Below are 217,763 nucleotides of genomic sequence, written 5' to 3'. Positions count from 1 at the left end.
CTATACAAATAAAAATTACATACTTACTTACTTAAACGAAAGCTTAAGAATTAAAATAAGTTGTCTATAAAGTATGTTGATATTAATCCCTATAAACAAATAAGCACTTTAAATGGAAAATTAGTGTTTTACCTATAATTTAGATTTAATATCAATAGGGAAATAGAACAAGTGTACATGTATTCATGAATCAATTTCCCCATTAAGATAATTGTTATTATGACCATTGTTTAATCGTTACAGTTTATGCGCAGCACGGAGGCTGATCTACGACTAAATCAATTAATGAAATAATGTACATGTCAGCTTGTTAACAACGTAGATGAGTAAATAAGTGAGTGAGAAGCAGATCAGCAGCATGTAATAATAATGTTCCCATAAAGGTCAGTGTTATTTTACATTTAAAGCTGTGAGCTCAAAATAACTATATTAAGTACAGATTCACAGGATGTTTAAGTGCTTCGATAACATAATTATACGCAACAGTTTGCTATTTTATAAGCTTTGATGGAAGTGGTTGTGAAAACATTGTTTTGATGTTAAAATATTCAGTGTTATGCATCTATTGAACTAGACTGGAAATGTAGATTATTCATTTTCCTTTTTTCATTCATGTGGTTCAAAAAACCAAACAAGACAATGATGAATAACTCTTCTAAATAAAGTAGATATAACAGATTCTTAATCAACTCAACTTTTACATTGTGAAATGTAAACCCCTGAACTAAGTAGTTGGATACAGAGTAAATATTTGTACTTGTCATACTTTGATTGACGAATGATCACAACTTAATTGATTAAGTTTTGAGTTGACTTTGTTAGTTTGTTCTTGTCTTTCTGCAACCATCTTGTTATTAAAAAGTATTTTCTCGTGTTCTTCCTAAAATATCAATCATGTTTAAAGAAAACTATTCGGGAGTTGCAACATTATCTTTGTGTTTAATTCTGTTCATTTATGGAACTATTTGAAACTATTTATGGGAAATACATCTGAATGGAAATGACATGATATTAAAGCATAACAAAGGTAAAAGCTGATGTTATTTTAAAAACATGATAAAAACTATGTGAACTAGCAAACAGCTAGTTAAGAGTTAGAAAGTATTTAGAGACCAAAGAAATATTGAAGAGGTAGCATATTTATACAGTCATAAAGTTATGACGTTTTATTTGCAGTTCACACCCGTCCAAGATATAATTATATACATGGTCCAGACAGAGTCACCTTTGGAACATTCAATAAACATTTGGTTATTTTGGCTTTGAAACCTAAAGTCTATTTTGTTCCGAATGATTCGACACATCTGGAATAAACTTTTAAGTTACATTTTAGTTCTAATATCCTTCATTAATTGCTTTACCTTTATAACTGGAGCACTCGGTCAGTTCTGTACGTAACATAAAGACATAATACATTTATTGTTTTTTGTTAAAAAGAAAACTAGTAGCCTCATTGTGTGAATGCATCACTGTGAGCTACTGTATCTTTTATGTAAGCAAAATCTTGTAATTTCACTAGAGTCTAAACTTTAAACCACTAAATATATAAGCATCTATGAACGTTAGTCAAGTTAAGTACAAAAGGTGAACAAGCAGATTTTTGGGCTATAAATGTTCAATTTAACCTTGCACATTGACAAATCATTTTGTCCTTGAGCGAGATACTGAACCGTGGCACCGCTGCAGCTTTTGACTTCATTTCCCTATTATTACACATTTTTTGTATTCTGTCCAGATCCATTTATAAACAATAAAGTTTGTTTTATTCATTCTTCTTCTTGCATTCTGTCGCTAAAGCAGAATACAGGTACAAAAACGATGGAAGTGCCAAGTAAGTAAGTAAGTAATATTCATGACAACAAACTTCCCGACACATCAGACAACACATTTAATCACATTTTCCAGGATGCATTTATAATCCTCCGGACAAAATGGATTGTAGGGGCCTTTATTTACTTGAAACGCTTTCATTCTCCGACTTGGAAGAAGAAATAAATGTTCATTATCACTTCAAAACAATAACATTTCTGCTCTTCTCTTTCAACTGTAATTTCAATAGACGGCCACATATTGACGCTAATCAAGTCAACAACAATGGATTTTCTATTTAAAAAATGAGAAACTACTTCCCAGAATGATGACATCTGACTGTGTTGCTACAGTTTCTTTTTTTTGTTGCTTCCTGGAATCTCTGCCAGCTGAAGAGGGTCTAACACGTGTCTCCAGAAAAGTGGCTAAAAGACGCAGGCCCACGAGCTGATACACGATCAAACACTTACAAATCAGATTCACAACGGGCTCTACATGAGACGACATTCGTCAAACAAAAACAGAAATGGGACACATCTTCCTCCGGATAGAATCAATACATGGCACGGCAAAGACAGCCATCTGTGCCTAATTGTGTGCTTTACCTCCTCTACTGAACACACAATAAGCAACAGGCTGAACGCAGGCCCTCTGACCCAGACTGGCTTTCCAGACGGGGGAAGATTATTTCATTCAACTGGAAAACAACAAGGGGGTGGGGTGCTTAGAGGGGGAGTTTTTTTTTTTTTTTTTTTTTTTGCAGATGGAGTGGGCAACTGCTCTTACATGCCCCACCCTGAGGACGATGAGGGGTGGGTCACGGAGCCAACTGGTGTGTCTGTGAATGTCGCATCACTGCCGGATGAATCCATTTTAACAGGTATTATACAGGATTAACAAACTGTGTGCCACTAGTTTATGGACACCTCATAAATCAACCCCCTAAACAATGAACTCATTGTTAGCGGCGTGATGGAGTGTTGTTTTACAGACACATTCATATTAATGCTGATTATAAATGAGAGCCGCAGCCTTTTCGCTCACTTGGATGGCGTTGGAAAACTTTTTACAGCATGAGAGGAACTCTCGGCATATAGATGAGCGACGCTTTATTTTAAGTTAGAGGACAGACGGCGAAAGTAGATACAAGTGGTTATTCTGGGAGAAACTGTTTCGTTTCCACTTTTTCCCGCTTTATTTACAAGCTTTTTGGAAGTAGGAATTCAGGTAAACAACGCCTTTGCGTGGTCATAGGTTTGTATGCACGTGATGGTTGAACAAGACCTCTGATAAACCCACGGCGATTGCTCCAGTGACCCCTTTCTTTCCCCTCCACAGTCACTATACAGAGAGCATGACGCACGTCCAAAGTCCAGTTCAGGTGCACCAGGGAACAAACGCACAAAACTACTTGCATTGCCACTATGAATATTTCTTTTAAATACCACAACGAGGCACTAGAAAAAGCTAATGCTAATCACTGAGATTTTCTCCATGTTGTGTCAGTTAAGACCATTTAATTACGGACTACAACTCTTGGTATTATGTCCCCGTCTGTGTTATTTACACTTAAAAACTTTTTACTTGAGTAATCTTAAATCAGACTTGGGGTACATCTGTATCCACCTTAAATTTCATGGTTTATGACCAATACTGAGTACCAATGTAATCTGCTAAAAGTATTTCTTTAATATGTTCGGTTGAATTTCATTCATTCGGTTCAGAATCAGGCGGAACAGTTACGCGTCTTAACCTCCTCAAATGTGGCTGTATTTTAACAGAAAACGTGCTAATAAAGGATTCCAAACATTCAAAGTAGGTTAAGGTGGAGGAGGCTGACTGGATGTGGCAACCCCTGACCGTAATTGACAAAAGGAAAAGAAGAAGAAGACTCAAAATGTTCCCTCATTTGAATCCTCTGAGCAGGATGACCTGGATTATGGAGAAGCTGCACAAATGAATGATGTCATCACATGTTCCTTGACGAAGATAAACAGACAAAAAGAGACTCTGCTGCCGCACTAAGAAAAGAGGAATCAGTTCTAAGATAAAAAAAACAAAAAACATTCTTATAAAAGTGTTTAGTATTATTTTATGTGTGAAGGTAATAATGACGTCTATGACACCATTAAACAGATAAAAGGGATTAGGATAGCAAACATCTGTCACTTATCAAGCAACATGGTGGTCACCACTAAACAAACACAATGAAGAACAATATTTTATACGGTGCACGTTGATAATCCTGAACAAAAATGGAATTATTTTCCGTTTTTAATGCATTGTGTGCGTCTTATTGTTTGATTCCTAGATTAAGCCAAACTCTTCCTAAAACATTATTTGACAAAAAAACTAAGAAGTGTTCATTTCTTTATTTTTAATTATATATATTTTTTTGGCTTTTAAATGTCATTTTTTATCTTTTAATAAAGTGTGTATAAAATACAATAATTTTCATTTACAAAACAAGATGTCACCGCTGGATGGCAGCAATCATTACACCCCTTAGCAGGCCATGAAATCAAAAGATTCCAGTGATGACTGAGGACGAGAGGATACGGTAGACTCCAGCAGCTTTTAAAGCTGAAGTTTATAGATGTTATGTTTTCAAAACTAATGAAATCAGTAAGGACCTTGTCTAGAGCCATTCGGTATATAAATTGTAAGTCAAGCACGTAACATAGTGTCATTGCACCTGCGTATCGCTAGATTCTTGCCAATAGATTAAACCAGAGTGAACATTTCTAGCATCCAGAAAACACGGTGTTAGACGTGCCAACTAGGATTAATAAAACAGTACTTACAAACTAATCTAAAATAACTACTGTCCGTTGTTACCTGAAACATGAAACTTAAGCTTCTTGTTTTAAAAAGTAAACTTACACTAATGGACATTATCTTAAAAACAAGCGGAGTAGATAATAAATATAAGATACTCCTTTATTCTTCCCACAGCGGGTAAGAACATATTACAAGTTTAGTCAATGGACAGTGAACTCTACATTCAGCGTGTGTTGTGCACTCGAAGTCGTTTCATAAGCTTGTTCTTTTGGTCATTGATTTTTCTCTCTGCCCCCTTCCATTACCTGTTGAGATGAAGGGGGTGTGAGTGGGGTTTTTTGGGGAGGGTGGGATGCTCTTTTGCTGGCACACACACATATTTGTCCTCTGGCACCCCAGTGTATTTCTCCATCTTCTCCACCTCCTGGCAGGAGTGACAGGCCGTGAGCAATGACAGCCACTGGGCTTGTCATACAGTAGCTGCACGACGCACGGATTTTTTAATTGCGCTGAAGAATCTTCATTAAAGGGAGCGCGAGGGGGCGGGACGTGTGGAGAGGGCTACACGGGTCTGCATCGGGGGGCACTCTGAGCGTCGTCATTAGGAGAAGACACAAGCAGCATAGAAGGGTGGGCCCTCTTTGCATGCACGCTGAGAATGCCTGCCGTACCTCGGTCATTTGTAACATAATAAGTGCCAGCACAATGACTGCAATGCGAGAAAGCACACCACAGGGAAGGGTAGGGGGAAGGGAGACAGCATGTCTAAAAGAAGGACTTTTTTTTTTGTCTTGATTATAAAGTATAATGAGCCACTAAAGAAACAAGAAAAAAAAAAAAAACATCTCCTGAGACTGACGGAAAACAAATTAATCTGGTGATTTGGATTTAATTATTATTTTTCTATTAGTTCAGAACGCAAAGACAGGGACGGCCGTCAGAGGCGAGGAGCTGTGCTTGCATTTATTGATTTTTTTGCACAGACACATTCAGGGAATACAGATTCATCTGCTCTCCTCCTCACAGTATGTTAGATTCCATTAACAGGAGAGAGAGAGAGAGAGAGAGAGACGCTGCAACACTGAGAGGTTTAATTTAAACAACATAAACAAGGTTTAAACAGTGTCCCGAGCATGTCTCTTTCAGCCCAAATGAAGGTTTGTTGACTAACAAGTGTGAAATAAACACTCGATAAATCAAATCAAGACAATGTTGGGCTTTTTTTTTTCTTTTTTTTTTCCGATTCATTTGAGAACGTCTTGTTTGTTCAACCCATTAGTGTCACATTGTCTGAATCGAGCTCCGACCGACGCATCAGTCGCAGAGATGTAATGATTTTTTTTCTGCAAAGTCAACGATTTGAAAGGCCTGTGTGATTTAAGCACAGGGGAGCAATTTGTGGCGGCTGTATGTAGAACATCAGACGCTCACGCTCTCCTTCTCCGACATGAAATTCAGCAATTATGCCACATGAATGCAGTTATTGATCAGCGTTACGCCATGAGTCAATGGAACAGGCTCACAATAAATGAAATGGCCTTTAGTGCACAAAACCCAATCACACAGTGTTTTGAAAGCACAACTTGATCTGAGGCTGTAGAGAAACGTACAGGTGAATTAAAGAATCACATTTGACCTTCAGGGAAGAATTCAAAGAATAATCTCTTTATATCTTCCGTCTGAACGACTTAATAAAAAGAGAGACTTCAAGAGACGTTCTGAACAATGTTTTCCAAGCAGTGTAGACTCATAAAACAGAGAGCGGTCTAAAGAGTGTGTTTATTGTGGTGGATGTAACTGTGCAGAACCCTCAGCGTGATGTAATACACAGAAGGGAGAAATCATCATAATAGCAGAGTAGTAGAGTGACTCATTCGTTGATGAGCTACAATCATTCAGTGAGCGCAGGCTGTGTGCACATGTCTTCAGTGTCTGACCGATGGAGAGGAAGACAAAGAGAGAAAATACATTAGCGAGCTCCTCTTTTTTTTTCTCCCTTCTTCCTGAGATGAGGAGTCATTTATGCCTGGAAAGTGGAGAAACAAGTCTGGGTGATGCATCGCTCCATGAAGGATGCGATCACCACCAAATGTCACCCCAACCCGAGCATAGCAAGATAACCTTGAATCAAATGAAAACACGTCTTTACCCGTGTCATCGTTTGTTCACACGCACACAAATGAAACCGTAACCATTTGACTCTCTCGGCGACACCAGGAGTACCTGGTAAGTTGCACTCGATTTATGTGATTCCTCAATCTTGACGGGTGTACGATCCGCTCTCTGGGATCACCGGTCTCTCTCCTGAAACAGGCAAACATTTGTAAAAAACAATCATACAGTTTAACCTGGAGATGTTTCTCCTTTTCAGACGGACGACTTGAGAAGATGATTTTTCTGTCGATGACATGCAGCAAATATGAATTGGTATGCCGTCTCAACTTACAAGGGCTAATAAAAATGATGTTAGTACTTTCAAGTACATGAAGCATGCGTATCAAACTCGCTATGTTGATATGGTGACCTGTAAATAACTCAGTATTTAACATAAGATAAGGAGCAGATGTTATCTATAAGATTACAACTGACGAAAAAACAAGAGATTATTTGTGCCTCGGTATCAGACTCCTACTTTAGGTCTTTATTTTTATGCATTTCTTTAGCCCACCACTTGTGTGATTAAGTTTGTCACATCTGACACAAAGTGTACCACAGAAAAAAGGAATTATTCAGCCTTTTTTAAATTTTCTTTTGGTTACGTTTTAATCTTCCATGTTAGCATCTTGGAATGCAAACCAAACAAGGTCATTTCTACATTGATTTTCCTCTTTTGATTGGAAGGGCTTAAAAGAACAGTGACCGGTTATTAGGACGTGTGATTGACCAACAACTTTAAAAGAAAAAAAAGGTAATATAGATGTCTGTATGAGGTTGTTATCCGTCATCTGAGAAGTAATCATTACAATAGTGACGTACGTGTGTCCATCTGGGTTTAGGAAGGTTTTACCACTCACTTGTACAGCCTCTACCAGCTGTTGCTTTCAAAACCTGTTCCGTTCCGAGCCAGCAGCAACTGGAACCATAGCAAAAAAATGTCAAGTCTCACTAAAATGAAATAACTTTCACCGTTTGTGGTGACAAAATGAATCGTTGTCGTTCATTCGGCAGCGAGTTTTAGGGTTGCCAAGTAAAATAGCTAGTGATTTTAGTAACTCGCTGCTAAGCTAACATAGCGGATTTAAAGACTCTTATTCAGTTTGAGTCCATGTCAAGGAATGGAATTTGTGCGTCTAGCCAACACAATTGTTGATTTGTGGAAATAGTTTTAATAGTTTTGACTGTCAATGATTCCACGTGTATTTGTTTAATTCCTCACATACTTACTTGGTTTATATCTTGGTCCGATTGTTTTGCCATCAACCGCCTGCCAAAGCACAGAAGAGTTTTTCCTCAATAAAATAAACGATGGAAAACGAGAGACATTACTATGATTCCACGCGTGCTCCAAGGCTTTTAGTGGCTCTTTGTGATGCAAAGGTAAGCTACCTTTCATGGGATTCCAGTCAATGCTAATCCACAGGAGGCGCTCAGCTCATATTGACAGACATCATTGTTGGCAAACTCTGTCACCAGAGATTTAACAGGGTTCACTCTCTGCAGTCAAAACGCTCCGCGACTCTTTTCAAGCGGTGACTTTGACAAGTTCGATTTGGCAGAGAGTGCCTTGGAAAATTTGTGTTTAAGCAGAAAAAATGGAACTGTGGCTCTGCACTCCAGCAGACTGAGAGTGGGACTTGTAGCTCATGTTTAATTTGCGATGCTTCATGGAGAGGATTTTCCTGTAATACTCTATGACAAAACTCAGGCTCAATACAGGCAACTTTCTACTTCTCCACGATGGATTGGACACTCTGACTCGCCTTTTGACTCACCGTCCAGCAGTGACGTCAAGATGATGATGGGAAAAAAAGACTGTACGAGTCACGCAATAAACTTTCACCATCTGAATACAAGGAGAAAATGTCCACTTGAACACGCTTGTCACAGACTTGTAGGACTCTTTTACAAATGTAACACCAGAGAGACACCAGCAACATGTCTCCATTCATAATGGATAGGTTTTAGAACCAAGAGCACTTTAGAATTTGGCAGATTCTTAGTGACAAACCTTCCCTTCCTTTAAAGTAATTGCTGCCTTTTTTTTTCTTTTTTTTTATCTGCATGACAAAACTTTGTGTTTGAACAGATTCACTTCCTGGCTGCAGCAAATAGCTCTGTCTCCGGAGACTTAATCTCTGCGTTTCCTTTTGCCTCTGTGTTGATAACTCACTAAAAAAAAAACTAAAAAAAAACCTCTTGGACCTGAAGCTTCTTTTTGGGCCATTTAAAGTGGCAGAGATTTCTATGAGTGATCCATCGACGACTCCTTGAGTAGTTTCCGTGTACTGGATTTGTATCCACCTACTATTGTTTATCCGAGGAGATGGCGAACCTTTTAGCCGGGGTCTGAATCTTCCACTTGCTGAAGCACATCATCACGGGGCTTAGGTGGGAGTGCGGGGGTGGCCATAAGATGCTTCTTAGAACCAGTGAAAACAGACCTTGCGTTAATTAATACTGGCAGGCCGCTGCTCCTCCTGGCAGTGTGCAGGCGGACATTCTGGCCTGCCCTCGGTGACGCCCGGTCAAAAATAGGGCATCGCACACACAGCACCGTAATGATCACAATGGTGACATCATCTTAGCCTTCAATGTGTTCTCCCCCTCAGTGCTCCTCTGAACAAAGAGCAGCGGGGCTGGCAGGGAGGGAGGCAGATGTCACTTTGTGTCTGGGGAACATTAACAACTACAAATCTTCTTTAAATCTTTAAGGGGGGAGTGTGTGTGTGTGTGTTTTGGCAAAATGGTGTAAGGAGCAAACACCGCTTGGAACAGTCACTTTTCATTCTCGTATTGAGAAACGGAACATGTGGATGAAAGTATGTTCGCTGGCGTGCAACAGAGCAAACCTTTGACCAGAGAGTAGAATGTCCACAAATAGCTCACTTCAGATGGTGCCCCTGCAACATGTGACCTAAAGTGGTAACACATGTGGCTCTGCTTTTTTTCTTCTCCGCCATCTATTTGCCAACATGATTTTGTACAAAGTCCAGTGACATGTTTCACACAGCTTTTTTGGAACATCAGGCGGCGCTGGGGTCGTATTTAGAGAATTATCTGTGTAAACAGCACTCGGTGGTTGGTTTTCGCTAACAGCTCCATTAACACAACATTGCTGTTTAGCATCGTTTGTTCCAGAAGGTATCGTGTAATTGTGGTCTGAGGAGACACAGAGTTTGTCTGGAAGCTTGTGGTATCTCTGCATCTCCCAAAAACATGGAGAGAGAGGGGAAGGGAAACAAGAGGAGGGAGCAGAAGAAGAAGAAGAAAAAAAGCGAGAGGAAACAGATTCTCAAGACCTGGACGAGCCGTGGGAAAAGAGGGGTCTTGCGGAGGAAAAGCAGAAATGTCTCAGGACATTCCATTGTGATTACACACTGTTGGACAAATCAAAGTCTTTCAACTATCCTGGGGTTTCCAGCGCAAACAAGCACAATGTATTCATGAAGCCACAACAATAACCCACTTATTTCTACAGTTGAATTACAAACTGTGTGTTTCTTCAAGGCCACCGAACATCCTGAAATCTAGACTTTTTAATAACTGACCCCAGCTCTACATCAGATCACTGCGATAGGGTCGGCTCCAAAAAGAGTTAAAAAAAACAACTCAAAAGATTCTATCAACATCGTCGTCTCGGCAGAACAACGAGATGATAATTTATTTAAGGAACTGTTTCTTTTAATTCCAGTGTTTTTCTGCGATGAAAACAAAACATCATTAACATCCATTTAGCATTTAAAGTTAAAAGGTCTGGTGCTTCACTGAGGATTTACACAACTTCAATCTTCAGAATGTACAAGTGTTACAGGTTGTTTTATTTACACAGAGAATGACTACAGCTAGCACTGTTATTGACTAGATAACCTAGCAATTTTAAATGTACTTTTGAATATAATATTTAAAAACCACAGTATTTTACCGGGTATTGCAGGGCAATAAATAATATATAATAATATTTTGAATAAATATGTTGATGCTAATGTGCGACTTTATAGATCTGTTGTTGGTAGGACGACATAAACTTGTAGGAAGAACTTCCTCCCCGACGTTTAAAGGTTCACTGTGTAATTTAATCAACAGTTTTTTCGGAGAAGGGGGTTTCATGTTGTACCAACAGGTCACCACTCTGACCTGCAGGCGTAGACTTGACACCAGAGTGACGACGTGTAGTCCAGTGGACAAGACTCAACTTATTTGTTTTGTCCCATTAGATCATGATTCAAGAAAAAAAAAAACTAAAAGTCTGACTGATGGACCAATAAGACATTTCACATGACTCTCAAGTTACAGGACCATGTGCTGGAAGACTTCTTCCACCGGCCATCGCCCGGAAAGAGAAGGTTCCTCCCATGTAACAGCCGACATGAATGAGGAGCAGCTTGGAAGGAATGCTCCATTATCATGCTATCAGCATGGTGGGGGGAGGAGAGCTTGTCGTGCTTTCACGCAGCAGAATCATGCGTCTGAAAGGAACAAGAGGTGGGGGGTGAACGGCGTCGGCCTACAATCCCTGCAATCAGGCTGAGAGGCCTTCTCTCCTCCACGCAGCAGACCTCGCACTTCCTCATTCGTCTTGGGCCCGGCATCCTTTTTAATTTGCAGTCCCACCCACCCCTTGGTTTCTCCTTCACCTCTGCGCCTCTCGGAGAAGATTCACACTCGGCCTGTTGTCTTGTATACACGCAGCCATTACCAGATTCACCGGGACCTGCATCTGACCAACAAGATTCACATCGTGTTGACCTTCACATTACTATGCATGAAGCTTTACATTTCCTGCTCACCTTCTGCAACATCTGACCTTTAAGACCCCCCCTGCTCCCCCCAAACGTCTATCGTATTTAGCGAGTGTAATTAATCCATCTGCCTTTTTAATTCTGAGCATTGAAACAAATCCAAGACAGTGTTTAGGTGAATCAATATTATTATTAATGATGATGATTCAGAAGAAATGTTTTAGTACGTTTATCTTACAGATGCTGGAGACCCTGGACCGGAAGCATTCAGAACAATTTTACAAATGGTTGTTCAAACATGTTTAAATGGTCTTCAATGGCTCCTTGACTAAGATAAACAAGTTCTGGAACCTGCACCTGAAAGAGCAGCTGGTTCTTGGTAGGATGAGAGGAAGTGAGCAATGACGCCGTTTAGTGGCCACAAGTGACATCGCAATTTCCACGATGACGTCAGCGCTTGACATGAACGAGTGTCGATGCTTTACCCTGAGAGAGGAACATAACCAAGCATCCATTTTTGAACAAGATTCATTTAAACTTTGCAGTTTCAAATGTTTGGAGTCAACAATTCGCTTTTGAGTGTTCGAGATGCATTGATGATTCACATATATATATATTAAAATGTATCTTTAATTGAATGTATATTTACTAGTTCCTATCAGTTTTGGTGCCAATTCTAAAAGAAGATTTATGTGTCACATAAATCATTAATCTTGTCAGAAAATAGAGTTTACAATTTCCAAAAAAATAAAAATGTTGTCAGTTATGTCAATTTCCGTAGTCAGGATTTTGTATTGTGAAAAAATGATTCACTTCATTAAATCTCCTCTCTGTTGTGATACTGTGGTCTATTCTTATTTATTTAGTTATTTTTTAACTGTTTATTTACCAAATTTGGGTAAAATAAGTACAGACACCACAGGTCAAATTAGTTATTCCATTGTTTTCTTTCATCAATAAGAAAGAGGTAATAGTTTCCTTTGTTAGATTTAAATTATGAATGAAATTCACCCAGTTTAGATTATGTGTGTCAACACTACACTACAATCTATTGTAAGATGCATTTCCAGAAATCCATTAAATCGAAATTCAACTTAGCAGAAGACATTTTTAAACTTCGGCCATCAATGCTATGAATCATAATTCATTACATCAAGCAGAGTTCCAAAACTTATTCTGGTCCTTGTATCTTCAGCTTCTCTTCACACAATCAATTTGATTTATTTTTCGTTTACATCTTTCAACAGTTCGTCCCATTAAAACTCTTGTCCCAAACAAGTACCTTGTTTTACCTCAAGCAGGAACTTTGAGTGAGAACTCTCAACATCTAAAAGAAAAATCGTCTAAATTCATATTTTTAGTTGATGATCTCCATCCCGGTCACACAACACCAGAAGCTGGATTTCTCTGTCAGTATCATGACCGGCCTCTCAGAAACACTCTGAGAGGAAGACCACCTTTTGTCAGAGCCATATTTGACTCTATTAACTGTAAACATACGTTTTTAATGAGATTTGAGTTTCTGATCCAGTGGTCACCTGTCATAGAGGATGAAGTCTTGTTCACTAAAGCTAAAGTCATGGCACAAACTAGCACCTGGATGGGTCCAACGCTTGCACTAGTCATGTTTTTGAACTGTAACAATTACATTTATTCACAAGAGGAGTATTAAGTTTCATCTTACCTTATGTTCAATGAAAAAAGAGCAACATATAATACGCAATTGACTGTAAATGTGCTTCTTCATAGGTGGACAGGAACCTGATGACAGAAAAAGTAGAGATTGATTATTGATTATTAAACATGTTCAATGTTTAGTTTTACTGATGTCCAGAGAAATTCCTTTAAATGAAATGTATTAAATTACTATTAATATTAGTATTATTAAATTAAGATGTGTATGTTTAAAAATGTAAAAAAAAAAAGGGAAAATTAAATAAAACCAAATTAAAACATGATAAAAAATTAAATTTTAAGGTCTTAAAAGCGTTTAAATTGGTCAAAACCTGTAAAAAAAAAAAAATGATACTACATTTAAAGTGAAGGATAATAGCACAAATACAGTTCCGTATTTGACCGCTAGGGGGCACAGGTTGACTCAGTAGTTTCTAAATTTCCTTAATTTCCTTCTTATACGTTTCGTGATAAGATTGCAGTCAGCTGAAGCCTGTCCCAGCTACTTGGGGGTTAAGGTGGAGGAAACCCAGGTGAAGTTACCGTAACATTGCAGCGCTAACATCCAACACATCAACAACAATAAACACTCGAAGTCAACAATAAAATGAAGTTTTAGTGGATTGTTTGTGTTTTATGAGCATCATTGACACCAACATGGACTCACGGAGCCGCCAGATAAGGCTTCACCTCCACCTGCATGACCTCATCACTGCTGCTGTGACAACATGTGCGAGGTCGCGCTTGATAGCCGCCAGGCCACGCCCACATCACGTTGGCCACGCCCACACTGTGTCTCTTAACACGTGACCGTCAACGTCAGTCTCCGTCAATACAGTCGCCATTGATCCTGCGACCACTGTCAGGCATAAGGCGTCACGGTAAGAACTCTTGCCACTGTGGTCTTTTTATTTGTCTTTTCTCGGTGTTGTCATGCTGATGAAAAAGCTGTCAGGATTGTGTGTCCCTTCCGTGAGAACAACAAGCTAACCTGCTAGCATTATAGTTAGCAAAACAGCTTTGTCCAGTCCTTGGTAAATCCACCCAAATAAATCCAAACAAAGGTAGAATACACTGTAAAACTAAGTCTTCAAAACACATTAAAATAGCTTATTTTTGCTGGTCATAGTGAGAGGATTTGTTTTGTTTACGTTAACATCGATTCTTGCTATTAAATGCTGATAATAACGTGGATATTTACTTAATTCTAGAGTAACTGTATTATGATCAGCAGAATACATTCCTTAGAATTCAAGCTCAAACAACACACTATATTTTAATGTATTTTCAAGCAGTTGAATAATCTGTATCTTTAAGTTAGAATTTCTATAGAATAATAAGAGACACAGGGTTTTGATCAGGTGTCATTGGTTAAGTTACATTTATCCAAACAAGGCAGTATCAATTGTTATCAGTCTTTTATTGCAAAATCGGATATAATGTTTAACCGGATTGGCAAGTGTTCTATTCGGTTGTTTTCCCTATACACACACGTGTACATGGTCAAGTTTCTACCTGAGCTGCAGGATTTGACTGTTTTAACAAAGGGATCTGTGTTGTCCTTGTGTTGACTGAAGAAAGCATCTGCTTTATTAGATACCAAAGTAGTTTCAAAGTATCTCCTGATGCAAGACAGTCGGTTACCTTTTTTGTAGTTTTCTTTAAGTCATGTCCTGCTTAAAAGAAGAGACTGAGATCTGTTCAAGTCCTGTTAAAAACATTACAAGGTTAGGTAGTGAGATTTATTTTGTACGTAGCAGAAAGAAAGGAACGCAAGAGAACATTTCTGTGATCAATCCTGACCAATATATTTCTGCAGGTGAGGAATAGCTTGTAGTTGAAGCAAATTCTTGTAACATTTTCTTGGTTGAGTATTTCTTAAGACTTGGTTATGTTTAAGGAAATGAATACTCTTGTGTGTCATATTTATAATCAAACACAATTAAAAACAAAGTGCTATATTTACGGTTTTGTAATAATTTTTATCTTATTTTACTTAAAATAAATTGGAGTAAAAGCATATTAAATTCAAAGCTGACCTTCCTTAAAGGAAAATGTTATCAACTAAACTAGTCTGTTTCTATATAATACAATTGTCTTCCTTTTTTTCCGTTTTCTTGACAGGACATTAACCACATTTATATTTTCTGTAGTTAATTCATTACAGTTTGGATTCAAATGACTTCTCTAAATTAAAAATACTACTTCTTATTTTATTTTTTATGGAAAATTGCTGTATTTTCTGTGGCTATTGGAAAAAACAATTTCCCAGGGAGACCTCCTGAGGGATCAATAAAGTTTTACCTTACCGTACCTTATTTTCCTCCTATTTAAAAAGAATAAAATATCAATTGCTAATGCATACTGTGTCACAACTAATTTCCAGAAGGTTCTGAAGGGCCTTATGTTCATCAAAGTCTCAAGTCAAAGTTGTGCTGTATCCTCGTCTTGAGTGTCATGTTCATGTGAGGGAGTTCACAGTCCCAAAGATAGGCCTGGCTTCTTTGCAGCCAACTTGATAAACACGCTCTGTTAGTGTTTACGGAAACTTGTCACGTGTTCTTCATCAGCGAATGGCAGCGGCCGAAGGTTCCTGCTGGTCCTCATTGCACAAAAACACACAAACACACACACAAACGCACACTGTTGCTTGATTGCCATTATGTTTGTTTAATGTTGATTTAAACTGTGATCACAACAGGAGAAAACGATGGACTCGAGGTCGGGGAGACTTCCCTTTTGTGTATCCCGTCCGATACCTTTAAACTCGTCTGGACTGACGTCTTCGTCCAGTCGTTTGTACGGCAGAGACACGTCACTGAGTAGTGACCGCTTTCCAAGGGCATCGTCAACTTATAAAACAGAAATTCACCAAACGGTAAGAGAAGTTTTCAGGCTTCTTATCCATTTAACCTCCACACATCGTCAACACTATCAAGACTTGTATACTTGTGTTGTATTAAGTCTACTGAATAGCAAGGGTTGACCATGGATTCATCTGTTCTATTGGCATCATCATGTTGGTTGGTTTTTTTTATTATTTTTTTTAAATGGCTTCAGTCACGTTTTCCTTCGAGGCAACTTTTCAACTCGTCTCTTCCTGACACGTTCCCTCAGGACCAGCAGCCTGCTATGTATATCAGTGGTGCAACAGCACTCTGAGGGGCTTTTTATAGGACAACCTAGATTCCTTGGCACACATTGGGTGTATTTCAGTCCTGCTGCTGGTCACCGCTCTGCCGTCGGGCCCCCCGACCTTCTAGAATAGTCCCCTCTTGCTGCCCCTTCCGTAAACACAAGACACTTGCCATTTACCTCGGATGGCATCAAAAACGTAAACTTGATTAGCGAAGCATATGCTAGCATTGACTTGCTTAGAGTGTACCGTATGTGTGATTGATTTAATGATCTGAAATGTAATGATAGTAACAGAATAAAAACATAAAATGCATTCAATAAAGATGTCAAGAGAGAGATAATGCTACTACGTTATCAGCTAAATACATTAAATATTTGATTTTCTATTACAAGAAGGTGGGAAACAAGAATGAAAACAAAATCATCACAATGATAATTGAGACCAATTGGTGCCATTACAAAAAAATAAACTTATTTAAAATGTGTTCATTAATCAAGACATAAACCCAATGGAAAATTTGGCTTGCTTACCATCAAAGTCACGATTTTAACAACAACAGGGATGAAAGGGACATTATTAAAACATTTGCTGTACAACCTCACCTCTTTTTAGTTGTTTTCAGGTTTAGAAATGGTAAAAATGCTATGATGAATGAAAATATTGGTACATTTGAATATCAAAAGATTTTAAATTGCGATACTGTATTTTTTTAAAACAATTAACAGGCAAATATTCATGTGGTCATTTTAACAGTCATGAAATCTGTTTACTAATTATTTCTTTATTTATCCAAAAAAATCTTAAAGAAAATTATTTAAATGAAATATCAAAATCAATTCAGTCTTTAAATGAAATGTCAAAATCAATTCAGTCTTTAAATGAAATCAATATCTATTGTATCATTATCGCTGTATTGTGATTGTGAAAATCTAACGTAATTCAACATGTCATATGTTACTGTACTTGTGGTTTCCCACCGTTAACAGAAGCGTCATTTTTTTTCCAGCCTTCGCGTGTTCTGGGCAGCTCGTCCAGAGACTACAGCAGCCATGACAGTGACCTGGGCCGCTGGAGGTTGCCCTCCTCGATAGCTTCCACCAACAGGTCTTACGACCGTCCGTTGACTGGATTCTCCGCCACCATCAGGAGCAAACAGGTAAGAGCGATTAAGTCCAATCCAAGTGACGCCTCTTCCTGTTAGAGCGGCAGGTGAGAATCTTGCTGACTTCAGAACACATGTTGTGTCTACTTGTATTTTCCCAGACCGACTCCGAGGATAGGTTGGGGATGCGTTCAGGTCTGTTGAATGTCACTGATGATGGGGATACGAAAAGGGCCAAACTGACATTCGCCAACAGTCGACTATACACGAGAACCACCCCAGATTCGGGGTCCAACTATTCCAGCAGTGCACTCAGAAGTGGCAGAGGTACACCACAAAAGATCCGCTCGACAAACTCTCACGGTGCCTGCAGGCGTTTCATCTGTCGGTCTGAATAAACAGTTAATGTAGCGAATGTTATCTCAATAATAGGACAAGTTAGTTTAGCTAAGCTTGTGTTGAAATACACTTTAAAACCATATTTTTACTTTCTGTTAATGTTGAGTTCACTGTTGGCTACAACCTATGGTGACGGTGTCATTGGACTAAACCAATGTGTCTTTATTCTGTCCATTATTTATCATCGTCCTTTTAATGTCTCGCTTGCTTGACCTTCAAAGTCACTGACTTTGCTTTGAAGCCACAATTTCATCCATCATATCTTTTGTTGTTCTCTTATATAATTGTGTTGAGAAAGACATTGAATCTTGTTCGCAGCAAACATTGTTAAATGGCCTATAATCTTTACAACAGAAACGCCAAAAAAGGTTGTTGGGGTTTTTTCTGCTTCTAAATTTGACTGTTCATGATCTGCTCATAAGTGAGATTGTTGAGGTTTGTCCTCAGGGCTAGCTTAGCCTCTTGGTAAAGATCGTTGTGCTTAATTCAAAAGATGTACTTTGTGGTAATTGTTTTAATTTATAAAATATATGACGCAAAGAACGACAGATTTAAATCAATTCATGCCAGTTAAACGTTTTTTAAAATGTAAAGCTCTCGTTTCTTGGGGTGACGATGTAGCATTTAGCTTAGCCTTTTGGTAGCTCAACTAAAAAATAGATGGTATTGGTTAATCTTTTTTTAAATCAATAAGTATAGTGTGGATAAAAGTAAGACAATGATGCATTTAATTCAATTGACACCAGTTAAAAATAATAAAAAAATGTAAATCTGTAAAGAAGTTTCCTGGCGTGGTGATGTAGCATTTAGCTTAGCCTTTTGGTAGCTCAACTAAAAAATAGATGGTATTGGTTAATCTTTTTTTTTTTATTCATTAAGTATAGTGTGGATAAAAGTAAGACGATGATGCATTTAATTCAGTTGACGCCAGTTAAAAATAATTAAAAAATGTAAAGCTGTAAAGATGTTTCCTGGCGTGGCGATGTAGCATTTAGCTTAGCCTCTTGATAGAATATCTTTGTTCTAATGTGATTTTAATTGATATTTCAGGTTGTCATTGGAGTATTTCATAATTATTGAGTATTTTGTTAAAAGGGCTGCACTGCCCTCAGGATGGTTTTTTACACCTTGAGAAAATAAGATTTTATTCTTATGCTACAGTTGTTTTTCTTTTTTCAAAGCCAACATAAGGTAAGGTAAGGTAAAACTTTATTGATAGAAATTGTTTTTTTTTCCAATAGCCAGCAATCTTTCATAAACAATAACAATAATAATAAATAAAATAAGAACAAGAACATAAAGGGAAAGAACAAGATGACACAATCTAAGTCTAAAGATAAAGACAAAGAACATAGATCAAAGAAAAACAACAAAGACAAAGGATACAAAGACTAACATAGAACAGAACATCCAGATACTCTCACTCCACTCCTGCCCCCGAACTCAGAATACATCCAGACTCCAAAACATTTTGACCATAGTGGTGTTTGAGTTCTACCTCCAGCGAGGACCTGGTGTTCTGACCTCTTTCAACTCTTCCAGGCGACGGCTACGATTCGTCCTGGAGAACCAGCCGCCTGATCAACCGCTCGTTGTCTCCGACCCCGAAGCCGACCTCGTCCAGGCGAGAGATGGCGTCCGGCAACGAGTCCAGCTACCTGTCGGAGAGGAAGTTCAGGAACCCCGAGCTGACTTCTTCTTCTTCTCTGTGTAGGAGAACATGATGATGAGGAGGATGATGATGATGATGAAGCTCTTGTTTGACGGAACGATTTGTTTTGTTTCAGACCAAAGCGACAGGGCGACCTCCACCTATGCACAGGGAGCCCGACCAAAAGAGAGCTACTCTTCATCTAGGAGAGAAGGCATACGATCCTCCCACCTCTCCTCCACCTCCTCCTCCTCTTCATCATCGTCATCCTCCTCCTCCACATCATCGCCGATTCCCTACCGGTCCGCCCCTCTGAGTCGTGACTACGGCAACAGGGGCTCATCCACTCTTTTTACCGGATACTCCAGCCTCCACTCGTCTCAGGGATCGGCTAGGAACATCTCCGGCGCTCCGTGGTATTCCCTCAACCGACCAGAACCTGCTCCGGCTCCACGGCCCCGCCCCGAAGACGAAGACCCGCAAGACCGAGCCTCCCGTCGCCACCGCTTCTCCCGTCACCTGGAGTCCCGCGTCCAATCTTCGGGTCCATCACTGGGGGTGGAATACAAAGAAAGCAACGTCGAGAGCGGAAGTCCGGCGACTACTCGGAACCGCAAACCGGACCTCGGCTCCTCTGGCACTGAAGGCTATCGGGGTTTGCCAAGAGGGAACTTGCGGTCACAGCCAGAGCCGGAGGCCACGACTAGTGCCGACTCCGACGGAGAGGACGACTCCCCTGCATCCCGCCTGACCCCCTTACACCGGGGGCGTCCCACCTCTCTCCTCTCTCGCCTCGGAAGATACACTCTGAACGAGCGCACTCGCTCGGCCGCTCGCTCTGAGGGAACCTACAGCTTCCCGCCGCACTTCCTGCCCAAGCATGACGCCGAGTTCACAGCCCTGGAGGATGAGGATGAAGACGAGGATGAAGATGATGAGGAGGATGAGGAGGAGGAGGAAGGAGCGGTCGGACTCGATCTCCCTTTCATCCCAGCCGGAGACCTGTCGGATGTGGAAGAGGCCGCGCTTCAGTTCCCGCCTCGCATCCGAGTCGGCAATTACGAGAACCTGTCCCTGGGTCAGCTCGGCGGCCTGGAGAGCCTGTCCAGCCCTCGGACGGACAAGGCGCCGTCCAGCGCTGACCCAGAGAAGCTCAGGAAGATTAAAGAAAGGTAGGATTAGCAGTTTGGGCGACACTTTCCTCAGACTCTCATGGGTTGTGTAGTGAAGAGAACTGAATGTTACTTGGTGCTGCTTTAGGTCACATTGATTCTATAATTGAATTTAAAATATTGATGAGGACTTTTGGGGGTGATGGTGAAGGTAATGGGGGGGAGGTGTTCATGAATTTAACTTTTAAAATGTTGAATTTAAATATTTTCGATTATTTATAAATTGAATTCAATAGTTTGTATATTGAAAGGTTGTAATAACTGTAGTGAATTCAATAATTTTTATATTGAAGTAATATATATATACGGTAATTGATCAGGTGGTCTTTTATTTTTCAATTTGGATTCATCGTAGAGTTGGTCTTGGATATAATTTCAATTCGTTTTTTTTTTAAGTCTTGAAGTGAACTTGCCTAAAGCTGTAGGAACCCTGTAGTTACAATGTTGCCGCACCAGGTGTCGCTGAAGTCCTAACCCTCCTCCTCTGTGTTCCAGGCTCCTCATGGAGGACTCGGACGAGGACGAAGGAGACTTGTGTCGAATCTGCCAGATGGCTCAGGTGTCCTCCTCCAACCTGCTGATCCAGCCGTGCTCCTGCACAGGAAGTCTGCAGTACGTCCACCAGGAGTGCATCAAGAGGTGGCTCTGCAGCAAGATCAGCTCAGGTACGCCATGACCGGGTCACCTCTGGTCGCCCCTCCCGACGGCTCACTCCGGCGTCTCTCCACAGGAACCAACCTGGAGGCCATCACCACCTGCGAGCTCTGCAAAGACAAGCTGCGTCTGGAGATGGACAACTTCAACGTGCAGGAGTTGCACAAGGGTCAGCTGCAGGTGAGTCCTTGACCTCGCCCAGAAAAAAAAGTCAGTTGTACCCCAGTCTTTTTTTTTTTTGTCTCCTGGTAAAGGGTCCTTGAGCAAAACACACCTGACTCTGATACCCTCGTTTCTAAAGCAGGTCTCCGATAACCTTTTGTAGCTCGCCCAGTTCTTGATCTTTACGGTCGGCTCGTCACCACAAGTGACGGCAGGACTAAGATCCACCTCTTCCTCACTCAGAACCCAACGACACCCGAGGACTGTCGCCTCAAATCCTTTTTTCTTTTTTTAAATTGACAAATCAAACAAGTGCATGACCTCTGGTCCGGTTCAAGAGCCTCGCAGTTGAGTGTGTGAAGACGACCCCGGTTCCTAAAGCCCTCCTGTTCTGTCTCTCAGTCTGAGTACGACGACTTCATCAGCAGCGGACTCTATCTGGTGGTGCTGCTGCATTTCTTCGAACAGAGGTTCACTGATGTTCTGGGAGCTGTTGACGCAGCCGGGGTGAGCACAGCTCTTTAAAATACCTCACAAGTGTCAGCCTGAAGTTGATGTGAGCGTAGGAGCGCTGAAAGTCAGGGGGGGGGGGGGAAGAAGGCTAGTTTCCGAAGAGCAGTGCAGACACCTAAGTGAGAGGAAGGGAAGAGGTGCCTGAAGCCAGTGGACTAGGATGAGGTCAGTGACTAGGAAAAGTGGGAAGTTGAGGCAGTGAAGTGATCCCTCGTTCATCACGGGGTTACGCCCTGAAAACCTCCTGTATTAATATGTGGACGTCCATATGAGGTTCCATCCCTCTCAACAACACTTAAGGTAAAGGCGACCTGAAGAGCTCCCGTAAAGCTTTGCCGCCCAGCCAATGATGACTTTTTTACCTGGCAACATAGACACAGAATTTAAAAACTGCGACCAATAAACACTGAACAGCAGTGTTTAGATTAGAACGTCATCACAGGAGTTCATCGTTTTGTTGGCACCATACATAAGGCGTTCACTAGCGCCCCCTACTGAGTTCTGTGGTTATTGGAGTTGATCTGTTCAAATAAATAATCTGTTATGGTGCAAAGGAAAGTTTTTTTTTTTTATATACATATAATAAATGTTTAAAGTATTCATTAGCATGATATGATGAGGGACCACTGTATGTTCTTCGGAGGGATAGTGAGACGAAGGTTGAGGGGGGGGGGTAGTGAAAGGAAGTTTGGAGACAAGGTCAGGGAGGTCAGATGGTTTTGGGAGGAGAGACGGGACATGCTGGAGGTACAGGCAAAGGCAGAAGAGGACTAGTGATGGAAGTGGTAAACAAAGAGTAGGAAGGATGAGGAAGGTGGTGCTGACCTGTCGAACCCTAAAGAGCCTCCGACTCTCTTCACAGCTCGTCAACCTGGTGCGAGTCATCCACGGTCACAGCGAGAACATGGCATGTAAGTGTCTCAGTCGTGACCGTCGTCTCGGCTCGAGCAGTAATTTCTCTTATCTCGTAGCTCCGAACGCAGTCGAGGACTTCGACACCAGACCGTCCTTCTCCGACCTGGACGACGACCTGGACGACGACTGATGATCACCGCCTGCTCTTTTTCATCGTCTGCCAAATCGAAGGCAGAAGACTTTATTTATCTGAACTTGAATTTCCTTTTGGGTTAAAAATATCATTTCTTCTTCTGAGCACTTTACTGAGACTCGATTATTTTTTCTACTGCACCAAAAGTGCTTTAGCACGAGCTGGAGATGGTGGTGAGACGTTTGGAGGGTTTAACGGTTGTTGTTTAGGAACCTCCACCTTTGTACTGAAAACACACTTCTATATTTTGGCTGATGACGATTAAAGATGTAAAACATTTTAATTTGGAATAAAGATGGTTGCTCAGTAAAGTGCTGACTTTTTATTCGGCACTTCATCCTCCACCTGCTCCAGGGTCAGTTGAGAAGGAAAAGTTGATGCAAAATATCATTAAGCAGTTGGAAAATATTTTAAAATAGCAAATGTGTCAAAAGATTTTCAGGATGAGGTTTGACGATGCAATTGATGGGGTTTCATGATACAGCTGATTCTGTTTCACGATTCAGCTGATTCTGTTTCACGATACAGTCGTAGGGGTTTCACGATGCAGCCGATTGGGTTTCATGATGCAGCTGATGGAGTTTCATGATGCAGCTGATGACGTTTCACGATGCAGCTGTTGGAGTTTCACGATACAGCTGATTCTGTTTCATGATTCAGCTGATGGGGTTTCATGATACAATTGATTCTGTTTCACGATGCAGCTCATTGGGTTTCACGATGCAGCTGATGGGGTTTCATGATGCAGCTGATGACGTTTCACGATGCAGCTGTTGGAGTTTCACGATACAGCTGATTCTGTTTCATGATTCAGCTGATGGGGTTTCATGATACAATTGATTCTGTTTCACGATGCAGATCATTGGGTTTCACGATGCAGCTGATGGGGTTTCATGATGCAGCTGATGACGTTTCACGATGCAGCTGTTGGAGTTTCACGATACAGTTGATTCCGTTTCATGATGCAGCTGATGGGGTTTCATGATGCAGCTGATGACGTTTCACGATACAGCTGATGGGGTTTCATGATGCAGCTGATGACGTTTCACGATACAGCTGATGGGGTTTCATGATATAACTGAGGTTTCCAGTACAGCTGATGAGATTTCACGATACAGCTCGTGAGATTTCACGATACAGTTGATAATGTTTCATGATACAGCAGGTGAGATTTCACGATACATCTGGTGAGATTTCGCGATACAACTGATGAGGTTTCACAGGTTTCATGATACAGCAACCGGTCTCTTTGAACCACTAATTCAATTGTACATCCTCATTCAAAACTAAAGGCGCCACCTATGGAGCTCTAGGATAATGACACTGTATAATAGAAACCTCATCAACTTAACAAAAGTTGAAAAAAAGAAAGGAGCGTCCAAAGAAAAAGGTCCACACTGGAGGACAGACAGATTTATTTAGTGTCAAAACGTACCCGATATTTTCAATGAAAAAGTTCAAGACCTGAACCTGAAACTAAACATTCATCTTTGGCGTCGTCTCAAGAAAATAAAACAATATTTACATTTTCAATAAAAGCCAGTGCAACTGAGACGAGCTCGTCTTCTAAAGTGCATTCTTGCTCAGTAGTTAAGTGCATCTCCACGTCCGACTCCGGGCACTCGTTGAACTCTCCACCGCGACACAACTGTCATTTGAACGTAAGATTAGCAAAAGAGTAGACGGGGGAGCTGAAACAAATGTTTCGCTAAAAGCAATAAAGAAAATGGAACATTTATCAGACTTTTTCGAAGGATGTTTAAAACCCTGCAGGTTCTTAACTTTTTCAACTGACGGGTTTAAAATTATAATTTCTTTCTTATAAATAAAAGTTTCCAGAAAAAAACGTTGTGCTTGTCAAGTTTCAGATTTTCTTTTAGGGAAATAATGTTCCATCTCAGCAGATAGAAATGGCCTGAAGGTGTCAGTAGAGAGCACTTCAGCAGCACAACAAACATTACTTTCATTAACATGGCTGCTGCCTCAGCTGTTTTTTCGTCGAACAAAAATTTTTAACTGGCTTTTTTCCTTTTTGTTGATTAAGTGCAATTGTCGCCTGGTGAGGCTGAAGATTAAGACAACCATCATTTTCGAAGTCAAAACAGGCACTTGGACAGAAATACTTTTTGTTGTACCACGAGTCCCGCAGAGTTTTCCCCGGCCTGCTGGAAAGTTTTGTCTCCCAGGAGGACTGGGTCGCCGGTGCAGGTTTTCTTCTCCCTGAGGCTCAGTCGCCGTCCGTGATGATACTGGTGGTGTCCGGGTCGTTGAACGTCCTCTTGTAACGGACGGTGGAGAAGAAGTCCGGACGCTTCCTTTTGTAGAGGACGAAGGCGCCGAGGCAGAGAAGAGCGACGAGGAGGACGATGAAGAATCCCAGAGCGACGGACGAGCCGGACGATTCTGAGGACGGACGTGTTTTTAAAACAGGACACACTAATATGATCTTCAAGGATCTGCAGGTTTTATTTGGTGAGGTTGAGACTAATTTGGAATTTCAAAACACAACCATGTTGTTGGTGAAAAATGAAAAAACGTTAATATTTAAGTTGACACTGGGATCTGCTGATGAAGAAGATAGTTTAGATCCTTTTTTAATTAATTTTCGAGAACTTGTGATACGGAGCAGTTTTGGGAGAATGACCCTGGCAATCTGTCCAGGGTGTCCCCGGCCTCGACCCCAAAAACACTCATCTGGAATTTGACTCTCATCCTCACTTGCATGAAAACTCTATGAAAATAAAAAAAAAAAAACTCACTTTTTCCAGTTTTGCAGACGACACGACTGTGACTCGCTTCACAGTTGACCAGGTTCCACTTCCCAGCCTCCGCCATCAACACGGCACAAGACTGATCCACTCCGTTTCCAGTTTTCAGGGCGTTGGACTTCCAGTTGGTGTAGGACAGAGGAGAGCCGTCGGTCCAGGACACAGGCTGATCTGAAGGATGAAGAGATGAAGGATGAAGAGAAGAAGAGTGACGGTGATGCTCAGGTAATGACGAGGTCTCGTGAAACAGTTGATGAGGTATCATGATACTTGGCCACTAGATGGCACTCTCTGATTTGCAATCTTGCCTCTTGTCTTTGAATGAAATAAAACCTGGCATCACTTTTCAAACTTAAAGTCTCTGTATCATGACGCCTCGTCAACTGTTTCATGAAGCCTCGTCAACCCTCAGAGTGACGGAGGAGGAGAAGAAGAGAGTGCAGACAGGTTTTTTTTTTATCACCTGTCAAACTGGGGATGACGCTGAGCCACACTCGGTTGGTGATGAGAGCGTCTTCAGACGTGTACTTGGACACGAACTGGTTCTCCTCTTCGCTCATGATGGTGAGAACTTCAGCATCTGTGAGGAAGTATATTAGTGCCGTACAGTTCAATTGAACACGTCAAATGTTGATTTATTGTTCATTTTTATAAAATATCGGTGACGTTTTTTGGTATAATTTACTGAAATCAAGTTTATATTGAAAGGTTGAATTTGGTTTTATCGAGTAATTAAACAAAATAAGTTGAAACATTAAAAGGTTTAAAGTAATTTAATTAAAACAATGAATATTTTCCTTTTTTTTGTAATTCCAATGATTCAAAAATGAATTAAAAAGTATAATTTAATGTTTTTTATTTTATTTTTGATTTGTAGCCTTGAGTTATCTCAGGGTCAAGGTGACCCGAAGGCCTGAAAATAAAAGTGTTTGAGGTATGCCTTGTTTTGTCTCTGGGTCAAGGTGAACGAACGAAAGAAAATAACAAGTAGCTCTTGGTATAGATAATAGTGGCAATACTATTTAAACATTTTTATATTTAATTCTAAAGGCTATGATAAAAAAAAACATATTGAATTAAGAAAATGTATTTTGAAATTATTGGAATAAGAATATTAAACCCTTATGTGTAAAAGGCAAAAAAATGGTTATATAATACATATACAATAAAAAATATATTGAATTAAATTAATCCAAATTACTACTCAAAATATTTCAATAAAAATGTCAAAAGTTTCAACGTGTTTAATCGAACAATGGTCCGATGCCACCGAGATGCTTCCAAAAACCTCCTCCACTCTCTGGCAGAAGAATCTCACCCAGACGTTTACAGATGTCTCGGGCCTGCATCATGCTGTAGACGCTGTAGTTGTAGAAGCTCATGTCGAAGGCGTAACAGTGGTCGCCGTGTTGCACCCACTTGGACGTGCCGTTGCTCTGAGGGCAGCGGTTCTCCTCGGGGGCCGCCTGGAACTTGGCCTCTGAGAAGAAAAAACAAGGAGGTTAACCCTTGAATTATCTCAGGCCTTCGGGTCACCTTGACCCCTACATAACAGAAAGCTTAAAGGCTCAGAAAGAAAGAGGGGGAAGAAGAGGTGACTGACTCTGGAAGGAGGTGGAGACGGAGGTGGTGTAGCACACGGCTCCGTCCACCAGCGACTGGCAGCTGGTCCTCTTCCAGCTCCCGGACACGTCCACGAACACGCAGCCCGGCTCGTCGTTCAGGGAAGCGTAGCCGTCGGCCGACAGCGTGATGTTGGGCATGAACTGGGAGCCGGTTCCATCGGACCACTCGTAGGAGGCTCCGCCCACCTGCGGCGAAGAGGGGAAAAAAAGTCTTACATCTGTAGCTGGAGTCCGGCGAGCGGGGGGGTCGTACTTCCTGGCTGGAGAGTCCGAGCCACAGCGGGAAGCCGTCGGTCCTGGCGATGAGCTTGACGTGCTCGTGGTGTCTGGCGTCGTGGACGCTGGCCAGGTGACCTCCTCGCTGCCCGCACTCTTCCACCGCCTGGTTCCAGGTCAGCTTTTGGGTCAGAACTTCATACGTGACGTTTCCCAGGTGCCGATAGTCTCTGGCGGACTTGGCGTACTCTTGCTTGGGTTCTTAGGAGAGACACCGACCCGGTCAGGAACTTTTTCAAGAGTCACAGAGAAACACACGACGTGAACACAAACCGTTGTCGATCTTGCAGTACACGATCGTCCTCTGCTTGAACTCGAAGAAAAGGATCTGGTCTCGGAGGATGATCCAGTTTCCTTGAAGAGTGAGACCCGCCATGAACGGGCCGTCCACCTCCGGGCGACCGTTCCTCCAATTGGAGTACTGCACGCTGGTGCCGTCAAACCACTTCATCTGGTTGTCTGTGATCACAAAATGAATTAAACATTTAAAATATTGAAACATCTTTATATTCTATTTCTATTGAATAGTTGTATTCAATCATTTCTACATTCGAGGTTGAAAATAATAAAAAAAAAACGCTATATCACTGTGGTTCCTTAGGCACAGCTTATGGGTCACATGATTGTCTGCGTGTCGCATGATTGGCTGAAAGTTTGATCAAGTAATTCAGCAATCTTCTCTTATTGTCGATTATACCACCATTTTTTTTATTGAATTTAAAAGGCGAAGAATAGAAAAATATTGAATTTAGAAAATGTGTTTTTGAATAATTGGAAAGAGAATATCAATCTGTAAATCTCTTTCTAGAGTCAATTATAATTATATATTTTTTAGATTGTCTATATTTCAATTTAGACATTATTTAATTCAATTATCAAAAAAGAATGAATGGCGCAGACCAGATGCATTTGTGTCAACTTCAAATGATAAATTACTGATGAGAATATTTGAGTGTTGTGTCAGAAACTTCTATGTTTTCGTACACAAAGCTCTGCCGGAACGAGGTCAAGTTCAACCACTTTCAGTATCAGTTGAGATGAAGTCGACCAAAGACCCAGATGTCCTTGTGTGTGTGTTTGTGGAGGAAGGTTGTGAACACGAAGACTCAACTGGGGAAAGGTTGCTCAGTGGCATTCTTCGAGGTTGTATTCAATTCTCTCCTCCTTGCCCAGTAAACCTCCTCTGTACATTCCATTTCACTTCACACTATTTCAATGATGCGGAAACACAGCATACAGTGGTTTATCGCAAGAGTTATTTTAAAAACAAATCTAAACCAAAGTAGTTATTTTTTCACTTGATTGAATGAACTACATTTACTTGAACTTTACATTGCGTACGAGTTGCCATCCCAGTAACGGTGGCCTGAATGAGCCTGTCATGCTTTGCCGCCCAGCCAACCAATCACGCTCTTAATCATTTTTGACAGAACAGCAGATTTGGATACTGTAGTTTATCAACCAATCAGCCGCCACTTAATGCTTGGTTAAACCATCCGTTTGTACCAGTGAACCATAAGAAAAAACCTTTCTTGTTCTGACTGTTGCTTACTATATTATATTTACATATAAACGATATAAAAGAAAAAACACTCACCCTTTGTATCGTGGTGCAGACCGAGCCACACAAACTGGACCAGGTCTTTAAATGGAGCCAGTTGCTCCTTGATGAAGTTGTTCTCCTCTTCGTTTCTGATGGTGAGAATCCTGGCTCCTGGATCTGCAACACAACGTAAGAAAGTTCATTGTTCATCCATCCATCCATCCCTCCCTTCCTCCCTCCCTCCCTCCCTCCCTCCCTCCATCCCTCCATCCATCCATCCATCCATACATCCACCCATCCATCACCTCAGAGAGGGATTCATTGTTCAAGGTCAAGGTAGTTTTATAGATCGATTTATAAATACTTTTCTGATCCCCCGGGGAGATCAATTCAGTGATTCAGCAGCAGAAACACATTCATTAATTTACAGAAAAGTATATACAGTCAAATGTAGTAACTGTTAGAATCTTATTTAAATATGCTTCACCTTTATCAAATCACAACTTCCTCTGCTGTAATTACTGAATTCATTAATGAAGGCTTTAATTCCACTTCAAGTATTTATCTCTTAATTTGTTGTTTTAATTGCTGATTTGATTGCGTTTATAATTTGTACTGTTAATCCCATTTCCTGCTGATGTTAGAATTAAGTTAGTAATAATAATCATTTACAATGCTTTATCATTTGTATTTCTCATTTTGTACACTGGTTTTAAATTGTGTGATAGCACAAGAAAAGAAAATGTGAAATTGTCAATTTTATTATCCAAACTTCAAATTGTAAACTTTTAGTGCCGAAAATTGGACTTTTAGACAATAAATCTTCACTTCATGATTTTAAAAGCCGAGATGACTAAACAGTAAAGTGTCACAAACATTTAACGAAGTAGGAAAATGTCGACTAATAAACTCTTACAAAGTTTGTTGCAGGTCTCGTTGATCTGTCCGAGGTCGATCTCGTCCCACCTGGTGGACACCAGCTGGAAGGAGTAGCAGTTGTTCTTGAAGGGAATCCAGTTTGGACCGTTGATCTTGTGTGGACACTTGTCCGCCACGTCCTCCGGCGTGATTATGGTTTGTTCTGCAGGATCCACATGATAAGAAGTTAAACCTCCACAGAGACTCTCAGGTCCTCCCACATTGGCGAGGAGAGATGGAGGAAGTTGGTGATACCAAACATCACCAATATCTCGTCCCATTAGAAGTATTTCCTCAGAAATCTATTGAATATTTTGTTGATAACCAGATGATTTCCGGCTCACATCTCTGCAGTAACGGTCACTCACTCTGGGGTTTGTGGCAGATGGCTCCTTTCAACTCCTCCTCACATTCCGTCGCTTTCCAGAACCCGTCCGTGTCCAGGTAAACACAGGGACCGTCGGTGACTTCTGCAGACCAGCGGCTGAAGACCGTGTGGCTGTGATCGGTCCAGCGGTAGTGGATCCCGCCCTGACCACAGGACATTTCAAGGTGAGCGGATAAAGACGACGAAGGGGAGTTTTTTCTAAGACGTACATCTTCGCTGAAGAGGCCGATCCACATGGGCCTACGTGCTCGGCTCACGTGCACGGTGAGGCTGGACTGCAGGAGTATGTCGGTCACACTGGCCAAGTCCATCTGGTGACTCCTGCACTGCTCCAGCGCCTCGAACCAGGTGAGGTTCTGGACCAGCAGCTGGACAGTGTGGTTGTTGACCTGGAAGGGCTCGGTGGAGACACGAGGCTCCTCGACCTCATCTGAAGGACCAACAAGAGCTGGTGAGTACACTGGACATTACACTATTGTTATTAAGTTTATTCATAGTATTGTTACCGTTATTACGTTTATTGTTGAAACTATTACATGTATTATTATAGTTGTTGTTATTACAATTATTATTGTAGTTGTTATTACGTTCATTATTATTATTATTGTTATAACATGTATTAATATTATTATTATTTATTTTCATTGTGGTCGTTGTTGCGAGTTTTATATCTATTTATACTTTTGTTAATATTGTTACTTTTATCATTGTTTTACTTATATTATATTATATTATTAGTACTAGTATAATTGATGTTATGACCTTTATTATTATTACTTTTTTATTGCAGTTGTTGTTGCTTTTATTTTTATTATTGTTGTTACTTCTATTATTGTTATTGCATTTATTGTTATTATCATTATTACTGGTGTTGTTACTATTATTTTTATTGTTATTATTATTGTTGTTACTTATATTATTGTTATTGCATGTATTGTTATTATTATTGTTGTTACTTCTATTATTGTTATTGCATTTATTGTTATTATTATTATTACTGGTATTGTTACTATTATTTTTATTGTTATTATTATTGTTGTTGCTAGTTTTATTGTTATTATTATGGTTGTTACTATTATTTTTATTGTTATTGTTATGGTTGTTACTATTATTTTTATTGTTATTATTATTGTTGTTACTATGTTTCAGGAGGATAAATTAAATCTGATTTAATGTCAGTAGAGCAGCTATTTGTACTTAAATATTCCACTAGAATTAAATAAAAGAGTTATTATTTGTTTACTAGTTTAAACAATCAAGGTCAAGTGTGTATGAAACATGTTGATGGATTTGACAGTTTACCTGCGTAATGCTGACACATGGCCACATGTTGATGCTGTGTACAGGAAGTATAATCCCAGGTTCCCATCATGGCTGAGTGGTTGTTATTGATCAAAAACACGCAGAGCTCCATGCTCTCTGGGTCGAATTTCTGTAGAAGATCACGACTCCATTTCACCATCTCGATAAACGGACCACTTCCTCTGGAGATCCACTCACGTTGACTTTGATAGCCTTGTGCATGCCCATCAGCAGAGAGTTGAAGTTGACGTAATCCGCCGGCGTGTCGTCCACCCATTCCAGCTTGGAGTTTCGGATCTTCAGCCCGATCCAGAGACCTCCGACGTCGTTGACCTGAGACAGCAGGCTCGTCACGAAGTCTGGACGGAAGAGAGACAAACGCGATCAGGAGCCGTGACATCATTGTCAAGATCAAAACGTAAGGGTTCGATTCCCGGCACCTTGATCCACCTGGTCAGATATGGTGACCAGCGTTCCTCTCACGGAGAGGCACTCCTCGTTCGCTTGCTTGAAGGACATCGGCTTCGTGGCCTTCATCAACGTGTAGCACTGGAAAAACAACACGAAGGTCCTTGGTGAAGAATACCAAACACGTCGGGCGGCGACCGTGTTTAAGTCTGTGCCGGGTCATTTACAAACAGTTTTCAGGGTTAAGAGCGGCTGACCTTATTCCTGAAGGCCACGGACGCGTTCCCACACGACAGGCCTCCGGGCCGCGGCTCCAGCGGACTGATCTCCACCGAAGTGACGTTGTCTAGTTCGCACACAAAGGGCATCCTCTGCCCGCAACTGTGCTCGAACTCTGCACGACAACATGACAATATGTTCACGTCTGCTCCGCTCACTGCGGGATGTTGGTCGTTATTCCCGACATCGGATGTCAGCGGCAACTTACATGACGACGAGGAAAACCACACATTGTGAGATTATTTTTTACAATGTGTGTTTTTTTAGCACTTGAAATATGACACTACTGGACCTACTTAAAAAAAAAACTGAATCAGTGACTCTTCAAATTGTTCAAGGATCGAGATGGTAATTTGGAACACCACCAAAATGTAAATCTGCCTTGATTTCTTTTTCTTTGAAATCCATTTATCATTTTTATTGTAATTTGATATTTGGTGTTTTGAAAGGTTGACCAATTTTTTTTTATTCAATAATTTAATTCAATTTTTTTGAATTTGAAAGTTCAACTTTGTTGTCGAGTAAATACCGTAATTTTAATATTTTCTAAAATGTTTATTTTTTATTTACACATAGAGTCAGATAAAACAATTCTAAAAATAAATGTTATTTAATGAATATTTTAAAATTCAAAATAAAATTGTGCCCCCAGACAATACCCAAGGAGTGCCAAGTTAACTGGTCCAACGTTCAGCCAATCATGTGACTTACAGATTTTAAATTCTACCACTGAATATTCTGATGCCACTGATCCTCTTCCCATAACACAGAGACGGCTTTAAACGTCTTTGATGAGGTTAATAACTATTAAATACCATTGATCTCATACTCATGTATCTACTTAGGGAAAAGCCAAGCCAGTTTTCCGGATAGGGAAAATGTAAGTTCTCCTACTAGAGCGGTTCAGAACTCTTGCTGCAGAGGTTTGTTAATTTTTCACTAGTTTAAATCAACAACAATTATATAACATTTATTTTTCAACTATGCAAATGAGGTGCCCTCCTTCTGGACAAGACAAGTCAGTGACCTGACCAGCTCCTATGATGCTTTGCCACCCAGAAACTTTTAATTTGTGGTAATAATATATAAACATAAAACTCTCAAGGATGTGTTTCTTTTCTTTATCTTGGTTAAAATTGCAGAAACTAATTGTTCCACGATTTTAATAAATCTGTATAAAATAAAAATAATGTTATGGCAGGTGAGTTTCTAAATGGCAATGATCGTCTCGACCCAAAACTAGTATTTACTTGTCGATGACTCAGCAAGACTAATAACTGTGTGTAATCCGGTGTATTCACTCACTTGGAAAAGGGAGTTCACCGCTGATGGACGTGCATCTGCCGAGGAGAGCCGAGTAGTAGAACTTGCTGTGAACGTCACTGGGAAATAAAAGACGTGTCTTAAGAACACACTTGAGCGTTGAGAGCGATTGAGCCTGTTTTTCTTACCTAAAGGGAAACATTCTCATGTTGGTCTCTTCCATATTCACCCACCACCGTTGCTTGAGCGAGCCTCCTGCCTGTTCAGAAAGTCAGAGAACAGATTTAAAGGCTGCTCCTCTTAATCTTAAGGCACTGGAGGACGTTCTTACTTTGGATAAAAACTCGTGGATTTTTCTGACGGCCCTGGAACTGAGAGGCGCCGCCAGTTTGCTGCCCTCGGTGCCGCAGTACAACGAGGCTTCCTCGTAGGTTAATTGCGGCTCTTTGACGAACCAGAACTCGTCGTCATCTATGAAAATAGACGTCTCATGGTGGCCCCCTGGAAAGAACAGACGCCTGCTGTAACTGTTTTTTAAGGAATATAACAGAATGTGGAAAAGTTCGGGGGATTACCAGGATTATACCAGTCTGGCTTCTTTGGTGTTTTTCCTGAACAGTATCAGCAAAAGAGAGAGTTAACAAGTGTGCAAATTTGAAATTAAAATAAAATTACATAAAATAAAAAACACACACGATTTGTTAAAACAACTCTTTTTAATCCAGACTATTTAAAAAAAAAAGAAAAAAAAGATAATGAATGAAAAATGTATCTTAACGTAAACATTTTACTAGGTAGAGCTTTTGGGGCAAAACCAACTCCAACATGGTTAAGCAAAGAAAATAAAACATATATATTTTCTAATGATATTGCAGCGATTACAAATACAATTATTCAGCTGTAGGTCTCACCACGTGGTATCTGGCAGATCCACTCCAGTCTGGCATCGCAGTGGAAAGGTGTGGCAAAGAAAGGTGTGGGAGTCAAATCGTGCATCAGGAACAACAAGATGTGCTTCAAATAGTTCTTCATGGACTGTTGATGACATTTTAAGAACATTAGAGACCAGTGTGGAGGCTACATGTACTATGGAGCTAAGCAACTACTTGTATATAAATATATATATATATATTTGTGCTCACCTTGAACGCAGTGCAGTCACGATCGTGCATGTCCTCCTCATGGAAATCTTGATGCAAAACCTCCAAAGAAACCTGGAACCAACATTTAAACAACATGAAGTGTTTCGTCTAAAAGATGACTGAGATAGAATAAACTAGTGTGTGTTTATTTTTCATTAGGTAGAAACTAACCGGACGTCCGTTGCTCCACTTCCAAGAGGGATCCGCAGGGTCTCGCCTGTTCAGGCCGACCCAGAAGTACCGATCATGGCTGCAACACAAAAGTGATTTTGTTTAGATACACAAGTGTTTTTTTTTTTTGGGGGGGGGGGGGGGGGCTGGAGCCTGTCCCAGCTGTTTAGGGCAACAGGCAGGGCACACCCTGGACAGGTTGCCAGCCTGTCAGGGGGCACAGAGACCCACTGTGGGAGGAAACTAAAGATTACTTAGCAAACCCATGCTTACAGTCACGTGATCTCTTTAATTAAGAAGTTCAGTACTTTCTGCTATAACAATATTTGTATATTTAATTCAAAAGGCTGTGAATTAAAGACATTTTATTTTTTTACGTAATTAGAATATCAAACTCTATGTAATTGAAAACATTTATTTGAGAAAAATCTTTCAAATTCAATTATTTAACAAAAGACTACAACAATTTGTACAATTTTAATTCACCCATTTACTCAATTTTATAAAAACTAATTAACATTTAAATGTAGAAATTATTTAATTCAATTGTTGAAAAAAAAAAAAACTTAATGCTTAAAAGAAATAGAGAAATTCCAAAAGTTTTAATATGAAATACAATTTCCTGATGGCGGTGATATACTTTGAAGACAAATGAAAATGAATGAAAATAAAAATGAGTGTATTGAAAGGATTGCATATAAAAGTCCAGTTCATTGTCTGAAGTAGAAACAACAACTTTTTTATGCATTTCATTCACAATAATATAGTTGTATGATTGTTGTTCATTGTTCTTTTTGCAGCATCTGATTTTAGTGTCAACACAAACAAATGTTGCTGCATCTATTCTCATGAAATTGTTGTTGAGTTGTTGTGAGAATATAGAATACGTCTTGAAATGTGCTCTTTTATTTGGTATCCCCGGTCTTGATATAATGACAGAAACCGACCTGATGGTGTCTCGGATGACGCTGTGCAAGGCGCTCATCTCTTCAGGCTCAGTGAAGCTCGGCAGATTTGCACCGAGAGCCTGACAGAATCTCTCAGCTTCTTCCCAGGAGCGCTTCCTGCTGATCCTCTCCTCGTGAAACACCTGACGACCAGACGTTTTAAGTGAGCAGTTGTACATTTATAGGACAATTGTCGGACCTTGTAGCAGTATCTGATGCCGTCCCGAGACACCCAGCCATCTGGACAGGGGGCAGTAGGGTCGGGCTCCGGTTCCGGGGTAGGAAGTGAACCGAGGTCTTTCCTACAAATGGTTCCGGCTTTGTCGACTGTACAGTTCCTCACCTTCCATCCGCCCACCGGTTTGGCGGTGGAAATAACTGCACAACCTCCTTCTCTTTCTGAAGAACAAACACCGAAAGTTTATTAACTTTCCAACACATCAAGTATCAAAACAGTGAAAAAACCTATGACTTAATAATACCTCAAATGGTAAAAAAGCCTTTTTTGATTAAATGCTCTTATTTTTCTAAACTTAAACATGTTTTTTTTTTAACTGCTGAATCATTATGTGCAAGAATAAAAAAGAAAATCATTAAAACACAACTTTTCTGTACATTAAACTTCAAACAAAGTTCATATAAATGTTCATTTACATCAAGCAACACAAGATTAACTAGAACATTTGCATTTCCAGAAGGAAATGCAGTGTGAATGCTGAATCTGATGAATGTGTGAACTGAAATGAAAGTATTAGTATTCATGTAAAAGTGAAAGTAAAAATGAGTGGAAACAGTTGGAATCATGTCAAGAAAGACTGACGTGAAAACGTTGAAATAAACTGAAAAAGGTTGGACAGAAGAAAAAAAGAAGGTGAAGAAGAAAAAAGTGGTAGAATTTGTAGTAGAAGAAGTAGTAGAGGTGGTAGAAGAATAATAATCAGTAGTAGTGTGGATAGAATAATTAGTAGAAGTAGAAGTAGAAGTGAAAGTAAGAGTAGAAGTAGAACTACAATTAGTTGTAAAAGTATAGGTCGAATTATTAGTACAATTAGTAGTTGAGTATAAGTATAAGTGGTAAAAGTAGTAGTAGAATTAGTAGTACAAATATAAGTAATATAATTAGTAGTAAAACCACAGGTAATGGAACCAATATTTTGTTTTACATGTTATTGTCCTGCAGTTATTCACTATCAGTGAGTTTCAAACTCAGTCAGACTGACGACCAAGATTAGTTTGCAGTCAAAGTCAGAGGCTGAAATAAAAGTGTACTTAATAAACGGATGTGATATTGTCGTTTCATTTTGAAGGCCCGATCTCAATTATCTGTTTCCTTTTACCATACATTCCCTTTAAATACTTTCCTTAAGCATCATTCATCATAAAATGTGTGTAATTGTTTATATCTTTCATTTTTGTTTTATATTTTATCCTAAAAACGGATACCTTTGTAGTCACCGTCTCAACATGAACATTAATCTGCTTTGATTTGAGACGAGCATCTGAAGGGCCACAAAAAATGACTTGGAGGGCCGGGTTTGACTCACTTGATATATATAATTCAAAACTTTACTAAAGCGTATAATTTGAAAGGTATCAAAGGTATTGTTTTAAAACTGCCATGAGCCAAATGCACAGTTTGTTCTCAAGCAGTTAGTGGATCCAGATGGTAATCCAGAACACCACAACAATTGGTTCTTTGTCTCATTATAAACACTTCCTGAACAATTCATGGAAAATCCATTCATCAAGTTATTTTACGGAGATCAATGCTGACAATCACATAACCAGATAAATCAGTACCTGGTTCAGACGCGCCCCAATTGGTGTATGTAACTTCACTGGTTAATCCTTCTCGACTTATCCACTGGTACCGTCCGATTCTGTTCACGTCCTGCAGCCCGATCCAAAACCTCTGCGGCCCGATGCCCAGGTGTTCGTTGAGCAGTTGGTTGATGAAGATCTGCTCAAACCTGGACAAAGATATTTAGAAAACACAGATTCCTGCTCGCGCACTCAAAGGCTTCATGAGGGGAAACTTCACCTGTTTCGTATCTTGAAGTCGCAGCGGTTCTTGTGGCTGACTTGTGTGTTGTTGAGGAGGTAGCAGGAGTTACCGTGACGTTTCCATCCCTGACCACACAAGCAATAGTCAATTAAATACATCTTGATATCCATGAGACACGTCGAAAGGAAAAACTGGAAAATGTGTTCACTCAATTATTGATGGCGTTACAGCGAAGTAAGTAAGTAAGTAATAGTTATTTGTAAAGCGCCGTTCTAGACCAGGGTCACAAAGCGCTTGAACAATCAAAAGCAATACACAGTTAAAGAGTTTTTAAATCTATATTTATCTTTTTAAGGCCAACATAGAGACAAACACAGGAGTTCCAGAAAATTAGGAAAAAGGCAAAGTTTTCCGGATAGGGGAAATGCGAGTTCTCCTACTAGAGCGGTTCAGAACTCTCGCTGCAGAGGTTTGTTAATTTTTCACTAGTTTAAATCAACAACAATTATATAACATTTATTTCAACTATGCAAATGAGGTGCCCTCCTTCTGGACAAGACAAGTCAGTCACCTGACCAGCTCCCATGATGCTTTGCCGCCCAGCAAACCAATCAAAGTACAGATCACTTACGACATAGCAACAGACGAAGAATTGAAATACAGTAGCGACAAATGAGCCGTCACTAAATAGAGCAGCGGGTTGAAAGGCATCATGGGAGTTCATGTTTTTTTTTGCTTAGTTCTGTGGTTGTGTTGGTTTATTTACAGTGTGTATAAAGAAAAATAACTTTGCCGTTCCTGACTTCCTCTTTCTACGACATATTTAAATATGCAGTGTGCAGAAAAAATGTTCTTCCACACTTATCTCACCAAACACACATTCTGACAAGGAAACCAGACAGGAAAGAATTCGGTACATCTTAAAGACAAATACTCACATCCTCCCTGCGACAGCCGGATTGTGCCGCAGACTCGTTGACTTCTCCTTTCTTCTGGCACATGAAAGCTTTGCTCTCCTCGCAGGGCGTGAGCCCCCAACCCAGAGACTGCAGGGGTCACAAACAGCCTTTGCTTGATCTTTTCCGAAACGGACTCGGAGCAGAGAGAGCTACGGATATACGAGTGAAAACTGCAATACAATTCCTGGGTCACTGACCTTTCCGTTGTACGTGGCACAGACGTTGTCGGTCGTGGGTTGAACCGGATTGTTGGGCGACCAGTATGTGAAGGTGACGGGTGACGAGTCGATCCACGAGAACACGGTCGAGTTCCTGCCGACGCCGACCAGACCGATCCATACGTTCATCAACTCGCCATCTGACGATCACAGCACAGCGACATCTGACAACCTGATGATTCTTCAGGATATATTTACACAAAGCCGGGTGTTTAAAACATTTATCATGTTTTGTCATGTGTTTTAATGATTTTTATTTTTCTAGTATTACCATTATACATTCATTAACAAGCGGGGGGTCAGGGTCACGGGGGAGACTGGAGCCCTGGGGACACCCTGGACAGGAAGCCAGTCACGCATTATTACTATTAATATGTTAAAAAAATGTTTATTTTTAAAAACTGATGGATTTTTAAACTGCTTAGTAAATATGTATCTGTTACCATAGACACCAGGTTGAGCTGCATAGAGTCAGAAGCTATACCTTCTCAGCAGAGTAGCAGATGCAGACCATAAATCAACAAAAATCCTGGCCAGCAGAATAAAAAACCCTCCATTGTGCAAAAGTGTTAACAAAAACACACAATGAGGTTTAATTATCTTTATTTCTAATGTGTTTTACAATGTGTTCCATCATGTTTAAAAGTAGCCCAACTGTATGAAAACTTAACCAACCTGGCAACAAGTAAAGGCTTCCGGATATTAGGGGAAAATATTGATTCCCTTAAATACCACAGTATTATAATATATTTTAATTATACTGAATCGTTATTGAACTGCAAGGTATACATTTATTTAATAATTTTTTTATTACTTTGGTTCACATTTTATCATAGTTCTTTTATGGGTTTTTTTGAATAAAGTGTGTATAACATAAAATAATTCTTAGGTAAAAGATTTACTTAACTCTTAGGTTAAATATTCACCGCGTTTGTTTATGTTTGTGTTGCAATTACACTTCTTGCCATTTAATGGCAGTTGTCATTACATCCTCCGCAGCTAAAGTAACAATTCTGCAAGATCCCGGCGATGACTGAGGACGAGAGGATACAGTCGACTACAGCAACTTTTAAAGCTGACGTTTGGACATATTTTGGTTTCAGAATAAATTGAAGTAGTTACAACTTTCCTCGAGACTCATGAGGTCTGTAAATTCCTCAGCACCAGAGTCAAGTACTCGACTATACTACAAATATATCCTTATTCTTGCAGTATCACAATATTGTTGAACCTGTATCGCGATAAGACAGCCAAGAATCCCTACTCGATACGAGTGTTGACTTGAACCTTTGTTTAAATACCGAGCCATGTTTTTGAAAAAGTTCTATGGAACTCAACTATTGTCTCGGCTGCGGCTAACATGAGACAAAAACCCACCGGAGTGAAAGTTGTTGCTGAGCATCTCTTTGGTGTCGATGGAGTGAAGAGCAGCCAGAGCGCCGCCGTCCATGTCGTTGCAGCGCCGCGAGGCTTCCGTGAAGTTCAGAGGAGTGTCTTTGATCAACTTGTAGCACCAGCCGTTCCATGGCAGCCACCCGTCTCCACACACCGTGCTTTCAAACAGGAGGGATTCTGCACAGAAGACGCCGGTCAGATGGTGAGAGGAAGTAAGTCGGGACATCCAGAACCTTCTCAATGTCACTTTACACGAAAACATGTTGAAAACTCAGTTTTGGGTTTGAATTTCGGAAACTGCCATTATTTTTCTCAGGGAATTTCATAGCAAAAGCGAATATAGTTTAAATTCCATTCAGGCCAGTCTGAAGTCACTGTTCAGTAAATATTCTATTATTACCTTAAAACAAAGTAAAATTGGAAGTATTTAGAAGAATATCAGTAATAATACATCAGATATTGAACAGTTGAATTCAACATTTAAAATGTGGAACATGAATTTTCTGTACTGAAATGTTTTTTAAGCATTGAATTCCTTTTAAAATAATCAAATTAAAAATGTCCGTATTTAAATGATAGATTTTTCAAAAACAGAATATTTATTTATTTTTAATTTTACACGTAGAAGTTTATATCCATATTTCAGTCATTCAGAGATTGTTTTTTTAATTAAATATTTTTGCAATGCCAAAAGAGACTTGAGCGACTGGATCAAACATTCAGCCAATCATGTAAAGCAGAGACGATCATGTGACGATGTAAATCCATCATGGCGGATTCTAACGCAATGGCTCGTCTGGTGACTATTATACTATTATTATGTAGTATTCAAAAGCTAATAATGAAAAAATATTACATTTAGAATTTTTTTTTTTAAATTATTTGAATTAGAATATCAAACTATGTGTAAAAAAAATCAGTTTGTTCTTGAATATTTAAAACCCTCTTAATATATAATATACAAACATGTGATCTACAAACAGGAAGTGACCTGTGCGAGTCTCGTTGATGGTCTTCTTGCAGATGTACGGCAGCTTGTCGTTGCAGGCGGCCGTCTCATAATTGTGCCTGGAGTTCAGGACGCCGCAGTCCGACCAGTATATGAAGGAGTCGCCAGGCATGCCTGCCAGAAGGAAACACAACGAGGATTTACCTAGAGTTGTGTATCACACACACTTGTGTGTAAGTTTGGATGAGCATTTTTGTTCTGGAACAACAGATTTAAAACATCAAGAAACCGCCTCAAGGCCTCCTTTATCTCCGTGCCAATGGTGTCATTCAGAGACAGTTACAGCAACACACTGTGTCCAAAACAGAAGACAAAGACCTGATTCATGAAAGTCTTTCCTCTGTGGGCGCCTGTTTGACAACAGACCGAACACCAGCAGAGAAATCTCCGCTTTGATTATCAGATTATGGTCCGACTAAATGAATCATAACAACTTTGTAAGAGCTGCCACCGGAAAACTAAGGTTCTAAAGAGATGAACAAATGTGTTTGTGGTATCCCTTGGTTAATCTCAGGGTCAAGGTGACCTGAAGGCTTGAAAACAAACGTTTTTGTGGTATCCCTTGTGTTATCTCAGAGTTAAAGTGACCCGAAGGCCTGAAAACAAATGTTTTTGTGGTATCCTTTGTGTTATCCCAGGGTCAAGGTGACCCGAATGCCTGAAAACAAACTTGTTTGTGGTATCCTTTTTCGTTATCCAAGGGTCAAGGTGACCTGAATGCCTGAAAACAAACGTGTTTGTGGTATCCTTTGTGTTATCCCAGGGTCAAGGTGACCCGAAGGGCTGAAAACCAACGTATTTGTGGTATCCCATGTGTTATCTCAGGGTCAAGGTGACCCGAATGACTGAAAACAAATGTGTTTGTGGTATGTCTTGTGTTAACTCAAGGTCAAAGTGACCCGTACGCCCGAAAACAAACGTGTTTGTGGTATCCCTTGTGTTATAACTAAGTAAGTAATTTATATTTGTAGAGCGCTTTTCCAGACCAGGGTCACAAAGCGCTTAAACAATCAAAACAATACTCAATAAAATATATGCTTAAATGTCAAGACACTGAGACAAACACAAGAGTCTTAGAAAATCAAGGAAAAGCCTGAACAAATAACAATGTCTTAAGATGTTTCTTGAAGGAATCAGTAGAGGGAGAGGAAGACATTCCAAGGTTTAGGAGCAACAGCCTGGAAATATATCTCTCCTCTATCTCAGGGTCAAAGTGACCCAAAGGCCCCAAAATCGATGAAATGTAAGTAAGTAAGTAAGTAAGTAATATTTATTTATATAGCGCTTTTCGAGACCAGGGTCACAAAGCGCTTAAACAATCAAAACAATACTCAAAAAAGTACATACTTTAAAGATCAAGATAATACTGAGAACAACACAGGAGTTCGAGAAATTCAAGGAAAAGCCTGAACAAATAGAAACGTCTTAAGATGTTTCTTAAAAGAGTCAGTAGATCCATCAAGCGCAAAGAGAGAGGAAGATCGTTCCAAAGCTTAGGAGCAACAGCCTGAAAAGATGTCTATCCTCTGGTCCTGAGCCGTGTGCGTGGAACCATAAGTAGATTTTGATCCACAGACCTCAGAGCCCGAGCTGGGGTGTAAGGCTTGATCAGATCAGTGATGTAAGGAGGAGCCTGACCATGAATAGATCTGAAAGTAAGAACCAGAATTTTAAAGTTGATCCTGAAAGAAACTGGAAGCCAGTGAAAAGTTTTAAGGACCGGAGAAATGTGAGTTCTTCTACTTGAGCTGGTCAGAATTCTCGCTGCAGAGTTCTGAATCAACTGCAGACGAGACAGCTCCTTCTTGTTAAGACATGAAAATTTAGGGTAGTAAATTGGTAATTACAGTACACATAGTTTCTAATGCAGCCCTAAGGTAGTAGAGTTACCTTCTTCCCAGCGCAGGAGGGAGAGAGGCGAGCCGTCGGACCACTGCCAGCCCTGAGTGATGTCTAACTGATGAAGACCGATCCACATCTTCTCCGGCATCCCCGGCAGACCCTTCACTGCCGTCACTGTCACATCAAGAACAGTCAATGGAAGGATGGAAATGAACAGTCAGTAAACAGATGAAGGGGCTTTTAGGCCACACTCAAGATGAGCTGATCTTTACAGACTAGAGCGTTTCTCTCTGAATGTGACGACTCAAGGAAATGCTGACACAGCTTTGCTCGAACCTGGACTCTGTAATGCTCATTTGTCAAACTCATGGCATGGGATCGGCATTAGGCACGCCGGGTCAATTTCACAAAGCCGGGACACGCACTTGAAATGATCTCACTGTTTCCTGGCGGCTAAAGTAGATAATAGATATTAATAATACATCCGACTATGTTGAAGAAGACCTGCTGATGCTAGTCTGGGATAAATATGAGTAGAGATGAGCTGTTGCAAATGCAAAATAATAGAAAAAAAATGTACAATCAATATTAAAATGTATATATTTGTTCATCATTACCCGGTACAGAGGAGGCATTTTGAGTCGAGATACTTAAATTCATATCAGGTTTTTTTTTTTTTTTAATATTTTCTGTTTATACTGAGTATAATGAAATCACAGTAGAAGAAGAAGACGATTGAGATGTTAAACATCGTTTTAAAAGAGCAGGAATGTTATCTTAATAATACATTTAGGTTAGGTTAGGTTATGTAGAACTTTATTGATCCCTCAGCAGGTCTCCTTCAGGAAATTGTTTTTTTCCAATTAGCCACAGCAATACAGCAATTATTCATAAAAATAAGAACAAAGAGAAATAAAGAGAAATAACAAGATGATACAATCTAAGTCTAAAGATAAAGAACAAGAACATAGATCAAAGAAAAATAACAAGAATGTTTAATGGTGGATTTTACTTCAAAATACTGATGAGAACTGACACAAAATATATATATTTTAAATGTATTAAACTTGTTCATTGATTGTATTTTAACTGATTTCTATCTCATTTCTTCTCTCAGATACTCTCCAGTGACATCTCTCTGCGGGACTCGCCAGGACTAAAAAGCGGTGATTTCAGGATTCAGATTTCAAAATAAAATAACTTACGAATCTGGGAGTTGAGATCGTCGGGGGAGATGCTGAGCAGATCCGCTCCCTGAGAACGACACGAGTCCAAGGCTTCATGCCAGTTTACTGCGGCGCTGGGGACAAACTCATAGCAGGGACCCCTTTCTGGTCCCACAAACAGATTCTGGCACCCCTCCTCTGGAGATAGAACACACACGTCCATAAATCACAATAGCGAAATGAAAGATCGTTTTAAAAAAATGACTCATTTTACACCCACCCATTTTAAAGCATTGACCCTTTTTTCTGTCCCTGTCATAATTGCCGGTCGTGGAACACCAGGTGGCGCCAGGGAGTTCGTCGTCGTCCGGGAGGCACTGGTGGTACCATTTGCCATTGTATTTGAAGGGGAAGTCGCACGCGGCGCCGGCAGAGTTCCCGTCATAGGTGTGAACCTCTGAAATGCATGTCATTTAACAAGTCTTAATTCAACAACAAAGAAGACAAATACAGTCAAATATTGACCAAAAAGGAGAATAAATGGTGCAGAACCCACACAATATTCTTGTAAAGTTACATTTTTACTTTATTTTAAATGCTTTTTTTTAAGGAAATCCAGTGATACTAGCTCAAGAGAAGAACTATTAGCAGCTTAAGAAAGATTTTTTTTTTCTTGTAAGAAAGCAAATGTGGCACAAACATAAGGTAAGGTAAGGTAAAACTTTATTGATCCCTCAGGAGGTCTCCTTCGGGAAATTGTTTATCATCATCATAAATCAAACTTCATGATATGTGGATGCATCATTAAAATACACAACATGGAAGTTCCCTAAAACTCTCTTGAACTTAAAATGGTTTCAGATCCAGTCGAGCAAGTGAGACACTCCCTAACTTGATCACCATGAATTTGCGCTCGCTGACGAGAAAAGCTTATCAAACCAGTCCGGCGACTCCATCGCAAGACATCTGAAGAATTAGTTTGAACATGCAACAAACTGAAACATGTGCTGAAGGATCTCAACAGTGAGGTATCTCACCTTTGTACGGCCTCTGGCAGATGCTTTCCTCCGACCCTTCGATGACGAACGTATCGTTGAAGTCCGCGCTGGCCTTCACTCGACCCCTGCTGACCCCCAAGGCCATCCCTCTGTCCGTGTGAACGGTGTCTCCCAGGCAGCGCCACCACAGAGGGAAGTAGCCGCGACAGTCTCCCAGGGATAGAGTCTTGGAGCGATGGTTGAAAACCAGGCAGAGGGAGGTTCCCACGTGGAAGAGCCGTTGCCTTGCGCCCCATTTCCACAGCTGCGACTCCAGAGAGTTGTCGCACGTGGATAAAATCAAGGTTGAAGGGTCTTTAGCCGTCAAGCATTTTTTGGTGGATGTGTGCTGAATTCTGAAGGCAGACTCGTCTGTGGAGAAAGAAAAATCGACTGGTTAAAAAAGTCATTTTTTAAAAACTAAATTCCGAGTTAAGATGCGATCCAGTCTAACATTTCAGTGACAATAATGCTATTGATGATCAGCTCCTGCTTAATTCTGCACTTTTGATATTTTGTAAAAATTACTACACACCTGTAAAAGAAAGGAAACATTTTCTTAACCTCCCAAGAACCCTGATAAGATTTTCTTTTTTTTTTTCACTATGACCTAATTGCCTTATTTGAGACACCAGCTGCACCAGCTTGTAGTGATATCACAATATTACACACAGTATAGAACAAAATCAAAAGTAGAAACAGTTTATCTGAAGTTCTAGAAGAAGAAAAAGATGTTTAATATGTCGCCAAAATTTGACACAAATGTAAAGTAGAGACAAAGATTATAATAGTATTTAAGATGATAAATAACTCAAAAGAGGTTTGGACTTTCCATAAAAGATAAGTTATGATATCTATTAGGCCCAAAATAAAATCAACAGACAATATTCACAGGAGTAACTGTTTTGCTGTTTAAAACGTATTTTAGCCTTTACCTTGTTCAGTCTTATTTTATTTTTATAGTAAACTCTTTCATCATTTTGACAACATCTGATTTATACCTGGCGGCGCATTTGATCCGTCAATCATTGTTCAAATGTGAATCTTAACACTTTTTTATCCTGTTCTACGTCGTAAACCATAAAAAAAGGAATTAAAAGGATATTTTAAAACATGTTAAGGTTGTTATATTATTTTATTATATTATTTATACTATTTCACATCATTTTACATTCCTTTTATTTAAAGATCATTGAGAAAAAATAAAAAGGTTTTATATTTCATATTTTTTGTTACAACAACAAAAAAGGCAAATCCAAAAGATGAGTTATGCCATGATATAATAAAACAGATGTAAATGATTGATTTGATTTGCGTAATTTGTAATTTGAAATACATTTAATTTTGAAATATGATATGAAAACACTCAAAATTATTCCCCACCAAACAAGGAACTATTAAAGAAACAAAAGCACAAAAAAAAAGCCTCAAAAGAAGACATTTAGTAACTTAAATAATACAATTTTTTGCAACCAGAAACATTTATAGACATGTTCAACAGTTTCACTCTGACCTCATGAGGGCTGCTTAAATACAGTCAACACAATACACAATACAAATAAGTCTTTTCTAGACTTTGAACAATATGTCGATATTCAAGCACCTGGAAAATACTTACAAATCTAAGCTATAAACAGTTTAATTTTGGTAAAGTAAAACAAAGTTCCACGTCCATCCCTCTAGTGGTTGGATGAAGGATAACACGTGTGGAAACAATTGTTATACGCACTAGTAAATAATTTAGTGTTTACTTTACAACATTTGAAGATTTAAATGAAGTGACGAGACATTTTAATATATTTTTAAACGAAAGTTTAAATATCTTATCACATTTTTTTTGACATTCTGGCTACAGAACAAGTTGAATTTGAAGCGAATACTGACAAGAAAGTTGTATGAAATATTAATTATTTAAAAAGAAGGTTTATATTCAGAAGTTTGACAGTCAATCTATTCGTGTCACTGAGAGGTTGTTTAAAAAGAAGCTACAACAAAAGCTACTCTCCTGACACATATTAGTCTAAGGTTAGTTCAGTGTTTAGTTTAGTTTTGTCGTTAAAAAGTTTGTCTTTTCGAAGAGACGCGCGCGGGAAGTGGAAGCTTGTCTCACCGGAGCTCGAGCCTCGCAGCTCAGTTGACTCTGACAGCAAAAACAAACAAAGACAAAGTGTCGCCCCGGACTTGTGCAGCATAGTGACGGCGGAGGAGCTTCAGTCGGAATCATACATCTGCTCTCTGGAGTGTTCGGGCGTCGAGAAAGTCCCGCGGGAACAAAAAAGCGAGTGAAGAATAAAAACGAAAGTGATTTTTTTCTGAAATGGACTTTCAACCCTGCTGTGTCACAGTGTGCGGGGGCGTCAAGCTGCGGCAGGGGACGTAAACAAAGCGACTTCCGGTTGGGTTAACAAAATAACACCCCGTCGACTCATATTATTGTTGTAACAACTATTCATTTTTTAAAAATGATTAAAATGTTATATTTCAAAGAAAAGAAGTCATTAATCAACATAAAATAAACCATCTATCCGCCAGTAACTTTACTAAATGTTTGTGGGTGTGGTGGCTATGCTATGCTATGCTAGCATGTTGCCACTAACTTTGCCCCCCTAAACATTTTCGAGAAATTTGAATATTATTTTAATCAAATTCATATCTACTGAGTAAATAACTTAAAAATAATTAAAGGATTTGCTATTTAAAAAAAAGAAGAAGCTTTTGCCATTTCAGCATGATCACTAAATGTTGTCTTATTTTCTTATTTTATTTCTGTTAATTAACTTCCGGGTATATGTTTCAATGTAAAGTGCATTTAAACCAAGAGTTTGAAGAATGGCGGGGAAAAGGTCGCTTTAATACTCAATACTTTAAAAAAAACTGAAGAGGAAATATTTGGATTGTAAGGATGTAAAAACAAAAGTCATATGTTATGTTTGGGATGAACTGAATAAAATTGTGGGTTCCATTTTTATTTACACAAAACACATCGTAGCCGTTTAAAAAAAAACAACTAATAAAAACTACAAGATGCTTCTGAGATTTTTAAGTTGGCAAAGAGAGAGATGAAGATAGAATTGTCATACGAAATATAAAATACGAACCAGTTGAAGAAATGAATATACAAGAAAGTTTCTGCTCGGTTTTGCCACAAAAAGAAGTGAATTATTGGCACACAAATGTAATGGTAGCAACCTGAATTTATTAAGAAAAACAAATCTCTGTGCAAAAAAAAAATACATCTTTGAAAATCTGCCTTGCAAACCAAATGATCAGTTGCTATACAAAGCTTATCCAAAAAGATGGATTTTTATAAATACAAATATAAAAGTAATACTGTAAAAATATCTGTGCATGCTCATACATCTTTCTCATTATTATCATTTCAGTACCTTCATGTTTTAGCAAAAAATACAAAATATGCATCTAAATATTATTATTGTTTTTTATTTAAAAGTCAAAATCAAACCCTAAATGAGCTGAGCCAGAAGATCCCTGTTGTTACTTTGCTTTCATTAGTTAGGCTCTTATTTTGAAAGGATGCAGCAAAGTATTTTGAGTACAGCAACGAATGTGGTCAAATTGACAAAAAACAATGTTCTCTCATCAAAAGACAGATAATCTTGCGTGGTTTCTATTTTCAAAAACAAGCAGAAAAATCCTTCAGTTTCCCATGAACTGACGAGTTCATTCCTAACACGGTCCTGAGGAGTCACAGCTTCACAGTGTCGTCTTCTACGTCAAAAAAAAAAACCCAGTTGTAGTGAAATGTCCAAACAGCAGATTCATTTCCAAGACTCGCTGCCGCTAATCTCCCGAGTGAGTTTCCAGGTCCGTGATCAGGACGTTTCCGTCCGACTCCGACGCCCCCGAGCTGGTCTGTCTGTAGTAGGCGCTGCCGAGCGTGGGGAGTCCGTGGAAGCGGGTCGTGGTTCTCCGGTACACCAGCCACGACGCTCCCGCCAGCAGAGCGAAGACCAGCACCGCCACCACCACGGCTGTGGCGATGACGCTGTGATGTATACCTGGAATAAACACACAAGAACTTTGTTGAGTATAAGTTATATTCAAGTCAAAATATGTCTTCAGAATTATTTTTTTAATGGCAATCAAGCATCAAAAGTATTGTACGTACGTAAGAAAGTAAGTAACACACGTCACTTCTTTTTAAAAAACATAAATATACTTGTAATAAAATTAATTTGACTATTATACAAATGTGCCCTTAAAAAAAAACAACGTTTTTTTGTCAGTTCCGTAGTAAAACCACACACCCTACACCCACAATGACTTCGTTTCACTCTGTTGTAGATGTGAAACTTTCTTCTTTCTGCTTTTTGCAAGAACCACTGCAAACAGATATTTGTCGTCGACGATGAAGTTCAGAATAAGCTTGTGAATATGTTCCAGAAGAATCTGGCAAAAAATAAAATAAAGCAACAACATCAGGAGGTTGAAGTGGGAGAGAAAACTACAGATAAGGAGAGAACACTACGACCTTCAGCCTTGAAGTCAAGACTAATCACAGAGGATTCTTAGTGTCGTGTACTTTTGTGTATTTAATGTTGTCGTTTGGTGTAGTTATGCTCACACGTAACACTCTTTAGCTTTAGTTTTCTGTGTGATTTTTCTGAACCACACACTGGTGATGTTACTAAAAGATTCCATTTGTTGGCCTCTTAGTCTACAAGTAAGACTTTTATTTAATGTTACGGAGACACATTTTACCAGGATAAACAGGAAGCATTACCAAACCTTTTTCCTAAAGAAAATATGATTGATTTTTTCCTTATGATTCAGTTTTTCTGCCTAAGCAGCAGTGAATGAAAAATCCTGATTCAGACCGTTACCTTATTTGGTTAAATCTAGTAAAAAATCCCTTCTCGTTTTATCTACCTGATGTTTTCTAAAACAGAGTAACATTGTCTGTTGCATTCACACGATAATCGTTCTTCTGCCTTTTTAAACTCTCTTTCCACATCCTCATCAGCTTTGATTTTAAATTACCGTTCAAAGGCTCCACTTCCACCTCAGCAGCCACATCTGTAAGAAATACAGAAGAAAGACAATTAAAAAAACATTATTTTTGTTTGAAGAATTAAACTTTGATATGTTGATTAAGTATAAATAATTAAAGAAAAAGTGCATTAATTCATTATAAACATATTGGATCAATTAGAAATTCACTCAAGAAAGTACATAACTTATCAGTGAATGTTTAAGGGGGGGGGAGCAACTGGATCGGGTCGGGGTAAAGGGGGTACCACGGCTGCAGAAGACCCCCATTAAAATTCAAATATGTCCAATTTTGATGAAGTTTAAAACATGTATATTACAAATTGAAGTGAATTAGATTTCCAGGATTAAAGTTCATTCTGTTCATTATAAAGGGTCAGAATTGAAACACAATATTATATATTATTTAATACAAATTAAATTAGGTTTATTACCATAATTACAGATTCTTTCTTCAATTCTAAGACCCACAGTCCAACTCAACCTACTCCCGTCTCTCTTTTAGTGTTTTAAGTACATCTAAAAGCCCTTTATTCCAGTGCCGGGCCAGATACAGCCCACCCTCACACATTTAGATTTTTCTTTCTCCATATACATTGTGTGACAAAAAAATAGGAACATTTAATGTTAGGGGGTTCCAGACTTTTATTATAGGGTTATTTGAATATTATTTATTTCATTGAAAGTCTAAATTATTAACGGAAATGGTTATTTGGTTATGTGTGGCTTTCTGGATAACAATACATTATTAAGGCAATCCTGCGATCGTCACCGTTTTTCTGCTACAATCTCACCCCCCCCCCCCCCCCCCCCCCCACCAGAGAAGGGAAAAGTTAAGTGGCCCTCGCAGAAAAAAGGTTGGGGGACCCCTGCTTTATCAAGCTGAGAGTGTAACTGGTGTAACTGGTGTTACCTGAGAGAGTTTTGCAGACAAATCCAAGTTGCTGGTCACACGGCGACAGGTGCCAGACTCCGTCCACCACCCTGGTGGTCACGCAGGTGTCGGCAGTGAGCAGCTTGTAGTCCGGGGCCCTGTGGGGCCAGTTGGTGTAGTCTATAGGAGAACCATCCACCCAGGCCATGGAGTCCGCTGGAAGAAACAACAACAACTGCATTAACAGCTGCACTTGAGAGGATGTGAGAGTGAGCCGGTCTTACTGTCGATGTTGAAGTACATCCCCAACCACATGCTCTGGTGAAGGAACCCCGACGACCACAGCTGCTCCAGAACAAACCGGTTCTCAGTCTCACTCTCGATGGACAGAACATCTGAGGTGTTGACTGAGACAAGAGTAAAAAAATATACGTGTGATACGTCTACTTCTTAATGATTACATATATATACAGATAAATAACAATATTCATTGTTAAAAAAAAACACACAACATTTCTTACCCTATAGACCATGCCTGCATATTATGACTAAATATGATTAATTCATTTGAATTAAAACATCTTTACTTAATTTTAGAAGCGTAAAAATAACTTTAACTAACACATCACGAGTAAAAACACATTGACATTATAACAAATGATTGTAAATGTAACAGAAAAATAAAATTAAACTTAAAGTGTCAACAACTGAATATGTTAACATGTTTTTTCGACTTTTTAATACAGAGTATTTGATTGTTAAAGCGCTTTGTCACCCTGGTCTGGAAAAGCGCTTTATAAATAAATATTACTTACTTACTTACAAGCAAAAAAGAAAGAAAACGGTCCACTTTTGTTTCTGCTGCCCCCTACTGTTGATTCAGTGTAAGCCTTTCTTTTTTTACTTTTCTTTTGCTTTCTGTTTCAGTATGTCGTTATTAATTTTAAAAAAAACATCCGGCCACATTTTTGTTTGATTTCTCAAATTTCCAAATTTGAAAAATAAAAGGTAACTCAACATCACTAGTAAACTCCTAAACTTGTGAAATGAGCTCCTTGGCAGAAGTATGCACAAGAGAACGTACCTCTCTGTCTGCAGTGCTCTCTGGCCTCTTCGAATGAAAGTCTTTGCACCACAGGCTCAAAACTGTAGCAGCCTCGTCCGAACTTCACCCAGGTGGCGGGACAAACCACCTCGAACGACAGATACGGTTTATTCCCTGAAAACAAAACGCATCAGAACGACGGTCATGATCTGATCATGAACCACGGATGGATTCGGTGACTGACTTGGAGGAGGAACGTGACACAAAGCTCCCGGAAGCCAAGTTTCGCAGTCGGCTCGCCGCCAGCCTCCGTTCACGTCCATGTAGACGCACTCGCCCAGCACGAAGTCGTCCTCGTCGTCAGCGGCGTCCCAGTGAGTGTAGACCGTGTCGCTGCCGTCGGACCAGTGATAGTTGACGCCGCTCTGAACACAAGGAGGTGTTTGTTGTCGCTCATCCGAGAAGAATCAAGATGACACTCGTACTCACGTCTTGACTGTAGAGTCCGATCCAGTGAGGAAGACCCAATCTGTTGACCAGGACGGTGAGAAAAGCCTGATGGTAGGCGTCTGTAATGCTGACCAGGTCAGAGTCATTCTCTAAACACAGATGCATGGCGTCGTACCAGCTCATGTTGCCAGAGATGACCTTGTAGTTGCGACTCCCGTATTCAATTTGGTCAGAGTTTGGCTGACGGTACGAGTGGCTCGGAGGTTTGGACGTGTCTGAGGTCAAGGAGAAGAGATTAAAATGTTGCATTTTCTACGACGTGTTGATCGGGAGCAGAGGAGGAACTCTCACCTTGAGGCTTTTGACAGACGAAGCCGTAAATGTCTTCGCTGCACTTCTCGTCGTACCACTTCCCCGTCAGGTGGAAGTTGTGGTTGTTTGACAAAACGGTGCAAAGAGGTTCATCCGAGAATCCACCGAGCCACTCGTCTTCCTAAACACAACCGAATATAAGGTCATGATAATCATTTAAACACACGTGAAAACACAAACCCGCACATACAGGCGTGTGACAGGAATGAAATCACGGCAAACTCACGGTGAGATAACTCTTGGGCTCGATGGGGGACCAGTTACTGTAGACCACTTGTTTCTTGTTGGTCCACTTCAAGGTTTCTTCGTCGCGAAGGCCGATCCACACGCCCACGGAGCTTCCCTGGAGCAGCATTGTGATGTAGGCTGACGCAGACCAAAAGAAGTCAATAGAACGACCTTCCTTTCATCGGCTCGCTGCGTTCATTCGGTACCTTGTTCGATCTCGTTCTCCACAGTGACCAGCGTGCCGTCGAAGGCAGAGCAGATGGACTGGGCGTCTCTCCAGCTCTTGCCCTCTTTTGGACTGCCGGGGAGATGCAGCAGGAGACACTGACCGTCGTTCAAAAAGAAGGTTTAAGTTGAGGATTCAGTGAGAAAACATGGATGAAATAGACGTCAGGAGCTACAATTGTATTTCCTTCCTCCTTGTACATATTTTTGTAGGTATCATCAACAACTTTTACAATGTTTTTCTTTGTAAAAAAGTATGTGTAAAAGTCAGTTGTTAATAAAATAAAATGCACAATCCACTCTTATTTTGAATTATTACAACATCCTGATTATGACATCTGTGCATTGGAAGAAATCTTTTTCTGCTGTGTCAACACTTTCTACTTTAAGTCCCTTATAGTATATTAATAGATGGATGAAGAATATGGATCAAGGTGTATAAAGATGGCTATAACTTAGTAGTTTTCCATTTTTCTTGGGATGCACACAGGCTAATATACAAATGCCTATAATTGATGATGTTGCTTTAAAGATAAAAAAAAAGGACAATTATATTTAGGCATTATTTTAGAGCTTTTTTAAGTTCCTGTAAAACACTGGATGTAGATAAGAAAGGGATTGATGTCATTATCAGCAAAGATTATTACTTTAGCGTCCATCAATAATATAAAGACAAACAATCCTAAAACAAGTACACATATGTCTTGCAATCCTTACTTTGCACTTGGAATAATGAAACTTAAATAAATTCCATGTTCATTTTTAAGCTATTCAGAAAAACTTGTTTGTATGAATAACAGAGACAACAATACTTATCCCGATTAACAATTCTAACAAAACATCGCTGAAGTTTGCAAAGTCTTTGCAAACCTTGTGGCCGAAGTAGAGCCATTTCTCCGGACACCCGCCGATGTAGTGCGGCTCTCTGGGAATCTCCACCAACGAGACCGTCTTCCTCTTGCAGATATAACTGTGACTGTCACTGCATTTACCGGTCGACCACTTTCCTACGAGGAAGAATAGCAACTTTTCAAAACCGTACTCAAACAGTTGTGTTTGAAGGATGAACGTGTTTACCCGACGAGGAGGACATGGTCACACACATGCCGTTCTTCCTGGCTTGATTGGGGACACTTATGTCGGCCCAGTTTTCAAACATCACCTCCGTCTTGTCGCTCCACCTGAACACATCCACGAGTCACTGCCTTTCATTGTCACACCTTTTGTTTTGTAGCTTGAATGTTTTTTTTAATCCTAAGCTTTTTATTGTTGTTTTGTTATTTTGTGACTGATTAATTTCCAAAATACAGGACTTGTATAGTAAAATCTCATCTTAAATATATTTTATAAAAATTACATCCACTTGGTGATTTAAAGGCGAATACTCTTTCATGTACTTTTCATGAAAAAAAAGTGGAATTTAACCTGATTCTGACACCCAAGAATTGTTCGCTAAAAAACATTACAAACATTTTTCTTTCGTTTGTTTTACGCTTTCAAAACAATTATTTAGGTGCCTATGTATTTTCTTTTTTTAATAAAAAGAGCGTTTCCCCCTAGTGTCGGAATTGTGTAACTGCAAGGTTGTGCTTTCTTCGTTTTGCTGTGTGTATTGTTTTTTACGAAACAAGAAAAAGCCTCTTGTTGTGTCAGTCTATGTTTTTTCCTTCATGTTGAGTTAAAAAAATACTTTTATGAATTATATGAAATCAGTGTCAATGACCCTCTGCTGTAATTGACTGTAAAGCAGTTTGACCCTCAAAGACTTTACAGGGATTCAATATAGACAATGTATCCAACTGTTTTATATTGTTCCTTAAGCGTCTACAGATGTTTTTCTTTAAGTAAGGATCTGTTCTAACTCAAGAGTGGAGCCTAACCCACGGTGTATTTTACTGTACAAAATCTACATGAAAATAACTTTATTTTTGTGAAGAAAGGCGCCCGTCACACAGAAAACATGCAAGGACTAATTTCCATGTTGTAGGCTGGTTTAAAGTCTACTGAGATGTGCAGCAAAATAACACAACTACAAAACGTTGTGTTGACTTTAATTGCAAACACACCTGACCTCCTCTCCCTGTTGGCCGACAGACAGGCCGATCCACCAGTTGGACTGAAGAGGAGAGAGCTGAGACAGAGGAAACGATGAGAGATCATCAACAAGAGAGTAAGTAAGTAAGTAATTTGTATTTATATAGTGCTTTTCCAGACCAGGGTCACAAAGCGCTTAAACAATCAAAACAATACTCAATAAAGTATATACTTTAAAGATCAAGATAACACTGAACAACGCAGGAGTTCCAGAAAATCAAGGAAAAGCCTGAACAAATAAAAATGTCTTAACACTTCGTCAGATGATGCTCATGAATATACATTATCACAAAAAGGATTTAGTCAAAGCAGGTGAAACTAACCTTCCGCAGACGTTCCTTGACGAAGTGAAGCTCATCTCTGGAGTGAATGGACAACAAGTAAGATCCCATCATCTGACAGGCCAGAGAGACCGTGTCCCAGTCGAACGGTTGCTTGGCCAGCAGGTACTCGGCTCCACGGAAGAACACCCACGGCTCACTCTCTGTGGAACATCACTTGGAATCATCAACCAGTAGCTCATACTCGGCAAAAGGAGTAAAATATTATCATTGACTAAAAATGACGTCTACTTACGCTCTGTGTACCAATAAGGCTTTCTCAGTTTATCCCCTGCGACAAAGGAATTTGTTGATTAGATAAAATGTTGATATTAAAAACACTTTGTCGACGCCTTGTTACCTCTCGACACTTTACAGATCCACTCGTGGTTGGAGTCACATGGTTGAGGTGTGAGACGGTTCTTCAGGTCGCTGTAGACGGCACAGTCCCGCCTGTCGTCCTCGTCGTTCTTGTCCTCGATAAAGGTCGTCACCACCTACAAGTGCCATTAAGAACAACATCTAGAGGTTAAAATATACTTCAGGAATGACACACTGACACAGAACCACCTTTAGGGTCCATTCTCTGATGGGTAAGTGTGTGTAAAAGTCTTGGTGACATTCAGATGTATCACAGCCGCATTAATGGTCATGTTTGTTTGGGTATTTTGTTTTCTCAACAGGGGGTTTCTTCTGAAAGAAGAATGGAATTTCAGGAATTTTATGTGCAATCGCTTTGGAATGTTGTCCTTTATAGCCGTCTTCCTGTTCACCTCTGCTTGGGTGTGGAATAAATAAGACCACGGACCACCTGAGAGTCTTATTATTAGAGATGGCTATTGTTTAAGATTCATCTGATACCAGTGACAAACCAGGAGTTATTAAAATCAGTGACAGTGCTTTAATAAACTACAAAAATGGGGAAACATGCAAACTCTGTTGAAAAAATGTAATGCTATTCTAAATATGTTGAGAAAAAGAAAAAATATATTTATAAAACTGTACAACTGCATTGGGTTTAGGGACTACTTCACCCAGCACGACCATTCATTAATCCTTCTACAGGTGTAAATGTTTGTTTTGGAGTCTCCATTTAACCCTAAAACATCAGGGCAGGGGACTCGAGCTCCATCACACAAGGGGCAAAAGTCTTTTAGCAGACTTAGTCGCAAGCCGAACAAAATATTCGACCAAACAGGAAGTATGAGTCTGATTGCAAAACCATGTTTTCATTCTTAAAGGCAGGAACTAATTATCGCAGAAAATCATTTTTAATACTCTGTACCTTATCTTGAACAATTTGTTTTAGTTTTATAGATCAGCCACTTGGACATTAATCTACTTTAATTTTTCGCCAACTATCCGGCGGTCCACATAAAATTACCAGCCACACTTCTGCAGAAGGATATTAACTATTATAAGTAACCTTTAAAGCACTTGTGAATTGAACTGAAGGCTTAAATCTATTTTTCCTGCATGTTAGATTCAATCCATTTCTTTAGATTAATTTATGAAAGATGTTTTTCTGTCCGTTTCTGTTGTTGTTTTGTGTGAACTTACAGGTGATCCATCCGACCACGCCCACGCTCCAGGACTTTCGGGGTCCCTCTTATTCAAGCCGACCCAAAACCAGCGACCCTCTGTTCTGAAGAGAGGAGTAGAGAAAAACAATGACTGCAAAGACCCATTAAAAAAAATTATGACACTATGAATTGTTTGCGTATTCTAAGTTAACAGTGAAACATATTCAGGATGTTCTCAAGAAGCCTTTAAGAAGACGTCACTGAGTGTTGAGATCTACAAGAACTTCCTCCACATTCCTCACTAACAAGGCTCAGAGGACTTGTACCAACCCTTGAAACATGGTACTGAGGAGCTGCTTGACAAACACCTGCTCCTCATAGTGGTGGAAACTGGCCAGCTGAGCTCCGAGGGCCTGGCAGAAGAAGTCCGCTTCCACCCAGGACCTCTTCATGAGGACTTTCTCATCGTGGAAAACCTGGTGGAACAAAACCAATTTTTAGTTTGTGTGGGTTATAAAACAAATACATATAATACATTTCAGGCTGGAAGAAGTTGAAAGTCAAATTTAATGATGTACAATCTCTTTTAAATAAATGTATTTGTCACAATCTTGGTAATTTTCTTAACTTTTAATGTCTTTTTGTCCTAGGCGTCATTTCATTTTTAGAGAATTGGCTGTTTTTACATACCAATAAAAGCAGGTAAACAATATACTAATATTTTTCTTAATTAGCATTGGTTTAATTAATTGATTTTTTAATTTTTAATTTACACACATGAGCGAGAGTGACGTTGCTATTGGAAGATAATATACAACAACTTTAAAATTTAAATCTAAAGTAATTTAATGAATTGAACTACTGCCTATTAATTTGATGTTTAATAAATATGATATACTTATTTTTTGACACAACATCACATTTTGAATAAAAGGAAAAAAAAAAAATAAGGCCACAGACCTTAAAGCAGTGGAGAAGTCCGGCGTGTGATTCCCATCCCGGCGGACAGGGGGCGTAAGCGTCGATGTGATGCTCTGGCAGGAGGACTTCCTGGTAGCTGCTGATGTTTTGCTTGCAAACTGAGAAGGCCTTGTGGGACTTGCAGTCTTTGACCTCCCAGTAGCCCAGGCCAGGACCTCCTGACATCGCGACGCAGCCGCCGACACTGACTTGAAAATTAAATCAGGACATTAAAATAAAACAATTGCCTTAATCTTTTTCAAACTATTTTCCATCATCCCAAACAAAAATGTAACTTGAGTCAATACAGTGGTCTATACTAACATATTTGACTCATTGTTACGTCTAAAACCCTTTTTTTGTTATGGCAGTAACATTTATGTCCACCAGGGGGGGCACTAGAGCTAATGCGATGGCAGTGAAAGACAGAAGTTGCAGAGACAGAAAGAGTAGAAATCTTATAAATACAAAGGACACGGGTCATCAATAATCATGATGATGATGATGATAATATTCCCAGGGATTGGTCACATACCAGGCTGGTGTTTGTTCCAGTTGGTGAAGGCGAGCGGCGCTGTGGATCCGTTACGACAGATCCAGCGGTAATCTTCCTTCTCCTGGTCCATGAGGCCGATCCAGTACGAAGCGTTACCGTTGGCTCCGTTCTCGCTCAGCAGACTGTTGACAAACGCCTGCTCGAACCTGCCGGAGATGAGATGGAAAAAAAAAACAGTCAAGCCTGTGCTGCCAAAATAAAGTGAAGCGTGTCGACACGTCACCTGTTCTCCACGACGAGCAGAGGAGCTTTGCAGTAATAACCCATCAGAGCGTCTTCAAAGGTGTGTTCCTGGTTGGTGACCAGGTAGCAAGAGTGGCCGTGTCGTCGCCATCCCTGCAACACCCCAATAAACAACAGTCAGGAATTTAGGAAATTAATATTTATATGTAAAGGTTGTAGAGAAGAAAGTCAGAAAATGTTGATTATTTACTACTTCAGCTTCTGGTGTGTGTATTGTGTCTAAGAGGGATGTGTGTGTGTGTGTGTGAGGTGTGTTTGGTGTATTCATGTTTTGACAAGTGTTGTCAATTTGTCCCTCCCCCACACTCTTTTTCCCTTTCATCCGAGCTGACCTCTCCAAGTGGGGTCAGGAGGGTTGAGCCCATGTTTCAAGCAGTCAAATATTTGGAGTGACTCACAACTGCTTCATTATCAAAAGTAGGGGAAATCACGCTTGAAAGTGTCGGACCTGCAGCGGCAGGTCCACCGTGTATGTCTGGATGACCCCGGGTCGCCCGAGCCCAGTGACTCAGACGCTTTAATATTCTCGTCAACAGAATCGTGGAGCGACACGAGAGCCAGAACAACACGTCATCCGTGAATCACGTCTTTGTGCTTCTGACAAGGAAACTTTCTCTGAAGTGAAAACGCAGCATTTGGTCCGGGGGTCGGCCTGGTGCGAGTCCTGATCTGTGAGGCTCCATTGTGACACGAGCAATTACCATCTGCTCTACAATCCAGATCCTCTTCACAGCACTGATGTCATTCCGTACCCATAATTCATTGCTCCGAATGTTTGCTACATGTGACGACCACACAGGAACAAATCAATGATTATTTGAAACTGTTGTGTTTCTTCTTAGATGCAGAATACAGTTCTTATAAAATAAGGTGTCCTAAAAAGATTTAACAACAAATAGTTGATTTGTTAATTCAAAACATTACTTATTTTAATGTTCTTTGCTTTTAGGAACATGAATGCTCAGTAAAATGTGAACCCACAACGTTAATTTGTCCATTTTAAATTAAAAGTATCATTTCTCATGTCGTATCTCAAACATTACCATTTGAAATCAGGTCCATTTTTAGGGGAAAAACTCATATTACTATTATATACTTGTATATGTGACAGCTTAGGCCATTTTGTATTTTTTTTAAATGATTGGACGTTTTAAATTTGGTGTAGAAAGTTAGGGCACTGATGCTTGTTCGTATTTATAACTTGAAATATACAATTTTAACCTTGAATCTAATATTCAATTCATGAAGAATTCCGTTTTTTCTTCTTACAAAAAATGGCAATAAAGCTTTTTTCTAATTCTGAATATTCTAAATGCCACAACATCATAAAAGAGATGAAAGACAACAAACACATTCTCATTCAGCCAAACATTCACCAATCAAATTCCTGTCCTTATTAATTTTTACTCTTGTTGAAAGTCTGTATAATTGTTAACATAAATCATCTCAGTTACTCATCTTATATTGAACATTAGCATCTTTAGAGGTCACGACATCGACGGGAAAATGAATCTACTTTCATATGATCCAACCATCAGACTTAAAATGACGAGGCAGATTTCAGTTTGACACATGTGACCCAAATATTGAATAACTATGAACCATTAAAAAAATGATTATTCAATCTTAGATGAAGAAATGTATGCGTTATTCAAATAGTTCTTTACTTATTCTAGCGAATGCAACAAGCTAGCGTAGTCTGCTGGTGGTCTACCTCTGGACAGCCTTCGTCCCAGGTTCCCTGATGATGAGCAGATCTCCGACCTTCTCTCCTGCACACGGCTGGAAGTCGCTCGTCACACGAGGACAACAGCCAAGTACCGTCCTGTCGGAGTTTAGGAATGAACACGAGATTCTTGTTTAGAAAACTACAGATCAAGTACATCATAATATGCCAGAACGACGACTATGGAAGTATATAATCAGAATATTGCATGGTAGGATTAATCATTTCAAATGTTGAAACTTTATTTTAACCATTTCATCTTTAATTATTAAAATCAGTAATTTATATTTTGAAGAGTTGAACTTTTTTTTATTTTAATAGTTTAATTTAAATATTAAAAGGTTGATATTTTTTAATAATAATTTAAGAATAGAATACATATTCTTATTCCAAAAATAAATGTGATTAATTAAATACTTTTTCAGGTACAGCACTTCAACAAGCTGCTATGAAATTACACTTTTCGCCAATAATGCAACATGCAAACGATCAAGTAACTTGTTACCCTCTTGATTGTTAGATGCTCCAAATAAGAATATTGCTGGTTATAATTATGAATTGTATTGAATTATTAGAACAAGAATATCAAACTCTATGCGTAAGAAAATAATTAATTTTAAAGATATTCTTAATACAATTATTAAAGAAAAAATAAAATAAAAATCAACTTTTCAATATATAAATTATAGAATTGAATTATTCAAAACAATATATCAAGGCTTTAAAGAAACAATGATATTCCAGTAAAAAGAATTGTAATTAAACATTTGAAATGTTAATTCATTCAATATTCTGATGGCACTGATATACTTCCATAGTAAACACAACACAACTGTAAAAGTCGTCATTTATTAAGGGATTCGAATATTATTAAAAAATAACACATTGGTAGCAAATGTAGGTTTTAAAAAAGTCTATCCTACTTTTTTGTGCATTTTCGTGCAAAGTGTTGCTCCAGTCAGGTTGTTGGGAGGATGGTACTGGTGCCACAGAGCCAGAGTTACTGGCGATCCATCGGACCACTCCACCGCCACCGATGACGACACTTTCTGAAGCCCGATCCACACAAACGACCCCTCGGCCGACACTGAAACACGTCAAGACATTTCTTCTTAAAAGACAAGAACGCTAGGAGTGTGTATTGGCAATAAACTACGATACCTATCACGATACACCGGCAACTTATAATGCTATACTGTAAGATAACATACAGTATATGTGTAGTATTGTCGAGTACTTGACTCTGATGTTGCAGAATTAAAAGACCACATGACTCTTGACAAAGTTGTAACTGCTTCCATTTGTTTGTTGTAAAGATCAGCTTTAAAATCTGCTGGAGTCCACTGTATCCTCTCGTCCTCAGTCATAGCCAGGATTTCATTGTTCCTATAGCTGTGAGTGATGTAATTACTTTGCCATCTAGCAGCCGAAAGTTTAATGAAATTTTTTAAACAAATGTGCATGTTAATTGTAAAAAAACAAACATATACTGTACATATTTCTTTGAATCAATACAGTATCAATAATAAACTCTCAGGATCCCACTTACAGTTGGCCACGAGGTGCAGGAGCATCTCCAGCTGAGAGAGCGAATGCATGCTGGTGAGGTTCGCCTCATGAGAAGAACACACTCGGCTCGACTCCTCCCAACTTCCTGCCTCTGCCTCGGACAGCAGACGGTAGCAGAATCCATTATGAGGCGTCCAGTCATCATCACACTCGGTGTGGACGAACTGCCAGTTGGCTGGAGGGATGGAAGCAACAGGTTTAGCGAGTGTCTCCATCCGGAACCAGAAAGGATCGAAACCAAAAGAATTTCAGGATTTTTTCCTCACCTAACGGTTCAACTGCACTGCTGTCATTGAGGCTCTTCTTACAGATGTAAGGTAGACCAGACTCACAGGGCAGACTCTGCCAGTGACCGCCGAGGCCTGACTTGTAAACCCCACACTGTCTGTTGTCCTTCAGCGGGCTGGCAGGCAAAGCTGTCGGAGAAAAATTATCCTGACCGTGTTAGCGTTTCTGCTTCATTTGAGAAATTCTCTGGCTCAGATTTCATCTTAAAAAGCAAGATTTATTTTTGTATGAAGTGGGGTTGGCAGGAAGTTATGGACATTCCTCTGAGATAACACCGTTGAGACCGCGAGAGTTAAATCTGACGTTGAGAATCATAATTACTTTCTTCAGATTTCGGCTTAAAGTTTTCATTTTGGCATGTGGTGGCGCAACTATGGCGGTATATCAGTGTCATCACAATATTGAACGGTTGAAACCAAAATGTCAAAAGTTGAAACGTTGTTTTTTTTATTGAAATGTTGTTTATAAGCCTAGGTTTTTTTTTAATAGTTGAATTAAATAATTGTTATATTTAATTATTTTTTTTTTAAAATAGATTCAACATTATTAAAGTTCGATTTTTTTTTTCTTTTTTAAATAATTAAAATCTAAATAATGGAATAATTTCAAAACTATTTTTTATACACAGATTTTGATATTCTTATTCCAATAATTCTTAGCCTTTTAAAGTCAATACAAAACGTAAAGTTAAAGTGCCAAAATGTTTATATTAAGTAATTGGAATTTCAATTTCAAACTATGTGTAAAAAAAAAAGACATATACTTAAAATATATTACCTTATTTTATTTATTTATTTACAAAAAAAGATTAAACCTTTCCATATAGAACTTGCTCAATTAAATAATATTATATTTAAAAAAAAAAGTAAATCACATAGAAACTATTGAATTACATTGTTTGAACAAATAATAAATAAAAAAACATTTAAGTAAAATAAGTATCAACATTTCAACTGTTAAATCAATATTCTGATGTCACTGATACACTTCCAGACGCTGCAGGTTGATATTTCTTCTCACTGAATAAGATCTTCAAGTACCTGTTGTGAAGTTGACTAATGTTAAAGGAGCCCCATTGGACCACTGCCACCCCCGTCCTTCCTTCAGGTGGTTCAGTCCGATCCAAACCATCGCTCCGACCCTTTCAAGTCGATCTAAAAATCAACGGCACATCGACAACTTCAATTCATTCGTCATCCAGGAGACGGAGGTGCTACATGTTCATGTGTTTTAAAGACACATACCTGTGATGTACCTGTGCTCGGCCATGCTGGTGACGCTGAGGAGACTCCCGCCTTGAGCCTGGCAGGTGGAGAGAGCCTGACTCCAGGTGAGGATGGTGTACAAGTTGAACTGGTAGCAAGCATTCATGTCCTGATTGGACTCCCAGAAATGATCACAACTGGACACTAGAAAGAAAAACACAAACCTCCTTGACATTTTACAGGGTGCCCAAAACATCCAACGTCATTTTGCACGCAATTCATGTTGAAAAAACCTCAGATCTTCTCAGAATCTATAGAAACAGATCAAGATTTTTATATTAAATCCTATATTTTGGGCCCGTCTTCAGGATAAGCCATTGCAAGGAAAAGTCATTTTGAGATGATCTCTACCATCTGCTCGACGTTCAGGCTTTAAAAACAGTTGAAAAACAAGCTGAAACATTAAGGATTATGTGCTGACATCCTACAGAAACTTGAAAGAAACAAGTTTGACAAACATCCAACCTATTCATGGACGTCTAATAATTTATATTTCAAGACGCAACATGACTTCTCTTGGGAAGCGAACGACATGACTTGACCTGAAAATAGAAAAAAAAAATCTAGATGCGTTTCTATACATTCAGTTAAAATGTGAATAACGTCCAATTTTGGGGGGACATTCTGTTCATAGTTACAGTTAAACCCTGTTTTCAGTTCTATATTATCTTGCACTGACCTCTGACAGACTTTGCTATGAGACAGAGGCAAAACCAAAAGCAGTATCTGTAAGTGGGTATTGTTTTATATACAGTATGTACTGATTCATTCATTCATTCATTGACAACCGCTTTATCCCGGGGTCGGGGTCGCGGGGAGACTGGAGCCTATCCCAGAGTCATAGGGCGAGAGGCAGGGGAAACCCTGGACAGGACGCCAGTCTGTTGCAGGGCAAGTATGTACTGATATTAAACGAAAATAATTGTGAATTTATTAGAATTTGAGTCCGTTCCATGTCATCAAAAGTGTCTTATTTTCCCAAGTCTTGCAAATGCGTGACAGAAACATGTCACTTACAATTCAAAGTTATTTTTTATCTGAATCAAATGATTTGAGTGATTCATCGGTTATTGTTAGACCTTGAAAATGTTGTACCTCTTACAGGACAGAACCCCCATTTCTCCGCCTGATCGTAGCGAGTGGTGGTGGAGCACCAGGGAAGATGATCCTCTCGGCCCTCCGTGGTGCATTCAAGGTACCATTTGTTGTTGTACTTGAACGGAAGAGCGCAGGGCATGCCGTGTGCGTTTCCCAGGAGAGTGTGAATCTCTGTACACGTACAAAAAGAACAATATTATAGACTATAAACTTAAACTTTGACAAACCTCGTACCTTCATACGGATGTGAGCAGGGACCCTCCATCGGAGTGTTGTACCGTTTCCATTCATGGAAGGAGTTTTTCTTCACCACAACCAAACGTCCGGAGACGGCCACTTTCCACTGCGAGGCGCCAAATAACATGTTGCCGCTGCAGCGCCACCACAGCAGAGCCGAGGACGTGTCGCACTCGAACGTTCCCAGAGGCTGCGTGGTGTCGGAGATGTTCAGGCCCAGACACGTGTTGGTGCCCAGATTGAAGAGGCGGTGGTAGGAGACCCACTTCCACAGCATGCGGCGCGTCGGGCGCTCGCAGTCCTCCAGGACCAGGTTTGAGCGATCCGCTGTGATGCAACGCTTGAGGGGTCCACTCTCCAAGATGAACAGGCCTTTTTCTGGACCAGGAAGAACAGCTACATCAGACCCAGAATATGCCATTTAAAAAATATACCATTTATACGAGTTTCCCTGTCGTGAAGTCAGAAATTAAACTATGAAGTTGACCACTCGAAACAACAAGTCTTGCCAGTTGTAAATTTGGCTCCGGGTCAAAGTTGATGATTTTAAATTAAATTATTAATTACAATTGTCAACAATTATACAAAGACTTCCATAATTGTAAAACTGAGGATGAAGCTGAGGAATTTGATGTGTTTAATGAATGGCAAACAGAAAATTAGATAAGATAATATCACAATAACACTCATAATTTATGTTGGTAAACATATACTGTAGTTGCTGTTCAAATTTGATTTTTTTTTTTTTTTTAATCATGTGCATCACATCCCGGGAAGTTTATTTAACGGGATGTTAATTCAATTTTTTTTTAATTTACTTATTGAAAAACAATGAACATACTTTCTATTATAATTATTACGCATCTCTAATACATAAACTGTATTTACTAGATCAATATCTCTATGATTGATTATTCATCATTAGTATCTACGCTTTTCTTAAAAATGTATTAAAGTCAAATATAATTCTCTGGATTCCTTCCACAATCCAAAGACATACAGAGGTTGATTGGGAATTTGGGGGAAATGGCGGTAGGTACGAGTGTGTGTAAATTTTTGTGTGTCTTTTTGTGCTCTCCGGCAGACTGGCGTCCTGTCCAGGGTGTCCCCCCATAAGGGAACGAGCCAAAGAAAATGAATGAATACATAAAAAACCAATCCCTATTTTATTATGTCATGGAATAGTCACACAAAAAATACTAATTTACAGCAATAGCCATATCTTCTACATGTTTATAAAAGGTCCCTCTTTGGTATAAATCTTAACTCCTAAATGTATCTCACCAAGCCTGACCTAGAGGTTACTCTAGTCAGACAATATTTTAGGATTCACCAATGGAAATTTTTATTTCATCGGCAAGACAAGTTTTTCTCTGCTGGTTCACATAAGCTGCCATAGACAAGACAAAATTGTTCCATCTCTTGACTGTCAAACTCTGATGGGTTTCCTGTACTTAGTGACTTCTGCTGTGGTCATGTACCACTGGACCATGTGCTTCAGACTTCAGTGGGTAGTGTGCCCAGCGGAGGTTTTTCCTGCAGACCTTGGTCACAGCAAGTGGTAATTTTCAGTCGCTGTTTACCATCCATCATGTCAGAACAGACTCCTCCTACGAACCGTGGCACCATCATGGCATTTTTGAAGAGAACATCCACTCATCTGACATTAACTCTTCCTTTTGAACAACTCTGGGTAGCAACTGCAACTGCTCGTGGATGGAAATCCCAGGAGTGGATACTTAGTGAAACAGGCGATCATGCCACGTGAAAATCTCAACCTGGAACTTCAGCAGATTATATTTATCAAGTCAAACACATCACTGCTACGATCACTTGCAGAAACATAAGCAGAGATTTTCATAAACAAGGCTTATAGAGTCATTTAAGGCAGGGGTCCTTAACCTTATTTCCGCCGTGGACCGCTTTAATGTCTGCATTATATTCACAATACAGTACAAATAAATCATATATATTTTGTTTCATTCATTTCCACTCATTTACATTTTATTTTTTTATGCAAACTTGACTTGTCAAGAGTCACAGACCAATGTTCCTTTAGAGAAAATACCCTCTTTTTGGAAAACGAAAACAACTTTCAGACAGTAATAATCAATAGAACAGAATTAATGTCATTTTTCTATTTCTGTGAGGCATGAACACATAGGCCTCATGGACCAGTACCTGGACAAGGGCTTGAGGACCCACGATTTAAGGGCACTATTCCTAATAGTATATAACTTTGAATTCACTTTGGCTCAGACATCAAATATTTTAGTAATGAGGTATTCAACTGTAAATTTAGGCAATTGATAAAATAATCAGAAATCAAATATGTATAGTGTATATGTATGTATATAATTTGAATTTGTTCATTTAAGAAAGACATTTCATTATTATTCAATAGCTTTGAGTAATTATAAGCATAAGGAATTGAATAAGTAACAAGGTTAACATTGCCTTTAACTAAACTATGTGGCATTATTGTCATGAATACTTGATGTGAAGTGGATTTTATTAGCAGAATATTAAAAAGCGTTCAGGGAAAAAGTTCCTACCGTAACAAGTAAACTTCACCAACTGTCATTCAGTTTAAGGATTATTAGAGGGATGTTGTTTTTGTTTTTATCAAGTATTTCAATAATTCAAGTCATGTTTAGTGTTAATACTGAACTTGGAGAAATCATTGTTAATAATTGTAAAGAACTAATAACATGATGAGACGTAACATGAGTCTCTGCATTCTTCATATATACTTTATTATTACAACTTGCTTCTGAAGTAACGTCTCTTGATCTTGGACCTCTATTGTGAACGTCGGTGTGTGTGGCTGTTTGTACTTTTTTTTTGTCCTGGAAATGAAATCTTGTTCACACCCACTTTGCTGTGATTAATCGAGCATTAAGTCACAGCGTGTCTTACATCCCAGAAGTCTCCACCTCCGACAATATTAACAAAGCAGGGAATGCTTAGTTACAGCTGGAGTGAAGCCATTATTACGTCATAATGCACTTCCCTCTTGTAACCTCTCGTTCGCCGAGATTTCAGACGGGGGGGAGAACTTTATAAAGTAATAACTTCAAAACATGGTTATGATGAGGGACTTCAAATACATCTTGTACATGTTTGTCAATATCACATTAGGATGCAAATGGGATCAATTATGACTCATTTCTTCATCACAGGCATGAACTGAATAACATGTTTATCGCCTTTCAGAAGAAACTTGTTTTGATAGAATTCTTCAACTAAGTAAGTAAGTAATTTTTATTTGTATAGCGCTTTTCCAGACCAGGGTCACAAAGTGCTTAAACAAACAAAACAATATTCAATAAAGTATATACTATAAAGGTCAAGATAAAACTGATAACACAACAGGAGTTCCAGAAAATCAAGGAAAAGCCTGAACAAATAAAAACGTCTTGAGATGTTTCTTGATGAGTTTCAAGTCAGAAAAGAAGTATAAGAAACCCATCTTGTTGACAAATACAGTCAATCAATCAATTGACTAGGTCACTTTTGCCTGCATCTTTATTTTGAAAAATTAAAACTTCACCAAACTTTATTTTGAAAAACCACAGCAGCGCATGTTTAAGAATCATGTTTAACAAACAGCTATGTTTATGTACTTTAATGTAGTTTAAGAAATATAATGACCTTAGTTCAAAACGACGTTTGACGACGACAAAGGAGTTTGTCTGACTTAAATAGAATTGTTAAGTAAGTTGTTCACTTTGATGCCCCCCCCCTTCACACACACAAACTACTAACAAACTTTATCTTTTGAACAAAAACTAAAGTCTAGCATTACCTCTGAACTTTCCTACACTTTCTCAAACACTAACCCTGAAGAGAACCATCACTGTAAGCCGCAGCAGTTTTGTTGACTAACTTACTGTAAAAGTCCAGCAGCTCGCGCTTCTCAAGCCCTCCATCGTCCTCCGCGCACACGCACGAACACGCGAGCCACGCCGCCACCAACAGCCAGTCCATGCAACGACGAGGCGACATTTCGACGGACACGAGTGGCGCAGACGTGCATTCCGAGGCCCCGGGAAGTGACTCGGCCCTGGTTTGTTTGTCGCTCCCGGAGCAGCGGAGCTCCAGCAGGAGCAGCGACGTCACGTCTGACGCCGTGTGGAGGCTGCATCCGGCCGGTCAGGACTCTCTCCGCGGCTCACCCGCGCTCCATGAAGTGAGTTAAAACTCCTGGAACTTTAAGCACATAAACTCCTACGAAGCGTTTTTATATATATTTGTGGGTTTTTTTTTTAGTGTCGTGTGCAGTACCATCGATTGCCGCCAAAAAAAATCCCCGTTTGCTATAGCTAGCAGTGGTCAGTACCTAATCCAATTGACAACATGCAGTGTCACTAAGAAGCTACACAATGTTATCGTTCTAATATCTACAGAGTCTTCGCCTCAAATTCACTCTCGACACAGTCCAGACTTTTGTTTTTTAAGGTTCTGATCTTCGGGTCCGTCAACAGATACTGAAGACTCCTGAGCTGTGTCTCAAATCGCGTACTCAAAGTTAGTAATTTTAGTGCATAAGTGCGTCTCAATTCTTAGTATGCGAAATTTAGTGCGCCATGGACACTAAATTGGCATACTAAAACGCCCACATAACTGAGTATGGATCGATGGACACTTGTGCTGTGTCTCAAATCGCATACTTCTCTTAGTATACTAGAAGTTAGTACGCATCAGGATAGTGTGCATACTAACTAGTATGCAAATTCCAGCAGGTGTCAGCATAGCGTTCCAACAGCTGGTTGCAACCATCGTTAAATAAAAGTAGAAGAAGAAGCTGTCGCGTCATTTCCGGTTAGTGTTTAGCGGAGTTTGATTTGCGACATACTATCTGTTGAGAATTTGCATACTAGTACTATATATATATATATCTATATGCATATACTTACAGGTGCATTTTCAGCCAGCAGTAGGAGGATGACACGTCTAAGCTGTTGATACCGGCGAAAATATCTCACGAATATTTAGTTTCTCATATTTCTTGATCCAAACAAAACTTGCTGCCAGCAGGTGGCGATAGTGTTCCTACAGCTGGTTGCAATCATCGTTAAATAGTAGTAGAAGAAGAAGCGGTCGCGTCATTACCGGTTAGTGCGTAGCAGCAGGGTTTGATTTGAGACGTACTATCTGTCGAGAATTTGCGTACTAGTTAGTATGTACACTATCCTGATGCATACTAACTGGTTGAACAAGCAGGCACACATTGACAGTGTCTTGCTTCCATCTTAAGATTGATTACTAATGATTATTGATATTAATTATCAATTTCAACAATTCATCTTAAATCTTCTGAAATCTAGGTGGACAGGAAGTATGATTAAAACATGGTGTTGCAAATGTCTTTTTGGTTGGTGGTGAAGAGGGAAAACTTTCTTGAGGCTTGAATTAGATTTTTTTTTTCTGGAGATAAAAATGTGTTTACCATAACCACACCCACTCTGCTGTGATTGGTCAAGCATCAGGGTTTGTCACTGCACGTCATCAATCGCAGGAGTCTCCACCTACAAGGCACTCATTGTATAAACAAAGCAGTCAATTTATATTTATTTTTACATTTGGATCACAACCAGTTTAAAGCAGAAGGTCGACAACCACTTGAAAGTTGGTGTTATATTTACAGACCAACTGTTTAACTAATTTACACTAGTTAACAGGTTGGGTTTTTTGGGAAACCTGGACTTAAACGAGTGTCTTGATGTGTAAATAGTCACAGGCTAATGTTATTCAGAGAAATAATACACCTTTCAAAAAAGTAATAATCTATAATTGAGAAATTGCATATTCTCTTATACTTATTTTCTGTGTGGGCCAGTAAAAATGACAATACCAGTTCCCAAAGTTTAAGTATAAAATCCATGTTGGATACTTTAGAATATTTTCTTATTTAAAGGGATAGTAAATACTGGTTACCAGGAGTCTTCCGGTGGACGTTTTATTTTAACCATTTGATTTTCACCTGAATAAAGTAAAAGCAATAACGATTATTTAAACATTTTATATCTTATTTTCATACATGTATTTTTTAATGATTAACAAAATAACATTTAAGTAAGTGCAACTGTGTATATGTAGAGCACGGAAGTCAATATCCAGCAACAACAATTTTATTTCAGCAAACCACTTACAAATACATATTTTAAAAAAAACCGAAGGCTCAGCCTTGCTTTACAAAAAAACCTCGTACAAACACGACAACGGAAGAAACAACGACACGGATACATTCAGAGAACAGTAATTTGTTTCAGTAGTTGACAACTTTCAGTGTCTTCTGCATGTTAAAGCAGCCAAATGTTTAATGTTGAAGCAAAATGAAATAATCTTCTTCCAGTGTGAGAAAACAGTGCACTTCAACAGCAGCAGTCATTATATTTGACGTTAGTTCCCAGTGTCACTCACTGTTTTTACTTCTCTGACTCGACTCAGAGTTTCATTCTCTCACACATACGCTAGCTAACAAATACCCTGTACACACACACACACACACACACACACACACACTCAAGTGCACGCAAATGTAGTCTTGCATTGTTTACAGTACATCGTCAGTAGTGAATCGTTGAGTTAATCTTCCCTCGGTCCCCGTTCCTGTAAGTGACGTTTTTGAACGTAGACGTGGAGCTTCTGAACAGAGGGTTGGTACCCTGAAAAAAAAGGGAGGAGCTTATCTGACATCGGAACTAAATTGTTGTTTGTGTACTCGTGTAACATATTCAACCCCTCATCATCGGAAGATAAACAATACGCTTCTTACCGACTGCCACTTCGCTTTCGACCGCTCGGCCTCGAATTTCGCGACCTCCTTCCGGTCGTGGACCGACACCAACACCTTCCAAACGGCCAGGAGGATCAAGCCGATGCACACGATGGAGAGGGACACCCCGAGGATGATCATGGGGATGTGAGGAGCCTCGGGGCAACCTTTGGGGAAAAAAAAAAAAAAAAAAGCACACATCAGGATCAGCGCAAACAGAAATGTCTTTTTTTCCAGTGTCCGTGTCACTCACCATACATGTGATCGTAGACGGTGGTGTCGGTGTCGCCTCCGACCACCGTGAAAGAGATCCAGCACTCGTTCTCCGTCATCAGCGTGCACTCAATAGAAGGACTCTTGTCGTGTCCTGAAAAGGTAGCAAGAACATATCTAATGAGGGATGAGGGCACTAGAACATTGTATATCATCTTCCCCCTGAACATTATGCTGGGAGTGTAAAAGGATCTACTCTCCTCTTGTTAGGCTGTCAGTGTGATTTCCATATCAAAGACTGCAATCGGTGAATGTGGAGGCCACGTCATTGTATTTCACATCTGAAGCTTGAAAAGTGATCATCAGATATACACCCCCCCCCCCCTCGGCCTGCACATGTAGGTTTAAAATAATCTCTCTTATATAGGAAGCTCATGTCTAGAGGCTATTCACTTGCACCACAATAGCATGACCTGGACATCAAGCCAAAAATATGTGTTCCCTATTGTGCGGCGGCTAAATGGACATGCATGTCGGTGGAGTTCTGAGGGACACCCGAGTCCTGGCGGGTCAACATTCTTTCAAGTCTTTGACCCGTGGAGAGAGTAAGTACAGATTTTAGTTTGATAAAAAAAAAGAAAGATACTCTACAAGCCAGTTTCTTCTCCATGGCGAAGTTAAATATAAGATGTATAAAAAATTAAACCTGTTTTCAACCTGTTTTTGTCACTCACCCTTGTCAAGCTTTTCTGTTTACTTAATATCTTACGATAAGTAAGAAACGGATATTGACACTGCTTGCAAAGAAAACCAGTATTACAGTGGTATGAAAAAGTTTGGGCACCCCTGTACATTTTCATGATTTTCCTTTTATAAATCATTGGTTGTTTAGATAAAAAAAATCCAGTTAAATATATCTTATAGGAGACAAACACAGTGACTGTATAAGTGCCCAATATCCTATTGTATTTCAACAGATACAACTCAAATGTCACAATATCTTCTAAATTCAATCCTTTATTCTATGAGGCCTTCCTTGCTTCACCTCTGGTTTAAACTATGAAAATATATATAAATGGTAGTTTAAATATTGATTTAAAAAAAATTAAGTATATCTAAAGTAAAGACTGTTTAATTGGTCTTTCTTCAAGATTTATGAAGGCATAATGAGACCTGAATTGCTTGTAAACGGTACAATAAAAACACCAATAGGGTAAATAAGACATTCTAATTCTGTATTTTTTTTTACCCCTGTGCGGACTCTGGGATGCTGTCCAGGTCACCTTGAGCCAGAAGCCACACAAGGGTTAAGAAAATTAATAAGAAAATCTTTTTTTACACCATTGGCAGAATTGTTTTTGAACTCTAAACTAATTGTGTCATTTTAAGTGTCATCTTCATTTCTAAAGACTGGAATCTAGCTCATTAAACCAAATAAGACAATATTTCTTGCTTTATATAAAACCTAAAAACATTTAATGTATGAAATAAAAATTGATTTGTATTCTGGGATCATGTTTGTCTCTTACCTGTCGTCGTGTTGAAAGAGATTTTGGGGCTGCTGCACAGTTGCTCGCAAACCACACCATCATCCTCTTGAAGATGGCACTCGACACAGGATCTGGTGTAAGAACAGAAACCCGGTTGGACCCAAGAGATCTTACAATGAGGTCTAAGGGGACTAAGCACATCGCAGGACTGTACTCCGATAACTTTCTTCTCCCAACAACAGTGCTATCGAATGGCAGCGGCCATGACAGCTGCTTGGAGGAAACTGGTTGTCTTTAAAAGTCACCTGCAGGGTGTAGACACATGTGAACAAGGGAACCAGAACCTGATACAACCGTGCTTAACAGAACAGACGGATCATGTGAATGGAAAGGAAATCTACTGTGTCACTATAAAAGAATAGACGGACAGCTTAATCACACCAAAGTCCTACACTGCGCTTTTATCAGCCTTTTGATGGTCGTGGCACAATCGTGTTCTCACCTTGCCGAACTACAGGCGTCTCCACATGTTGGGCACTTCTCACACTTGTCTCCGGAAGCCTCGGGTTTCGAGCAAACACACTGCCCACACTCGCACCTGCCTCGACCGCTGCAGAGAGTTCCATCCTCGGACATGCACGACTCGTTGCTGGTACTGCAGTTGCAAAACGGGCCCTTCCATCCGCTTTCGCAGTGGCATTCGCCACAGTCACAATCTCCGTGGCCTAAAACAAAATAAAAGGGTCGGTTAGCAATAATCTTAATCTTAATCTGAACCTTTCAGAGCACTCAAGATGCATAACTCACCTCCACAGAGCTCCCCACGGAACCGGACACAAGAGTAATTATCACACTCGCAGTAAGGTCCATAGATGTTGCCAAAGCTTGAAGCATGACACACACACTGGCCACAGTAACAATCCCCCTGACCGCTGCATATTTCGGAGTCATTGCTGGCCATGCAGTAACTTAACAAATGGCTTTTCTCATCGCATTCGCACTTGGCTCCCATGAAGCCTGGATGACACACACAGATGCCACACTGGAAATTCCCTTGCTGCTCAGTGCATCGGGTGGTGTTGACTTCTGGAAGTGGTTGGCAGTCGCAGTCGCAAAGCGACTCCAGCTTAACTTCCAAACTATCTTGAAAGCCGACGGGTTTGAGGGAGAAGTGCCGGCTTCCTGAGAAGCATTCTGGAAGCTCCACCGATACGTTAAACAAGACCTGGGAAAAAAGTAATGGAAATGATCAATACATATTGAGGAAGATCACTATATATTTATTACTTAGGAATGTTTAAGATATAAAGTCAAGTAATTTGTATTTGATAGCTGAATCCTTTCTTCTTAAAGCAAGTAAATAATACTGGTCGACACTTAAATTTGGCTTTTTATTTTTGGCTTTTTGCTCAGCCTAATTTACTACCATGGTAGAAAAACATTTTCTATTCCTTCAATCTTACCAATATGTGAAGAAAGGTTGCCTCTGAAATTAAAAAAAAATTATCGTATAGTCTTTATCGGGCAATGTTTTACTGTTCTGTTTGTTTACTTCAAGAACGGCTATCCAGCCGCGGAACATCACAAAATCAACATGCATTGTATATCCATGAAATCAAACTCAAATTTGAAGTCCTGATTCAGAATTTGACACGCACAAGCTAAACTATATGATTTTTTTCTTAGCTACATTTTTAACTTCTATTCACGAATCCATTAACCTTATCAACAGTCTTCACCATCTTCATTACAAATGTCCACAAGACACAAAAGCTCAAAAACTAGGATTCTTAATATCAGCTTCTTAATATAAAATAATTCTTCATGTGAATGAATTGAAATGGAAGAGACACTTACTGTTTCACCCGCCTTGATGTTAGCGCAGTTTTTCGTATCAGGAAGTGTCATCCCATTTGGACATATTGCTGTGAAGGACATCTTTAGTTCCTCTGTGTCTCCGAGGACCTCCAACTCAATCTCCGATCGCAGCTCCTGTAATCAGCATCGTTGAATGAGTTCCCCTGTAAACTTGCAGTTAAATTAATGAAATCCTTTATATATTTCTGGATAAGTCCTATATGGGTTTCCAGATCTCTTGGGGCCACATGTAGTGTTGTCAAGACTACCTCAGCCGTGACTAAGACATTACCTTGACCAGAGTGTGTCAACACCAACAGAGTCTGAGTCAAGATCAAGACTTTCTGAGAATGACACCAATAAATATAACCTATATCCATGTGGATACGGCTTTGTTAGGGACCCAGTAGCAGCCCGAGATCAAGACCATTCACAAGACCACATAGACCGCTGAGGCAGAGAGACATAGAAACTCAAAGTTCATGGAGGAAATCAAGATCAAGCGAGCTTTTGCCCTTCACGTGGGAAACTAGAGTGCCTGGGAAAAAAATAAATAAAAAAATAAACCCACATAGAGAGGAGCCAGGGTCTAAAAACAAATTCTGCAAATAGTCAAACATAAATGAGTGACTCTCTAATGCTGACTTCTACCTTCATAAGCTGGGTGACTCAAAAAACGGGAAAGCCCAGAGCATATTGAACTTTGCTGACCTCTAATGTGCCAGCTTATAGGTTCTCCTGAAGTGAGTCATCCATCCAGGTGCACACCTGAGCAGCACCTCGAGGAAGGACGGCGATTTATGACTAATGGACTGACGGACCGTCTGGGAGCGAAAGAGATTTAATTTTTGTGTTTAAAGCTTCTCTAATGTGTTGCTTTTGCTGGAGAGGTTTCTTTTGTTGAACCACCCGATGGAAGGAGGGACGACGAAAACACTTATTTGCAGACTAAACAATCATTTAAAAGCATAAATGCCCATCAAGTGCACTCGTCTTTGCGTGGCTAGCTGCTTGTGGCTAAATACGGGTGTGAAGGATGATTTAGCGAAGAAATTAGAGGGGTGTGGACTCGCCGGGGGGCGTGAGGTTCGGGGATAGGAGCGAGAAATGCAGCGGAAGGCAGCGAGTGAAGAAGTGAGAGCAAGTGGGCTTAGATCAGGCTGGACAAGCAGAGACTTGCAGGGGAACATGCTGATGCAAAGAATAACCTGGCGAGATGTGGAAAACAGTAGAAGGTATAAAAAACAGTCGAGGACAAGAAGTAGCCATTTATCTGTTCAACTGTATTTTAAATGTTTAATTTTGGATAAATTAATCACCTTATAAGCTGTTACAATAAGTTCCAAGATGTTTCGTGAATCTCTCGCCACCACTCCAACCGTTGCTCCGGGTATGAGATTTGCATAGTTCTGAGAGACCAAAGAAAGAAACTTTTATAATACACCTTTATCCAGATGTCATCAATAATCCTCAAATCACAATGTAAGTAAGTAAGTAATTTTTATTTGTATAGCGCTTTTCCAGACCAGGGTCACAAAGTGCTTAAACAATCAAAACAATATTGAATAAAGTATATACTTTAAAGGTCAAGATAATACTGATAACACAACAGGAGTTGCAGAAAATCAAGGAAAAGCCTGAACAAACAAAAACATCTAATACAAAATAGCTCAAAAACAGGGGAAGGTTGGGCCTTACCTCGTAATTCTCCTTCTGGTCGTCCGTCACGGCAAAAATAAGTAGAATATTGTTCTCTACAACCTTATCGATGAGCTGGCCAAGAGTCGGATACTCCTGAAAGAAACATGGAGATATGAAACGTTAGTGTTTGGAAGAACTGTGTGGGATACACAAATGACCTTGGACTTCAGATGCTAGCAAGAAGCATAAATAGGGAGTTTCCTCTTCTGTTTTTTTATTTTGGTTTGATGGCTCATATGAGGGCATGGTGTGGGAATCCAACAAGAACAAATTGTTTTTTAAGCAAATTAAAGGGCGAAGAGGAGAAAAGGAAGGAACACAGCTATCTCTTATCATGTGGAATTTAACCTCCAAAATGTGAAAGACGGTCCGAGCCAACCTGTGCTGTTGACATGTAGTATTCATTGTTGCCGTCCAGGTGACACTGTCCGTCGTTGGGAATCACAATGCCGGCCATTTTACTGTCCATTCCGAAGTGTGAGTCGGCGTCGCTGACGAACACCAGCAAACGCATGGAGTCATTTCTCCAGCCAATCCTGTCCTGCGAGGAGAACAATGTCCCATGTTGTTTGCCACAGAGATAACTAAGATGAAATGGAAACTTCCTGGGAAAGCGTCTCACCCCGCACACGGCCGCCTGCATAACCGCATCGAAACCACACTCTGGAATATCGATGTTTGCGGAGACGCGCTGTCTCGCGATGATCTGGTTGAACTTGTCGGTGCTGCTCGTCAGGGAAAGGATGTGTTTGTAGCCGAACGTAGGCAGGCAGGTCAGACCTAATTCTCTGTGACAAACGTTATCAACCTCGATTCATACCTGGACGTTTATGATTACATACCTGCAGGGATTTGCCAAATGTTCTTCTCGAATCTTAATAAAAGGAAGGACAGGCTTCTCCACAAATGAGCCGAAGCCCATCCGAAATTTACTGGTGAGATTTGCCATTTCTTTGGAAAGAGTAGATCCCAGATCCTTGATCATCTCCAGATCGTCCACCATAGAAGCAGACAGGTCCATCAGGTAGTAAATATCCACAGGATAGTCTTCAGAATGCTGAATCTTCACTTGGAAAGTGACCCGAGTGCCTGTCCAAAAAAAATGAAGATACAATCGTTTCCTATGACATTTTTTCTTTGGCGTATTAACGAAAGATTTGTTTACCGGGTCTTAACTTCAGTGACATTCTCTGAGGTGAAATCTGGGTGGTGTTCTGGGTTCCTTTCTTCTTCCCCAGAGGTTCGTTTTGAAGAACTTCACCCTTAGAAACGGGGAACTCCACCATGTTCCCGGCACAACCCTTTTCCAGGAGGCTGTCCACGGTGCCACATCTCTCGCTAGCTCCCAACCAGTCCGTGAAGTTCTGACCAGCCAAGAAAATAGTTAAATGGAATAGACTTAAAGTAGTTTAGCAGCGTTGGAAGCCTCACCTCCTGTGTACACCAGGCACAGAGAGGACTGAGCAGGAGACACTCGTCACAAGTCACAGCACCACCAGCAGAACATGATCCTACAGAGAAAAGAACAGTCAAGTCCCGCACCAAACCTACTTTTGATATTCAACAAAAACCTTTTTATCTCTCTCCTCCTTTAGCTTCTTGTGATGGAGGCTAGTTCAAATAATAATAAACATTTTTTTACGGCGATCACTCTAACATGGTCTTTTGACAAAGCTAAGAAGGTTTGCACATCCCACTCCTGTAATGTAGGTATTATAAAACACCCACTGGGTAATTATAAGGGATCAATTTGTCATTAAGAAGCAATTATTATGATGACAATGGTAACAATAGCAGCTATTAATGCGACTGAATATAGCCTGGCAAAATATCAAGTTCAATCTCTTGCAGCTGCCAAATAACATCACCAAACATTGGATTTTATTTTGGCCTTTTTTTCTTTGTAAAAAAAAAATCACAATCGTTTTTGTAAAAAATAAATAAATTACACTGCTATGTCTAAGAATGATTTTACATCTCTAAGGCCTAAAAATATATTTATTAAAATAAACTGACTGAATAACTTGCCTTTTAAAAACAGAATAAATACAGAAATCTGACACATGTTAATTCAACCAATATAAAAGATAATAAATATGGTTTAAATTAAGTTCTTCACAGGTATTGTTATTGATACATGGATAAAGAATGAGGAAATAAATACAAAAAGTCTCTACATGTTGAGAATCAAGACTAAATAATACAAACGTACCAAGACGACGCCATGTCTCGATATTTTCAAAGTGAAAGATTTGATTTCTTTTGTGATACTGTTATGTTTACTCTTAAAGGAGTGCCACCTTTTGATTCTGATTGTAGTTCCCAAAAACTTTTTCTTCTTACCCTCCACCGTGTGGATCCAATAGCAGAGAATCAGCAGTATCAGCCCCATTAGTCCGTCCGGTTACTGGAGAGGAAACACAACAAGACAGTTTCACGTTGGCTCATATTTACACGAGTGCAACACGTTCGGCCTCAGCCAGAGCAGGACTGGAACTGCTGTCCTGTCCCACCTGAGGAGGAGGAGGAGGAGGAGGGAGGAAAAAAAAATGGGAAAGGGGGAGGAGATCATGTCCTTCACCTGTGCTGACTTCCGCACAGGTGAGAAAGCGGGCACAGGGGGCAGAGACGCCCATTTTGGACTTAGTCACGATATTGTTACTGTGAACATATTCTTTTTACTTTTATCAGTAAGAAATGTTGGTTACCAATGATTTTTACAGTGTTATTATGGGAAAATGCGTATGGATGCGTATTATTTGAAAATAAATAGATATTCTTGCTTTAAAAAGTTGAAAGTGTGTCTCGTGGTGAAATAGTACATTATTTGTAATTTGTTTGTATTGTTTAAGCATCTTCCAGTAGACGTTTTGTTTTACCCTGAGGCTACACTTTCCGATTGGTGAATAGCTTCTTTCTTCATTGGTGTCATCGTTGCACCTTGTCCGCCAGACCATCATAAAACAGACGCACCTTCTGTAAACGATAACTCCTTCATGCCCTGTTTACCCAGACACCAAGTTAATATTTAACAGCCAGTATTTGTGGAAATATGTGTTGATTCTGCTTGGAGGAGCAACACTCCGGTGGATGTAACGGGGACCTGTGTAGGTGTTGATCCATTGACAGCTGCACTACAGATTTCGCTGCTTGTCCCAACATAAAGGAATCTCACAATTCAGCACCACGCCCTCTGGATCTGGGTGAGTCCCATCTGTCACCCAAAACCAAACACCCTCCACTGCGCCATACTAATGCCACTCTACCCCCTTTCCCCCCCTCCCTGATGTCATTTTGATCCACCTTTGTCTCTTTTGTCTTGTGTCAGCCATGACTGAGTCTTAATTGAGACATTATTAAATCGGGGTTTTCCAGCCAAAGTTTAGGAGATAAATGGATGTCATGACACAACAGTATAGGGGTGTAAGAAAATATTATAACAATGATATATCGCATTGTTTTTTTTTACGATATTGTGTATCTAATAGCTCTGTATCTATGTTTTTCCTCATTTGCTATTGTTTATTTATTTATTTTCGTCTTTCAAAATCACACATATATATATATATATATAAATATTTGCATGTGAATTTGTAATATTTATTTCTATATTATTATAAAATATAGAAATGTGTATATATATATAATCTTTTTTTCTATAATATTATAAAAGATAAAAATGTGTATATAAACATTTTTATCTTTTATAATAATATAGAAAAGATATTAACAAATAAAATGCAAATATTCATGGCATGAATATTCTTTACTTAAATGTAATTTATTTGAATTCATTATTAATTATTTGTTTTATTGTAATGCCCTTATATTTTATATGTAATTAATATGTATTTTATTTTTTAAATCTCGTTTTATTTCATTGATAATATAACATTTTTATTAATTTTTTTAACACTGGCCAGCCACGAGAAAGAAGTAAGTAAGTAAGCAATATTTGTAGAAGCAGTAATTCTGTCCACCTCAGCTAAAGGAACAATGAAATTAAAACAAACATGGGATCCCGGCAATGACTAAGGATGAGAGGATACAGTCACCTCCAGCAGCTTTTTAAAGCTGATATTTGGACATATTTTGGTTTCCAAACAAAATAAGAAGTTACAACTACTACAAATATATCGTTGATCCTACAGTATCGCAATATATCCAAATATATCGTATAATTCTCACTGTACGGTGAGAAGTATCGCCAGATTCGTACCAATTACACACCACTACACAAGAGTGTCCCTCATTAAATGATCCCGACCACAAAGGTTGTAGAAGTCAAGAGAAACATCAACCTCTCGGAGGAGCTGCTCACCTTCACGGGCGTCCTCTGAAAACATGCTGTCCCTCCTGGCGCTGTCTTCCTTGTCATCAAGTGAAATTCGGAGAGAACCAGAGCAGCATCGGGCAACTTTTCAGTCCTATTGTATCGGGGCTGTCGTCGGAGTAACAGTAAACCTATTGTAACTCAGCCCTTTATGAAGCATGGCTGCGAGGGTGACCCCGCTGCCCGGCGCTCATGTGCGTCTCAGTGTCGGCGAGGGAGTGTGTACGCATGCCGGGGGTCATGCGTGGGTATTTGTTCAAGCTCCGACTCGCTTGTGTGTGTGAGTGTGTGTGATGATAATGAGTGACAGTAACAGCTGTTGACTGTGAGACCTCCTTCCCCTTTCAGGAGAAACTGGGACTGTCGGGGATGTGTTCCACAATCTGTTTTGAGCCGCCGCACAATGACCGTGACTCACGGTCCTTTGTGATTGGTGTAGATTGCTGCGCCAGAGTGTGTGAGTGTGCACATGTTTGCTCAAGTTCAGTTATTTCCTGCAAGAGAAGGAGGAGTGGAGCGAGAGAAGGAGTGAGGGTGTTATGATACAGCCTCCTTCTCACATTGGCATGGCTGGAATTCAGGTGAATAGATTAAGGCCTATTTGAAGGAGATTAGAGATGGAACAACACCATGAAGGAAGTCCAGGATTGTATGAGAAAAGGTTAAAGGAACAACACTTGAGTTCACAAAAACGTATTTTCGCCTGATTATATATTTTTGTGTCAGGGGATTTTGGGGTCTAGTTGTAAAACTATTTTTCTTGTATTTAGATTTCTTTAAAAACGGTCCATCCACCGAACAAAAGGTTGAACTTAATACACACAGGGACAAAGTAGTTATTAAGGGTGTAAGAAAGTATCAATGTACCTACATATTGATACTTTTTTATCACGATACCGTATCAACCGTTTAGATTTCACATTTGATTTAGCTTTTTTCTTTTTCATCGTAGTTATTGAATGCTTTATATATCAAGAAAGTGTGTATAGAATAATTCGATTTTTGTATTTATTTATTTCAGATTAAAATGAGGACGAGAGGATACAGTTGACTCCAGCAGCATTTAAAGCTGATTTGTTTAAAAACCAATGAAAGCATCTTTGTTCCTACAGTATTCTGTATCTTGATCGTACGGTATCGCCAGATTCTTGTCAATACACCCTTAGTGGAGTTAGGCTCCTATTTCAGTAAAAGATTTTTCAGTTGTATGTCCTCTAACTACTACTCATTTTGCCAAGTCAGGTAAAAAAAAAAAGCAGAAATGGGAACATTTTGACGATATAAACACGTCATAAACGCAGCATGAAACCAAATCATTGAACAGCAATAACTTCTAAAACTGATCTTGTTTAGTCACTATTGCACAAGATGCTGTTCGCACTTATAACTTCTCTGGAACGCAACTAAGCTAACGCCACTTAGTGGTTATAACTATGCAAGCTGTGTTGGGTTATGGTTTTGGGAACTTAGTGTGACAACTTTTTTTAATCCTGGACATTAATATGATTCCGTTTTCCGTTCCGTTTTTATAAAAAAAAAAAAGATGAAGTTGCTGCCGAACAAAACGTGTATTTGCCAAACAGTAAATATGAGTCTGATTTTTATATTTCATTTTTTGAAGCTCAAATGATGTCAATGATCTGTGTTTGTCCTTATTATTAGTTTTATTGCTACTGTTGACATCCATCGTCTCTGTTCTTTATCTTATCTTTAAGACTAAGATCAACGTAGAAAGATGGATGGAAATAACTTGGTCCTTTGTTAAAAAAACTATTTTGGAAAATTAAACATTAATCTACTTTGAGATAAAACCATCTGGTGGGCTATAATAAATAATTTGGAAAACCAGATTTGGCCCCCGGGCTGTGAGCTTGATGAATATTATCCAAAATAAAGGCAATTAAACTTGTTTATGGGAAACTAATTAGTTGATTTAAGTGTCTCTTAATTAGATCTTAGACCTTTATTGTATCATCAGTATGTGTCTGTTTGTACAAAACTCTCTTTTCATTGAAATTCTATTTTAAATTGGAGATTAAATCTTGTTGACCATAACCACACCCACTCTTCTGCGAAACATCAAGGTTTGTCACCGCGTGTCATCAATACCAGAAGTCTCCAACTCCAAGGGACTTGTTGTATGAACAAAGTGGGGTGTCATTACAGCCGGCTGGAGGAGGAGGAGTGAAGCCATTATTATGTAATAATGGACTTCCCCCCGTAACCTTTCGTTCGCTGAGATTTCAGACGGGGAGAAATTTAAAAAATCATAACTTCAAAACAGGAAAGTTCAGGAAAGTTGGGTTTTCACGTTAGTTGCACTTTAAAGCCTTTAATTACTTTGGAGAAGCTGTGGGAGGATTAATGGAAGTGTGGTCTGACTTTCTACAGTGACCCCACTATGGACAAGACAATGGTAGGAGGAAGACTAGCATGGGATGTTCTGGTGGACCCGGGTCTGTCCTGCCCATGGTTATGCAGAGAATGTGGGATTTTTTTTTTCCGCCTTATCTCGGCAGTGTGAGTCAGAGCCAGACTAGGTGCTCATGCACACTCATGATCAAACTGGATGACTGTGGTGACCTTACTGGATTTAAAAAAAAAAAAAAAAGAAAAAAGTTGTTCACCAGTTCTGGAGTCATTTGAGATAGTGTTTGATGTACTTTGTGTACATATACACATATACTCTAGGGGTCCCTTGCCCATATTGCTGGTGAAATTTTTGTGGTCTTGAGGATTATTATTTTCTATGCAAACACAGTACACATCTAGATATATTGTAGCTACAGTCAGGAACGGCTAAACTATTAACTTTAAAACTACTGCAAAACTTATTGTACTACTACTTACCACACCAACATTACTCATGGTGCCAACAACCGATGAACTCCCATGATGCCTTTCTACACTCTGCTTTATTTAGTGACATACGATTGGTCACTACAATACTGAATTTAAATTCTATGTTATATGTCAAAAGTGATTGACATATAACATAGCGAGCGCATATACAATGGCCTGTCTCGATTAGCCATGTTTTTAAGCAAGCTGAATCGGACAAAATATATATATATGTGTCAGTACGCAGTCTGTGATTGATTTTGGCATTTGTGTTGCATTCAAAAACAACTTTTTATTCACCAATGAATTTAATGTTTCTACAAGTCTTAAGCATTGATTTTATGAACTATAAGTAGAGAATGAATCCTGGAGTCTGTGTACATTTACTCTGAATATCGAGACATTTTGTGTTCTACTTAGTAAAACTAGATGACTAAAATGACACAATTATTTGTGTCAATTATTTGTCTACTTAGGGCTTCGCAGAACAGCCACCGTTTTTCCGGAAAAACTATTTTATCACGATGCTTGACACCAACCAACGAAAACCTTTTGCTCTTGAATATTCGCGCTTCCTCACCACTAGACGGTTTAGACTTGATGATTAATATTATTACGTTTCCTCCTCATCATTCGTGAAATTGATGAGAAAAAAAGAGACATTATTGTATATCATATAAGTAAAGAGTACATTTCCAGGGATCATGTACTGAGGATTGTTGAGAGAGTCGGCACCTCATATGCAATGTTGGGTTTGCAAGTTCAAATAAATGTTCATTTAAACAAGTGAAAAATGGAATGGTAAATAAACGAGGGACTGGTTTTAGGAGATTCAAAGTAAAGTATCATAGGAGGAACCAAATCTAGTCGTTTGTGACTCTAACTCGGACGGGATTCTACTTTTGATCGATCTTCCCCTCGTTGAAAAATCTGTCTATAACTCAGCAACATCTGACATGTTGAATCGCTGACATGTATCGCACAAAGCGGTGGATATCGGATACCGAGGCAGGCCTCCCCTCTCCACGTCTGTGCCCTCCGTCTGACCCTGGGCATTCTCCAGGGACCGCCGCCATGTGTCCCCTCAGCTGCGGCAAATTAAAAAGGGCCACGCAGGAACAGGAAGGAGAGTCTCGTTGGCTCGTTCAAAGGGCTCTGGCTGCCATTACAATGGGCATTGATTGACATCTGTGCGTGTAGGGGCGGGGCCCCCCCGGCTATTTAATGTATACTCCAGGAGACGGGGTGGCCCGGGTGTTTGGGGGGTTGACAGAGGGTGTGATGGCTAATCTTGCGAGCCGGTTTTTTTTGATCCCTCGGACCGGTCAGAGACGTGACATGGTGCCTATATGTCTCTGCGCTTAAGTCGGAGCTTATGAAGAGAGATCCGGAATGAGAGCGAATCCGTGAAGACTGCGAGCCCAAAAATAGAGCAGGAAGGGAGCGAGGCATGAATCACACCGAGCACAGTTGTTGATCACCGGACACTGATTGAAAAAGACACCAAAGGAAATTGGGCCTTTGATTGTCAGCAGGGGGCAGATTTGTCATGCGGCGCCCCCTGCTGAAAGACGTGGGTACAACTTGATTATTCACTCGTCAGGCAACAGATATCGTTTTTTATAACATATATATTTCTATATTATTTTGATATGTTATTTTAAGCAGAAGATTATTTCTCTTTTCAATTTTAAATAATAATAATTCCTTTACTTATCTATTATAAAGGTTTCACGTTTTTACATTTTCTGAATATGCATGTTTTCATTAGTGTTTTTTTTGTGCGGAATCACCCTATGACCCTCCTGAGGGAATTAGTGGAATAATGTAATTAATTTAACGTTAAACAGTAATAACAGTTTGCTATTATTAACAAAAAAAACATTTTTAATACACATTATTAAATAATGTACGTTAATTAAATTCTGGTTATCATTTTTTGAATATGTCTTAAAGACACCTTTTATATTTTATTTTTTTAGAATTATCTTAACAAATTCATAATATCTGTTAGGATCATGTTTCTGATTTTTCTTTGTCACAATTTAACATTGTTTTTTTTAAAACTTTAAAAGTATTTTGTTCTTTTTTTTTGGGTTGTTCGTTGCCCTAACAAAAGCGACGTTACTTATTCAACAATAAAATAAGTATTGATGATGTTTAAACTGACATCGGTGAGGAGGTGGACATCAAATAAATAGAGTCAGGAGTGGAGTCTGAGAAAGAGAAGACTTTTATTAGGCATTATTTCAAATGTTTTCAAAGAAGGGAGGAAGGAGATGATTGTTTTCCAGGATCGGTTGAGGGTGAAGGGAAGCAACAAGGGGGGAAGGAAAGATTTACAATATCTTTTTTTTTTCTCAGCATTTTTAACAATACATTTTCAGATTTTTAAATTGCCATGAAGGTCCAAGTTTTGTGTCATCTTGAGAGCATTTTTACTGCTGCAGTATTGATCAAATAAAGCGACAGCGACCATTTTTCTTACAGCTTCACTCGGTAAATTCAGGTAGAAAAGGCAAAAGAAACCCACACATATAGTTCTCAAGCTCTTCACTGTAGTGTCAGGCGTCCACCAGGCATCACCCTCCATGTGGAGTTTAACCATGATTATTAATTTGTTAAAATAGTTTTCTTTTCACTTAAATTTGCTCTATCTTTGTGTGCACAGCTGACCCAACATTGACACACAAATTTCACCTTTTAGGTAATCTTTAAAGTGAAATAACAAAAGGCAGAAATAAAAAATAAAAAAAACAATCCTAATGCATGTAACCTGCATTTGTTTGTTCAAGCCAACTATTCAAAGGAAAGGCTAGAAGTTCTCTAAATGGAGCATCAAAACGGAAAGAAAAACGTGATCTTGGCAAAAAAAAACAAAACCACACACACACACACACGGAACAAAAAAGTGATGACAACAAAAGTGAGGTGGAGAACCATGCGTCTTTAAAAATGAGGAAGATAAAATGCTGCATGTGGGTGACAAACGGTAGAAGTTCTATTGAGCCAGCTCCTGAGCGTGGCTGTTGTTCTGCTTCATCCACGCTGGCGGTCAGGGCTCAACCTGCAAACCCTACGACACCAGCAGACTCAGAACCATGAGGTAGATCTTTGGTCACACTGACCGCAAAAAAAATAGCAAACAAAACTAAATCAAAAACCCAACCTGAAAGATGCCTGTTTGGTGTTCAACCTAAATTCCATAGGTTTCAGAAAAGTACAGCTCATGTCATTTCTAGAGTTTTGTTTTTTAAAAAAAGGAAGAAAAACAAGAGTTACCTTGTTTCGACTTTTGTCACCGTTCTTTTTTTCTCAGTATTGCAGCTGGACTCTCTTTTGTCTTTATTGCAACCAGAAGACCAGATAGCGGATCACTCGATGATTTCACACACTCTCACACACACACACTTGGATCAGCCGAGTAGAAACATGACAGGAAATCACGTTCCATGAGAAATGGTGAATGTTCGATGTGGCGTTAGGAAGGCACCGTTTCCAATAATAAATTTGATAATTCCTAATGAAATGGTTACCTGTATCAGGATTCTATTCAGTGACAAACACACAAAGTTTAGGCTTCAGCTAAGAAACAAGGTTTGCACGAATAAAATATCTCAAATCACAGATGAGTGGAACAAAAGCTCATGCACGAAATACCACGTCATACTATGGATGGTGGAAGTGGGGTTATGGGCGGGGAATGTTTGGGGTCCTCTGGCTTTTGTTTGAGAATCCTCAAAAAAAAGAGAAAAAGAAGAACATGTTCATTTTTATCAAAATAAATCTTTTTTTTTTTTTTTTTTTTTTTTTGATTAGCCCGACAGCTTGAGTCCATTTACACCATTTTTTTTTTTTTTTCACCACAAAGGTTGAGGCTGTGCAAAAAAAGTCCTGGTCCAATCAAAGAGGTCCACAGCTATGATGTCACTTTGATGTTGTCAGCAACTTTCCTCTGATTCATAAAATTAAAAATCAGCCTGGAAACACAGAGAGACCATTAGTTTGAAGACCCTTGATAGATATTCTTGCATTTAGCAGATGCTTTTCTCCAACAACGTTCACCCATTTACAAAGAAAACCACAAACTGATGGGAGTAGGCTGCAATGCAGGGAGCCAGCTCACCATCAGAAGCAGGAAACAGTCTTGTTTAGAGACACGACAAAATCTTATTCAGAGCCGGGATTGAACCCACAACCTCCTGGTGAACATTTCATATTTTTTTCTGGTTTTATTGATATTTGTTTGATTTGAGCCACTAGTATGTGCTTGAACTAAATCTTGACTATATTATAAAAGCTATATAATCGTTCATGTGGTATTTTATTCTTAACTATGTGACATTGAACCCGAGTCAAAAAAACTCAAGGTTAGATTTTCTGAAGTGCTTTTCAATGTTTGTTGCTCAATGTTTCCTTTTGACTTACTTTCATATCACAAAGATAATCTCCTTTGCTATAAATAACAATCTTTTGAATAATTGGTGTGGTAATCGTGGAGGATGGTTGTGACCAGGAGAATGATCAAGATGTAGGGAGATAACTTGCCGTGGAAAAACTCCTGCAGGCGAACGCTAGAAATAACTAATGCAGCAAATATTGGATTTGATTAAAATGAAAAGTTTTAGGATGATAAATATCTCGTTCGTTTTGACTGTGTACGTTGTTCAAAACGACCCTTTAATCGATGAGAGAAATGTAAAGACGTCCGTCTGTACCTGCGATTACTTGCCGAGCTGACTGTAGGGGGAAGAGTTGTTAGAAGAATCCACTTGCTGCTGCGTTCCGTTTTCCTGGAAAAGAACACGTCGTCTTTCAGTGTGATAATAAACCGTGTTATTAGTGTGTGCGATAATTGATGGTTTATGGCAGCGACCACTGCAAAAAAATGACTCAAAGCCTCCGGGGTTTTGAAGTCGTCTGCCAAATGTCTTTTGTGCTTTTACACAAAAGGGATAAAAAAAACAACTCATTTTCACTTACAGGGGCGGCCTGCAGGGGGGGATACTGAGGCATGTAGGCTCCTTGGACACCAGCGTTGGCTGCGATGTACTGTGGGAAGACAAATTAAAACATTTTTATTGGAGTTTTAATTGAAGAGTTTAACTCATTACAGCGTTTTGCTGTCAGTTTTTAGATATATTCATCAAGACATTATTGAGAATAGACTTGTGACGTGAGAAAACGGTGTTAACGGACAAACAAGTTCTTCAACAAACATCTTAAAGACGTTTTTATTTGTTCAGGCTTTTCCATGATTTTCTGGAACTCCTGTTGTGTTATCAGTTTTATCTTGCCCTTTAAATGATATACTTTATTGAATATTGTTTTGATTGTTTAAGCACTTTGTGACCCTGGTCTGGAAAAGCGCTATACAAATAAAAATTACTTACTTACTTACTCACAAGTTCTTATTTATCTATTGATTTAAAAACGTGTAATACTACAAATTATTAAAAGATGTCTAGAGTTTTTAGGCAAAATATAATTTCAATATATTTATATTCATAAATAACATTTTTATAATTATATATTACTTACTTACTTATTTTACAAGTATATATTTATATGTTAAATGATGACAAAACTATGATTTTCATTATGAAGTTTGCTTACTTACGATGAAATGAACAACATGTTTATTGTAAATTAATAGAAAATGAAGTTAAACGTGTTAATGTAAAAAATAATGTTGGCAACACTTGATACTACAAATTACAAGAAAGTACATGCATTTATGTTTAAAAATATGTTTTACAAGACCGAAGAGAAATACATGAGTTCATAGAGATCCAAGGCGGAACGCAGCAGCTGGAAAATGGCATCAGTGCCGGATTTATTTTGGGGCCCAATATATCCTTTCACTCAAGTAGCCCGAATAGAAATGAAGGTCTTCATGTGATGATTGTAAGAGAAGAACAGGACTCACCGCTCCAGTGTTGCCCAGTGCAAGCTGACCCATTTGCTGAGTAATCATGGCTGTAGGGTGCAGTGGCATGGAAGGATCGACAGATGGCGACATAACCGGAGCCTATAATAAAACAAAAAAGGACGTTATAAGGATTACCTTGTGAAAAATAAGAATATAACATTAAAAACAGTGGTTAAGTATAAGTGGCATTGAAAGTTAAAAAATCATTCCAGAGTGCCGATGATAAGTGTCAGTTATGACACTAGATCTGTGAAGAAAGAAATTAAGTGTTTGCTTGTTAAAAGGGGGGGATGGGTAGATGAACACAGACACTTGCTCCACTGGAAACCATCTGTTGGAAGAGTCAAAGAATCACAAGACTGTCTCTGCTTCAGGCATTTCCTGCTGGATCCAGAGAGAGGGAGGGGTGGTGGCTGAATGTCTGTAGTTGTTCCATTACACACACACACACACACACACGCACACACAGACGCACACAATTACACACAAAAGGACGGATGCAATTGAAATAACATGCCGGACATTTCCCCTCAAGCTTTTTTTTTTTCTTCTTCTACTTAGGGATATTTCTACTTTTTTTTTTTACTTTGCCAGTAACACTAGCATCTTAGTCAGAATAACGTCATGGTTACCGTTAGCGACGACACACACCCATTTCCTGCACACAGATGAAAGGGGTGTGGGGAGTGAAAGAAAGAGAGAGCAGGGAAGTAAAGAGGCAGCGTGTCTTACCGGGTGTTGCATGATATATGGTTGATGTGCCACCCAAGAATGACTCTGGACCTGATGAAAGTAGAAGGGAGAATCGTTTGTTAGTTCATGGGCCATTTTCTTCCTATTTAAGCAAACGATAATGAACATCAGAACACTAATAAAGAAGCTGAAGATGGAAAAAATAACGTTGTAAAGGCAGCATTAGAATCAGGTCAGACAAACACCCAAAGTTTGGATTTGAAGAGAGATGGGGGTCAATTTCACGATTGAGTAGAGGGAAGGGAAGGTCGGCTAAAAGCTGGAGCTCCTCTGCCCGTCAGGTGGGCCGAGGGTTCAGTGAGGTGGAAGGGAAAGGAAGATATTCAGGATGCGAGTGCAAGGATGCCCGACTATAGTGAGGGTGACGTCGTACTGTTAAATGACTTTGGGTTTAATTAAGATTTGACTTAATCTGCCTTATATCACTGCACCGTCTCAATTTAGGTCACTGGGTCAATTCTAACAGCAGTGGGTCAATCTATATGTCCTAAAAAAATTGGAACTACAGTGGATTGTTTCACAGTCACGCTTTGATGCTGGATCGTCATGGGACCTCTTTTTTTATGTATGCTGCACTGCACAAAAAACAACCTCTAAACCGTTTTCTCTTATTAAATGTGAAACGGGGAGTTGTGATATTCTCGTGCAATTTTAACTTGTATCTAGTAAAAATGTAAAAGATGTTTTTGATTGATTGTTGTTAGAAGAGTGAATTCATAAAATAAATTTAGTTTCAAAAACGTTTTTTATGACAAATCTTACTTTTTGTCATTATTTTATGTCGTATTGTATTTCAAAAACAAGAGGCTAAAAAGAGGCCCAGACTTTCTTCTCCACAGAAACCTCTACCAATGTACTCCTAGTATAAAGTCTAAAACATGGTCTTTCCCTTTCCACTGTGCCATGGGTCTCCCTCGAGGTGAACCATTCTCAAGAAAGGGGTTCAGGAATCACCCTGAAAATAAACTGGTTTCTCTAGATGTGTAGGTGTAGCACTATGAGTCTCCTTCAAATGACTGAGCTCCTCACTTGACCTCTAGGAAAGCGTCAAGAAGCTCATCTTATTTTGACTGCTTGTATCTGGGGACCAAAGTCTCAGACCCAGAGGAGCTAATTCTCATCCCAGCCTACTCATATCCCAGCGAGGACTCAATGTCCCCGTTTTGCAATAAGCATCGATGAGCTCTTTTGGTCACTAAACCAAAGACCCTCTCTTTGCTCTCTCCTTAAATCGTGTGCACATCACGAGTGATAAACGGCAGCCATTTAAAGCTAAATTTAAGTCTAAAGTGTGTGAAGAACGAACAATTCCAGCATCGTACCGAGGGATGAAAAGATCCTGCAGTTCTTGGACATAATTATGAAATTACTGAGAAGATTTCAGTAAAGGTCGATGTTACTATTGGACTCTCTGGTTTATGATCAAATCTTTCTTCACAGACCTTATGGCAGGAACATTTCAACCCACAATCTTGTCCGTGGTCATAATACGGCTTCCTCATTTGTAATACAAATAAAAACAATACTCCAAGTCAGCGATATGAGGCAACTTTTTAAATTCTTGCATGATCGACTCATCATACGTCACAAAGATCTGAGCGGATAACATGTCGGGTGGCCTGGAGCACAAGTAACATTCCTACATCTTCTTCAAAGAGAAACCAATATGACTTTGGAAGAAGATTTAGTTACAAACAGAAACGAGCTGTACCTGGTAAGCAGAGACGGGAGACATGTAGGGAGACATTGTCGGCTGAACAGTCATTATCCTGTTGGTGACTGGATACGGGGAAGGATAGTATCTGTGTGTCGTGGAGAGAACGGGAAGTTTTTATCAGAAACATTTCGTTAATATGCTTTTTACATGTTCATCATCGTACCCGTTCTGTAGAGCTGCTGATGAGGGGTCGTAGGTCAAAGTCATAGCACCCTGTCGAAATCAGACGTTCATACATTTAGTTATGCCGAGTTGACAGTTGTTCATGGGTGGTTAGAAAATTGTGGACACGCACTAGTCTGAGATCCGTCTGTCCATTAGGAATAAATCCACCGTGAGAGTGTTTCTTCCTCTGACTGTCTGCAAACTTGCACAACAAGGGCTGAGACGGAGCTGTGGGAGGAGGCAGAGCAAAGTTAAAAAGCCGCACAAACAATCCTTTGATGAACCAGAAGCTGTTGCCTACCCATAGTTCCTGGAGCAATCTTGATGAATTTCCCGTTGAAATGTGAGATTACTGCGTTACACTGTTCTGTTGTGTCCATCCTGAACACAAGGTTGAAGGTAAATTAATATAGCAACTTGTCATTTATCCTTATGATGAAACAGTAGATGTAGATCTCAACAAGCGATGCATTTAAATCTTTCTACTGCTTCTTTTGTTGGGGATATGGGTCAGTGTTTTGAGGGGCCGTCAAACAAATTAATTCTAAAAATCCAAAATACTTGTACTGATATTGATAGTATAAAAAATGATGCTCCAATCATGTAGATTATTAAGGTTTTTTGTTAATGGAAGTTTTGTTATGTCGTTTATGTTATGTTATGTGAAAATAATTTAAATAATTTGTGTAAAAAACAAAAAATATGAATTTAACATGATGTTATAATGTGTCTATTCCTCAACCATGACCTCATTCCTCCAGTCATTATAAAAACACACGTCAAATAAACTGACTGCTTCCATGATTCAAGAATTGTTCATAAATCAATATGAAATAAGGAAATCCCTCTTTTACCAAATATCAATGTTTACCAGAAATTTCATTTAAATACATCCAAAGGTTTTTAAGTTATTTTCCTTAAGGACAAAATAACTTAAAATGACAGCCTTGTTGGATATTTTTTAAATGTTGCCGATGTACTTATGTAATTCACATAAATGAATTTACTTTCTGCTTCCTGCAATTATTCAGTAGTAATTCCACTTTCTAGTCTAATGATTGAGGTCCAGCAAAACTGTCAAATATTTGAAAGAAAAACACCTTTCTTTATTTACCTATATTGAAAATCATCAAAATAAAGATGTAGTACGATAATTTAGTTTCTCAGTTCAGGTCAAAAGCTTCAGGAAGGTAAAGGTTCCGTGTGCTTAGTTGACATTAGCGTGTTTGCTTTCACTTGTTGACTGAAATGTAAATACAGAAGATGCACCTTTGTTTGTCTGCTGGCTTAGTAATTCTTAGTCGTAGTGTCAGTTCTGTGTTCATAAAGTTATAATAAAGCATATCTAGTGACCCAAGAGTGTGTGTCTGTTGGAGCATTTAATCATGTTTTTCCGTGACACGTTAAGTTTCAATGCGTTGCTGAAGGTCTTGATTCACTGCGGGGTCGGCAAACACATGAGAGGGAGTTATTCTTATTATTCTTTGTCTTGTATGACTAACCTGGCGAAGCCGACGCCTCTGCTATTGCCACTGTAGTCCCTGAGGATCCTCGTGGACACGACCTGGCCGAAGGACTGCAGCATGCTCTCCAGCTCTTTCTCATCCACAGAAAGAGGCAGATTGGAAATATATAAATTTGTAGGATCCTGTTCTTGTTGCTGTAAAAAGAAGTAGAGATTAATGTCTGACATTATTTTTTAAATCATGTTAAAACATCTACAAAGGTAGAATATTGTCTAATTAGAGACTTTTAATTTATTTTTAGGGTTTCTACATGTACTAATGTTTATTGTGTTTGATTATTAATCTTTTACCATAAGTATTAGTAGTGTGAGAAAATATTTATACTCCAATTGTTTTTTTCATGATACTGACAATAATCATTATTCCACAGCACCGATTCAAGTTTTTTGCATTTGTTATAAGTTCTTATTTTGGGCTTTCAAATCAAATTCTATTTTTTGTCATAGTTATTTTATGGTTTACATTTCAATTGTCTGTAAAATAAAATAAATGAATTCTTTTTTTTAAAATTTATAGTTAACATTTGAATACAAAACTTCCGTCCCCAAAATAGCAGCAAAAATTAAGTTCTCCGAAGCTTGAGTAATGAAATCCTGCTTGATATGGGGTGTGACTGAGGACGAGAGGATACAGTTGACTCCAGCAGCTTTAAAAGCTGATGTTCGGACATATATTTTGGTTTCAAAACAAATGAAAGCAGTTACAGCTTCATCAAGAGTTGTGTGGTTTGTAAATTCTGCACCAGAGTCAAGTACTTGGACAATACTACAAATATAACATTGTTACTAGAGTATCGCAATATATCGTTGCCCCTGTTAGGTGATACACGTCGTATCGCCAAATTATTTCAAATAAACACCCCTGATTATTATTTAATTATTGTATTGATATTATTGTTTATATTATTATTTTGAAAATGTGTACTGAATGTTCTTATATAATGTGCATTGAAATTTTTATCTTTTTTCTCATCTTTTTTTTTTACAAATTCCCAAATGTGCAAAAAATAAAAACCAAATACATTTGTATTGAAGAGAGCAATACAAATGGCTGCCATCTACGCCATGTTAAATATATCAGGGGCAGGGACAGGAATTTGGTTACACACATCGTAGTGTTTTCAATGCACAAACACGCACACCGACACAAACATACAGAGCGAGTGTTCGTCTGCAGAGGCCTGGAGTCTCTCTAGCCTTGCCTAGAAACAGCAGGAGAGCCTCGTAGCCAAGCTACTGCCACACACAAGCTGCACTCTGCCATGTTTGTTCCAAGCAGATCTGGTCTACAGAGACTAACCCTGCATTAATTAACTCTCACCCTTGAATTGATGCACAGAAACACATGCCAGGCTGGAAGACTGAAGGGAATGAAAAAAAAAGTGATGATCTGCAGAAAGTCCACCCAACTACAAGGCATCACAGATGTGATGCATAAACACTTGCGTGTCAGCTGGAAGTATCTCAGAATACACTCAGTAGAGGGCTCCACCGAGTGACGGGCGAAGGCGATTCAATGCAGATCTGACAGAAATCGCCACGCATGGCCGCTCACCGCCAACACTCGGGAGTGGTATACCCCCGTATGAATGTGCGTTCGTGTGACACACATCGACAGGTTAGGTGGTAAACAAAAGAATCGACATCTGGTTGGTACAGTGAACGTAAACGGGGTCACGGGGGAAAAAAAACGGCTCGTCAGCTGAGCACATGTGACCACCACGCTAATGTCATTCTCTAGCACACACTTGGTGGATGCATTGTGAGAACAACAATCACGTAGCGGGGAGAACAAACGCACAAAAAAACACACACCCCTCAATACTAACTCACCTTGGCCATCTGCGCCTGAATGCCGCTGGTTTTCAGAGCATGTACGGCTTTTAAAGCAGCTGCCGGGCTGTCAAAGTCCACAAAGCCGTAACCTGTCGTGGCAAAGAGAAGCATTTTACACACTGGGGAACTGGACAGAAAGCGTTACACGCATGTGCGTTCACCGGTAATCAGATAGTGTTTGACCAACTTGGATGTTGAGATAAAACGAATTGTATTATAGGCAGGAAGCACATTGCAGTCAAAGAGAAGTCTCTAGACCTGCTTAAATTGATGTCTTGCTCAAGGGGGACCAAGACTGGCTCAGCATGGCCGTTACCAATTAAAATATTTGACTACTTACGGTTATAAAAAAGCAATGGTAATTTAGCTTCGACAACATCACATTTCGACCGTTAGACTTGTACATTTTACAATTATTCAGCTTCATGCTTTCTGAAATATAATACAGAAACTGAAACTGATGACTTCTTTGATATATAATAAAGGCTTCACATGTGGTTTCGTGTGAAGTTAATATCCTGAGGGCTGTGCAATAATAGTGATAATAATCATCGTATTTAGATATTTCAGACATTCAGTAGTCATGAGGTGCTTTACATACGACACGTCAACATAAATAATGTAAAATCGAATTGAGGCAAAAGTTACATTCATCAATACATTTTTGCAAAGGTTGAAAATGAACAAATGAAAGTGGTTTTACGCACCTTTACATTTGTTGGTGGTCTTGTCCAGGATTGCCTTCGCCGACTGTATCTTTCCATACCTAAACATGAAACAAAAGACTTGAATAAAAAGTGAAGTTTGATCGACAAATGGTCAGTAGCTTCTGTCTGACGGTGGATTTAGCTAGCTTGCTAGCTTCTATCGGTCCGTAATGAAACTCATCCTCTCCACAATTGCTCCTCTTTAAGCTTTTTATATTTAAAAACATATTACTATTGATTGAGAATTGTCACCAACACACAACCGACTAATTGAATTGATGTCAATAAAATAAATATATACAGTATCTCAGTGAACATTGTTGAGGAGGCTAATTTGTTAGCCTAGCTACATTAAGAAACCACTTTAACCGTTTTTATCGTAGCATTTATTAAAATGAACTGCAGTGTGACGGTTACTTCCTTCCTCCCGAGGCCACCAGTTGGGAGAACAGCTCACAGATTTAAATATTTATGAAATATGTATATTAACCGGCCATTTTCTGAGTTTTTACATTGAGTAGCTTAAGTACAAATAGAATAAAATGGAATAACTCAAAAGCAAAAAGCATAAATTTAGTCTGAACCACCAGCGTATTTAATAAATATCTTCACGTCAATACTATTAAATACTATTTTGGCGTTCACTGGATCACGGAAACAAACTAATAACCCGCGCAGAGACCGCGCCCCTTCTATGACATCACCAAACAAAGCAGCTTTCATTTTGGACAAACAGCAACCACTCGGAGGAAGAACAAAAAACAGCTGCTGCTGCTGCTGTAGCTCCATGAGCGAAGAGCGCTGACCATATGCCTGTGAATCAACGCTTATATCTCCATTATATCATTGTATCAATTTATTTGATTATTATTCATTTATTTAACCTAACATGAGCTTTTACTTTTATGTGGAATTCAATAAAACAATACATATGTCATTGATAATAAAGCTAATAATCTTAACTCATCTTAATGACTTATTGTTTGTCCCTTTTTCCCAAGACAATGCTTTTGAACTTAACAAAGTACTGGATTGTTATTTGGTTCCATTTTACATGCATCAGACTTGAACACCATGTTACATACATGATACACACAATGAGTGCCACCATATCTTCTCATATTTCCTGGGATTTTGTTACAATATCCCCACAGTTTGTCCTCCTGAGATGGCCAAACCTGTCCCTCCGATTTACTCATTTCAGATCTTGTCCTTCTTAGTCACTCCCAAATACATCCTCGGTATCTTCATCACTGCCACTTCTAACTCCTGTCACCATCTCTGACGCACACGATATGGCAGGTGTCCTTAATGTCCTATAATCCTTTCACTCTTGTTCCGACTCTTCATTCTGTTCCGCCCTGCCCGAATTCTCTTCTTCACCTCTCGTGACCCGTGTCTGAAACTCTGTATGACATCCAAAATACCTGAGCTCATCCGTCCAAATTCCTTTAATATTCAGACTCGCTTCTACTGAGCTTCTTTCCTATTCTGTCCATCATTCTCATTCGTTTTACAAACCATTTGATCATAAGCAACTATCTGAATGGATGTGGAGTATTCTTCAATTCAATTCAATGACAATCCTGGGGTTTAAAAACCTTTCATACACTGATGTTAAAGTGAAAATGCTTTTTGTAAATTCCATTAAAAGTTATGTTATGATACGTTACATTTTGCCTTGTTACATTTATAATAATGTACAAATCGACGACTATACCAGATAAATGTATGAGTATGTATGGTATATCCAGTAGGAAGTTTCTTCACTGAGCTCAGGTGAGACTTTGACTCGCATGTTTTCTGATTGATGCTCCAATTTGACTCAAAGCTTCGGCGATACCACCAAGGCCAAGGTCTCGTACCAGAGGTGCAATAATGTCACGATCACCCCATATTGAAACAGGAGTGTTAGGGGAGCTATTGAGCTTCAAAATGGGTACAACAAGTCCAGCTCCTATTGATTCGCCACAGGACTGTCGACTCATGGAGCACAGGATTCTAGCTTTAGTTCTGCTAATATAGTGGTCTTGAATCATGAGGGTTGTACTGGTAGTTTGTATAATTTCTCTAAAAAATATGATTCTAAATTAATATAATTCAACAAATGGTGATTTTCTAATATCTACTGGTGGCGGACACTAGGGGGCAGTTAAGAGTGATTTCAAACCCAGCAGTCTCCTCATGTTCTGGGGCTTTACAAGTAAGATAATATTTTCTCTAAAACCCACCTCTATTTATGGCCCCTATCTTGATATATACCACCTTCCAAAGTAGAACACGTTCCCTGTAAATACTATATTTAACACCTTCTGTCGCAGCAGCTTTGTGAGATTATGATCAGCCAAGATAATCTTTCCAATATAATTCTTAAAACCATTTAATTAATTCTCTGCTGCTGCAAAAAAGAAACAATAACATCAAGAGGCAATATTAAAAGATGAATGAAACAGGTTTCTTGAGGAAAAAAATGCATGTGTTTAAAAGTTTAAGTGAGTTTATTCTCACAGTATTTCTATAATACATCACAGCAGGAGCTCCAACACTAGATCAACAATGAAATGTTCATTATGCTAATCTGATGATCTACCTTCTACAGCCTGCAACCACATTTTTATTTAGCAGAATCTTGTTTTACTAAGTGTGGTTGGTGTCCCATTCTATTTTTAGGGTGACCCTCCCGGTGAAAGCATCGTTCATAAAACATGCATACTGACTGGTGACAGAGCTTGACCAAGTCCAGGTCCGTGGTGGCGGGAGGCAGTCCACGGATGTAGAGGTTGGTCTTGCTCAGCTGCTCCAGGCCTGTGCTGCTGCTGTTGCTGCTGCTGCTGGGACTGGACGGAGTCATCGGGTAGGACTGCACACAGGGAACGCACTGTTAGAAACCAGCTCTAATTTAAGCACCAGGTCCAAAGAATATCATCACAAGGAGATTAAAAAAAAAAAAAAGAAGAAGATCACAATCGCCTTTAAACAAGGCAGATGTTAGATATTAACTGATGGATCTCTTGAAAGGCTGTGTTAATAAATGACTCCTTAAAAAGTAATTAAATATTCTATTTATGTCGTCCATCTTGCAGTATTTTATAATTCCTATTTTCTCCAGGACCATGCCAAAACCATGCTGCTCTGTGAAGCATTTCCTTCCTCTTACTCATTCATTAAAATAGCTCCCAGCCACCCAAACCCTCTCTAGATCCGACCAAAGACAAAGCATGGCAGAATCGCACCATCTGTCCATAACCAAAGGACAATCCGCTCCAGCACCCAGAGCCATGGATACAAACACAGGCCAACAAGAAACACAGCTATTTTCTGCACTCATGTGACACTGATAAAAAAAAAAAAAATCTTCATCCACTCTTTAACGTTAGTGTGTGGATTCAAAATACCTGTGAAAATGTTAGGCCTTTTCCCAGGGGGTTCATTAGTGTTGAAATAAAATGGGGCGTGTGTATATATGCATTAGATTGTCAGTCAAGGTGAAGAAGGCGGGACTTGATGTAGACATTTCCTGTGTGAATGGATTTGTTCAGCCATCAATTCTGCCCTGGAAATGATTCCCCAGCACTTCTGGGTTTGATAAATATGAATCGCGGATATACGTGAAGATGAAAAAGATTTACTCGGGACTGGGATCCACTTTCAATCATGGCCATAAAAGACCCCCCCACCCCTGCTTTCCTCATCCCCCTCCATTACCTGCATCCCAATCTAAAGGGCCTTGGATTAGCTCTTTCTTTTCCACCTGAGGTCAGAATGGAGGATGCAGGCGAGAGCTCACCAAGCACATGAGCTCACCCCCCAGAATGCATTAACCTATAAAATGGAGGGGGGGGAGTACAATAGCAGTGGTGCATATTGACCAGCAAACAAGGTTATATGGACACATGATAATGAAAGTCAGTAGGATGGGGGTCAGCAGCTGGTTACATCCCTCCATCGAGCCTATCACAGGATCAGCATCCTGTGGGTCCAATCGGCCCTCATTTTTTGGATCATCTATCCCTCGGATTCCATTAAAAAACCTCATAGTATCGAGAAGGAATCCAACCCTTCAATGTCATTTTAAGGTACATTGAAGATCGTTTTAGTAAAAGCTTTGATAAGAACTGAAAGGAAATCGTCGGATCGCTTACCTGCTTACGAGTGGTGGTCTTCATCGGGTTTCCTGGGTTGGCGAAGATCATCTTGGATTGTTTCTGAGATGTCGAATTTTAAAAGTTAAATCCCCCAAAAAAGAAAAATCGCGGCGCAGTTCCGGCAAAGATGGAAGCGGTTAAATGGTGAATGCAGTACAAAAAAAAAACACAACTAGCTGGCTTCACAACATCCACATTCTGATCGCTGGGTTCTCATTTATCAAGTGTGTAACTGTCCTATGACCCCGCATATAGGTCTACTGACACATCTATACCGTCACACCAGGCGATCGACCGAGCCTCCGGTCCAGTTCATTGATCTACGACGTCCTGGTGCAGCCGCTCCACAGTCCCACCTACTACAGGCGGGACCACGCGCGGCCGGGCGGGGGTTTCCGGGCCAACCGATCCAACCAATCATATTTATCAAAACTCGCAATACACATTTAAATGTCGTGAAAATCGCTTGTTTTCTAGTCTTTACACGATGATGTTAAAAGTCGCTAAATATCAAGCTTGTTTTCAGAATCCATTGGAATGGTTTACAATTCGACTCCCCCTCCCGCGTTGGTATCGTCCGCACATACCGAGCATTCTTTACCCCCACCTCCTCCAACCACACACATACACTCTCGCGCGCGTGCACGCGAGTACACGCGCGCACACACTTCCTCTTCCACCCCTCCCCCATCCGACACACTACATGTCAGAGAATCAGGATGCAATGAAATATAAGCAGGCGCTGGCCTGAGCTGGAGGTCACACACACACACACACACCCCACACTGTGTGTGTGTGTGTGAGAGAGGTTTGATCGTGACGAGAGCCTTCATGACAATATGTTCACCAGCGACGTTTCATTTGCACCTACAACTTCTCACTGGAGATATGTATGTAGGGTGAGAACTGCACAAATGCACGGGTCAGTGGTATCATTCATATCACTTCCATTCATGCATGTTCCCATTAGAACCTCCAACCACAATCAATCATTTCATTAAATACATTTATCAATATAATATTCTGATCTAGTTTGTGGAGGAGGAAGAAAAAAATGTGTGTTCTTTCATGTCTGTAACGTGAACCATATGTCAAGTGCATTAAGAGGATTCTCAAGTCAAATTCCTTGACCATTCAAGCTGAGCCTGATATTGTTCAGTCTGACCCCCGAAGACCCCTCGGTACTCTCCCCCGGCACGGGCCCTTTTTTGAGGTGTTGTCTCCACACAGAGGGAGGAACAGCCTCCCTCATTAGTTTACCCCCCCACTACCCCCCTAAAAATGTATAACGAATAATAGAATAATAAACTTCAATATTTAACGTACTTGTTTAAAGAACTTACTTTATACTAGAGCAGAAGTCCATAGGAAGTATATGTTGACAGAATGCTAAATGCTACTTCAACATTTTTCAATGATGGTCGTCCAAAGGTGCACTCAAAAGAAAAGTCTCTCGAGATGTATTATACAGTTTTATATTTACAGAAAACATGACTAGATGTCCCTCAGAATGAAGGAAACTTGAAGGATCGCATCTGTAAAGCTAGCGCTAGCTCTAAGTCTTTCTTAAACCAGATGATCTTGTATTAAAAAACCTGACACAATTACACGGACAGAGAGTGGCGGCATTATTATTATTATTATTACAGGGGCCAAAATCCTTGAGCTGTTGCTGGCCCAACGTATACATTTACCTGTTATACATATTAAACTGTGTGTAGCAGGACGTGTTCCTTTGACCACATTTTTTTTACCGTTATTGATGGTCTCTGTATATTTGTTGACATGTTCCTTATAGTGACAAAAAACTGGCACTTTCGCCGGTCACAATTTATCTACTTTGGCTGGGCCACATACGAGGGTGGTTGCTTCTGGAAAACAGTTTTGTAACTTCAGATGCGTTGGGAATGTTAATTGTTCAAATTGGGAACTTCACTTAAAGCACTTATGCTGGGAAGCACTTTTCAAGCAAAAGAGATTCTGGATCGGTCACACGATGTGCTTGAAGGAAACAGAAAAGGTCAGAATAAAACGGAGCTGATGCGAGCTCACACAAATACTCGGAGGGACGTCAACATTCCGGATTATCAGGGACCAATGATTGAGGTTTTTTTGTTTGAGGCTTTCATCTTAAGTGCATCACATAAGAGCTGAAGTCGGACATTTCTTGTAAATATCTTGCACATGGGGAAAATGGAGAACGGTTAAAAGTGACACAATATATTTACTTAGAAAAACAAGTGTTTTTGTGCACACGTTTATGGATTTTTAATAGCATTTATAAACATACTAATGTTCAAATATGTTCTATCTCATTGAATTGTCTCTTTTTACTGTTCATCTATCAGTCTTTTAGCAAAAATAACTAAAAACAATTGTTGTTCCTGTCACAAGAAACATGATAACTTTGGCGTCACCATCTGAATCCATGGACTTTTTGAAGGATTTTTCACTATGTAGAAACAAGCTGCTTCGACAATGTCCGAGCGTGTTTTTGAACCCTACTGCCAAATTTAACATACTTACATATTTGGATGAAACAAATGTCTGGAGGTGTGATAGAAGAAGGTAAACATTCGCAAATCAAATACCGCACAAAATGGCCACCACAGAGAATAGCATGCAAATTCACACATATAGTGGAATAGCATTAAAAAAATGCAGGCACAGAGAGGAGAGTGTGGCATTGAAAATGTTTTGGAATGATAGTTTCAAGTATTAGTGAAGATACACAGTTTCCGTTGGAGATTTCTCAATTCAATCATGGGACCTTATTAAGACATCTTTTCTTGGAAATGAGGTGAAAGTAGTGAGTCAGATTAAAACTACTGACTCTAGACTAGCTTTGGATATATCAGATATTCCCTTTTTGTTTTTTTCCGGCTGGATGGATTCGGGTTTCAAGCCGGTATCAAGTTACGAGACAAGTCGGATGTTCTTGGAAAGTCCAATCATTCCTGAGTGAATTCCTGGAGATGGTTTCCCATGATTGCTCTGCAGAGTTTTTTGTATATTAACCACTAAAACTGACCCACACCTTGAAACATTTCTACTATCAACCACACGTTTTATAAATACTGCTGATGTAGAATTCCATCACATAGTACTTTGAACTATTTTCAAAAGTGTAAAATAGGTCATCTCATCGTTTCTCTTTTGTTCTTGTGAAAATCAATTCCCTTCTGCTTTGATTTATTAAAGAAGCTCTCAGAAATCACTCTCCTCTAGAGGTTGAATGGGCTTTGAATTGAATAAACGGAAACCCGTCAGCCAATCACAAGCAAGGGAGAGCCGATCGAGAGATCGTCGAGTCAGCAATAACGATTGAACAAACAGTAAACAATGTCTTGTTGATTGTTTTCCTTACTGTCCCAACCCTGATCGAGATATTGCTGACATCGGTTCGCTTCTGTTGTTTGACAACATGGCACCAGCATCTGCCCATCACGTCTCTCAGCTAAGGTGCTCCTACTATTGGCGCCCCAACATGATTACTCAGCGTTCAAGTTCTACACGTCCATGGATGCATCTTGAAAATAAAAAGTTGTCGTCGCTTTTTGTTTCTCACCTGCAGAAAAAGTAAACCGCTGAGCTTCAGCAATTACCAGATAGTGCTGCCACGAGTGTTTCCTATCTCAAGGAAGCACATCCTGGTCAAGAGTGCTTGGAGGATTTAATATGTGGAGGCCCCAGGAGGTCCCACGGGTGTGGGGAGGGAGGGACCGAAGAATGTGGATCAGTTTCTGCTCCTCCAACAAGAGAGAAAACTGAGGAATTTGGTAGAGATCAACCGGCCAACTCCTCCAGCCGACCTGTCTGGCAGGGTCGTTTGGCCGCCGTCGCGAGATGGTGTACGTCGTTCTACGAGGTGACAACTGTCTGGCTGGAACAAAACCCAACGGAGAAGTTTTTCTTTCAGAAGCGTGGCTGATGGTGTGGTTTGCCTCGGGGTTTGCGAGTCCTGTGGGAATAGTGAAATTCTTGCACATTGAAATTTGAGACTGTAGAAGCATGAGAACAGCTCCGTGTGTTACACTTTTTAAAGCTTCAGATCGCTATTTCAATTTCTTTTCTAGCAGCTTTTACTGTTAAAAAACTATATCTCCAGTTGTCACGGGGCGTTTGGCAATACATCTTTTTAAAAAAAAATCACATTTATTTTAAGCATTACCATAAGCCATACAAGATCGGAAATAAACAATTTTTGATTACAATTTCTGTAATAAATAAAGGTTCAACTTCCAATATTTCCCAAAACATTTTTTTTAAAAAGCCACTCATTTCTTACCCTGTCCTTTAACGGCCCTGCTTGTGCTGGATTATTTCCCAGCTACTCAGGGCAAGAGGCAGGGTAGAGGTCAGTATATGGAAGTGAATGTTTGCCATTAGATTTTGAATTTGAATTGCTGACATCATCAAAATCAGACTTAGAATTTTACATCACATTGTTTTACTCATTGACTTTTACACTGATTTTATTCATTCATTGAAAAAAAACACCATTGTTTTTTTTCACAATTTGTTTGATTTTTAAGTTTCATTGTGTAAAAAAATGCAATAATAATAATAATAATAAAACTAAATGTTAAAAAAGATCAATTTAAAAAAAAATTAAATGTAAAAAAAACAAATGTCAATGAAATAATGTGTAAAAAATGTAGCGTTAAGATCTGGGCAACCAAGGAGAAGTATGGAAGTAAATCTGCGCCATCACACTTCGATTATAAATTTCTAACACTGAATTTTTACAGCAACAAAATGAGACTTTGAATTTGTAAAATTTGAAGCAGTTTTATTTATTCGCTAGTCTATTTTTTTCAATTCATTAATACAATGTAAAACAATTCAATGTCAAATTCAAAATCTGATTTTGTTGCTGTAAGAAATGTAATGAAATTAATATTAAAGGCATACATTTACTTCCATCACACGACAGATATACAGTAAAGACACGCTCGCTCTCTATAATCTTTGGACAATTGAGAGTCATGTGTGTTTTTGGACTGTGCCTGGAGGAAACTTATACAAGGAGAACATACAAACTACACAAAAAAACAACACAGGTTTGCTCCTGGAGATGCCTTCGGCAGGATTTTAAACATGAAGTTCGATTTTATATTAACCAACACTTCAGTTTGTTTTACTACTGTTATCTCAACGAGCAGTTTCGTTCCTGTTTTCATTTAGGAAATTCATTTAAGACAAATAATGGTATGCAATATTTTAAATACATTCTTTTTAATTTGGCTACCTTTAGGCATGAAGTGTGTTTTTAGACGGAGAAAGAGCTACTGTATGCAGGCACTCCGATGCGAATATGAAGATAAGGAAAACGACTTGAAGAAGAACCACCGCCTATTAACAGCAGCAGTAGCCATTTAAAACTGGGTCACTTTCCTAACGAGAGCTTCCGGTTGACAGCGTCACTCTGGCTCGGATACATCTCGGTCGCCTAAAGCTGTGAAGAAATAAATGTCTGAGAATTAAACCAGAATAGCACCAAAGTGTTGCTAAATTATACTCGAGTCATTTCCTGCAAATAATCTATTGATTTTTTTATTGATTGTAAACACGCGTCGATTCAATAAAGTTGTATTTAGCACCATCGTGCGTCATCATCCGCTCATCGCACCCAAGCGATAACAAGTGACGTCATTCTGCGACGGAAGCAGTTTGTTTTCCCCTCAGTGGACATTTCTGGCTGATTCATTGTAGCTTGTGTGTGAGGCTGCTACTCTTCGAAAATAGACTTCTAGATATCGAGGCGATTCGTCAACAGGTAAATAAGAACAAACTGTTAAACAGAGACGGTTCGTACGGAACAATCCTGGAGAGTTTCAAGTGATATTATGAATCTTTTGTACGCGACTGACGAAGCTAGGTTAGCATCGGCATGCTAACTTATGCTAACTCATTTGAGTGTCGCTGTCGTTGTAATAGTTGTTTTATCATCTTTTGCCACTTTTTACATGTATTTGCTTGCTTATAGAATACACTGCTTATTGGTTTCTACTGCGGAATTACGTTAGTAATGTGTGATAGAAGTTTATTCTCGCTAACTATGGAAACAAGACAGTCAGTTTGACAATTGAGAATTAGAAATAATCCAAATAACAGCAGTAAATCGATTGTATCCCATGAGTTGGCCTCAATTGTAACGTGTTAAACATGCTTTCTTTCTTCATTCTACATAGATCCTGAAATGGACCGACTGTTGAGGCTCGGAGGTGGAATGCCAGGTCTTGGCCAGGTAATATATAGCATTTTTTTTTAAAACTTAAAACACAAACATTTAATACCTCATCAATATTCCGTTATATAGTGCTTAGCTCTCGATTGGAAATTATTGTCTTTATTCAACGCATGTAGATGATCTTAATGGAAGCCTTTTTTTTACCTTCAATATCTTCTATAGATGTGCACTATTTGTGATATGTCAGAAATGTCACTCGCTGAGATTCTGTTTATCCATATTGACCAGAAAATCAGAATGAATACCTGTATTTAACAGTTTCTTTTTGTTAATTTCCAAAGGGCCCTCCAACAGATGCTCCAGCTGTGGATACAGCAGAGCAGGTGTACATTTCCTCATTAGCGTTACTGAAGGTAACAACACCCTTCTTATTAAAATAGTATATTACCCGTCAAAATCATTGCCTTGACCTTTTTTTTAATGCGACTACTTTAGATGCTGAAACACGGGCGTGCTGGTGTACCAATGGAGGTCATGGGATTGATGCTCGGAGAATTTGTCGATGACTACACAGTGCGAGTGATCGATGTCTTCGCCATGCCCCAGTCAGGAACAGTAAGTACTGTGGATACTCTTTGAAACGTATAAACCCGAAGCTGATACACTTTTATTACACCAAAGCTTGACAGCGAATGAGTGATATTTAACTAATTGTTGAAGTGGGAACTGTATAGAATACATTATCATAGCTCAATGAGCATCATTAACTTGTATAAATATTGTGTATAATCTTGCTCTATTAAACCAGATTGTGCCCTTTTTTTGGATGGTTACCTTGTAAAACTGTTCACTTTAAGACACTACTTGCTATTCTCTTGCAGGGAGTGAGTGTCGAAGCTGTGGATCCTGTGTTCCAGGCCAAAATGTTGGACATGCTAAAGCAGACTGGCAGGTAAAAACTAAAAAAAAATTGAATCCAGTGTTTCAATGTTTTTATCTGGAAAAAGATAATCAATTAAATCAATGATGTAAATGAATGAAGGATTAAATTATTGATTTTAACCTCCAGGCCTGAGATGGTAGTGGGCTGGTACCACAGTCACCCGGGATTCGGCTGCTGGTTGTCCGGTGTTGACATTAACACCCAACAGAGTTTCGAGGCCTTGTCGGAGAGAGCTGTTGCTGTTGTGGTCGACCCTATCCAGAGTGTTAAAGGAAAGGTGGGGAAGTTGTTTTTACTTTTGTTGTTTTACACAAACGTTTCTCTTGATTTCAATCCATGAAAATAACATCCTTTAATAATGTTCTTCAGGTTGTCATTGATGCCTTTAGATTGATCAACGCCAACATGATGGTTTTGGGTCACGAACCAAGACAGACTACATCAAATTTGGGACATTTGAACAAACCCTCCATTCAGGTAACCAACCATCTTTGACCCAATTTTATCATCATGAGTGAGACACAATATATATTTTTAATGGAATATTCATGTATTATTTTCAATTTGTTGTCTAGTTTTTCAATTATATATCAACAATAAACTCTGTAAAGTTGATGGGAAGAACAGTTTTTGTTATACATTTTCCTCATTACGGGGCTATTTAAGATTGTTTTCTTCTTTGGCAGGCCTTAATTCATGGACTCAACAGACATTACTACTCCATCACCATCAACTACAGGAAAAACGAGCTGGAGCAGAAGGTAGAAATAATAAAACTTGGTTTATTCTGGAGCTATAACCCCCATCAACACTTGTTTCTAGATGCTGTTGAACTTGCACAAGAAGAGCTGGATGGAGGGTCTGACCCTGACCGACTACAGTGAGCACTGCAAACTCAACGAGACCATCGTCAAGGAAATGCTGGAGCTGGCCAAGAACTACAATAAGGTACTTTTTTTTATATTTATAAAACTTAAAGTCCTTTTAGATATCTCCTACATTTAGTGAATAAATTGAGGATTAGTTTAAATAAATCCTTCTGAAAGTTGTTCAAATGCCTGCACACCATTGCCAGAGGAATTGCACCCCTGAACCCCATGTGCTGATGAGATGCTGTCATGTTTGATTCAGGCTGTTGAAGAAGAAGACAAGATGACCCCAGAACAGTTGGCTATCAAGAACGTTGGCAAACAGGTAAATGACATTCAAGATTTACTTTTCCTTCCTTTATATCATCTGATGTTAGTGTCACATTACGAATAAAAGTCGTGATATATTTAAGAAATGTGTTTGAAGGATCAGGAAAAGTCCAATGTATTCTGCTCACAGTTTAGAATGGAAATGCTTTAAAACCAATTTATGCATTCCTTAAAAAATCATCTAAAATGTTGTAACATAATCCTATTAATTCATCATCCCTTTCTTTTTTTAGGATCCCAAGAGGCACCTGGAGGAACATGTTGATGTTTTGATGACATCCAACATCGTCCAGTGCCTAGCTGCCATGTTGGACACCGTGGTTTTCCAGTGATGGCTCACGTTTCTAACTGTTAATATTGCGACACTTGTCTTCTTTTATAAAAATAAATGTATGTATGAAATGAGCCGCCGAGTCCGTCGTTGATATTGGTTTTTACTAATGCACTTTGGATTTCAAACACTGGGGGGTGGCATTGTTTCAAAGTGTGTCGTGTTCACAGCAATTTAATGAGAAGTCTGTCTCTCTTAGGCCTGTTTAGAGTAAAGGAATAGCAGTAGTAGTGTCGTGAGATTGTATTTGAAGAGTTCTCGATACGTCTGAGAGAGTCTTCGGACGTATGAGTTGGTTGAAAAATGGTGTCTGCTTTCTGGAAAGTTTAGGGAGGAGAAGAATGCAACAAAAACAAGATGAACAGATTTGAAGTGTTCTCAGTAAAGTGACTCCAAAAGTAAGTCATTTATATTTATAGAGCGCTTTTCCAGACCAGGGTCACAAATGTGCTTAAACAATCAAAATAAATCTCAAAAAATATATACTTAAAAGGTCAAGATAACACTGAGAACAACACAGGAGTTGAAGAAAATCAAGGAAAAGCCTGCACGAATAAAAATGTCAAGTTGAGTCAGTAGATCCATCAAACACAGAGAGAGAGGAAGATTGATCCAAAGCTTAGGAGCAACAGCCTGCAAGGATTTCTCTCTTCTGGTCCTGAACCGTGTGCCTGGAACCATCAGTAGATTGTGATCCACAGACCTCAGAGCCCGAGCTGGGGTGTAAGGCTGGATCAGATCAGTGATATAAGGAGGAGTCTGACCATGAATAGATCTGAAAGTAAGAACCAGAATTTTAAAGTTGATCCTGAAAGAAACTGGAAGCCAGTGAAAAGTTTTAAGGACCGGAGAAATGTGAGTTCTTCTACTTGAGCGGGTCAGAATTCTCTCTGCAGTAAATGCTTGTGTAGGCTCTTCTCAAAATAATGATTTTTAGGAAATCCAAGGATGTACATTTTAATCCAGCTAATTGTAATTGCCCAAATTTTAGTTGAACTTGGTTGTGAAAAATGTACATTTCTTTGTTCTTGTTTGGAATCCATGAAATCAATGAAGGGGAAAAAATGTCTTAAATTCACCAACACGAGTCTAAAACTGAATAAAATCCATCAAATCTTCAATTTCTTAACCTGGTTTTGCTCATAATACAGTATCAGTAAGTGTGTTTAGCATATGTTTCCACTCTGGTTTTAAACAAAAGAGTTATGACAGACTTGGTGTGGAGCCATTAAATAAACCTGAAGGGTCTTTAGGTGACATCATCTTTGTTCCAGAACAAACTCTTGGCAACTTTTTTTTTTTTGCAATGCAACTGTCGAGGCTGTGAAATGAAACGCATTCCATCAGGCCGTTTGGGAAACATGTTCATGCTGTTATCCTTACGGTAAATACATCACCCTGAGGTGAGAAACCCAACACCATTATTACACGTTAACTGATTCAAGGGCTTATAAACCATTTTTGTACAGTTGTACTATTGGAAATTGCCAAGAAAAACTTTGAAAGATATAACGGCTTGTTTTCTCATTTAAAGGGATTTTTTTACTGGGTTGTTTTAGGTCATGTTCCGAAGACACAAGTGTGATTAATGCAGCACAACGTGCTTGTATTTTACATGTTATTAAGTATTTACAAAATAACCACACAATCCTCTCTTAACCTTTCAGTTTTTCTTTCCTTTTATGAGCTGAAAACATTTAAAACTTAATGACTACAAAAAACATTAACATGTTCATTGGGTCGAGGTCGAGCATTAACACTGATCCTGAATTTTATGGTCTGGATTTTGGGAGGTGGATTTCATGATCCAGTTAACACGGGATTCCTTCACTGCTTTTTTTTTTTTTGTAGAATACATGGTTTTGTTAGAGTTAAACAATGCATCATGAACATCTGGTTCAGGGATGTCTCACTCAATCACACAATGAGCTCAAATTTAGAATAAAATGTTATTTATTCTTGTTTGTCCTCCTTCATAAAACACTTGTATAAGCAAATTATTTTAGTTGAAAATCACTTTTATTTGTAACAACCTCGGTCACATTATCAACATTAATCTACTTTGAGGGGCTTTGAGTTTGAGCTTTGTCCTCCAGGAATGAGGATCAACAAGTAAGAAATAAATAGTTAACTTAAGCTTACAAGGGTAAATAAAGGAGTAAACAGAGAAAATAAGCTTGGTCAAGCATGAAGGTATGTCACTGCGTGTCATCAAGCCTAAAAGGCTCCACCTCCAAGGGACTCATTGTATAAACAAAGCGGGGTGTCATTACAGCTGGCTTGAGAAGCCATTATTACGTCGTAATAGACTCCGCTCTCGTAACCTCTTGTTCGCTGAGACTTCAGTGGGGGTAGAAATAAGCCGTTCTCTTGAACATTTTCGTAATTATTATGAGGGTAAAGAGTTGATTTTAAAGATATTGTCCATTTTCTACACTCTTTCCATGACTTCTGCCTCCTAGCTAAAGGAATCAGAAAATCACATTGTTATTTTTCTTAAGAGTTTCTTTACATAAACGTCTCTATTTCACAACGTCACAACTGTCACTTAATAAGAAAATTTCTCAATACAATGGAAACCATTAACCGGGTTCTGATCTAGATCCTGAAAGGTGAATCATATACTTCCTTTTAAACTTCCTTGTCTCACCGCACTCACTGGTTTATTTTGAAGAACACAGTTCTCTCTTTCAACCGTCGGCTCGGGCCCCTGGTTGTGGGTCCGTCAAATAAGACCAATTAGACCATTTCAAAGATGGGCAGCATGAATGGACGCCTCAGAGATCTGACGCGTCCTCAAAGGGACGACGCTCTCCACAAGCAAAGCGAGCAGATTTGAAAGCAAGTTGTAAATATTAATGTTCTTGTAAACATTTAGGGCTGCTTGGTGTGGTGAACCCTGCTCAGCCCGGGGGGGCCGACACATGGTCGTTGGAGAGGAGCCAGGTCGTGATTTAACCTTCCCTCGGTGGCTCCTTAGGTCCATTGTGTAATCCAGTGTGAAAGGGTTGCAACATTCAGATAAATCAGCTCTTGTTTTGAGGGACTCCTTAAAATTCTTTGTCACTGAGATAGAGCTTATATAACGAGTCCATGTGTTTGAAACTCCTTCTTCATTACGTCTTCGACATTAAAAAACAACAGATAGAGGGCTCTGGCTGACATTGTTTATTTATACGAGTGGATTCACAGAAAGATCGCGATCGAAGATTCAAGAAACTTCTATGTCTTGTAGATGACATCAGTGCTTTGTATTGGATTAAGAGCTCGCTAAACTAAAGCCATTTGGAGAAAAGAGTGTTTCCTGCATTAGAGTCTTGAACTTAAGTGTGTCTTAAATAGATCTATTGTATCATCAGTATGAGTCTGTACAAAAATCTCTTTTCATTGAAATATTTACATTAGAAAATTATCTTTTACCCCGCCCACTTAAAAACACTTGTTTTTCTGGAGATTAAATCTTGTTTACCATAACCACACCCACTCTGCTGTGATTGGTCAAACATCAAGGTTTGTCACTGCACATTATCAATACACGGCAGTCTCCACCTCCATGGGACTCGTTGTATAAACAAAGCGGGGTGTTATTACCGCTTGTTGGAGGAGGAGTGAAGCCATTATTACGTCATTATGGACTCCGCTCTCGTAACCTCTCGTTTGCGGAGATTTCAGACGGAGGAGAACTTTATAAAGTAATGAGTTCAAAACATGGTCATGATGAGAGACTTACTACATCTTGGAAACAAAGACTCTAACATTTGAAACATGTAAGTCGGGAAAGTTGGGTTTTAACATTAGTCACCGTTTAACAGACGAGGTCAGGTGACCCACAACATTTACTAAACTCTCTGTTGCAGAAAAAAAGAGTCTGACTTGAACATTGTCTTCAACCCTTGAACATATATATCATCTCCAAGTTTGTCCTCCTCAACCAAACATAAACCTTATTCCTGTTATGGTCACATGCTGTGTCTCAAATCGCATACTTGTGTACTCAAAGTTAGTATTTTTAGTGCGTAAGTGCGTCTCAATTCTTAGTATGCGAAATTTAGTGCGTCATGCACACTAAATTGGCGTACAAAACTGAGTATGGTTCAATGGACACTATCCACCCTAAACGGCCGCCTTCTTAATGACGTTTTAAACAGAAGTTACGTCATATATATCCATATATATATTCATATATACAGTATATGGATATATATGCATATACTTACAGGTGCATTTTCCGCAGCAGTAGAAGGATTAGACGTCTTCAGTGCTGATACCATCTTAAATATCTGCCGAATATTTTGATTCTCATATTTTTTCTTTATTTCTTTTTCCAAACTTGCAAAACGTGCTGCCAGCAGGTGGCGATAGTGTTCCAACAGCTGGTTGCAACCATGGTTAAATAGAAGTAGAAGAAGAAGCTGTCACGTCAATTCTGGTTAGTGCGTAGCAGCAGTGTTTGATTTGAGACATACTATCTGTGGAGAATTTGCGTACTAGTTAGTATGTACACAATCCTGATGCATACTAACTTCTAGTATACTAAGAAAAGTATGCGATTTGAGACACAGCAACAGTGTCAGCAAGAACATGAATCCACCATTTTGATTTTGAGTCAACCATCGATCGGGCCTCATTTATTGACTTGGCGGACTAAATTTGGCCACTGGGCCTTGAGTTTGAAACACGTGGTCTTTACTTTCCTTCACAAGACCCTCACATTTTAGGGTTAGTTCTTTGCTCGTTTCTCTTTAGTAAAAAATATATTTTAGATCTACATCTCCAACCTTCTGTAGAAAAAACCTGCTCAGTCGTGAAGCATCAGTGACTTTGTGTAAACTATTGAAGGTCATCCTCGTGAAAAGCATCTGAAAGTTTAATTAACTCTACAGTTTATAACATCGTGAGAGAGATTTATCCGAGCCTTCGATAAACACCATCAGTCAACTAACCAGTTGCTTCACTCTGACCTTCTCTCCATCAGAATGGCGTGATTGAACATTCTGTGCTATCTCGTGATGTATGTCTTATAATATACACGCTCCACATCTGGACTCAAGTCTCCAAAGACTTGTAAACCTTCTACCAGACGATCCACATGAAATCTCAAAGGAGTTGTTTTTTTGTTGTCCACACCTTGATTTATTTCAACTGTTCTCGGATCAGTTTCTCCCCGTGTAATGCCATCCGTGTGGAGGTTCAGGGTCTCTGCTCTGTGACCTGCAGGGCTGCTTCCCCCTCAGATGATAAACACGAGCCCAGGATTAAGAGCAGCTCTGAACCTGAACGTACCTGATACTGGAGTCGTTTTGGCAACTGGTAATATATACAGCGCGTGAGTAATGGTCTCTGCTACTGTCAGAGGTGGCAACGCTTGGATAACATCGATGAACCTTTTATCGTCTTTGAACTTTTGAACACATTTCTGTGATGTTCCTGCTTCATCATGCGTGTAGTTCTGTGGATTCTAACATGTGAATGAATCATTCTGTCGTCCTGCTGTAAACATGTATCCACTGTGCTATGATAAGCCCTCAGTGAGATACACACAATTATGACTTTTTATCCATCGCATACATGTTTACACATAAAGATGAGCATGGATGTTGAACCTAAATAACAACTATTATGAATAAAAAAACAAATAAACTGTGTTAATAAAGCAGGGTTGCATGAATGCTATTCAAAGCTTTAAAAAAAACTTTTGAAAACACTAGTGGCCTCAATAATTAAGATCTTCCTGTTAAACATGTTCAACATGTTCAACATGTTCAACATGTTCAACATTCGAGTATAAAGAACTCATCCATCCCATCCACCCTTTCCTATTCATCCATCCTATCAATCCCATCCATCCCATCCATCCCATCCATCCCATCCATCCCATCCCATCCATCCCATCCATCCCATCCATCCCATCCATCCCATCCACCCTTTCCTATTCATCCATCCTATCAATCCCATCCATCCCATCCACCCTTTCCTATTCATCCATCCCATCCATCCCATCCATCCCATCCATCCCATCCATCCCATCCATCCCATCCATCCCATCCATCCCATCCATCCCATCCATCCCATCCATCCAATCCATCCGTTCCACCCTTTCCTATTCATCCATCCCATCCATCCCACCCATCCCATCCATCCCATCCATCCCATCCATCCCATCCATCCCATCCATCCCATCCATCCCATCCATCCCATCCATCCCATCCATCCCATCCATCCCATCCATCCCATCCACCCTTTCCTATTCATCCATCCCATCCATCCCATCCATCCCATCCATCCCATCCATCCCATCCATCCCATCCATCCCATCCATCCCATCCACCCTTTCCTATTCATCCATTCCATCCATCCCGTCCATCCCGTCCATCCCATCCACCCTTTCCTATTCATCCATCCCATCCATCCCATCCACCCTTTTCTATTCATCTTCCTCATCCATCCCATCCACCCTTTCCTATTCATCCATCCCATCAATCCCATCCACCCTTTTCTATTTATCCATCTCATCCATCTAATCCATCTAATCCATCCATCCTATACAGTATATTTTGTTAAAAACATTAATCGATTGTGAGAGAGTATATATCTGTGTTTAATGTAGCCTCAAAGAATAAAAATGGAAACTGATGTTTACATTTAAGATTTTCAATTTAACCAGCTCCACCACAAATACCACTGAAACAAACAAGAAGAAAATTATGTTTTTCGCAATCTGTAAATCCACTAGAAAAATATCTCAAATTATTTTATTTCAGGAAATGTTGATGATAAGACGAGGAACATAAGAGCTAGCATGTTACTTACTTACCTACATGGAACTTTTGGAACAATACTGCCACCTGCTGTATAGTATATATAGCTCATTGTTATTGAGGATATTTCAAATGCTATAAAAGGACTTGATTTATGTTAATGTAATAAATACTGAGCAATAATACTGTGTGAGAAACACAGCATGGGTGGTAATGAACAGCTCACTGGAGGTCAGTGCTCTCTTACATTTATTTATTAACTGTGAAAACCTCATTTTTGTATCCAACCCGGAAAACTGGGAAACTCGTAAAAGAAAAAAAAAAACACTTTCTTTCTCCCACTGTTCCCGTTAAACCATCGTGATTACCCCACAACAATAAATGAGGATTTATTAAAAATCCTTTTGGCTTCAAGAATGTATATATAAACAAGATTACTTCACGGGATGTTGTATTTGCTTGTTGTTCTCTGGGCAAACTGTTCAGCAGATTCTGGGAAGTGCTGACTAACGGTCGGTTTGTTTTTCCATGATTGAATCAAGTAATGCAGGGAAACCTTGACTACAAAATAGAAATATGTTGCCACACAGAGCCTCTGGCGAGCCCTTCCTTGTAATTATGGGAACTCTATGTGTCTCTTATGCAAGGAGGCGACGGAGGAGTCGAGGACTGTGTTTACAGATGAACATATCAGTGCAGCTGTCGAGCCTGATGGGGAACATGTTTAACACTCAATGAAGATAAGGGAAGATAATGGTCCTCCATGTGAAAGTCTACGAAAAGGACTTGAGAATACATCTGGAAAAGTCATTCTAAATGGCTGAATCACCACTTTGGGATGAGGCTGTTTTTACTTTTCTAACAATTGCAGGAACAGCACGTCTGATTCCTGGATCTGGTGCATTTCCCCTCTCGACTCTGTTAAGTTAATCTGTTGTCTTGGAATGATGATGTCACTGTCCAAAGACTTTCCACCGCATCAGGCGGCTTGTGGAGACCAGTGCGTGGGCATGAGTGAGATGTGCAGCCAGACATGTCCGCCAAACACTCAGAAGACGGGAACGTCAAAACAAAACTTATTAGTTATTATAGTTATTTTTTATCTGGTTATTTATTTCTACTACTAGTACTGCTAATAATGCTACGAGTATGAGTACCACTAGTACATGTATTACTACTGCTACTTCTACTGCTACTATTAATTCTTCGTCTTCTTCTAGTACTTTCTATTACTAGTAGTATTCCTGCTTCTTTTACTAGTTCTCTCAATGCTACTAAAACTAATTATGCTACTTGTAGCAACACTGCTTCTAGCACTATTACTGCTGCTGCCAGTACTTCTGATGCTACTATTAGTACTAAAACTATTACTTATTCCACTGCTTTTATCCTTAGCACTACTACTAGTACTTTTGATACTATTATAAGAATGAATACTACAAATATGACTGCTACTAGTACCAGTATTACTACTGCTACTACTTCTGGTATAACTGCTTCTACTTCTACAGCTACTACTATTGCTTCACTTGTTTTTAATTCTAGTACTACTATTATTGCTATTTCTAGTAGTAAAACTGCTACTTCTTCTATTACTACTAATGCTACTACAACTGCTGCCGCTCCCGTTACTACTATCACTAGTATTGCTACCTCTAGTAGTACTACTGCTACTACTCCTATTCCTACAACTTTTAAACATCCACTGTGGCTGCAGCTTGTACTGTACTCTAAAATACTGTTGACTATATAACTATGTAATTACTGATCATCCTCAGACCACCTCTGATACTCATTTAATAGTATTTTTTGTTTATAATTTGTTTATAATTGTAATAGATATTTTACTCTTTTTTTTCTTCTTTGATTGTTTCATCTTTTCCACCTGCATCTATAACTTATTTATTTAATTATATTTTCAAGATTTTGTTGGGATTTTTTTATTGATTTTTACATTTGATAATGCCTTTTAGTTGGTCTTTCTTTAATTTGTTTTCTTTTTTTATCCAAACTATTCTCCTTTTTTTGTGCCACCATGAAAAGTGATTCCTCAGGAACCTCTGAATACGTGAATCACTTGTAACTTCCTCTTTAATTCTCGAACACTCACCGCTGACTGAAGCATCTCCACAACAAACAGCAGCCGTTCTTTTATGTCATGTATTTGTGAAAAGTTCAGCCGAAGTTCAGCCCGACATTCCCGAGTCATACCTACATGCTGGAGAAGTTTATTCAACGTATAGACAGATGTCTGCGGCTGATACCTGCATGTTCTCCACACCTGCTGTTGCATGACGGTGAGTCAGCTGACCTGAGACCAGCAGCGAGCACGTGTGTCCGTCACGTGCCTCAGCTGTTTATCCCACAAAACCATGTGGCAGTGAACGCATCACTAAATGAGAGGCTGTTTAATTACAGACTGGAAAATAAGACACACGGCGACGTCATCTATTTCAAAACTTTCCAATCATCAACTTCTGTTTTGCTGACTCGACGATTATTAGTAGTAGTTGGCAAAGAAAAAAGAGATGGAAGTCAGAGGTCGTGGTGAAGAACCGTCAGATATGAAGCTCTCACGATGTGTTTGTTAGATTCACGTGTCTCAGGAGACCACGTCGGATTTTAGGGTTTTATAGTTATGGTGAGTTTTCCTGGAGTGCCTGCTGCACACGCACTTCAGTCTTGGCTCAGTGTGGCACAAGTCCTGCCGTTTCCTGTCACAAACAGCTCTGTGGCAAATGCCCACGAAGAACGTCCGCCTCCGTCTGAAGCTGGACGGGCTTGAATAGTCAGACTCGCGCCAGAGAAACTGGGTTCAGACTCCAGTTGTAATATGAAGAGAACATTTCGAATTAACGGTTTAACCTATCTGGAACTTGAAGCTTTAACCGCTTTTGTCAAACTAATGCCCGACGGGTCACACTGGGGCCACTTTTAAATGACATTTGGCCCATGAATAAATACTATTTTTATTGGTAAAATCCTCTTTTAAGTCCCGTTATGCAGTTTTCTGGTCCCTCAACCTCACCAGTCTGTGCGCCATTTGTTACGGGCCGCACAGAAGGAAAAAACATTGATACAATTTCTGTTCTATTGGTTATATCTGTCCAGAAGGTTTTTTGTTTTGCTAAAAGATCATATTTTTCTGTTGAAGTAATACTAGACGGTGACTCTCGACACGTCAACACACTTCTATCGGTGAAGTTTACTCAAAAAAGAAACCTAAACACTAAACACTAAATGATGGATATATTTTTACAGTTTTCAACTAAAGATCTGTCCATAAATATATACATTACATTAAAATGTGTTTCGACTCTTGCTGCGGATCAAATATTTTTTGTGTTTCTTCCATGAACTTCAAATACTTTCTGAAGGTATACATATGACTACTACTACTGGTATGACTGCTATTTGTACAAGTATTACTACTGCTACTAATACTGGTATGACAGCTTCTACTTGTGCTGCTACTACTATTAATATTGCTACTACTATTACTTATTCTGCTGCTATTTCCCTTAGCACTTTTACTAGTACTACAAGTACTACTACATGTAAGAACACTACTAGTACGATTGCTACTAGTATACATATTACTACTGCTACTGCTAATGGTATGACTGCCTCTACTTCTACTGCTACTACTATAAATACTACCAATATTACTTATTCTACTGATTTTACCCTTAGCACTACTACTAGTACTTATGATACTACTTCAAAAATGACTACTGGTACGACTGCTACTAGTATAAGTAATACTACTGCTACTACTACTTGTAAACTGCTTCTACTTCTACTGCTACTGCTACTACTTATTTTAATTCTAGTACTACTGTTATTGCTGTTTCTAGTAGCTTCTTTCTGACAGCTTCTACTTGTACTGCTACTACTATTAATATTGCTACTACTATTACTTATTCTACTGCTATTACCCTTAGCACTTTTACTAGTACTACGGGTACTACTACAAGTAAGAACACTACTAGTCCATAAATATATACATTACATTAAAATGTGTTTCGACTCTTGCTCAAATCAAATAAATCAAATATTTTGTGTGTTTCTTCCATGAACTTCAAATAATTTCTGAAGGCGGTTGATGTTGCTAAATTGTACGTAGACATTAGTTCAGGAGTGAGAGTTATTGTCTATATGAGCCCTGAGACGGACAGGTGTATCCTGCCTATATACTCATGAAATAAAAATAAGAATACAAATATAACACTGGTAGCTCATGAGGGAGTGTCGGGAGCCGGTGTGAGCGCCACCTGTGGTCACAATGACCGCGTCTGTCAGGCATGTGGGACCATGTTTGAACAGCGGTGACTGTCCGTGTTCACATGTGAACCGCCTCTACAGCAACACCTCTGTACCAAAGCTGAAGGGATGCCAGGAAGTGTCTTTTCTGCTGCAGTCACTGTCTGGTCTGGACCTGTGAGCCATGCTTCACTCAGCGAGTGAATCAAACCTGCCTGCGCTCACACCGGCGCGCTGTTCTCACTCGGGTGGAGGAAGAGCAGCTGTGGTGTCGTGATGACACACATGAGTTCATGGTGCTAACTTAGGGTATAAACAAACCTTCGACAAAAAGTGTTTGCTGAGGTGTCTGTGAACATCTCAAAGACTGACCAGAGAACCTGGAACGTTTCTGCACCTTCTTTTGTATCAGTTGTTAATGGATCTTCTTTATATGGATCGTAGAATGGTTTGGTGCAGGTGTGACGTGAGATCAGTCAAATTACTGTACTACACCAATACTACGGTTGCTGCTACTATGAGTACTATTATGACTACCACTGCTGCTACTACTACTATCGCTATTACTACCAGTACTGCTGCTACTACTATGGGTTTTTGCTTGCTCCTACTATTCTAATAATACTAACTCTTCTACTACTAACACTAGTATTACTACTACTACTCCTACTGATACTACTACAAGTATGAGTACTAAAGCAAGTCATACTACTTACACTACTACTTGACTGCTTCTACTTCTGCTGCTACTACTATTAACACTACTACTATTACTTCTTGAACTGCTTTTACTTTTAGCACTTCTACTTGTACTTTTGTTACTACTACAGGTACGACTGCTACTAGTACAAGTATTACTACTGCCATTACTACGAGTGTGATTGCTTCTACTTATACTGCTACTATTAATCCTACTACTACTACTGTTACTAGTTCTACTCCTTTTACCCTTAGCCCTTTTACTAGTACTTTTGATACTACTACAAGTATGACTACTAGTAGTACGATTGCTATTTGTAAGTATTGTAAGTATTACTACTGCTACTACTACTGGTATGACTGCTTCTTATGCTATTGCTACTACTATTACTTATTCTACTGCCATTACCCTTAGCACTACTACTAGTACCTCTGATACTACTACAATAATTAATACAACTAGTATGACTGCTATTTGTACAAGTATTACTAATGCTACTACTACTGGTATGACAGCTTCTACTTGTACTGCTACTACTATTAATATTGCTACTACTATTACTTATTCTACTGCTTTTACCCTTAGCACTTTTACTAGTACTACGGGTACTACTACAAGTAAGAACACTACTAGTACGACTGCTACTAGTATACATATTACTACTGATACTGCTAATGGTATGACTGCCTCTACTTCTACTGCTACTACTATAAATACTACTAATATTACTTATTCTACTGATTTTACCCTTAGCACTACTACTAGTACTTATGATACTACTACAAGAATGACTACTAGTATGACTGCTACTAGTATAAGTAATACTACTGCTACGACTACTGGTAAACTGCTTCTACTTCTACTGCTATTGCTACTACAATTACTTCTACTTATTTTAATTCTAGTACTACTCCTACTGTTTGCTAGTATTGCTGTTTCTAGTAGCTTATTTCTGCTACTTCTTTTACTTCTCACAATACTACTACAACTGTTGCTGCTTCCACAACTACTATAACGATTATTTCTACTTCTAGTAGTACCACTGCTACTACTACTATAATGCAACCAACTGTACTGCCACTGCTACTACTTATCTACTGGGGCTGCAGCTTATGCATAAACTGTTGCTATTATTTTACTACATTATATATTACTATGTTATTACTGATCCCTCACAGACCAATTCTACTCTCAGTTTCTAGTCGTCTGAGGAGCAGCTGAGACACTGAAGTCTCCACCAGATGTTGGTAAACATCAACCATCCTGGTTAACCTCTGCTCACCTGAGATGACCCGCGTCTGCCCCGGCCTCAGGTGAGCGGGCGTGTTGTGGGAGTCTAGACAGGAGTGGGTGAGTCACGGTGAGGCTCCAGAACAAGGCCCACAGTCTAGTATTTCCCCCTCGCTGCCTCGGAAAGTGTCTGCAACTTCAGGGCTGAAATGTTCGGGGTAATGGGACAAGCAATTAGTCAATATTTAGGAGGCGTGTCTGTGGCGCACGAGAGACAAAGTTAAACCACAAGACTTCTGTTTTTACTACATGTACAGTAAGTCCTTGAATGAAAAGAGCTTAAAACCAGACGTTCGTTTTACAGAGTGACCCTCCTTAATATTTGTTCCTCCGTGTTTGTGTGGATGCAGAACTGGTTATTATTATTATTTTTATTTACTTCTATCTCTATCAATGTAATTGTATCTAAAACAATAGCCTCAACTTCTGCTGTTTTAAATGTTAGTTGTTAAAAAAAAGGTAATATCACGGTGCAAATGTATAGAGGTATGTATTATAAATAAAAGTATTTGGAAAAAACTCATGTAAATTAAGTATAGTTAGTAGTGAAAATTCATAATAGTACCGCAAATGCACGTAATACAAGTACAAAAAAAACAACTAGTTTAGTAATATAAAAAAAGTTCATATAACACTTGTGTTTTCTCAGGGTCAAGGTGACCCGAAGGCCCATAAAACAAACGCAATTGTTCGATCCCTTGTGTTGCTTTTGGTACAAGATGAACGACCTCCTCCACTGCATTCATCTTGAGAGACAAATCAAGGGATACTACAAACACGTTTGTTTTCGGGCCATTTGGGTCACTTTGACCCCGAGATAACACAAGGGCTATTTATTTCTTCAGGGTGACTTAGAGGGCACACGCTCCCCCAGTCTTATCACTCCGGGTTCAAAGGTCAAGGCTTATGATCGCAGGCCGATTACTTTAGAAAGTGTAGACGTGTATAACAGGGTGTAAGACTGACAAGACTGTAAAACAACAACTTGTTGACTCATTTAAATCGTCTACAAAAGACGTCTTCCTGACACTCAGACGATTGTTACTCAACTTGTCTTTTTGGCCGGTGACTGGTTCACCTGAGAAAACTTTCCCCGCAACGACCCAATCAGTTTCTCTGAATCGGGGTCTGTGTTCGGGCAGAAGTTCTCATCCAGCGTGACACACTGCGATGTTTTCACATGAGTCTCAAATACTGTGCACGTCTGTGAAGCTCATATTCAGATGCTAACAAGGCTGCTATGTTTTCGAGCTAGTAAACAACACACAGACGTTGAGTCTTGTCGATGAGTTTTTCATTTTTTTATGATAACGTCCAGGTACGACCTGGAGACGGCAGGAGGGCTGATCGACAACTGGAGGCTGAGACGAAGCAGATGAGGCCGTTTTTGAGACATGGAGGGTGTCAGAAGTGATGGATAGCAGGAGACCTGGAGGGCAGAAGTCACATTCTCAGTGTGGCTGCTTGTCTTGAACCCTGCATGAGTCGAAGCAGTACTAGAGAATATGTTTAACGTCAGGCTCGTGTTTAAATATAATATGTTTTTTAGTTTGACATCACGACAATAATCCTACTGTCTCCAAAGGAACCATCTTTAATTTACCCCAAAGCTATTAACATTTTTGGAAATCTGTTTGTGTCGCCTTTTAAATCTTCAATCACTTAAAAACAATTGGAAGATGATCTAAAAAAAATATTAAGAGTAAGAAATACAAATAAGATACACAATGTTGAAAATAATCATTATTATTATAAACTCCAAACACTCAGTTATTTAATTTGCAAACTAAATTGTCTTCCAAAAAATATCATAGAACACTGCAGAAGCATTTAAAATACTAGTTAGTCTGATTTGGTCAAAATGTCTCGTCACTGACCGACCCATTCCCATCTGGTTTCCACGGCGATAGTAATGTAGCACAGTGTTGTTGGAGGAACTACTGTGTCACTGATCCGACCAGAGCGTGAGTCGTCTGCTCTGCTCGTCAGTGTCACCGACAAATGATCTTCACATCCGGCGCAGAAGTTTCCATTCAACCCAGGCTTGAACCGCACAAAACGCTTGATCAGCACAAACTATATCTAACGTTGCTGGTCATCAAAAACTTGGAGCCTCGTGAATCACCGTCTCTGTTGCTTTATAGATGATATTTTAAATGAAAATGCTTTAATACATTAGATTAATTTGAACATAAACCCAGTCCTTTATTTAGACTTTTATTTATTTTTTAAAGAAAAAGCAACACTAAAAAAATAAATAAATACTAGTTTGGTCACAAATGATAGAATATTTTGTTGAAATGTAAGATAAATGCCTGTGATTGTTGCACTAACTAGAGGAAGTAACTGATCTCTGCACACTTGCCGTCTGATATTTCAAGTCTTAAGTCATGAAAATGTGTCCCACATGGGTTAAGGTCTAAGGATACAATACTTATGAATGTTCCTCGAACTTGTACTGAGCTGGGTAAAACCGCCTTTAAGTTTCAAGTGGAATAAGCTGCAGAAGCAGCACAAGAATCTAGTGACTTTTAACAAGTCTGTTGTCAGGAATTTGACGTCGGACTCTATTGGCAAGTGTGAATGTTTTTAGTCAGTAATCTTGTATCTTTTTCTTAAACTGTACCAATACACTCAATACTGTATGCAATCGTTTTTTATGTGTAACTGTGTTTTTTGCTGTCCATCCTGGCCAGATCTCTCTTGTAAAAGAGGTTGTAATCTCAATGAGACTAACCTGGATAAATAAAGTAATAATAATATTAGTTCATAATGCATCATTTTAAGCACTATTTTCTTCTAGGTACCGGTCATTTTTTGAAAATAAATCCACGAGCCCACCCTCAGCTCGTGTGTAGATTTGTAAAAATGTTCTTATATAAGATGAACGCAGACGAAAAGCAGCACAAAGAGCAGTTTGGTATAAACCAGGCGTGTTTCCAGACGCAGCTCATAAATCTAATTGTGAGACGTAACAGCTCTGGAAATTAAGTCATGGCTCAAATAGACTTGTCAAGGAAATTCACTTCTCCTTCCTCACAAATATTTGTACTCCTTTCACCTTGACTGCTCACGTCTTCAAAAAAAAAAAAGGTGAATTTTTCATCTGAAAATAATCAAGTCAGGCCCACGGACCTGTGCCAGGGTTCTTCTGCCCGCAGAACCTCAAACGGTAGCAGCGCTCCAGACCAGCAGAGCCATGATTACTTTTAAATGACTGTTATTTCTTAATAAACCCGTCCAAGTTGTGACAAACGCGACACGTTGCGGTTTTTTATTTTTTCCTCCTTCGTTTCTGGTCCGAGAGATGATGAACTTCCCGAAAATGATGCATGTTTTTGTTGTCGAGCGCCGCTGTGTTGCCTCGACTATAAAAACGTGTTTTTCTTTCTTTCTTTTTCCTGACATTCCCGTCGGGATGTTGAAGCTGCAGTGTTTAAAACAACATCCAGTTGTTTTGTGGTTCTACGTGTCGGAACCTTATTGCTCTTAACCTATTAAATGTGGTTTTGAACACTAGAGTTTGACGTTAACTCAAAGGCAAGTGTCTTTGAGTTCACTTCCACACTGAGTCATTGGTGTTTGTTTGCTCGATGACCATGTTTACAGGTCTCTACAAAACACAAACTTCTTTTCTAATTGAGTGGATTTAGAGGAAACGTCACAGGAAGCCTCAGACTTGAAGTCATTTTCCAGGATTGCTATTGAAAACATTCTCTCTCTATTCACATCAACTCGTGATGATGTTGTTTCTCTCCATCTGTTACAAATGGTGTCACTAGTGGGATGACAAAACTCCTACACAAAGAGCGCAAAAGTGTAATGGAAACTATTGTTGGGCATCGATAATGGGTTCAAAATTGTCTTTTGGTTTGTGTTATCTCGGGGTCAAGGTGACCAGGAGGCCCGAAATCAAATATGTTGGAGGTATCCCTTGTGAACGACCTCCACTGCATATGTATCTGTGGAAGCCATAGAGGTTGTTCACCTTGAACCAGAGACAACACAAGGGATACCACAAACACATTAAGTATACATTTTATTGAGTTTTGTTTTGATTGTTTAAGAGCTTTGTGACCCTGGTCTGGAAAACAAATATAATTTACGTACTTACAATTGTTTCCGGGCCTCCAGGTCACCTTGACCCAGAGACAACACACAAGGGATACTACAAACACATTTGATTCTGGGCCACCAGGTCACTGTGACCCAGGGATAACACAAGGGATACCACAAACACATTTGTTTCTGGGCCTCCAGGTCACCTTGACCCAGAGACAACACACAAGGGATACTACAAACACATTATGTATATATTTTATTGAGTTTTGTTTTGATTGTTTAAGCGCTTTGTGACCCTGGTCTGGAAAAGCGCTATATAAATATAATTTACTTACTTACATTTGTTTCCGGACCTCAAGGTCACCTTGACCCTGAGATAACACAAGGGATACCGCAAACACATTTGTTTCTGGGCGTCCGGGTCACCTTGACCCAGAGATATCACAAGGGTTAAGTCGTTGTAATTCAGGTTCTACTTGGATCAGGATCCTTGAGGTGCCTTCAAACCAAACATGATCTATCAACACTTGATCGTACCAAAGTGGTCGTGGATTTCCAGCAAAGAAAAGACTTCCTGCAAGTCGACCTCTAAAGGGAGCGCGTCTAAATTGAACTTTTATTGATTATAGACACATTATTTTAGCACTTTATGTATCGTGGACGTATGAATGAAGCGAAAAATAACTTTGGACGCTGCTGTCTCCGAGTCCATCAGAAGCTTCAGAGGCTTCACTGTGACATCTTGGCTCTGATTGGTTGATGCACCACAACTTATTGCCAATAAATGATTTTAGTAGTTTGATATGTAAGTATGTTTTCTGCATGAGTTAGTAACGATCCTGCTCCATTAAACATTTGGCAACCCTGACATTTGCCTCTTTTGTTTTGGTGAGTTTGTACTTCCTCTAAAGACAAAAGCTTGATATGGAAAACTGAAAGTTTATTTCTGGATCATGTTATTGACATTTTAATGTAAGTTTGGTGAACTTTAAATTCATATTGTTTACTAGTTTATGCTCTTGTGATTCTTCTGTGTCTTTCTATCTTCAAGCTTCACCTCATCACGTCCATCCAAGGTTCCTCTCGGTGTCATGAGGTCATCGTTTGGACTGACCCTCCTCGACGCTCGCCCCCGGGGGCGGGTTCGTGTTCACGTATAAAAGCCTCGCGCGCTCCTGAGCTCAGTCTGGTGCAGGAGCTGCGAGGGCGGCGGACACACATCTCTCTCTCTGAACTCTCTCCATCATTTCTCTCTTTCTCCTTTTGAACATTTCCTCAGAGCAACCATGACAGGTCCAGTCGCGGGGCTGCTGGTGGCGCTGGTCGTGACGAGCGCGGTCCAGGCTTCACCGAAGAGCAAGAGACAGTCTCAGTTCCAGGTGTACCCGGACCTGGACGACTCCTCCGCGGTCTCCCCTGGTGCGTTCACTGACTTCCTTTAAAATCTGTTTTTTTCGATATGCTTTAACTTTAAAACTTTTCTTTACATTCATTATTGATTATTTTGAAGGAATAGTTATTGAAAGGTTAAGTTATAGTAACAAACTGTATTAATGAGAAATTGTGTTGTGTTTTATTTAATATATTTTTGTATATATATATATATATATATATATATTTTTAAATATAACAGTTGTGCAAATTAAAATATATTAAATAAAAACACAACACAATTGCTCATTAAAAAAGTTTTTACTATAACTTAACCTTTCAATAACTTTTTCTTATAAATACTTCTGAAATTTCAGCTTAAACGATCTTCCTCTCTCTTTGGTGTTTGATGATCTACTGACTCCTTTAATAAAACATCTTAAGACGTTTCTATTTGTTCAGGCTTTTCCTTGATTTTCTGGACTGCTGTGTTGTTCTCAGTATTATCTTGACCTTTTAAGTATATATTTTATTGGGTATTGTTTTGATTGTTTAAGTGCTTTGTGACCCTGGTCTGGAAAAGCGCTATACAAATAAAAATGACTTACTTACTTACTTAAACACAATAACTAATTCAGAATGTTTTCCTTCCCTATGCTGCAGTTGGCTGTGAGGAGAACGGTCACTCCTTCAGGTTGAACGAACAGTGGGAGAAGCCTTACCTGGGAACTACTCTGTTGTGTACCTGCAACGGAGCCGCTGGCATCAAGTGTAAATCCAAACCAGAAGGTACGTTTCAACAGAAGGCTTTAGTAACAAGTAATCATCTTGAAAAAAGTATTGGAAGTTTTTGTTAAATATTTACATTTTTACTTCTTAGGTTTTGCATTCTCCTTTATTGTATAATAGTGTTTATGAAAACTATCAATACATGTAGATGTATGTCAGTAACTCTATGTTGAGTAATCTACCTGTTGTTAGCATGTTCGTGTTAAAAAGCGCAGTATTAAATCAGCAATTACTTCTAAATAAACACTTTCATTTTTCTACATTGGAATTTCACTGCCCCGCCCCAGAGACAACATTTTCTTTTCTTTGTAACAGTGGAGGAAACTTGTTATGATAAAAACAATGGCCGGACGTACCGGGTCGGAGAAACGTATGAGAGACCAAAGGATGGGATGATATGGGACTGCACCTGTATCGGATCGGGTCGCGGCAAGATCAGCTGCACCATCGCAAGTAAGACATGTTTTTGAAAGTATTTCAACGGGTGTGAGTTGTGTATGTCCTGCTTGTGTTCGTACCTGTGTTGTTTTAAGAGAGAGTTAGAAAGTAGACGAAAAGAATGTTTTCCTTAAACTCATTAGATCAGACAAAACAACTGGAACAAACTAAAAACATCCACACTTTTTTTGGCAGATCGTTGCCATGAAGATGGGAGGTCTTATAAAATCGGGGACACTTGGCAAAGACCTCATGAGTCCGCGGACTACATGCTGGAATGTGTTTGTCTTGGAAACGGTAAAGGCGAGTGGACATGCAAACCCGTGGGTGAGTTCTTTTTTAAAGAGATCCTAATATATTGTTTCAACTCCGGTGTGTTTATTTTGACTAGAACAGTTCCCAGAAACAAGATTAAATAACTATTTGAGTCCAGTGCACATGCAGTCCATCGTGATTATTGATCTCAGTGTGTTTTTCGCTGTTAAACACGGTGATGTTTTAGAGTTAATAGATGTTTTTTGTGTGATGTTTTTAATGTTTTTTTTGTATTTGTTAATGCACAGCTGAGCGTTGCTACGACAAAGATCAGACGTCGTCTTATGTTGTCGGGGAGACTTGGGAGAAACCCTACCAGGGCTGGATGATGCTTGACTGTACTTGTCTTGGGGAAGGAAATGGACGTATTACCTGCTCATCGAGGAGTAAGTTGAAATCCCTTGCACAAAAAATTAAAAAAACGAGTGGACTTTAAAGGTTCTTTTTTTTCTCTTAGACCGCTGTAATGACCAGGACACCCGGAGGTCCTACAGGATCGGAGACTCGTGGACGAAGCCGGACGCACAGGGAAACGCGCAGCAGTGTTTGTGTTTGGGAAACGGACGCGGGGAGTGGAAGTGCGAGAGACACAATGCTGGTCGAAGTGAGGCTCCTAGAATACTTCACATCTTATGGCTATTTTTAGTTTTGACCCAGCATTAACCGATTTGTCTCGTTTGATAAAATATAGCCTCTGGAGCTGTGATATTGACACCCGTCAATCCCATACCTCTGCCACACCCTGAACCCCCCGTGGAAGGCACCTGTCGCACAGACTCTGGAGTCACCTACTACGATGGACAGCGCTGGACCAGGACCCAAGGCAGCAAGCAAATGATTTGCACATGTCTTGGAAATGGAATCAGCTGTCTAGAACGGGGTGAGCTCATTTTCTAGCTTAATTTCCTTCCTTTACTGGACTATGAAACTCATGCTCTATCCTGTCTGTACAGAGACCAGGAATCAGGTTTACGGTGGTAATTCAGGCGGGCAACCATGTGCTTTCCCCTTCGTCTTCATGGGGAAGACCTACTACTCCTGCACCTCGGACGGACGACCAGATGGCCAGCTCTGGTGCTCCACCACGTCGGACTACGAGAAGGACAAGCTGTACTCGTTCTGTACCGAGAGATATGGTGAGACTCTAGGGACTTTAGAAGAAGACAAGGATGTTTATTTAACTGATTTTCTATTTATGTTATGACATGAGTTCAAACAGTGGTCAGTGATACAAGTAATTATTGCCTGTTCAACAGCCATGGTAGCAACACGAGGCGGCAACTCCAACGGCGCCTTCTGCCACATCCCGTTCCTCTACAGCGGACGCAATTACACCGACTGCACGGCCGATGGTCGACACGATAACATGAAATGGTGCGGCACCACCTACGACTACGATTCGGATCAACGGTTCGGTTTCTGCCCGATGGCGGGTGAGTGAAGAAAGATGTTTAGTTCAACATTAATAAACAAGTACTTTTTTTGGCTAAACATTGCACTGATTTATCAAAGATACAAGTTCAAGTGTGTAATGAGAACAACTTCTAAATATCTGGTTCAGAATAAGGGTTGAATCAGTTAAATGTCCAAATGTCTAAAATAAAATTGACCACAAAAACACCCCCGTTTGACCTCAAATAGCGATAAAACGTGCCTGATGGTGTGTTTGCTGAATAACATGTCTTTTTGGCTTGAGGAAAACTTGTAGCAAAGTACTTTTTGTTCTTGTTTGCTCAGCTCATGAGGAGGTGTGCACAACCAGCGACGGAGTCATGCACCGTGTCGGGGACAAATGGGACAAACGCCACGATGTCCTGCGTCACATGATGGAGTGCACGTGTCAGGGCAACGGCCGCGGAGAGTGGAACTGTATCGCCTACTCACAGCTGAAAGGTTTCGAACGAGAGTCTGATCAGTTGTGTCGAGTGAAGGTACAACAACGCTCTCTCCTGCTTGTGTAGATCAGTGTATTGTCGATGGTCAGACCTATGAGGTGAACCAGGAGTTCCCCAAAAGGCACGAGGAGGGGTACATGATGAACTGCACCTGCCTCGGACAAGGGCGCGGGCGCTGGAAGTGCGACGCCATTGGTAAATTTATCTTATCCATATTTTTAACAAAGTTTAAAGGGTCGGATTTTAACTCTGCATTTATGGGCTGACTTTAGATCAGTGTCAAGAACCACAGACCAGGACCTTCTATCAGATTGGAGAGAACTGGGACAAAACCATTCATGGTATTCCCTACCGCTGTTATTGCTATGGAAACGGGATCGGAGAGATGAGATGTGAACCTCAGCAGGGCTATCAAAGTGAGTTGTGATTTTTTTTCTAGAATTATTGACCCCAGCTGGATAATATCGTACATCACACGCGTCTGTACTGACTGTACTAATGTAATATTATTAGTGCTTAAACACTTTATATGGTCAAATATTATATCATCCTTTTAAAAAAAGGTATTTCTAGAATTGTTCACACGAGAATAGGATTACATCTTATAACAAGCCAAAATAACATTCTAGTGGGTCTTATATGCCTTTTTTATATGCCTCAAGGAAGTTATATAACTATATTATTATAACTATACAAATAAATAAAAATCCCAAATGTGACCATGTAAAAGCTGTACATTTATTTAATTTACAAGAGACCAGAATGTAGCTTGCATCAGCATGTAGCCTATATTATCATGCAGCCTACATTAGCATGTAGCCTACAATAGCATGCAGCCAACATTAGCATGTAGCTTACATTAGGATTTAACTTGCATTAGCTAGAACCTTACATTAAGATGTAGTATGCATTATCTTGTAGCTTACATTAGCATGTATCTTACATTAAGCATGTAGCTTAAATTAGGATTTAGATTGCATTAGCTAGAACCTTACATTTAGATGTAGTATGCATTATCTTGTAGCTTACATTAGCATGTATCTTACATTAAGCATGTAGCTTAAATTAGGATTTAGCTTGCATTAGCTAGAACCTTACATTTAGATGTAGTATGCATTATCTTTTAGCTTACATTAGCATGTATCTTACATTAGCATGTAGCTTAAATTAGGATTTAGCTTGCATTAGCTAGAACCTAACATTAAGATTTAGTATGCATTATCTTGTAGCTTACATTAGCATGTAGCTTACATAAGCGTGTAGCTTACATCAGGATTTAGCTTGCATTAGCTATAACCTAACATTAAGATGAAGTTTGTATTAGCTTGTAGCTTAGATAAGTGTGTAGCTTACATTAGCATGTAGTTTACATTAGGATTTAGCTTGCATTAGCTAGAACCTAACATTAAGATGTTGTTTGCGTTAGCTTGTAGCTTACATTAGCATGTAGCTAACATTAGCTATTACTTTTTTAACAAACTCGGGAAATAGTTGTTTTATGATACATATTGTTTAAAAGATAATTGTATTTAATTGATGGCATACTTTAATTAACACAAGGCAGGTAAATGTGTTCATATTTCAGACTCAGTGTCTGTAACACATGTAAGCCAGTGTTTGCACTGGTTTAGCATCGTCTGGTGGTTTGATTTGTCCCAAAAAAAAGACCACATTCCTCCCACGCCGTGGTGACCTAACAGGCTTCTGTCAAATAACATCTCCGTCAGAGGTTTCTTTAACACCTTTTAAACCGGCTTTGTCAGACATTTGTGTACTTTTGCTGCCACGACTCACCAGGTGGTCAGAGACCAGTGCAGGTGATCATCACGGAGGCAGGAAAGCAGCCGGACTCTCACCCCATCCAGTGGAACCCCCCCTCATCCGTCCACATCACCAAGTACATCCTGAAGTGGAAACTTGTAAGTAAAAAAAAAAAAAGGTTTTTAATGGCGATTTAATTCTCACTCAATTTAATTTTCAAATCTCTATTTTGGCAGAAAAACTCAAACAAGCCCTGGAGAGAGGTCGCTGTTCCTGGTAGCCTACATTCTTACACCATCACTGGATTGCGTCCGGGCTTCACGTACGAAGGTCAGCTGATCAGCTTCATGCAAAGCGGACAACGTCAGGTGACGCGCTTCGATTTCACCACGACCTTTGGCTCTCGTAAGTGGACCTGCAACATGAGCTAACGTTCTAAAGCACGAAGATACAAGATATTTATTCAACACCCATGTAGTGGAAACATCTGAGGGAGAGACGACTCAACTTCCTCCAATCGTGGACACGTCGGAGTCGGTTACAGAAATCACTTCCAACAGTTTTGTTGTGTCGTGGACGTCGGCCTCCGCCACCATCTCCGGCTTCAGAGTGGAGTATGAGCTCAGCGAGGACGGGGCGAAGCCCAAGGTTCTGGGTGAGAACATCTTGTGACTATCTTCAGTAATGAAACTTAATTAGACCCACTTTTGATGTTGTTTACTTCGTTTCATCCTCCAGATGTTCCCAAAACGGCAACGTCTCTGACAATCACTGACCTTTTGCCGGGACGTCGGTACAACGTGAATGTTTTTGAACTACCAACCCAGGGAGAACCGAATCTGATCCTGTCAACTTCACAAACGACAGGTTCGAGAATACGCTTAACAATAAAGGAATAGGTCAAAAGATGTCTTTAATAAATGATAATATTGTTATTCAGCTCCCGACGCCCCAGGAAGGCACAAGATTGATGACGTGAGAGAGACTTCTATCCGCATCAGCTGGTCCAGACCGGAAGCTCCCATCACAGGTAATCCTCAGATAATAATAGAAGAGTTACAGGATTTTTGATTTTAATTGTTTGTACCTTCAGGTTACCGCTTGGTGTACACGCCCTCAATTGAAGGCAGCAACACTGAACTGACCCTGCCTGAGACTCAGACGTCCGTGACCCTGGACAACCTCCACCCGGGTCTGCTGTACAACATCACCCTCTTTGCTGTCGAGGACGACCGAGAGAGCGAGCCTCTGTTCGTGCAGGTCATCACCAGGGGATCTCCACCATCAGGTAAGCATTTAGGGAGAGAAACACAAGGTTTGATTCACTGCAAGATGGTTGATTGTTGAGATAAAATCATCTGCTAAATGGCTGTAGAGCCACTATCTTTTATCCTATTGATATCTTTTACTAAACCAAAAATATCTTATCTTTTTAAACTCAATCTATTATCGAAAACGTTTCCTAAACAACACATACAAACACATCAGGGAAAAAAACATAATAATAATAATAATAATAAAGTAATATATAGATAAATAAATAAAAATAAAATAAGGTATTGCTTGTAATTTTTGTGCACATCTTTTAAAAAAAATACACATATATATATACTGTATATATATATATATACACAATAAAAACTTCCAAATTCAGGTCGATTTCTTTTCTTATGTTTTTATGTTATGAGTCTGCAATTCCATTTGAAACACTTCTTATACAATGTAAGTCCACTCTTTAGCTGTAATTGTGTCTTGTGCCATTTATTTCTTAAACCTCATGTTATCACGGGGTCAAGGTCGCCCAAAAACAAATGTGTTTGTGGTACCACTGCACCACTGCATATGTATTTCTGAAAGCCAGGGAGGTCGTTCACCTTGACCCAGAGACGACACAAGGGATACCACAAACACATTTGTTTTCTCTGTAGTAAATGTCCTGGAGTCCTGGAAAAATCTATAATGATCCTTGTTGTTTAAAGAGCACATTTGTTTTCACAAAAAAATGTTTGAAAGCTCATGGTGTCATGTTTTATAACTGTACATATCACAGTTGATGTTTTTAATCTTAGAAAATGTACAGACGTTATAACCTGCTGTCTTGTCCACAGAGGTGGTTCCCGCCCCGACAGACCTGCAGTTCTACGAGGTCTCAGACACAACAATCTCAATCACCTGGACGGGGCCACCCAGTGAGGTCACCGGTTACAGAGTGACATTTTCTCCCGTCTCTCCCGATGGCACCGACACAAGACTCCTGCAGCTTCCTGTTACACCCAATGCCTACAAAGAGATCACCCACATGGAGCCTGGCACGCTGTACCGGTTCTACATCTACGCGGTCAACAACGGCGTGGAGAGTGAGCCGCTCGTGGGAGAAAAGTCCACTAGTAAGTTTTCCAACTGAAGGGAGCCTGAGTCTCAAATGAAGCATGACCATTAAAAGTGTATTTTTACTTCCTCAGAGCCCGATGCGCCCACCAATGTGCGCTTCACAGACATTGGCTCGGACAGCGCCCTGGTCATCTGGGATGCTCCCCGTGCCGTCGTGTCCGGATACCGCCTGTTTTTGAGTGTTGAAGGCTCAACCCCCGTTGAGAAGAGGATCCCCGGAAGGGTCGCCCAGTACCCTCTCAGGAATTTGCGTCCACAAACCCGTTACACCGCGACCCTGCACTCTGAGCGGGACAATGTTCTGAGCCAAGGCGTTGATACTTATTTCGTGACAGGTACTTTCAGGCTGAGGAAGTGAAGTTTGACCATATTTGATGTTTAATGTTTTCTTTTTCCTTTTAGACGCTCATTTTGGAAATGCTCCTCCTTTCAGCACTGAAGTCACTGATACTTCCATCGTCGTGACCTGGTTACCTGTTCGCAGATTTAGCTACAAGGTAAACGCTTTTGATATGACTAACAAAGCTGTGTGCAACTTATCTTTAAGATCAAATATTTGTTTATTGCTAGCGTTGTAAACACAACACAGGAATTTGTGGAGGTGGAATTACAGAATATAAATATGAAATAATACGAATGGAATAAAATTAGATTCATTAAATACAAAAAAGAAATATTTAAATAAAATGGTGTAAAATAATGATATAATTGATCAAAATTAAATTAAATAAATTACATTTAATAAAAAAAAATATTCATGATGCTATTTTAAAAAGCTATTTACATTTTATTCTTTACATAACATCAGTTTCAGTGTTTGTAAACTTTTTCAAATTGTACACTTTGAAGTGATCATATTTTACTTTGTAAACATCACAGACATACAACTGTGTATTGTCAATCAAAACATATACCAAAAATGTTGTACTGGAAATCAAAACAATTTCCAACTCTAGTCGTATAATTTCCATCGATACAAGAAGAATTTCCAACTTTAATAAAACAAAAACTTTATTAAAATAACAAGTTTAAGATGATCCAACATGATTTGAGATTTTGAGATTAAATAGCAGCAGAGTTAAGAGCAGCTCTTATTATTTCTACCCCTTTTTATTCCATAGAACAAAATATTTACTTTAATTTAGTTATTTTCCTTTTGATTTCATGATATAAATTAAAAGTGAATTTTGTTTCAGCATATTATAATAATGTGTTTTGTCACCTATTAGTGGCCCATAATTAAGAGTTAAATTAGAATCACATAAGAAAATATGGATTTATACAATGTCGACTTTCTCTCCTTCAGTTGTCAGTGCTCCCAAGTCTGGAAGGTGAGTCTCCCAGAGAAAAGACATCTGACTCCGGAAACATCATCATACCTGGTCTGATCCCTGGAACTGAGTACACTTACAGCGTCCAACCCATTTTCAACGGTCGCAACCGTGGAACACCGATCACACGGACTGCTGTCACATGTAGGTTCCTCAGTCAGTCAAGATTTGGCAATTATACCACAACCTTGCTGTGGAAAATGTGTTGACTTACTTAAACTAATATTGCAGTTTCAGGTTGTTTTTTGGCATCACTTTCTTTGCTATGAGGGCGGCGTAGGATCTTTGGACTTAATAATCATTAGCCTCGCTTTCCTTTCAGCTTTGTCCCCCCCAACGGACCTCAGAGTCCAGTCCAACCCTAACACAGGAGCCCTCATTGTCTACTGGGTCGCTTCCAAAACACCAGGTAAATATTGACTGCGCTTCGAACTCACTGCCCGTCAATTGGAAGATGCCAAGTCTAAACGTTGGCCTCTGAAAAGCCTTTTGTTTCTTCCCGGTAACGGCTTTTAATTTGTGCCAGTGATTCATAAAATGAGTCAAACCTACGTTTGCTTTCTCTCACTTCCTGCAGGGATCACCAGTTACAAGGTGACAAGCACCCCCAACGTGGGTCAAAGAGGAAACTCCCTGGAAGAGTCTGTAAATCCGGATCAATCTTCATGTGTTCTGGAGAATCTGAATATGGGTGTGGAGTACAATGTCAGCGTTTTTGCAGTCAAGGGCCGTTTGGAAAGTCTGCCCGCATCTACTATCATCACACCAGGTAACAGTCAGCCCGGAAAACCTATTGAATCCTTGTACTCGATAGTTACGATAAAACATGATCAGTTACTAGATGAAATATCCCATGGAATTTATTTTACAAGACTCTAGTTAGTTTATTCTCATGGCCGGCATTATGGTAGCCGCGGGAGTTCGAAGAGAACATTGAGTAGATGATCCCTAACTGTTTTAACACGTTGTTTTGCATGGGTCTTGTTAATGAAGAAATGTTTTGGTGCATGTGCTTGAATCGACTTTAAATGTTTTGTGGGTAATTCTCCTCCATCTGTTTGGCATGGCTAAGTGTTAAATCAAATGCTCTCTCTCTATACGAAATCATGGTTGTCCAATCTCTAATTCTGCTTGCGCTTTGCAACTGACCTAACCCCTGCAGAAATACCCTCACCACGTCGTTTTGACTTTGTCGACATTACTGATACCACCATTGGCCTGCGCTGGACCCCCCAGAAATTTTCCACGGCCGCCTCATACCGGATTACGGTAGTAGCAACAGGCGAGCGCGTGCCGTTTTTCCAAGACACTGTGGATTCATCTACCGGTTATTACGTCATACGTGGTTTGGAGCCGGGCGTGGACTATGACATCAGTGTCTCCACGGTAACAGAGGAGGGCGAAAGCAAGGCAACCACATTCACAAAGCAGACACAAGCTGGTGATTTAATTCTTTTACTCTGTCTGAGGGGAGGGTTTGAGGTTGAAGATTTTTTAATCTCTTCATCTCATGGACAAATCACTTTTGAATAGTTTTCGCCTGTTTGTTCTGATGACTTCTTCAATCCCCCAGCGATCCCTGCGCCGACCAACCTTAAGTTTGGGTGGGTGGGTCCGGACCACATCAGAGTCACATGGACAATTCCCTACGTAGCTACACCGAGTGACATTTCACGCTTTGTTATCCGCTACCATCCTGTGGCCAACGATGCCAATGTCGAGGAGGTCAATGTGGGCGGAGCTTCCAGCACCTTCCTGCTGCAGAGTGAGTTCTTCTACTAGTTTGATGCACCAGCACCTACAAGTGTTTGACCGTGAGCGGTTGAGAAAGTTTCTATGAGCTCTAAACCTGTTTCCCTCTGTCTAGATCTGCTTCCCAACACTGAGTACAGCATCAGTGTCGTGTGTGTCTACGGAGATCGAGAGAGTGAACCTGCCACAGGAACTCAGAGAACAAGTGAGTCACACAAAGACAAATAAGTAAAAAATAATATTTATACTGTGGATTAAGACAGGACTATAAATATTAGGGTAAATAGACCACAATGTAATATATGAATCATTCAATTTTTTCTATTAAACGCTTGTTTAATATTAGGGTCAAGGTGATCCGATGGCCCAAAAACAAATATGTTTGTGGTATCCCTTGTGTTGTCTCTGGGTCAAGGTGAACAAATGGTAAATCTGTTTTATTACTGACTTTTATAAGGATACAGTGGTCATTCATTTGAACAGAAGATAAACCTGAAGACAACTACAGATGCAACTTACCTCTGGTGCCAACAGTAAACTCCCATGATGCCTTTCTTCACACTCCGTCACTCTATTTAGTGACTGCAGATTGGTCACTGCAATGCTGTATTTGAATTCTATGTCCTGTGGCTATGTCAAAAGTGATCGACAGCTGTGATAGGTTGGCTGGGCGGCAAAGCATAACGGTAGTTTTTCAGGTCACCGTGCTCAGAGGGTTGTTGGAAAGGATGGCACCTCATATGCAATATATAGTTTGTAAGTTCAAATAAATGTTGTTGAATAACTGTACATTGAGGGATCACTTTATACAAATATGTTTCCATGATGCCAAATATAGCAATAAAGTCAGAGTTACATTTGCGGAGGAGGAAAATGTGCAAAACAATTACCAGCCTAAATGTTAACACAGATTTGACTTCTTCCAGCTTTGGATTCCCCGACTGGCCTTGACTTCTCTGACATTTCCACCGAGTCGTTCACCGTGCACTGGCTCGCCCCGACGGCCTCCATAACTGGCTACAGAATTCAATACCAGAAGGCCAGCGGAGGACGAACCAAGGACGAGCGACTGCCGCCGTCTCGGACTCGCTACACACTGACCGGACTGACGCCGGAGACCGAGTACTTTGTCTCCGTGTACGCCGTCAACAACCAGCAGGAGAGTCAACCTCTGTCGGGGAAACAGGCCACTGGTGAGTCTGCGCTCGTTCTCGACTGAACAAACACATGTAAACGTATCGTTGCTTTCTGCTCCACAGTTTCTAACGCGCCCACTGACTTGGAGGTGACGTCATCTACTCCCACCAGCATCTCCATCCGCTGGGACTCGCCGTCGGCGTCAGTCAGACACTATAAAATCACTGCTCAAGCAGAAGGTTCGCACTCATGCTATTAGTCTTTTGAGGCAAGAAAGTGAAACCGTATTCTTAAATTTCATTGACCTTTTCAGGTGAAACAGACTCGAAAGAGTTTACAATAACCGGTTCTCGTAACTCCTTCACCATCGACGATCTGAATCCCGGGGCGACGTACACCATCACGGTCTATGCCATCGGAGGGAGAGGAGACAGCCCCTCTTACAGCACACCCATCTATGTCACACATAAAACAGGTGGGTTACGGCAAAATGAACGCCCAGGAATAGAAACTCATCCCGTGTCCACTTCTGTCTCAGATATTTTACCGCCCACCAACACGAAGGTATCTGAGGTGACCGACAACGCCATAACCGTTCGCTGGTCTCCTGCTTCTGGACCGATTCTGGGTTATAGAGTTGTCAGTGCCCCCAAGAATGGCATCGGACCCTCCTTTACCAGAGACCTGCCGCCTGGTATATTAAACACATGTTTGTTTCTTTCTTAGCCTTCCATTTATATTCATCCTTTCTTTCCAGATCAGACTGAGATCACCTTCACCGGCTTGATGCCCACTGTGGAGTACATTGTGACTGTTGCTGCCCTCGGTCCTGATGGACAACCCTCTCTTGCTGCAGTGAAGAACGCTATTACCAGTCAGTTCAATATTCTTTGTCAAATCATAACTGAGTTATCTCAAGACAGTTTAAATAACAAATATACAAGAGAAAAACAAGTCCAGTCAATCACAATGAGTCATGAACATCAGTGGCGAGGAAGGCTTCCTTTAAACAGGCAGAAACCTTGAGCAAAACCAGACCAGAACAAGAAGTTTAAACTTATTTTCTTCTCATTTTTTTGCAACATTTTTCATTCAGTGGTAAATCCTGCTTTATAACTTAGAAAATCCAATCGAGCATAAATGTAATTTATGAAAAACTAAACAATCTAAACTAAACACTAAACTGAAAGAGGTTAAAAAAAACCTGAACCCAGAATGACAATGTAAAATGTTATTTTCTGTTTGACAAAAAAAGAATTTGACAGTTTTAGATTTATTGAAATGGTAAATCAATAGTAATAAACCAATGTAGACCAATGTGTGTTTTAATTAGTCTGTAAACGTTGGCTTGTTATATGATTAAATGAGAATAATTTACATGAAACAAGAGAAAATTGTTCTAGTGTAAAATAACTTCATGTTATGATCAGAGAGGAAGATAGAACAGATAATAAAATAATGATACGATGGAGAAGCTATAGAGATGCTACATGTATATAGATGCTATAGATGCCATAATGCACTAAAAGGTGTGAATTATTCACTATGACTCACAGTAATATCTGTTAAAGATACAAATAAATATCAGTTACATTATGTTATAATTTAAAAATATTTATTTGCAGTGTCGTTTTTTTCTTTCTGTTTGTAACGATGGTTTCTCCTGTAGAGATGGACCGTCCTAAGGACTTGACCTTCACCGACATCGACTCCACCTCCATGAGGATCTCTTGGGACAGTCCCGACGGCACCGTCACGTCGTACCGCATCACCTACTCCAGCCCAGAAGACGGCGAGAGGGAGCTCCTGTCGGCCCCCCGGGGTGACCAAAACTCGGTGATGCTGCGAGGTCTCCAGCCTGGAACGGAGTACACCGTCAAAGTTATCGCTCTTCATGGTCAGACGCCCAGCACACCTCTGGTGGGAACGCAGGCCACTGGTGAGCGACAATACAAACATACAAAAACATATAAGTAGAGTTTTAATCTATGTATTTCTGCACGCAGTCATTCCAGCGCCTACAAACCTCGCTTTGGTTGACGTTGGCCCCTCCACCTTTACGGTGAAATGGAGGCCCCCCCGAGCACAGCTGACGGGTTACCGCGTCGTCATTAACCCCAAGAACCTTAACGGCCCCAGCAAAGTCTTGAATGTGGCCCCAGACACCACGCTGGTCATCATCTCGGGACTCATGGTAAACTCCAAACTGTCCTTTTCTTGCCATCAAGTCAAGTGACAGAAGCAACTGGTTGATTCTCAGGTGGCCACGGATTATGAGATACAAGTGTACGCTCTGAAGAACTCAGTCTCCAGCAAACCGCTGACAGGAGTGGCTTCGACCTTGGAGGGTAACTTGACCTCTTCATCTAAAACACAAGTGTGAAAACTCAAGATTCAGGGGCTAAATCTGGCCTGTAGATGAATGTTCGTGTTAATATTGTCACCGATAAAGGTGCTTGTTTTTAAGATAAGATGAGACAAGATAAGGAAGATGTATAATTCAATCCAGCAATTATACCAATAGGAGTCAAACTAATCTGTTTTCAAGTTGTGTGTGTTCTATCAAAAACTAATCACAGGGTTTATTTCGTTGCTCCCCAGATGTGAGTCCACCAAAACGTCTGCGCGTCATTGATTTGAAGGACTCCTCGGTCACGCTGAGCTGGCGAGCCAAGGTGGAAACCATCACCGGGTACCTCATCGATGCCACTCCTTACGGAGGCTCGAGACCCACCATCAGCAGGACCTTCCCTGGAGACCTACGCCAGTACACCCTCACTGGTACGTCTGAAGGAAGAGTCATGTTTTATAGGCCATGAGTACACAAGGTTTACTTTTACATTAAGTACGTTTTTAAACTCAAAAAGACAAAGTAACATACTGACAAATTGGAACAGTGTAATGATAATTTAAATTGAGAAAATAGAATATAGAAATATATGATCAGGGTTCCTGCAGACCCATAAATGTGATTTGGCATTAAAATGTATAAAATTAAATTTAAAATGTGAACATCTCTTAAGTAAGATTGTGTGTTAGTTTTGAATACAAAAACATTAGTTAGCATTTATTTATTTACTTAAAAATAAGATTTAAGGATTGAAGCGCATTCATTGTCGTGTTGGTCTTAAATTAAATTTCAAATGGTATTAAAAAGTATTTGGAAATCATGAATTTAACTTGTCTTAAGCTGTTATTATACACGATTATGTGTTTTTGAGAGAGAGAGTGTTCTTTCACAAAACTGAAACCAAACAGGGGACTGTAATTATTGCAGAGATTTTTGTCTGGTCTTAATAAGTAAAAAGTGTTGTTAAAGTTAGATTTGTTGTGTACATGTATGTGTGTGAGAAAAGTTATCTGTGGTTGTTTTGTTTGCCTACAAATGCAAGACGTGTCCCTTTAATACGTCCATGTTACACTGGTAGATATTTAAAGTTCCCACATTGTTCAACATTTTTTAAGTGTTAACAATGAAGCAGTTTATGCCTGAAAGAGGTTAAAGGAAGTCTGTCATATTGATGTTAATGAGTATTTCTGCAGGTTTAAAGCCTGAGACCGTCTACTATGTCAACCTGTACACACTGAATGGCAACACGAGGAGCGCACCCTTCAATCTCACCATCACAACAGGTAAAGTTCATCTACACTCTTTCAAGCTTTTCATGATTATATCATTATATTCATTATCTATCCTCATTATTTCTTGTAGCTCCTTCAGTCGTCCAGCCTCCCACCTACCTGCAGTTCACGTCTGTGACGCCCACCTCCATCTCCTTCAAGTGGGAACCTCCTGCCACGCGCTTCACAGGATACTACGTGACTTACGAGGACTCGCAAGGATTCCCGCGAGAGCTGAGCCCGCAGCCTCACTCGGGCATCAACTATGCGACCATTTCAGGTGTGTGTTTCAAGCTCTTAATCCTTGTGTTTAGACCCCCGGAGGCCTGAACAAATGTGTTTGTGGTATCCCTTGCGTTGTCTCTGGGTGAAGAGGAACGACCTCCCTGGCTTCCTTAAATACATATGCAGTGGTGGAGGGTTGTTCACCTTGACCCAGAGACAAGACAAGGATTACCACAAACACATTTGTTCAGGCCTCTGGGTCACCTAGACCCAGAGATAACAAAAGGGTTGATTCATCATTAATAAAAATAATTTTATAAAATTTAATTTAAAAAAGTTCCATTGACTTATGAGCTCAGAGCTTCAGGGAAGTTTAATAAATGATTTTGTTTATACATTTAATTGAATTGAATTCAGTTAAAAATGGTCTTTATCGGTAACACGTTAACGTATGAGTGTCATGTGACCAACAAACTTCTTTAGTGGGTCAGAGACAAGTTACTGAGATACTTTTTCAGCTTACAAGGAAGATAAAACTAGAAACTGACACAACAAGAGCCTTTATCTTGTTTTGTAAAAAAAAAAAAAAAACTGCAAATATAATTTATGACATTGCAGTTCCTCGATTCTGACACTAGGGGAAGCAGTGTATCCAATTATGTAGTGTATGGTCATTAACAAACCGTCAAATGACCCTTGTTTTTCAAGGGGGTTCTGTTTGAGTGAGTGTCCATAAAAAAGGTCAATATTCCTGCCTGCAGGTCTGACACCATCGACCGAGTACATCATCAAGATCATGGCGCTGCAGAGCACCCAGAGGAGTAACCCCCTGATGGGCAGAATCAGAACCAGTGAGTGACGCAGTAACAGCGGCAGAATTAATCCGAGTTAATGAAGCTGCTCGCCGACGCCTCCTAACACAGTCTAACCGGCTTGCTTTCCTAACCCTCCCTTCTTGCACAGACCCCGACGCCCTGCTCCCCCTGCCCCTGCCCCACCTCCCCGGACGAGACCGGCTGGACGTGCCCGAACCAGACCTGGACAACCGAGTTCAGTTGGTGGGCACGAACGGCCAGGACGGGCTCAGTGGCCAGAGTCAGAACGTGGAGTACATAGAGAACAACAACAATGGCGGCGCTTACGGGAACCCTCAGTCCCCCTACGGTCAGGTCCGTGAGCCGCTGGTCTTTGTGTCCCTCCCCGACGCAGAGGGTCGCAGGCTGCCCTTCCTCAGGATGAACGTTCCGGTCGGAGCGCCGTTCCGTAACTACACCAGACTCCCGGAGGAGGCCCAGACCCAGACCACCATCTCCTGGAAGCCCCTCGATCAGAGCAACGCCTACGTGGTGTCGTGTGACCCCGTCACGGCCCTGAACGAGAAGATGTTCCAGGTGAGTCTTCGGCACCTCAACCTTTGAAGACCCGGGTCCATGATGTCCCTTCTGTGCCGCAGGTGCGTCTGCCCGGGACCGTTAATACTGCCACGCTCATCGGACTCACCCCAGGGTCTGACTACAACGTGCTGGTGGAAGCCCTGAAGGGGGCGCTCAAGCAGAAGGTTCTGGAGCAGGTGGTGACAGCTGGAAACACAGGTGAACAAAAATAAACGAGTTGCTTATTGATGATGTTTAAAAACTATATTTGATAAAGTATTAGGACTCGGATCGGCAAGAATCTGTCGATACGTATCACAATACAGGGGCAACAATACTATATATTGCAATACTTTAGAAACAATATTTGTAGTATTGTCCTAGTACTTGACTCTGTCTGTGTCTGTTTCCATCTGTGTGTCTGTTTCTCTGTGTGTCTCTTTCTGTGTGTGTCTCTTTCTGTGTGTGTCTCTTTCTGTCTGTGTCTGTTTCTATCTGTGTGTCTGTTTCTCTGTGTGTCTCTTTCTGTGTGTGTCTCTTTCTGTCTGTGTCTGTTTCTATCTGTGTGTCTCTTTCTGTGTGTGTCTGTTTCTGTCTGTGTCTGTTTCTATCTGTGTGTCTCTTTCTGTGTGTGTCTGTTTCTATCTGTGTGTCTCTTTCTGTGTGTGTCTCTTTCCGTGTGTGTCTCTTTCTGTGTGTGTCTGTTTCTATCTATGTGTCTCTTTCTGTGTGTGTCTCTTTCTGTCTGTGTCTGTTTCTATCTGTGTGTCTCTTTCTGTGTGTGTCTGTGTCTATCTGTGTGTCTCTTTCTGTGTGTGTCTCTTTCTGTCTGTGTCTGTTTCTATCTGTGTGTCTCTTTCTGTGTGTGTCTGTGTCTATCTGTGTGTCTCTTTCTGTGTGTGTCTGTTTCTCTGTGTGTGTCTATTTCTCTTTGTGTGTGTGTTTCTCTTTGTGTGTGTGTTTCTCACTGTGTGTCTGTTTCTCTGTGTGTGTCTGTTTCTCTTTGTTTGTGTTTCTCTGTGTGTGTCTGTTTCTCTTTGTGTCTGTTTCTGTGTGTGTCTATATCTCTGTGTCTCTGTTTCTCACTTTGTCTGTTTCTGTGTGTGTGTGTTTCTCTGTGTCTTTTCTGTCTGTGTGTCTGTTTCTGTCTGTGTGTGTGTTTCTCTGTGTGTCTCTGTTTCTCTGTGTGTGTCTGTTTCTCTGTGTGTGTCTGTTTCTGTGTGTGTCTGTTTCTGTGTGTGTGTCTGTTTCTCTGTGTGTGTCTGTTTCTCTGTGTGTGTCTGTTTCTGTGTGTGTGTCTGTTTCTCTGTGTGTGTCTGTTTCTGTCTGTGTGTGTGTTTCTCTGTGTGTCTCTGTTTCTCTGTGTGTGTCTGTTTCTCTGTGTGTGTCTGTTTCTCTGTGTGCGTCTGTTTCTCTGTGTGTGTCTGTTTCTGTGTGTGTGTCTGTTTATCTGTGTGTGTCTGTTTCTTTGTGTGTGTCTTTTTCTCTGTGTGTCTGTTTCTCTGTGTGTGTCTGTTTCTGTGTGTGTGTCTGTTTCTTTGTGTGTGTTTTTCTCTCTGTGTGTCTATTTCTGTGTGTGTGTCTGTTTCTCTCTATGTGTCTGTTGCACTCTTTGTGTGTGTCTGTTTCTCTATGTGTATCTGTGTGTCTGCCTGACTGTCTGTCTACATTGATGTGTGTACTTGTGTTACTCACAGTGCCAGAGGAAGCTCCGTACTCCAAGGACTCGTGCTACGACGCGCTCACGTCCACGCACTACGACGTCGGCGGCGAGTGGGAGCGCATGTCGGAGACGGGGTTCAAGCTCTGGTGCAGGTGTCTGGGTCTGGGCAGCGGTCACTACAGATGCGACTCCTCCAGTGAGTGACTCTTCGGAGTGAGATCAACACACACTCGTTGTGCTTCCGTGTCTCACCGTGTCCACCTGCTCCCCCAGAGTGGTGCCATGACAACGGACACAACTACCGGGTCGGGGAGAAGTGGGACCGTCAGGCCGACAACGGGCAGCTGATGAGCTGCACCTGCCTGGGCAACGGCAAGGGAGAGTTCAAGTGTGAACCACGTAAGACCTTCACTCGCCCAGATGTTGCTGGAGCCAGTTCTTCACCGACGTCTTGTCCTCGCCACAGATGAGTCCGTGTGCTACGACGAGGGGAAGATGTACCAGGTGGGACACCAGTGGCAGAAGGAGTACCTGGGCGCCATCTGCACCTGCCAGTGCTTCGGTGGACAGCAGGTACTGAAGAACTCTCCGGCACAGCACACTGCATCCAGTTCATAACAGCTGAAGAATTTAATCTACCAGAAAAATAGAACGAGATCAAACGTTATTAGTGTCATATCTCTCGTTGTGTTAATCAAATCTTTTAACATCAACATTGCAGTTACACGTTTACAACACTAGGTGGAGCCAGACGTAATAGATTAACCATCTCGTGTGCTACTGAAAGAATTAAAGACAGACCTCGGAAAATATAAAATGTATTCGCCCTTCACTACTCAAAGATATTTATTTACTTAACATTAGTTGTAACTTGAGATGTAAACATATATACTTTAATAATATGATTTCATACCTTTCATAGATGAGAGAAATACTTCCAGACTGTTGCTCCTAAGCTTTGGAATGATCTTCCTCTCCCTCTGTGTTTGATGATCTACTGACTCCTTCAAGAAACATCTTAAGACACTTTTATTTGTTCAGGCTTTTCCTTGATTTTCGGGGACTCATGTGTTGTTTTTAGTATTATCTTGACCTTTAAAGTATATATTTTATTGGGTATTGTTTTTATTGTTTAAGTGCTTTGTGACCCTGGTCTGGAAAAACACTCTATAAATATAAATTACTTACTTTTACTTCTAAATCTGTCTCTTTTTTGTCTCCTACTTACTATCACTTGTGTATTCAATAATACAGAATCATAACATTGTGAAAGATTAACCACATTTATGATGTTCTTCAGTATTTATCCACTGCACGTATTAAAAATCTTTATTGCATTTTACTCCTGATGCTCAAACATTCTGTGTTTTTTTCACTTCAGGGCTGGAGGTGTGAGAACTGTCGCCGGCCCGGTACTGAAGCTGCTGTGCTGCAGCCTGTGCGGTACGGAGACAACAAACTCCAGAAGCTGGTGAGTCTTTACTTAGACATTCTTAAAATATTTTTTAATAAATCATAAGAAACATAAGAAAGATAGTCATGTGAGGATGAAAAAGAGAAAGAAGAATAGAACAGAAATGAAAAGAAAGTTACACCTGAAAGTAAAAATGTAATTTAATTAATTCCATCTTTCCTTCAGAACATTCACTGTCCCATCGAGTGTCTGCGACCGGACCTGTTGGCTGACGCGCTCATCGCCCCGAACCCTCACGCGTAAAAGAGGCCTTTTCTTCTTCTGAAGCCTGCGGCTGCACTGCCCCCTGCTGTTGGCGACCAGACACAAAACTCCCTTAACACGCGTGGATGTGGGACTGCTGCCTCGTCACCGTCTCTTCACTGTTTCATCCCCGTTTCCACCCGAGTGGCAGAACCAAGCACTGCGGTAGAATGTAGCGGAACATTTACCTGCCTATAGAGTCACGCACGAGTCTGTGTGAATGTCAAGATGTGAGAATTATTTTTGTATTTTGTCGTTTGTAACAAAGTATCCATCTCTGGAAAACCAAATCAAGTCTCCCTTTTTTTTTTTTAATAAAGCCAGAGACATTGTTAAAACCTACATGACTTTGTTTCCTGTGTGTGTGAATGTATGCGTTAAAACTGGAGAAAATATGCTTTAAAAGATTGAGACTTTTATTTTGAAAGATAATTGGATATATTTTAAAAGGTGACCCAATAGTTTCTAATGCAAGTAAGTAAGTACTTTTTATTTGTATAGCGTTTTTCCAGACCAGGGTCACAAAGCGCTTAAACAATCAAAACAATATTCAATAAAGTATATAGTTTAAAGGGCAAGATAAAACAGGAGTTCCAGAAAATCAGTTTAATGACAAATACATATTACTTAAAGCCAAATATACTCAATTAAAACCCAAATCTGATTATATTTCATCAAGTTTAAGAAGTTGTCACCCTCAGGACGCCCCAAAAACAACATTGAAATATGAAATGACTTTCAAAAAAGTAAATTATGTGTGTTATTTTGAAAGTGTGCTCAACCTTTAAAATGTTAACCTGGTTAAAATAAAAAATAAAAATGATCAGAATAGATCAACAAAACTAAAAGATATTCATTAAGATTCATAGAAAAGTTTCGCTCAATATATTTTCATCAATTCAGATCAACTTATAAAAGTAGACGATGACAGGTCTCCAGAGTTTATTGACGCTCAGAATGATTGACAGCAGTAACAGGAATGTTGGCGACACGTCTCTCGGGCGCTGAAGCGCTCAGTGGTGGAAGAGGCGTCGGTCGGTGTGCACCAGGGTGATGCCTTGCTCGTCACAGGCCTTGATGACGACCTGGTCGGCGGCCGAACCCGCCGGGGCGGCGATGAACTGGACGCCGCTCTGAGGTCACAGGAGAGAAGGTGAGACTTGTGTGGATCGACTCGTGAGGAGATCATTTTACCCGCTTGGCTCGGTCGATGTTGTCTCTGAAGGGGAAGAAGGCGTCGGAGCTGACGGCCACGGCCTTCAGGGAACCGACCCAGTCCTTCTTCTCCGCGGCCGACAGAGGCTCGGGAACCTCCTCGTACTTTGATTTCCAGGCGTCCAGGTCTGGACCCTGAGATCAAAGAAACATCACAGTCCGGCGTGACGAGGGAGAGACGATCGACCGACGCTCACCTCTCCGATGGTGTCGCTCACGTACTGGTCGATGGCGTTGGCCATCTCCGCTCGCTTCACGCCGCCGCGGAACTTCATGGTCAGAACGCGAGGATGATGGCGCAGCCACCAGTTGTCGGCTTTGTCGCCGGCCAGACGCGTGCAGTGGATACGAGACTGCTGACCCGCTCCGATGCCGATCACCTGAGGAGGACCAAGATCAGTTCAGCGGTTCTTAGATCCTCCCGGGGCCCCTGAGGAGCAGAACCTGTCCATCCTTGGCGTAGCAGACGGAGTTGGACTGGGTGTACTTGACGGCGATGGTGGCCACGGTCAGGTCGCGGACCGCTTCCTCGGACAACTGGAACACAACCATCACACGTCACTTCAGGCACGTTTAAAAACCAATGAAATAAATAATAGACTTACAATACAGTGTTAAATGTTCAGAGTGATTATACACCAGACAGTGCCACCTAGTGATAAAAAGAGGACTAATCTCAAGAGCTTCGTTGCGACTAAAACTAAGAAAAACACTGCCGTATTTTTCAGACTAATAATGATAATAATAAAAAAAGAAAAAAAGGTACTGTCAACATATTATAGTTTGTGTATAAAGACAGCAAATACAGCAATTTTTCATTAAAAATAATATTCGTATCCTCTCGTACTCAGTCATCTCCGCGGATCACATTTTTTAACATTGGCTACTTGTGGCATGTTCAGACTTGGGTTTTCTAACACACTGTGTGAGTGTGTACATGTATGCGCACGAGTGTGTGGGCGTGTGAATGTGTGTGTGCATGTGTGTGGGCGTGTGAATGTGTGTGTGAATGTGTGTGTGCATGTGTGTGTGCGCATGTGTGTGCGCATGTGTGTGCGCATGTGTGTGCGCATGTGTGTGCGCATGTGTGTGTGCATGTGTGTGTGCATGTGTGTGTGCATGTGTGTGTGCGTGCATGTGTGTGCGCGTGTGAATGTGTGTGTGCATGTGTGTGTTTACTCACAGAGCCCTTGGAGACGACGTTGGTGAAGAACTCCTTGTCGATTTGAGCTCCGTTCCTTCTCTGCTTGAGATGAAGTCCAAACAAAACTCTCACTTCTGCCTCGTCCGGCTCGTACTCTGGGTCCATCTAGAAAGAGAAGTTCGGATCATGAGTCCTGCAGACCCAGAGACGCACTCGAGTGCTTCACCTGGAGGACACAGTAGTTGCCGCCTTTCTTCTTGGCGAGGATCTTGAGAGCCTCGTCGTCGTAGCCGGGAGCGATGATGCCGTCAGAGACCTGAGAGAATGACTCGTGAGTTCAGGTGGTTTCTGTGGTTCAGGGTCAAAGTGGATTCACCTCTCGTGAGATGATCTTTGCAGTGGGAACGTCGCACACGTCCGAAACGGCGATGAAGTCTCCGAACGAGGACATCCTGTCCGAGCCTGTGATGGACGGAGATGATCATGAGACGGCGAGAGATGGAAAAGGTCGATGGAGTTTCTGACCTCGAGCTCGGGCGTAGGCCGTGGCCAGAGGGCTGAGGGCGTCCAGCATGTCGTGCACCATGCAGACCCGGGCCTCCTCCTCGCTCAGCGGGACTCCGACCGCCGCTCCGGCCGGACTGACGTGTTTGAAGGAGGCGGCGGCCGCCAGACCGAGGGCGCTCTTCAGTTCTCGGACCAGCTGCCAGGCGTTGAGGGCGTCGCACAGGTTGATGAACCCAGGAGACCCGTTGACCACTGAACATGGAACATCAATAAACGTGTTTCTTAAACTTTAAAAATATAATATTGTCTGCTGGCACTTTTATACAAGATAAATATTTAATTTAAAATGCTAAACATTTATTTTGATTAATTTGAATTACAATATCAAACTCTGTTAAAAATACATTGTTTTTTAATTCTAAGTCAATTCAATGATAAAAAAAAACATAAGGAACCTTTAATATACATTAGAAATTATTTAATTATTTTTTTTCTAAATCTAATTAAATGCCTAAAGAAGGTTCAATTAAATTGTCAACATTTTAAATGTCAACCATGAATATTCTGGTGACACTGATACACTTCAACATATTGGGGTCAGACGAGGTCACGGACTGACCTTTGAGTGGGAGTCTGGGATGGAGGGTGTAGAGCTGGGCGGGCGCCTGGTGGGGGTTCATGCCGTAGCGAAGCGGCAGCTGAGACACGCCGCGACTGTACTGACCCCGAAAATAATCAGAGATGGCGTCGTCGTACTGAGCCGTGTGCGTGAAGGCCTGTCGAGCAGAGGAACAGAAGTTTGACTGCTTTTGTCTGATTCAACAAACCAATGATTTTCGGGAATTTGCTGGAAACCCAGAGAGGTGAAAAGGTCACAGGTTGACAAACATGCCTTCTGTGATGCATTTTAAACAGGACTTTGGTTGCTGGTGAGGGTCGGGGGAAACATAACTAAAGAATTTAAATGTTTTGGTTAATGTTGGTTCAAGAGAGAATTCACAGGATTGTGACCCAGAATGTACAGAACAGGCCAATAGTTTGGACACACATGACGAGCTCATTCAAAGTTTTTGCAATTTTACAGATGACCTTTGTTTATTAAAGTAATGATGGTCACTTGTTTCTCTTAACTTAGCCGACTGGTTCTTGTCCTAATATGATACTAACACTTGTCCAATAAGACGGTTTCAACCCGACCTCTGCTTAACAGAACTGATGGAACCAACTCCATTAAAAAGGTCCACAAAGTAACCCAGACAAGACACAGCTGTGAAGTGAAAACCATGTCAGGTGAAAACCTCTGGAACTAGACTATGAGACATTTTTTGTCATGCGTATGTCGAGAACATAATTCCACATTTTTTCACTCATAGTTTTGATGCCTTCAGTGATGATCTACAATATAAATACTCATGAAAGTAAATACTGTACATTGAACCTTTGACCTGTACTGTATTTTTTACTTCTTCCACAAATACAAAAATCCACTGGAGATGTTTTTGCCTTTTATAATTTAAACGGTCTTAAATAATCCCACATGAGACAAACTAAGTTTCATTTGATTGAAACAGTTTACTTTGATAGTTTACATTAAGGTCTTAAACTAAAGAATATCCTCAGCAGGTTAAAATGTGAGCAGAATTCATGATAACTTCGTCTCTAAAAATGTGTTTGTAATTTCTTTATTATAATCAGAATGTGGATCATTAAATAGCTAAAATATTAATTAAATTCTGAAGATACGACTAAGAATTTAATCACAACTGCCATCAGACCGAAATCATTTTCAGATCATTTTGAGAGGTTAAAATGGTCATTTAAACAAAATGATATTTTTAATGTTGGTATAAATAGCTTCATGTTAAAATAATTGAAAAAATAAGCTACTTTTACCACATTTTAGACGTCAAAGGTTTTGTCAAAGTACTAACCTGACAGTTGGATAAAAGCACAAGTATATCTAAAGCTTTACAACAAACGTGTCAAAAGAATGGATCGACTGATTTAATTTTTTTGAGCCTATAAAAAAAAGAAAAATTGCATTAGACTCTTTCTTACTATGACAGTTGATAAACAAACAGCTAATGGGTGTCGACTTCTTGTGTGATAGAGTTTTTCCCCATTGAGCTAAAGCTTCAGTGGCTTCAGTGAAATCTTCCCCAAAATCTTGTGCGTGACGAGATTAAAGATGATTTACTTTGAGGGCCAGAGTCCTGCGTGTCTCCACTGTTGTATCTTTATCTGCTGAACTCTCCATCTCCTTGGCAACCACTGAGTAGTCTTCGGGGTCACACACGATTGTCACTCGGGCGTGATTCTTGGCTGCAGCCCTCAGGAGAGTCACACCACCTTTAGAAACCAACACATCAAAGATGTAACCAGAAGATTATATAGTTTTTGTTTTGCACAACTGACCGATGTCAATCTGCTCCACAGCGTCCTCCACAGAAACATCAGGTTTAGAGACGGTCTTCACGAAGGGGTACAAGTTGCACACGACCACTCTAGATAAAAAAGATAAACATTGATTTTAAGCATTAAAGCAGACCAGGGGACGAAGAGTCATAGTCAATACTCTAAAAACCTTCGAATGATACAAGTGAGAATAGTTCAGATTAGCATGTTCAGAAGTTAAAGGGTTTAAGTTTGGGAAGATATTTAAGTATCTATTTTTTTTTTTTAAATCACAGACGTATTTAATTAGGACTTCACATCACTTTTCTATGACAAAGAGTTACAGTGAAATTTAACAACATCATGTTTCTTTTAGTCTAACTCTTCATTGTTTCCCTAACATAAAGTTGCACTTATCATCGTCAATGAATTTATATAGCAAAAAAGAAAATGTGTACATTTGTCATTTGATCGGATGAAAACTCATATCCGTGCAGGTCTAGTAAAAACTAGGTCAAATATTAGGGAAAAATACTTTTCTAAATCTACACAACGATAATTCTTACATTTTTAGTGTCGAGCTTGAATACATAAAAAATGACGAAAACGAATCAACCCTGGATTAAAAAGAGGTTCTTTAGCAAGAATAAATAACGTCCACAACGATGTTGGAGACACTGTGATGACAAAGTACAATAAGATAGACTGTGAGGGAACATCAACACAAACATTTACATATGGGCTCCTACAGACAGATGTTTCCAGATGCACTATTTTATCAGTCAATCAATCAATCAAATGATTATTGATTGGTCGGTCGGTTTTATCAGTGTCGATTCTTCTGTGGAGAGACTTTGTTCAGAAGAATCTACAGGAGTCACATGAGATGAGCAGGACCAGCACTTAGTCAATTAACCGCCAAATGAACAACGTGTCTTCAATTCACACACGTGACTCATGACTGTGACCAGACTCTAGATTCGGAAGGAGTTGATTTTACTAACTTTTTAACAGAAGTAAACTCGTCCATGCATCACCTGACCAGGCTGTAGCCCAACTTGTCCATGTCTGCCGAGTCAGCAGGACTCTTTCTGGCCAGGATCCCTCCATGAACGGCGGGGTGGAGGGTCTTCACTCTCCCTCCCAGCATCTCGGGGTGTCCAGTCAGCTCGGACACATCCCTGTCATGTCAGAAACCCCAGAATAAGTTTCGAGAAACATCATAAAACGTAGCCATCTTCAAAAAAACGCACCTGACGGGCAGACTAGCATCTCTGAGGGCTTTGGCGGTTCCACCTGAGGCCACCAGCGACAGACCCACACCCACCAGACGCTTAGCGAACTCCACAAGTCCATGTTTGTCGGACACACTCAGCAGTGCTGTCGGATAAAAGAGAAATAAATAATAAAAGTTATCGTCTCAGAAAGTTGGGAAAAGTCCACGTTAGCTACCATTAGCCTGCGAGCTAACGGTGGCGCTGCACGTGAGTTTGATTTGAGTTAGTTTGAAAAGTGTCACCAAGTTCAGATGAAGCCATGATGGTTCGCGGAGGCGGTGTTTCCAAAGAAGTCCTGACCAAGCAGTCCACGGGTGCTAGAGAAGCTTACGAGTAACAGCAGAGCGTTGTGATGAAGGGAATGGATGTGATGAAGTCGAACTTATTTCACTTCTTCATCATCATCATCATCATCATGTGCTGCAAGAGCTGAACGTCCCGCCCTCGTGGCGACGACCCGCCCCGCGAACAAGCGCATTCAAGGACTCGAAATGCGTAAAGAAACGCAAATATTTATTATAATATTTTATATTTAATTGTTGTTCATATTTACCGTGTATGTTTTATTTTTTGATAATGAAAAAAATAATAATTTAGGAAATTAAAATTATCTGGGGCACAACCCGGCCCACGTACAAGCGCATTCAAGAGACTCAGAATGCGCAAGAAAACGCAAATCGTCATTCTAAAACGTAATCTTTTTAAAATATTCAATAAGTTTGTTTTAGTCTTCAATATTTACAATAATAATAAGAAGAAGAATTCCAAATTTAACTTTAAAAAAGTAACTTTCAATGAAACATGTTCCTATTGTATATCCAAAATAGAATCAAGAACAATGTATTTTTCAAATGTCTCAAAACTACTTAAATTACGCGAATCGCAATTGAACGATTACCGAATACACTTAATAATATTGTTTACGCTTATATCATTATTTATGCTGCATTATTGTATTTTGTTGATTCTGCCTCTAGAGGGCAGACTTCACTTTAGGTTTACAACAGGTACACTTTTGAATTAGACTTCACAAATATGAGTTTAATTTCTCAACCATTTCGTTTTTGTATCTACTTTACCCTTTCCATGTGTATCTTAAGCTAAATACGTGAAGTTTGACTTTTCTTTACTTTCATTTTGTATCCTGTTATTATTATAATAATAATAATTATTATCATTATACTAATTATTATTATTACCATTATTATTATTATTATTACCGTTATTATTATTATTAGTAGTAGTAGTAGTATTGGTATTATTATGTACAACTATACCTCTAACTATAGAGAACTCCGTAGATGTCACGCTTCAACCTCTGCTATATAATACATAATAAATATGTCTATATATGTTTTAATTCATTACAAACCTTTAACCACTTCTGAAGATGTTTTTATATTTAAGTGTTATTTTAAACGTCTACGAACTTTACACCTCAATGTAACATTTATGGAAGGCATCTTAAACATAAGGCTCACAGGCCACATCCGGCCCAATATACAGTATATGGAATGGAATGGAATGGAATTCACGATTTCTAAAATAAAAATCCCTCCAACACAGAGTACGTCGTCAAATCTCAATTCAAGTCCCACAATGCACTACAACATTTATATAGAATACATTTGTATTCCCGGTCGGAACTGAATAAATAAATGATTTATAATGAATACATTTGAAATCCAATAAAACTAAGTATGTTTTTTTTTTTAATCGTTAATGTCACACAATGTCGCTTCCATTTAAATCCTCTTTTGCCCACAAAATCCGAAGGTGAACGAAAGTAAAACCAGCATCATGTCCGGCAGTAAAACATCTGCCACAATAAAACGCTGATGAACAAATTCTTTGCAGGGTCATGTAGATTCAATAAAGTTTACCGGCAAAAGAAAACACGCATTTTTTTTCCACGCTTCCCAACAAGCATCTGAAAGTCGGACAGATGTGGATTTATTGGGGCCCGTCAGTCACTTCCCCGGGAGGCCATTAGTTAATTGACAGGAGCCACAGAAAGCAGCGCCAATGCGCGTGATTACCTTAAAAGATCGCGCGATCTGTTCATATTTACGTAATGAGCTCGACATTCCTCTGATGGATTAAACTGGAGGGTGTAAATATTTTAAGGGTGTCTCTGATTTACAGCCAAACAAAGAGGTCGATTTATTTGTTTAATATGAAAATGGAGGGAACCAGACAGGGATGGTTTTATAGAAAGACACTATTTATTATTACTTCAGAAGGAGACATGGGGGGGGGGGGAGAAAAAAGATGCACATTTTGGTCAGAATAAAAAAAAAGAAGGATATTATGTGGAAGAATAACTCAGTGTGTTTTTAATCAGTGCGATCAGACTACATTAGAGGAGAATCAATGACCTCCATATATCGCCACTCAAGCCTTATCAATTAGCTGTGATTCCTGTGACTGTGTCATAAAGCAGGTCCTGCTGGTGTTTGTCATGGAGCTGACAAGTCACACAACTAAATGAGCTGCTATTGATTCCCATGATTTTTCATTATCCAAATTAAAAACACTGACCACTCGAGGGGAGGCTCGAGCTCGAGGCTTCGAGTTTGAAAAGTTGATGGAGCTATACTTGAAAGTCAAAATGAAGGTCGAATAAGAAAATAGAATTTATGAATAACACATTTTCATTTGTTTTAATTTGTGCTTTTCTTATGTTCATTGTCTTCATCCTTCCCTAGACCAGTGACTTTAGTCACTCGGCATGTTATTGCTCAGTGGGATTAAAAACGACACACGTGACATCATCGTGAAGTAATTGAGTTGTTTTCTTTCTTAGTCAGTGAATCATTGGACCATCAGAGAAACCAGCGAACATGTTTGCCTTTCCCCACTCAAGAGGCCCACTAAAGACAACATATGAAATTGTTTAAAAATAAAAGATTTCCATTTTATTTTGTATTTTATTAATTTCAACATCTAACAACACCTTAAGACGTTTCCCCTTATTTTTATTTGTATATTATTTATATATATATATATATAAAAAACAAACCTTTTATTATATTATTATTTTATATTAATCAAAATAACAATTGTAGCTTAACCAGCTTTGTTACATATTTGTTATGTTTATTCATTTATTTTAAGTTCTGTTCCTTCTTTCTATTGGCTTCACGGCCCCTTACAACAGTCGCAGTACATAAAGTGGCCCCTGAGGTCACTTGAACGGCCCTGCTATAGACACATGTTTCTGTCGTCCCTCCTGCACCCCTTAACAAATCCAGAAAATTATATTTTTTGTGGCTTCACAACTTTTACATTTTATTTTAATAGACCTTCGTGGTTATTGGTTTATTTACGAGTCAGTTTTACACTTTTATTTAACTTTTATTTTCTTTCTCACAACAACATTATAATATAATATAACAGGACGTGTTGTTTTTTACACACACACACACAGTTTGTGATGCTGTATTGTTTTTTCATACTAATATATGTATCTCTGTTTTCTAGGAAAATAACTGTAAAACATATGAGCATATTTAAATGAAACCTTCGGGAAATTATTATATGACAAGGAAATGTTGTGTTGGTGTTCCGTGGTTCTATTGAGAGATAAGAAGTTATAATGTGATAGTATTAACATGTATGGCTTCTGACTGCTAGTTCACACCAGCCCTACTTCATTCAAGTAAAATAAAATCAACACAATAAATCAATTTTCAGGCGAAATGTGTTTGATGTGTATTGAGTATTTGACATGTTTGTGGGTATAAATGAACTTAAAGACACGTGACTTATATTGAATCAGTTCTGTGACTCAATTCAATGCGCTTGCTTGAAGGAAGTTGTTTCTTTGATTTGGATGTGTGTTGCCATGTTTTTTTAAACTGCAACTAATGTGAAAACCCAGCTCACCTGATTCACCAACATTTTTCAAATATTGAAGTCTTTCTCTCTACGATGCAGTAAGTGTTAAAGAATTTATGTTGCGAAAATGTTTTGAAGTTATTACTTTATAAAGTTCTCCGACGTCTGAAATCTCAGCAAATGAGAGGTTACGATAGCAGAGTCCATTATGACGTAATAATGGCTTCACTCCTCCGTCAGCCAGCTGTAATCACGCCCCGCTTTGTTTATTCAACGAGTCTCTTGGAGATGGAGACTTCTAGGATGGATGAAATGCGGTGACAAACCTTGATGTTTGACCAATCACAGCAGAGTGGGTCTGGTTATGGTGGTAAACAAGATTTAATCTCCAGAAAAAAAAAGTGTTTTCAGTGGGCGTTTTCACCTGAAATTAGCTATTGGCGGAGGTATGCTCAGTGTCAGTGCTTCTCTTAGATAGAAAGATAGAGGGAAGAACAACAGGTTGACAGTAACACTTGTTTTAATTTCACATTTAAACCACTGAGATTAACATAAATACAATGTTTGATCCATAATTGCCAAAAATCAAATAAATTAAGTAAAAGACAGAGACAAACCATAAAGTATCACAACTAAAGTCCAACAACCACTCAGCTCTTCATTTGTGTGTCAGCAGTGGATGTAGAAAACCACAGGACGCAGTGATACTACAAACATCTACATTTATATGAGAAACATTTCCCAGCATGCTTTGCTATCACTGTACAGTCACAGTTTTACACTTGTGTCATTCTCATAGTTGTGCAATTCAAACGTAGCTGCATAAACAGGTTCACTGCAGATGGTGAGTTCAAGTACATCTGTAACACCGACACCCTTCAGAGTCCTGCTCCGACCTCGTGCTCCTGCAGCCCCTCCAGCTCGTCGTCGGAGTACGAACTGTGGGGGTCGTAGGAGGCGTCGTGTTCTCGCTGCGTCGAGTCTGTGGATCGGTTCGTCCCGACGCCGTTGCTCACGGCGACGGAAAAATGATGCGTTTCCTCGTCTTCCTCGGCCTCGTCCTCATCGTCCTCCTCCAGCTCCAGGTCCAGTCCTTCGTTTTCAGGAGCTTGTCTGGACTCTTCTTCGATTTTACCCGACGCACTCTTTCCTCCCGACTCAGAGTGAGCCGACGCCGTCGCCTGCTCTTTGGCTTTTCGACTCCGTTTCCACTTCATCCTTCTGTTCTGGAACCAAATTTTGACCTGAAGGACGAGAGAGTGAACCCAGAGGTCAATTTAATCTGACATTTATTGGTAATGATGAGAAGACGAGTTCATTTCAGACTTTCAATATTGAAGTATATGAACAGATGAATCAGTCCTTCCAAAGACTGAAACAACATTTTATATTACAATGAATAAGGATTTAATTTCAGAGATAATGAAGTAAACTCGCTAAGAATTTATGACAGAAAATGTTGCCCAACATGGATTAGGAGGAGAACTGAATGGATCCACTCTCGGGCTAAAGTGGTTGCAGGACTAGATAAATTGGAAAATTACTAACATGTTTAGTCTCTATATATGAAAAGGTTAAACTTTAATTTCAATTGCAGGGTCAAATCTATTCAATTGAACCAGATGCATTTCCAGGAAATAAATAATATGAATGCCCTGCGACAGATGGGTGTCCCCTGCCTCTCGCCCTATGATACTGGGACAGGCTCCAGTCTCCCCGCGACCCCAGTAAAGGATAAAGCGGTAGACAATGAATGATTGAAAAATAATATTAAATTAATTTAATAATATTATCATTACAAATGTTCTTTTGGTCGCATGTTTTGCCATCTTAGTTTGTTTTGTGTTCTCTTGAGTTTCTTTTTCTTGTTTTGGGAGAAATAAAGTATATATTTTTGGTTTGTTTTCTCTCAATGCTTTGGTAGAGAAAGATGATATGTTTTCTCACAGAGGACGTAAACGTAGACATATTTATCAAGGGTTGCAAGTGGACCCCTGACATGCCTGGGATACATTTTATTTGAATCTTGGATCAAAAAAATCCCAAATGAAAATCAACCATTTGATTTATTTTCTAACTTGAGAAGTCAACCTGACATTTGAGACAGAAAAGTGATTCTTGATTGTAAATTAAAGAATATAAAATGTAATCTTTTTCTATATCTAGTGAAAATATATATATTTTTGGGGCTTTAAATGTTTTGCAAGACATGACAAAGTTACTGTTGCTCTATCTTGTGTAAATAAATAAAAAAACAATTCATTGTCTACTTGATGGTAAAAAGAAAGAAAGCTGTTTTTCAGTCCATCCCTGCAGAACACTAAGATCCAGTCATTCATTCTAATGGGTCAACAAACACAAAGTCACGTATCTATGATTCTCACCTGAGTCTCGGTCAGCATGAGAGACGTGGCCACTTCGAAGCGCTTGGGTCTCGACAGGTACTTGTTGAGTTTGAACTGGTTCTCCAGCTCCAGCAGCTGCTGGCTGGTGAAGGCGGTCCGAGGCCTTCGACACTTCCCCAGCAGACCAGCTTGAGGCCCGGCTGGAGGAGAGAAAGACCAGATTGTCATCATCGGATAATTCACTTCCCACCGTCCACTCCCTTCATCATGACTTCACTTCACTTATGTTCTCTTTAAAGAGACGAGTTTGAACAGATGTTGCCAGTTATTCTCCAGCAAGGACGTGTGAAGTTCACTATGATTTTGTGGCGGCGAACACAGTACATATGCCCACTCTCTGCTGCCATCATTAACCGTAATAGCCGGACCAGAGTTTATTGTTGACGGCGGACACAGCCGAGGCGGGCACACGGGCCATAAAAACACAGGCATGCCATTAACTTAATGAAAATCCAATGAAGGCTTCAGCCTTTTATTGATGAACTATACAGAAGGTTTGAGGTGTTTGTTTATAGTTGCTTTGTCACAATGAGACCGTTTTTTATCTTCTTGCTTTTAATAGAGAAATAAACAGAAGTAGATTTGAGTTTATACGTGATTGACAGGTGGATTCATTACATTCTTTCTTGGCTGATTTGTTGTTATTTTGGATTCAGTTATTTATTTTTTTATAACAAAGTTACTTTATTTACATTATGTGCTTTGTAGATTCTGGACGTAAATTTAAAAAAAATTGTTTAACTGGTCTTATATTTACAATGTACATGTATCATTTAAAGTGTATTTTTCTTAGTGAGTAAACATACTTAATAACAAATTTAAAATCATTTTCCGAAATATATTAAAATATTTGTAATCCATTGTAAAAATAATTCAATTTTAACTTGATTCTCGGCAATTTAGTTTTTTATTTTTCTGCGAAGCTGAGTCGTAATACAACACTATCAGAGACATAAACACATTCATTAAAAAAATTATACAATTATTCTCCAAATTGATTGTTCTTACTTCGATAAATATGATATCTCATGTTAGATCAAGTCAAGTCTAGCAGCTTTTATTCCGATATAAAGCTCAACATTTATTATAGTTGCATCCTTAAAACAATTGAGAAGCTACCTTTTTGGTTTAAAAAGTACATTTCTTACATTACATCCACTTCTTAGAACTTTTAAAATTGAGGCAGAATTATGTTTATTATGGTTTAACGGTACAGACTTGTAAAACCAACGTGGCATGACACAGACTGCTTCAGCGCCACATATGTGGACAGTGAACATCGTTTTTGTTCGAAAATTAAAGGAATAATAAAATTAAATGAAAATAAGGTTGTTTTTTTCTTCAAATAATTATACACAACAAGTTTAAATAATACCAGTCAGTATAATTTAGTATAATTTGGTATAAATTAGTATAAATTATTATAATTTAGTATATTTTGCACAAGTCCTCGATATAAATAAACTAAGTCTATTTACTCACATCCATAATCCGGCAGTCTGGGCAGCATGATGCCCGCCCGGATCCAGTGCTCCGCCATGGCGGCCGCCTTCAGGTGCTCCGGGTACGTGAAGCCGGTGTACGCGAACGCCGGGTGTTGCCCGCCGAGCGCCGACAGCGGGTACATCGGCGCCGGGTACAAGCCCGGGATCGACGCGGGAGGAAAAGAAGCCAGTCCCGGGTGCGGCAGGTTGAGAACACCCGGTTTGGGGATGAGTCCGTTCTGCAGATGGCCCGGGTCCCGCGGGGAGGGCGTGTCCGCCCGCAGGCAGGAGCCGGGACTCCCCGACGGACTGTCGCTGCTCAGACCCGGGGACATTTTACTCTCATCCGCGAGCAGGGCGTCGATTCTGAAGTTTTTGGATTTCTCCATGACGGGTGAGTAATTCAATATGGAAGTGTTACAAACTCCACCCGCCCTGCATAGCTTCATGAAGTCACAGATGGATTTTGGAGATTCAAAATGTAACTTTTTTTTTTCTCTAACCTGGAGCTGAAGGTCTTGACGTCTCTCCGCCTGATCCAGGTGTTATTTCCCAACTCGAGGGCGAGCACACGCCCGTGCGCGGCTCCACCCCTGCAGGCCGCACGCCCCGCTGATTGGCCGCCGGAGGAGCGCGTCTCTGACGGGCTTCTAATCAGCTAATTACCCGCTCGTTTCTCCCGCGGAAAGACTCCTGAAGTGAGGTAATGTCCAACCCTGGTCCCGCCCGCGGACACCTCCAGCTCGAGGGTACATTAGAAGATTGGACGATTGTGTTTTCAGTGCCAGAGAGTCAAGTCTGATGCTCTGAAGTCACCGTCACACAGTCACACGTTAAGACAAACACACTCAAATGTCATTTAGACTTAATTTTTTAACAGTCACACAGTTAAAGTTTACGATCAAGATTAGGAGACGATCTTGTTGTAATTGACCTCAGAGATAAGACGCGATTCCAAAAATGTATAATCATTTGTGATCCAAAAATGACATTTTTTAAATAATTGACTTATTCCTTGCATGAATCAGAAATTAATTCAACAGCAATTATGTCTATACAATTGCGGTTCAGTACTTAAGGTGGCTGGTTAACAGTTACAAAGTTGTATTGTTAAGATTAAATTACGAAATGTATAATCGTTTATGATCCAAAAATAACCTTTTAAATAGTTGACTTATTCGTTGCATAAATCAGAAATTAATTCAACAGCAATTATGTCTATACAATTGCGGTTCAGTACTTAAGGTGGCTGGTTAACAGTTACAAAGTTGTATTGTTAAGATTAAATTACAAAATGTATAATAATTTATGATCCAAAGACCCTTTTTATATTTTATTCGCAGTTACAGAAGTTAATTTAAGTAAGTAAGTGAGTTTGTTTTTTTTTCAAGTGCAATTATCTCCAAAAAATACTTGATTTGTGTTGTAGTACTAAACGTAAAAAGTCAACACTTAAAAAGGTTGAATTTTACCATGATATATGAAAAGATATGAACGTGAATATAACATAGTAATAGGCTCCGCAGAATAGCTGCCTTGATGGTGCTGGGTTCTGTTTTTATATTGCTCTTATTTGATTATTTTATTCTGTAACACATAAATCCCATGTTGTGTTTACAACACTGGCAATAAACGTTTCTCATTCTGATTCTGAAAAAACTATGGAAATAAAAACACAAATAGCAAAATGTTAATAATAATAATAATAATAACTAGTATTAATAATGATATAAATAAATGCAAGTGGAGCTGCAAGTTTATTTTAAGTATAAATCATCTTATAAACCAAAAATAGTATTGAATAAATGCCCTTTTTTTTCGAACCAATAGCTGCAAAAATAAAGTTGAAGTTTCAAATACTATTTATTACATTTCAACGCAGCTTTATTTGCAGGACAAAACATGTTGTGGTGAAATAAACAAACCACTTAAGCGGCAACATTTGGATGGGGGATGTTCCATGGCCTGCTACTCAACATATGTCAGGAGTAGTTGACCTCCAGAAGATTGGATCCTGTGTTATGAATCCGCCCACTTCTTGCCTCCGTCTCACTCACCAGAGAAGCTCAATGTCTTAACCCCCCCCCCCCCCATATATATCCAGGTAATTTGCTTGTGTCAATTTGTCTTAACCACTTGACCTCAAAAGCAGCATATCTTTACTTTTATGATTTTAAAGTAATTTGAAGCCTGAGAGTCGGTGTAAATCCATCACACGCGTACTGGCTGACAGAGGAGCGCAGATTAAATTAGACCAGGACCTGTTAGTGTGGCCCTCCTGTCAGTGACGCTCACTCCTTTATATGACAGGCACTTAGCATACGCTGATGATTTTCTCTTTTAGCTCATTTAAATCATTAGCAAACATGTGTGTGCATGTTGTATGACTCTCGATGTACAGTCGGAGCAAAACAAATAAAAACTAAATTGTATATATTGATATCTCCGACAAGCTGACAAGTTTGTTTTGTTCTTAATTCAATAATTTATTTCTAGTCCAATTTAAAATATAACTTGACAAAACATTTGTTTTATAACTTTATAACCTTCTATATTTATAATTTCAAACATATGTTTTCCATCCGTCAAAAAAAAGATCATATCTACATCATTTGTCCGTATTTCATTCATGATTTTTAGCTAAATAACATGCATAAAAATGAATTATATACAATACAACGTTAATTTCGTTTTAAATTATTGCATAAATATTAAATATTAAGGCACTCTTTCTACATTCCATCTTTCATTTAGCATGATAGCCACTTTGGGAATATATTTCCACAACCCATAATCCTTTGCCCATATGTAAAGTAAGTAAGTCATTTATATTTGTAGAATGCTTTTCCAGACCAGGGTCACAAAGCGCTTAAACAATCAAAACAATACTCAATAAAATATATGCTCAAAGGTCAAGACAACACAGACACCAACACAGGATGTATGTGGCCGCTAAATGGTTTAACTCCAGTGTTTAAGATAAGATAAGAAAAAAAGATAATTTATATTAACTCTTATACAGATATTTCCGATGAAAGCAAAACTGATGGACGTGTTTGGTAAAAGAGCACAAAGGTAGCGGTCAATAACGTGATGATACATGGATGTAATGAATACTTGCAGAGCTCAAACCTTTCCTCTGTTTCGCCTCCACAAAGTCACGCAAAGAAACTTTCGACAGCGTGAGAGCGAGGCGGGTTCAAAGCCTGCCGTCTCTTGGCAAGGCACTACAAAGAGTACAGAGTTTATCAAGAAACTGGTGTCAGTAAAGTTTACCGTTGTCAGGAGTTAACTGAAACATTACAAAGCTTATCAGCGATTACAGGCATATTTTTCAATCATTACCGCAGTTAAGAGATATATTGACCTGCCCTAAAAACAAATCTAGGTTCGCTCTTATGTGAGAGCTTCTCGTCCAATCAGCACATTCGATCTTCCCGCCTAGTCTCGTGGGATTATTTCATCCAGGAGAGGGTTGAATAATTACACGTTTGTATGTATCATTCATTTTTCTCATGCACATAATTACATCTTTGTGAAATTCTAAAGAAAAAAGATGGTCTTTCCAGGTGGACGGAGAGTATCTCCATCATGCCACTAAATGCAAGAGTCAGAGTTCCTCTTCTAACCAGTCATACAGTGGAGTCAGTTCACTTTTGGGGGCGCCCCAGTATTATAGGAGTGCGTAGGAACCTCTTTCTCACAACTACAGTGCAACACAGCGTCTTTATAAACAATGACACTGCAACTATTTATCAGTTCATCTCATGCCATCCGTCCCTCACTAGTAAACCAGATAACAACATCTCCGGTCAGAAGGATGACCAGCCTTTACTACTATTTCCTGTTGATTTTTAGGCAAACAGATGAAAAATAGATACATGTTGCCATGTATGTTGTATCTCAATTCAATTCAACTTTATTTAAAGTGTCATATCATAGCAAAGTTATCTCTAGACCAGTGGTCTCCAAACTTTGCGTACTCAGGGCCCACTTTCAAGTCTCAAAAACCTTTGCAGCCGACCGCCGACCCCATGAATACGAAGGCATTATAATGCGTTCTCATTTTCTTGTCACATGTATAATACTCGGAGGAAAAACAATATAATGAAAAGAATATTTGAAAATGTTTAATATCTTTTTAAACTTAACGAGTTTCAACAATTAAAACATTACTATGTGTATTTTCATCTTTATATAATTACATCCATCCTCCCACAAAAAAAATATACCATTTTGTAATCGATTTTCCGGCCCACTTGCAATATCTTCGATGCCCACCAGGGGACCGCGGCCCTACTCTAGACACTTTGCAGTTTAAGTAAGACTATATTGGAGAAAAGAAAAAAACATCTAATCAACAATGAGTCGATCACAGTGTGACATTGGTGAGGAAAAACTTCATTTTAGAAGGCAGAAACCATGAGCAGAACCAGACTCCTGCTTTAACCCGGCTGGGATAGACAGTAATACCCGCGTTTTACTTATTGTTAATCCGGAAATACTGTGTCAAAAAAGCTCACAGGAATGCCTTGCACATTTGCTTTGTGTTGATATTTTTCTGTCCATTTGTTGTGTGGACTTTATGTTGTTTGGAAAGGTCCACGTTGCATTATACTGTATAAACTGGAGCGAAAAGTGACAAAAAGTGCCATAGTTCTGCGAAATCACAGTTTTATTAGTCATTATTTATGGATAAATGGGGGGCATTCCGATCTGATTCCAGGGAACTGGTGACCAAAGGAAATAAGTCTAACTTGGAAAATCAAGTCGACGGGTTGAGGATCATTTTGTCGCTCATGATTTGGAAGTGGCGATCTTTGGTATCAGAGGGAAAACTGGAAAACTGAATTAAATAACTTCCTTCAATACAGTTTAAAAAGAAAAATGTTTCTGCAATATTGCTGTTTTTTCCCACCAGTCTGCCAATACTTCAGGGACAACGTCCACCTGACAATTCCCGGCAGGCAGCAGCAGTGACAAATGGTTTGTCTGTACAATGGAGGGCCTGTGAAGTATAAACTCAGCGCTCGGTGCGTCTGGTAATTAGACTAATTCCCACAACGTTTAAGGCTGGTGATAAATCAGAGGGCCTTCTGCTAGACCTTGAGCACAAAATTAATGTTGTCTCATTAAGGAGATAAAAGTAATTTATTAGAGATTTGCTTCTTCTCTTGCCACCCTCACCTCGTCCCCCATCATTTATTAACCGTTATTAACCAGAGTTAACCAAGTTGTCTGAATGGCTTTTTCTCTTTCTTTTATTGTTTCATAATCACGTGAATGAAGTCATGTTTAGATTCTAATTTTAGCACAGGCTGCTGAATAAGATCTGCACACTCAAGCAAAAAAAAGGTCGTCATAAACGGTCATCTGACAGTTGTGATCAGATAAAAATGAAAAGGACCCGCAGTCTATGAAAGCTGGTGCATTTTAAGTCAGGGTCCACTTCATCAGCTCCAAAAAAACATGTCAAATATTTATTTTAATTTGAAAAAATAAAATTCTTTTTTTTACAAAATACATGTTTCAGTCTTGTTTTAAATAAAAAAACAACAACTAATTTCCACATTTAAAAAGCCCCACATTCAAAACCTAACATACTAATTCATAATTAAATGTGTTTTTCAAGATAACAAAATTGCCTTTGTAAAAAAACACTTGGTTGTGATATCACAGACAGTATTGACAACAGTTATGCGTTTACAGGAGCCAAGGTCTTAAGCAGGCAAGTCGTACACACTTGTCACCCCACAACACATGAAATATAGGGAATCTGTTAAAATCTAATATAAAATGAAGGTGTCCTTGCTAGCTTAGATAACAAGTATACAAATGCTAGCTAGGGTCATTTTGAGGCCACTCTTTGTCGTCACATGTTGAGGTTAAACCAAAATAATTGGACTAATCTACAATTAAATAGCATAATAATATATCAGAGGACATTTTTGGTGATAGGAAAATATAGATTGGTGTAAATACCTTTACAGTTACGAGTTATTGTATGTATAAGAGATATACATGATATTAAAATGAATTATGTCTGAGTCCAGAAATATTTTTTTGCATTTAATCTGAGTCTAAAATGATTTAAATTTCTTACAAAATAAGTAAGTAAGTATTTTTTTATTTGTAAAGTGCCTTTAACGGACCAGGGTCACAAAGCACACGACAATACAACTTAAAATACATACAAATTAAAAAACTTTAGAATAAGACATCAAGACATATAGCAGACCCAAGATAATTAAGAAAAAGCCTGGACAAATAAATAGGTCTTGTCCCTAATGATTGGAAAAAAAGGGTACGACAGGCCGGTTTTGTCGAGTGACCCTTGTACGGCCAGAAACATCTGGTCCCTGTAAACAAAACATCGGAATTATATTTACAAGTTGAGACGTAAGATGAACTTATTTTAACTCGAAAATTGTTTAAACTGCATCCAAAAATGTTTCAAGAGGAAGTGAAACTGTCATCAATGAATGATTCTTGTCATCAGGGAGTGAATAAAAGACTATCAGTCGGTGCATTATTAAACATTTATCTCTGCTCATTGCGTTAATAAAATGGATGCATTCAATGAAACCCCAACAGCAGGCGGGACGGATCAAAGAGCGCCGGTTCACCTGGATTAAGGAAGTCCAAGCATGTAGCACTTTCCCAGCTCGTCCGTTTAATTTCTCAACACTGGAAACAAAAGCTTCCCTTCAACATAAACCCGTCCAGTGTGAGTTTACGACCATTTAATGGGCCATTCCGTCTAACTGCCCGCCTTTTACTATCAGAAACACAAGCGCTCTATTGTGCGCAGACATGGGAGATATCTTATCAGCACTAACAGGACATCATTACTTTCACCCTGCTATCTGTGTGCGTCTCCACCTGGCATTATCCGACCACTTATGAGGATATTTAGACTCATTGAGGCCTTTGAACGTCTGCGCCGGCGTGTTTGCTGCAATATCGATCCCTGCACGGCGACTGTAAAAGTGTCATATCTTCCTAATGTTTTATACGCAGGATTCATATATTGAAGGAGCTCGTCTGGGATTCGGTTTGAGGATATTGTCGACTGTGACACTCGGATATTTTATATCGTTTTTTTTAAATTTTTTTACCAGCATACATAGGTCAAAGGTTACAGAGGGGCGATAGTGAAAGATAACAAAAGAAAGATAGGGATTCAGTTTAATATAAGTTATACATAACAGAAAGTTATACATATTAAGTATGCCATCTGTTATTAAATAACAGAGATACTATGCACAAAACAAGATTTTATGTAGTTTATTCTGATTTTTAATCTACTTTTTAATCTTTTAATATGTCTTTAAAAAGATGTTGAAGCTTGTGGAACTGCATTGTTTGTGTGCCGTAGAGTCAACAATCAAAATGTAATTCAAATTGTAAATCAAATGAATAAATACTTTTCCACAGCTATTCCCGAATACGATGTGAGCTGCATTAGTATGTGTTGTTCAAATTAGTTTAGTTTTAGTTTAAATCTTTCAACTCTCGGTATTATCTTTAAGGTATGCATATATACTACGGAATAATACTACTAATTAAAACACATGCAAAAGCAGGATATACACTAACATGATGACACCCTTTTTTTTCTTGAATTAACAAACCTCTTGATAACAAGCTTAAGAGAGAATGTGTGTATGTAAGGGCCTGGATCACTTCTACTGTTTGCAACATGCTTTACTTGTTAATCTCACTCCACCATATTTTAGAATATTTGAGATAACTGGTCATATTACCTATAAATTCGGTGTTTTATTTCAAACAAGTGTCTATTGTGTTATGTTAGATGTAATTTTAGGGAAGAGCTAGTCTGCTAATATGCAGCTTGCATGCTAATATGCAGCTAGTCTGCTAATATGAAGCTAGTCTGCTAATATGCAGCTACTGTAGCATGCTAATATGCTGCTAGTCTGCTAATATGCAGCTAGTCTGCTAATATGCAGCTAGACTGCTAATATGCAGCTAGCATGCTAATATGCAGCTAGTCTGCTAATATGCAGCTAGTCTGCTAATATGCAGCTAGCATGCTAATATGCAGCTAGCATGCTAATATGCAGCTAGTCTGCTAATATGCAGCTAGTCTGCTAATATGCAGCTATCATGCTAATATGTAGCTAGTCTGCTAATATGCAGCTAGTCTGCTAATATGCAGCTAGCATGCTAATATGCAGCTAGTCTGCTAATATGCAGCTAGCATGCTAATATGCAGCTAGCATGCTAATATGCAGCTAGCATGCTAATATGCAGCTAGTCTGCTAATATGCAGCTAGTCTGCTTATATGCAGCTAGCATGCTAATATGCAGCTAGTCTGCTAATATGCAGCTAGTCTGTTAATATGCAGCTAGTCTGCTAATATGCAGCTAGCATGCTAATATGCAGCTAGTCTGTTAATATGCCAACTACCCTTGAGTTGAGTTGAGTATAAATGGAGAATGTGTATATATTTTTAGAAATTATAAACTGTGTTTTTAGAGAAATTGATAGTAATGATGAGCTGGTATGAGTTTTAATTCGTCAGGTTTATCTTTTAAACCACATCATGAAGCAGCATGTTTAAGATATTCTTCATTCTTATTATGGTAACAATAGATAATTTAAATGATTAAAATTAACTACATGTACAAAAAATAAAAATAATACGTTTTTACACTTTTTCTTGTGTACAATCTATGAATCATTAAACTGCTTTGTTAGATGGAAATGCAGACTACACAAGGCAGAGCACGGTATAAGGTAACACATAGATTTAAACTAAATATAGAATGTGTTATTTGAACATAAACAAAGTCAATCCTTCCATTTATGGATTCATTTATGAGACGTCGCAGGGGAAGCATCGAAATACTTTCCTCTCCATAAAACTATTCTAAAGAAATAGTGGTAGAAACTAGTTTAATCCTACTCTAATTTCTAAGTTCACTTGTATCAATAATGTTTTTTTGTAACACTTCCTAAAACTTGAGCGAGAGGAAGAAGGTGGAGAGAAGAAAGAAGAGCTTCAGCTGCTGGCTCAGCTCTGAAATATAATTTACCTCTCCACTCATGGAACAGTTTGCGGCAATGAATTCAAAGTAAACAATGAGGGCACATTTGCTGTGACCAGTCGATAAATCCAAAAATGTATCCATGCATAGATGGAGGTATCGACTCTGTCAATAAAGCGATAAAGTCTAGTTAAGAGTTTGTCAATCCAGAAGGTGCTGACAGAAGTAAATCACGGCTCCCGCAGACGTCAATTGATCCAGATGTCAGCGGAGGTGTAACAAACTGAGGTCCGCTCAAATTAACCGTCAACGTGCCCTTGAAACAACCTGACTTTGTCAAGCCCGATACTATCAAAGATATAAAAAGTAAAGGGAACAATAACCCTCCTCCGGTGAGAGGAGATAATGGATGTTTTACACTTGAGTGTTTAAATACAACAACCCTGTCATCATCTCTATTACTCTTCTATCTTTTACTCGTTGTTCATTAAATTTGCTCCTTTTATGGCGGCGAGGGTGGAGAGGTCGATGGTTCCATCCCTCTCTGTCGCGGCGCTAATTGGAGCTCCGCCCCCGATTAACAACTGCAGCTCTTTCCGATGAAACCCCCCTTTTGCTCCGGTTAATTAGAGGAGCTGGTGACCCTCAAACAACAAGACGTCCTGCATCTGTTTTTCCTCCCAGACCGCTGTCAAGAACGGGGAAACATTTGATTGTTGTCACTTTTGTTGGCGCTCATGCCATCCGTGACCCTGTTGCTGACTCATCGTTTTTTTTTTAATCATTGCACCATTTTGAACTGGTCTCTCCTCGCTGCACCTTTTCATCGTAAAACAAACTGTTACATGGTTTGAGATTGTTTGATTATAGTTGTAAACAGTTTCAAATCCAGTTTTATATGATTACAGGTGAAAGTTCTGTAGTTGCCGTTTGTAACCTGGTTCACTATAGACAACAAAAAAGGAACAGTTATACAATTGTATAAAAACAAAATACTAAAACTAATGTAGTACTAAGTACTGATTTTTTGGGACTCCTGTGTTTATCTTGTGTTGTCTTGGCCTTTTAAAGTATATGTTTTTAACTGTGTATTGTTTGTGATTGTTAAAGCGCTTTGTGACCCTGGTCTAGAAAGGTGCTTTACAAATAATCAATACTTACTTACTCACTTATATGTATGTTATGTTTTAACACGTATCCCTTCACAAGCTGCACAAACAACAATGTACACCAGGGATGAGCAATTACATTTTCTTCAGGGGCCACATGATGTACTGTGACTGTTTTGAGGGGCCATCAAGCAAAAGAGAGTTGCAAAATATGATGGAAAAAAAAAACTTTTTAAAAAAACACAAAACAACAAGAACTATGCAATAAAAATAAATTATAAACCTTTATTTAAAAAACAAAATTAAAGACTTTTTTTTTTATCAATTATCATCATTATTTTAAGGACAAATAAATATTATAAAATATGGATATAAAAAATAAAGAAAAGAATATGTCTATTGTGTTACGTTAGATGTAATTTTATGGAAGAGCTAGCCTGCTAATATGGAGCTTAACAAAGAATTTAATGTAATAGATTTCGGATTATTTTCAGAGTAATCTGTTCCTTTTTAGACAAAAATGGATGTTCATTTTAATGTAGCGATTGTAGCTCAGTTGTCTTCGTCTTCATCTTAGTCCAAAATAACTCACTTAAAAACATCCTAATACTTCTTATCTGTAACGTCCATCTCGCATTAAAACCTCGACAAGAGTAATTGTTCCAAAAAACCCTAAATAAGTCTGTTTAGTTAAGTTTGTTTAAAGTGGAAGTTAGCAGTCTCTCTCAGTTCTTGCCTGATATTATTTAACATTGCAAGTGGCAGTGCGCATGCCCAAGATTTAGGCAGCTAGCCTAGCAGCGTCCGCTAAAAAAAGCTTACAATACAGACTTTTAAAAAAAATTTCAGGAACAATTCCTCTTGAAGTGGCCTCAATACAAGATGGACGTTACAGACAAGCAGTACGGAGGTATTTGGAAGTTTTTTAAGTGCTTACATTTTGGACAAAGATGAACCTAGCCTAGCAACGTCAGCTACAACAAGCTTAAAGATGAACATGAGCTCAACTCGCTACATTAAAATGAACATACATTTTTGCCTATAACTATAAAAAGGAACAGATTACTCTGAAAATAATCCCAACCCTTAGTCGACATGAGTAGAAAATAAGTAAAGTTTGAATTTTGGGTGAACTATCACATTAAGCAGGTTTTAATTAGAGTTTATACAAAAATAAAACAATCATAGCTGTCGCTGTCATAACTATATTCAACGTGGATCAGTCATGACATTCTGTGGGCCACATAACTACGGTCAGCCGGTCCGCATCTGGCCCCCGGGCCACACTTTTCCAGGCTCTGTCGTAGACAAACTTTCCATCTTCATCGAAGACCTCCTCTCATGTCCTTCACTGTCCTCGCCGCTGTTTCATTGGCCTCCCTGGCGGCGTCCTCTGCCCCGCCCCTCTTGAAAGCGTGCGATGGCGTTGACACGCGGCAGCATTATGGAAATAAATTGTTCCATTAGGTGCATTGTGTTCTGTCGCCAGGCCAAGCGCGCCGGCGTTATTAATGCGCCGAGACTTGGCTTTGATTAAGACCGCAGATTTATGTGAAGACAAATACCGGGCGGCAGATACGGAAACACACTTTCGCTCGCTCGGATATTCACCGACGGAAGCCGGATTACAACAGGAAATTATACAAATTAGATTTACACAAAGAAAAGTTAGTGTCGCGACCACGACGCTAGTGGTGACGGTTAAAAATGCCAATATAAAGCATGTGAATCGTCGAGAGGATGTTACACACCTCTGACACACTACACACAAACCTCATCCGGATTCATTTTGATGACACACTTGAGAGTCATATTTATGTTTATGCTTCAGCGTCAACACAGGTGTGTGTGTGTGTGTTCACGAGTGTGTATGATCCCATTTATCAGGGCAGTTAACCTCTGGCAGCGAGTAGTAATCTGGCCCAGGTGACCAGAAGGGGATGCAGGCACTCGCTCTAATGAAATCCCTCCTCCACCTCTCGGGAGGCTCAGACGATCGTGACCCTTCCACCACAATGACTCCCCAACTCTTCCCTCCACGCTGCTCCCACAAAGATGAAGCTGCGGTAAAAATCTGCGTCTTTCACGCGAGGAAAACACTCCTGGTCGAGGTTGTGCAGGACCACATGATATCTCGATGACATGCCACTTGTGTTGCAATATATAATAACTCTTAAATTTATAGACAATTTCAAGATAAGTTAAACCTTTGGCTCAGGAGCTTAAAGGATGAAAATCCACTTTTCCCCAAAAATGTTCTGCTGTTTTAAAATTCAGATATATACATATATTACATGAACATTTTCAGAGAGAGTTGGGGGATGTTAAAGATTGTTCCCCATGTGAAAGAACAATTTAAATCACTCACACATCTTTTGGAATTGTTCAATAATACAGCCCTTCTGGAATAACATACATGAAAGCATATGCAAGGTGTTAATAAGTGATAAAAAAAATGTAACTGTTTCCTTTTTCAACATTTATCTTGAACATTTGAAGGGATCTGTACAAAAAGAGGATCGACATTTGTTAAAAATCCACTTATAGATTGAGATAAAAATATCATCGTATAGAGAACGACAGGGAAATAAAAATAAACACATTGCGTTGAGTTTCTGAGGGTATTTGTGTTCTTTAGTCGAGTGTACACTTTAGTTTAGTGTACACTATAAAACTTGAATAGAATTGTCACTCCACGGGTTGAGTTGGTTGATGGTTTTTAAAGTAAGTGTCTGGTTCTGTTTGAATTGATTTCAATGAATAATTATTATTGTGGTGCAGTGGCTAGCGCGATCACAGCAAGAAGGTTGCTGGTTCACTTCCAGGGTCGGGAGGAAGCCAACATGTGACCTTTCTGTGTACAGCTTGTGTGTTCTCCCCGTGTTGCGTGGGTTTACTCTGGGAACTCCGGTTTCCTCCCACAGTCCAAAAACATACAAAGGTTGATTTGGAACTTGGGTAAATTGTCTGTTGGTATGAGTGTGTGTGTGTCTGTGTCTGTGTGTGTGTGAATGGTTGTGTGTCTTTGTGTGCCATGCGACAGACTGGCGTGCTGTCCAGGGTGTCCCCCACCCCTCGCCCAAAGATCCTGGGATAGGATTCAGCCCCACTCGCATCCCCCAAAAGGGAATAAGCAGCATAAAAATGAATGAATATAATTATTATTCGATATTTGTGTCATAAAAACAAATTATAAAAACAGAGAGAGACAAGAAATCATTTAATTTCTGTTGTATTGATTATTACCGTCTGGAAGGTGTTTCTTTTGGAAAAAAGAAAAAGGTTATCTCCAAAGTTATATTAGCATATCAAGCCTAAAAAGTTAAACTCAAACTCTATATGCGACCATCTTGTTGCGGAGAAACCTAACCTGCTGCTCCTGCTGATTCAGCATTATTTTGAGATGTATTTTAATTAACTTAAAGTTTGGTTTTTGCTGCCATTTTATTTTTTGTTGTTTTTATTTCTTGTTGAAATAATGCAGACGTTTATCTGGGCCGTGGTGATAAAAAGTTTGTCAGTCCCTGCTGTAAAATACTGACTATAATTCGAGTCTGTCTGAAAATTCTCGTTGAATGTCTGTATTTAAGATTAGAATATAGAAACCACATTTAAAAGTGGCTTTCACATTTTTTTCATTCCTTGTCTGGTTATAACTGTATCTGACAGAACCAATAACCCTTCAAGTATCGTGATCCCAAACATCGAGGCTGATATGTACTGTATGGAACCACAGCACATCTGTGTTCAAACCTATTCCTCTCTCTTTGCACTTGATGGATCTACTGACTCCTTTAAGAAACATCTTAAGATGTTTCTATTTGTTCAGGCTTTTCCTTGATTTTCTGGAACTCCTGTTGTGTTATCAGTTTTATCTTGATCTTTAAAATATATACTTTATTGAATATTGCTTTTGATTGTTTAAGCGCTTTGTGACCCTGGTCTAGAAAAGCGCTATACAAATAAGAATTACTTACTTACTTACTTACTTACAAAGATCCTTGGAAGAAGTGCAAGTGTTTGAGCCAGTATTGTTTCACGTAAAATGACGACGCAGACAAAGTTAGGATAAAAATGAAAAGGGAAAAAATATCAAGAGTTATCATATTCAGAAATAGAAAAATGGTGTTAATTTATAATGTTATACATACATATTACTGGAATTTAATTAAACAAAACAGGTAACAATATTTGTAAATAAGCGTCACAATAAGTTGATGGAATTTAGACGCTCAAATCTGCATCTATTTTATAAGATTTAGATATTTAAGATCGCTGCAGCGTCAAAGAGCTGAACCACAACTTGTTAAAAACATAAACATCATGGTCATCGTGTCTAATGCAAGATGTATAACTCTTTAACTAGTGTAATAGAAACATATCAAAATGAATAACTGTGTGTGTTTGTGAATGGTTTACGTGAAGGGTTTTTGGGGAAATAAATGTACATTTTATTTTGTGCTGAATCACGAGTTCCATGTGTATAAACACAAACCTAGTATAATTTTTGGGATGCCTGGAAACCCAACATAAAGTCAGACATAACAGGAGAAAGTATATTATCAACAGAGAAAAATGCAGAGTCAGTAGTGCTATCGGTCCATCAAAGTAATACTTTTCAACTGAAGTGTTATTTTAAAATACATGGTTGTTTGTAAAAGAATAGTGTTCAAAAGAGAAGTTGTTAAACATCACAACAGTCCTCTCAATCTTCTATGAATAAGAACTTCACAAATCAATTTTGCTGATTTGTTTGACAAACGATTAAGAGTTTCAAGAGTTTCGTGGTCGTCACACGTCATTTATTTGATCATTACCACGAAGTATCGAGAATGATTTAGCGTTTCCCAAACTCACACTTTCAGATCCTGAACTTTTGACCTTTCTTAAAGTTTCTTTTTTACTTTCGCTGCAGTGGCTAAGTTAAATCTGAACGAGTGCACGTGTTTGTTTTGCATTTCCTTTCTGAATAAGAGGGAATAAAGTGGCACTCAAGTGGATGGATGTTTGCACCAGACGTGCAGCTTTTGTGTGGCACAAAGAGTTCACCAGGAGGTTAAGAGCGGAGCCATCTATCCACGTGTCGGCATCAAAGCAGCGGATGCCATCAATGCAGACTGGAGCCGAGGCGTAGTCGCATGGGCTTGGTGGCTTTTCTGAAGCTTGTTCATGAACCCGCCACGACGGCATTTTATGCTGAATCAGGATTTAAAAAGCAAAAATATTATACAGTGGATGGATGACATAGCTTTCGTAATAATGATCAATTGAGCCTAAAAAAAACAAAAGGGTTTAAACACAATGATTATTATTATTATTATTATGTTCTAATATTATATTAACATAAGCAGAAACACCATATAAACGAAAGTGACTATAAAGAGATGTTAATAGCGTCATGGTGAGATATTCCTTCACTGTGGCTGTGGATGCTTTATGTTGCAGGTTTGTATTATTCAAAATGATCAAAATATGATGTCGATCAGTTATTTGCAAGACATTTAAATCACATTTTATTATGCATTTGTTAATTTATTTACTTCAGTTTAGCCTCATTCCAATCTTTTAAAACTTTTCACCTTAAACTTTAACCCATTTTTTATGTATTTCTTTTTTTATCAATATTGATTGTTGATAGAGACTTAAAAACCTTTTTTTAATAAATGAAATATCACAGAAAAAAATATATATATTACTGTCCCTTCACATCTATTACTTTCAATATATAAATATATGTAAATAAATTATTTCTTATATCTTTATTCATACTGTCTTGTTTCATTTTGATTTTTTTCAGAATACATGTTGATATATACATAATTCAAGATATATATATATTTTTATATTGACGATCTATACCTTTTTTTTTTACGTAGCACGTCCATACTTGTCATGTGCATATGTCTAATTATAAGATTGTTTATACAAGTTAACAAATATTTTACATTTTTACAATTCAATATAACAAACAGAGACTATATATTTATCTCTAAGACACCTTTTTACAGAATAGTTTGAGTCTGTCTCGTTTTGTCTATGTTTTTTCTTGTATTCATACTGATCTAATCTTGTCTTCTCCTAATAAGCATAAAGCTTATTGTCTTTAAAACTAACGGAATTGGAGGATGAATCACTGCAAAAATGTAGGCCTGTAAAATGGACAACACACACACACACACACACACACAATTGAATATAAATCTGCAGAAAGGAGAGCAAAGTGATGACTTTTATTTCCCCAACAATATTAATATTAATAATAATAGTAATTATCACTGATAGATTCTTCATTTATTTCATGTGTTAGCTGAGCAGAGAAGATTTTTTTTTTTTTACAAAAAATAGCGTCATTTAGCATCTTCAGTTGGAAAATCTAATTTGTGTAATGGCTCCACGTCGACCACACAATGATTGACAGAAGAAAATGGAAGAAAAAAAACAACCCAAGAACATCTAAATAGCTCTTGTTTATCAGAAAAACAAATCCGGGATGATCAGTGTTTTCCATCAGCAGTTCGCACACACCCTCACACACTTTAATCTTACACCCCACACACACTGACACACACACACACACACCCCAGCTCGCCACCATCCAATTGGCATAATTGCTCGGGTCAGGTGATAAAGGGACCTATAACAATCAGCGCAGGTGAAATAAAAAACAGCTCCCACTTATTACTTTTGTCCTTTTGCTACGTCAATGGGGAGGGAGGGGCGAGACAAGAGGGGGTGCAGGGGGACGACAAGTGGGGGGGTTCAGAGCTGAGATAGATGAGATGTGACGGGCTGTCACTCTCCTCATCAGCATGACACAGCTGTCACAGCCCTATTTCAGGAAAATTAAAGGGCCTTACGGTAAACTGGCTGCCTGGAAGGGAGGGGCCACTTTGAGTGTGTGTGTGTGTGTGTGTGTGCGAGCTTGTAGTATGCAGATGGACGTTCACGTCCCGTCCCCCCCCCCCCCCCCTCCCTCCCTCAAACACCCTCGTCTCCCTTTGACATGGTAATGGCTCCAAATTGATGAAGACATCTCACTCATTCAGCGACAACTCGGGGGCTGGTCCTGCACGTAAACACTCAAGCCACGCCCCCCTCGTCCATCATCACCGAGGCCCCGCCCCCGTCGGCGGTGTGGGCGGGGCCTCGTTCAATCAGCTAATCTACTCGCGCGTGTCACCAGGAGTGACGGAGGCTGCGCGAGCTGTTAATGAGCCGCAGATGAAGTGATCGGAAGTCGATTAGATGCCGCTTAGAAGCACGTGAGCACACCTGCTGGAGAACAAATGTATGTTTGGAAAAGTTACTAAATAAATGTTGACATGTTTTCATCTTGAACAGGAAACATTGAAAAAGATGATTCTTGAAGGTTCACTTGTATGGCCTCTCACTGCTGCTCACGCACCTGTTGAAGAAGTAGCAAAATAAACCCTGAGATCTACTTATTGTTCATTGTTTCAGGTTAAGCCTCCTAAAGTTACAAGGTTTGCCAGTTTCAGCATCCTTTGAATTAATAGTTATTAAGTGGTTTTTCTTTTCAAATGTAGTTTTTAGTGTTTTTAACCGCCACTTATGTATTTCTATAGTGTGTGCATGAGTACTAATGTTTGAGGTTGTTGGTGTATTTATCATTACTATTCATTTTTAAGATTTTTGTTTTAATCAATAATCTATTATTATATTTATTTTGTTCCTTTTTTTGTAATATGTGTACTGAACATCTTAATATACTGTATATTTGTGTTTAATATTTTTTTTGTGAACTGCTGTGACCGCCTACATTTCCTCAACGTGCGAAGAATAAAGGATTGAATCAAAAGTCTGGACTACAGTTGTACTTCATGTTTACTGTGTGCGTTCGATGTCAGTTTATTTGTTTCCAGCCACAGGTCAACACGATTCTAGAATCAAGGAACTTGTTTAGTAAATTTGATAGACATGAGCTCCTTGTCAGAGGTATGCACTCTTAATCATTGATCACCCATTTGATGTAAATAAACGTGATGAAGTCACAGTAAAGTATAGTTTATTTTTTCATAAAAATATCTTCAGTAATTGTCTTATTTTTCGGACTATAAGGTCGATTTAAAAAACAAAAAGGTGTGCTATAGCTTTAGAACTTGTGTACAATTATTTGTATTATTTGATACTTTATGTATTTAAAAAAATTAAAAACATTAATATTAAGTGTATTTGTGTCTAATATTTTTGTGAACTGCTGTGACTATTTAAATTTCCCCAAAGTGGGAAGAATGAAGGTAAACTCTGGGGGTTTTATTCTATTTTAACCACGGGTCAACAGAATTCTTGAAACATGGAATTAGTTATGTATGATTGGTATGAGCTCCTTGGCAGAGGTATTCACTGTAACAGCACCTATCTGCCGACTGCCTATCTGTAGTTAAATCTCGTCTTAAAACACACTTTTATTCCCTGGCTTTTAACACAGCATGAGACTCTGAGCTGTTTTTAGTGCTTTTTACTTGTTTTATTTGATATTGTTTTATCTTTGTGTGTTTTAACTGTGCTTTCTTAGCACTTTTATGTCACTGTATGGCACTTTGTAACGACTGTTGTTGTTTTTAAAGTGCTATATAAATAAAGTTGAGTTGAGAAAGGAAATTGAGACAAATTCACATTAACTTTATTTTTTCAATATAATAAGTGTTGTTGTAAATATTGACACTGTTGTACTTTTCACACTATAATACTTGGAATCCTTTTTTTGTGAAGGATTTTAGCCGGACAAATATGGTACTTTTTCTATTTACCGTATATTTATATACATGACTTTTTTGAGTAGTTTATAGATAACTTTCCAGTAAACCCTAGCATTATGATTCCACAATTAAAAGTACTCAAAATGTTATCGACATCATCTAAAACCTCACACATCATCTGATGGCGATCCAACATCTTGGAGGTTACGGCGCCTCATCCAACCTGCTCTGACCTTTTACGACAAATAAAAACTATCGATCGCCCCCCAACACTCCCACTTTAAAAGACTTATCGTGGCGCTCCATTTCATCTAATCACTTGGCAAAGGAGTCCGGCGTCTAAATAAAGAAAGAATAAATAAACAATCCTCCGGGCTTACGTGTTGCTCTCACCTTTGCAGATGAAATTACCCGAAAAGCTGTTACAAATCAATATAATCAATGCAATCAGCTAACTGACATAGGCAATCTCCCGCCAGTAAGTAAAACACCCCCCGGTGGAGGTCTTTCAATCGGGAGTGCTATAATTGCCCCCGGGGGCGACGTTAGGGTGTAGCGTTTTGTACACTTAATTAAATTAGCGGGCTCGACCGGGGACAGGGCGGGTTGTTGTCGGCCCACCCGGTTGGATGGATGGACCTGGACGGGTGCCAGTAATTAAGGCGATACCTTTCCTGATTACAGCAATCCCCTTTAATGAAGTCATTATGCATTTTAACCCAAACACTCCAATGAATAAATGAGTGCAAAGTAAGAGTGGGCATGGAAAAAAGAAAAAGAAACAGCACCCGCCATAACTCATCCGCCACCACGCCGCAGACGGGTCGTCTATATTCCTCCGACACTCGCCCAGGACTCATTAAGACTTGAGTGGCAGCAAAAGTTCCAGATCACTATTGAAAAAGGAAAAATTCTTGAAGAACCTCCTGAAAATCCTAATACAGTCTCAGAGGAAAAACTTTGATCACGACCACATGCGTGTGATTTAAAGAGACCTGTGATGACTGCAGGGCTGGAGCGGCTATGAACTGACCCATAATGCTTTGCTAATTAAATAATTCACTAATTGATTCATGGACAAATCAATGAAGCCATCTGATGGTTTATGGCGCTTAAGTGTGTTTGTGTGTGAGGTCTAGAGGGGGAGATGGCGAGGGTGGGGGGGGTTTGAATCTTATGATATCGTCGCTAAAATACAAACATTGTGACGACCTCGCTCCTGCACAGCGTGACATTATCCCACAATAGAAGTGTGTGCACACACACTCGTAAAACCCACTCCCATGGGAGTCCAGGGTATCACGTCTTATAAAAAGCTTAACATCAGTAATTCAAGGGATAATTTCCTGCTGCTTTTGTGTAAATAAACTGTAAATTTGTGCAGCAGAAAGCTAGAAATTCCTTTTAGAGGTAATTACATCAGCATGGAGCGCGAAAAGGCTCGTAAATTCAGCTCGTGGTTTTCCTACATGAAGGTTTTACCAAGACTGGGTGTTAAAGCGTTATATTTTAAACCTTCAGTCTATTTAATTAGACAAATAAAGCATATTTATGTATCAAACTTTACATAAATGTTGATAAACGTGTTTTGCTTAAAACAAAAAATGGTGTCACAGACACAGCCTCACAGAGCTAGTGATGGCTTAAAATACATTTGTTCAAAACAAGTGTTCGTATTCATAGTTTCTTAAATTGAAATACAAAAATAAAAAATAATTTGGCCGGAATTATTTTAAGAAGAAACAACGAAAAGATTAATGAACTTTCAGTAACATTTTTATTTGCAAACAGTTTGAATCCATTTAAATAGTGACATGAAAGTGAAATGTGACTTTTCAAAACAAGTGAACAGTCGACAGTTCTCAAAGGAAACCGATATTAAAAGAAAAATATACATAAAAATCAAGGTTAAAAACTCAGGTTGTACATTTTATTTTATCTCTTCACAGGGAAAAGCCCTTTAATCTAAAATGCCCATCGTTTCCACAAAACAAGTTTTAAAAAATGATTTCATTTACGGAAACCATCAGGATTATTTTGCAAGCGAATAAAGATAAAAGTAATTTTGTAAGACAGCATAACTAGTTGAACAATAAAGCACAAACCATCACTCCTCACATGGTGTCTCCAATTAATATTTGGTCCTGTGTCAGATATGTTGAAAAATAACAGACGCTGAACCACAGTGGCGTGGAAGAAAGAGTCGTGAGGAAACAGCACCACCGTGTGTTCAGGAGCAGCACTGCAGAAGTGTGAGGGAGTGAATGCCAAACGGCGGCTGAACCTCAAAATGTTCATGCGAAGTCAAATTAAAGTAACAATACTTTTTTTGGCCGTATCACGTTAAGGTGGAGTTCTTTTTAATTGATGCTTACAGACTGGTTTTAGAATTGGATCTACTAAGTTAACCATCTTGACATCACCATTGGAATATACAGCTGTGAGCATCAGGCACTTTTAGCACAAGGTGGAAAACAGTTAGTGTTTGAAGTCAATAAATATCTCAATCATTAACTCATTTAAGGATCAGAAACGATGCATTTACAGTGGTAGAGGTCTCGGTGAAAGACCCTCGTGCCAAAGTCAGAATCATACCATGTTGGTTTGGGTGTTGGGGCTGCGACTTTGCAAGTCTTGTACCTGGTCGATCACCCAGCTAATGTTGGGTCTCTCTTGAGGGTTAGACACCATGATGGAGGTAAGCAGCAGCTGGAGACCCCCAGAGTACCTGGAGCCAAACACAAGCAGTCAATCCTCTCTCATCCTAAAATCTTCATATTTAGGTTTGAGTTGAAGCACTGACCGGCAATGTTGGGGGACGGACAAGGGGTTCTGGACAGCCAGGGCGACGCTGTCTCCCTTCTGGAACACCATGTCGTACGGCCCCTCCAACATCATCATGCAATACAGAACGCAACCCAGCGACTGAAAGGAGCGAATTGACATGTTTAAAAACCACAATTGAGGAGTCATTCAAACATAGAGAACTAAACTCACCCAGATATCTGTGCGTTCATCGATGATACAGTGACTCTCTACGTTGAAGAGCTCGGGAGCTCTGTAGGAGATGGTGCAACGCTGCGCTGCCCAGTCCTGCACCGTCATCGCTTCTCTGCTGCCTCTCACCTGCACAACAACAAAATAAATAATCATGCTTAGTTACTATTCGTTATATGTTGAATAAACAAACAACTGGAAGGTGGTCCTCATTTACCTCAATCCTGGCTTTGTTCATAGAACCAAAGTCCATTAGCACTGGGTTGTTCTCCTCATCCAGGAGCACATTGGTGGGTTTAATGTCTCTGAAAAACAACAGACAGAGAAAATAACTTTCACCAAAAAGTCATTTTTGTATAGAAGTAGAATGTGTAGAAGTACATGATCGTCATCAGGATATTGAATGGTTGAATTTAACATTTCAAATGTTAAAAAAAAAAATGTTTCATTGAAAAGGTTTTTTTAAGGATTGAATTATTTTTTATTAATCTAATTAAAACAAAATCTAAATTGAAAAGGTTAAATTTGTTTAGTTTGTTTAATAGTTGAATTTCAGAAAATTTCCAAATGATTTAAAAAAATATTTCTACACATACAGTTTGTTATTTTAATTCAAATAATTTAATTTAAATACACAAATGTTGTTATAATGAATAATAAAAAGAATAATTTAATGCGTCAAAAAAAACAATTCTATGAAAAAAAATTATTCAATATATAATATATATAAATATAATTCAGATACATACAGATGCACAGATAAAGTTGGTGTAATAGGTTAGCATTCGTATATTTAAAACAATTAAACTTCACTTTCTGATTATAGCAGATAATCATCAATGTATCTAACATTTATCATTGTTCTCACCTGTGTGCATAACCCTTCTCATGAATAGCCTTCATGCCGAGGCAGATTCCCCGCAGGATTTGTAAAATCTGTGTCTCAGGCATGAGGCTTCCCTTGTCCCTCAGCCTCTCCAGGACGGACCACAAACTCCCCTTCTGTAAACACAAACCCTGTCAAACTTTTCTGTCACGTTTTCTGAACATGGGGAACAATTCACCTGCACATAGGGCAGCAGCAGCCAGGCCTCCGTCTTTCCGCCTCGTTCGATGAAGGTGTGTGCCACCAGGGTCAACACGTTGGGGTGATTAAACATGTGATGCATCTCGACCTCCGTTTGAGCTTCTTGCCGTCCCTCTCGGTCATGGCATAGGATCCTTTTTAGGGCATAAAAGCGCCCATCTTTTACCCCTTCGACCAGGTCCACATAGCTAAACCCACTGAAAACAGATTTAAAACCAATTGTCAACACAAAATCACAACTGAATGTTTCATTGTGCCTAAATATTTTAGTCTAAAACTCCCATTACTTATCCAAATGTGTTTGGTGTCCACAAGGGACATCTTAGTTAACAAGCATATTATGTTTGTGTGCAAACAATTTTTTCACTTAGAAAAATGGTAAACATCTCAGTACACAAATGAAGTAGTCTTACCCTTCATCGAGTTTCTGCACAAATAAGTACTTCTTGTTGTCAATGGTGAGAGAAGCCCGGGAACATATGCACAGGGTTTGTCCCATTGTAGCTGGTGCATTGTCTGAAAATGTTTGAAAAAACACAACATTGTTTAGGTCAGACAAGGGACGATATATTTGCATTGACACGCAGAATAAGAAGAATATTTCCATATAATTCTTAGAACTTCGACAACATTTATTCCCGAGTCCTGCGAATGATTTGGTAATAACTAATGTCTCTCTGTAGAACAAGGCGAGTTCGGATCATTATTCCAGTAGTTACATGGAAAAAAAAGGGTATTTAAACAGAGGTGGACGTCTGTGTTTACCTCAACTAGGAAATAAGAAACCACTTGCTTATGAATTCGGTTCCGGATTTAAACAGAAGACAAACGCAATCATAGCTCCACAACTTTTTTCCACAGCTACATATGTTACATGTTATATTTAAGCTAGACAGTCCACGCAATGGACGTGCAATCAAAACAATTCAACATATTAGCGATAAAACACAATTTCTCGCACTGATTTGACGAACTAATGTTAAAACTAAATAAACGAAAAACTGTATTTACTGTCATTCTAACAAGAATTCCTTATACCTGTTTGTTTTCCCTGTTATGCGTCTCGTCATGTTACGCCATTCTTCTTCTTGCATCAGCGTCGATCTTCTTTTTTGGCAGCGCCACTAATCTACAAGCGGCCAGTCCTGGTAGTACGCACACAAAAAGAGAAAGATGGCGGACTCGGAGCATAACCAGCGGCGCACCTTCGACAGAGGTGATATTTGTGCCATTGCATTAAATGCGTTGTGTTCCAGAAACCTACTTACTTGACAGTAGCGTGATGTTTGCTGTGAACGATACAATTTGATAAACTAATATAAAACAAAATGGGAAGTATCGCACAATGTCGCTGAGCTAACATGCTAACACTGCTAATGCAGAGTGAACAACATTGTCATTTTTTGACGAGTTGGGTAAATAAAGGTATTGATTTAGGTTGATTGTTTTGGTTAAACTAATACTGGGTTAGTGTGGAGGCACTAGTCAGCCGAAACATGATTGAAAAACCATAGAAAAAAACAATATAATGGAAAATTGAATGAATAGATAACAACCCATTAATGATTATTAATATATTTAACCAGACGTCCAGTTTAATCTGACAATATGATTGATAATTGACTTTAGGACTTTCAGCAGCCACACAGGTAAATGTGATATCATGTACTTTCCTTTAGTTCCAAGTAAACCGTGGTTCACCCTGTTGAGTTGTCTTGCCTCAAGCAGGGCCGCAGGAGGAGGAAGGCAGAGTGAAAACTAAGCCTGTCTCTTGTAGCATTGGTGGAGGAAGATCAACCTCGGCCAAGCGCTCGTCCCTCCATCTTCAAGATAGAGATGAGGATGACGAGTCCTCGTCGAAGCCGCCAGCACCCCCTAAAGTCTCCAAGATAGGCTTTGGCATGAGCAGTCAGATGAAGTCCAACCCAATATCAATCAAATTGGGAGCGACGGTACGTTCCTATGACTTTAACCAGAAAATGAAGTTTGTTCAGCAACCAAAATGATTGATTTTGCAATATATTATTTTCCACTTTGCAGAAGCCAAAAGAGCCGACTCCAGTAGTGCAGGCCAAAAAACCTGGATTGGCATCAGTGTTTAATGAGGACAGTGATGATGTGAGTGAACCGATGTCGTCACTTATTTACCTGCAGCAATAAATAACAATTATAAAATGGTTTAAAATTATTTTCTTGATGTGCAGAGTGAGGAGGAGATGCCACCAGAGGCTAAGATGAGAATGAAAAATATTGGAAGGTAAGTTCAAACCAAGTCTCGGAAATGCATTCATTGTTGACAATGTTCTGACATTTTTTTCTTCTACTTGCATCTTTCAGGGAAACGCCGACATCAGCGGGTCCTAACTCCTTCAACAAGGGCAAACAAGGTTTTTCTGATAATCAAAAACTTTGGGAGAGAAAGCTCAAAGCTCAATCAGATGAACCAAAATAATATATGTTTTGTTCTTTTTTTAATATTGATATGATTGGAACTGATAACTGAAAATGATCATAGACCATTTACAACATAAACAACAAAGTAATGTATGACAGTTTGACCATCTGTGCTGTTCTGGTGATTTTTAAAAATTAATATTGCGCTTTAAAAAAACCAAGTTATTGGCGACTGGTACAATTACAGCTGTCTGAAAACATTAAATATATTCTGGAAAAGTTATTTTAAGACACGTGTATGTGTGGCTAAAGCAAGTCACATTTACGTAATTAACTCTCATATCGTTCACCTCCGCTGTTGAAGTACATTGTGTGTGTGTGTGTGTGTGTGTGTGTGTGTGTGTGTGTGAGTGTGTGTGTGTGTGTATCCAACATGCTTGTAGAAATGTACATAACTGTGTGCCATTTTATTTTTGAATTCTGTTTTTGTTTATGATTGTGAGCTTGCTTCCTCAACATGCCAGTATTTTTGATGAGGATTAAGTCGATGTTTTGTCAGTGCGTTTGGAATCCAGTGTGTAAACTGTTTGCTACTTTTCTCTTATGCAATCGATGTGTTGTAATCCAATAGTTTGAACACATAAAACAATTGAAAATAAGTGTTGGCTGATTTCCTTCTTTTCCTTTTTAACATCTTCAGTTTAACACTGAATTAGACATAAATGTGATTAGATAAAATAATAATCAGTTCTTTAAAATAAGCCACATTATTTTATATAGAAGCATATTTAATTTTAACTTTAATTTTGACAGGGGAATTTAGAAATTCTATTAAATACGTTAATATGTGGGCACAAATAAACAATGAAACGTGGATGAGGAAGCGAAAACCAGACAGGAAAGGTTGCCATGTCTGATGGAAAGTCTCTTCTTTTCTTGTCCATTCATAGCAGATTGTTTCTGAGTCTTTAGAAGTCCTATAAGCCACATATCAGAGCTAGAAGGGACTACTAGCTAAAGAATACACTTTTTGCTAAAAGCATTCCATACAAAATTATCGTCATCTTTCAATCATTTAAATGTTGCAGTTGTTGTGATCCCTTTTTATTCCACTGAGAATCACTGTCTCAGACTTGGAGTCAATCTTAATCCAGACCATTTGCCATTTGTCTCTGTTGAGAATGTTGAATGTGTGAGAAATGTAGGTTTTGGCTTTTATGACGGCACGACACATGATTTAATGCAGAGGTCAAACCAAAAAACATAAATAACAAAAACAGTTTCTGACGAACATGATTTAAAACGTATTTCAAATAATAAAGTACAAACTGTAAAGTTCAGAATTCAAAAACATTATTGACTATGCTTTGTAATATTTAGGCAGTTTTGTTTCTTTATTAAGCAATAAAAGAGGTTGATTCAATCAAAAAAAAGTATTTTTAATAGGAGAAGGTTCTTCCATCCATGAGATATTTCCAAAAAATAGTTACAATCCCAAAAAGAATTTTCAAACATAAATAAACAGTATATATTTTCTAATATAAAAAGGTTTCTTCACAAAAAAAAGAGTATCTGAACACAACAAACAAACCTTTTTCCTTGATTGAAGTTTGAATTTCATTTTTTTGTTCAGGGCATATTCGGGTTCGGCATTTGTGTCTTAATTATTTAATCCCAAAAGATGCTTTAATCTAAGTATATAAATATATATTTCAAATATTTGTGTTATATTGAAAGAAACACGTTTTGAAGTTGATTTTTTTTCTTTTCTTTTTTTGATCGAAACTTTTTTTTTAAATTAAAAGAACCTTTTAGATTGAAGTAACGACACAAAAACTACCTATATATAGAAATAGAATAGCTGTTGAATTGTTTGGTTTTAATGTAGACTTTTGGCAAGCTGGGTTTGTTACATCTGTATTATACACTGTTATCTAAACACACAATTTTGAATCCAGATGTGTGTCAGTTTATAAAGGAAGTAAAACTCTTACATTTTTAATGCTTTTCATTTAAAGAATTGACAGAATACAATAACACTGTGTTAATAACAACCTTTGAATTTGGGTTTGAAATTCTGTGGAAGACTTGAGGAAAAGAACGTTGAGCAGCCGTTGTGTTGGGGTTAAGCACAGCTGGTGCCTGCTCAGAACAAAAAAGTCCATTCTATGAGAAGAAAGTTGAGCGGAACTTCCTAATCACCATTTCTTTTTAAAACTCCCTTGTATTTCTTAGTTTCTGGTTTCTGTTCACGCTTCAAAACTCGTGTAGATGTTTCACCGCAGCAAAAAAACAAAAAAAAAAACCCACAAGCTCGGGGTTTCTCACTTTTCATGTTTCATCTCTACTCTGTGAGGAGGCAAAGTCTGTCTCAGGGATCTCCAGAAGCTGCTGTCAGCTTCACCCGTGGTCCACACCAGACGAGGAAGAACCTTCATGGCTCGGTGGACAAGTGGAGAATCCAACTGGGCCGTCCTCGACGACGCCGGACTGGTCTGGACGAGCAGAAGTTTTTGGATGGAGGCCTGCAACAACGCCTGTAGAAACAAGAGACAACGTGACAATACCCGCAGAGTAGAAACTACACAGAGCAAGACCAGCACGAAAAACAAAAGGTGTTAAAACAAAAAAGTGGTTAAGAAACGAAACTCAATACGTAGATTGAATTCATCACGAAAGGAAACGTTGAAAAAAACGGACAGAATAAGACCGTCACTGTCAGTTGGGTCGCAACGGTTGTGTTTTCTCATCACCTCAACTCCTGATTCCAGAACGAACACAGCATTGGTGTCGGACAGATATTCAGGCGACAGCACGCAGACGACCGTTCGGCTTCTCTGGATCACACTCACGACATCATCTCTGAAGACTGGAGAACAAAAATGATGTTGTTGAGTGAAAAGGAACATGAAGGCGAGCACCGGCGTTCTCACCTCCTCCGGGGAGCAAATCCCTCTCCATCATGCACACACGATATCCCCAACCATCCTCCAGCATCCTGCTCAGCACAAACTCAAGTGGCTCCTCACAGATGAAGGCCTGCTCTACTGCACAGTCAATGTCCATTGAACCATTGAAGAGTCCATATTAGACTTAGAGACTTAGACTTTCTTTTATTGTCATTGCACAGAAAACACAGCACTGAAACCGTTAAAAAACACAGCAGAGAAATGTATATATAAAAAGTATAAATATGAATAAATTAAAAATAGTGCAATATAGTATGAACAGAATAAATAAAAAATATTGCATATAATAATTAATGTATATAAAGTATAAATACAAATAAGTTAACAATAGTGCTAATATGTTATAAATAGAATAAATACATAATATACTGTATATATATATATATATATATATACATATATATTTTTATAGTCACACTACACCAGTGAACATATCTACAGAGTTTTAAATGTACTGTGCAAAGAGTTCAAGTGATCAAATCAACACTATCAATGTTAATATGCTACATGACACTGTAAAGTAAACTATTTTTAAAGAATCAACACTTACAGTGTTATTTAAAATTGACACTCGTGTTTTCACTTTCATAATGAACACATTAAAAGCACTCTTGTTAAGTATTAATTCTATTCAACTCTGTTTTCCGTGTTATACATTGTGGTGACGACGATATTGTGACAACGAGAAATTACTGACTTTAACTCACTTTTCATCATCATTAGTTATAATATCATGTGAACATTCTCACTAATTCACTCATTGTTGAGTTGCTGGGATCTGTTTTTTTCTACAATATAGTCTTACCTAAACTGCAAAGTGTCATGAAAAAACTTGGTTACACTTTAAATAAAATTTAATTGAATTAAAGTTGACCAAAATATCAAACTGAACAGCTCCCATGATGCATTGCCGACCCAACAAATGACGATCAATAAAATATAAGAGTCAAAATACTTCCTCTTTAACACTGGATGTACCGTGTTTGTCAGGGGAAAAAAGGTTTGTGGTTTAATCAAGTTTCAAAAGCATTAAAATCATTACCTTTCAAGTCCGTGTTGAACTTTGTTGAGTGTGAACTTGACACATACGATAGAAACACGTCATATTCCAGATCTGTGTTTCAGTAAAGAAAAAAAAAACAGGTCACAAACTACAAAAAAAACTCTTCTCTGTTGTGTAGTTAACTGCCAAACATGGATGAAGTTCTGCACTAACCTCCATGTTGTTTCCCGCATTGAAAATAGGACCTGATAAGTAGTTTCAGTTCAAACTGGTTCCTCCGCAACACAACTCCCAGCACTGTGACCAACACCAGGAAGGCGAACGGAAAACCAACCAGTGAAATGTTTTTCTCTGAAAAACAGTGAAACAGCTTTATGAGATTTAACATGTCAGATTATAATTTGGTGCTTCATATCCAGCGTGAAATGACTAAAACAAGAGAGGCACTGAGACACTGCATACCTCTGCCAAGGACCACTCCTAGGAAGGAGGCTCTCATTTGTGTTTGAACGCAGTGTTGATTGAATAAATAGAACACATTTTGTCACATTGATATATTTTTACTGATTCGATCGCATGTTGTGTTATGGTTTCCTGTTTTGCCACTTTAGGTTCACCGTAGTTCTTACCAGCAACAGACAGAGGCCATACATGTGAATAGTAAAACATATATATAAATAATAAATAACCTAAAACCCCCGAAAGACAGAGGTAATGAATCAACTCCATGTGACTGCAAACTCGCTTATAACATTGTTTTTGGGTTGCTACAGCATATAAAAATGGCTAAAACCTTGTTTTATTGATTTGTTTTTAGGTCATGTTAAATAGGCTCCATGGCAGAAGTATGCAATGTGTGTGTTTTTATTTATTTCTCTTAACTCTTTCGTCACCACTGGATGCTGCCGTGTGTTACTAGCTTCATTACACGGCTCCATGAATATTCATGTTGTCACCTGATGATGTGATAATAATTCGTGGGAAGTCTTCACCTGTGATCTTCCGCCTGAGACTGACGCTGACGTTGCTACTTCCAGCTTTGTTGGAGGCGACGCAGGTGTAGGTGTTGTTGAGATGTTGTGCCGTCAGCTTGGCTATCTGTGTCGTCGCCGTGACCAGGTACCTGTCAATCACCACCCGTTCTTGTCTGAACCAGGACAAGGAAGCAGGAAAAAAAGTGATTAGATACTATTTCCACATGAGACCAAATTTAAAAAAAAAAGATTTAAAGTGAACCTACTCCAGCTTGTCCACTTGAAGCTGCATGTGATTCTCAATGTCACCACCAGGGTTCACGAACCAGTGAACTTTAGGTGAAAAGTTGGCCTCAAAGGGATAACGGACTTCACACACCAGACTGTGAGGTCGTCCTAAAACCACAAATAATACATTTAAAATGTTTTTTTATGGACTGGACCAGGGTTCTTAAACCCAGCTCCAGAACCAAATTGTGGCTCCCCCACACCCTCGATGTGGCTCCTGTAGTTTAGAGACCACACAAAAACCCAACGAATTAAACTACATTGCTTTTATTTTTGAAAATTAGTTGGTAATTGTAAATGAAAATAGGTAGTTCCTCCAAAGACATTTGTATGATACAAATAAAGAGTAAAACTTTCCAAGAAGAAGCATTTATTTAATATTAAAAAATATATATTTATACTATATTGTATATTAATAAAAACTTTAAATGGACAATATTCTTCTCTTCAATGGTGTGTTTTGATTTTTTTTTTCTAACAAAATGAAAGAAATGGAAAAATAAAACATCACTCATGGAGTGTTTGCTGTAGTATCAACACCAAACCTTCCAATAGTTTGAGAAAAAGAGAAAAACATACCGATCTCCACCTCCTCTGTTGTTTTGCGATAAAGAATCAGTGGAGGTTCACTCGCTCTGTCCTGAGCTTGTTAGACCAGAGAGAAGCGAATGTTATTCATCTGAAAGTAAACGTATTCAATGAATCCTGAAGCTCACTCACGGTTGACCGTGACATGAACAGGTCTCCTGTACGTCCAGCGCACCTGGTCCTCCATGACGGGTCTGTCGCAGAAGAACACGGCGGCGTCATGTTGGCTGACGGTGCAGAGCATCAAGAATCCGTTCTCAGAGCAAGAGTCTCTCTTCTCCTGAGACGCTGGAGTGTTTTCCTGGAACGTCACACCATTGAAAACAGGCTAAGATAACATGAGTTATACACATGTTCGGGTTTCTGACCTTGTACCAGGTGACCTGTGACTTGACCCCGCAGTTGACCCCAGGACAGAAGATCTTCCCGCCGACGTGCAACCTCAGGGTCACATGGCTCTCTTCGGGGTCCCGACATGGCAGACTAGCCTGACTCAAAACTTGTAGGTACAGAAACAGCCGCCTGTCCAACACAGAGATGGTTTGAAGATTATGATCATAGCAGCAGCAGCAGCTCTTTTATGTGCATTTATGTGACCCCGTCTTTATCTGCAAAGATATCAAACCACTGAAAGTTTTCATCTTCATCATCAAGATAACACAATACTAGTATAAATGAAGCACACGTCTGATGATGCGTACTTAGTGCTAATGCTAATACTAGCTCAAAAACATCATTAGCATATTGTCAATTATATTGTATTTCTCCAATTAAGTGCCAATATTGCAACATAAATACACAACTCCTTGAAATGTTTTTTCATTCCAAACTTTTTTTTTAAATTTTGCAGAAGATTAATCTGGTTATGTTTTCCATGTTCAGCCATTTTGTTGGACAATCACACAATGATGACATCACAAACTATTTGACTAGTCCTGCATCCATTCCCAGAATTATTTTGTTTTGTTTTGTTTTAAAGTAAACATTTTTATTTTAGATCTATGTAAGTAAGTAATTTATATTTGTAGAACGCTTTTCCACTTGCTATTACAATTAAAGCTGAAATTGTTGGACTCTATCCCCAATATAGGAAAGTCGGACTCAAATTTAAGTAAAGGCAAAAATGGCTGCCAGAAAGTTGTTGACTCACTTAAATGAACTTTTTGTGATTTTAATTAATTGAACATGTAGCAAAATTATAATTTACTGAATATTAAAATGTGTACAGTTTTTATTTTTTGGGGGGTTTATACACAACTTGAAAAATCTGCAACATTTTTTTATGTCAGTTTTCAAATGGAGAGGAAAGGAAGGAAAGAGTATCTCTAGGTTATGTAAACAGAACTTTGGATTTTTAATTATTTATTTTCTAGTGCTTCTTGTAACGACCTATTTTCTCTGAGTCGTGCCACATTTTCATTTTCTTCTACCACTACTGTTCATCTGAGGCCAGGTCAAGGGGGCAGCAGTTACATTCACTTCTTTCCTGACTAACCACCATAGACCTGGATTTAGAGAAGCTGCTTCTCTTCACTTTCTGCTACACATCATCTGCAAACCCAAGTAATGTAACCAAGTAATGCATTTCTGAAGTCACCCTCCGCCCCGGCTGAGCAGGGAAACGTGGTCAGTTTAACTTCTAACATTGACAAACACCACACTCTTAACTGTGGACCAAACAATGAACAAAGTCAACAAATACATTCGCCGACGTTAAATCTGTAATTCGAAGATAACCACAACTCTACAGCTAAAGGTCACATCAACACATTTTCAGTCACCAGCACCAAGACAGATTACTTGTAAACACCTCATTCAAATACAAATATGATACATCATTTAAATATATATGTTTCAAGTTTTACATTATACCGTATTATGTGCTACTCACCCGTTCTGCTCTGTGTAGTTTCCAGAGTGTTGGACTCTAGCGGTGAACTTTGTCTCACATTCAAAGGATTGTCCATCTGGATTTCCTCCAGTCCTGAACCACGTCACCTTCCCGTTGCCACAGGGCAGCATGAAGACCTCCTCCTCCACTGCTCTGTAGTACAGTTGTGTGGTGTTCTGTGGAAGATCTACACAGGCCACAAATTGACCGGTCCAGTCATTCCCATTACGGCTCTCGACATACCTGTATTTCTATGACTGCGTTTCTTCACACAGCAGCACCACGAGATGGCTGGAACCATGAGTAGAAGCAGGATCTGTCCGGTCTTCATTGTCTTTCCGAAGTAATGGTTGTAAAGTGAAGTAGCTTCACAGTCGTGGTCCCTTCAAAAATACCACATTTTCTTTTCTCACGACCTCCGCCTGCTGTTTCCTGTTTCAGTACATCTGTTTCACCGAAAACCGTCAATCCGTTGTCGGTCTGTGATCATGTCGTCTTTTACACCCAGTACACGTCATTTTTCTTTTAAAATATTGAATTAATTTTTACAGTGCTAGAGATGAGTTTAATAAGAAAAACTGAAGCTGATTGTTTAGTCATTTAATTAATGAGAATGAGAATGACATTTTCAAAGAAGGTGATTTGACTAAATCTGACTGCAGTTCTCCACCACAAATTTTCACAATTTTAGTTGAGCACGAAAACTTCCTTACTTGAGTCAGAGAAACTGACAAATTCCTTCCTGCTATCTGATGCTTTGTTACCACAACTGGCGTTTTAATAACCGATTTTTTTCAGATGTAACATTTAAAACCAACAGGATCCATGTGGCTCGGGGCCAAATGTCGCCCTTCTCCTTTATTTATGTGGCCCTAATGAGGTCAGAGAAAATAATTATGTACTGTAAACTTATAGTTTTACGAAGCACTTTTATTGAATATGACTCTTTATGTCTAGCTTGATGATGATTATACAGTTCCTGAGGATCTAATGGATGATTCTAAAGAAGATCCAAGACACCCTTTATCTTTCTACCGCCCCTCAAGAAGCATGTACAAAAAGGGGGTCAATCTGCTGTGCAGCATGTCTAAAGTTAGTGGCGAGTCTAACGTGAAAGTGTGAAAATAAAACTTTTATCTCAGTCAGTTTAATTCGTCTCATCGATGAATCATTTTCCCTCTTTGAGTGAACCACCATAAAAGCTAGTCTCTGATTGGCTGACACTGTGACCAGTCGCCAAAGATCAGAAACGCAGGATGTTTCCCTCCAACTCATCATATCCCCCGCATGTTGTACCAGCTTAATGCAAAAAATAGTGCCGCCCCACACTGACTTTACATATAAATCATTGACTTTTAACTCGTAAATATCGCAGTTGGTGCGACATACATCGCTTATGAGTGTTTCCGTGGCGACAAGATGAGCTCGTTTCATTAGCATCTGCAGTGTTAGCATCTGCTCTGCAATCATTTTGGATAGCTTCCTAATATAAATTGATATTGAATAATGTTGAACGGTTTATTTTTATCTTGAAGTTATTTTTAAATGAAATACTAATGAGTTCAATAAAGCAAGGTTTGAAAAGCATAACAAAGGCAATCAATATTATCTCAACAAATGGTAATTTCTGCCAGGCATTTAAACTGTCCTATTTATTGTTATTCTCACCTTATTTCTAACTGTCTCTTGTTTAATATAGAAAGAATTATACTAAAACTATCTGACACCAGAAACACACGAACACACACGTATTCACAAAATATTCAGCCACAAACCACAACCTCACTTGACATTTCAAGCAAAAACCTTGTTGTATTGTAAAACACTTGTTTTTATAGCCGGGGGAAACTTTATTTCTGTTCAAGATTCAACATGTTGTGAGAAATCTGCATTTTAATTAAAAAGTCAAAGACATACAAGTTCACAAATTGCTCTAGGAAAGGCGACAAGTTGGTTTTACTTATTTTAGAATTATGATCTATTTTGCGGTTTTTGATTTGATTACGTTTCCGCATTAAGTCAGGAAGATTAATTTTATACACTAGAACCATTGTCTTTCAAGATGACTTATCGTTTTACATTTGTTTAATTGAATATTGTTTTGTAAATAAATATTTCTAAAACAGCTTAACTGACCAATCACCTGACAGGAGTCAGGAATATTACAGTCACTATGTGATATATATACAATTTTATTGTAACAGAAACCTTTAATTTGGTTGACATTGTTCTTAATTAAAATATTTTTTAAAACATGAGCTCTCTTAGGCAAGGATTAATCATTCAGTGATGAGTACGGTTTAAACATTTTTACATGGGTTTTCCATCTTATTATGGATGGTTTTGGATTTCCTGGAAGCAGAGGGTGCTGGCAGGCGATGCCGAAGCTTCTTCCAGAAGGAGGACGAGGGCTGCATGGAGCTCAGGCCTTCCCACTTCACGGAGTGTCCCGGCTCATGCAGCAGCTTCAAAGTCTCCAGTAATGCGGCGGATCCTTCTTCTTTTGTCTGCGTTTTTAAGAAGATCAAGTTTGCTTTGCGCTCCACCAGAGCTTCATGAATGGTACTCGGCAGACTGGACCCCAGTCCAGGGTCCACAGAGGTCGGGATCAGAACCACGGCCCGGCTTTGCTCGATGTAGTCCAGCACGGCCTGAGCTACAGCTGCAATTCAACAAATAAGTCACTCGGGTTCATTTGTTAAAACCTTTCGAATCTCCAACCTTCTCCTGGTAAGACGTCGCGCTCAAAGACACAGATGTTGTATCCAAACTTCTCCTCCAGAATATTCTGCAACCATTTCCTGTCGTTTTCTTTCAGTCCTGGATCTTCTTCACACTTGTAGCTCAGCAGGAAGGCGTCGTACAGCTTTGAATCTAAATTATACTTAACAGTAGAACCTCTCAAACACAAGCTGACACACTGACTGACCTGAGTGCTGTCGGTGGCAGCCCAGAGTGTCTCGCACGTGCAGTCGGATTTCAATCTTGAACTTCATGTAGATGGCGACAGCGACAACCAACAACACGATCACAACAACCACGCTGAGAACCAGAGGAACGAGCGACCTGCCGACTGTGAAGAAAATAAAACTTTTGAATAAAAACTTTTTCTCATGTTTTTAAGGTGTGTGTTGAGTCTGCAGTTAACTGTTGTTGTTGTGACTGTGGGAGGACGTGGAGAAAACAACAGAAACCAGGAGCTTTCGTAAGAGAACGTTGTATCAAATCCTTTTTCTGTTTTATTTTCAACAATTTGATTCATGCTTTTATGTTTCAGAATGTTGTTACGTTGTTAAGAGATGTGTGATGTGAGAGCATATTATAAAAACAACAACCCAGCACCATATTACAAGTTAAAAAGTTCAAGGTGAAATCAATAAAATTGCAAGAAATGATGTCAAGAAACCATACAGGAAATGATGTAATTCGTTAGAATAACGTTATTAAAAAAATTTAAGAGCTTAAAAAAACACAAATACACATGCAATATATGAAAAAATAGAATGAGAAGGTCATTTTTGATAATACAATATGATGACATACACATAATTGAAGAAATATTTTTAAAGACAGTGATACAAATAAAGTCATTCATTCAGTATTCTCCACTAGATCCTTGTTGGTCGACACTTTTTTGTCATTAAATGAAAATTAAGCATTTATTGGTCCTTATAAATGTATAACCACAACTCTCCTGACTCACTCACATGTTTCAAATGTGGAAGTCTTGCTCTCCAGGATGCAGTATGTCCCTCATCATGACCATTTTGAACTTATTTACTTTATAAAGTTGAAATCTCAGCGAACGAGAGGTTACGAGAAGCCCATTATGATGTAATAATGGGCACCGCTTTTTTTATACAGTCAGTCCTTTGGAGGCGAAGACTTCAGGAATTGACAAAGCTCGATGCTTGACCAATCAAAGCAGAGTGGATGTGGTTTGGGTACAGATTTAATCTCAAGGCAGAGCTTAATGTAAATATTTCAATGAAAAGAGAGTTTTGTACAAACACATACTGATGAGTCTATTTGAGACACACTTAAATCAACACATCAGTTGCTTTTTAACTTTTTCAAGGTATGTAGGTAATAAAAAGCTAAGCTATGATGAGTAAGATGAGTACAATTGAAAAAACTTCCTTCCTTACCTTTCCTGGCCAGCGTGATGGTGACACAGCACCGCTTCGACTCTGTTTCCATTTTGCAGGTGTAGTTCTTCAACAGGTCCTCCTCTGACACGTGTTTGAAGATCAACCGTGTGTAAGATCGTCCATCAATGCTGCAGGAGAGTAACTGATTGATGAGTAGATCACTTTACAATCATTTCTACCGGCGACCTGCTAACCTTGAATTGTTTGAGTGGACGCGAAAGCTGTCATTCAGTTCGACAAACTCTTCCCCAATAATCCAGAAGACCTCGGCATCCGCCTCACAGGTGATCACGGCTTTTTGGCCTGAGGAATAAAATCAGTTTATTTATAGAAAGGTCAAGACGGGAAGTGTGTGAGAAACTGACCCAGATCTAGATAAAAGACTTCCTGGTCTTTGGGTGAAATGATCTTTGAAAACGACGGGAGCGGTTCTGCAAACAAACATGTTATTTTCTCTGCTATCTCTTGTTTTTTTTCGAGATGGTACCTTGTCGTTCAACAATCAAGTTCATCGTGAAGCTCCTGTTATACGAGAGACCCTGATACCTGTACACCCTCATGCAGGTGTAGAGGCCTTCATCTGAACGGCTCACACTGGGGTAGTAGCACTTGTCCTCCGTGCAGTCTCCTCTCTAGAAGATGCACAGTCAACACGACGGGCAACAACACTGAACATGAACAGAGACACAAACGTTGGAAGTTCCCGTGATCCAGATGACGCTGTTCTCCAGGATTTCTGGAACGTTGTCATCGGATTGACATTCGATTTTGCAGGATTCTTGCTCACTGCAGTTCTCACTGTAGGCGTCCTCCGGGTCCACTTCATCCTGGACAATCAAGCTGAACCACATCTGGTCAGTGTCTCTGCAGAAAGAAATATCAAAACATTTTCAGTTTAATCAAGTATCAAGTACTTCTTGATCCAAATTTCTTATTACTCCAGATTAAATTCATACATTTTTTATTTTATTTTACATTTTTAAAATGGATTTTCAGAATTTAAGATATTAATAGAACATTTATTTTACATTTTAAAATCAACTTAGAAGCAGATTTTACCCAACAGTGCAGGAGTAGTTTCCCTGGTGTCTCTGTGACGCTCTAAAGATGACTAAGTATTCGTAGTACAGCAGAACCTCCGGGTCCTGGGACAAGTCCTGCTGCAGGTCACTGTGGTTGATCCACGTTGAGTTCAAACCATTGGAGTCTTTGATTTTGTTGCAGAGCATGGCCACCATCTCACCGCGCATCACATACTTCTTTTCCAGCTTACACAGGCCTGTGGACAGGTTACACCTTTAATCTAAACCTTGTGTCTACTGTAGAGTGTTCCTGCTTCCACGTGCATTATTTCTGGTGTGGTTTCATTCAGTTCACGTGATTATCACAGATTTCCCATGAGGACTAGTTGCTCTGTTTCCAGACTTCCATTGGATGTGTGAAGGATGAATAGCTGACTCAGCATGAATTTAAATTTAGAGCCAGTGTTTCAAATTAAAAACCTTTAAGACTGTTTTTTGGAAAAGTAACAATAACAGACAAGTTTATGACAAGAGCAGGTTAGTGTAATAAAAGATAAAGAAAGTATAACAATACAATCATGATTAACATAGTTGGATTTAATATATTAACCTGTAGTATTTTTTTGTTGAGATTAAAACTAATTATTTGATTCATTCCTGTTTTACATTTGGCCTTTGATTAAATACAGTTTGCCAACAAGAAGACCCAGATCCAACCGCACCTATCTTTAGATACATGGCATCTTGGCACAAGTTTGAAAGCAATGCATTTTTTCTTGCTTTCACAGCACTTTAAAAAATGCCATATTTTCTTTGTTTGTCATTTTAAGGAAATGGAAGCTTTAGTCGTCATCAAAACAAAACCATTTTGAGTCTCAAATCATCTCTTATGAGATCTATTCTGAGCTGGAATGAATCTTAAACATGCTTCCTTTGCTTGGATTTAAATTTGATTTAATGCAGTTGATATTTAAATTTAAAATGACCATTCGTGTCTTAGATTTGGACAAAACTGGTTATCAAAAATATCAAATAATAATATTTTTAAACGCATTAAATGTCCAGGGAAGTGGATTATTACCATAGGAAAGACTCACCAGTCAATGATGTGAGGAGGAGAAGAAGAAGAGAAGCGCCCGTTCTGACCTTCATCCTGCACATGTTCTCTCAACAATAGACAAAACATGAAGAGGAAGTAGAGGAGGAGCATTTGACTGACAGTCAGCATCAAACAACGCTTTAAAAGAAAGGAAAAAAAATAGTTGACTGTTGTTGCTTTCGCTCTAAAAACTAACCGCAAAACATTTAATGTTCAGGATGGTGGTGCAGTTATAATGTTACACTAGTCTGTATTTAAGACAACACTTTTTAAACTTTCAAACTAGAACCCGCTCCCAGAGAAAATGTAGATTATTTTTTTGACATTCTGGTCGGAAATATGTATCTATTTACTAAACTAGGATGAATTATCCTGCTGGTTCAAAATGCACATATACTGTTGGTCAATTGATGACAAAAATCAGCAAATAAAAAAATAATGTCGAGGTAAATAATTGGTCATTTTCCCCGCCATTTGGTTAGCGCTAAATATTGCGTCACTTACGCTTTCATTAAAGATAAATGACTTACTAAAACTATCAGAAAGAATCACACGAAAATGTATCTTGCGCAAAGGTAAATCTGAAAATTTAAATATATTTTTTGTAATGACTTATTTCTAACGAAAGTTCGCATTTCCGGTTCTAGTGTAATAAATAAACTTGGTGTCGTTTATTTTTTCACAAGAAAAGTCACAAAATTAATATTTCAAAGTATGATTATCTTATCGAATTTAAGTAAAACTGTACCTTCAGTTTTGCAATAGCTTGTTAAAAAAAAAAAAACGTTTTTTTTCGTACTATAAAATGGACAACGTGTTGTGGCAGTACATAACAATGACCAGTAGACGTCGCTCTTCTATCAACGACTCACCTGTAAACGAGCAGTCCAGTCTTCTACTTGACACCCTCAGAGATGACTGACATTCTGCGGCTGGCCACGAATTTGGATTTAAAGACGTATCCGACCATCAACCACCTTTCGAGAAACGGTTTGGCAAAATAAATGTGTTTTCTTTTAATATGGTTTTGTTTTATTCCGTGATTTGTTTCAGACCTCGTCTGTATTTGGGCTCATGTATCTTCTTATATTGAACGACACATGACGTCACTGAAGGTGAGTTTGCCTTTTTAATTAGTGCATTCAATAAATACTGCGTAAAAAACCCATAGTTACTTCCGCCGCAGGGAGTCCACCTGGCAGGATTAGGAACCTTCACATTCTCTCAGCAGAGGTTGGATATTGGACACAAGTTCTCGATGCTTCAGAAGCCAATCTTCCTGCCATCAGCAGCTCTGGTCCAGTCGCTGGCATTAAACAAAGATCGACCACTGGCTGTCGGTGAGTCCAGAACCAAGTGAGGTTCATGTGCAGAGAAGAACAATATAAAACCATAATCACCGGATCAGGCCAAAAAACGAAAAGGTTTTGTCTCCACAGCGACACACTTACCTGTGGTGCAGGTGAACTTCTCGGCCGTGTCACAAGAGACGGGGTTCAGCCGAGATGTGGTGGACAGGTGTGTGAGGGAGACCCTCCTGCTGCTGGTCCGGTCTTTGCTGCGAGGAGATAGTGTGTCTCTGGTCCTCCAGGGGCTCGGAGTCCTGTCGTTCAGGCAGAACAAGGTCACGGATTGTTAAACACGTTTGAATCTAAGTCACGTTAAAGGAAGATGATTCATTATTGCAGGTGCAGATGAAGTTTAACTCCAACTTTCTTGAGGATGGAAGACACCGAGGGAATCAAGCAAAGACAACAGATCAGCTCGTCCTTCCTTTTCTCCACGACAGCAGTAATGTTTTACCAGATACTAACAAGACTCCTCTAGGTAATCCCTTTTTTAAACTTTATTTTGAAGCTTTACTATGGAATATATCAGTGCCATCGGAAGATTGAATGGTTTAATTTAACATTTAAAATGTTTAAACTTGTATTGACATGTTATTGTTATTTTTACGAATAGCTGAATTAAACAATTTATTAATTGAAAGTTTAAATAGTTTTTTAATTTAATAATGGAATTAAAAAAATAGGTTCAAAATGAATTAATTATTTTTACCGATAGAGTTTAATATCTTGATTCCTGTAAAAAAAAAAGAAGAAGTAATTCAATAGTTTTTAATTACTAAAATAAGTTTTTATTATAGTGCCATCGGACAATACCAAATGAGTACCGTGCTACTTGATCAAACTTTCAGCCAATCATGCAACTGACAGACGATCATGTGACGACATCACGGCAGATTCCAAAGCAAAAGTAATGTTTTGGTGTCACTATTATAAAAATATTCTTATATATCATTCATTTTCGAAAAAAAATGAACTATTTTATAGTTAAAATAGTTAAAATTGCACTATTGAAAAAGCAAATTCAACCTTTCAATATATAAAATTACTTAAATTCAACCTTTTAATACAGAAATAATTTAATAAAAATAAAAAAAAATGCTTAAAAAAACAACATTTAGATAAGAAATGTCAACGTTGTAAATTTGAAATTCAATATTCTAATGGCTCTCTTATGTTGTTCCTACTCTTCTCTGTAACGTCTATATTTCTGCAGAACCTTCTCAATCCGATCACACGATGCAGTCGATCGATGACAGCCACACTGGAGCGTCGACCCCCACCTCTCCACCAGAGTCCACAAACAGGTATCGTACGCTCACCTGAGAATATATGTGGGTCAGTTTGCAGTCCACTGAGCAGCTGTCACCGGAGGTGACCAGTGAGACCGGAGCCCAGCGGGGGGTCCTATATTGTTACCACCCCCGAGTCAGCGTTCTGCTCTGTCAATAATTTAAAACCACATCTGAGACTGATTCATCATCTGTCACCACCTGTGCACGACGACAAAGAACCCGGCCGGGAATATGCGCACACACCTCTAATCTGTGTTTCCATGTCCAGCCACAGCCTGTATACCCACACAGATATTTATTATTGATCAGGGATATTGTGAAGAAAATGACTACTTCAAACCGTTTTAAAAACCCATCAAGTTGTTTGTAAATGTACGAATAGACAATTCTGCTTATTACCCCCTGCCAAGGAGGTCATTTTTATTCTGTTTTTATTTGTCTGTTATTGAAATGAGTGAAAAAACAACACATTTTATGTCAGAATCAGAATTACAGTATATAATATGTGCTGAATATAATAAGAAAAACTATTTAAACAAATATCTACTGCATCAAGAAGATACATCAACATAATAAACGCGTGATCCTTGGATGTGTGACGTTGGTAACATATATGTTTTTATTTATTTCTCTGGTTCTGTTTTTTCATTGTTTAAGCGCTCCTGTTCTGGAAAAGCGCTCTACAAATATAACTTACCTACTTACTTTAGGTCCTTACAAATCCGGGTCTCACCACGAGAGGGCAGCATTTCTACGTTTTTTACTAACCCAACCCAAGCAAGAGCTGAACAGGTGAGTAAAAAATAAACGTAGCAGAATAAACATAAATCATTCATTTTTATTTGTTTTTAAATGTTTTAAAGTTTTCTATGGGGAACCTTCATCACCTAGGAACATACTAAAACAATCTGTTGAGAACCATGGACTCAGACTTAGAGTAGCTGATCTCCATCTCTATCAGGAGATGAAATTAAAAGTAGCAAACAAATTTCACATGAAATAAAAAAAAAGAATTTAAAGAGGAATTTCTGATTATTTTCCAAGTCATGAGTCTGTTTTTTGGTGAACTTTGTCAAAACCCGGTGTTTGTCGTCCTCTGTGTGTGTGTTTCAGGATCTGTGTGTGTTGTGTCTGCAACGATCCAGCAGAAATGTTCCAGTGTATGTCGGGGAGCAGAAGCTGGCGGAGGAGAAGCATCAGGAGAGGGTGTTGATGCTGAAAGCTCAGCAGGAAGCAAAACGTCACCTGGAGAAAGAGCAGGTCGGACTGTGATTTTAAATAAAGTTTGTAATGGACTGTAATGGAGTCGTTTTATGTTCCAATACATCAGATAAAACTAAGAGAACGGCGTTTGCAAGCCCAGAAAAACGCCGCCATCAACCTTCAAATGTCAGAAAAGGGGAAAACCTGCCGCAGTCTGGACATGGTGGGATCAAAATCCATCCTTGATTTCCTCTCATGCGGAGGTCTGACATCTTCCCCGACAGGCGTCGTTCCTCCTCGTGACTCGACCCGTCACGCCTCCCAGGAGGCCGAGGCAGCAGCAGTACCTGAGCGAGCTGCAGCGTCAGGTGGAGAGCCGACGTCGACGAGAGGCCGAGGAGCAGCACGAGTGTCGTCTGGCGCAGCGTGAAGATCGGCTGCATCAGGAGCAACAGTGAGGCTTCTCTTCCCTCTTCTCACTCTGGTGGTTAACGTGATGATGAACAATATTAGGATCTCATCCATGAAGAGTCAGCAGCTTCAGCGGAGGGTGGAGAGACAGCGAAGCTACAAATCAGCTCTGGACCTCCAGGGAAGTCATTTTTAAGATGCTATAGTCATTACTGACTAATTATTTTCTATGGAATGCAAGGAGTGCCATAATAAGGTAATAAAGTATTGGATTGGAAATGGAGTCATCGACAGGAAAAAAATAAAATACAGTATATATTTGAATACGTTTAACTGTTGACATTTATAGAGCTGAGGGGACAGAAATGTCCGTGAAGGTTCTCAATTATCAAGGTCATGGTTATCTAGGAAGTAGTTTCACCTCTTTTTTTGAGTTGGTCTTACGTTTGATCTCAAATTGCGTCAAAAAATATATTTAAAAAGTGTTTCAGTTGCCTTAAAATGTTCTAACCCTAAAATATGTATATTACATTTATTTTCTACATCTGCTAAGAGTTTATTTTCTACAACTATTTTACCGACTGTTCTTTTACCTGCTTATGTATTGTATGCTTGTTGGTGGTATTAAACCCTGACTGTACTTACCAATGATTTTGAATGAGGGAAACCTTTCTCAACAGGAGAAATTATTTTGATGTATATATTTTTTAACCTTTTTTCTCTCAATTTCCGTTTTTTTAATCACCTATTTATGGCACTAGCTGCATTCCATGACTTTCATCTCTTGTCAGGCAAAATAATAAAACTAGTTATTCTCTTCATCTTCTTCCATCAGTAGGTGGGGGACAAGAAAAGCAGCAGCCATGTTGAGATTCATCCTCAAGAGTACAGGAACAATCGATGTGAAACTCCAGTCGTCAACGCAGAGAGACGTGGAGTCGCTCAGCAGGTTTGATTTTAGGTCATACATCATCAGTTTTGACATTTCTTTTGTTAGGGAATAACTCAAATAAATGGTGTTGAATAACTGAAGGGGAGTTCGGACAGGAGTTCCTCAAAGCTCAGAATGTTTGTGTTCAAATTGTGTTTGGTTTCCAGTCCTACTGAGGTTCACCTTCACCTGAGAATAAAGATAGATGTGTTGATGTGACTCACAACTAGACAGAATATCTTCTGGCACCTCCCTAATGAAGTGTTCATTAAACCCACCTGGGTGGAAGCCACAGGACAAACCCAGGACAATATTGAATGTATATATATCTCAGACTCGGATGCATTAATAAGTAGACTTGTCTCACTTAAACAAAAATAATCACTAATATTTATTGATAATATCTGTTTATTATCTGGAACATAAAGTTGTTCCTTTATGGTGGAACTTATTCCCACCTGGTGAAGATGAAAAAAAGGGCGAGAAAACGAAGGAACACAAATTACGATACCTAAAAAGATGCTAAATATTTACATCAAAAAATTAGATTTACTTGAATTAACTTATACTTTTACATTGACAACTTAAAATATAAGTTTGAGAAGCAAAAAACGAGATAAAGGGACATAGATAATAAGACTCTGCTCCCTTGTAATCACTAACATAATGTAAAACGTCAGAGGCTGATGATGTGTCTTTGTTAATTTAAATAAACTAAACTTAGAGAAATAAATAGAAGAATTAACTAAAAGTCACCATTTCCCGGGTAAAAAAAACTCCAGATATTTGGCGCTAATATCGCAGTTTCTTGTGTCAGTTGTTTCGGATGAATTCAAGTGCTGCCTCCCAGAGGAAGAAGGGGGAAGTGCAGGGCCACCACACGCAGCTGGAGAAGGAGAAGCAGATGCTGGAGCAGAACAAAAAGGAGTGCGTGATGAGGTGCTGGTTGTGGTCAGGTCTGAGAGTTCATTCCTTTTCATTTCTGCATTCAGATTCATTTTGGATCACATCAGTAACTCGGAGAGAAGGAAGGAAATCCGGAAGGCACTGGAGGACGAGTGGAGACGGAGTGCAGGGAAGAAACACCAGCGAGAGGAAGAGGAGAAGACCTTCCTCAGGTGTGTGTCGCAAACCTCTCTCCAACATTGATGTGAATGACGTGGTCACCTCTCTGTTCTCAGATCTGCCAGTCAATCCCTGGTTGAAAAGCTGATCCAACACAAACGCTGCAGCCAGTGCAAGAGAAGAACCTCCAACTGTGGAGAATCTAACATCTGGAGAGACTCAAGCTTCACATCTGGATCACAGTTCATGATCTGATCGGAGAGAAAATGCATTTTCATCTGTCATGTGCATAAGTGTTCCCATGATGTGAGGAAGTGATGAGTTCACTGAGAGGGAGCGGGCTGAAGAGAAACATTTTGTTGAGTATTTAGTTAGAAAGTATTTTATTTTTGTTTGATGTTTGAGTTTGACATGATAAGGTGATTTCTTTGATGTCTTCAACAAAACAACGATGCACAAAAAGCGTTCACACACACATGTCGTTCTGTTCACTGACACAATGTGTGTAGCGAGAACGCACACTGACCCACAACCATGATGAAGCATTGACACACACCCTCGGTCTCCAGTGGATCCAGATACGAATTTACTGTCCGAGCTTAAGAGTATTTCATTCAGCTCATTACTTCTTTGTTCAACGGTCAACTTCAAGTGCTTCAATAAAAAAAATATTTCTAATCCAAAAAAAGTTGCTTCAGTCCCAAACAATATTTTCAATGAAAAAAAGAATTTGAATGCGAAAAGTAGACTCAACATTTTTTTAATTTAATAATTAAATAAAAAAAAAGCTTTTTCTTTTAATAAAAACTGACCCCAAAACCCTTTTTAACCTCGAAAGTTTATTTCACTTCAATACAAAAAATAAATAAATAAATAAAAAGCAACACTCGACAAACAAAAAGAATACTTTAATAGAAGATTAAGTATCAAGTGTTCAATTGTTCTGGGTCTTAACTATAGATAGATAGAACTTTATTGAATTGCTTTTCCAATTAGACACAGCAAAAACATAAAAATAAGAACAAGAACAAAGAAAAATAAAAATAAAGTACAACATGACACTATCAAAGACTAAAGATAAGACTCAAAGACAAATAAAAAAGACAAGGGATACAAAAGATTAACATAGAATAGAATGTCATCATACTTTCGCTCCACTCTTGCCCCCGAACTCAGAATTGTACAATTTAATAACATGAGGAATTAATGAATCCCTGAGTCTATTAGTGTTGCATCATGGGAGGATCATTCGTGTTCAGAGGATGACTGTCATCATCCATGATGGACAGTAGTTTGTCCATTGATCTCCTCTCAGCAACTGTCACCAGTGAGTCCAGCTTCATGCCAACCACAGAACCAGCCTTTCTGATCAACCTGTCCAACCCCAACACACCACAGCATAGAACAGGACACTGGCCACCACAGACTGGTAGAACATGCAGAGGGGTTTCCTACAGAAGTTAAATGATCGAAGCCTCCTCAGAAAGTACAGTCTGCTCTGAACTTTCTTATTAACATGGTCTGTGTTGCAGGACCAGTTTACTGTCCAGATATACATTTTTTTGTTGAATTTTTTCTTATTAATAAAGCAACCTTTTTTTTAAATTTAAGCAACGTTTTAAAAATAGAAGTAACTTTTCTTTTGATCTTTTGATTGAATAAGAAATAAACAAATCTATCTTTATATATTGCAGTAGTGAAAGGTTACAAAGTCCCACATTACTTTTAATTTTGAATTAAGTTTTTTCTATTGCAAATTTGTGAAGCCAGAGCAGCTAAGGAGGAAAAAAGCTGCTCCAACTCTTACTGCATGTTTGGCCTGTAAATGATTCAAGGGTCCTCATACACTTGATTCAATTTATACTAAGATTATGATCATTTTCCCGGAATATGACCCACCACAATGTTACTGCATGTTTTACAGATAAGGAAGTAACTTTAATGTTAAGTCTTTCAAGGAGTTTCAGTGTTTTGAGTCTAAAGAGAAGAAAGACGTAAGAAACCTTATGAGCTGCACGATACATCTGTTGATGTAATGGTTTTAAGTCCTATGTAATAACTAATGATTTACCATTTCAAAGTAACTTGACCACAACTATCAGAAAGATAAACTGTATTATGTCGGACTTAGGAATGTTGGTGTTCACTGGGGTCCCGACGTGTTCCCGAACACCACGTAATGACACTGAGATTCAGGAACCATGAAAGACAGTGAGCTGGTCTGGACTACGTCCAGGATGGAAATGGTGTCACACAACTGGTTCGAGTTAAACATCTACCAACACAAATTGGAACAGAGCGGAAAACACAAGGTGTGTTGCTGTTGCAGTTTAGCTTCGGAATCTTCGGATACACAAAAGGGAATATGATTGTTTTATTTTTCTGTCCAGTTTCTGTGCAAACTCTTCTTCAAACCCAAATATTATGACACCAACCAGAACAACACTCACAGAGAGGATCAAAGCAAGATGGCACAAAACAAAATATGTAGCACAAGAACTGAGCTCAAGAAACACCTGCTTGTGAACAGAAAGAAAAGACAAATAAAAGCCTGATGTGGTCAGAAACATTTCTTCTACTCAGTGACACGTATTTAATCATCGTCCAGCAACAAGTGGTCTCTGGTGTTTGAAGTCCTCAAGTCTTGAGGGAATCAAACCCATGTTGAAATGAAGAGGAGGGTTCTAAAACAGCAGACATTTTTCAAGTAAAAGTCCACGTGATTGATTGTCAGCACATCTGAGACCCAAAACGGTTTCCTGTGATGAAATCCGTACGAGTCGGAGCCAAAGTCCAACAGCCGTCACGCCTGCTCCCCCAGGAACTTCTCCGCGAACAACAGATTCCATCTCAACTCCGATCTCACACTCAGAGAATCAGAATAGTTGAAGTCTGTTCTTTAGCAAATAAAATCCGGGGTCATGGTGTCCTCCCATCCTCTTCCTCTTCCTGACCTTCATCTACATCCTCGAGAAACTTAAACAAGTGGGAGGTGTTTGTGAAATACCAGAAGCTTTTATCTGCAGGTGACTCCGTCATCAGTCTTGATGTTACTTTGCACACATACTTTGTTTTCTGTCTGTTGGTGAGACGAAGCAACACCTTAGCACACATGAGTCAAACTCAATGATTGAGGTCAAGTCATTTTAAATGACCTCAGCGTAGATCAATCTTCATTTTGTGACCTATGAAGATGTTTAAGTGTATGACAGATATTATTGATGTCAACAATTGTAAAGTTAAACTAATGTTAAAGGAAAGAAACGAGTTCGGGAAAAGACAACAAACACAAGGTAACTAAGATAAATCAAGTTTGATGACTTACATTGTTGAAAATAATTTGGCTCCTGGTGTGAATGAGTTAGAATCTCCTGTCTCCTGTTATTATAATAAGGTCGAGCAACTTTTTTTCACCTGACCTGCAGGAGAACCAATCAGAGAACAGCGTTGGGTCACATGCTTGCAGGAAGATCTTTTATTTGTATTTATTTATTATGTATTTTCTGACAAACCAACAAGCTTAATGTGAGTTCATTAAAGCCGCACTATGTAACATTTAGATTTCTTTTTTTCTGAAATAATTAGTTTAAATATAAATAAAAAATGATGGTACTCGCTACATTACTTTTCCTGGACGACCCGGAGAGTCATAGAGTCACATGACCTTTGGTGGTTTTCATATAAATTAAAGATAAACTTTTTGAAGTTAACAGGAAGATAAAATCACAAATTGACTCAACATGAGCAGAATGGCTGCCTTGGTGCTTAGTTCTGTTTTTATATTGCTTATTTGGGAGTTATCTTATTTAATTATTTTATTCTGCACTGACACCACAAAAATTCAAGTGTGTGTTTACAACGCTGGCCATTAAAGTTTCTGACTTGTAGTTGTAGTTACACTGTCCTGAGACTAGGGGGAGCCACAAACGACCATTTTAATCCAACATATTGCTGCTTGAATTCAACAGGCATTGATCTCTAATTCATCTGAGAGCTGACAAGAAGCTCAACAGTCACATGTGAAACACATTTCACTGGTTCAACAACACATGTCAGTGCTGCTCCAAACTAAACATGTCAATGTTCCTCACACGAAGCACATGCTCGCCGTGTGCTGCCAAAACTACTTTACAACTATCTCGGGGGAGTAATGAGAGAATCCAAGATAAATCTTAGATGATGATGCAAAAGTGAGGGAATACATAAAAAATAAACACGGCACAAAAGTAGTTTCTCTGCTTCCAGTCTGAAGCTTTTCTTGAGCAGACAAAAACACATTTTTTAATCAAAAAAGGAAAATTAAAAAAAGGATTTTACCTTAAAGATGTACATTTATTGCAAACTACCTATGGGTTTCTAAAACGTCAAAACACAAGGTGGATGAAGCGAACCTGGGCAGCAGAATCTGTGGGAATTTTCTCTGTAACCAAAAATATCTTAGTCAGATGTGGAAATAACAGTGACTCCATGGAGTAACCAGGACAAGGTATTTTCTGCCAGATTTCTTTCACTTGACAGCCTCATTACGTACTGAAGCCTGGCTAAGGGGTCGTCCAAGAAATGATGGCAGTATTTCAGCAAGAAAATCAAATGATTTGCTGGTAGAATTTAACATTTTAAATGTTGAAAATTAGATTAGAAACAACATTTAATTTTAAGCATTTCATTGTATTTATTATTTTAATAATCAAATTGAATACATTTGTATATTGAAAGATTTAATTTGTTTTAATTAAATAATATAATTCAGTTTCTAAATGTAATATTTATTAATGTGTAGCCCTTTAAATTCAATATAAAATTGTTGGTATAACAGTTATCAGACGATACCAAAAGAAGACCAACACATGACAACATAGATGCTCCAGCACATCAATACAAGTATATTCCAGACAGTATTTTAACTTTGTGTAGACATCTGGGGTCTCAATAAGCTTAAATCAAGTGAAAATGTTTCGCCACTATAGGTGATATGGCCTACAATTAGAAGGTTATTTACTGGCGTTATGCCCTGTGTGGCTACCTGTCAAAGTGATGGCATGACGTTGTGTTGCGTTCAGTGATTGCTGTCTATCCGCAGGTACGCCACTGTTCATTGTTCCTCTGTAACGTTTTATATATTATTTGATAAAAAAACAGTTATGGTCTTTTAAGTTAACTCTCTGTTGTTATTTAACATACAGTACATTACAAATTACAAATATTCTAATGTGTATTGTAATTTGTTTCATCTATGTGTGTTATTTTATACTGTCTGTTTAGCTAATCAGTGGCGAATTGCGTAAGATTTGTTGAACTTGCTAATAGCAGTTATCGCTGTCTATTCGCAGTTGGCTGAAGAAAATAAACGGGAAATTTTGCCACCATTTAAAGATCCACTCCAGTTCTCCGGTGGTTATTTCGTGGAAAACACTCCCCAGTCTGCAAGACATCCTCAACACAACGCAGAGTAAAAACTAAAGCTGAGTAACGGCTGGAGACATCTCACCTTCATTTTAAGTGTGTAAGAGTTTGGATAATGGCTGGTCAGTGTTTGGCAAATGTTTCTTTGTCTTGAAACGTTTGTCTTCACTTGTTTATTTAGGTTAGGGTTATTCTCTCTGCACTGCACAGTCCTCCTTGTCTTCATGTAGCAGTTTGACCTGAACACGCCGAGAAGACTCCAGAGGACTCAATGTGATCCAGCTGTGAGCAGAAGATGGAGGTGCAGATGAAAACCTTCCTCCACAAGAGCAGTAACTCACCGTGAAATGACTTCTTCATTACTGCGGCTAATGAGTGGAGATGGACGTGAACATCTGCAGGGGAAGTTGTGTCACGATGGCCCAAGACTGTGAGAAACATGGTCGGCTGAGAATCTTACCAACAGTCTGTGAACACTTGTGTCTCATCTCAGCTGTCGCTGATTGTTTCTCCGCCCAAAACAACAACCGATGGTTCAAATTAATCCTGCTTCGGATAAACACTTGTCGTTACGACCGGAGCGCCGCACGCTAACATCACACTCCAAGAACTGTGAGAAGAGTTCTTCTTGTCGAGGCACTTTAGCTTCAGGGGAACATATGTCTGTGGTGTCGTTCATCTGACAGATTATTTGTGATGACATCATGGGTCAGTTGTTCCGAGGTGATCTGATCAGATTTAGGTGATCAGATCAAATCTTGAAAATTGGTTATATAAAAGGAAAGAAGGATTCTGAGATGGGATTGGATCATGGAATTCCATCTTTAATCTGGATCAAACCTTTAGTTTGTATTGCTTAAAACCTGTAGTAGGAGCTTTGATCAAAAAAGAAAACTGATCCTATGATCCTACCAGGGAGTGGGTTTAGTATTCAGGACTTAGATAAGTGTTCATAAAAGTAATATTTATGTTATTTTGTTATTTTTGTGTTTTGTCTCAAAATAAATTAACAGGAAACGTGTCACTACTACCTGTTGTTCTTTAGTAAAGTAAGACAAATTACCAGATTCTGGACGAACAAAATCGAGATACATTTTTAAATAACTGGTCCAAAGAAGATTAGTTCAGAATCTGTTGTTTTAACAAGGTCCTGAACAAGATACATTCCTCATTTAATTTGAGCCGCTACAGATCTGCATCTATGATACAGTTCATGACGAGTAGGAAGGACAGGAAAAGTACGACCTTGTTTTTTTGGCTCCACTCCATTTTCCTGTCAAAAGAGACGGAAGACGAGGGCAGAAAAGGAGAAACAATCCTGACCAGTATCGGATGTTTGCTCCCTCTCACGGCCCGGGATGACTCAACAGTGCCTCGAGTCACCGTCAGAGATCAACGTGTCACATCAAAACATCGGTTGTTGCCGTGAACACGAGCCGAGCTGCTCCGTGGAGTCTTCCCGACGGAGTCTTTCTTCAATATCACAATATTTTCATAAATTACAAGATCCTGATCCTTTTTAGAAAACCATCATCTGGACCTCATCCAGACTCGGCTACATTTACACCGATGGACTATTATTCAAGAAAGATGTCAGGAATCAGTATTTATAGAAAAATGTGAAAAGGTTGTAGGTCTGTGCAAAACAATTCACGGAAGAAAGGAAAAATAAAACCACCTGATGATTAAAAAATGAACGTGAGTGTGTTCTGGAAAGATAGCATCAGCTCCGCTGTCACATCGATGTGGAAAACCCCTTCTGTCCGAGTGACACATACACACACACACACACACACACACACACACACACGCACACAAACAAAACACTCCTTTCCACAAGGAAGCTCTCATTAACTCAAAAGCACCACACTTCCTGCAGGTCAGTGAACGCACCATGATTATATGGAAACTGTTGTGGTGTCGAGTGAAGGAAAGATTTTTATATCAGATACTGTCAAGTTGAGCTCAAGTCCATTATAGGCTTTTTCAACACTTTCTATGAAGGTTTTGTGTTCAATACATTATGAATACTTTATAAAGCATCAATAATGCGTAAAAGAAGAAGTTATCAAGGTTAATAATAATGTATAGAAACTTAAAATAAGCTTTATAAAATGTTATAAGAGGTGTGTGTTAAGAGAAATAAGTGTCAACACTAACTTGTAAGTACAATTTAATTAAAAAACAACACAAAATGATATTCTTAAAGGTGTTTGGATCAACCAAATACGATGTTTTCAGTTTTCGCAACATCATCACAAGACAGAAAATATGTCAAACTCTTAATGTCCACCACTAATGATACTTAAAAAAGGCCGTAACAAGTTGACAAACATGATTATAAACCGTAATAAAGCAACAGACAAACAAATGTGTCACCGTAAACATTCACAACGATTGTTTATCTTATTTTAAAAATTGCTTTGAGAACTTTCACAGAGCTACTGAGTCATTGAGGAATTCCTTCATTTTATTACATTCCAGCCAGTTCTGACTGCAAAGTTACAAGTTCCCATGCTGATGCAAACATCTTTATCTGGTTCTGGTATGTCTGATGTCTGCTGGAAAAAAATAAAACTCCAACGCGACAACATCCCCTGAGAACTCGGAGCATTCCAAGTGTTTGACGGACAGTTCTTCATTTGCACTCAAGGACCTTCATTGGAGTCGTTTATTATTGATCAAGGAGGAGAAAATAAGGGAAAATAAAGGGCGTTGCGTTCTGGCTCAGCTCATTCTTAACCTCATACCAGTGTTATTAGTCAGTAACGCTCATGCTTGTCCGATCCTCCGTCCCAAGTACATTGAGGAAAACCAGTCGAGACAAAAACTTTCCGAGCTTCAAGTAAACATTTCCCTATGAGAACAATGGACTCAAATTCAAAGTGAAGATTTCCAGCTTAAGGTCACGAGTAGCTAAAGCCGTGAGAACCAAATGCCTGGATGATGATGTCATTTGATGTAAAACATTTGAATTATTTAGGAGGAGATTCTGGCGCCACCTTTGGTCAAATGCGTTCTTCTACATCGAGGTTATTGCAATCTACGATATTCTAACAGGTGTCATTTTATACAAGTAAAGACAAATTCAGGTCAAAAGAAATGTTATAAATAGGTAGAAAGTATCATGTGGTCCATCTTTGGATTGCAGAGTTTGATTTTAAGTCGTGTACGTCAGTAATCGATAACTGATACTCTGAGTCATGACGCAAACATCTGGATCCGCCCCACGAACCCTCAACTCCAAAGCAATCAAAGCTCAAGTCATTAACGTG

The 217,763-nt window shown here is 39.2% G+C and overlaps 14 protein-coding genes across 21 annotated transcripts; 5 read left to right on the top strand and 9 right to left on the bottom strand.

The window, feature by feature from the left end:
* Positions 1 to 13,945: 13,945 nt before the first annotated feature.
* marchf7 (membrane-associated ring finger (C3HC4) 7) lies at positions 13,946 to 23,314 on the top strand. 5 transcript variants are annotated; one of them, XM_087793890.1, is made up of 11 exons: positions 13,946 to 14,044; positions 15,865 to 16,041; positions 17,309 to 17,458; positions 17,566 to 17,731; positions 19,346 to 19,513; positions 19,591 to 20,626; positions 21,122 to 21,291; positions 21,357 to 21,460; positions 21,845 to 21,949; positions 22,818 to 22,866; positions 22,939 to 23,314. In XM_087793890.1, the coding sequence occupies exons 2-11, from the start codon at positions 15,874 to 15,876 to the stop codon at positions 22,998 to 23,000; spliced, it is 2,178 nt and encodes a 725-aa protein (XP_087650016.1). In that variant the 5' UTR covers positions 13,946 to 14,044; positions 15,865 to 15,873; the 3' UTR covers positions 23,001 to 23,314. The 5 variants fall into 5 exon arrangements, with proteins under 5 accessions (XP_087650016.1, XP_087650015.1, XP_087650018.1 ...); XM_087793889.1 differs by having other exon boundaries at positions 22,927 to 23,314; XM_087793892.1 differs by lacking the exon at positions 21,845 to 21,949.
* A 1,087-nt stretch (positions 23,315 to 24,401) lies between these two features.
* ly75 (lymphocyte antigen 75) lies at positions 24,402 to 48,009 on the bottom strand. The gene is made up of 35 exons (XM_087793888.1): positions 47,775 to 48,009; positions 45,665 to 46,036; positions 44,908 to 45,084; positions 44,667 to 44,825; positions 43,510 to 43,635; positions 41,602 to 41,733; positions 40,593 to 40,787; positions 39,195 to 39,355; positions 38,977 to 39,084; positions 38,075 to 38,163; positions 37,834 to 38,003; positions 36,233 to 36,432; positions 36,034 to 36,176; positions 35,087 to 35,165; positions 34,916 to 34,987; positions 34,685 to 34,808; positions 34,349 to 34,384; positions 34,105 to 34,274; positions 33,962 to 34,032; positions 33,816 to 33,892; positions 32,489 to 32,625; positions 32,264 to 32,372; positions 32,022 to 32,182; positions 31,824 to 31,953; positions 30,731 to 30,951; positions 30,502 to 30,664; positions 30,132 to 30,296; positions 29,270 to 29,392; positions 27,946 to 28,131; positions 27,650 to 27,873; positions 27,375 to 27,582; positions 27,090 to 27,251; positions 26,235 to 26,351; positions 25,763 to 25,942; positions 24,402 to 25,406 (listed from the first exon to the last, which is right to left on the bottom strand). Exons 1-35 carry the CDS (start codon positions 47,854 to 47,856, stop codon positions 25,231 to 25,233), a joined length of 5,205 nt encoding a protein of 1,734 aa, XP_087650014.1. The 5' UTR covers positions 47,857 to 48,009; the 3' UTR covers positions 24,402 to 25,230.
* An 831-nt stretch (positions 48,010 to 48,840) lies between these two features.
* Positions 48,841 to 69,871, bottom strand: pla2r1 (phospholipase A2 receptor 1). The gene is made up of 30 exons (XM_087793886.1): positions 69,641 to 69,871; positions 65,745 to 66,125; positions 65,508 to 65,681; positions 64,392 to 64,556; positions 64,188 to 64,301; positions 63,126 to 63,275; positions 62,840 to 63,034; positions 62,214 to 62,377; positions 61,279 to 61,389; positions 59,545 to 59,657; positions 59,301 to 59,467; positions 58,766 to 58,974; positions 58,136 to 58,281; positions 57,843 to 57,927; positions 56,644 to 56,779; positions 56,539 to 56,574; positions 56,286 to 56,446; positions 55,935 to 55,999; positions 54,946 to 55,049; positions 54,739 to 54,875; positions 53,850 to 53,967; positions 53,642 to 53,781; positions 53,395 to 53,536; positions 53,083 to 53,318; positions 52,838 to 53,018; positions 52,633 to 52,767; positions 51,833 to 51,955; positions 51,588 to 51,764; positions 50,666 to 50,701; positions 48,841 to 49,683 (listed from the first exon to the last, which is right to left on the bottom strand). Exons 1-30 carry the CDS (start codon positions 69,753 to 69,755, stop codon positions 49,466 to 49,468), a joined length of 4,434 nt encoding a protein of 1,477 aa, XP_087650012.1. The 5' UTR covers positions 69,756 to 69,871; the 3' UTR covers positions 48,841 to 49,465.
* A 1,994-nt stretch (positions 69,872 to 71,865) lies between these two features.
* On the bottom strand, positions 71,866 to 80,289 carry itgb6 (integrin, beta 6). Its single transcript, XM_087793885.1, has 15 exons — positions 80,133 to 80,289; positions 79,221 to 79,300; positions 78,955 to 79,153; positions 78,632 to 78,878; positions 78,412 to 78,577; positions 78,169 to 78,330; positions 77,787 to 77,882; positions 77,408 to 77,497; positions 76,089 to 76,223; positions 75,039 to 75,456; positions 74,734 to 74,956; positions 74,271 to 74,362; positions 72,782 to 72,895; positions 72,529 to 72,695; positions 71,866 to 72,418 (listed from the first exon to the last, which is right to left on the bottom strand). Exons 1-15 carry the CDS (start codon positions 80,179 to 80,181, stop codon positions 72,320 to 72,322), a joined length of 2,337 nt encoding a protein of 778 aa, XP_087650011.1. The 5' UTR covers positions 80,182 to 80,289; the 3' UTR covers positions 71,866 to 72,319.
* A 6,884-nt stretch (positions 80,290 to 87,173) lies between these two features.
* Positions 87,174 to 102,082, bottom strand: rbms1a (RNA binding motif, single stranded interacting protein 1a). The gene is made up of 14 exons (XM_087793887.1): positions 101,741 to 102,082; positions 100,316 to 100,458; positions 97,599 to 97,657; positions 96,889 to 96,980; positions 95,033 to 95,190; positions 93,832 to 93,911; positions 93,661 to 93,758; positions 93,529 to 93,578; positions 93,360 to 93,450; positions 91,628 to 91,678; positions 90,893 to 90,994; positions 89,947 to 90,015; positions 89,682 to 89,756; positions 87,174 to 88,943 (listed from the first exon to the last, which is right to left on the bottom strand). Exons 1-13 carry the CDS (start codon positions 101,789 to 101,791, stop codon positions 89,688 to 89,690), a joined length of 1,113 nt encoding a protein of 370 aa, XP_087650013.1. The 5' UTR covers positions 101,792 to 102,082; the 3' UTR covers positions 87,174 to 88,943; positions 89,682 to 89,687.
* A 5,342-nt stretch (positions 102,083 to 107,424) lies between these two features.
* Positions 107,425 to 110,482, top strand: psmd14 (proteasome 26S subunit, non-ATPase 14). Its single transcript, XM_087793884.1, has 11 exons — positions 107,425 to 107,522; positions 107,938 to 107,993; positions 108,278 to 108,349; positions 108,432 to 108,551; positions 108,818 to 108,888; positions 109,006 to 109,156; positions 109,249 to 109,356; positions 109,566 to 109,640; positions 109,702 to 109,827; positions 110,011 to 110,073; positions 110,312 to 110,482. Exons 2-11 carry the CDS (start codon positions 107,946 to 107,948, stop codon positions 110,408 to 110,410), a joined length of 933 nt encoding a protein of 310 aa, XP_087650010.1. The 5' UTR covers positions 107,425 to 107,522; positions 107,938 to 107,945; the 3' UTR covers positions 110,411 to 110,482.
* Positions 110,483 to 128,681: 18,199 nt separating this feature from the next.
* On the top strand, positions 128,682 to 149,599 carry fn1b (fibronectin 1b). Of its 4 annotated transcripts, XM_087793880.1 has the most exons (46): positions 128,682 to 128,901; positions 129,517 to 129,642; positions 129,958 to 130,095; positions 130,276 to 130,407; positions 130,644 to 130,781; positions 130,853 to 130,999; positions 131,087 to 131,275; positions 131,349 to 131,531; positions 131,652 to 131,828; positions 132,133 to 132,288; positions 132,357 to 132,485; positions 132,563 to 132,706; positions 134,088 to 134,209; positions 134,288 to 134,456; positions 134,530 to 134,706; positions 134,790 to 134,918; positions 134,992 to 135,081; positions 135,145 to 135,339; positions 136,160 to 136,438; positions 136,514 to 136,777; positions 136,845 to 136,939; positions 137,749 to 137,917; positions 138,096 to 138,182; positions 138,351 to 138,542; positions 138,936 to 139,214; positions 139,347 to 139,538; positions 139,641 to 139,730; positions 140,452 to 140,718; positions 140,785 to 140,901; positions 140,976 to 141,137; positions 141,201 to 141,356; positions 141,420 to 141,536; positions 142,332 to 142,601; positions 142,669 to 142,856; positions 142,923 to 143,010; positions 143,264 to 143,443; positions 144,206 to 144,295; positions 144,375 to 144,563; positions 145,270 to 145,359; positions 145,472 to 145,899; positions 145,962 to 146,100; positions 147,579 to 147,740; positions 147,818 to 147,943; positions 148,011 to 148,117; positions 148,926 to 149,015; positions 149,184 to 149,599. In XM_087793880.1, the coding sequence occupies exons 1-46, from the start codon at positions 128,769 to 128,771 to the stop codon at positions 149,259 to 149,261; spliced, it is 7,365 nt and encodes a 2,454-aa protein (XP_087650006.1). In that variant the 5' UTR covers positions 128,682 to 128,768; the 3' UTR covers positions 149,262 to 149,599. The 4 variants fall into 4 exon arrangements, with proteins under 4 accessions (XP_087650006.1, XP_087650008.1, XP_087650005.1 ...); XM_087793882.1 differs by lacking the exon at positions 138,936 to 139,214; XM_087793879.1 differs by having other exon boundaries at positions 140,976 to 141,356.
* Positions 149,600 to 150,188: 589 nt separating this feature from the next.
* On the bottom strand, positions 150,189 to 156,219 carry atic (5-aminoimidazole-4-carboxamide ribonucleotide formyltransferase/IMP cyclohydrolase). Its single transcript, XM_087793878.1, has 14 exons — positions 156,041 to 156,219; positions 155,775 to 155,901; positions 155,559 to 155,702; positions 154,543 to 154,631; positions 154,325 to 154,476; positions 152,747 to 152,903; positions 152,146 to 152,379; positions 151,997 to 152,082; positions 151,847 to 151,936; positions 151,660 to 151,785; positions 150,921 to 151,013; positions 150,674 to 150,856; positions 150,456 to 150,611; positions 150,189 to 150,394 (listed from the first exon to the last, which is right to left on the bottom strand). The coding sequence occupies exons 1-14, from the start codon at positions 156,057 to 156,059 to the stop codon at positions 150,275 to 150,277; spliced, it is 1,776 nt and encodes a 591-aa protein (XP_087650004.1). The 5' UTR covers positions 156,060 to 156,219; the 3' UTR covers positions 150,189 to 150,274.
* Positions 156,220 to 160,516: 4,297 nt separating this feature from the next.
* mnx2b (motor neuron and pancreas homeobox 2b) lies at positions 160,517 to 163,934 on the bottom strand. The gene is made up of 3 exons (XM_087793513.1): positions 163,526 to 163,934; positions 162,023 to 162,183; positions 160,517 to 160,882 (listed from the first exon to the last, which is right to left on the bottom strand). The coding sequence occupies exons 1-3, from the start codon at positions 163,914 to 163,916 to the stop codon at positions 160,517 to 160,519; spliced, it is 918 nt and encodes a 305-aa protein (XP_087649639.1). The 5' UTR covers positions 163,917 to 163,934.
* Positions 163,935 to 184,129: 20,195 nt separating this feature from the next.
* stk16 (serine/threonine kinase 16) lies at positions 184,130 to 187,568 on the bottom strand. The gene is made up of 8 exons (XM_087793118.1): positions 187,494 to 187,568; positions 186,869 to 186,971; positions 186,433 to 186,652; positions 186,237 to 186,370; positions 185,586 to 185,673; positions 185,369 to 185,497; positions 185,175 to 185,296; positions 184,130 to 185,099 (listed from the first exon to the last, which is right to left on the bottom strand). Exons 2-8 carry the CDS (start codon positions 186,952 to 186,954, stop codon positions 184,961 to 184,963), a joined length of 918 nt encoding a protein of 305 aa, XP_087649244.1. The 5' UTR covers positions 186,955 to 186,971; positions 187,494 to 187,568; the 3' UTR covers positions 184,130 to 184,960.
* A 47-nt stretch (positions 187,569 to 187,615) lies between these two features.
* On the top strand, positions 187,616 to 189,508 carry pcnp (PEST proteolytic signal containing nuclear protein). Its single transcript, XM_087793126.1, has 5 exons — positions 187,616 to 187,671; positions 188,184 to 188,407; positions 188,496 to 188,573; positions 188,660 to 188,712; positions 188,793 to 189,508. Exons 1-5 carry the CDS (start codon positions 187,629 to 187,631, stop codon positions 188,905 to 188,907), a joined length of 513 nt encoding a protein of 170 aa, XP_087649252.1. The 5' UTR covers positions 187,616 to 187,628; the 3' UTR covers positions 188,908 to 189,508.
* An 824-nt stretch (positions 189,509 to 190,332) lies between these two features.
* LOC148076535 (interleukin-18 receptor accessory protein-like) lies at positions 190,333 to 196,893 on the bottom strand. The gene is made up of 12 exons (XM_087793365.1): positions 196,806 to 196,893; positions 196,563 to 196,749; positions 195,040 to 195,193; positions 194,804 to 194,972; positions 194,663 to 194,728; positions 194,062 to 194,191; positions 193,814 to 193,968; positions 193,035 to 193,172; positions 192,861 to 192,932; positions 191,783 to 191,896; positions 191,603 to 191,718; positions 190,333 to 191,386 (listed from the first exon to the last, which is right to left on the bottom strand). The coding sequence occupies exons 1-12, from the start codon at positions 196,891 to 196,893 to the stop codon at positions 191,174 to 191,176; spliced, it is 1,602 nt and encodes a 533-aa protein (XP_087649491.1). The 3' UTR covers positions 190,333 to 191,173.
* A 1,841-nt stretch (positions 196,894 to 198,734) lies between these two features.
* On the bottom strand, positions 198,735 to 203,757 carry LOC148076534 (interleukin-18 receptor 1-like). The gene is made up of 11 exons (XM_087793111.1): positions 203,700 to 203,757; positions 202,833 to 202,899; positions 201,773 to 201,992; positions 201,406 to 201,577; positions 201,201 to 201,345; positions 201,079 to 201,144; positions 200,908 to 201,016; positions 200,711 to 200,841; positions 199,492 to 199,635; positions 199,284 to 199,436; positions 198,735 to 199,224 (listed from the first exon to the last, which is right to left on the bottom strand). Exons 2-11 carry the CDS (start codon positions 202,894 to 202,896, stop codon positions 198,863 to 198,865), a joined length of 1,566 nt encoding a protein of 521 aa, XP_087649237.1. The 5' UTR covers positions 202,897 to 202,899; positions 203,700 to 203,757; the 3' UTR covers positions 198,735 to 198,862.
* Positions 203,749 to 210,084, top strand: LOC148076533 (coiled-coil domain-containing protein 81-like). The gene is given in 15 exon segments (XM_087793112.1): positions 203,749 to 203,824; positions 203,888 to 203,949; positions 204,021 to 204,174; positions 204,274 to 204,421; positions 204,423 to 204,458; positions 204,523 to 204,567; positions 206,183 to 206,267; positions 206,589 to 206,735; positions 206,806 to 206,901; positions 206,963 to 207,132; positions 207,192 to 207,294; positions 207,928 to 208,038; positions 208,838 to 208,947; positions 209,013 to 209,138; positions 209,202 to 210,084. Coding segments are annotated over 15 exon segments (1,608 nt in total). The 3' UTR covers positions 209,341 to 210,084.
* Positions 210,085 to 217,763: the final 7,679 nt, after the last annotated feature.

The sequence above is a fragment of the Callionymus lyra genome, chromosome 6 (genome assembly GCF_982586985.1).
Source record: "Callionymus lyra chromosome 6, fCalLyr1.hap1.1, whole genome shotgun sequence".
Taxonomy (NCBI): domain Eukaryota; kingdom Metazoa; phylum Chordata; class Actinopteri; order Syngnathiformes; family Callionymidae; genus Callionymus; species Callionymus lyra.
Note: the sequence above shows the minus strand (reverse complement) of the source record. Positions and strands in the feature narration are given on the sequence as shown.

Excerpts from the sequence above, each read along its gene's own strand:
- mnx2b (XM_087793513.1), bottom strand. The coding sequence starts at position 163,916 with ATGGAGAAATCCAAAAACTTCAGAATCGACGCCCTGCTCGCGGATGAG. Across the intron at positions 162,184-163,525 it reads CAGACTGCCGGATTATGGAT|CCGGGCCTCAAGCTGGTCTG; the intron begins GTGAGTAAATAG and ends TCTCTCCTCCAG. Across the intron at positions 160,883-162,022 it reads TCATGCTGACCGAGACTCAG|GTCAAAATTTGGTTCCAGAA; the intron begins GTGAGAATCATA and ends CTCGTCCTTCAG.
- ly75 (XM_087793888.1), bottom strand. The coding sequence starts at position 47,856 with ATGCTGCACAAGTCCGGGGCGACACTTTGTCTTTGTTTGTTTTTGCTG. Across the intron at positions 34,275-34,348 it reads GCCAGACTGGTATAATCCTG|GGGGCCACCATGAGACGTCT; the intron begins GTAATCCCCCGA and ends TGTTCTTTCCAG. Across the intron at positions 31,954-32,021 it reads ACAAGGCTATCAAAGTCAAC|AAATTCGACCCAGAGAGCAT; the intron begins GTGAGTGGATCT and ends GATCTTCTACAG.
- psmd14 (XM_087793884.1), top strand. The coding sequence starts at position 107,946 with ATGGACCGACTGTTGAGGCTCGGAGGTGGAATGCCAGGTCTTGGCCAG. Across the intron at positions 108,889-109,005 it reads ATGCTAAAGCAGACTGGCAG|GCCTGAGATGGTAGTGGGCT; the intron begins GTAAAAACTAAA and ends TTTAACCTCCAG. Across the intron at positions 110,074-110,311 it reads TCAAGAACGTTGGCAAACAG|GATCCCAAGAGGCACCTGGA; the intron begins GTAAATGACATT and ends TTCTTTTTTTAG.
- rbms1a (XM_087793887.1), bottom strand. The coding sequence starts at position 101,791 with ATGATCTTCGCCAACCCAGGAAACCCGATGAAGACCACCACTCGTAAG. Across the intron at positions 93,759-93,831 it reads GATTGCTCCAGGAACTATGG|CTCCGTCTCAGCCCTTGTTG; the intron begins GTAGGCAACAGC and ends CTCCTCCCACAG. Across the intron at positions 89,757-89,946 it reads CCCCCCTGCAGGCCGCCCCT|GAAAACGGAACGCAGCAGCA; the intron begins GTAAGTGAAAAT and ends GTTCTTTTCCAG.
- atic (XM_087793878.1), bottom strand. Across the intron at positions 151,014-151,659 it reads ACGTCGTCTCCAAGGGCTCT|TTGTCCGAGGAAGCGGTCCG; the intron begins GTGAGTAAACAC and ends GTTGTGTTCCAG. Across the intron at positions 150,612-150,673 it reads TGAGCGACACCATCGGAGAG|GGTCCAGACCTGGACGCCTG; the intron begins GTGAGCGTCGGT and ends CTTTGATCTCAG.
- LOC148076534 (XM_087793111.1), bottom strand. The coding sequence starts at position 202,896 with ATGTGCAGGATGAAGGTCAGAACGGGCGCTTCTCTTCTTCTTCTCCTC. Across the intron at positions 201,578-201,772 it reads AACTACTCCTGCACTGTTGG|AGACACTGACCAGATGTGGT; the intron begins GTAAAATCTGCT and ends TTCTTTCTGCAG. Across the intron at positions 199,636-200,710 it reads CATCACGCTGGCCAGGAAAG|TCGGCAGGTCGCTCGTTCCT; the intron begins GTAAGGAAGGAA and ends TTTTCTTCACAG.
- stk16 (XM_087793118.1), bottom strand. The coding sequence starts at position 186,954 with ATGGGACAAACCCTGTGCATATGTTCCCGGGCTTCTCTCACCATTGAC. Across the intron at positions 185,498-185,585 it reads TGAACAAAGCCAGGATTGAG|GTGAGAGGCAGCAGAGAAGC; the intron begins GTAAATGAGGAC and ends GTTGTTGTGCAG. Across the intron at positions 185,100-185,174 it reads TCCGTCCCCCAACATTGCCG|GTACTCTGGGGGTCTCCAGC; the intron begins GTCAGTGCTTCA and ends GTTTGGCTCCAG.
- marchf7 (XM_087793889.1), top strand. The coding sequence starts at position 15,874 with ATGGACTCGAGGTCGGGGAGACTTCCCTTTTGTGTATCCCGTCCGATA. Across the intron at positions 19,514-19,590 it reads GACTTCTTCTTCTTCTCTGT|ACCAAAGCGACAGGGCGACC; the intron begins GTAGGAGAACAT and ends GTTTTGTTTCAG. Across the intron at positions 21,292-21,356 it reads CTGCAGCAAGATCAGCTCAG|GAACCAACCTGGAGGCCATC; the intron begins GTACGCCATGAC and ends GTCTCTCCACAG.
- pla2r1 (XM_087793886.1), bottom strand. The coding sequence starts at position 69,755 with ATGTCGCCTCGTCGTTGCATGGACTGGCTGTTGGTGGCGGCGTGGCTC. Across the intron at positions 62,378-62,839 it reads CCTGCACCTCGTGGCCAACT|TGTCGGCCGAGGGGTCGTTT; the intron begins GTAAGTGGGATC and ends GACGTGTTTCAG. Across the intron at positions 56,447-56,538 it reads GCCTTATTGGTACACAGAGC|AGAGTGAGCCGTGGGTGTTC; the intron begins GTAAGTAGACGT and ends GATGTTCCACAG.
- fn1b (XM_087793879.1), top strand. The coding sequence starts at position 128,769 with ATGACAGGTCCAGTCGCGGGGCTGCTGGTGGCGCTGGTCGTGACGAGC. Across the intron at positions 131,000-131,086 it reads GAGACACAATGCTGGTCGAA|CCTCTGGAGCTGTGATATTG; the intron begins GTGAGGCTCCTA and ends GATAAAATATAG. Across the intron at positions 140,902-140,975 it reads AATCACTGCTCAAGCAGAAG|GTGAAACAGACTCGAAAGAG; the intron begins GTTCGCACTCAT and ends TGACCTTTTCAG.
- LOC148076535 (XM_087793365.1), bottom strand. The coding sequence starts at position 196,893 with ATGAAGACCGGACAGATCCTGCTTCTACTCATGGTTCCAGCCATCTCG. Across the intron at positions 193,173-193,813 it reads TCTCAGGCGGAAGATCACAG|AGAAAAACATTTCACTGGTT; the intron begins GTGAAGACTTCC and ends ACTGTTTTTCAG. Across the intron at positions 191,387-191,602 it reads TTCTGGAATCAGGAGTTGAG|GCGTTGTTGCAGGCCTCCAT; the intron begins GTGATGAGAAAA and ends TTGTTTCTACAG.
- itgb6 (XM_087793885.1), bottom strand. The coding sequence starts at position 80,181 with ATGGGGCTGATACTGCTGATTCTCTGCTATTGGATCCACACGGTGGAG. Across the intron at positions 79,301-80,132 it reads TTGGATCCACACGGTGGAGG|GATCATGTTCTGCTGGTGGT; the intron begins GTAAGAAGAAAA and ends TTTTCTCTGTAG. Across the intron at positions 72,419-72,528 it reads CGAAAGCGAAGTGGCAGTCG|GGTACCAACCCTCTGTTCAG; the intron begins GTAAGAAGCGTA and ends CTTTTTTTTCAG.
- pcnp (XM_087793126.1), top strand. The coding sequence starts at position 187,629 with ATGGCGGACTCGGAGCATAACCAGCGGCGCACCTTCGACAGAG. Across the intron at positions 188,574-188,659 it reads TTAATGAGGACAGTGATGAT|AGTGAGGAGGAGATGCCACC; the intron begins GTGAGTGAACCG and ends CTTGATGTGCAG. Across the intron at positions 188,713-188,792 it reads AGAATGAAAAATATTGGAAG|GGAAACGCCGACATCAGCGG; the intron begins GTAAGTTCAAAC and ends TGCATCTTTCAG.